Here is a 243,793-nt window from a genome sequence, read left to right as displayed (position 1 = left end):
ATCGGCAGCAAGGCTAGCAGGATTGATCAGGGTCATTTGGCACACGGACAAACTCTTCCTACTCCCTGGTTATCAATCATACAACATACAACCTTAATTACACAAGTTTGGTCCTTCACTACATACTTATATTAACATTATTTCTTCACAATAATGATATCTAATGCAAAAAATACTGTTAAGGAAGAAATAAAATAAGAAAAGAATTAGCAAAAAATTACAAGTTATATACAGATTAAAATAAATTCCATCAGGAAAAGAAACAATTCTTTTTTATTATTTTCAGTTGGCCCCTGTGGGAATAATTTAAAGGCCAAGCGCCTGGGCAGGGCTGTACTGCAGCAGCAGCAGAGGCAGATGTGCTGGGACGGGAACGTCCCATCTCCTTCGTAGAGACTGGGTTCTTTTGACGTTGTCGGCTCTCGGGCTCCACTTACCCAAGAGCTTTGTGCAAAGGGGTGAAGGGGCCTGGCTCAGGAGGGCTGTCGGTCCGGGAGCCCTGGCCCTTGCTGGGGCGATGGCGTTCCCTGTTGCTGCAGGTGGCAGCCGAGGCTTTGCCGTGGCTCCGTGCTCGCTGCTGAGCCCGGAGCCGACTGCAGCTGTGCAGCTTCCCGGCTGTTCCTCCTGCCTCCAGCCCCTTCCCAGCTCCTGGGTTCAGCTGGGATGGAAAAAACGATGCAGAGTCCAGGGCTGGGGCGGGAACACTGAAACAGGGATTTGCATTTACCAGACCATGCGAGAGCTTTGTGGCTCTCCACACAGTATCGCTGATTATTACACCTAATTTAGGCTTGCTTTTTGGTGGAGCAAACAACACGGGCAGTCAAGTGGGCTGACGTACTCCTGGTCTGAAAATCCAGCTCCTGACCCTGGCAAAGCTTGCCGAGAGCAGGCTGTGCTGTCGGTGAGGGAGCTGCTGCCTGTCGCTGGAGGTGTAAACCGGGAGCACTCGACTCGTGCTGACAGAGAGGGTCGGGCCATGGGCGCTGGCTCTGCAGAGGTGGTGTGGTAAGCGCTAGAACCCAGCGTCTTGCCCCCATGGCAAAGGATAATTTACAGTAAAATACCATTGCAAATTCAAATTTAAAAAAAAAAAAAAAAAATCCAAGTGAGGTGGTACATCTACAAGAGGCATGATCTCAGGAGAGCTGGGCACATTCAGCCATCAGTTCTGACAACACTGTTGTACAGCTTCCCATAAATATTGTTGCATAAATACCTATTTTGGACCATAATTTCAGCCCCCTCCCCAAGCCCAGCACCCAAAAGATGAAGGCCAGCAATTTGCCATGAGCTATCAAAGTCCGCTGTCCGCTGACCAGTTCCTTCTGGTGTCTGGCCAAGGGCGTGCGCTGGTGTCGGTGTGTGTGCTCTCGTGGCGTGCCCGGAGGCCAGCCCGTGCCGCCGTGGTGAACCGGTTACGCTCGGCACTTCAGCCTCACTCAGACAGCTCCAAAAGCAGCAGCGCAGTCTGTCAGGCAATGATAACCGCTCATGTGGCTTGTAAACAAGTTTGTTAAATAGGTCGTTGGCTTCTTCAGGTGGCTGCTTGGTCACACCGAGGGAGCGCTCCCGGCAGCTGCAGGACCTAGTGCTTGCCCGGCCGGAGCCCCCCCCGGGGCGGAGGTGACCCGGTGGGCGCCGGGGGCTGCACAGCTGGAAGGGAAGCCGGGACAGGTCAGCCCTCGCCGTGTGCGCCGTGTCGGCCATGGCCAGCCCGGGGAGCAGCCGCAGGGCTGACCCACCCGCGCTGCTGCTCTGCCTGGGGGCAGCAGCCCCCGCCCCGCTCCCCGCCGGGAAGGCACGAGCTGGGAGCACGGCCCCCGTCTGCGCCCCCAGCCTGGCTCTGTGGCTTCACATCGGCGCAGCATTTTTAGGTTGGTGCCTGCAGCCGTGGTGTGCAACAGGCCACTTGTCGGGGTCTGTTACTGACCTGGGACCAAGGAGGAGTGCTCGGCCGACGGCGGACGAGGCGTACCACCTGCAAAGCAAGCCAGAGCGTCCTGCCACCCGTCCCTGCAGCGCCGCTGCGCAGCACCCGCGGGGGAGTCACGCTGAGCCAACAAGTTCAACCATGGCTTGGGCAGAAATAAGGTATGTGTTCTTTCCACCGTGGTCGGTGCACAGGATCATTTTGTTCCAGTGTGCCCAGAAAAGCGTGGGCTTTGTGTCGTGGCTTTACCACGGGCGCATTTGGGGTTAGACTGCTGAACAGCTTTCTTTTCACAGCACTGTCAGCACGCAGTTTTCATAAAACCTCCCTCGTGGCTGGGGTGACAGTGCCTTGGGAAGAGGCAGGTGCTACACCACATTACTGGGTTTAGTTGATAGCACTGCTACCAAAACCAGCCCGCCAGGGCACGAGCCACGACCCCAGCACTGGTACCACAGCATCCCCCCGCAGCAGTTGCGTTTGCATTAGCTTCCCCCACCGTGTGTATCCAGCGGTACTCACTGTGGCACTGCGCCTATACGTTACCTTCCCGGCACGTCGGTCCCATGTACCCGTTCAGGCAGAGGCACTGGCCGTTCTGAGCGTTGCAGTAGGAGCTGCTGGGCGCGCACTGGCAGGCCAGGCTGCAGTCCGGGCCGTACCTGCTCGGCCGGCAGTCTGTGAGGGGGCAGAGCGGCGCTGAGACGGCCGCAGTCAGCCTGCTTCTGCGGCTGAGCAGAACCGCTCAGACGTTTCCCGCTGTGCAACAGGCAGAGCTTGCAGTGGAGGCTGAGTGCAAGGTAAGGCAGGGAGCTTTTTCCTTCCCCCCGCTCCCAGCCTGCTCCCGAGCTCTGGTGAGGACATCAGAACACCCCAAGGCCAACAAGCTCTTCCTTCTGCATTTGATCCTCAGCCTTCTGACTCTGGCAATCTGAATACAAGGGCACTGGAGGCTGGGGGAGCATTTGCTTTCCGATCTGACCACAAACAGAGGCTGGAGAGGTGACTACCACTGTTCAGATGCCCTCTTACTCTTCGAGGGAACACACAGAAAAGAAAGCCCCCTTCCATGAGAATTCAGCTCCAACAAGAGGGGTTTTGCATCCACTTTAGGACTGAGCTTCTGAGTCAATGCCCCTCTTGCAAGGTCCCCTTTCTCACCTTCCCAAGCCATGGCTCAACTCACCTGAACCGCACTTGAGGCCGGTTTTCCCTGGGGGACACAGGCAGCGCCCCGTGGCTGGGTCGCAGGGCGCATTGCCGACGCAGTCGCAGAGCTGCTGGCATCCCTCGCCGTACGTTCCTTCCTCGCAGCCTGTTTTGAGAGGTGAGATACGGCACACGCTCTCCCACCTGCTTCTAGGGAAGCGGGAGGAGGACGGGGTACCTGTCTGACAGCGCTCGCCGCGGAGCCCGGCAGGACACTGGCAGCGACCGGTGGCTGGGTCACAGCCTGCTCCGTGCTCACAGTCGCAGCGCTCCCGGCAGCCAGCTCCATGGAAGCCCGGGGGACAACCTGGGATGGAGCCGGGTGGAGAGCTCGTAAAAGCACACGGATGGGCTCAGCTGCAGACAGGCTCTGCAGCAAAGCCTCCGTCAGCCCACCAGAGAGAAGCAGCGAGCCTTTCTCTCTGAGAAGCGCCCAAATGCATGCAGTTGGTCTCGGTGGCCCGGGGCAGGGCTACCAGCTTCCCACAGCGAGTCTTGGGTGCAGAGCACAGCGTTTCAGCTCCGACGTGTTTGCTCTGCTGCCCAACAGTAAGCTGCGCAGCGGTGACAGGCATGCCCAGCTGCCTTGGAAGGGCACCTCTGTGCCCAGTGGTCTCACGCAGAGAACAGAAATTGCCTTCTCTGCGACTGCTTCTGCTACCTGGAAGGGTTCACTGTGAACACCAGTAAGAAAGGAAGAGCCCATCAGTGCACGCAGCCACGTGTGCGACTGCAGCGGGTCACGCCGTTGTCCTATGGGCCTGCTCTCTGGCTGAGCTTTAGAAACCCCCCTCACAAAGCCGAAGGTGTTTCCACTGCCACAACTCACTGTGTTCGCACAGGGGCCCATAGTGGCCCGTGGAGCAGCGGCAGGTTCCCGTCCCCGGGTCGCAGGTGGCATTGTGCAGGCAGGCGCAGTGGAGCTGGCAGTTGGCACCGTACCTTCCCGGCGGGCATTCTGCAGGGAAGATGCAGCGGCAGAGCTGCTCAGCGGCCAGAGAGCCGGCCCCGGCCCCGCTCCTGCACTTCAGAGGGCCGTGATGTGATAAGGCAGAACAGGCACAGGTGGGGATAACAGAAACTGGACCCAGTATGAAAGAGAGAGAGCTCCACAGTTACTGAGCCAGTGCAGGACGATGCATCCAAGTCAGGTTTACCTAATTCGCAGGATTTCCCCATCCACCCGAGCGCACATGAACAGGAGCCGTCGGCTGCATCACACAGCCCCCCGTTGCGGCAGGAGCAGGTCTGCTGGCAGCCCACCCCGTACCGGTGCTTCTCACAGCCTGCGGGACGAGAAGAGGTGGTGGCAGCGGGCACGCAGACCACAGTGCGATTTGGGCAGGAGCACCCAAGCACAGGCAGAGGTCTCGGGGCAAGACAATCGGCTCCTGCTCAGGACCTTTTCCGACCCGCTGCCTGAAATGCCTGCTTGTCCTGATGCACCACCCTGCAGCTGATGTTTACCTTGCTCACAGGTGGGACCAGCTCTTCCAGGTGGGCAAACGCAGTCTCCGGTGACGGGGTGACAGGTAGCGCCGTCCCCGCAGGGGCACACCCGTGCACAGTCTGTGCCGTAGCGACCAGCAGGACAGCCTGGCGGGAGGAAGACCTTGAGCTGCCTTGGCCAGGCCAAAGCACAGCTGGCTACGTCTGTAGGCTAGAAAGGACGGACTTCGCAATGGCACGCGAGCAAAGCAATGGGCACAAGGGGAGGCAGGAGGAGCTTGCAGCCCTGTCGCTAGTGCACAGTGGGACTGGCAGACCAGGGAAAGAGCTTTTAGTTTCCTTCTGCTGGAGGAGCGAAGCATTTTTAGCGGAGAGACAGCAATACAGTGATGGCATGATGCAAAGGCTGATGTGTCAGGCCTTTCCTAGTGGAGAAATCATTTTGGTGTAAAACAAATGGAGCAAGACATTTTTTCCATGGTTAAGACAGACAGCAAACGAGATCAGCTGCAACCGCGTTCCCCCAGTAAGGCTGGCACTATGCACACCAGCCCCCGCACTGAAGCGGGGAGGGCATTGCTGACAGCACAGGTTGTAAAGCGAGACAAGGAGCTCTCTTTCTGCTGATGGGCCAGTGCAGGAGTCAGCCACTGTGACGCTTCTCTCCTCCCGCAGGGTCAGCAACCCGGCCGTGGGCAGGATTTGCACCTACCACCATTCCCCTCCTGCTGAGGAAACGCCCGCGAGCTCCTGTCCCCCCGGCTGACCCGGCACTCACCGATGCTGCAGTCGGCACCGATGTAGCCAGCCGGGCAGTGGCACATCCCCGTGGTAATGTCACACAGGCCCCCGTTCTTGCACTTGCATGGCCTTTCGCAGTTACGGCCGTACCACCCAGGGGAGCACTCTGCGGAAAAAAAAGAAACAATGGCCTCAGTGCCTAAAAAGACGAGAACAAGGTCCAAACCTTCTGGAAAAATCCACCACGTGGATTCATACGGCCATTTCATCAGAGAGGAAGCAGACAGCTCTGCTGGAAGCGGGTCTGTGCCAGGCTGGCACAGTCGGTGGGTTTCTGATCTGCTTTGTAGCACAGAGCTGCTCCAAAGCACTTACGAGTCAACCAGCTACAGCAACGTGCCGACGGCGTGCGAGTCGCCCACACGCGTCCCTGGGCATGAGCTGACTGTGTCCGATGTGAGCCATGCAGCACAGACAACACAAGCTCCTGCAAGCCATGCTCAGGTGCCTCTGCCCTCCCGGCGGCACACGCTGAAGTGCAGGAAGGCAACAGCTTCTCCGAGGTGCCGGCTGTTCAGCAGGAGCCAAAGAAAACCCCAGAAAGCACTTTTAAGTAATTGCATGGAAACGAGCAATGGCGCCAAGGAGCTTTGGACTGTTCAGAACCTCTCTGCTGAAGATATAGCTGGTAAATATCCCACAATTAAAAAGAAAAATGGCAAAAAACCAGCCTGACTGCACGTGAGAATGATGGTTTTTTACATGACCTCCTACTTGCAAATCAGCCAGCGAGAGACAGCACAGCGGTCAGAGCCTCTCGGGCAGGGCCAGGCTTGGACAAGGGAGCAAGAAAACACTTGCCTGGACAGGCTCAGCTCCCGAGCTGTGAGCGCTGCACAACGGTTAAGAACAGAACAAAACAGGCCTTGGCCAGGCCAGTGAGGACAAAGGCGACCAACGGCAAGAAACAGGCAAGACAACCCGCCAGAACCTGTGTTTTGAGGCCGCTCCAGCGAGCTGGCTGCTCCCTGAGCTGAGGCTTTGCCGGCGGTCAGCCCAGCGCCGTGCCCCGCGCCGGGGCGCGATGGCTCTGCACCGACACTGCTGGCGCTCCCGGCACCGGCACCGCGCTTTCAGGGCGAGACGCAGCCTTGGGCAGCAACCTTCAAAGGTCCGTGAAGGAGAAGGGGAACCGAGCGCGGACTCACCCAGCTGGCAGGCCGGGCCGTGGAAGCCGGGGGCGCAGACGCACGCCCCGGTGACCGGGTGGCACTCCTGGGTGGCTCCGGCACACTGGCAGATCTGACCACAGCCCTCGCCGAAGGTCCCCGGCAGGCAGGCTGTCAGTAGAGAGGGCACCAAGGTGACGCAGATTCGCTTAGCGGGAGCTATCCCACCCCTCTGTGCAAGACTTTTTTTGCCTTTTTATTTTAAGGCAGGATTCAGGAAGCCTTTTATGACAGTGAAAGTTCTCTGCCACCCAAAAAGCAAAAGGAGCCGCACGCAAATGGTTCCTTGACTCCAGGAAAGATGTGGATTGAAAAGAAAACTGAGTACTTAAAGGCGTTAGATGCCTTTAGCAATGCTAGCCCTACCTACCCTCGTACTCCCGCAAGCTTCCATCCCCACACACACAGGCATCACAAATGCACCCCTCTCCCCCGGGTAAGGAATGTGCTCGCATGCCTCTGGCCCTTCCAGACTTGCTCCTACCCACAGGAGCTCATTTGAATACTGATTTATTGCTAATCCTCTGGATAAATACATAGCTCTGATTTCCCACTTGGCTCCCTGTGCTTTGCTAACATTCTGCGGGCATGCACCCAGCTGCCAAAACGTGAGCTGCTCCTTGGCACAGCTCGCTGTTGGGTTTTTTTTCTTGGTTTTTTTTTTTTTGTTGTTGATCCCCTTCTATTTTATGTAGCAATTGCTTGACCCGTCATGTTCCCAGAGCCTGTCAGCAGAACGGTAAGAGGATTACTCCATCTTCGTACGTTTTTCACATCCAGAGCCTGTAAAGCCCGGCGGGCAGCCGCAGCGGCCGGTGATGTGATCGCAAGGCACTCCCAGGGGACAGGCGCAGCGGCTGGCACAGTTCTTCCCGAATGAGCCCGGCAGGCAGGCTGTGGGAAAACAAGCCAGGAGATGTAAGTCTCCCGACTGGATTTCAAGTTATTGTTAATGCCCGCAAGGCACTGGAGACCAAGGGCCAGCTCTTGCCCTCAGCACCTGGCTGCCGCATGCGGTGCTGAGCCAGAGCCCCGCCGCAGCAGCCAGCTAGGCAGCGTTTTTGCAGCAACCCAAATGCCTCTTTCAGGGCATACTGTCAGCTCAAAACGTTTTGCCACAATTTGTAACTCATTAAAAACAAAATTTCTCCTCTTCCCAGACTTTGGAAGGAGCCTTGGTTTCCCCTGAGCCAGGGACGGACCCGGCGGGGGCAGTGCCGCCGAAGGGATGCTGGCTCACCTTTCTCACAGCGCCGGCCCCTCCAGCCACGGGGGCAATCGCAAGCGCCGGTAACGTGATGGCACGACACGTCGTCCCCACAGTCGCAGTGCTCTTCGCAGCGTGCCCCGAACAGCCCCTCTGGACAAGCTTCAGAGATGCAAACACGGGAGAGGAGACAAATTACACAAAAAAGGTAACATGGCTCTTTTTTCACTGCAGTTTCTGTAGGCACGTACTTCACTTTATTTATGTCCCTTTCATTCCTGCCAAGCCAAAGCGGTGCTGTGACAAGTGCGGTGACATCTGCCAGCTGCAAAGGTATTCTCCCTCCGGCAAGCGGTGCGGCTGGGCTAACGGCCCCTCTTGCCTTTGGTTCGGTGGCATGGGCAGCACCAGCCTGCCAGCGCGGGGGCTGCACTCCCTCTCTCGCCCCACGGCACGTATGGCGTGGGAAATCACCGCCCGGCCCAGACCTGAACGCACGCCCGCTGCCCCTGCGCGCGGGAGCACGAGCGTCTCAGCCACGTCGCCGGTCAAACCTGCTCAGGGTACGCGAGCATGAAGTGCACCGCGGGCCGGCACCGAAGTCGCTGTGAAAGTCTCTCTTTAACCGTGCCACATGTTCTCGGAAGTGTTATTCCTGGCACCGTTTAATGAGAGCTGGGCACCAGCACAGTACATTTTAATCGTTTAGTTTTGCTGCTTCTGTTGTCATAGAAGCACCTGGTTTCTAAAGCAGCTGCAAAACAAAATGCGTGCTGTATCAGGATTATGCAGAAGATAGCACTGCAGGCACAAAATCTGTGAACCTAATTTTCAATTCTGCCTCATGAATGAATGCAAAAAAATCAGTAAGTCCCTGTACAACTGTCCAAACAGGTTGCTTGTCCACACGAGGACCAAGTTTGTACACGCAGCTGTGGTGAGAGCGTGGCTGCGCTGTGCACAGCTGGGCAGATACTGGCACATACACGCAGTTTGAAACAGAGCGCCGTGGGAAGCCAAGGAGAGGATTCTAGCTTTTTAAAAAAAAAATAATCTTATAATTTCTGCATTTGTGGGTGGGTTTTTTAATTAATTTATATCAAAAGAAATTATAAAAGTGAACCTGCGGGTGAGCTCAGTGCAAGCAACTGTGGGCAGGGTGAGGCAGGAGCAGTCCCCAGGGTATGATGGCCAGAACCACAGGGGCACCTGCAAGCCAAAGCCTCCGAACGCCCATCCTTCCTGATCTCCACCCCGGCAGCTTAAGGCTGCCCGGTGACGGGGACTCGCTGCTGGCGGGTCCGAGGTGTGGGGTTTTGGAAGCGCGTGCCACGACGCTAGGAGGGGACGACGTGCCCGAGGACGCAGAATCCTGTGGCTCGCCCTCGGCCGCGAGGTGAGCCGTAGGTTCCGCTCCGTGGCCAAGTCTTGGCGGCCAGCCAAACCGCTTACAGCCGCTGCAAACGGCGACATTCCCAGGCAGGAACCCCGAGAGCAGTTTGATGTGGCTGACGGCAGACATAGCTGCAGTGGGCAGCTCCTTTATGCCAGATTTCAGCTGACAAGTGATGGCATTGGGCTAAGACATGCCTTTTACACCGTAATATGCCAGGCTGAGGTGTCATGACCCCTGAAAGGTAAGAAGCTTGTGGATCTCTTCTTGGCGTGCCAATATTCGATGAAGTCCCTGTTGCTGCTCTTATTAAGGCCAATAGCCTTTTCAACACTTGCTCATAGCACAGGGATTGCCGGGGTATGTGTTACAGTTAAAGATAAGGTGAACACAGGAGCCTGCCGAATGACAGCTGTGATTATTTGCTGGGGCTTAGGACTGAAGCCAGGCATTTAGGGTCAGTATAATATAGGCAAGCGTAGCAGAAAGAATGGAAAGGAGATGATCTTTTGTTACTCTTAAAATAAATGGGACAGAGGAAGATCTTTGCTTGGCTTTTTGGCTTTCACCATGCAAGTGATGGGGGGGACGACTGCTGCCCTGCCTTCATCCCTGCTTGGAGCCTGCGGCTTTGCACTGATGCCTGGGGACCTGAGCCTTCGGACACCCCAGCCCTCTCCCGCTGGCACCATCGCTTTTAGGACAGCCCTCAAAGGAAAGCAGAAAGCACAGCAGTGGGCAAAACCAAGGCACACAGCCAGAATCACGGCACCCACGAGATCTCTGCAGTGCTGAAATGCAAATTTTACGTCTTTGCTGTCCCCTGGCCCCCAGAGCCCCCTTGCGCGGCACCCGCAGGCGGTACCCATGGTTAGGACCCCCGTGCCCCACTTACGGCTCTCGCACTTCTCGCCCGTCCACCCAGGCTGGCAGACGCAGTGGCCCTTCTGGCGGTCGCAGAGCCCCCCGTGGCGGCAGTCGCAGCGCTGCCGGCAGTCTGCCCCGTGCTGGCCCTGCGCACACTCTGGGAGGAGGCACACGGTGAAACGCCGCCCTGGCACCCACCCCCCGAACGCGCGCGGGGAAGGACCGCGCGCCCTTGGTCGTGGGCACGCACCACCAGCGCCGTGCACGTCACCCCCAGCCTTCGGAGGAAAACGAGTCCAAAACGGGACAAGTTTGTGCCAGAGCCGGTTTCCCAGCGCTGCGACGCACCGTTACTCACCCAGCTCACAGGCCAGCCCCGTCCACCCCTCGGGGCAAGCGCAGAGCCCTGTGGCGGGGTCACACGTGCCACCGTTTTGGCAGAGGCAGCGCTGGCGGCAGTTCCTCCCGTAGAAACCTGCCAGGCACGCTGAGGGAGAACCAGGCCAAACATCCAAGTCAGAACACAGGTCCAAAGGCAAACGCCAAGCCTCTGGTAGCCTGCTGGAGCGATAGGTGGATGGGCTGATATATAAAATTAAGCCATTATCGCTTGCAATGAGAGGCAGGGAGAGGAGCTAAGGACACCCTCAGGCTGCTTAGCTGCCCGCACAAAGGCACCTGGTATTTCAGCCTGCTCAGGTAAGAGGCAGTGATGACACGGGGCACTGGGTGCCCGATCTCTTTAGAGCCTTCTTAGCTCTGGTGGTGGCAAAAGAAAAAAGGTTGGGTGAGTTCAGCAGCCAGGAGAGCCGCTCAGTTGGTAACCTACGCCTTCGGTCCCGAGTGCAGAACATCCTCCTCTCCTAGACCCAGACAGCGCCAGTGCTTGGCAGAGAAAAAAAGCCATTTAAGCACATGAATAATTGTTCTCGTGCACAGTTTCACTGAGCTGTGCCTAAAGGCATGGCTGACGGTGTCTGAGTGCTCAGTGCAGTGGATGATCAAGCCCTTACTCTGTGTGCTGCTACGAAACCGCAAGCCTGCAATTTCTGGGGCTCTTGGAGAAGGCAAACTCTTGGCTTCTCTCTTTTTGTGAATGAATCGGGAAGCGCTGCACAGCTAGTTACGATCTTACTTGCAATCTTGCCTTGCTATAGTACTGTCTCGGCTTTCTGTAGTTGCTGCTCCATTGAAAACTCTGACCCAGCCAGAGAAACGGCACTTTTCATGTGTGCTGGCAGAGGCAGCAGACAGCCTGCATTAGGAAGCGACCATAAGACGTCTTACCTTGCTGGCACGTGGGTCCCGTCCACCCGGCTGCACAGAGACATCGGCCGCTGACGTGGTTGCAGGTAGCGTTATTGAAACAGTTGCACGTCTGGCTGCAGTTCTCGCCGTACCTGTTCTCCTGGCATGCTTCGTGGGAGCAGAAGCAGGCAAACTGTTAGGCAGCAGGTACGAGTTGCATCAGCCAGAATCCTACTGACACCCCCCAAATGCACTTGTCTGGGAGAGGAACCAACGCTGGTGCGTGGCTGCTTTGGACGGCTGTGTAAGTTGGTTTTTACAGTGCTATGGGGAAATAACAGCTGTATTCTACAGGTGGCTGACTTCCAAACACGGACACTGTTGTTATCATCGATGTTACATCATTTTATCTATTTGGAAACTGTTTTGCTGGATGGCCAAGCCCTCATTACATTCAACAACAACGTGCTCAGTCAGCCCCCCCACCCAGTCCCTCTCTGAAACCGGAATTAACTTCCACGCAGAGAAAATCACACGTGGGGAACAGACACCTAAACCTCCGGGCTCTACGCCCTAGCAGCGCAAGAGACGGCGAGGGCTCTGGGGTGCCTCGCGGAGGCTGCTCCTGCCTCGCTCCAGCCCAGCGCAGCCGCAGAGGGTGGGCGCCAGGCCGCGGCGACACCACCCTGGCCACGGCGACATCCACCCTGGCCGTGGTGACACCCACCCTGGCCACAGCGATACTCACCCTGGCCACGATGACACCACCCTGGCCGCGGCGACACCCACCCTGGCCGCAGCGACACCACCTTGGCCATGGCGGCACCGACCCTGGCCGCGGCGACACCACCCTGGACACGGCGACACCACCTTGGCCGCGGCGACACCACCCTGGCCGCGGTGACACCACCCTGGCCACAGTGACACCACCCTGGCCGCGGCGACACCCACCCTGGCCGCGGCGACACCACCCTGGCCACGGCGACACCACCCTGGCCACGGTGATACCACCCTGGCTGCAGCAACACCCACCCTGGCCGCAGCGGGGGCCGTCCCAGCCGGGGAGGCAGTGGCACCGGCCCGTTGCAGGGTCACAGCGGGCGCCGTTCAGGCAGTCGCAGGCTTCCCGGCACTCCAGCCCATAAAATCCATCAGGACAGGCTGTGGAAAACAAAAGAGAAATCCCGACAAAATGCCTATACAGAGGGCTGGAAATCTCCCAGCAGAGATGAGATGCCTCTTGGTGGCCTTTTTTGTCACTATAATGCTGCACCAGGGTGGCAGCCCCCTGTTAATGGCTCTCCCCCTGGCAGGGCAGCAGAATACTGGATGCCTGTGCACTACGGACACTCAAGGTACAGGACAAAGCTGTGGTGCATCAGGCGAGCAATGGCACAAGGTTTCTGTCCACCAAGTGACCGAGCAGGTTGGTGCAGGAGCCAGAAGTCTGCACCCAGGGACCCCTTGGAGAGACCGCTCCACGACCCAACGTGGGTACACACACGGGCGACCGAGGCAGCTGCGCATTTACTCCTTGTTTACATTTTGTTAGTCTTTTTTTTTTTCCCCTAGACCTTTTCCTTTCAGAATTAAAATCAGAGACTTAGCAGCTTGCGGACATGAGGTTTTCCCCATCACCATCCCGAGAGACTCTCTTTGCTGTAACGGGACAGCAAAGGCGGACACGGAGCGCAGAGCCCTTGGCAAGTGGTCCACGGGAGCGCTGACAGCGCGGGGTCCCCAGGCCGAGGTACTTACCGAGCTCGCAGAAGGTTCCTCGCCAGCCTGGGCTGCAAGTACAGGCCCCGCTGACGTGGTCACAGGCAGCCCCGTTGTCACACTGACAGCGGTGCCGACAGCTCAGCCCAAACCATCCTTCTGGGCACTCTAGCAAGCAGAAGCAGAGGAGACTGAGGAGCCTGTCCTTTCCTGGCATCCCCAGGAAGCTATGCTAAGGCAGGAGCTCAGGCTCTGAATGGAAATAACAGTATCTGGCAGCTGTGTTTGTATAACGACTAGTGGGCTCTACCCTACCCCTTACAGATGTGTACCCAGGTCACCCAACCACCCTCAGGACAGGACTGGACCCATCACAGACAGGGCATTGGGATTGCATTTCTGTGACTGGGCCAAGAAGCACTGATGGAGAAATCTGCACCACGGCTTCCTCCGCTGCCTTACAGGCAGAAGGCAGAAGCCTCCTGGACTGCCTGTCCGACGCCTTTCCCCTGGAAAACAAATCTATGGCATTTGGCTCGGCTTAAGGCGAGCAGGGCAGCCCGCTGGCAGCACTCACTCTTTTCGCAGCGGCTGCCCGTGTAGCCGGCTTCACAGACGCACTGCCCCGTCTCCGCGCTGCAGCTCCCATCGCTGTTGCTGCAGTTGCAGGTGTGAGCACAGTCGGGGCCCCAGCGACCTGCATCGCAGGCTGAAACACAGGAGGGAACGGACCCTTAACGGCGTGGGCTCCGCTTGCTCAGCTTCTCCGGTGAGCGAGGGCGCGGGCACAGCGCTGCCTCCTCCTCGGGGTGGTATTTCCCTTGACTACAACGGCTCACTTGGGCAGAAGGACAAACACGGGGGTGGGTCCTCAGAAAACCCAGTGGGACAGTGAGAGCGGGTGCTACGCTAGCACATATTTGAGGTGAATTCACTCTGCAAACAAGCCCACTACAGAAAGGCAAGCGGCACCTGGCAGCACTGGCGGGACAGAGCAGAGAAACCTAAAGGATTTCAGAGAGAGACTTCTTCTGGCAGAGGCACAGCACGAAGATGACAATGAAGCAAATGACAGCATAGCTTTGCACAGGTCAGTGTCTTCTAGGAGCAATGGATAATAAACAGGGGTACAATACCTCTCTGGCAGTTGTACCCCGTCCAGCCAGGTGCGCAGCTGCACGTCCCCGTCACAGGATGGCAATGTCCATCGTTGCCGCAGCTGCAGCTCAGCTGGCAGTCTGGGCCAAACCAGCCGGGCGGACACACTGCCAATGCAGACATGTACTAGGTGCAAACGGCTGCCGTCACACCGCGGCAAGGGCTGTCTGTCCTCCTGGCAGACCCGATGGGTGCCGCAGCGTGCCTCTGCAGACCTGCCACGAGCACCGACGCTCCTTGTCCAAGCGTGGGTGCTCAGCTCTGGGCCGAACAAGCCGAGGGGCTTAGGGTTTTACATTCCTTTCTGCTGATGCAAAAATCACCACTGTGAAGATAGGACTAGAGGGACGTCAAGGGAAGAACACAGCCCCTGCCCCAAAGTGTGAGGCAACAGAGGCGTACGTGGTGCTAAGCCCTGTTCTGATGAGTGCGATGGTGCCTGGTCGATAGCTGGATGCTCTGCTCACTAGAGCAGGTACTCCAGGTCAGCCCAAATAACCCTCATTCCAGCTGGAGACAGCCATTCGGGCGTGAGGGACCCGACGGCAGGCAGCACTCACCATCCTGGCAGCGACGGCCGGTGTAGCCGGGTGGACACAGGCAGGCCCCCGTGGCGGGATCGCAGCTGGCGTTGTTCGCGCACTCAGGACACAGCTCCTGGCAGCCCAGTCCCCAGCGACCGTCGGGGCAAGCTGGAGCGCGGGCAGAGAGAGGACACACACTCATCGGGATCACAGCCGAGGCGTGAGAGGGAAATGTCTATTTTCTGGTGCACGGCAATGAGCCCCCTTTCTCGTTCACCTCCATGCTTCATGCAAAACATGGGCTTTTGTTTGGCAATCCATGGCTACTAGCAAGGACAACATTGCTTGCTTTGTTTTATAAACAGCGTGTGAGCCCTTGGGAAGCGCTATTCTGATCTCACTCCAGTACTTTCATGTCAATTTTGGATTCGCATCCACTTGTGGGGAGCTACAAGGGCTCCTTGCTAGGAAATGGTGTTGCTGGCAAAGGGTCTCGGCAGCTGCCGTCACACCACTGGACAGCACGCTAGCCAGCATTCCCAGCTCTGCTTTTAGTTGCAAAGGCGAAGCAAAAGGCTAAGAACTGATAAAACTGGGGCACAAATCCTTGTTTAACTGCTCCTAAGCTGCTCCAGGGCCTGGAACAAAGTCAGTTCAAAATGTATGGTAAGCACTGTGCATGTATGGTTTTATTGCTCAGTCAAACTATTAGGAGCAGGACATCTATATATGACTAATATCTTCCAGCTGCTCTAATACTGTACAATCATGTAAAAGTTTTGAATTTAGGATTCTCCAGTTTTCCAGCCGTTAAAGAGTAATATGGCGAAGGCAATTAAAAATACACATCAGTAAAGAAAGACTCCTTTCCTATGTTAAGGACCGCAACAGCCAAGAATACCTTCATCTTTTTTATTGTTGATGTTGTTGACTTCCTTGTACTGCCCTCAGCTTCAACAGCAGAGCGGAGCTCGCGAGGCTATTGTTTAAGTCTTACCATCAAAAGCTGCATTTTTTCTAATTTTCCACGAAGATGATTCTCATTGCACTAGATGTTTTTGAAACTAATTTTAGCAAGAGAAAAATAACAGCTATACACCTAAATCCCTTCCTCGGCGCACTGGCTCCCATCGCCTGCTCACCTTGGCCGCAGTCGTGTCCGGTCCAGCCTGGCAGGCAGAGGCACTGCCCCGTGCTGCGGTCGCAGGGCGCTCCCCCGCAGGAGCAGGACCGCCGGCAGCCCGCCCCGAACGTCCCCTCCGGACACTCTGCGTCAAAAACAGCAGTGTGAGACCTGCCCCCTCCCACGAGGCCTTTTCCACGAGCACGTTACCGATCGGGCCCCGCACACCAAAGGAGCCTCCGGCTCTGTGAGGAAAAGCCCATCTGTGAAAGGTTCCCACGCCGCAGAGGAAGACCGCGCTCGCGGGCCTGGATGTGACCGCTCTTATCCCACCGGTCACCTGCAGCTGGGCCTCTAGCACTTCGCACCACTACCTTGATTTGTGTGTCTGAGTACCACTTGTCTGCTGTTGCTTGTACTTTCAACAAGTATTTCTTTATCACAGAGGACCGACTGATCACACGCCCAACAGCTGAGGCCAAACCAGTCCCCAAACTGCGAACAGGACTCTGCAAATAACCCGTTCCCTCGCTGCTGCACCCCTGCAGGGCTGCGCCCCGGGCAGCAGCCGCAGCCGGCCGTACTGCAGCACCGCTGCAGGCACCGACAGCGTGGCAAACGGGTCCGGAAAGACGCGCTTTTGCTCAGCCTCCGAGACACCTGTGCTCATCCCACGGGCAGTGGCCTGAGCCACCCTCCTCTCTCTGTGCTGGGGTGCAGAACGCTGGGTTCGCATCCCCAAACCCATACCATCCCTTGACTTTTATAAGATGCTGTGAGGGCTTTTTACTGCCCTGGCTGAATGCCTCCGGAACCTGGAAGCCAGGCTTTTAAGAAGCAGCAAGGTTTGCAGCAGGTACACTGATGTAAAGCAATAAAGCAGGAGCATCCCCATCCACAGGAGGAGTGAGCGCTTTTCCTTCCCTCGGCTCTGAATGCCGGGGGGTACTGCTGATACCAGCAAGCTCCGTTTGCTCTTTGTACCCTGTGACACTATTTAGCAGACAGCTAATTACATGCAGACTGAGGGCCTCAGACCAAAAGATCCTTAAATCCCATTTGAGTCTCCCAAAAATGCTCATAGTCCCTTTTATTCACCCAAGCCAATGTTTCGAAAGGCTTCGGCATATGCAAACACACCAGCATTCACAAATCGCGGAGGAAAAGCACACCAGCACGCAGATTTCAAGTGACACAGTGGAGTTTTTGTTATTCCTCCTCTTTGCTAATTGATGGCAGATGTTTGTCTTCACCCTTTAATAATTTCCAGATCCGAACAACAGCCAAGAGCCTACTATTTCTATACAAATATTTGTGTTATTTCCTGTGACTCCCCCCTACAGGCTTGAGCTCCTTTCTTATTCTTTTTAAAAATATCCCGACCGAAAGCGCCCAGCCTGCCAAGGCGCCGCGTGGCTCGGAGGCAGCAGCGTCCCGCACGCCGGGGGGGCTCCAGGGCTGCCGGGACCCCTGGCAGGGGGCACAGGCCCTGCAAAAGCTGCTCCCAGCTCTCCTCCTAACGCCGCTTAGCTCTGTTAGCACTTGCTTGCATTGGAACTTTGTGTGACCATCTGCAGCTTTTGTTCTGACCGACAGACCAGCTAGGTTCTACCAGCCGTGGTGTTATGCAAGATAATCATGTGCCAGCAGCTTAATTAGGTGAATAGGTATAACTGCTGGGTTGGGTGTGGGTGGAATGCTTGGTTAAACACGTGCAGAGGCTCCCGGGGTGCTTGAATCAAAATTCAGATGCTGACCACCACAATGCAGTTGTGTCTTCGAGTGTGGACTTCCAAGAGTTCAACTTTTTGCCTTTTCTGTTGGATCTGACCAGGTGAAGTGTGATTCAGGAGGGGACAACTCACAGGAGGAGGAGGTTGGCTTTTCAATCACCGATCAGCTCCGAGGCTGGCACAAGTTATTATTTTCCAGGAACTGTGTTCATGTTTTGTAATCATCACCTCGTGCCAATGACTCACTGCTATTAGGTTCACTCAAAACACCTTTGTTCGAAGAAAGCCAAGCTCTCTGACACCCCAGCTATCTCCTGGGACCTTGAAAAGCTGCGCCCTCGGAGCTCGAGTGCTACAGTGCCCACACAGAGCGTGCAGTTTACTTACCATACTGTCAACTGGCCCTGTATGTGAAGAGCAGAAAACTGCTCCAGGAGGTTCATACAGAGGCAGAAGTTTAAATCCTAATGTAAATGAAATACAAATTTTTCTTTTCTGCTTGAAGATCAAATAGAGTTTCAATATAAAATAGAGAATGGAGCGGAAAATATGATACCGTTCTGCTGAGCACCGATTGCCTGGAAGTAAAAAGACATCAAAGGGAGGGAAAAGATAACTAGATATCTACCACCTTCATCTACAAAAGCAGAGATGCCCAAGTGGCAGGGTAAAGTGAGACCTTGTTCTCCTTTTCTGAATAAGACTGACTATGCATGAGAAATCCTGCTTCCCCCTTTAAAGAGATCGCAGCGGTTTACAAAGACCTGTACATGGCAGCTCTTGTGTCCTCTAAAGCCAGTTCAACCTTCCACTCGTTAGATCAGCTGCAGTGGGCTAGGGGTCTGCGAGAGCACAGGAGGAATTCTGCAAGTTCCTCCACGTTGATTTGTGAAGAAAACGTTTGTATGTATGTGTGAGGAATCGTGAGCCTACAGCAGGCTTAGAGCTGCCCTGCAGGGCCCCTGCCTTACCTTGGTCGCAGCGCTCCCCATGGTAGCCTTGGGGACACTCTTTCCAGCACTCTCCGGTGACATGGTCACAAGACACTTCTGGAGGGCAGCTACATTTCTTCTTGCAGCCATCCCCGTAATAGCCAGGGTCACAGTCTGTTAACAATCATAATTCAAAAGAAAGAACATCTGGCATTACTCGACAGACCCTGGAAGAGCAGGCAGTGCCAGCTCGCGGCGCCAGGCACTGGCCAGCACGCTCCCGAGCCGCCGGCTGGGCGCAGCCGGCTGGACGAGGTCCAGCGTCCACGCGTGCAGGCACTCCCGCCCGGCCGCGCAGGTTCTTAACGGGATGAGTCTGGCAGCAAGTTTTGTTCCTAAGCTGAATAACAAGAGCTGAGACAGTCTTAGGAGGGTGGCAAATGAGCTGAGCTTTTCTCCAAGAAATGAGTTAGGGGGAAAGGGGCTGCGGGAGGAGAAAGGGGGATGCTCTGTGAATACTTCTTGGCAACTCACTCGTCTCACAGCGCTTGCCGCGGTAGCCGGGTTTGCATCGGCAGGAGCCGTCCCGCTTGTCGCAGTCCTGCGTGTTCTGCTGCACACAGCGGCACTCTTCGGAGCACCCGGGGCCAAACGCCCACTTTGGGCAAACTGGATGCAGAGGGAAAGAGCTGGTCAGTGCCCCGCGAAGCCAAGTGACACAGGGCAAGGGACAGAAACTCTGCCACCCAGCGCTGGCCCTTCCCAGGGGTGGTACCTAGAGAGGCTGTAATCTAAGAATAATATATATCTCATAACAAAGATGAGGACAAGCATACCTAAATGGCAGTACCGTCCGTATAAGCCAGGATCGCACAGACAGGCTCCATAAATCCGATGGCAACGACCCTGGTTGGCACAGTTGCACTTTTTCCTGCATTGTTTCCCAAAAAATCCTTTAGGGCACCCTAGTAATAGAGAGAGATTTCCTGGGAAGATGAGCCAATTTTGGCCTGTCGTTTTATTTCCAGCAGACCACAGGAAAAACGAACCAAAATCAAAGCTGTATAACATCAGAAATGAACCTAGGCAAAGGATGCAGCGGGTGTTGAAAAGAAGGCTGGCCTGTTTTCTGACCAGGAATGCGTGTCTCTCTACACAACAAGGTAACGATAAGAGCGATCGGGTTCCCTGCATCAGCTCAAAACCAGGTTGCTTCAGCAGCCGGCACCCCTGTCCCCGCACAGGGCGTTGCCAGCCACACGAGGTGCCCCGAGGGCACCGCCAGCTCTGTGCCCCGCTCCCAACGGCAACGCGGGTTCTGCTGGAAATCCACCCTGCAGGGCTCTGAGAAGCCAGGTTTTTCATACGTGAGAAGGTAATCCGTGCTGTTCGTATTGATAAATAACAGTGATATCTGCACTATTAAGGGAATAAAATTTTTGTTCTTTGTTGTGCTAAAGATCTTAATATTAGAAGCACATGGCAGACAGACTGTGTCAGCAGAAAGCTCCGGCCAGCATCCGTCCAGGCAGCGTGTGCCTTGTCCCCTATGGTAAGAGTAGCAGACAGCTTAAGCAGAGGAAACGCCACCCTGGGACAACAGATCAGTTCTTCACTGTTTATTTTAATCTTACCTTCCTGTTTTATCTCTGTACCCCTCAATCACCTCCTTCCTACAGAAAGAAAAGGTCGGGGTATCTCTTGCATTCATCTACATTCTGCTTTGGTCTCCTCCTTCAGTAATAGTTCCCAGATGCTCCTAACCATTTGTCTGAAGTCATTTTGTCTGAATCTCTTATTGTCTCACTCTTTCTGTGTTTTTAGATTATGTCCCCCAGATTTTAACTCTTTGGGAGAACAAACGCCTACCAACAGCAAGTGAAACCTCCTTCTGCAGTACTTTGGGTAACGACTGGTGTCAATGCTTTTCAATGCTTTGGTTTTTCTCCAGTGGAAAATACCTCCACGGTGCTGTAAATTTGCCGTTTTTGACATTCTTTTCTGTGCCCACCACTCAATGTCCAGTGAAATACAGACGGCTGCCCATGGTCATTGCTGAGTAGCAAACAGGGACTGCAAAGGTTTTCCAGTGCAAAGACACGGCATACTACCTGGAGCACTGTTTTGTGGGTGAAGAATCCCCTTTACTGTCTTTTCCTTCTTAGAAAGACTTTTTTCGATGCAAGGCTAGGTGACCCACTGAGTCAAGCAGAGCAGGGATGTGTAGAGCCGCTCACACTGGGACGGTTCAACAAAAGCACTGAAGGATGCTTTCAGAGAACAGCTACAAAGGGAGCAGGGTAAGGCAGTCTGTGGAAAACATTGTAAGGCTTCAGAGAAGCACAACTGGAACATCAGAGAGTGGCATCAGAGATGGCTGTAACAGCCATTTATCAAATTATGCCAAATGCTCTACTAACACGTTAAGAGCAACAGAAAGGAGCTACCTCTGCAGGCTGGGGAGCATCACCCGCAACTCGCTATTGCTCTTTCCTTACAGGAAAATGTTTTAGGGAGAAAAGAAAACTGCAAGGGAGGACCCCGTGTTCTCTGCTTGATTTCAGGGCCCTGCAGAGCTGCCGTCCTGCCTTTTCGCAACGAGGCGGGACGTCCCGCACCCCGCCAGGTGCCCGCGCCTTGCCGAGGGCTGCGGCGAGAAGGAAGGCGATCACCCTCACTGCTGCACGAAGCGGGCGACGGAGAGCAGCAGGCTTACCGTCTTGGCAGAGCTCGCCGGCCACCCCCGGCGGGCAGCGGCAGGCGCCCGTGGCGGGGTCGCAGGTGCCACCGTTCTGGCAGCGGCAGGCCAGGCTGCAGTTCCTCCCGAAGGTGCCGGCTGGGCAGGCTGGGGCGAGAGAGAGAGGCGAGGCTCAGCCGGCTGCCGCAGCCCTGCACGCAGCTGCTGCCTCCGTGCATCCTGGAGCAGGGACGAGAAGAGCTTTCTCGCCCACTGCCCTCCAGCATCACTCACTCTGGTTACAGAGGACGCCGGTCCAGCCTGCCGGACAGTCGCAGCCGGTCTCCTCCGCGTTGCACGTGCCTCCGTTTTGGCAGTCCTCACAGGTCAGGCTGCAGTCGGGGCCGAATGTATGCTCCAGGCAGACTGCAATGAGAGGGTGAAAAGCCTTCCCCAAGGCTGCCTCAGCATCTGGGAGAGTTTGGGCAGAGAAAACCCTTGTACGCGCTGTGGCAAAGCTAAATGCATCTGTGTTGTAACACACGTTCTGTGTGCATAGCAAGGGTACTCGACAAGTCTTGCGGGTACGCTCACCAAACACAAATAAACCCAGCATGCGTGGTTAATTCTGAAGACTTCCAAGCAAAGTATGCCTTTTACCAGTGCTGCAAAATGCCTACCAAATTTTTCTGAAAGTGTGTGCTCTCCTCTTGCTTCCATCTCTTCCTCCTCTTCTTCATAGTCATCATTAAAGAGCTGGGTAAATTCATCGCGCAGGATTGCAACATGAGGGATTCGGTGGATAACGGGGTGCCGACTGTCCAGAGCTTCCACGCGGTCCTCTATAGCTAGGGAAGCAGTCACGGAGATGACAATGCCAAAGTGGGAAAACAGACAAGGTCTCTAAAAGAGGTGAATAGTAGGACAGAACCTCTGTAATAAGAAAGGGAAAGCAAAAATATCTGTATAGGGTTGGTGATCTGATTTGGCATGGTTTGCACCACTGATCTCTCTCTGTATGGACACCTCTAACATTTTTGCACCTTGTTTGCTTGTTCGTTTTGGCTAGAAGGGGCACGGGCCAGCTAAGTGACTTCAAAATCCGTGGGAGAAGCTTTGATCTTAACCTTGACACACAGCTCTGCCTTCTCAGGCAACTGAGCTCACACTCACCCATCAGCTTTGCTCTGCTGTTTTTCTGACCAGAGCCACTCAGGTTCTTTGAGTTTTCAGGTAAGTTAATTCTTTTCTGTAAAATTAAACAAGACTGCCCATCTAACAAAATTAAGCAATGCATTTCAGCTTGGTTCTCCTTTTGGCAACAGTGTCTATCAGGTACAGCTACAGGTTTCCTTCCCCTGCAGGGCAGGCAAGGGTTAAAAGCCAGGCAATCAAGCTAAGCACAGGCACACTTGGAAGCCAGGGCAGGGCCTATAAAAGCCAAGGGGCCAGAGAACAGTGGTCCTGAGTGCTGCTGCTCCTCTGGGTCCAGACCTCAGAAAGCCTTTCCAGGGACCTGGGCAACGCTGCTGGGGTCGGTAGATGAAGTGAGGGGGATGTTGGCTGCCCTACTAATGAGTAAGTTGGGTAATAGTGTGTTTGGTGGTGGGATTTTATCCCACTAACTGCTTAAAAAAAGTCCGTTTATTTCTTACAAGGAAAAACTGTAGAGGCTGATGACTGTGGAAGGGGTTCTGGTTCTTTGGTTAATGTGGAGTCATCGCTGTGCGCTTTGGAAGTGTAACTGTGCCGAAACCCTCTACACTTCTTTGGAAAGTGCTGCGTAACACAGCTGAAATAGGACCAGTCCTGTCAGGGGAAAGCTTTCCACTGGTGGTGTGAGTCATTCCCACCACTAGTAGTAGTAAGTACTGTGAAAAAGCTGGAAAAGGCTGTGCGCAGGACTCAGGAGCTCCAGCCTGGGCTGGTCCCGGCTGGCCGGGTTGCGTGCAGGGCGGGCTATGGTGGGCAGAGCAGGGCGAGGGGCAGGGAGCCCGCCGCTCACCCGTGCAGCGGCATGGACGTTGCACTTACAGGTGCAGCTCCATCGGTCTTCATCCAGTTTGTATCCGATCTTGCAGCCACACTGGAAAGACCCCAGCTGGTTCTGGCATGTGTGTTCACATCCACCGTTATTTGAGGAGCACTCATCCACATCTAAAAAACATGGGATACTCCAGTGTAATGGGAGCAGGCCCTCTGTACAGGACAGGGGCCCAGATATATTTCTGTCCACAGATCAGCAAGTAGGCTGATGGCATCCTCTCTGGTAGTTAGGTGAAGCCACCTGACTCAAAATTGAGTGAGACTAGCCCAAGTAGTTCAGGGAGCCCTGGGTTTCAAAATACCATGTGCTGGGTCTCGGCTCACATCTGTCACTAATTGTGTAGCAACAGGTGGGTAAACTTGGGGCTTCACCTGTGAAACATTATTGGAGAGAAGTGTTATTGGAGAGCTTTGGTAGCAAGTGCCACTCATTAGGAGGAAAAAAGCCCCAAATTGTTTATGGTGAGAAGGTAACTCATCAGAGCTGACATGAAAGCTGCTATGAGCTGCGAGAAACTGGAAGAAATGCCTGACTGTTTGCAACCAGGTAGGGCAAATTTCTTGTGCTCTTTGTTAAAAGCTTGTGTTAGTCACTGTCTTAGCTGTATTTTATACAGATGCTTTTATTTGCTTGTATCTCTTGGGTGAAAATGATGGGCAATGTTGGCCTCTGGGGTTGAACATGAAACGATTTCTGTGAATCACTCCAGGTCAGACCTGGACCAACTCAACTTGAGATATCCTGATTTGAATTTGGTGTGTTCAAAAGCCCCATTGCTATTCTTCAGTTGTGCTGGACTAGTGTATGGGTTAGAATTGCTGAGTTGCCTTAACAGTAAGCAAATGGAGGAGGCTGACAAAACACAGAAACCCAGAATCAGAGAAACCCATTCTGTGTGTGTCTTGCCGTGCTGCATGGCTGAGGACCGCAGCATTGCTGGTTGACTTGCAGGAGTCCAGCTAGATGTTTCTGCTTACCATCACACCCGCAGCCATCTGCGCCGAGCCTGTATCCAGCATAGCAGGCACACTCGTAGCCTCCGGGATAATTGTAACAGTCTTGCTGACAACAGTGGGAACCATTGTCACATTCATTGATATCTAAATAAAAAACAAAGGGCACTGGATGTTAATACACAGCTAGCTTTGCAGTGGTGACAGTACTTGTTAAAATTGCTCCGTGACTAGTTCTGGTAAGCTTTTACTGCTCTGACTGCCAAATGCTGAGCCAGTATTCTTGCTTTCCTCTGAAATGAGTGAGCTTTCTGTTAACAGCTCATCCTTGGCAATGTGCTCCCCAGCCAAGGGAGGAATCTGGAATCCTAGAGGCCTGTGGCAAGTTAACTGTGATTTTCAGTTTGAGGTTGTTCTTAAAGGTTTTGTGTGCTTACAAATAGGGGGTGATTCCAACCGTAACACTGACTCGTGCTTTTGGATTTACCCTGTTAAAATACTGATGTCGAGTACAGAGATGGGCGAGAGCTGCATGGCTCCTTCAAACTGCCTCAGAGTGAAGTCTCTGAGGGATGGACCTCGATCACCTGGAGAAAACAGAGCTCCTGCAGCTTTAAATTTCAAGCCCCTTGTATTTATGGGACTTCATTTGTCTGCTATGAAGTGGAATTACTGCAGTGCCCATGTAGTAGTGGGGTTTGTGAAGCGTGCCCCTACCACCAGAGGAGGATGGACCAAAGAGGTATCTGGTAGGAAAACAAATAGCACTGCTGGGCTACAGAAAGTGTACTGGGCTTTGTAGTGTGCGAAGGAGTAACGCTGTAGACTTCAGTTCAGGTCCTGGCTTTTTTGCTCCCATGTTGTGATGTTGTATGGAGGCAGCTCCTACGGCTTCCTCAGAGCCACAGAGGAAAGAAAACGTCCTGGGGATTTTGGGTTCCTCTCCTCCGGCAGAGGAATCGCTCCCCTTTGCACAAGTAACTGTGGGTGCCCGTGGCAGCCTGCTCAGGAGTGTGTCTGTTCCTAGCAGATGTGCTGGGCAGACACGCTCCTTGAAAGCTGGGGAAGAAGGTGGTACTGAACAAGGAAGAAACAAATTCAAGAATTATTACCTGACTAATGTGAACTGCAACTCTACACTGCATGGAAATATGTAGGTACTGGTTTGCATCACTAAACACTGTTACCCTTTGCTAGCAATGTCCTATTTGCTGGTTTTATAGAACGGGAAGTCTTTAGGTATAAGTGCCTGAATGCACTGTCTGAGGCACAGACCCTCCAAGTAACCTGCAGCAAGGGCACCAGGATTTCTTGCAGCGTTGGACTGCCCGAAGGGTGGGAGCACCCAGCCAGCCTTGCTGTGCTGCACAGCACAGGGGTAATGCACAGCCCCCCGCACTGGTGCAGGACCTGGCTGGCTGGGGAGCACCGCAGCGGCTTTCTGACTAGGTTATTTGCTGCGAGGGGCTCGGAGTAATGCAATAGAAAGTGCATGCCTCAACTTCATAGTGCTTACAGAGCTCGAGGTGCATTTCACTTACCTCTCCATTAACACATACTCTATAGAACCGGACGGGGCTGAGCTACACATGGCTTGCAGCTAGTGACTCATCCACATCACTCATTTACTCAAATTACACTGCTGCTTCCTTTGAGATAACAGGCAAGATGGCACATTTTGAGCATCATCCCTTCTAGACGTAGGCTATAGGTATCTGAGATGCGAGTCTGTGTCTGCCAATGCTGCCTTAGATCAGCTTCAGCAGGGAAAAGCTAGCTAGTTCTGAAGTCGACATTTGCTGTCCAAGTAGGTCTTGAGTGGAGGTTTGAGGGTGTCTTCAAGTAGAGTGATCTCATCTCCTTTTACTCTGCATCTGTTTCTAGCCTTGTTAACCTGTTTGTAGTGCATATATAGATGGTAGCTAACATATGGAGATCCTCATCATTACTTGAGAGGTGCTTGTAAAAACAGGATATGTACCTTTTCCCTTGCCTTACCAGTGCATGTCTTCTGGTCCTCTTCAAGCCGATAGCCAAAGTTACAGGTACAGACTGGGCCAGAGCTGGTGTGGTGGCAAGTGTGGGAACAGCCACCGTTGTTGGCCTCACAGCTGTTCACGATCTCCATTTCTATCCCTGGAAAAGGCACACTGGTTAGGGTCCTGCAGTGTGTGCTGCACATCTCTACATCCTGGCTGGCCCGTGCCTTCCCTCGGTGCTGCGCTCGAGCAGGCGCCCGCGCAGCAGCTTCCAGCCGAGCTCCTTGCACGGGCATTTTTGTGTGCACAGCCCTGCTGAGGAGAGCGATCTGCAGTGAGGAAAGGATGAAAATAGCTTTGCACAGAGGCCGCTGCTAGGCTGGGAAGGGATGTATAAAAATAAACCGATGGATCCTAGGCAACGCCCCATGTAGCCTCTTAGGGACAGACTTGTGGAGCAGGCTCTGGACAATGAGATGAACCAGACTGCAGACAAAACTGCTCCCATTCCTGACAAGCTGCAGTATGTGTTGCCAACCAAAAGTTGGCTCAGACTTTGTGAGTACAGAGCTGTTCTGATGCCAGCTAGAAATGGGAGCAGCAGAATACAGCTAACTATGGAAACATCCAGATGCCTACAGCTAGAAACGTTAGTTACTGACATGTCAGAAATGGTGGGTGCAAACATCAATAGCAGCCATATATCTTCTTAGCTTGGCAAAGTTTACATAAACTTCAGTCTAGTTAATTAAGCTTTCTTAAACTAAAAGGAACTTGTACCATGGAGATTTGACTCAGTCCTGAACCTCAAGAAAACAATTTCTGCCTTCAAGAAGATTTTTGAGTTTTTAGTGTGTTCAGGCCCAAGGAGGATGAAAGAAGGGGAGCTCGATGCTTCCCAATGGATCTGTGCATGTCAAAACCAAAAGCTGTGTCATGGTGGAAAACTATCTTCCAGATCTCACAACATGAATATAGTCCCTCTGCCTTTCCTTTTCTTATTAATGCAAGAACAACCAGGGTTTTGCATAAAAGAAATGTGCTAGAAGGGGCAGGGAGAAACACCTTCCATACAAGAAGGCTACTTGATTCTGTAGCTGGCACCAAAGCAGAGGTACCGGCGATGGTTATGGCAATGAGTCACAACAACTGGAGGAGCCGTGTCAGAACATGAGTGGGGCTTGTGCTTCCACTGTCCCTGCTGTCAAAAGTGACCCTCCAGGGCTGGCATCTCTTACCGGGGCTTACCTGGAAAACCAAGACTTGAGCAGCAATAAAACTAAGCTTTTTGTCACCTGTGGGCCAGTTAGCTGAAGCCACAAAGCATAGTCTTCCCTGCTGCGTAGTCACAGTGCTTAGGTGAGGAGGTAGCTAAGATTTATTAGGCATAGACCTGGCTTCCTAATCCAGTCCTCTGTAAGCCTTGCTGGCTATCGTGCATCTTCACCCCAACAGCTGGAGGTAAATGTGCAGCTGCACATGAAACTGAGCTATGGGATATTTTTGTACAGAATATGCAGCGTGAGATAAACCATCTTCCTAGGAAGAAAGGTGTGTACATGCTCAGGCTCTTAAATACATGTCATCAGTCTAGTTCCTCACATTGCTCTCAGTTTGATGCCTTTCAAGACCCATTTATGGGCCTTACCCTCGTACCCTTGGCAGGCTCCCAGTGAGAGCTGCACAGGTGGAGCATCACAGCTTCCAGTAACACCAGCTGCCAGCACTGGGACCGCCACAGTGGCTTTCATCTGTAAGGGGGCTGCTGGTGCTAAATGCTGATACTCTGCTTTGGACTGTCCCCGCTGATGTGTATTAGCTGAACGGAGATGTATGGACAATCTGGCTCATTCTTGCCTAATAGCGTTTACTTCTTGTCTTGATGCGATCACTTCACTAGCTCAATTCCTTCGGTTACACATCTGCAGCTGACTGAACTCATCCAACGAAGTCCCCAAGAGCAGAACTTGGCCTCCAAACACATTGCCTGAACCAGCAAAACTAGCTTCATGTTAACTTTAAAGATCAGACAAAGTTTTTTTTATCTTGGTGGGAGAGTAAACAGCCCCAAACCTGCTTGTGAAATTCTTCAAAAAAGATTGCTGTAGCTCGGCCCCACAATTCACAGAGGACAGCACAGAAACAGTTGCCTGCAGAAGCAAACCCGCCTCCGTCCCTGCCTGAGATGGGGGTCCGCATGCAGTACTCACGATAGCATTGCTTGCCGTCTGCCCCCAGCTCGTAGCCCGGGTTACAGGTACACTTAAAGGAGCCGCGAGTGTTGAGGCACTGGTGTGCACACATGGCTAGTCCAGTCAGACATTCATTCACGTCTGCAAGAGATGAGTGATCAATAAGCAAGGCAGGTTGAGCCATAAACGTTCTTTCAAAGGCACAATTGGTACTATCTTCAAGTTTTTCACTGGTTTCTTGCACCCTGAATCCTTCACTGGGGTCCAGACCACCAAAGAAACAGAGTTAAGGATTCAGAATTACTGTACAGCTCCCTAGGAAATTGGATCACATGGAACGCGAGTGCTGTTCCAGACAACTCGAGCAGGGCTCTTGGACAGACGTACGCTGAGCACTTTCAAGCCGCCCCTCTGGAAGCCTTGTGCATCACTGTTAAATGCCCGAACGCTGGGAGTTGCTACGATTGAGCACTGCTTCACCCCATGAGACAGTTGTTTGCCTCTGAGCGCTCTGCTGTAGGGAGGTTACCTTCACAGGCCTTATTGTCGGGCGCCAGCCGGTAGCCAGGGTGGCACTCGCAGCGGGCTGTTCCACGGTGGTTGTGGCACCGGTGCATGCAGCCCCCGTTCCTGTCAGTGCAGGGGTTCCTCACTGCAGGTCAAAGCAGAACAGGCAGGCTTATTTTGTAGTAATCCTAGCTCTTATTGGCATTATGCTTCTAGGGAAACAGAGCATCAGGCAGTTATGCCTAGCAAAAATGTCTGCCACCTGTGAAAGATCATTCTCCACCAGACAGAAAATCTCTGCTACTGTTTGCTGCTCCATCCAGGCAGGAGGATTTACACGTGTGCGATCCTGCAAAAGGCAGGCACTAATCTGAGTAAAACCTTTCCCGCAGAAGCTTGGCATGGGCATGTCCTTCTGCAGAGCTGACAGAGCAAGCAGCAAGCAAATTTGTTTCAAGTGCTCCCATCAAGAGGTTTGCCGATCTCCGACCTGCTCCAGGACCTGGACAGGTGCTACCGAACCCTACCCACTGCTGTGTTCGTAATACCCCAGGTGTTCCTTTTCCCTTAGCAGCTTCACAGCTAAGGACTTCCCTCCTCCTACTTCTTGAATGAGAAGATTAAACTTCTGCTTTATATCCCCTTCAGCTTCTCTCCCTCCTGCAGCCGGGAGCAGGTCAGCCAGAAAGCTGTCTGCAAGCAGAGGGAGAAGATCCCGTCCCACTGCAGCACACTGCCGTTCCTTCGCTTTCTCAGAAGTGTGCGCTTTCATATAACTTCATTTTTGTTGGCTACACTCCTTCAGCTCTTCCTTGCCTTTCCGAATAAGCTGCAGAATATGTCCATGACAATATAACATGCAGAGTTTGGAGAGGAACTCCCCGGTCTGATCTATTTGACGTTATCTATTTGATGCCCCTATTCCCCCCAACCCTCCGCTGCCCTTGGATAAAAGCCCAAAGCGAGCTCTGCCTCCCCGCCTTCCTGCGCGTGCTCGAGGGGACTCACGGGCGCAGCGCTTGCCGTCCTCCCGCAGCTGGTAATTGTGCCGGCACTGGCACCGGTGCTGCGCCGGCATCACCTGCACGCAGTCGTGTTCGCAGCCGCCGTTGTTCAGGGCACACGTGTTCAGAGCTACGAGGCAAAGGGACAGAACATTTGTCACAAAGATAACGGCACCTGGACGAGCCTCTTGCACAGGACCTGGGCAAATCACACATGCTCACACAGAGCACTGCGGATGAGAATTGAAAATCGGGGCATATTCCACCTGTGCTAAAGCGAGCCGTTCACGGCAAACTTCATAAGCGAGAAGTGTGCTAAGTGTGAGCTGTTGCTACACATCTGTTCTGCGTGCAGCATGCGAGAGAAGCCGCCCGCCGCTGTGCCGGCCGGGTACCTTGGCAGACCCCCTTGGGATGGGGGCCCTTCCCTTTACAGCCCAACAGTGTCAGGTAGCAGCTTAAAATTGCTCTTTTCTACAATAGGAGTTGCCAGCAGCTCTCCTGAGGGGCAAGGCCAGGACGTGGGGGTCCGGGCTAGGTCCTCTGCAGCGCTACACGGGCGGCCGCTGACCGCCGGCATGCTTCCTAACAAGCACCGGCCCCCGCGAAGGGTGCCCGTGCCAGCAGGCAGGCTCCTCGCGCTGCGGTATTGCTGAAATTCTCATCGTTTTGTTCAAAGACAGCCACTGCAGGTGCAATGCCACAGTTAGTTCAGGTTCATTACTGCTCAGGGTTGCACTCAGGCGTATTCAGGTTTCCCTGTAACAAAATGATATGGAAAACTAAGTTTCTGGCTCCATGCTGTGCAAAAGACACCGATTGCACAGGGCGAGGCCCAGCAGGTACCATCAGTTCTTCTGGGAACATCTAAGGAAAAATGTTTTCAGACGCATCCTGCATGTCTGTGCTTCCATCGGGTGTAACAACCCCCAGCTCAGGGCTTTGACAGGAGATTTCTATGTGAAGGTTAGGATGGGTGTGCTCGTCCGCGCCGCCAGCAACCGACGCCGTAACCAGCGGAGTCGCTGAGGCGGAGCGCACGGGGATACGCTGGCAGGAGCTGTGGTTTGTTGTGCAGGCGGGACTGGGAATGGAGATCCCCGACTGCTGTTCCTGGCCGTGCCACAGCGTTTCTGTGTGGCCTTGCGCAAGACGCTTTCCTGCCCAAAGGATTTCAAACAGTCGGAAAACAGGTTTTGCCTAGGTTACGGCAGAAAACAGATCTTATGACCAAACATGTGGACTATCTTCTCTTTACAAGCTTGCTATCATTATTCAGCCTTAAAACAGCCTTCTCCTCCCCCCTCTCTGTTCTTCTAATCTGGGACTTCTCTGCAGGACAGGCAACAAAAGCGTGGTGTTTAACTGGAGATGTGTGCGCTGTGCAACCAGCAAGCAGGCAGAGTTTGCCTGCCTATGTTTACTAGGCTGCAGCTCTCCAGGACCACCGACCTCCTTGTATCCAGGAGAAATTTGAGCTAGAGAACAAAGCAGGGAAGGACTTTCCGGAGAGGGATTCACAGACTCTGGTAGATAAGCCATCCTGGGGTAACTACATGCCTCCAAAGTGGTGAAAGTCATCTCTCAGATCACTGCGTGTCTCCTGAGTTAGCCTACCTACTCCTTGATCGGTGAGCATCTCAAGCAGAGACTGCTCCAAAGAGGTGCCCCTTAGGGGAACTGGGAAATTGGCCTTTAAAGTCTGTTCTTAGGAGACACGAATGCGCGTGAAACACGCAACACGCTGCGCACCAAAGCTGCGTGGGTGCGACGTGGCTAAAGCCCGGCCACGGCCTGGGATGGGAACCCATAAGCAGAATGGTACGATGAGTTGGGGTCTCACATGTTTCTGACCTATTTTTCAAGCTCCAGAATAACTAATGTGCTGACTCTGAGGAATCTTATGAGAGCGCTAAAAATATCTCTAATGAAAAGCATCTCACCACAAACTAACACTTCAGGTAATCACAGTGCCCCCAACAGCCTCGAGAGTTTTGCTAAGCAGGCGAATCTGGAAAGCATATGCTAGTAAAAGTCTCTGCTTTTAACGAGTCTCTGCTTTTAACGAGGCCTTGGAATCCCAAGGAAAGCCGGGTCCGCCGAACACCCGCGCCCAGGGCGCAGATGAGCAGGCAGGCTGCAGGCAGCTCGCCTGCGCTGGCTGGCAGCGGGTACCGATGCCTTGCAATAGGTGGGCGTGCAACCCCCAAAGAGTATTGGCTATAGACAAAGTACTGAGAGTAATTTGATTAAGCCTCTCTTGTATATCAGTGAAAAACAAATATTTGGCACAGGAGGAAAACAAAATGCAAAACTGTATATTTGGGGGTTTTTTTCTGCAAACAGTTCCCCTGCAAAAAATATGCCTTGACTCAGAGCTGAGGAGCTCTCTCATTTCAAACTTTTAAAAACTAACTTCCCATTGTATGCCTCTAATTAACTAAACAACATTTAGGGGAATAAAAGTGACTTAATAGGGTCGAAGTATTGCCATACGCAACATGTGGCTGGAGCACGAGCTATCCGTTTATGTTAGTTGTGCTGACATTGTTTTCTTTAATCCGTTTGGAAGGAAACAACAGAAATACTTGACGTTCCTGAAAAGTTACGGGTCAGAGTTACAGTACTCAAGCTTTAGCAGAGATGGGTGGTCATTTTAAAATAGTCTGATATATTAAAGTGTTTAATTCAAAAATACCCATAAATAATGTGCTTGTTGGAGTGGGTTTTTTTAAAAAGAAGTAAAATAATGCTAATGCCTGCCAAAGCATTCCTTCATATGTGAAAAGTACTGGGCCAATGTATAACGAGCCAACACATCTTACGTCTAAAATAACCTCCCAGTATGCAGTTATTTGTATGAATTTGCAGTCTAAATAACAGCCCTCCTTGCACACCTCAAAAGACAAATTTTCAGAGTGGAAAAAACTAAAGTCCAGGTTCTTCTTTATCATGCAAAATTTAAGCAGACAGAAATTCTGTGAGGTTGGATACAGCAGGCTTTCCAAAAGCATTATTTCTACACACGAGCAGATCAGCACATCTCTGGGTTGCACTGAACCGCGTGCTGAGGCACGATACCCCCCCGATACCCCGCGGCAGCCACGTCGTGACGGAGCTGTGCGATGGCAAAAACTGCTCCTGAACAGCAGAGGAAACTTCAGGGACTCGACACACAGGAGACGGCACCGCTCGGCCACCGAGACGCCAACTGAAGGACACGCGGTCCCGTTCCAGCGAGTCCTCCTTGGCCGAGGTGTTTAAGTGCAACCGAGTGCCAGAACTGCTTAAGCAGATCTTACCTGACGCTGCTTGCGGACCACTAAGAGAGCGTAAAAGGTGAAGCAGCGAGAGCGCAGGGGTATTGCAGAGCATTTTCTTTCCTCTTGTGTTTCTTTTCGTATAGCTTATTTGCTAGCAAACGTACTCTTCAAGACTAATAACCCCATCTGAGCCTCCCCATTCTGCGACTGCACACGATGACGAAGGGGCCGGGGCATGTGGTTGCCTCAGCCACCGCGGGTGTGTTCCAGACCACTACAGGCAATGGGAACCAGAAGTCCTTCTCTGCCAAGAGACTTATGCACGGGGAAGAAGCGGCTGGCATCGCTGGCTATATGGTGCTCGTAAGCTATACAGCACTGGTGGCGCACGCAGGATGCAAGCAGCAAAGCAATCGTGTCCTGCGGTGACCTGCGGGGCCACCCACGGTGCACTGGCCGGCAGGGCTGCTCGTGCAGCACCGCAGTTTTGCTAAGATGCGAACTAATTCAATTTAAGAGTCAGGAATAAGATGAAACACATTAAAATTGGTTTGGGTGTCTTTCCATCAAAGCAAGGGCCTTCTAATTCTGAGTCTCCTTAGCTGGCTTTTTGCAGAGTAACAGCCAGTAGACCTCACTGCTGGCCTTGTTTTAATTACTGCTCTTTTTTTCTGTTTACAGAACCACTCTAAAAATATTTCCATTCCCAGATGCTTTTCCTAGCTTATCATTTCTGTGACAACGTTGCCAAATCCAGTGTCATCTTGTACATCACACAGATTTTTGTAATTAAAGCTCAGACAGATTTTCCACAGATGATATTTCATCCTCTGCATGAGGGACGTTACTTCCATCCCCTCTGTCTGAAGGGAGTGCAGTGCTGCTGAAAGATGCTAGCTCCTAGATTCTGACCCTCTTGGGCCTGGGAAACAGCTAAAAAGGGATGAAAAGGACATTGTTACTACTGGTTGCACATGGGAAGCGCGTCTGCAAGCTAGCAGCCTCACACAGGAGTCGATTCAACAACCGAGCTACCCGAGCTCCGCACCCTCCGGCTGACCCCACGAACTGGGAAGAGCTGAACGCAGCCCCTGCGGCCACACCGCGACCTCCTGGGAGCCGAGCAGTCCCCTCGCTCGGCCCGGGGCCGTCAGCAACCTCCCGTCATCGGCGTTCGCCCCCTCTGCGTCCCTCCCCGGTGTCCCCACAGCTCCGCGGCAGAAGCCAGCTCGGCAGTGCCGAAGGCGTGCGTGTCTGCTGCCTCGCGAACCTGGGGCGCAACCCTCGCACCGTAGCACGCTGGTGACAACGCTTCCCTTGGTTTGACCCGGGCTCCTCCACTCTAACTTCTCCTCTTCCCCATCCGTGTCAGCTTTCCCTCAGATCCCAGTCATTTGCCATCAGGAGCAGTGAGCTAATGCTTTAAAAGCAGCCGTAACTAAGATCGAGCATGACGTTCCCTTTTGCAGCATCACACAAAACCATTGATTCTAAGAAACAGCTGAGAAATGCCCCACTGGACAAAGAAAAGGCAAATTTTCTAAAACGTGCAAGCTGTCTGTACAATGCATGCAAACCGAAAACCTCTACAAAGCACACACGGAGGATTACTCCCTGCGCACACAGTTCAAGCCCACAGAAACCTTTACGGCATAGCCCTTCTGTTCACTATATAAATCGCTGCTATATTTGAGATTTCTTCTTTTGAAGTACTCTTAATATAAATGGGGATACATCATGTAATCCCAAAGTGATTTATTCTAACCTCAGACAATTTCCAGAAACATGTTGTGTGTTAATACAGACCATCGCTCTGCTCCGCAGGCCAACAAAAGCAATTGGCTCAGATGAAATTCTTTGCCTTGGACTGGATTTCATCCCTCTGCTGAAAGAGTGGAGAAGGACCTGAAGATGTCAGCCTCCTGCCCATGTGGTTCTGATAAAGAAAGAGGTAATTTCAGGACGTCCAATGACTCTTTTTGTTCTGTTTCACTTTCAATAGAAATGTCTGCTCTTTTTCTCCCTCCTTTCTGTATTAAAGTCATCAGTGACTTGCTATATTCGAACAACAAAGGCACAATAAAAGAATCTTGCGCAACTGAGCTGCAAATTACCCAAAGCATCAACAATTGTTCAGTTCCCTTGTGGACTGTGCATAGAGCCAAGCTCTGCTTATGCTGTAAAAGGTACCAACACCCTCAAAGAAAACCGCTTTTAAAGGCAAAATATTTCTTCCAATCCTACAAACCACAAGTGCTAATCTAAACAGCTCTTTATCTGGAACCGCAATACACTTCATAAGAAATTGCTTTTAAAGGAGCCTAAGTAACTTCCGAAAACTTGCGCTGATTCTTCCCTGCATCGCGCCTTGCTTTATCATCTGCAGCACTAAGCACAAAGGTGCAAACTACCAAGGGTGCAAAGCCATCAAAAGAAAGCAGCAAAAGATTTTATCTGTTTTCCAATTCTTTGACGTCTTCAGGAATAAAATAGGCTTTGACTTTCCATCGCAAGCTTGGAATAATCGTCCAGCCGGAGGGTGGAAAAGGACCGATCGCCCTGAGCCCAGCCCACCGGAGCTGAGCTGCTCGCCCGGCCCTGCGCTCCCGGGGTTAACAGCCACCAGCCTCTGCAGGGGAATTCTGGAGCTCCCCGCTCCAGGCAGTGCTGCTGATTAATTGAAGCCTTTGCGGGTTTTGTGGTGATTGGAAAACATTTAAAGAATTAGATCCATGGTTTTACAGACCTTAACTAGAAACTTCAGGGCAATAGTCTCCCTCTGTCTCCAAAATGCTGTCTGCTGCATTGCTGCTCACTGGGGCTGCCAGCAGCTTCCTAAAGCCCACGTCCACGCCTGGCCCAGCGCCGCGAGCCGCCCCGCAGCCCGGCGCAGGTCCCCGCAGCGGCTTCCCCTGCCTCTGAGGGCAGAGCAGTTCTGGAGCAGAGGGGAACGGATGGGGGAGCCTCGCTGTCTCCAGTTCTCTTTATTCTATTTATTATGAATTATTAGAATTAGAATATTATTAAATTAGAATTAGAATATTATTAAATATTCTATTTATTATGGCAATTTTTTTCTGTTTTAGTAGCACTGAATCTTACCTGTCCAGTAAAATTAGAGGATATCCCAACTTGAAGAGAAACACAGCTTTTCTCAGTTGACCTAATCCCTCAGAACCACACAGGGAAAAAAAAAACCTTGGTTGAAGTCAAGTCAGTGCCTGAAACTTCACAGGAGTGAAGAAACGTGGCTCAGGTCCCCGAGCAAAACCTCCCACCTCTTGCTACCTTCAGCCCGGGAAAGCAGCTGCCCGGCACCACAACGTCTCTGCTCCACATCCTTGCGACGGAGGTTACTTGCCCAGACAAACACACCTTCTCTGGCCTGCTCAGCATCACGCTACAGCTCTACCTTTGCCATACACCACAACTGATCTCTGCGCAGATACCAACCAGCACAACAACTATAAAGCAGTTTATTACCGGGTAGAAGCTCAACTATCTAACTGTACCCACAAAGAGAGGCCATCGTGGCTCCTTTCTGCACAGCAGTCACTCAGCCCCCGGGCACCAAGAGCTGCTCCGGTCCTGGGGAGACCCTGTTAGGGGTCCCCCCAACCCACCCGCGGCTTTGATGGGTGCTCGTGCTGCTTTCCACCACTCAGTCGTGGTGTTCTACCTTCCTGCTACAGCTGGCCTTAAGATCGGTGCTTAGCGAGGGAAAATCCTTTCTTCTTCCCCAGCGGTGCTGGGAAAGCAATCCTGAAACACAAAAATTGAAGCGTGAAGGGAGGGCATGTTGAGTGCGGTGTCCTGCCTTTGCTGCTGCTGCCTGCACGCTGCCCGCGCCCCGCGATCGCTGCCTGGTAACTCTTGTCAAGAATGCTGGCTTAATAAAAACCCTGTGATTTCCAAGATCAAGTTGGAGCAAAGCCTCTGACTTCGCAGTGTAAATATTTACATAGACCAAGCACTAAAGGAAAGAACCATTTGCGTGTACTTGTGAGAACACCACAGAAAGTGAGCACACGCTCGAGGGCCCGGGATTACCGTGAAGTGACCCACGGAAAGCTGCCCGGCCGGACCGCACGCCGCTGCCAAGCTCGCGGGCTCGCCGTCCCAGCGTCGGCGAAGGCAACGGACAGGCAAGCACATGCTGCTGCAACGACCAAACCCAGGGCGAGAGCATCCCCTCGGTGGCCCCAGCTGAGCCGCTTCCCTTGCCTGGGCTCTGTTGCGGGGTGGGCTTGTTCCACGGGCACAAACAGCCTGTATTGACACAAATCACAGTCGTATAAACTCAAACCACATCATGCCGAGCCGCTGTGCGTGACTGCTGCCGTGCAGCCAGAATCGCTGCTGCCCGCACTAAGAACCGTCATACCGAATCCACAGGGCAGAAGTCTGTCCACCGGCAGACAGGCGTCAAACGGGGCACCCGTGGCACGTGGGCACCCCTGGCACAAGGCGCCCTAACGCCTGTGGATGCACAGAGGGCAGCCACAAACACCGGCAGAGGAGTAACCTCTAGGTCTGTGCTCTGTTCCGAGCTTTTACAAGAAAAATAAGTTTACTTCCACCCCTCTGCACAGCTGGCTTAATAGGTTAGTACAGCACTATTATGAAGGCAGGATATATATATATACACACACACACACACACATATAGGCGCATTTCTGTCACAAAAGTGTAAAGAACAAAAGCCACCAGTCCTGAAGCGAGCAAGCCAGATTTTTAGGTCTGCTCTGTTGTTATTTTAGAAACAGCATTGGACAATGATGCAGTGAGAGTTTTTACTCGCCCTGCCTGGTCTGCATCTACTTGCCTGTGTGCTTTGTGGGTCGCAGGGGTACAGGCACCGCCGAACTAACAGCAGATCCTGCCAGCTCCGCTCCCCAGAGCTTCCAGAAACGGCCCGAGTTACTCCTGTAGTAGATCAGGTTTCATGAATAGAGACCCCTCAATTTTGGCAGATGAATTCCAACACTGTGCACATTATGGCAAATACTTGCTCAAAAGTTTAATGCAAAGCAGGTTTGCGGCGCTCAGCGCAAGCAGCACGGAGCAGGGAAGCCCTGCCTGCGCGGCTCCTGGCAGAAACGCTCTGCACGTCGCAGCCGCAGGAGCAGGTAAGCCTGAAGAACGAAAGCAAAGGATGGAAATTGCTTTTAAACAAGAGACTCCTCCCTGTAGCGATCCCTTTTTGTACTTTCTCTGGAAATTGTTTCACCTTCTGGCGCTGACCCTGCTGAGAACTCCAGAGCTTCCCAACGGCTGGCTCATGTTTTATTCTATGAGGCAGAGGCGGCAGAATCACTCTATACTACAAAAAAAAGAGACCTACGTATTATAAAGACAATGATTAGATGACAGACCACATACACACTTACATGCAAAGAGTAGCAATGCATAGCCATGAACACAAGTTTAGGTGTTCAGTGCTAGAGCAGTGGGCTGGGAATGGTTGGCTTTTTTCTTTATTTGCGATCCTTTTGCTTCTGGATTTTTTGGGCAAAATATAGGGCACCCAGTGCACTTGCACCTTCAGCCTACACCTCGCTGCGCCCGTGAGAGCGTTGCCACGTAGCGGGGCAGCTGCAGAAAGACGTGCAGCTGGTGCTGCTCCGGGCACCGCGGGCACCGCTTCCTTACACGGCTTTTTTGCTGCTCCCATCACCGTTCCCAACTGGAACACACGCGCTCACACAGTCGTTTTTGGCAAACTCTGGAACGTGACTATATTCTGAGCAAAACCAGCAAATGGCCTTTGTAATACCATCGCCCAGGAATTCTTTCCACTTGTACGAAAATATCCCTCAAAAAATGGAAAAATGTGTCAAATAAAGCTGTGAGGGAGAAGTGGTTTAATAAAAACAACAGCAGCAGCAGATGCTGGAAGGCAGACTCCAAGCTCCACCCTGGTGTCTCTGAGCCTCTAGTTTGAGGCAGGCAAACAACAATATTTCAAGAAATTGGCCCCAAAATCAGCTGCAAGCCAGACCTGGCATCTGAACTGTAACGTCTGGATGCGCGCCACCCGAGCGGCCGCATGACCAGCATCCCAGGGAAGAGTGTGTCGAGATCATTAAGGCCGCAGTCCCGCACACAGCCATGCTCGTGTTCGCTTGTCCGTCACGCCTGGAGCCTGCCACGGGGGCGAGGGAACAGCTGAGGTGAAACTGAAGTCTGACTTGAACCTTTTCATAATCTAGTTTACGTATTTGTTCTGAAAATGCCATATCTGATACACCCTGTATCAAAAGCCGAAGCACCAAAGCACTAGAAGTCACTTCTCCTGAACCCGAATAAACTAAGGAACTGCAAAGAAGTCTAAATTCTACACGGCCACACTGCAGAACAGCAAACGTTAGGGAAGACGACCAGGATCCTGCGAAACGAAGGAGCGGGCAATCCATCACCGCCATCTCAAATTCCCTGCAGAGAGGACGGCTGTGAGTGCGTAAGCCGATGTAAGCGTTCTGTGTACAGTGCCACAGGTACAAAAAGGGCTATGAAGAATTAAAGATTCTCAAGAAATTTAAAACTGGGACTTACCAATGCAGGTCCTGCCATCTGTGTGCAGGCGAAAGCCTGGCTTGCATTCACAATAATAAGATCCAAGGGTGTTCACACATCTGTGCTGGCAGCCCCCGTTGTGGACCTGGCACTCATCAACATCTGCAAAAGAAAAGGGAAGAGGGAAAAAAAATTCAGAGGAGTGAGCATGATGGTACCTGAGGTCAGGATTATTTATCCTCTGTTGACTGACTCCAGATTTGAGGAACAAATGCAGAGGGAACAAGATTGCCATTTCATTAGGTTTGATCAGTCAAGCTATTTAAGAAATTTCAGGGAAAAAAAAGTATCTTATTTGTCAATCAGCATAAACCATCTTTCAGGTTGTTCACCTCGCAATGGTCACTTTTCCCATTTGCTCTAAGATTATGGATTTATTGAGATTTTACACTTCCTTTTCTTTATGTGCTGAAAACAGGCTGGGCTAGTCCATTTGCTGCTTACATACCTACGTGGATGGTGGAGCGAACACCTAGCATTACAGACCGGAGCAAGCGGGAGCCATAAAAAGCGGCGCAGTTCAACGCCTGGGCGCTGCAGCAGCAGACGCTCTCGTCCTGCTGAGTCAGCCCCGTCCTGCTGCAGCACAGAAGCTGGCTTCCACCCCGCTCGGCCGCGTGCCACAGGTGAGAGGTTTCACTGTCGTGCTCACCTCAGTACTTCGCAAAAAGCATTTAACCCATTTCACACCATTTATGCCTGGAACTCACTCGACCTGCTGCTGAAACGCAGCGAAATCTGGGCTATCTGGTGATAAGCTACGCTCAGAATTGCTGTGCATCATTGGAGACAAGAAAGGAAACATGTTAATACCCGGAGAAAGTTATTACGATGGACCAATTGTGCGACTAGCAAGGATTTGTTCATAATTGTATGATACTTAAGAACATGACGACGTCCAACTGGACCCCCCAAATACAAAAGGCAGACTACAAGCGGCGAGACTCTGACCGCAGCCCCCCAGCCCTCTGCCCCAGCTCCCCGAGCCCGGGAGAACCGAGGCAGCCGCTCCCGCAACAAGGCAGCCACTTGGCCAGAGACACTGCGCACGTCCGTTTCTCTTGGTAAAACCACGGGCCCTCGAACAAAAGACAGTCTCCGGGCCAGAAAAATCTTCTGCCAAGTGCTGAGCAATCTTTCAAGAGCTGAAATGGGAACCAGCCCGTGAGTTCTTGGTAAAAAATCCTGTTACATTTTATTATCAAAGCTTCAAAACCAGGGAGGTAGACAGCAGTGTGTTGTTACACAAAGGGAGATTCATTCCTGTTGCACAGACCTTAAATTGCCTCTAAGCACTGGGAATAACTTCCAGAACTGAGAAGAAATGTAAAAATGTTTGGAGCGCCCAGCTACATGGTGCTAACTAAGATGCATATCAGAAGCTTGTCAAAGGCAATTTCAAGTTTCTGAGATGTAAGGCTCCTTCATATGGCTGTAATTAGAAATAATAGGGATGTTTGTGGTTATAGCTGTACAGTTCCTTAATTCCTGCCATTTGCGTGTGTGCGTACACGTATGCACATACGCTACCTTTCAGACGGGCAGGGATTGAAGATCTCTAGTCAGATGGGGGAACCGGATCACGTTCGCACAAACAGCAAAAAAGCCAACCAGCAATTCCTTTTTTCATGGAGAGAAAACTTCAGTAGCTTTGCATCTATTAGTGTTTCTATGCACTTTCAGCATTTTTGTGAAGATGCCTTCAGCACACACAACTATTTTCTGCCAGAAGAGAAGGCTAAATCCCCGAGCAAGCAGGGAACCTGGGACACAGCTTGCACAGGGGCTTGCTAGCCAGACCCTTCCCGGGTGCTGCAATCTGGGCAGCCCAGGCACAGAAACCCCAGCCCAAGGCCTTGACTCTGAAGGGGGGCATCGAGGAGAAAAGCTCTCGAGGCTGCTGAGCATCCGACACGACGCTCTGTCCATCCAGCAGCTTTGTTCCACCGGCAACACTGCTAAACAATTTCACAGAAATACACACAGTTCAAAGTAAATGAAGTAACGGGGCCGAGATGACGAGCGACCAAAGCCGTGCACGTGGCTCAGAAACAGCAGGTCTGGGGGGAGTCACGGTGGGGACGCTGGAGAAGGGCGTATATCGTCTGGGTTTATTTAGGGCTCTTTAAGTACCACGAAAAGCTGTTACCGCCGGTTAGATAGAAAGCTAAACCATAATTGAGACACTTGATTGAGGACACAGCACTTTGAGATCTGTGCTGTTAAACAGGATTTCAGCTTGAATGTGCCACAAGCAAAATGCACATTTTCAGTACTGAGGACTTTACGCTGTGTGTATAAAGCTCCGGACGGTCCTCACTGCACGTGACTTCTTTTTGCATCCCAGATTCTGCCTGCTATCGTGTCACTCGCCTTTGTAAATCTATCAAATCCACCCTATTGATTCACCCGGAGCCTCCCAGTTCTCACTGAAGCTCCCTGGAGCTTTTAAAGCAGAACATGATGGAAAGGTTAAACCCACGGGAGCAGGAGCAGAATTCCTGTGCGCCGGGCTCGGCCGGTTGGCAGGATCCCCGTGCACAGGCCTGGCAGCCGGTGCCGCTCCCCGACAGCGCTCGCCTGGCGCTGCACGGTGGGGAAAACCAGAGGGCAGAGCCCGCTGGCACGGCGAAGCGGGTCACGCAGGCAGCGGGACGATACAGAGCCAAGCCGAGCAGCGAACCAGCGCCGTTTTGTCAATGACTGTTACTAATAAGATAAAGAAACGTTTCCTCAATGAATCACGGCAGGGCGTTGCCCCTGGCTGTGCCTCTGCAAGCCAGCAGTGCAAAAACCTGCGCAAGCCTCGCCCTTGCCCAGCGCCTGCGATCCGCTCCCCTGCCCGAAGCATCGCCCCGCTCCCTGCCAGCCTGCTCTCACCTGATTGCAGTTACGGCTCTCACTGGGGAGGCAAAGTGCATCGAAAACCACCAGAAAAGGAGAAATGCAACCTTGACTGAAGCCAGTGCTAAAATTTGACGTGAATTGGCATCCGATTAATTGCCAACAAAATCAGCTAGCAGCAAGCAAATGGACTGGGTCAGGGAAGAAGTGGGAAGCTAAGTGGGAAAGGTGATGCTGCTTTTACTCAGTGTTTGTGAGCTACGCAGTACTAATAAAAATGTTTGTTTTCTCAGAATACTTTTCATTAGAAAGCTTCTCACTGCTTACAAAGTTCAAACCTAAGGATCAGAGCACGCGAAGACGGCCCTCTGCCCTCTCTGTCCCGGCGATGTCCGGTGAGCCCGCAGCCCTGATGTCTGGTGTCCTGCTGTAACGGCCGCACAAGGCTCTCTCCCCGAGGCTCCCCACTGTAGCTACAGCCTTCATTAACCCCGCGGAAAACAACAGTTTCTGTAATGCCAGACCTTTGCTCGGTCAGTGGACTATAGATTCCTTCTCTGGGCATTTTAGAAGGTTTTGGTATTTTCTTCCTGTTTTTTCCAAGAGACTTAATTTTTAAAGAAAGGAAAATGAATAGATTTTTGAGGTGAAACATAAGCTTTAAGTGATGCTCTCCGAAGAGTAACCCAAATCCAAACCAGCTTTTCAGGGGGGAAAAAATGCTGTGGCATGAATCTGAGATGCCTGTCAAAGCAACCTAGCTCAAACTAAATCCTTTTCTGCTGCAAAGGTTTCACACAATTTGGATGCTACAGAGCCCCGGGGTCGCTGGTGCAGCCCCTGCTCCCGCGGTAGGGCAGCGGTTCTTGGGCGCAGCACCGGAGCCTGCGTCCTCCCGAGCCCTTCGTCTAAGAGCCGCGGGCAGCCGCCGAACCCCGCGGCCCCACGAAGCTTGAGCTTGGGCGTCCAGCTCACACAAGGTCCATTGCCATTAGCTATTAATACACAGAACTGGATCTACTCAGCTCAAGAACAGGAAAACTGGGGTTTGGGAACATTTTATAAAGAGTAATAAAGTTTTTTGGTCTGAATTCCACTGCTTCCCTTCAGCTCTAATCTGAAACCATAGATAATTTACCATCCAAAAAAGTTAGTGATGTGTTGAATAAACTTCTTCCTTGCACACCATTGCTCATACTCAGTAACTGTACATCTCCTCTCTAAACGTCTCTTCTTCCCCCTCTGTATTTTTCACCCTCTACATCTCTGTAATGACGGAGGGCTGTCCCCACCCCAAGCCCCGCTCTGCCCCGTCCCACCCTGGCCTGGGAAAGCGGCCAGTCCTTCCTCGCGGCCCGGCTGCAGAAACACCCAGCACCTTCACGGCGCACGCTTCCCAGGGGACCCGCCACGTCCCCTTTTTCCTTCCAGAGCCTTGCTGATCTCCTCCTGCTTTTTGGACGTATGCTACACGATGGCGTGACCAAAATAAAGCCTCCCATCCTTCGCACCCCTGATGGGAGGGCAGCAGCGTCATCGCCCAAGAAATCTTAGGTTTGTGTCTTTGGAAATAACGCAACTGTGCCATTTGCCAAACCAAATTCAAACTCTGGTATGAGCGCACAGGGGGAAGAGGCACCTCCTGGGCAGACGCTCTGCGTACTGCCTGGCTCTGATGGAGAGTTTGCAGGTTCTGGAGGGGACGGGGTGCCTTCGGTCCTCAGCCCGTGGAGTCGCGGGCTGCGCCTGCCGCAGCAGCTGCATGAACGCTCACGGGGGGAGAGGAGCCAGAGCTTGCTCACAGCTGTGTGAAATAGCAGGGCTTTTTCTGGTTTGACCTGAAACGCACTGCTAAAAAGAAGGAACCGCAATGATGGTGTGTCAGGGCACACTCTGGATCCGAGAGGATCGCTCTGCCCTGCCTGAGGGACAGCAGCAGCTTGTGCTGGGGAACGGGAATCGTTCCCACTCCGCCGGACACCCCAGGTGGCCCTTGCCCGGCCATGCCCAAACACCAGGGTCCGTCCTGCAGCCCAGGACCGCTCTCCCACACCCTGCACAGACAACAGAGCACGGAGAGAGGAAAGACGCAAGAGCTGCATTTCCCAGCGGGACCTGTGATGGAGGAAGGGCGACACATTGGCCCCGGGGACGGGGAGGGGGCAGGTCCGCTGGCCACCCCCAGCAGCGGCAGCAGCATCTCCAGCCTGCCCCGGTGTCACAAGGCTCACCAGCAAGTAATTCACCCGGCAATACAAACCGGGAGGCAGCAGGAGCCTCCTCCGGGGCCAGGACAGAGCATCCCTGCAAAGGGTCACGTTGCCCCTGGTGCACGTCTTGGCAGTAAAGATCCAAAAATCTACACGACGCTTTGCCAGATGCGGTTTGTGGCACGCCGAGCTATTGGAGAGCTGACAAAATCTGGTTGAAATTAATATGCCAAAGAAAGAAAATTAGAAGCATACAGGCTTCTCTGCTGAGGCGGGTGGCTGACACCGAGCAACCCAGAGCCACGCCAGGATGGAGCACACCGAGCCCACGTGCCTGGGCACTCCGCCGTGCCGGCATGGATAGGGCAGCGGGTACCGGCCGAAGCCCACCGGGGCAGACACAAAAACCAAACGCAGCGAGAGGCTGGGAGTGGGACTTGGCTCATTGGGGATGGCAACTCCCCTGCGGCGTATGGAGACTGGAGTTCACGTCCTCATCCGCAAGGACACGGGGCTCACCCGAGAAACAGCTGATGCCCTCATCAGCCTCTTCCCCAAACAGAAACAATCCATCGGACCGCAGATACCGGCTACGTGGACCAACAGCGGTAATGCTGTAATCGAATGTTGGGAAGATGAACACAAGAAGAGGAGGGTGCGAGGAGATGGCTGTATTTAAGTGCACTCCCTGACCATGCGCAGGTCTTCAGGAAGAAATACTATGATTTATCTCAAACAACAACTCCATGTCAGAGGAAAGAAAGTGGCAACAGCAGCTCTGCAAATTACTAAATATTTGGTACAGAGGCAGTTTATCTCCTCTGAAAGGCTGAGGAGGAGGAGATGGATCCCAGCTGGAAGCGCAGGCAGTAGATATGCTGCTAAGGTTCTCTCTATCTGGTCGAACAGCAGTGCCAGGCTTTAATCCCTGCGGCAATTAGCCTGGATTACAGAGCAGGGCTGCCGGGAAAAGGTTAATTAAAAGCCATCAAGATGAGCATGTGTGGGATTTAGCGACTTTATCTTTCCGGTACCAGTTTGTTGAAGCTAATTCAGCAATATTAAGAAGAGCCTGGAAGGAGACGAACCAACAGAGCGGCACGCTGGATGGCCGAAGCCGCATGCTCCTGGGCAAAGGAGCACAGCGTTCCCGCAGCTGCCCTGCACTACAGACACGGATTAGAAACTCAGGGCGCAGAACGGTGCCGGGATGTGTTAGAAGGAAAAAGCCCTATACATTACTTCGTCTCTTGCATGTATTGCACAGCCTCTAGCACAAATAACCTGGAGAGCTCGGAGGCCCTGCTATTCCACACTCCCCTTGTGGAGCGTGCAGACAGGACTCAGCAATGGCAAGGTCCAACAGTGCAAGGAAGACACGGGAGAGGACGATGCCTTATCCCCCCTCTGCTAACTCGGAAGCCTTTCCCTCCTCCAGGACGAGGGCGAGGAAGAACGGCGCCTGCCTCAGGCTGGTCTCGGCTTGGAATCCGAGTGACTCAGGTGAGGAAAGCAGCAAGGTCATTTGGGGCAGTCAAAATGCCTCCACACCCTCAGTTTTCATCGTGCTGTAAAACAGGCATTTGGGAAAGGCTTGAAGGCTCTTGAAGAGCTCCACAGAGTTGTCCGGGCTGGCGTTCCTTCCGCTGCAGCCTCCCCTAGACAGACGGGAGATGCCCGTAGCTTTCCCACGCTACCTGTGCCATCCTCAACAGCAGCAGTTTCCAAAGGCACTTCAGGAACAGATGCATTGGTTTTACAATAATCTGATGAAGTGAAAATGTATCAGGGAGCTGTTTTTGCCTCCGTCGCTTGCTTTGTCCTCAGCTCACCTTTTTTTGCCTTCAAGCACCGCAGCTGGGAGAGTCGCCCAGCTCTCATTTGTGCTCACATTTCTGTCTCTGGATGGTTCTGGCAATTAGGTACTAGAGCGGAGCAGAGGTGCACGTAACAACAAGCAGGCAGCCTGCCCTTGACTTGCTGCTACACTCAGCCTCTCAAACCTTCTTTCGCAGCTTGCTTTGACCCCACTTCTCCCTGCAGGATGTCATTTCGACTAGAAGACGTACCTGCGCGGAGGCACGTCGGCTTGGTCCCCGCGCCGTGCTCTGGAGGCTAACCGCACCCAGGTAAACACGGGCACGCACCTGGCAGCAGTACCGACTGGTGGAAATGCAGGTCGCTGCTGAAGGAGCTCACAGGCTCATGGAAGCCATATAATCAAACCAAAGCCACCAGCTCTGCTCTACGCTGTTTTCTGACATGTTTTAGAGGATCACGGAGAGAATACCGAGGTACCAGGTCTCCTTCACTGTGACAATTTAATGCAGGTCCCCAGCAGAGCGCAGCGCTCTCTCCTGTCAGGGTTAGCTGTGTGAGGCCATAATCCAGAGCATTGCAATTAGCCACTCTGCACTAACACACGGATCCAACAGAGCGCTGTTTGTACACAGAATGCGTTTTAAGGCACTCAGTGCAATGTACACCGCTGTCACACAAAACACCTCTCCATACGGTAAAACTGCCGATGAAACGCACATACTGCAGATCGTTGTGCTTGCTTTGCTTTTGCAGCTGGCTGACGAAAGAAACACCTCTGCGCAGAAGCATGCGCTGCCTGGCCTGGCAAATGGGAACGCGCTTCAAGTAAACCAGCGCGCGGTACCGTAAAAATCATACGATCGAGAGAACGTCTGCTGCTACCTGCCCAAGCAGCAAAGGAAAAATCATCAACCAAACCCACAGTAATATCCAGTTTATCAACGCGTCTATGATCGTCTCCTCTGCCTTGCCATCTGCAAGCCTGACGCCAGCTTCCCACCGTCCAGCGCCTGCCGTCCGACCGCTGCCGCGTACCTTGGGGCATCCACCTGCACGCTGGTGGGCGAGGGGCTGCGGAACAGGGGGCCGTCGTCAGGGACCTTCCCCCCAGCACCTTGCCTCAGGTCACCTCTCCCGAGGACCTACTTCCATTCAAAGCCAGAAATTAAGGTTCCTGAAAAGTTATCTTGTTTCGTGTATCAACACCCGCAGAGCAAGGTCCGGAGAGCGCCTGTGGCAGTGCAGAGAAGACAGCAGTTGCGAGTGCTCCGGGAAGACTCGAGGCCAAAACCCCAGCGCTCTGCCAGTGCACGTCAGCGACTTGCGCCGAAAAGGCTCGTCCCGCCGGAGGAGAGAACCGAGGTGTTCACCCGAGCCAGCCTTTACCCCTCCGTCTGCCGGTTCTGTCAAAGGTACCGTTCAGGAAAGGTATTTCATGCTGCAACATGTCAAAAATTCACTTGTTTCCAGAGATGGAAAGAGAGCAGAATATTTTATTTCTTGTCTTTTTTTCTTGTTCTCCGTCGGGTGGGCCTGAAGGCTGCGGTGCGTTGGATTGGGTTTATTTTATTTTGCAATCTGCACCTACTTCTTTGTAAACTATGTAAGAATATTAGACATCTTGGAGGAAAGACATATGTAGCTTATCTGCCAGATTTTGGCTTGCAAATGTCTGGATATTCACCCCTTTTCTGAAGATGAAAAAACCCAGGTTCCTGGACAAAGAGGCTTAGAGATCTCACGCTTTTCAGTAGATACGTTACTTTTTTCCCTGGGTTCAGAGCACTTGCAAGAGTAGCCAAAAGGCCTGGGTGAAGGCGCTGTGCTTTTCTGCTTGAAGCTTTAAATGACATTCTCCCTGAACGCGAGAAAAACACCTCAGCCTTGCAGAACGAAAGATACCTCACCCGAAACACAGGACAGAGCCGCGAGCGTGCGCGAGCTACCCGTCCCTGGAGCCCAGATAAGCAGAATCAGGATCAGGTGGATTATGTGGCAGGGAAGGACAGGCTGGAGTTTATATTCCAGACACAAAGCTGGATCTCAGGAGCTTGTCTTGGAGAAGTCATATGAGCTAATGTAGTTGGATGGAGACAGCAAGCGCGAGCTGAGTTTGAGACAAACATCTGATCTATAAATAACAAAACAGCAACTCACCCCATTTCCAAAGGTCTGGCACATCTCACAAATACACTGATATCACTTTTATAACCAACTGCTTGGGGCATTTACTTATTAGGATTATCTCATGATGAGATAATGCATTCCTTGATGTCTACATTATTCACAAGCATCCAAAGTCTTTAGTGAACTTCACATATTCTCCATTATTTCCTAAATCTTCAGGCAACCACAAACTTTATCTGCCGCTAAGTCAGCTGAGCACACAGGGGAGGAAACAGGGATGTGGGGGTGTGCGCGCACTCGCAGACCTCACACCTCGCTCAACGTCCCCATCTACCATCACACATAAGCCAGTGCACGCGTAAACGTTCAACAAAAGACATTGCAAAGTGGCAAAAAAAGTATTTATTGCCTCCTTGCAGTGCCTGACACAGTGCAGCAGAAAGTGCAAGTCTCATAAAACACAAACAAACAAAAAAAAGTAAACCTATCCATGACAGGGAAGAACTGACAGGGAAGTCCTTCACCTTGCGGTACGCTGGAACCTCCAGCCACCGCCTGTTAATGCTGCTGGCTTTCCGAAGGGGTGCTGAAACGCCGGGGTGCCATCGACAGCAGGCGCTGCACGTGCGCGACGGGAGCAGAGAGCGACTCCGTCCCCTCCACCTGCCCGATGGGGGACTCAGGCTGGCCAGGCACTGCCCACAGCGACGGGCTTGGGACGCCTTTGCTGGGAATCGGCTGCCACTGGGAAGCCTGGGCATTTCAGCGCAGAGAAGTAACCATGAGACGACTCCTCTGGCTGCACCCACCGGCCGCAGCCCGCGTACTCCCCCGCTCCCGACCCCAGCCACTGCTGCCGGAGGACTCCCCTTATGCACGAAAGGACACTGAGTAACACCGAGCTCTCTCCTCTGCGAGGCTCCGCTATACAATACTTACGCAACTCAGGCACAGATAGTCTTGCAGAGAGAAAAGCAGATTTTTTTTTTTCATGATAAAACAGTATAATATTTCATGTATTTGCCCTGGACTGGGGTGAGATTCTTTGGAACTGCGGAGAAAACTAATCAACGTACCCTAACAAAATGCATACATTTGTTTTTGAAAGGCACATTGCACAGTAGCTATCTTTAACCAAGCCACATAGCTGCACAGCAACTGATGGAAAGAAAGAAGAGTTTCTTTCCCCCTCTGCCAGAAGTGACTTTTCCGAGTAACAAACCCGCCAGAGGCAGACCGTGCCTACAACAAAGCGAAGCGACGAGGCAAACACAGGCAGACGTACGGCCAGGTCACCAGCCTGTGACTTCAGTCGCTGCCAGCCCGGGACTCCCACCTGGCAGCTCAGTTATCTGCCTCCGCAGCAGCAGCAAAACCTCTCGGGCTCGCCGTGCAGCTGGCAGCCGAGGAGGAGAGCCCCTGCGAAGGCACCAAGCCCAGCAGCCGAGGAGGAGAGCCCCTGCGAAGGCACCGAGCCCAGCAGCCAAGGATAGAGCCCCTGCGAAGGCACCAAGCCCGGCTACGTACCTGGCCTCAGCTCGGCGTGGCCAACTCCGTACCCCGCACGCCCCAAGTAACAGGGGTAGCAGTTTCTCCAGAGGTAGTGGTAGTGATTGCCGGCGGTGCCTGGGATGCCACCCAAGAAGCCGAAGCACCACAGCAGCATCCAGAACTGCCTCTGCTCCTGTCCCATGATGGAAAGCTGACAGGCATTCAGACAGCAGGCAAACAAAAACCCCACAACCCCACAAAACGCGGAGTCCCGCAGCACGCCGGAGACGAAACGGTGCCGAGCTGCAGGAGCCGGGGAAAAAAAATAAAACGCAAAGGATCCGCCAAGCGCAGGGCAGCCGGGGGGGATGCGCGGAGCTGCGCGGGGCGGCGCGGAGGAGCGGCTCTGCCCGCGGCCGGGCCCGCCCCGCGCCGCCCCCGCAGGTGAGGCCGAGCCCGCGATCGCTGCCGGCTGCCCGGGACCGCTCCCGCCTCCCCCGGGATCGCTCCTGCTTCCCCCGGATCGCTGCCGGCTGCCCGGGACCGCTCCCGCCTCCCCCGGGATCGCTCCTGCTTCCCCCGGATCGCTGCCGGCTGCCCGGGATCGCTCCCGCCTCCCCCGGGATCGCTCCCGGCTGCCCGGCATCGCTCCTGGCTGCCTGGGGCCGCTCCCGCCTCCCCCGGGATCGCTGCCGCCTCCCCCGGGACCGCTGCCGGCTGCCCGGCCGCATCCCTCGGGAGGAGCCGCGGAGGCTGCGGGCCGGGGCTGGGCTGCGGCGACCGCCGCCCCCGGGGAGGGAGCGGGGGCGCGGGCTGGGCTTTCCCGGTCCCGGGCTTGGAGGGCGGCTCGGACAGCGCTGGGCACCGGGGAGCGTGATACCCGGGGTGCTGCCGGGGGGACGGACGGACGGACAGAGAGCCGGCCGCACACGGCCCCGCAGCAGCGGGAGCCGGGCGCTGTCCCCCTTCGTGACCGCCCGAGGGGAAGGGGCGGCCGCTGGGGATGCAGCGGAACCCCGGCAGAACCTTCACCGTGAAATAAAGCCGCCTCTTCGCCCGAAATACGTCTGGCGAGTGACCGAAGGCGGTCATCGGTGGCCGGGCTCCCGCAGAGCGCCCGAGAGCGGCCCCGCAGCGCTCTGCCCGCGGGGAGCTCGGCCGCGGCGGCTGGGGCGCGCGGGGCGAGAGCAGCCGCACAGCGGGGCCCGGCCCCGAGCCTCCTCTCCCGCACGCAGGCCCGCTCTGGCCAGTGGCCGGTGCGAGCGGCCAGTCCCGGGCCCGGCGCGAGGTTGCGCGCACAGGCTGGTAAAATCCAGCTCCTCCACAGGAAAGCAAGGGCCTTGCGAGTCCTTAACTCGCAAAAAGAAAAAAAAGAAAGAGAGCTCCCCCTTAAACCCTCCCTGGGCTTTTCTTAAAATAATGAAAGAAAAAAAAATCTTCATCAACAAACCAAAGCCCAAACGAGGAACAGCCACTGTGGCTACTCCAAAGAAAACCATCCTATTACCGTTTCCTGTAAGACGGAGCCTAGAATTTTATTTTACCTTTTTCATTAAGCAAGAAGTAAGAATAGCTTATTGGATTTTCCGAAGGCAAGCTCAAAAGCCTCATTTAACTTTCTGGAATGTTTTGAAACAATGTGCTTGCAGGGTTGAGCCGGGGGAGAGCGGGGCCTGCTACTTTGAGACATTTTAGCAGTATTATTTGGCTGTAGTAAAATTCCAAATTAAAACTTGTGGTTTAGACTGCAACGAATAGTATTCCATGAACAATTTTGAAACACAGAGAGAAGCTGAATCCAGGAAGAAAATAACAATTTAAGGCTATTGCTGCAGCGGTTTCCAAAGGAAGGTGGACTCGAGTCATGAGTCCCCTCCGCAGACCGTTCCAAGCAAGAGCAGCTTCCTAACGTTTCATGGACCGCTTCAGCTCATCTTAATATTCACCCGTTGCAGCAGTCCACATGCTTCCCATTAATATTTTGAGTTTAACAAAAATATCCGACCCAAAAATTTGTCAGTTGCTTTGTGGAAAAAAAACGTAACCTTTCTCAAAGATGCTGCAATTTTTTTAGCAACAGTCTGCAGAAGGAAGATCAGTGCACGCTGCTGATGTGCCACAGCCCGCCCGCTGTTTAACACGCACCTTCCTCCCGCTGCCCCGTAGCTCTGCCGGGGTTCCCCGAGGAGGTGCTCAGCACCCGGGGAGAGAGGACACGGGGCAGAAGAGGGGCAGGAGGGGGGAAACGCTGGAGGGGAATTATGGAGAGGCACCAGCGACTACACCTGCACTCCCCAAGCGCCGCGATGAACCGGCTGCCCGTCGCATCGCTTTGCGCTGCGCCCCTGGGCGTGCCGTCACATGCTGCCAGCCTGCTAGAAGCCACTTTTCGATCATGCAAACTTCACCCATTTAAAAATAACGCGTTGCCAGGCATTGTGAGTTTTCATTGCTGGCCCGGATCGGTTCCTTGGGAACGCCCCCTCCGAGCAGCGACACTGAGGCCGTTACAGCGGCTAGCGTTGGCACTTCTCCTGTAAACGTTCCCACTAGTGTTGACATGCAAAAATGAATGTTGCCACAGAGCTATGAAAAACGGTTTAGACCGACTTCTTCACTTCGGTAGTGTTATTAAGACCTTGTCTATATTAAATTATGCTTGCCTGGAACGCAGATGAATCACAGGGAGCGCAGCTCTTCAAGTGACTCCCTGACTCCGCAAGCGCCAACCAAAGGGACCTTTGCACTGGCTCCGCGACCGGGACGTTCCTCCCACCCGGGCACCCGCAGCTCCCGGCAGAGAGCCCTCGCTCCTTGCCCCGCAGAAACGACCGCTAGCACAGCTGCTGGTGCTCAACGAATTATGTGACAAACGTGTTCAATCTCCTATTTTTGTAGACTGCTAAAAAAAAAAAAAAAATGATGAGAGGCTCAGGCTTTTCCGAATGGCTCTGTGGTATAACACATGTATCAAAAGTACACCAGGCTTGAACATCGACTGAATCCTGCTTATGTCATAAGTTATGCTTGGCCGCGTTTGAGCCAGCTCGAGCTTCCTTGTCACCTAATTTACTTCAGCTGATTAAGTACTAAGAGCCGGTTTGAGTACGGTAACACATTACGGTCAGCAGCAAATCGTTACTGCTTCCCATGGAGGCAGCTCGGAGAGCACTACCATCCAGAGGGTTCTTTAAACAGGGACGGAGCTGGACCGAACCCGTAACTCTCGTGGAATTTCATTCAGATTCAGGCTTAGCATTAATAAATTCTTGTAAGAACCCAAACAAGTTGCAGCTGACGATGTGGCACTTCACAGTTCAACGGCGTGTTAAGTCCCGGAGTTAATTCATCCCTGCACAGGCACAGGTCAGCCAGCTTAGGTAAACACGAGTGCTTGAATCTTCACCCAAAAGTTACCCGAGCCCCAAACCGAGTTTCTTCTGACATTTTAAAAAGGATTCTACAGTTAAAAGGAAAGAGCCAAATGGAGAATAGGAAAGCAGTCCAGAAAAACGCAAGAGGTGAACAGGGAAGGGGAACGGAGAGGAACGGGCGGAGGCACGGGGTCTGCGACCCCGGGGGTCGGCACCGCGCGAGCCGCACCTCCGCTGGCGTGCAAGAAGCACGCGGCACACGGCTGCGTGAGCCGTGCAGGAAGATTTACGGCTGCTGGCTCGTGTAGCTGCGAGGGGCGAGCAGTGGATGTGCGCTTAACCATTCCTGCTTCAGCATCTTTGACGTGCTTCGCCCTTCCATGGAGGATGTTTTACCTGTTTAGGGTTAGCTTTCCACCCTCAGCTACCTGGGGCTACCGTGGGCAAGGTTTTCATCTTATTCATCAATTTTGACCAAAGAAGATACCACAGGAATAGCTTAGAGGAAGAAACGGGAATGAGTACAAACTGGAAAAGCTGAGAGCTTTTAGTTTTTCCAGCTGCAGAGTTTGAACTCCCTCTTCCAGTTGGGAGATGGCTCATTTCAAATGAGCCTCCTTGATCCATTTCAAAGGGAATTTAAAGAGGGGAAAATTCCCCTAGTCTGGTGCTCTGTAATGGCGCCTGGGTGAGTGGCCCCATGGCACTGGTACATATTAGTTCCCTGAACTCCTCATCAGGCTGAGGCTTGTCTGGCACGAATCCCAAGGTCATCTACTCGAATGGTTTCAGAAGCTGAAAGAGGAAGGTTCATCACCTGCAGCTGGGCTCAAAACGACAGCTACCCCGCTAACAGACAATCATGGTTTAGGGGGTTCACTGCCCGCTTCTGTCTCCTGATAGTCTCTCAGCTGAGGCCAGGGAGAAGTCCGGCACCGCCTGGATCAATCCGTCTGCATCGAGGGGAACTTCAGATTCCGGTCGGGTTAGCCATGACATCCTGGCTCCGTGGACCAGCAGCTCGGGCGCTCGGGCGTTGTGCCGTGCTATAACGTTGGCTGATGAAGTCAGATAAACAAACGGCGCAGGAAATTTAACACATACCAGTCACGGGCTGCATGCTGAAATCTATTCCAGACAGATTTTTGAACCCCTCTACATGTGCGTAAGGAAAACGTTAGCTGGTAATTAAATGAGCGGAGACCGCCATGTGCTGAATTGGGTTTATTACACACAATCCAGCAAAAATGGGAATTTTCATTTAATTTTCCAGCTAATGTCCTTGTCCTAAGAAGGCTGTGAAAAGTTCAAATATGCTTCTATGTGAAATGGCGCTTGGAAGGGTAAAATAAACAACAGTTTGTGAGAATCATATTTTAGAGGTTTGGTTTATGATGCTTTTTGGGAGCTCTGTCTGCTGCATACTTGGCTGAGCTCTCTCCATCACGCCTATGCCCAGTGGAGAGCCCTGTGCATATCAGCTCTTCCAGAAGTGTGCACAAGGGGCCTGGTTTTCTGCAAAACCTCCTACAGCAAAGCCAGAAAGCTGAAGATGAAGGATGACTTAGTACCATTGCAAAAATGAGCTCCTCTCCCTGGGACGTAACTTAAACCTGAACTGATGGTGGCCAATGGATCTAGAAAAGGGGCTTCCACATCTTTCAGGTCCCTGACATTATCACATCATGTTGTGTAGTGGAACCTCAAGAAGATGTTTTTCAAATGGAACTTGAGCTCCCCTAGAGTTTGCCATACCTCAAAAATTGTTGTAGAAAAGAAAACCTGTTTGTTTCCTGTAAAAAACCCAACGCATAATGTCCCCAAGCCACTCTACACACAGCTCTTCCACTGGAGATAAATTAGAAATACAGAAATACTTGAGAGGCTCATGGTTAGAAGGATAACCAGCCTATACTCAACAAAACAGAAACACTCTACAAGCACCTAAGTCAGCTGTATGTTACTGATACTGGTAAATCGTATGAGAATTAGTAGTGCATAAAATATATTTCCTTGCAATGGTAGATCACTAGCTCAAGTTCAAACCACGTAAATAAAGATGAGAGCTGGTGCCACCCAGGGACTCGGTGCCAGTACTAAGGGAGCTTGTCAGACAGATCCCAGATGGGTACAAGAGTGAGGTGGCTCCTGTCCTGGCAGCAGCAGCAAAGCAGCCCAGGACTGAATAAATCCAAGGGAGGATTTTCTTTCTAACCATAATCCCTTTAGCTCAGAAGTGAACACAGACTGGAGAGGCAAACACTGCTGCTACTGCCCATCTGCCTATTTCATGGATAAGACCGAGCCAGGAATCATCCTGTAAGGATCCTGTAAGGTCTGAGCCAGCAGCGTGCACGGACACACATGCACACACGCACGGACACACATGCACACACGCACGGACACACATGCACACACGCACGGACACACATGCACACACGCACGGACACACATGCACACACGCACGGACACGTGCCCCGGCCCCGGCCCGTGGTGGCCGTTGCTGGCAGTGGGAAATGGCAGAGCGCGGGAAGTAACGGGAGGGTCCTGCAGCTCGGAAGATGTCACCTGTGACCATCTCTACTTGTTGTTGTGTCCGACGGGCGCGCCAAGCTCTGGACAGCCACACGTTTCAAGAACTTTTATATTTCTTTGCAGCGTTGGGGGAGAACACGGACACTTGTTTTAAGATCCCAGTCATCAGCCAGCCAATCAACACCCTGGCATAAAAGAAATTCGGTTTTTTGCCCCTTGCTCCTGCAATGGTATCCCCCACCTCCCATATTTCTACTGAGAGCGAATCAAATAACTTTAACCAATTCTGGGCAGGAAAAGCAGCGAGCTCTCCCTGAGCTATAACATCGCTCTCTTTCTGAATAGAGGTTAGGTTGGAAAGTCCTCACGTAGCAGAGATTAAATTTTTTTCTTCAAAAATTTTCCTACCTTAGAAGCAAACACTGGGTCCTGGTAGCTTTCTGCCTCTCCACACAAAGCATCCTGCTGATGTTACTGCGTAGCTATTTGTTTAGCAGATACTTCAAAGAGGAGGGCTCCGAAGAGGCCAGCTTAGCATCACTCCGAGCCAGGAACGAAGTCACAAGGGTGAAGCAAGTAAACTGCCCGCCTCTGGACCCGCGACTCGTCTTCTCGGGCCGCCCTCGGGAAAGGCGCAAGGCCCGAACCCTCCCGTCCAACACGGAGCCAACAAAAAGGGCTCCAAATATCTGACCTCATGTTTTGAAGCCCAGGCTGCTTTATTCTGGCTCCATCAGGACTTCGATCAAGAAAAGCTGAATATTTTGCAAACTGTAAACATTAATCAGTGCCTTTTGTCTTTTCTAAACTCCCCTGTCTGTACAAACACGGATCTAATCCCGTCTGCTTTTCTCCATGCGTGCATTAGCATTCAGGGTATTTGGAGAGAGTTTCTCATCTGATGTAAAAATAAAAAAATGTAAAAAGTGGGGAGTACAGCAGGGTCCACCCACTATCACAGCAGTAAGACTGACGGAGAAGTGCAAACCACGGAGAGGTTAACTAGCACCCGCTTTGCCGGTGGGTAGAGTTTTACGCTTGAGCAAAATGGGAGTATATGGGTGATGTGGCCCAATGCACACTCTAGTCTCAGTTAATTTAGGGCTTAATCTTGCCTATGCTCTTTTTTTGCGTGATGAAACTTGCAGACAGAGCAAACACACGCAGAACGAAGGAGGAGCTGGAGGAGGACGACGGCACTTACTGCACCCCCGTGCACCCCGACACCGGCTCGGGCGAGGAAGGGAGGTGGGCCGCCGTCTCCAGCGCGATGAGGGGGAGAGAGGGGGCACGTGCGGGCTCTGGGGGCACAACTAATGGCAAATAATTCCAAGAATACATGCAAAGGGATTCACATTGTCTCCCCTAAAAAAAAAAAAAAAAAAAAAGGAAAAAAAAAAAAGGGTGGTTTGTTTCCACCAAAATCCTGAACCTCTTAATCATCTGGGAAGCTAATCCTCATCAGGGGAATTCTGGGGAAACTGAAAATATTTTAGCTTGGCTAAGATAAGGGCAGAGCTGTTTATTTCACACATCTCTACAGTGGTACAGAGCCAGGAAATACTTTTCAGTTATTTTCAACAAAACAAGACAAATGTACCAAATTGGCAAGAAAGTGACATTTTTCTGCAGAATTCTTTAATGTCCAAACTGATATCCACAGAAATGACTCTTTCCCAGTTTGTCAGCAATCTTTGTTAATTATTTTGAATACTTTTGGACTTCTCCTAAGCGAACCAGTGCCGAAAATATTTTGGAACTCTACCACAAAAACACGACCATCCTAAGCAATCAGTAGAGTACCCTGCAGTGGGCATTTTAACGTGGCACTAGGGAATACGCGAGCTTCAGCTTTCTGGTCTGCAGGAGCCCAGTAAAGGTGTCGGTGAATCCTGGAACTGCAATATACTCAAAAAAAACCCAAATGTATCTTGTTCTTGGCTCTGATAAGCAAATAGCTTTTTGCATTTTTCTGACTCTCAGCTCCAGCCGACTCGAACACGCAGCACTTGCAGAGATGATAACGCCCAGGGAGAAGGGGATGGGGAATCTACTCAGTGCACAACAGTACAGATTCAAGCTGTAGGAGCTGAAATGGCCATACGATGCGAGGCTTGCTCCGAGTGCTATGCTAACACAAATCCCATCTAGTATTTTCATTTTACAAACACAAAATTGCATCTTCTCTTCCACTTTGGTTTGAAAGCAGGAGATTTAAAGTGGAAGACAGGGAATAATATAGACTCTGAAGGAGAAATCTCATCTCTTTTGAAGCAATAGAACACCATGGACTTCAACAGGGCCAAGATCTCACCCTGAAAACTACACTTCTCTCCAGGCCAGGCTTTCCTGCTATGACCGGCATGTGTACCTCTAAGCGTGCAGCAGAAAGAGCGCTTTGGATGGCTGAACAGCACCAGAAGGGTGCAGGACGTGAGAGAGGAGAGGGGAAACCCGAAAGCCTCTCCGTCAGCACGGCGGTCGCGACCACGCCGCAGCCCCGGCCCTACCTGCGCACGCCTTCCCGTCCTGCTCCAGCCGCAGCCCCGCCGCGCACTTGCAGTAGAAGCTCCCGATGGTGTTGCAGCACTGGGACTCGCAGCCACCGTTCCCCACCTCGCACTCGTTCACGTCTGGAAGAGAGAAGGGGGAGCACAGCTGAGCTTCTGCTGCCAGACCGAGCTGCCATACTGCCGGAGAGGAAAAACAATTTTATGACAGCGTATTTTCCTATTATTAAATTTGCAGTGCCAATAAGAAAAAAGAACGTTAACCAGTACAAAACGATCCCCCTCGTTACGGGCTCAAACACTTAAGATGTCACTACCCAAAGGATTCCTACCCTGGATGGACGCCGGCACTTTCACAGATAACAATATATTCATTATCACAACACGATGCCTCACTCCGTAATGGCCATTTTGTCCATGAAAACGAGAAGACCAAATTTCTCTACATTAAAAATCTGTTGGTTTAGAAGTTTTACTTTCTTGTCTTAAATCAGAGGGTTAGAACTATTACACTTCTCCACTAAAATCCCTTCAAATAAACCTGCACAAGTTGCCTGAATAGTATTAATCCAGAGAAGACTAAACTAAAAGATTGTAAAAATGAAAACATCCCCATAGTACACCTTTTCTACTCATTTGTGTAACTCAAGTGCAGAATAAGTCACATTACCCTACAGAAGCCAGAGGTTTCTCTTCCCCTCGGCAGGGCACGGGCCAGACCTCTAAGGAACACAGAGCACCTTTCTCAAATTACCTTTAAATAGAGTGAATGACTCATCTCCAGGTGAAAATGGAGGAATCGCCACCCCCCTTGTTTTCCTTATTACCTAAGCACAGGCTCCCTCCACGCCTCAGTTCAGCTCCTCAGATTTAACAACCGGGGACCCAAACCAGCCGAAAGCTGTATTTGCCCTCTAACTCCGAAGCAGCATCCTCCCAAAAGTCCATCCGGAAGCTATTAATAAGCACTGGAGATGCTTTCCCTTCAAGCATTTTCACACCTCACCAAAATACATGATGATAGCTACTTTAATTAGTCCAAAAATCCCAGACTTTAATTAGTCCAAAAATCCCAGACTGCATCCCAGAGCAAAAGCTCCCAACACATCGGCTGGCCCCGTGACCCCAGACGAACAGACTGGAATCTCCAGAAGCTGCGGGCAGCAGCCCAGCGGCACCAGCTGCCCGGGCTTTTCGGGGAAGGGTGGGCAGCGGGACCTGGCCACGGGGAGCCTCTCCCACCGCCCGGCTGCAAATCCCCGCTCCCGCGCAGACCGCGCAGCCTCGGTCCCCGGGAGAGAGACGAACGCGCAGCTAGGGACGTCAGGCCCTGCCGCAGCCTCGGGAACGCCTGCTGCCTCCAGCGCGGCAGAGGGAACCTTGCGCCGCAGCAACGTTGTTAGGCCATTTTATTATTTTCAGTTACAGATCAAAATCAACCCCAGATTAGGAAATGCCAAGTTGCAGTTAGACATGTGAAATATATGAGGAGGCTGCAAAAAGACTGATCAGTTGTTGGCAAATTCTTGACATTTGGCACTAAGCAAGGCACTCTAAAAATGTATTTGTGCTTAAGAAGCTACTCTTTTTTCTCTGTAAAGAAGCATTTCCATCTTAAAAGAAAGTAGAAAAATGGACACAAATACTGTTTCAAGGCATTTGGTCTGGATGGAAGAATAATGAGCTGTAGCTTTGCCAAAAACGCATGCTTCAGCCATACTGTATGCCGTACGTTTCCTTCTGCTACTGCAGATAAATCTTGGTTTTCTTTTGCTCACCAGAGCCGACAGAGCTCGTGGTCTGTCGGGAGCCAGCCCCACTTCCATCTGCTCTTAGCTCTGCGCCCAGCTCGAGCTCCGCAGCCTCCGTGGCCAGACGCAGACAGAATCCCCTGGGGAGCAAGGCTAGGTCGGGCACACGCCGCGAGAGCCCACGCAGCCCCCGAGAGGCAGCCAGGCCGCGTTTACTGCAGGATGCTCCAGAGAGGGAGCCCGCAGGCAGCCGGACAGCCGTCGACCTTTGCACGCATTATTAGCATGTCCCACTGAAAGAAAAAATAAATAGTATCGACGAGAGCCATCACATTATGTTTTATATTAGTGGTTCGCAAACCAGGGACCGCAGAGTAGTGCAGAGCGCCTGGGTACCATCCACGCAGCCACGCGAGGACGGTGCTGCTGGGGCTGCTCTCGCCTGCCGGGTGAGGGTGCATCGGCGGCGAGCAGCTCCGTCCTGCTCCCTGCGGCCGGGGAGCTGCTGCGTCAGGCACCCGCTTCCCACACAACACGCGGCCGCAAGCTCGCTCCACGTAACGAGCGCACCCGAAGCAAGTCGCTGCCGTGAGCGCCACGTGAAATATCACGTTAGATGCAAAGAAAGGTGGACGTTGAGTTAGGGGGGCGGCACGACGCAGCACTCGCGCGCACAGCGCTTGCCGCAGGTGTGACTGCAGCAGCCAGCAGGGACGGGGATGGGGACGGGGATGGGGACAGGGACAGGGCAGGGGTGGGGATGGGGACAGAGCCAGGCAAAGCCACTGCTGCACCGTGGGCATCCACCGCTCTCTGCCGGCAGCGCTCCCCCCGCCCACGGAAAAGCTCTTTGCAGAGGCATCCGTGCAGCGACGCTCTTTATTCAGTATAAAACAGGCACTAGATCACTCCTGCGATAACAATAATAAAAGGTGGCTGCGGGTAGTGCGCAAACCTGTCAAGCCATAAAGAATTAAATGTATGACCAGCCAAGAATGGAGTCAGAGGACAGTGATCAAAACAAGGCTGATGTGATCAAAGAGACCCACCATTTAATTCCCTTGGCCTCTTCTAATTCAGTCCTGTCTGGGCTCAGAGTTCCCTAACTCCTTCTGAAACACCAGACTGTGCAAGTTTTGTTTTACTTTTCAGAAATTCTCAGACCTGCTAGAGCTTAACGAAATCCCCCAGGGTTTATGTTTGCTTAATCCTCCCATCGCAGCACCCCGCCGGCGTTAGGAGACCCACGGTTCATTCCGAACGCTTTGTGCAAGAGGGAAAGGCTGCCCGGTGGTTAGCAGGGGGCTACCCAGCGGTTCCCTCGTCCTCGCTCTGACAGCGGATTTCCACACTACAGGTGTTAAAAGTATGAATTCAATGGCACCATAAATTTTAATTAGATTTTCACGTACTGTAACTGCCTAAATGCAGTATCCGTTTGAAGAAAGGTGTGTTACTGTCACAGCTGTAAGAAGAAGAGCTTTTTAAACCAGTTCTGGAAAGTAACCCTTCATCAGTTAATGGCTTTCCTATTTTCACCGACGGTCTGGCAAAGCTCACACGTACCGTCCCACTGTGAGCTGCTTTGAAGCCGGACGCCAGCCCTGGCAGCTACGCTAACAGCCGGCACGACGGACCCTGCCTGACGTGGTGTAAGAAAAGCGATCCTAAGTGCTGTGAGCGACGCTCACAAATACAAGAGAAAATTCTTGTTCCTGCTCTCTCTGTTGTTCCTATAACCACTATCACACGGGTTTTATTTACACAAACAGTACCGGTGGTTAGACACGTTGATTGGGCGAGGCAGTATTTCAAAGAGATGCTTACTGACTTGTTACGGAGAGCAGAGGGGGAATTAGGAAATGCGACCCTGTGGGATTTTGTAAAACTTTGAGAAGGCTTATGAATTTGAAAACCTGATGTTTTAGAAGCTAAAAGGGCAGCTGGAGGCAATGAAACATCTGTCATGCTGAGTTAGGCAAGGAAAGAGGAGTAAGAAAGGCTTAGCGGTTTGAAGGTCCTTCCACAACGCAAGTAGCCTGCTAGGAGCATCCAGGGAGAAGTTTATGATCCAAAAATTTGTCCTAGTCCTGCTCATCCTCATTATGTTTCATGGTTTAATAAGCCGCTTGCTCGGCTTCCCACACAGCAACACCTTGAAGCTGCGCCGGTGGCATCAATCTGTCGCTGTGGAGGAGACCTTTCTGAGGCCATAAATCCAGATTACGGCCTTACGAAGGACAGACAGAAACCACAAGGGGAGTGGGAAAGACATCTTAAATACCAAGGCACAAAGCCAATTTGGGCAACATGAGGTACGGTTACCTCGAATGAATGTCTACAGAAAAGAGCAGCTCACTTTGAAGGGATTCAAGCAGCTGTTTGCTGGGCTATGCTCTGCACGTTGGGGCTCACGCCTTGCACTTCAGAGGCAAACGAATGCCAAACCCAAGCAACTAGACAACCAGAAATCACAGAGGTGCCTTCAGCTGAAAACCTGACCTTTTTCTGGGCCCACACCAGGACTCGATGTCCTCCAGCTCCAAGCAAAGCCGCAAATCAGTGGCTGCCCTTTGGAGAGGCTTTGCTGTCAGGTTTCGCAAACTCTGACGGAGAGGGATTTGTCACGGAGCGTGAAGGGCTCTGTAGCCTTGCTGGGTATGTGCTGGATACAGCTGGAGTCCAGCATATTTGAAGTTTTTTTTATTATTATTATTTTTTAACAGCAGCTTTTGTATAAAGTTCCCTTTAATCTTTTAAATGGACACAATCTCAGCAGCTTCCCTGTAAGCCGTAAGTTTCCCCCGAAGGATACAATGAGAGCAGGAGTTATTCCTGCCTCCACGTTTTGTAAAAATAAGCACTGTGGTTAGACTCTGCAAACACTACTTTTAGTTTCTTAGAGCTTGTGTTTATCAAAGCATTATGAAACTTCCTTCCTCTGTGGCTGAAACGTAGGATTCATCATGAAAATGAAGAGCATTCCTCATCCCCCCCCGGCCACACGCCCCGGCATCACCGCTGTCTGCCTACCTCGTACACTTCGATCCTGACCGCTCGCTCCTGCCCAGGAGCCGCTGCAGCTCCCAGCTGACCTCTGCTCCGGCTCCGGTTTGATTTCCCGCTGCCACGTCCAGCGAGGCGCCCGGCTTTCCGAAGGAGGGCATCCCAGCGGTCCGCTCGGGGCGACCGGGGAAAGCGTGAAGGCCCACAACAGAGGGAAGTCCTGCGCTGGCCAGGGCTGGGCTGGGCGGCTCGGCGTTCGTTCCCCACGGTGTCTCCGAAACCTGGATCGCTCTAAGTCCGGAGCACACCCCGTCCCCTGCCGCCGTTAGCGCGTCAGAGCATGAATTGCCATTGCACTCCAAGGGCATTAATTGCCAATTCCGGCAGAAAAGCGGCTCTGAGGTACTAACAGCCCAGCCTTGTTCCAAAAAGGGGGAGAGGCTGAGGTTGACTATTTTGCTATCATCAGTTTGGGGCTGTTTGGCCATCCTGAGTTATAAGATCTTTGGACAAAAGATACCTTGAAATTGTAGTCAACCCCCAGCACAGAAGTATGAGATTTATTTTGCCTCTGCCAGGCAGCTATGAATCCGCTGTCACCACCAGCCAGGTGGCACGAACAAAGAGTGGTAAAGGTTGGTCCCTAAATCAAACCTGACCCTGCCGAAGCTGCGAGCTAACTCGGAGCAGCTGTGCTGGAATCGGTCCTCGTGGGCCCTCGGCACGCTCGGGAGGGAAGATTATGTATTATTCCCTGGAGGTTGTCGTGCATCTTTGAAACAATCCATTAGTATTTGAGAAAGGTGTGATGGCTGCAGGCATGCCCTCACTCAATGCGCTTGGCTTACATTAAAGCTCTTAGGCATGCATGCCATATGCCACCCAAAGTTACAAAGGCTCTCCTCTCTCCTTCCCCCCGGGGAAGGGTGCACCGGGAGCCAACGGCAGAGCTGCAGAACGGCCGCGGGTTCCAGGGGCCGGCTGCGCTGCGGCCCGCCCAGCCGCCCTCCCGCGGCACGCGGGGCACGCTGAGCGGGCGCTGGCCGCTCCTCCCCTCTGAGGCACCAGCGCAAGCCCCGCGCTGCTTCGCCACCTGCGCTGCCGTCGCGCTCTGACGCAGCCGAGAGCCGAGCCTGGCCCACGGACCACGTATTCCTGAAATCACCGCCGTGCGTCAACTTTTTTTGTACAACATCAATCCTGCCTAGAGCTTTCTTGGACTCGTATTGCCTGACAAACTCAAAACTCAGTTCAAGTTCACTGAAAGGTCTGAAATTCTTTCAAGGAAACCAGGACGAGGTTGGAGCACGAGCAGGGCCAAGTTACCATTTCCCACTGAAGCCGTGCAGAACTCACAGATCCTTCATACTTCTCATAGGGAATCCAGTCAAAGTATGTCATTCTGGTGATAGTCTTAGGCCTGTCCAAACTCCATAATTCAAATCCAACCTGAGAGACCGTGATCCGCACTTGGACTTGAACATTGAGCTTTTTTTTTACAAGACAATCCTGGGGAAGAAAAGAGTGCAAAGCTACACGTGGCTCAACCGCGAGATACCAAATGAGCGCAGACAGACTTATCAGTGCTTGGAAACGCGACTGCAGGTGCGCAGTCACCCAGAAATGTGTGGGGTTATGGGTACCGGGCTGCTGCAGGTTGCTCAAACTCTCAGCTGCGGAGCGGAGAGGTGCATGGAGGCAGGACTGCAGGAGACCAGTCAGGTTATTCCGAGTCTGCGTCCAGATTACTCCCATAGTTCCTGTCACCCGGGAAATGTAACTTTTCGCCTGCATTGGATGATTTTTCAAAATGAAAAAAAAAAAGTCAGCGTCCAAGAACACCAGTGAGCCAGCCCGAAGCTCAGCAACGAGGGGCCGCATTCCGTGCACTCGCGTTTCCATGCGTTGGCAGAGCAGAGGAGCCACGGGGCAGCGGGAGGGTGCGTGGGGCTCTGCTCGCTCCTCTCCGCAGATTCCCCGCAGACCCTTGAAACCAAGTATGGGTCGCCTCGAATCACACCCACAGGCTCCACCTACACTTGATTTCCAAGGTCACGCACGGCGGACACCAAGGGGCTCCTGGAAACCTGCTCCCTGAGAAAGGCTTCTTCCTATCCTTAGTCATACATTCACTGAAGTGCCATGTAAACGCAAATGAATTCAATGCGATACTTCTTACGGGACTTCTGTTAAAACTTCGTTTCAGTTCATCTCTGTAGAACACATACAAGGTTGTTTTTATTTGTTAAGAAAGTGTTATGAACACATAAGAGGATATTGTACCGAACCTTCACGCATGTAACACATTTTCTCAGATAATCTGTGCTCCTCTGAAAGCACCAATCTTCAGATAACTCACATCCCCACTAAATTAAAGGCAGGCAGGAACGAGAGCTTGATTAGAGGAAAGATATATATGCAGCATAACTGGTAAAGATCTGGTTTGTTTTCTGCTTGTTTCCCAAATAACTCAGAGAAACGAGCACTACTCGTGCAGCGCGCCGCAGCGTAGCCAGGCCCCCCGGCAGCTCTGCTGGCGCGTCGCAGCCCGGCCAGAAACCTCTCTGAAAACAGCACCGCGCTCCCACACATTTCACTTCAGCTTCAGCTACCGCCTCGGTTTCTAGCTCCGGGCTCCCTCTAGGCAGGGATCTCTAGAGGTTTTGAAGCATTGCAATAGTTTATATTCATGTTCATCACCTTTAGTAATTGTCTCCCTACCTCTGCAGTGCCCAAGCCAGCCAAAAATAACTGTAAGGGTCCTATGATAAAATTGTATAATCCTTCCCAGATACAGCCTAACCTTCAAGCATTCAAAGAAACCCATGACATTTGAAGTGGCGGGGCTGCGATATGGAAAGAAATATATCATTTCAGTTAAATTAAAAAAAAAAAATCCATCCGTATTTTTAAGCAGCTTTGCAGAGGAACACTTAGACTTCTTATAGAAGTTCAGTCACACCCAACCATATTTCTTATAAAACTAAATTCGTCTGCTTTGGAAGAATTTCATGCTGCTACTTTAGCCTTGCACCTGTATTTGTTTCAAATACATTCTCAGTCCCTGGCTGAGCCCAAAGCCCTCCCAGCATTAGAAAGGGCAGCGACTTGCTCTCTTCTCTGCATCGTGCCTTTCCTCTGCATTGCACCGTACCGCTCTGCTTACCTGTATTTCTCATCCTTCTGGCATTTCTTTCTGTGGTGGCTCGGAAATCTCCTTTTAAACGCATCAGCGTACTGTTGTGCACGGACGGGACAGACGGACAGACCAAAGGCTCGGCTGGGTTTAGGACTCACCTTCAGGACCGCCGTGGCGTTAGCGCTGGAGCCCCCGTCCCTGCCAGCCTGGGCGAGGAGCAGCCGGGGCCCCAGCCGGCGGCAAGACTGGCAGCGCTCCGAATCAAAACCTGAACTGCATTTCTTGGGAGACCAAGCATTTTGGAGGATCTGCATTTTTGTGATGGGATTTGGAATTACAGGTAAACCTGGTTTACTGTGAAGAATTCAGAGCCTCAGGACGGAGGCTGAACGCGATGGCGGTGATACCCATTCTGCATCAACCTGGCCACTACTCTCTGGCATTCACAAACTCCCTTTGACACCTTTTGCTAGAAAAGGCTTGAAATAAAATACTGATAACAGTAGGTATTCCTCTTCTTTATGAGAACGCCCAAGTAATTTTAAGGAAAACAGAATTCAAGCACATCTGGTATTTTATTTATGGAGGTTACACACTCCCACATGAAAGAAACCATCCACTTAAAGTGATAACAAAAAACCCCACTTCTCCATCTGCCTTTGGGCTAAGAGACCATTAATATTCACAGCCTATTGTCAAGCGACTTTACAACATCTTGTAAAAAGGCCTGAAGGAAGCTTAAATGCCAAGAGGCCCCAGTTTCACAGCATCTGGCTTTCCCCTGAACAATGGCTGCCCCTTTCCAGCACACCCAGAAAACACACCGTGAAGTGACAGGGTCATCTCCCAGCTCGAAAGCACACACGCCAGCCAAGTTTTGGGGACTCGGGCAGAGAACGTGGCCCTCGATAGAAAAAGGAACGTCTTTGCACATTATTCTGATGACCCATAAAAGGTAAGCGCACTCCAGACCGCACAGATCTGCCCAGCTATTCGCATATTCGCAATTCCCTAGAAAGGAGGACCAGGGTCCAAACTTTGGTGCCAATGTGCCAGCCTCTTCCCCACCCCAGCAGGTTAAGTTTTTACACAACTTAATTTCCCTTAATTCAGTAAAATCACCCAACGTGGCAGGTGAGAGGAGCTGGCAGGAGATGTTCCCATGTTCTACTGCCCGCTCTCCCGGCTGAGGATGGCAGCCCTGGGAGGTGCTGCAGCAGCAATGCGATAGCGAATAATAAATGAGCAATTACCTGTGGTTATCAGCGGACAGGTCCCCAGGAAACCGCCGCCACCGACAGCCCCCGACAGCGGAGGGGCTCGCTGCAGCGGGGCAGCCCGGGGCGCGGGCAAAGCCTGGCGAGCATCACCTCCTCTGCCAGGCGCCGAGGGCAGGAGGGCACCTCTCACCGCAGCCGCGCCAGCCGGGCGGGACCGGCAAACGGAGCGCCAGCGTTTGTTAAAAGCATGACCGCAGGATTCAGGCTGCGAATGGGGATGTTGCTGGCACCAAATTCCCTCTCCAAATTAGAAAATAATGATCACAATTTAGGCTGGGCTGCGCCTCGCAAGGGCCCCTTCCCCTCCGAGAGCAGGAAAGCTCCTCTTCTCCTGGCCCTGAGCAGACTGACCCCGCTGCGGTTCTTACTGGGACTTTTCTGTGGAGCCAAAAGCTTCCACTGTGGGGGTGGTTTTGACTCTCTTTGCTCTCTCCAGCCCTTTACGTTCGTCTTTCCTCATTCAGGTGTCTGAGGGGGCTCTGGCGCTGCCGGGATTTTCCCCACGAGCCGCGAGAGGGACGCAGCCGCTGCCGGCGCTCCGCCGAAGGCCGGGATGCTGCAGCGCTGCCCAAGAGAGGGCAAGCGAGAAGCAAAACCTCAAGCACAAGCAGCCCAGCCTGTGCTGCTGTCTTCATTCTCATTCCTTCTGCTTTCGGCAGCCCATTTCCTCACCTTGGATAGAGCAAGCAGGTGGGATTCGTTCCCAACATTCAGGGAAAACCCCCTTGCTGCTGGGACTCTTCCTTTTGCACGTCCCCTCCTCCCATCGCTCAGCCAAGCCGTCCCTGGTGGGTACCTCAGCAACTCGCTAACGCCACAGCCCCTCGCGTGCCGACAGCTAATTACTGCCAGCTCTCTTCTCTCTCTTCACTTAAGCACAGTCTTTGTTACAAATGCAGGGGAGTACAGTTCTGAGATCAGCTGCGCGCTCCAAGCAAGACAGCTGTATGGCTTCCACGCTCCGCGCTGGTGAGCCACCATCCCCAGGAAAACAGAACTTCTTATCTGTAAGATGCAGAACTCACATCCTCAGCTGGCTCAGCCCCAAATACCTCTCAGCGATAGCGACCTGATGCCTGTACAGAAAGTCGTCTGACGGCATGCTGTGTAAACGGCTGCTGGGCATTTCTGCTCCACGACGGTCCAGAGAACAGTCTCGCTGCCCGGGACCTCGTGCTTATTGCACCAAATAGGTCATTTTGATTCTGTGTTTCAGAAACCATCCGTCCTACTCGACACCTCTGCGATAAGGCCTGGGAGAGCGACCGTCAGTGCGGGGAGCACCCGGGCGGCAGAACTCGCAGTGCCGCTTGGACTGCTGTCTGCCGCTATCTAGTGAGAAACAGCACCGTTGCCTTTTCCCATCATCATTTTTTCCTTTTTTTTACTAAAAGAATTTTTAACTGCCTAACTATTTATTATTGCAGGGGGAGAATTTCCATTTCCTGAGCATTCAGACCTGCCTTTTTCCTCTTCGGCACGTACAGCTGCAAGCAAGCGCGAGCCGGCTGCACGGAGAACTTTGTGGCAAACTCCCGGTCAGAGGAGCGTAAGACTGCCCCTTCCCACCGCTATCTGCCGGACGAGCGGCTTTTTGTCACACGCTGCCGGGAGGGCAGCTCCGGACCCGGGCTGGACACGTGGGTTTCTTAAACACCCACTGAAGGCGGATGGTGCCGGTCCCCCGAGCTCACAACATGCACCTTGCAAGCCAGCAAAGGCTTGTGGCTACCTTTCCAAATTCCAGATTAATCTCTTAGAAAGGATTCTCCCGAAGTAAATAAAACCTGTGAAATCTGGTTTTCCAACAGAATCCGCGCTTACGTGCGTAGCATTGTATACATACACATATATATAACTTCTACCTGTACTGGTTTTATCTCCCAAAGAACTCCATAAGCTTTAAAAAACCATTTTTTCCTTTTTTTTTTGTAGGGAAGTGACCTTTGGCAAGAAAAAAAATAAACAAAATTTGCTGCATTTTGCTTGACGGAAAAAAATTAAAAAGAAAACTACTAGAGTTTATATAGAGTAAAAGTGGCTAAAATTAGGATAAACTAATTTTTATCTAATTTCAAAGGGATAACCCCGAAGCTCTTCAATGGGAAGAGTTCTCAGCACCGTCCAAGGGTGAGGCAGGCACTTGAGAGGGACCCGGCTCTCGGGGATCTGCTCCCCGCAGAGCCGAGCCGAGCAGAGCAGAGGCTTTACCTCCTCCCTCTGGCCGTCCTGGAGTTTGCCAGACTCCGAGCTGTTCGGAAACGGCCGCTGGCAGCACCGAACTGAACGCAGTCACGTCAAAGATGAAACTTGGGATAATTATTTTCTAAAAATCAAGTTGCTGTCATATATCTTCACTAAAACAGCTGTAGTGGGAAACAAGCTGTGATGTCCTGAGAATTTCAGCTGCTCTGTTTTATAGCCGTTATAACACAACCCATTTAACAAAGTGTACATCATATTCTCCCGATAAGAAGCACTCCTGATGCTCTAAAGGAAATAAGAGAATATGCCTTATCTAGTACTAGAACATAAGCAGTTAAGCGTAGAAATGGCAGAACTGCATGGGTCCTACAGACACTTCTGCATGGCTGAATTTGGGTTGAAAGAAAATATTTTCAATTGTTTCTCTGAAAATCTGCCAAACTGATGAGCCAAGAGCAGGCTGCTGCACCGTCACATCAGCGTCGCAGCTTTGCTGCTTCCCCAATAAACTTGTTTGAAAAGTTCTGTCAGCAAACCAGAAATTACACACAAAATCCATGCTTGGTGGAGATTTTTTTGTTTCTTTGTTGGTTTCTTCATGTTTGTTTTGTTTCCCTTTTTCACAACTCAGCATACTCTGGGATTTGGCATCCAAGTATGAAAAGCCCCTTTCTCCCACGGTGTAGCCCGGAGGTCAGCCCTGCTGCTGCCGCGAGGAAGCCCCCAGGGGGTTGCGGACCTGCGGAAGGGGAGTCCCGAAGGCAGAGCGGAGGGAGAGGACGAGGAGCCTCAGGGACGATGGGGCTCTCCCCGCACCGCTCAGTTCGGGCTGCAGAAAAACCAGCGACGGAGCCCCTGCTCCGGGCAGGGCAGGACCGCTTCTGGCACAGAAGGGTACTGAGGGTGGAAAAGACAAGTTGCAAAATACAAGGGTATAACCAGACTTGTAAAAAAGAGAAATTGTAAGGATATATTCTATATTTTCCTGTCTTCCAGGAATTCCTAACCAGATTCTCATCCTTACCCACCTAACCGTCTATAAACTCCATGTCTCTCCATGGATTGTATCAAATGCTCGGACAACCTCAGCCTGTCTCCTCCTGATCTACAATAACAGAGACATAATAAAACAGCCACGACAGACAGCACCTCCAGGAAATCTCTTTTTTTAAAAAAAAAAAAAGAGCACAGCCTTTCAAGAGAATACGCCTGATGCGCTCCGCCGTGGTCTGCAGGGAGCAGATTATCTTTCACAACTCTGTAGCTTCCTGCGGTGCTCAGATAAAACTTACTCAGTGCAACATTCATTGCTTTTCACAGCCTTTTTTTGTTCACCCATAATTTCTTCGACAATTTTCTGTCCAAACTGACATCATCTGGCCGCTTACGCGTAATTTTTCAAACACTTTTGCTGTATCTGGCCTTTTCTAACTTTTTGTTTATCGTAATCTTTTTGTCATAAACTACACAGCACAAGGCTGTATCTGCTGTGACGGGGAGGGCAGCGTGTGAGCCATTTCTGCGATGCTTGTTAAGACACGCTGATGAAGAAAATGCAGCAGCATGCAAAGATCCACACGTATACACACACACATACACACGTCTATACGTGCACTGTCTGTTTTAAGCAGAGGTTTGGGGAGTTCCAGGAGAGATGGACTGGAGACCGTAGGTTCATTTTATCACGGTGGCATCCTTCCCCCACTTCCCAGCCGTGTACGTGCAGTCTGAAATCCCCTGCTTGGTAACAGCCAACCTCTCCAGAGTGATTACGTTATCATTTTTGCCTCCCGTTAAACTTCTCACAAATATGAAGATGTAAGATGGCCAAATTACTTTTAATCAATATCATCGTTAGGGCTTTAAATTTTTATGAACTTAAAGTTGCATAAGACAGCGAGTTGACCCACGCTGACCATAAACTTCGCAGATCTTTTTTAACTCAACTCCTGGACATGATGGGCTATGCCATGAAAAGTTCAAAAGGATTTTGCCTACTCTTTAAGGTATTTATTTTTTTAAAGAAGAGGAAAATTAAGCTCAAATATTTCAGTGGTTCAGTTTGGGTAAACATGTGACAGAGATGCATTTCTGCTCGTCGCCTTTCCCAGCTGCATGGTCTCCTCCGAGACAAGGCAATTATCTTTTGCGTTACCAGGGGCTTCCCAGAAATCTCCCTGACCTAATGGAGACTTCAAAATAATGTCTGCGACCCCTTCGTCTGCAGGGAAATGCAGAAGCGAAGGGCGTGTTGGGATTGCTCCGTCCCCGCTGGAACGGGTGCAAGTCCCTGCCGGAGCAGCGCGAGGTACTTCTTTAGGCCGTGCAAACGTTCTGGAGGAAGGGACATCTGCCAGAGAACAGCTAGACGGATCTGAAAGCCCTCCCATGCACATAACCAGCTGCGCCGGGGATCTTCTTCCACGCGGCTGCCATTAAGGCGTGAGACAAAGGTTTTCATCAAACGTTCTTGCTCCACTCAGAGCCCACACATTTCACATTCCCGTCAGTGTCGTATGGTTCCCTGTTTCCTTAGCTTCTTGCACGCTGCAAGCCTCAGCCAGACGGCAGCCCGCCTCACCAGAGGTGGTCTCCTCTTTCTCCCGGTCCCATATTGTCCCCGGTTTCTGCGGAGGCCCTCCCTCTCTGCTGCCATGCCCAATTCATTCGTGGTTTTGACAAGTTTCCGCTTTGTCTCCCCGAGGGCCGGCAGGAGACGGAGAGGTGGGACGGGCAACGCCAGCCAGCCGGGCCGTTGCTTTACAAAGGTTGCCCTCACTCTTTAAAGACTCTCTCCCGCTGCAGTCAGAGGCAACAGTCTGACTAGGCTCAGCCAGAGTAACCTTAGACTCTCAACTGCTGCCATAAAAGCTTACGGACTATAAATATCTCTCCATAGCGGAGAGAATTCTTTTTTGACACATTATATAATGGATGCAATATAAAAATATACTGCATTTGGCAGGCTTTCCAAGGCTTCCCTTCGGGAGCTCAACAAACGGGCTGGTGTTTGATGATTTTTTTTTTTTTCCCCACTGTATGGCCAAAACTGCATTTCACGGAAAGACGGGAAGATGGCTCTCCTGGGAAGGAACCCCTATTCCTCTTACGGAGAAGCTGCAGAGACTTCCTTCAGAGTTTCCAGACCTTTGAAGTGACCTCAGCGCCATGAGATCACGGATGGGTTTGCCAAGGCTGTGTATGGAGGTGTGAATGTCAGCGGCAGTTTTCTCCCGTTATTAATTGCTTCTTGCAGAGGAGCCTGGGGCAGGTGAAGCTCTGCGCGCAGCAGGCAGCGGTGATCCTCGGCTGCGTGTCCCCGCGGCGCTCAGCCCATTGCCTCCGAAGGGACCCCGGTTACGCCTCCTGCGCTCGCAGCAAAGCAGCCGGGCTGAGCCGGACTTACCGCCACGTATCCGAGGAGATGAGGCAGCGAGAAAGCATGGAGCTGTGTTCTCACTAGTTACGTCGCCCCGATCCAAAGCCAATGAGATCCACACCGAATCAAGGAAAAATTTGTCAAAATCTAGTTGGCGGGTTCAAAAGAAATGCTGCTGCAACAGGCGAAGCTGTAGAGTTCAGATAGGGACTGAAGGTGAGCGGAGCGGTCTGAGTGCCAGATGCGTATGCACCGGGAGGCAGGAGATCTGGGCTCCAGATACATCCCAGGCTCGCTGCGTTACCTTCCCTCGGCCAAGGCACGTAACCTGCCATGCAGATTCCTCCAGCTAAAACATCAAAAGACATACCTGCCTCGGGAGTCCTTCTAGCTGGGATGCTTAAGGCAGCCGAGTCTGTTAGCGGCGTTATTACTGCTGTGCGGAGCACTGCTCAGCTGTGGGCCTCGCTCCCCTGGAACACGAAATCAGCACCGACACTTGTTTCTCCCAGACACTTGCAGTTAAGCAGAAGACTAACCAGGATAAAGAAATCAAAGTTCTCTTCTCCTCTCATTTGAAAAAGGAACAAGGCGTTGAATCAAACATAATTATTCCTGATCTATATTGCATCCACAAACGACAGTTCCATTTCCCCCGCAGATACCAGTGAAATACAGCTGCCTTTGCTTACAACGGTGTTGCAAAATGAGCGTAGTTAAGTGAATTTCAAGAAAAATGCTTGCTGTGCCCAAACTGGGTGCACTTGTCATTTAGCACAGCTCCAGGTATGGTTACAAACACACCGTGCCCAGAGGCTCCGGGGAATTCAAAAGAGAAGCAGCCTTACAGATGCCTGTAAAAACCCGAGGTTTTTTCCTAAGGTTTTGGTTATTCGAGCTGGTCCTTCCCCAGGAGAAGGAGGATATCGTCTGATCGAGTACCCATAAATCTCTGTTTGTCCCTAACAATACAAACAACGTAAGCCTCTTGATTTTTGCTTACAAACAAACCAGAAACCAGAACCACTGGCTCTCATATGCTGTTGCCCTAAAAATGTGTTTGATGATAGCTATTTTTAAGATGTTACTGTACACAAATATAAAAAATGCGAATTAAACCATAAACAGCATACAAACAGAAATACCCAGCAAAAGCTTATCTGCTGAATATCCCTTCTTTGACCAATTAAGTGATGCTTCTGGGCTAGCCCCAAATGGTCCAACACCAGTGGTTTGACAGCTCCTCTAACAGCGGATCATAACAACTAACATAGGCTCACAGGGGACTGACTTACATTAAGTTCCTGCAGCTGCTGACCTCGCCGGCCAGGGCCGCTGACGAGGCTGGCAGAAGATAATATGTGAATAACGGAGACGCTTATGGCCTTTTTTAAAGCCAAAAGCTTTAATGAAAACTGTATCGAGTGGACACTGATGATGACCTGGCAAAGGATGCTCAGCTGGGGAGATAAGGCTTGACAACAGATTTTCAGGAGCGACAAGGACGAAGGAGAAGGCTCTGCTACCAAAGTAAGAAATGAGAGGTACAGCACGGAAAGAATTGGTTTGCCATTCAGCTCTTTCACCGGTCAGGTTTAAACTTACTCACAAGAGCAAGAAGCTCCAGGAGCCACACTCCTTATTCAGAAGGAATCCCACGCCAAGCATCTTGCAAAGCTCTGCAGCATTGACTGTCTGCTGCTCCTTCCAGCAAACCTCCTCTTTTTGGCTGGATCACAGTCAGAAGTGCTGAAATACCGTAAAGAGGATTACGACGGCAGGTAGAAGGGTCGTAACCAGCAGGGTCAGCTACGACAGTCTGTCTTTGCCCCGTCTTTCTAGGCACTTTGCAGAATTTTGATTGCATGCAACACTAATGCAAATAGTACCTCTCTCTGGAGGCTTGCTCACTCAGCTACCGACGCACAACGGACAGTACACGTCTTATTCTAAAGAACTGGAAAGTCCCTGGGAAAAAATAATCTTCTCCTAGTCTCTTTGTCTCCATATAACTAAGTTCAACACTACAAAGCATCCAAGGGGGGAAGCATTTTGTAAGGTTCTCGAGAGCTGCAGTAACATTTATAGTACGGGATGGTCTATGCAAAACTATGGATTATTCATCTCATTATTTATATTTCACTACAGAAGCCACTCATGTTCCCCGATGCATAATAGGTGTCAAGAGTAAGAACCTTGAAAAATAAATTGAAAAAGTTGCAACAGCAAATGGCTTGTTTATGCCATAATTGGTATTAGGCAATTAACGGTGGGATGAAACATCACATTGCTTCTGAAAACAAAAAGCAATACTGTTTAAAGAACAGTTAATGAGCACGTTTTATGTTGTCCTCAGCAAGTTTACTGCCAAGCCACAAAAGACATTTAGACACGCTTCCTTTTGTCTCCAATGAAAGGGTCATTGCTACTTGGTTCTTGTTAAATTCACAAGTTAAAAAGAAAAGCGCAAATGTAATGTTTTAAACTTGAAATTCACCTTCTCGAAGAAGCAGTTGTTTAAGTTCAGAGATGTTTGCTCGACGGGGACAGTCACAGCACTGCGCAGGCTACCAGAATTAGAGGCGAACCAAACACCTCCATGCAGAAAGATGGAGTTCAGCGACCGCCTGTCACAGAGATCTATTGTATAGCTCTGATACCCAGATACTCCAAATATTTGACATTCCAAAATCTTCACTATTAATGAGGTGAGATCCTAAGCAACCGGGAAAAAGGAAGGCGGAAATAATGTATTTATTTGCTAGGAGTAAGTATTCTGCTGGGCGACTCAGGGCAGTTTCCCAGACCGCAATGGAGGGGGATAATGCCTAAATCATTTTAAACCAGAAAAATGACCTGATCTGCTGTTTCCCAAAAAACATTTTCTACATCTGTTTCTCCTACGCATTTCAAAAATCACCGCTCTCTGCTGTTACATTAAAAAAGGCCAAAGCCAATACGCTGCACAAGAAAGATGCCGCGTTTCCAAGTACGGAAAGTTTCAGTACCGCAGAATGGAAAACGGTGGTACGAACCTCTGCAAGCACTCTCCTCTCAGCGACCGGAGCCCTTTTCTCCCTTATCTCCGTCAGCTTGGCCGCAGGAGCGCCAGGCAGCTCCCCGCCAGCCGCCAGCCCCGGCACAGCGCCCAGCTCTCACCCTCCGCCTTCCGACCCCACGGCCGGCTCGGCCGGTCGGCGAAGGAGAAAGGGGAGCACAGCAGCAGCGAGTTCTCAGGAAAGTAAGGTGGTGGCGGTGGTTTCCTTACAATGAGCCTTTTTTCTAGGTCTGAAAAAAAATGACCTTTTCTGAATAATTTTCTGAAGCGTTCTGTCTTGGAAATACATGCAGGAAGGAATGAACTTCAAAAGACTTAGAAAACGGTCTATTCACAGAACTAAGTAAGTGTATTATGGAGAAGTATCAACCAACACATACGAAATCTCACGTAAAGCTCAGATTCCTTCTGACTAAAAGCCTGGGTAAAGTATGAATATTTTCATAATGAATTTATCCCTAAATATGCCGTGATGCATTCTGTATTCATACTGTCTGCACGGCTTAATGCTCTCTTTTTAACCATTTCTTCAGTTTAAAAATGTGCATTTTTAAAGAGCGTATCCTGTTACACTAGAGACTGTAAAGTGAAAAGCCATGTCTTATTCTCACATAAGTACAAAAACATCTCTGGCATTCTTTCACTTAAATCCTTGGAGTTTTCTAGGGATTCATTTTACAAGTTAAATGTAGAATATAATTTTCCGGGCAAGTTTATCATGGCAAATCATAACTGAGCTCCTGAACAAACACAAACCAAAATACATTACTTGACTTTTCCACATGTGATTGGTTTGGGCGGCACAAGCCCATTACTTATCAGTTAAAGAGAAGCCTGATAACATCTGAGATATCAGTAAATTGTGGGAATTCAAGCTTCTCACGAAGAAAATGTACAGTAGAGGAAGTGATGGACAATTTGCAGCTGGTAAAAAGAGGTATCCTCCAACGACATACATCTGGCATCCATTCTCTCAGCATCTGCTGCACTGAAATCCAATATGCCTCGCAAAACACAACGGTATGCTGAGGAACGGCACAATATCCCCCCGATTCTCTTTAAGGGCTTAAGACCCACCCGTCCCCTTCGTCCACTGCACACTACATCGTTACACCAGCAAAAGGAACCCAGCATCCTCCCCATCGCTCGCAGTTATTACACAGGACTGTATGGTTTGGGCCCTTTGACCTCTGACGATCAGATTAGGACCCTGAATCAGCAAAACCGATGCCATTATCAGTGATTCAATACGGCTCCCGGCTAGCAGAGCCAAGAGCTGGTTTGGACCTCTGGTAATGATCTATCCAGTCTTTAAGTAAGCCACTTAAATCTCTATAAAAAAAGAATCCCTATTTTAATCTGCAGACACGGGCTGCTCTACTTCTTTGTTGTCACCGTTCATTTGTGTTAGCATAGCCTGTCTGCAGCAGAGTCCCACCTCAAATCAGTGATATATATGTTTTAAGTCTCTGCCACTTACAAGACCTCTTTGAGAAGCCTGGAAGCCTGGACTGAAGGCATCCGAGAAAGGCAGATGCACTTAGTAGGGTGAAAAACATCGAAAACTGCTTCCACTGCAAAACTACTGACGGCCACCAAATCTAGGCAAATGGAGCTGGACCAGCCTGCCTGGCGATCTGCGCTGCTGCATGCAAACAGCGGCCACCAGTGCGAGGGGCACGGCAGTGTCCTAAAAGCTGCTGCATGCCAGGCTTTTCGGCCGATGTTCCAGGATAAATGGAAAGTAAAACACAACCGCATTACTTAAGAGAGCAGCTGAAGGCCAGCAGCCCCGGCGTCTCGCCCGTGAGCATGCTAGACGGCCCGCCGTGGAGAAGGGAGCTTGTTTGGGCTTCTTGGCACCCTCGTGCCGGGCCGCCTGCTGCTCTGGTGTTGAGTGGAGGATTTCCAGATTCAACTGTGGTTTTATTTGCTTGGGGAGGCGGGAAGAAAGACAGTTAATATGCGTTCACATACGGCAAACTAGAACCACCTGTTGGCTTTCAAAACAGTTTTTTGGCTGGCTTCTAGAGACTGAGGGTCTAGCAGGTGTCCCTGTAGCCAATGGGAACGTAATGGGGTTACAGAGGCCCCACGAACGCTGAATTATGCAAAGAGAAACCATTTGCACAACTATATACAGCACATGCGCCTGTGTGTGCAAGTCGAACCACGAGAAACTGAAGTCCCATAAAATTAAGCATGTCTGGGAGGAAGCCAACCACGCTGGGACGGGGAAGTCTCACCCCGGAACAGCAAGGGTTGCCGGGCTCCTCCTTTCGGTCTACAGCTGCTTCTGCTGACCAACACTTGCCGTGCGCCTGCTTCCAGCTGCCAGCGCTCCTGCCCCGCTCCCGGGCAGGGGGAACCCAGCCACGGAGCCTGAAGACGACGACACGGCTCCTGCACGGCACGGCTTGGTCCCCAACCACTTCCCTACGAACGCAAAGATGGTGCCAACACCATTGCTCCCAGTAAGAGCACCGCACGCAGATTGTGGCCGGTGGGCTGGGACAGGGGAGGCTCAGAGAGGAGCGGGGACCGGACATAGGTTCCTACGAAGCGTGGGGCACTGGCTGTGCCTGAAGTGTCTGCGTGCTTATATGTGGCTAGAAAGATAAATAATCACTCCACTGCAAATCATTTCCGTGTTTCCAGTGAGGGGACCCTTAAAATGCCATACATATTTTTAAATACTAGCTATAGGTGGTATTAATATACTACACACCATATACGTACTATGATATCCTAACGTTCATATACACGCATACACATACATATGCACTACAGTACCAACTTCAAACCATAACATAGCTGGAGTCTGTGAACACAGCCGAAGCCCATGGGAAACCTGAGGACAAAGGAGCTGCAGAGGCACAGACTCCCTGAACTTGTTCTTTGAACCCGATGCCACAGTCTCAGAAGAAGGGGGGTCCCGTTTTCAGACACCATTTTTCATTTGAATTTTGTAACACACCCAGCAGTAAAAAGCGACTGTAACAAACTCCTTTGCTGGCTGGTGCCACCCTTGATTTGTTTGGGGGGGTTGTCAGTGGGAGATTTTCCTCCGCCGCCGCTATCAAACAACTTCGTTGGGGTTAAGGCTGCACAGAACAGCGAGCTTCAGCCCAGCTCAAAACACTGCATTGCACAACAGGAATGCACAAGCACTTGAACCTGGATCAAGGATGTATGGAAAGCGTCCTCCCTTTCTCACCTAACTCTCATTAATTAAACCTCTGGAGCGGGACTCCTCCAAGCATCTTCCCAGAAAAACAAATAGTATTTGTAAGGACTGGAATCTCAACACGGGTTTGTTTCTTGAATTACTACACAAATTGCACTGCAGCACTGAGACCGGGCAGCAGAGGAGAGGAAACAGACTGAAACCCAACAAACGACGCAAAATCTAAAGGAAAACCTGTGGCTGAGGTGGAGCTAAAGGGGCTGGTTAAGAGATGCTATCAGCTGCTAGAGAGCACTGCTTTAAAAAGATGCCTTGGAGCATGCAGCACATAGTGAATTAAAAAAAACCCCACAAAACGCTTTCTCCAACCTTTCCAAAGCCAGAAATTGAAAGCATAACATACTGACGATTTATTACAGACTGTACTATGTATTTAGCATAAATTAATTCTAAAAATTCCAGGAAGGTCTGCAGCAACCCTTAGCTTTTCTGCTTTGGCCTTCACTCCTCATTTCACTCGCTACCCACCTATTTTGGCCAGAACCTGTTCCCCGGTGCCTACGGCCAGTGTGGATCCCTGCACTGCCCATCTTCACCAGATCCCCAGAAACCAACGGAGGACCACAGGTCCTGAGAGGCAAGCTGCCTTGGGTCATTGCTCTTCCCTAACAGAAACCAGCCAACAGTCTTCTGCGCAGACTGGACTGGGCTGTGGTTTGGTATCGTTCTCTCTCGTTTCAAGAAACCAGCCAGCTGGGTGAGCAATAGTAAGGTTGGGATGGTCTCCTCCTCTCCAGTAATGGTCCAAGGATTCAGCATTAATTCAGTCTACTTGGCATTCATGTATCAAATTATTCGTATTACCAATTACACGATGGGATCCCAGTGGTCCATTTTTAGACTGGAGTACTTTTCATTGCTTGGAAAATAGTCTGTTCTCCTATATAAATATCCCTTGACTCACCTCCGTGCTTACAGTCTGACTTTCGACAGATGGTTTATGAGAAGAAAACACGTCGGGTAGACTACATAGCTCTAGAAAATGTAAAGCTCTTTGGACCCCTAGCTCAACCTTGCAAGTCGCTGAGGTTTTGCAAACACAACCCCCCCTTTTTAATTGGTCACAGCTGGCTGCGAACACTCGCGGAAATCCTTGAGGGGAGATTAGAGCGGGGCCTGCCGTTTCCCCATGGTCCTGGCACTGCAGTAATTAAGGAGGCGATCACGGGAGGTGCTGAGGAGTTGCAGTCCTCCCTAAAGGGAAAACATGCATCGCTTTGAAGATGGCATCCAGTACTTCACATGACTTGGCCCAAGGTACAAATCCCTCTAAACAAGCTGTAGATTTGGTCTTCTCCAGATGGCACTATAAGCAGTCTCCTTCCAAGCCTTTCTTACCCGAGAGATCTATATGAAAATTTCAAACCCGTGCAATGTCAGCGATAGGATTCCTCTCTCATTTATTTGCCAAAATCTAAGCAGAGGGCTACAACTCATCTAAAGGACTTGAGCCATGCATTTTCTTTCACTTGATATAATCACCTCTTTTAAATGATAATGAAATCCTTAATTCTTGAGTTCAACCCAAGGAAAGCTTGAAAAGAACAAAGAAATCCATATTTCTAATTCACTAAAGCCCTTAAGATTTTAGTCTCTTAAACTAGCAGCTCATTTTCACTTGCTATCATGTTCCTTTAAACAAACGTGTCAGTAATATTTTTGCCTACGCGTACGCTCCATCACTCATCGATGAAGCTGGACAACTTTAAATGTGATAGCCTATGTCCAAAAGGCTGTTTGCTGTACTCCAGTTAACCTTTAGAAACTCAAATCATATGAACTATGAAGTTATTCATCGAGTAATTGCCCTGCATTTACGTCCCGGTTTGTAAAACCGGGGCCGTGCCAGGAAGCCCGCGATGAGCGCCACGGCGCGTCGCGGTGCAGGACGCCGGGCCCCAGCACGCCCTACAGACGGGAGTGCGAGGAAACGGGTTTCGCGGGTACAGCCCCAGCTGCTCCCCCAGCTTCAGCACATTTCCCTTTTCTTCAAAACTCACTTCACAAAAGATTTTTTTCTTAGCTGAATAAACCCCTACATAGCCTTGGCTTGTTTCCTCTCACTAACTTTTTCAAAGAGTTCAGTGCTACCTGTTTGCCAGCTATTAAATACCTAACGTTTGGCTGATGGACAAGCAGATAGCGCAGGACGAAGCAGAGCTCTGCACAAGCCGCCCTTGTTCCACTGCCTTCCTGAGCCAAAAAGAGGGAAAGTCCCGGCAGGCAGAGCTGCACGGCACCGCTGCGGACGGGCAGGAACCTCCTCTGGGCTCAGGCTCTTCTCCCCTCCCCAGCAGAAGGCTAAACCTTTGAATCAGGAGGCTGTTTGTAAATAAAAGTATTTGGACTTCTCGGCTGTTGGAGGAGAAGTGCTCTGCTTAATTTAGCCCTGGTATTATTAACAGTGGATTCTCTCCAATAAACTGACAGCTGAAGAACAATTGCTGCTATTTAATCTCACAAACGGATTTTAATTCGGCCTCGTGAACTGTAAACCCATGAAACATCGAACACAATATCTTGCTACTGTTATCCTGAAATTGGCAGCGGGGTCCCCGTGGACCGGGGAAGTCACCCGAGTCCAAACAAGCGTTACCGCACGTGCACACTCGCTGCTGGTGTCTTTCCATCTCGGAAAGACGCATCTGGCTCCTGGATCCAAGAAGAGTCTACAAGGTGCTTTCCTTCGCTTCCAAAGACAAAACCTTTCCCGTTTTGACTTCAGCGCCTTCGAGTGCTTCGCAGTCCTGCGTTACCCTTCGAAAATCACCTCCAGCCCCAAGGCCGCAGCGAGCCCCTCTCTCTCCCACCCCTCCGCCAAAGCAGCCCATGCCCTAACACACAGCAAAGGCTTCCAACTGAACAGCTCAAAGAGATTAGCAGGAGAAATAGGGTCATTAGTCAATCAAACAACACTGAGGGCATGTCAAATGCTTGTGTAAATGAGGGCACTGCTATAAAAGAAAGATATAATAATGGTCTCCTGAAGCACCGACAAAGCCATTTCAGCTGGCCTTGCAAAAGCAGACACTAATCACAGGCCCTGCTTGCTTACAGTTGACCTCTCCTTTGTGCAAAGCTAAAGACGATTTGGTTTGGCCGATCCTTCAAAACGCAGCCTGGCTAATTAGGAGGGGTCCTGTCCCTACAGCACAGCAAAGTTCCCAGACAAGAGCCCCCAAAGCCTGAGTGTTGCTGAAGCGATCCACTCCGCCGTGAAGTTTTCAGTAAGCAAACGTTGAAGGCAAGCAGCTGATTTACAGTACGAGATGCAAATAACAACAGCCCCTATGCTCCCCGGCCCGCGGACGGACGGTCCCTGCCGCGACCGCGCAAGCCCCGGCGTGCAGAGGTCTCGTGCGCCCCCGGAGCTGTGCGGGGAGCTGCGCCGCTGGCTCACTCGGGTACGCCGACTTCACCAAAACGGGGCCCCGAAGCGTCGGGTGGTCCGAGCGTCCCTGGGAAGGCTTGGAGCAGAGCCCAGGGTTTCCAACACCCCCTCCCTCCCAGCAATGAGCCCTGTACAGAAAGGTCGTTTCCATCCAAGCTCAAAGAAGGGAGCTCCTAAAGACAGTCTCGGCCCAAAGCAAACCTCAAACACTCCATTTACAACCCTTTCATCTACCAGACGTGGAAGATAACGAAGGAGTTCAGGACAACCCAGCTGTTTCCTCAGTTCAGGAACAGTCTCTGCAGTCACCATAATATTGTTCAGCTCAAGCTCTTCCTCTGGTTTGCTGCTCCAGCAAAGCCCCGCTTACTGCAGGTAGGAGATGCCACATTGCGTGGGGGGAAAAAGAGAAATCCCTATGCTGACAGCACTTTACAGGATCAAAAAGCCACGGAGATGCAAGAGGCAACAGAAAAGGCGTTGAAACCCGGGGGGGTAAACAAGACGCACTGCAGACCTTGCTGAAGGAGCTCGTGCAGCCCTATCGAGAGGGCTGCCTTTAAAGTGAGATGATTTAATGCAGATGGAGAGTGCTCAAATATTATCACTGTCAACAGCTCAGGGGAGCAGGAAGGACAGCATCTCACTCCTGGAAGCCAGACTGCTTGGGTACCGCCTGTGTTCCAGCCAGGGTAAACACAGGATTGCTGCTGCTCCAGGCTGGCCAGTAAAAATATCCCATGCTGAAAGGTATGATAAGAGTCTGGCCAGGATGGAGAACGTCCTGCCTTTAAAACAAACACGTCTGTATTTCTTTCCAGAAAAGAAAAAGTGATACCATTAAGATCAGAGGCAGAGATTTCTGGAAGACGAATGACACCACAGAGTATCGCTGTGGAGCAACTTCAGTCACTCTGGGTTATCTGCACATTGTTTGCATCGAACAGCCTCGCCAGCAGCCCTCCGGACCACATCCAGATTCATCCCCGCCAGATGCTAAACAGCTCCATTTTGGGGAACTATTTCTCAAGAAGGTATCATCATCTCAAAAACCAGGATAGTTGTTTTTATAGGTGACAGATGAGAGAAATGATTCACTGATCAACCATCATGTGCCTGTTCCCAAAGCTGTCTTCTCTGAAGCAGCCTCCAGCCTCCCATCCTATCATTAAAATCCAGCACAAGTGTTGACTGACCGGCACAGAAGTTAACCACCAGAGTACTTCTAACAGTGAAAGAGAAGATGAGAATCCAGACAATCAGGTTTCCACAGAAATTTGTCTAAAAAAAGTATTCACCAAAAAAATAATTTACAGTAGTCAATAAGAAATTAAGATGAAGGGAAGGATGAGTTTGTGGCTGGGATCTTCCCATATCCTCAATCAAGCACATTCTCTGTGGCAAGGACCTTAGCTTTTGGAAAATGCCATGAATAATGAAAAGCATCGAGACACAGACAAAAGGAGTCAATTCTCTGCAAGCTGGGGCTAATCCAGCATTTTCATTGGTCTTTTTGAGTTTTTCAGGAGCAACATCTGTTTAAAAGCAGGATGGAAACAAAGGTCAAAATGAAACTTGAAAGCTCGGAAAGCTTTCTGAAGATGCTTGCAGAGTAGCTTATCTTGCAAAATGAACACTGCCCCCAATCTCTTGTATCTATAGGTTTCCTTCATCTGCAGGTAATGGAAATGCTCCATCATTTGCAGAGTCTGCATCAGCAGGTTTGGGGTTTCTCTTCAGGAGCGGCCGAGCCTTACGGAGCAGTGCCCCAAGAAGATAAACCACTTTTCTTGTCAGCGTGCTGGCATCTCTCATGGCCATCGCATGCCCTGTCCAAAAAATTCACTAGGCCAGGAGCTGGTGCTGATCACGTTACATCTTCCGCCGCTTTACCAGGAGACCAGGGAAACAGTGGCAGTCCTGAGCCAGGCGGCCCATCCTGCTTGGGGCTGGGCCTTCAGAGGTCCAACTCCTTCCTTCCAGCCCTTGAAGTGGCCAGATAGATAGTCCTGTCCGGGCGGATGTGCCGAAGGAAGCAGGACAACGGTGCCTTTGCAATGTTTATAAACATCAGGCCTCGGAACCAGCGAAGCGTTGTCCCGGCGGAAGGGGATGTCAGGGGGTGACTTTTGCCATAAGCGCAAAACATAAATCACTGGGGCATTAAAATAATTTGAGGTTGCAAATGCAAAGGAATGCTCCCAAGTCAGCTGGGCTTTGCTCTTTGAAAAGGCAATAGAACAATTAACACTTTATAAACTGAGGTTAGGCAGCAGGAAGAATGATTTACCCACTCTATTCACTCAACCCTGTTGCTTGTAATTAGCTCATTCCAAAATAAAGAGTTTGGGTTGGCTTCTTCCTTTAGCTTCAGGTAGCAGAGCCACAATGTGCGCATCCCTGGCCGCCCCCCGCCTGCTGTAATGCAGCCCGTCCCCCCCGCCTTGAGTGAAGCTCTGCCAAAAGACGCAGGGTAAGGATCTGACCACAGGTATTCAGGATTTCAGACATCCATTTAAAATTTGACAGGCGTATTAGAGATGAGCGAATCAGATAAGGAGCTTCTCTGAGCTGCCACTAAAAACATATTTTGAGTAAAGACATTTTAAAGGTTCAAAATAATGGTCAGAAATTCAGTAAGTTACAAAAGCTCTTTGTTATTTTTTTTTTAACCCAGTTTTACAGTTCGCTTCTTTGCTTCTAGGTTCCAAAGAGAGGCACATCCCGAAACATCACCACACAGGTCAAATGTCCTGAGAGAACAGTTCAACAGCCAACTCACTTGGAATTTAAAAGAATTAAAATAAAATCAAAATTGCTCAGAAATACAAGTGACAACTGTGACACAGCCACAGCATGCTTTGTTAATTGGCAGAAAAATCTTGAAAAAAATTTTTTTAACTCAATGTATCACTTTTAAAATGCTCAACCATTGTCATACTGCACACGATTGCCCCAACTGCAACTACTGGAGGTTCACCCACCCCTCATTTTTAACCAAGAACTCTAATTTTTCAATTTCTCTGATTAACAACCACCTCTCATCTGATCAGAGCATCCTTTTCCCTGGAAAAGGGGAAAGGCTTCTTGCTGCAGGGACCCGTCGATGCGGGTGGAGGCCAGCGGTGACCCGCAGCAGCGGGCGCAGCGTCCCAGCCCAGCCCCGTCGGCCCCTGCCTCTCTCCCGCTCTCCCCAGCGGGCTGCCGAGGGCCGAAGGCAGCAGATGGAGGGGCTGAAGGCAGCAGACCGAGGGGCAAAGGCAGCAGACGGAGGGGCCAAGGCAGCAGATGGAGGGGCCAAGGCAGCAGATGGAGGGGCCAAGGCAGCAGACCACCGCCCGAGGCCATCAGGCACCCAGCGCGCCGGTGGCACGAGCCGCCGTTCTCCTTTGCTGCCCCACTGCAAAAAGCTTTGCAGGGCAGCAAAATAAAAGCTAATCTTCAGCCATCCACAGGCCGACCTTTTAAGACCCAAAGCACCACTTCGGGTCCCTCATCCAAGGGCGGTAACGTCAGTGCGACTACAGATGTATTTTCTTCCCCTCCAAAATAAGCCAGTCATTTCCCTTTTAAAAAATATTTGGGGGTCTCAGAAATGTGCGCTTTATTTTCAAAGCTGCAACCAATTACAATTGTTGGAATTGCTAAACATTTCCACATGGGAAAGCATTTTTTACCTCTCAGGTTCTGTACAGGAAAACGCCTGATGTATATTTTATTAATTTGTACGAGAGAAGCTATGACAAAAAAATTGCAGGGACAATTTAAGGCCTGTTTATTTCCTAGAAAACCGTGCAACATGTGCAAACACAGACCGAAGCAGCAGTGCAGAATGTGCACATCTCCGAGAATCAGCCCTGCTCTAATCCTTCGGGGGTCGAAGGATGAGAGGGAAGCAGTATTTTAAGTAATGTGTTTAGACTGCAGTTAGGAGAGTGTCACTGGGGGGATCAACAATGTGGACTCGGGTTATTATTGTGTCTGCAGTGTGACCGTTTTAGTAACATAAAGCAAAAAAGCAAAACAAAGTGCATATTGTTTTTATACGAAGCAGCATCCTCGTCACCTTACTTAAAATATAGAACGTAAACCGTTTCAAGCGGTTTAAAGCCGGATTGCTTCGATTCCCGGGCTTTGCTCTGGTTGTGCGGCAGCAGCGGGGAGGCAGGAGCGGTGCCGGCCGCCGGGGCCAGGCGAGGCTCGGGGTGCTGGACCCCGGCGCAGCAGCACGAAGCTCGGCCCGGGGGAGCTCCCACGCTCCTGCCGCTCTGCCGGGCACGGCAGTCCCCCGCAGCGGGCTGGGAGCTGCTCGCCTTGCTTAAGGCAAGCAGAAGGTCGTGCTGTCCCCCAACACCAGACCATTTCTAACACGCTAACACGGGACAGAGCACCCTGTATTTCTAGGACATGGCGTTAGCTCCGGATGACACCTTTGCCAGTGCTGTGGAGAGAAGGACAGCCAGCCCGGGGGGGCTGTCACGCCTCGCTGCGACCAGAGGTGAAAGCCTGCGGGTGACAGGAGGCTGGAGCGGAGATGCAGACCTGCAGCCCTGACAGAAGCATCTCGGAGGGGGTCATGCCTCCTGTCAGATGGGTCCGTGCCACCCCTGTGCCTGCCAGCGCCCCGGCTCCACTGCAATCACACCGGGCTGGCCGAGGGGCCGGTTGTTGCCAAATGCAGCCTGCGTTTCTGGAAGTAGCTCTGGTCTGGATGCCCTGCAGCAAGAGCAGCAGCCAGGCTCGTGATCTGCACACCTGGGCTCGGGGCAATTCTTTTTTCTTCTTATTACCAAGGAAATGGCTTCATTGCCTAATTGAGAACTTGTGCCACCACTGGGACACGGGGCAGGGGACTCGGAACCGCCACACGCAAACCACTGTCCCAGTCGCGTCCAAGAAAGCCTCCGACTGTAACAAACACAGCTCCAGCTCCAGCTGACGATGCATATTATAGAGCGAGCAAGGAATGAATAGAGCCTAAAGTCTGCAGCATCAAGGAGGGTTTGGCCGATCCACAGTTTGTATCTGACTGAGAGAATCCTCTTTTTCTTTACAGGTATTATCTAAACGCGACTTAAGGGCCTTTTAAGCACTTCTAAATAGACACTTGTAACAACAATTGAAGTTCCTGGAAGCAGATGCAGCGTGAAAAACGCGCAGGAGCAGGCAGGCTCAGCAGCGGCGGTGGCTGCGCGCCTCCTCGCTCGCTGAAGCGGCCAGAGCTCCCATCCGCCCTCTCAAAGCACGCTGCTGCGACACACGCTGGCCCTGAACGGACCAACTCGCACGGCCGCCTTTCCGCCCCCTGTTCTCATCACCGGGGCCGGAGGGTTTCAGGCTTTGCAGAACCAGCTCCTCTCCAGCCCTTCTCACTGGGAAAAGACCAGCTCCTGCCAAGGACTATTGCGATGTCAGGTCCTCTGCATCTGTAAACTTACCTCCATTTCTGAAAGAGCAGGGAACCACATGCCTGAAGGAAGAGATACATACTAATGGATGGGTAAAAAAAAAAAAAGTCTTATTATTTAATTTGCTGTTATAAACCCAGAATTTGAGTAATTGTTACTGCCCTGCACCTTGCAGACTTAGCAGCTGGAGGGAAGAAAGGGCAGCCGTTTCTCTCTCCAACAGCACGAGGCATGTTTTCTCTTACTGCACACGAGCATGGAGAATCACTCCAGCTTTTAGCAGTTGTTTGCTGTAGGCTATCATGTTCCCAAATCAGAACATCTCTGAATTACCAAACATAGGAAACTCAATAACCTTCAAGAGAGAATTTGTATATTGCACGAAGGCTAATTAAATAAAGCTTACCAGCCCCAAAATAAAGCCTAGCCAAAGATATAACCGATCCAGCTCTTCAGAGCTTAACTATTTTCCCTTCTGATGTGGCGGCCCATTGCCACGCTCCCCCAGGCCGAGCTTCGCTCCGCAGGCCATGACCCCAGGGTTTCTTTGTTTGACCCAACTTTAATCAGCTTCCTTCTCCGATTCCAGCAAATCCCTCTGCTGATGGCAGCCAGGAATAAAGGCTATTGTACAGTACGGAGCTATGTTTCACAGCAAGTCATGATAAGCATTTCCTTTCCAAACATCCAAGTTCCCCAAACATTACAAACAGTGGCCAAAAAAAGTAGAGAGCAGATTATTGGAGTTTTGCAGATAAAACAATGGCTAGGATAAAAAAAACACTGGGGCATCCCTCGCTTTTTATCCCCTTCACTTCCGACTCAAAATTAAAGGGAGGATTTGAAAAGGCTGCTTACCGTACTGGCAGCGAGGTCCTTGGAAACCAGAGGAGCAATGACAGAGCTGCGAGGATCCCTCTCCGCAGTTTCCACCGTTGAAACAAACCCCATAACTGCAGACAGCTGCAAGGAGGAGGGAGAGAACAGTTCCCGAGGTGACGATGGGAAGAGCACCTGCACTAATAAATACCCGTTCACTGATTCAGTTCCCGCAGCCCTGTAGCAAACTCAGAGAGTTACAAAAATACTGTTGAACCGCTTTTGAAAGGCGACTCTTTTTTGGTTGGCAATGCGATACTCAAACAGCACACAAAGCCTCTCAAAATTTAGGATAGGAAGTAAAATACCTTAGGCAATGTCTGAGGGCTTTTCTCAAAGTGCGGCTGAATGAGAATTCACAGGGCAACATCAGCAGAGCTGCAGGGCTGTTGATGAAATAACGCTTTTCCAGCCAGCAAGTGGGTAAAATACTCAGAAAATGACTCATGCAGAATCATACCAGATCTCGTGGCAAAAAAAGAGAACTTATTTATTTTGAAATTGGAGGCATCTTTCAGGAACGAAGCACGAGAAGCTGCTTTCCACCTCGCCGCTGAGCTTTCCCGGAGAGCTGGCTACCCAAACGCGGCGTCACCTTCTGAGCGGACGAGAGGATGACATAGAGCTAAACTGCACGTAAGCCGGAGCAGCCCCAGCTCTCTGTTCTCACCAAGTGAAGTGTAAAATGGACACAGAGACAGAGAATGCTCAATTAGGCTTCTGAAATCCACCTTTTCAAATCATCTAAATAAAACCACAAACAAGGATATGTTTTTCCAGTGAAACATATATTTCTCATAACTCATGAAACGCAGCTGGTATTTTGTACTTCCCACTAGAAAATGCTCATCTCAAAAGGAGAAATGTTGTTAACAAGCGATGCTGTCATGTGTGCCGTGCTTTGTCAAAGTGTGAGGACGCAGAACAAGCACCTATCTTCCGCTTAAAGTCCATTTCAAGATTCAGACAATGAAATTTTCTCTCTATTCACTGATCTGGACATTGCAGTGGTGCCGCCCAATTTCCCTTCTCTTTCTTTTTCCTGCACCTCCTCTTTTTCTTTCCCTTTTCACTTTCATTGAACAAACTGTAACAAAAGCCAAGAACAGTGGGATCGGGTAGGAACACACCTCACAAAAGCCATGGCAAACCCGATCGCAGGGAGCAAGAAGAGCTTCGCCTGTCTCCATGGTGCAAGAGGAGCCGTGGCAGCGCCTGGTCCAGCGGTTCCCCCTCGCCGGCCCCAGCGCCCGCTCAGCCGGGGCTGGCCTGCCGACAGCCCTGCGCCCAGAGCAGCAGCGGGGACCGATGCGGTCCAGCTTATGCATCCCGGGAAGGAATGCGCTGCAAGTGCCGGCTGCGTCCCGGTCACCTGTGCTCGGGGCCTCGCGGCCTGTCGCTCCAGTTGAGGGATCCAGAGGATGCAATTATTTCAAGTAGCTGAAATTACAAAAGACAGACCTGGCAGCGCAAAACCTGTTGGCTCAGAAATGCAGATTTACTAGAAAGAGCACAGAACACAGGCGAGCAGACAAATGCTGACGGAGCCAAGCGCAGCTTACGCTGCGGTTTACTGCGGATCATGTGCCGGCTGAACCAGGCTGCTGCCCCGCACGGTCACCGCCGGGAGCAACGTGCCAACAGAATAAGTGAGCCACCAACCTGCAAACACACACCGCATCCTCAGGAAGATGCCAAGCCTCCTCTGCTGAAGCAAAGATCACATTTGTCTTCGGCTTTAGTGGAAACAATAGGGGGAAAAATGAGTGCGATGTTTTTCTCCTGCTAGTAGAGTTAGGGGTTGTTCCGATCCCAAGGCACACGCGGGGCAGCGCAGTTGCTGGTTACCGTAAGCTGGTGACAAGCCATCGTGACCCCGCTCCAGACCACGGGCAGCCCCTGCCCCGGCCGGGCGCAGCTGGCTTTGCCGCGCGGCACACGTACATACAGCAGCTCTTCAGGCTCAAGAAAAGCACCTTCCAGAATAATACCAGGCCTCTCCTCGAAACGTCAGCAGTCGCACTTTCTTTTAAACAATCGGACTGCATGGGTCAGGGTAAAGAACGTTTTCAAGGATTTCACGTTGTAAAGCAGAAGCCCGAGACGTTTCAGACCGACTGCGGAGTCCCGCGTGCTCGCGGCCACTCTCATGACGTGTCTGCAACTCCTGACGCTAAATTCACATCACGTGAGAAAACAACACAGCGGCATCTCCTGCATTAACACCACCAGGGCTCATGAGTGCAGACAGACTAAATAAGTGAATAAATAAATAAATAAAAACTCCTGGAAAAGCCATTTTTTTCTTCTCTAAAGCTGCAAGGCTGCCAGTCCTGCATGTCCTGACCACCTTAAAGAAAAAGCTGGAGCACTAAATACATCTCCAGCAGGTACAGCCTGGGAACCGACCGTCAGCGAGGCCCCCAAGAGACACCGGAGGCACCGGCCGGCGTGGAGGGCAGCGCGTGGTCCTGGGCACGGGCCGGTGGAGAAGTCCCCAAGCTCTGGACCCTGCTGAAGGCCAGCGATGAAATGGCACCTTTGCAGTTCCCGCCTGAACATACAAAGCCTGTGATTAAATGACAAACCTACGTATGATATGGGACCACCTGGAAACAATTATAACAGCGCTCGCTGGACTGAGGCTTCCACACGCACTCTGTCTATAACTTCTCCCTCCTACTTGCAAGCTGGGAGCCCCCCTGGCTTCTCGTCCCATTCCAGCTAAAGCTGCAACTAATTAGTAACAGAAAAAGCAGGTCTGTGATTACACATTTCGTGTCATTATAACCGGGGAGGAAAGGCACCCCATGCAGGCTTCAAAAATGGCTCCAAAATACTTGGCACAAGATACTCCGTGCCTACTCCAGAACACCACTTGTGCGCTCAGAAGAAAAAGGAATCGCAGATGGAAACAGTGCAAGGCAGTGTTTGCATTTTTGGGGCACATTGGCAGGACATTTTGTGCACGCCAGAAGATAAATCTGCAACGTTACCAATGTATTTTCAAAGACAACTTGAAACTTTAAGAAAGACATACACACAAAGCCAGAGATGGGAAAGAGCAGGTACTACCTGCACAAAAGAAACCCGAAGCTTGCGGGTGCCAGCTTGCCACGGCTGAAAAAATCCTTCCCTCCTGATTACAGGTCTGCTAGCAGTTGCACAACTGGGAGTCACGGTCTGGTGGTACGAGCATCCCCTGTAAGCCAAGGAGATCACCTGGGCAGTAAAGGCAGGTCCTTTTTCTCTCCCCACCCGCACCTCCAGCCTCCTCTCCGCTAAGCTGCAAAGGCGATGCAGTTAGTGCAGTGCACATTCATGTCCCCACAACTCCTAAGCGCTGCAAGGTTTCATCAGCTGCCCAAAGCGCATCGACAGCTCGCGGGAAGCTGCTTGACATACTCTGCCTCCTGACGACACTTTGGAGAGAGACAAAGCGGCACTTTGGTTTGGGGCTCAGTGAAAGTCAAATCACTGGGTCAAACCCTGGGCGCCGTATTGTCAGGTATTTACACGACTCTTATCAGAACGCCATCAGTTACCACCTACTCTACATGGAAATCTAATAACCACATACTAAGTTTCCCACTATTCTCCTCCCACCATTGAATCCTCCATACATCAAGTATTGGCTCTGTTTTTTCCTACAGAAACACAATTGACTTCCTAATTTCTCCTCTGTGCTAAATCTTGATACTGTCTTACACAACGCTTTCTGCCCAGTCTGTGGTGATTAAGAGGGTTTGGGGAAGGTTTCGGTGAATATGACCTTCTACAAATTTGCACGTTTGCTATCAAAGCACACACTCTTACCGGACAAAGCCGTGTACCTACTTCAGGGATGTTTGCTCTACCACTTCTACACTACAACTGGCCGAGCGCCCTGGCTCGAGGCACGGCCGTCAGGCGCAGGCGCTCCCTCCCAGCTGGCCCAGCTCCGGCTCGCCAGCCCGGGCGATAACTTCAGCTCGTGCCAAGTCTCATTCTCGCTGATATCTAAACTCCCCAAACTTTGCTCCTTCGATGCACAAGAGCTAAAATACTTAAGCCTCAGTGTTGGCTTTTTAAGGACCTGATGATTTTTGAAATCCCCCCCTCCAAAAAAAGATTATGTAATAATACAAAGGTAGCACTGAAGTCCAAATACTCATCTACCCAAGCTAATGAAACAGTGATGAAATGTTGTTTCAGAAAACCAGTTATCTTCTCATCTAACGTTTTAGTCACTTTTCATAGCCACGTATCCTTGGGGACCATGGTGATCCCGTGTCAATGCCGTGCTGGCCCGGTGGTGCAGAATACTGGCACTTGGGAACCTCTTTCAGGAGCATCCTGCTCGGCCAAGCCGCGCCGTGCGACGCCGTGACCGCAAAGCCTTCCCCGGGCAAGGCAGAAGGTGATCCTGGCGGCGAGCGTTTCATCGCCACCTCCCGTCTCCAGCTGGGCACCAGGGTTTGCTAGGGCTGCAGCCTGAAGATTTTGCCAGCTCTGGTCTTGCCAGAAGGACCGTCTTCTGTTTTCTTCCAGTCCTTCAGGCCTCAACACCATTAGACAGAATTGACTGTGCGGCCAAATTGCATAGTAAGGTGGTTTGGTCTTCCCTGAATCCTTCACCTTAATTTAGACAGGGCCCCAGTAAAGCTCAGCCTGGCTCCACAATGCCCTCTTTGCCAGCAGTGCTCAGCCCTCGGTTCAGTGAGACCCAAAGCACAACAATGGAAAATATTAGAAGCGATTGCAGCGACACAGATCAGGGATTAGAAGATACGGGTGTTATTCTTGGCTGTGCCCCAGATTTCCTGAATGGCCCGGACAATTCCCTGCTCTGTGCTTCAGGCTGGCACACACGGAGTGGAAACCAGAATAACCTACTTCCCAGCCCAGTGGGGCTGGGGGGCCTGCGGGTCTCCCTCCTCTGCGCCCTCCAAGCCTTCTGCAAACTAGCTCCTAACACAGCGCGACATGATTTTAATGCAGTGAAATTTGGGAAAAGGGTAACGACGCTGTTCTGGGAACCGGGAAAGAAAGGATAAATTACAGAAAGCGTCACCTTCTTCTGTTTGAAAGGCCAGACAATGTCTTTTGCAAGGATTTAGCAAGGCGGGATTCTTGGGAAGTCAGAGGCAAGAGACTGATTTGAAAGGAAGAGTGATGGAGAACAGCATTTCTCCTACGACGTGCGGGCTCAGCGAGGTACGACACGGCTGTCCTCTGCGTGGACAAAGGTGGTCTCCCAGGGCAGCGTACGTTAGAAGTTTGACCAACACTAGGCTTGATCCCAGGCAAAAGGTTCAGGAGTTCAGTCAAAGCCTTTCAGCTGACAAAACAATGAGGCTCCAGGAGCCAGGAGGTGATGTACAAAGGAAAGGCAGCCTAATAGGGAAATTAAACTGTTAACCAAACACATTTCCTGCCAAGCCTCCCAACCTGTATCACAAATACCGGAGCTGCCGCCCCGACGCCGGCTCAGCCGGCTCCTGCGTGCCCGTGCACGCCCGCGTGCGCGGCCGGCTCCCGGGGGTATGCGGCGCGCCGGGCTCGGCCGTGCCTGCCGAGCGAGCGTGGCAGCCCAGCACGGCTACTGCGGCAGGCCCTGCTGCGTGCTCTTTCCCTGCTCCCCGGCTGATAAGCTACAGCTAAGCGGCGTTGGCAGGAAGAAACACGGTTCAGTGCGGGGTAACTCGCTCTGGAGCCTTCAATAGGCCGTTCGTGACTAATAAAACTTTCTCTTTTAATGAGGCGATTAAAATTCAGCTGCTTTCTACTCAGCCCCTGGGGATGCTTGGAGGGGTGTTCACCGTGTCTCAGACTCTGATGCTTCCTCCCACCTCCTCACCAAACAGAACATTAATTCTCCCTCTTTGCCTAGGGCCAGGCTCTACCTCTGCCTGAGCTAAAAATCAGAGCAAAGCGTGGTCCTAACGAGGGCTGGATGAAAACTCAAGATAAAGACAACTAGGGACGGTGACTGAAGCTTCAGACCAGCAGCTCGAGCCGAGCTCCTCCAGCAGCTCCATGGAGGCATCCAAACAGCGAACGGCCCCGCGGCGCAGCGTGCCGCGCCACGCGAGCCCGAGCAGCAGAAAGTGTTTGACCACAGAGCTGCACAACGGCCAGAGCTGGCTAAACCGCTTCTTGGCCAGCCTGTGCTCACCTAGGCTGTTCCATTTCCTTGAGCTAGCTTATTAAAAATCGCCTCGGGTATCCCCATCCCACTCCACAGCAGAGCCAGGCTCTCTCCCCAGCTGCAGCCCCAGTTACGACTTGGCCTCGCTGCTGTTCCAGCCCCAGCACAGAGCCCGTGTTTTCTGCAGGAGCGTGCAGTCAGGGCAGAGGTGGCAGTGGCACCTCCTGCCGAGTTCACAGGTGACATTGCAACTGCGACAAGGTCACCAGTACTAAATCTTCTAGCAATGGTCTCCTCTTCAGCCTCTTCCATGCTTATTGCTCTCCGTGGTGCCTTTCTGCCTCATGGTGTCATTTCTGATCGTGGCAGGGGCTGGCCCAAGAACAGAGACACGATGTCTGCGGCTGAGCTCCAGCTTTCCATGCAGACCAGGGGCTATAGACTTGGTGGGACTTGGCTTTTCAACATCTCGAGCTGAAAGTAGAGATCATGGGGATTACCAGACATGCAGGCCCCTTGTCCTAATCAGCAAGGGCTTTAACTGCGTTATTGAACCCATGTGGAATTTAAGTAGCATCTCAGAGGCCACTTGAAACTGAGAAGCTTAGTCTGAAAGTCAGTTTATCGGTAATCAGGCAGGGCAAGAACCTGATGCCATGCTAAAAATGCAAAGGGTGCCTTGACTTCTGACCTTTTTCCTTCCCAAACGGGACTGAGCGGATGAATGCTCCAAGACAGAGGGCAATGGAAACGCAATAAGCCCTCACACTTCTGCTACCAGCAGAAGAGACGGGACAAAAAGCAGGCACGCTGCAATGGAAGCAGGCGCCCTGCCTTTCCAAGGCGAGATCCGAGAGCTCCGGGGGTGTTACCAGCAAGCACAGCTGTCGCGATTTCAAACGGCACAGCAGGAGAGGAACAGAGACATCAAATATTCTTTGCGACTCGTGAGATCTCTGTGGAGCCATTAGTCTTCAGACCACTTGGCTTCAGCACCATTTTACAGGGTGTTCCTATGAAATTTTCCATCTTTTCCCAAGCTACTTGCTCCCAGCAGAGCCCACGCACCCCGAGTCACTGAGCGCCGTCCTCGCAGCCCTGGGCCGGCCATTTTCTCACCTGTGAGTGCTCAGAGACACGAACCTGCACGTCAGGAAAAGGAGTACACCCCTTTTTTGCTGCAGCAAAAAAACAACCGAGGCAAGCAATGAGCACACTCGGCACGGTGGCTGCAACGGGGCAAGAAGACAGAGGCAGCTTTATCCTCGTGGGCCCCATATTCCCCACATTCCCTTCTTCCAGGCTCTGAGAGCCCAAACAACTCAGCTGAACTGGTACCCACAGCAGTGCTGGGACCTCCCATTTCATAATGCTACTTAACATGACCGTCAAATGCCAGACAGCGTATCACGTTCAAACAAGAAGAAAGCAGCAGGCCTTGCCAGCTACACACAAGTCTACAGTGGTGAAAACTTCCCCTGATAAAACACCACATGGGTTGGATTTTCTTATTTTGAAGGCAAAGTGATGAACAGTCCAGCATTTGGAGCAGAGGGCACTGCAGTGAAGAGATGCCAGCCTCCAAGGGAAAGCAAGATAAGACGTCCTTACTGGAGTAATTCCACCGCACGCTGTCCAGCAGCCCTAATTAAACCATCAACAGCGAGGGCTTTCCCCACCTTTGTGCTCCCGGAACACCATCTATGATCTCTGAAGACAGATAGGAAGGGCCACAAATCCTGTTAACATATTTTGGCATAGCTTCACTGCCTTCAGCAGAGCTACGCCAGTGAACGCAGGCCGACTCGCGATTGCTATACACAAAACAGAAAATCCTCTAACATACATAACGCCCTGGCTATGTTTCCCTGCCTCAGCAGTTCACTAATATTTACTGACTCATTTCCCCTGCCAGTCCTTCCTACACCCGCTTCTGGTCCAGAAGAACACGCTCGTGCTAAGGTCCAGGCCACCAGCAGGAAAAGCCATCACACCCCTGCAAACCAAAAGCTGGGAGCTCCTCAGGACGGAGGATTCACTTCCACGGAAAGCAGCAGCGTTCCCCAGGACAGCCTGCGGATCGGGGCAGAGGCTCCCGGCTCAGGGCTCCAGCCGTCCCGCAGGAGCGGGCAGAGCCGCCCCGTCTCCCTCGCCCAGCCTGCGGGACGCTCATCCAGCCGCTGCCAGACCAGCACCGGCTGCAGGGGGGCTGGCAACGGGCAGCGAGAGTCCCGTTGCCACGCTTCGGACACCTAACCAGGCGGCCGGCCTTCTGCCGCTCGCAGGGGATCCAGAAGATGATTCAGAGCAATGCAACTCTGAGTTTCCCACCCCGCAAAGGGCCCACAGGGACGAGCTCCCTGACGTGCAAGTTGCACTTCAGGTGTATGAATACCCCGTTCTTCAGCCCGAGAAGCTGAAGGTTACAGCCCAGTCCCTGTTCTAAAATTAATGGTATTCAACCAGATCCAAACGGCTGAACGGAGGCAAAGCCCCACGCATCAGAAACGCACACGGTGCATGTGTAACACAGAAGGTGGAACATTTATATTCTCAGCATCATGAGAGCATGAAAAAGACTCAAATATCGAAATAAATAAAGATGTTAGAATGCGAGCTCCAGAAAGGCACCTGGAAATCCAACACACGCCTCCTTGCGAGCTCACGCCGGGTGCGATCGGGGCAACCTCTGCCCCCGGGAACTGCACCCTCTCTGCCACAACCAGCTCCACGCTACCACGCCAGTGATGCTCTTGCATCCGAAGGTCACCTCCCACCTCCAAACCCCACCAGCAGCTCAGCAGCAATTTCTGCTGAAGTTCTGGCGTTGGTGTCATTCTGCTTCTGCAGAGCGCGCCAGGGCTGGCTGTCCCTGGGAGCTGTTAAAAAAGAGACAAAAGCGCACAAGCTGGCTATCGCAGGGATATGATTTAAGATGCTTTGAGTGCTCAGGGTTAGCCAAACACAGAGGGAGCTGCTGACAACGGCTAGGCCAGTTCAGCAGCCGCCAGAGCAGAGGCGGGAGTGGATCTGCAGTTAACCAGTGCTGTGCCGTGGCACAGGGCGCGTTGCTGGCCTCGATCTGCACGGTCGTGTCCTTCCTGCCAAAACACCATTTAGCTCACCATGTCACCCTCAGTCTTACTTTGAAATACAAAGGTTAACGGACGGAAGCAAGGGAAAAGCAAGGACTTCGTAACCTGTTCTTCAGCTTACACGCCAGCTGCAAAACATCTGCCAGCTTTGCTACTCTTGGGAGTCATACACAGAAAACATGTAAACAAGGCCCATTTAAAGAGGGCAACAGGAACGACTGAGGTATGCGCGATAAGGAGATAAACACCGGCGGCTTGCCTCTCACACTGGCAGCAAGTCTGAAACTAACAGGGAGAGTCAAAGTATTTCGGCTCCAAACAGCCGGACCTCCCTCCCTCTGTTATTCCAGAGCAAGGCTGCAGCGAGCGGCCCGGTGACGCCCGCGGCGCAGCCTCAGCGCTGCTCCCGACGATGAGGAGGATGAGCTGAGCGCGGGCCCTGAGCAGCGGTTTTCCTTTTCGCCGCTTCCTTCCTGGATGGAATTACTCACTTCCTCGCAGGAAAAATCATTACAGAACGCGCTCGCCTGAGTTCATCCGAGGTTATTATCTGCTCGCTGACCGTGGGTCATTAGGCACCCATGGAGCTTCCTCTGGCACAGCGGGGCGGCTCTCCTGTGCTGCAGGCTTTTGAATAGGAAGAATAAAGATTGCTTGCTAGACACACTTTTTTTTTTTTTTTTTAAACCTTTGCTTCAAGCATCAAAGCGCATGGAAGGTATACGCAGCCTCTTTACAGAACAAAAGATGGGTAGCTGTGGGAGACATTTTCCTATATTGTAAGTCAATTATTACAATCAAAATCGCCCTTACAATGGAGCTGGACACGGCTGATGGCAAGGCAGGTCAGATCCCAAATGCTTTGTTGGTTCGCCTGCCTATGACTTAAAACGAAAGCTGCTTTTCTGCGGCAAGGGTAGGAACGCCCCTCCAAAGTCGGAGACCAGAGCTCCATTATGCAGCTCGGCAGAGAATTAATAATATATCACAGGGAGCGTGTGCGATTCTGCCTCCATGGTGACATTTATTTCTACACGTGTGCTCAGATAAACCTTTGTTTGAGTCAAGAGAAGATTTTGCTTTGCTTTCGACATCTCAAAAGCAAAGTTTGAAGTTAAATGTTTCCCCAGCTGGATGTGGCCGCAGCGTGTAGGGAAGGAGCCGGGAGCTGCGCAGCCTCTGCCTCCCATCCAAGCAGTGCAGCCTGGGGGGGCGGCGGGAATGTGGGGCCCACGAGGATAAAGCTGCCTCTGTCTTCTGCAACAATAGCATAAAATCATCTTATATACTAATATTTGCACATCCCTCGCCCGACTCCTGTGCAAATCTGAATACAAATTGCAGCTTCCCCGCACAGCTGGGAAGGAGATACTTCCCCGCCTGTTTTGCAGAGGATTACACCGGAGCAAACACAAAAGAGGAGGAAAGCCAGCCACAGAATCCAAGGGTCTCAAGTTCTGGGTCTCTGCTTCAAACCTTAGGAGTGCCACCACTTCACCCACGCTGGCAGTTTGCTCTCTCCCCTGAGGCTGATGCTGCGACATCCCTTGCTGGATCCCCCACTCCTGAACCCTCGGCTGAAGGAGGGAGCAGAGGAAGGGGGGGACTGCAGGGATCTCTAACCTCTGGCAGCGCTATCTCAAGCTCAGTGAGTCTTAAAAACAACAGAACCGGTACCTGACACACAAGCCTCTCCAAAGCAGCTGAGGAGTCGCATCCCTTTACAAGCAAGTCGATGAATGAGTCCCGCTCTCAGGCGCGGCTCGGGGAGAGGAGCGGGGAGCGGGCAGGGAGCAGACCCCAGCAAGCGACCACAGGCTGCCAGCCAGAACTCGCTGCCTGCAGCCCAGCACTGAACGCAGCCCGGTTTCTCAGCCTGCGTGTAATTCATCCAGGGCCGCCTCTCCCCGGGAAGCGGCTCTCCTGGACGCTGAGCAAGGCCAACTAGCCGGGAAATCAGCCCTCACCGGCACGTTCAGTCGCACAGACAGCAATTACTGGGTTTTGTAATGAAAAGTCCACTCATGGCTTGGAGCTTTCCAGAACTTCTGCCAATGGCACCATTTGAAACACCGGTTTGGGCTTGATTTTAAATGTTTAGTGGCATTTGGCAACTGGATAAATGAATGTGACCTGAAAACCCTTTCCTGCTGCGATGAGGAAATTCTCCAACAAGCGAAAGCAACACACGGCACTTTGTGGGAAGCAGAGAAAAGTCCTTCTGCACACAGTTATGGTAACGAAAAATAATAACAAAAACCCTGGAAACAAACAACAAAAACCCCCAGTTCTTTTTATAAAGTCAGTTGGATAGCATTTACTGCAGGCACAAGAATTGAAATGAGCACCCTCAGCCAAAAAACCAACACCGACAGTGCCAAACAAAGGCTTCACCCGAACAGCGCGGTACTTACGGTAGAGACAGCCGGCGTCCCCTGCGAGCCGGGACCACCCGGGGCAACACCTGTACGCGGTCTGGCGTTTCACCTTGTACGCCTGCCTGTAGCCCGTGTAGTACGCAGTTCTGAAACACAGAACGAGACAGCACCCGTCAACGGCGATTCCTGCCGAACGAGGAGACCGGGAAGAGCAGAACTGGTAACTCTATGGTTGTACATGAAACGAGGAATTCGGTTTTCACATGTGCTGACATTTTTTTCCACCTGGTCTAGCAATGATCGCTGATGCTAAGAAAATACTCCTTAATTTACTTTAATTGGGAACATGAGAGACTGGAGCGTCCAGGTCCTCAAAACACCCCTGGCTCTTTTCTCCTTTTCTAAACTATTTCACAGCTCTCAGCGACTGTTTCTCTCCTCTCCTAAATCATTTGTTAACAAAGGAAATTTAAATTTTAAGAAGAACAGGTATTTCAGTCCAGCCTTCGCGAGCACGAGCGGGTGTCTCTAAGGGGCTGCTGAGCTAAAGACATCATCAGCATCCTGGCGGGAACGTCAAGCGGGGCTGCTACAGGTTAAGGCTGGCGGAACCGATTCCCTGATGGAAAGGGCTTTCGCCTCCTTGGTTCCCCTTCCGCTGAGCCCGCAGTCACCCGCGACTCCACACCGACGAGCCCAGCACTGCAGCCAGCACCAGCCCGGCCGCGCCGCAGGCGTGACCACATCTCTCCCGTCTTCCAGAAGAAGGCAGAAGCCCTCCCGGGCCGCACAGTCCCGGGCCGCACAGTCCCGGGCCACGAGGGCACCGCAGCCCCTCCGGAGGCGGCGGCCGCAGCCCCACCGCTCGGCAGAGCCGGCGCGGGTCTGCCAGGGGATGCTGCCGGGGATGCTGCCGGGGATGCTGCGCTCGGGTGGAAGCTGAAGGCCCCTTGCGCAACGCCCACTAGCTACCTTCCAGGGCAGGAGCTGGGGGAGTAAAGCAGGGATTGATCTGAAGCATAAATAAATAGAAGCAACACTTTTTTCCCGGAAATTTGATGCTGTGTGTACGTGAAAATTGAAACACAGATAAAACTTTTGAAGCCGATTTATAAAAAGCTCCTTTGGCAGAACATGAAACTATCCACCAAAGCAAAGCAGACAAACAACAACAAATATTTGGCACAGCAGATGTGTTGTACATGTCCACTGAAAATATTTATCCTAACTCAGTCTAGTTGTTTGCTTTTGTCTGAATGTTTCTACAAAAAAACCTAAATAATGGTGAACCATTAATTCCCGTGCAGGAAACCTTTGGCTACTCTTCTGGGCCAGCCAGCATACGGAAGCACAGCTGAGAAAAATAAAAGCAGATACTGATTTTTTTGTATGAGCTGTTAACAAATTATGAAGGAAATACTCATGTTCCAGAAGCAGATGAGAAAGCAATTTACAACCACTCAGGCACCAGGGCAGCCAGCAATCAGGCGCGGATCCATCTGGATCCCCCTGGTATCGAGAGCTATATCTCCAGCCCCGGCGTGAAGGCGGAGGGCAGGGTGCCTTAGGAGGCACGGGAGGACAGCGGCTGTGGGGTGGTGCCCACGCAACAAGCATGCCCTGCCCGGGCCGTTCTGGAAAACACCGTCCTTTTCACCCAGAACGAGAAAGCCTGCGTGGCAGCAAGCAGCCGCCTCCATCTGCCCTGCCTAAGCTCAGAAACCAGGAGGAAAAGGCATTCCAAGAAACAGCAACGTAGGACCGCTCGGGGCTAATCCCGGGCTGCCTTCTGCCCCCAGCAGCTCCCTGAACGCTCTCATCTCCACGAGTCCTGGTGGGCTCTGTCGGACACTTCGGATCCTTAAGTCAGCCCAAGGGGGTTCTCAAGGAGATGCAAATATTTTGACAGCCTCAGTTGCCTGTGGATATCTGGATGCTGCAGACTGGAAAGAACCGCACAGGAGATACTTTATCTTCAATGTTTCTGGTTTCTTTTGTGTTTTCAGGAGTCCCTGGCACAGAAAATGTTGAATGAGCCAGAACTAATGGAACCCAGGCTTAAAAATCCTGCTGTGTCCTGCTGCTGGAAAATCCACTTCCAGCCCCTCTGGGACAGCGCCGTCATTCCTCCAAGTTTCGTTACTGAGGGCTGAGCAAAGTTACCTTCTGTTGTTGCCTAATTCGGGAAAGTTACACAGCCCGTAGCAAACCCTGCGCTCCCGCAGGAGCGACGAGAGGCGCGGCCCAGAGGGTGCCCGCTTCACCCGCTGCGGAGCAGACGCTGGCTCCCCGAGGGGGCAGCGCCCGGGGCCCCGGGGCGCGGAGCAAGGTTGGTTCTGATTTGTAGGAAATGTTGCAATCCAGTACTCTGGGCACAGATACACGTCTCATAAAAACAAACACTACCGGTTTTGGAATGCACAACCTCAGCAGACGACCCCCCCCTCAGCTGCCCCCCGTCCCCTGCCCGCCCCAGCCCACCCTCCCTCCCCTGCCCACCGCCCCTAAACCGCGCTTACAGTTCAGGCAAAGTGATGGGGCTGTAGCAGCATCTGCAGCACCCCAAGGGCGGCCGGGAATTGTAGGAAATAACGATGATGAACCCTGCACGGCAGTGGCTTGTGCTTCAGCCCCTGCAGGCTGCTGCTCCTCGCCGGCGCGGGCAGGTGGGCTCGGCGGCACTGAGCGGTGCACCGGGGAAAGGAACAGCACATGCTGCATTTTCCTCGTCACGTCCATGAACTCCGAGGCACCGAGGCCAATTCCAGGCCAGGCCTGCGTGTGTCAGATCCTGGAGCTGTTAATATGCTTCCTGAGCCTGGCGCTGCCGGAGCCGGCTCCAACTGGAGCAGCTCCAGCGGGCGAGACGGAGGCTGCGCAGCATCCGCGTCCGTGCCCGAGCGGCGCGCTCCACTGCCCTCGATTGCTCAGCACCAGGGAGCTTGGCAGCAGCTCTTCCATCTGCTGGAACAAGCTTGCTGCGATGGGAACTCCCGAAAGAAGTTCCAAGGGGATATGGGACAAAACCTTGCTGAGGAAAGTTTTGCCGATAGTCCCCTCACTGTACTTGCTTTTAAAATTCCCTGGGTGAAATCCCTCACCGCGCCTCTAGGCTTCACCTGTTTCCATCAGGAACAGAGTTTTAGCACTAGGCTGTTCTGATATTTATAATGAAGCACGACAGAAAGTTGTTTCATTTCAGTTCCTCGATTCACAGCGTCAAAAACAGACGCTGAAGAACCAAAGGGACAGCTGGGTCTGAGAGCTCGCAGCCTTTGAAGTCGAAGCAGACAGGACACCTATCATTTCAAAGTCCTCTCTTAAAACACGGTCAAAAGACGGACTCTGTTTGCTCCTTTATTACCACTACACAGATATCATCACCAAGATAATTACTGCAATTACAGGTTAGGAGGAATTCCTAAAGTCAAGACTTAAAAGCTGTCTCTAGTCCGAGATGCTTCTTTGAAACTACTATCATTATTATTTTGCAGAGACTTGTAACTGCCTAACGAGGCCGGGAAAGCAGGCGGGGTACAGAAGGAGATTGGGCACGTCGTCGTTTGGCTGCTGCGTAGGTAAGAAAAAAGCATTATTTGCACTGTTGCACATGTTCATAGCCCTCCCTCTGCAACCCCTGCTTGCTTGGTTTCCCAGCTCCCAGTAAAGGCCAGTTGGCAGCTCAAGGGATGCCACGATTAGCTGAACAACCGCATGAATTTTCCGCTCCGAGTCCATTCGAACGGCCTTCTCGCACGTGCAAGCCTAACTCCGCTGAGCTGCACGCTCTTCTGACGCGGGTGCAGCGCGGGGCCAAAGGAGCCCGAGGGCCCTGCAGCAAAGCCTGCTAACCACCGCCGCAGCAGCCGCCCGTCCTCACCGAGCATCACTTGCACGATGGCCACGTGTATTCGGTTTTTTTTAGACCACGCAGAATAAACCTCACTGGGACCCAGCTACTGCCTTCAGCGCTGTAAAACTACAGAGGCGTTGAGATGCCTCTGCTTTGAAGCTGAGACATGTAAAGACACAGGAATAACGCCCGTGATGTGATTAAGTCCTTTCATTAACACGGCACGATCATAGGAAACAGATGTAAAACATTGTCAGAAGACTGGAAACAGCTAACCACAATGACAAAGCTTCTTTAGAACAAAAGCGATATACCTTCTCTTTGGGAATTCCTTAACAGCTTAAAAACTCAGCGTCACAAAGGTGCCAGCCGGGGTCAGAAAGCCCTCCAGCTAGATGCACGTAGGGTTTACAAAGCTCTCATAGTCTCCTGGGTTTAGCCCAGAGGAATATCCAATAGCTCTACTCTTTACAGCTCATTGTGGGTTCAGAGCCACATCTCTCTGCAGGTAGCTCTCTACATCGACCCCTGTATGAACTGCTGTTGCCCTGGTGCCAGAGCCGCCGGAGGCCGGGTGCCGAGGGCTGGGTGCTTTCGCCTCTCCCTGGAGAGCTGCCGGGGACTGAGGAGGGCCACGGCCACGGTGTCTGGTCACCACGGCTCCTCGGAGGGCACCAGGCGGTCAGCGAGGCTGTCTCCCGTGCCAGACCTCGGCCCGGGCAGCAGGACGGGCACCCGCGCTGTGCCCAGACCCTGCCCGCTGTGCGGCCGCTGCCGGCGCCACGGGCTCTCCCCTTTGCGGACGCAAAGTGAGCAACGAGCTCGCTTCTCCGCTGCTGCTGGTGAGGAGGAATCCATTTTCATCACGTAGGAGCAAACCAAGCTCGAAGGAAGAACACGTACCTCCGCTCGTAGCCCGTGCACCACCGCCGTCCTCCGCAGTCCTGCTTCCACACTTTGACGGTGCGGGCAAAGGCCTGGACGCAGGGCTGCCGGTGCCCCACGATCGCCAGCTCCTGCTCCGCGCAGACGTTCGGCCTGGCACAGAGAAAGAGAGGTGTACAGGGTCTGCAGGCCGCTGAGAGACCAGTGCAGTGCTTCCACCGCTTAAACCGGCACCAGCTAGGGGCAACTGCATTTCCTTACTGAAAGAGCAGGAAGATCTTACGCAATACACGGTATTTGCCTCCTCGTTTAATTAAACCTGCGCAGGGAAAAGAAATCTGCCAGGTCGGCCCGCCACAAGCAGTGGTCAAGTGCAGCCTACCCGCCTCCCCCAAAACCCTTGGATGTAGTGCTCTTGTGAACAGGGAGCGTGGCACCAGCGTGGCACCGGCACCAACAAAACACACAGCACAACAATATCACCTGTATTTCTCAGAAGCGTGTCATTAGGACTTCGTGAATCAGTTAAACATTGGAGAACTACAAGGCGAACATCGCGAACCCGTATTTACAGACGGAAAATTGCCGCACAGAGAGAGGACACGCTGAGCCGCCCGGGCTGCGCGTCGGGGGCAGGCACGGGAAGCCTGCCCCGTCCCGAGCCCCCTCCTTGAACCCCAGGCCTGCCGCCCGCGGCGAGCCTCCGATGCAGCAACAGAAATCTAAAGCAATATGGTTTTATAACACTGCAACACGGCAAGCTTCAGCGGGGCTGGGAAGCTGCTGACACCTTGTACCTCTAGGTCCCGGGACGCTCTACAGCCCACCCGAAAAATGCAGCCGTTGTTACTTTTCCACTGAGACATTAAGGCTAATTTTTAGCCTTAAAACAGAGAGGATGGATCAGAAAAGAGGCAGCAGCCTACACAATATGGTAGCACAATACTTTCTATGTTTGTCCATTCTGTCCGCTCTCAGTTAACGCAGAATACATATGCTTTCTTTGCGCCTAGGGGATTATTTTTCCTGACTATTGTCATTGCAAACGCCAACGATATCTGCATCTTCTGACAGTGTTTGGGAAAAAAATTATTCTGCCACTAGAAACAACACATCATTTTATTAATACTGCTTTAAATCAGAATTCAGTTTGCTGTCTTAGATGCTTTCTCATTCGTTCAGAGCTAAGGGCTGCAAGACTAAGTCCAGTAGATAAAGTGAATATATATAATTCAGTGAGTAAAAAAATAAGGAAAATACCACTTGCACTTTACTTCTTTTCTAATCCTAACTCTCTTTCACCAAACGTGAGTCAGTGGTTTTAGCTAAGAACAAAGAGGGAAACATTTGTCCCTGACTTAATAAGTTATGAGCCGTTCATTATCTGGGACTGCTTCTGTTGCTTCCAGTTCTTCAAAAGGGACAGAGAGTTTTCATAAAAATACTTTCTGTAAAAGAAGTTAAACTAAATAACGTGGAGGTGGTGAAGCCCAGAGATTGCAGCTGGCATCTGGCCGCGCCAAGGCGTTCGACGGCCGCGCTGCCAGCGCGAGGCTGGCGATGCCCTTGGGGTTAACGGCATGCCTCCTTCCCCTCCAGCTTTGCTCCGAAAGCTCCTCTCCTCAGCCCCACGCCGGGCCAGGGCCGAGCCCTCCGGCTTGCAAAGCTCCGCACACATCACTTCACCAATACAACAGCCCCGGCGCGAACGGTGGCCGCCAGCGAAGCCGCTGGATTTCCCGAGCGTCTCCGTGCCCGGAGAGCTGCGAGCGGCGCCAAGAGCAGTGCCTCCGCGCCCTCACCTCCCCGCCGTCTGCACGTCCAAAACAGGACGGAAAGGAGCCGCAAGAGCAAGGCTGGCAGCAGCACCGATTTGGTGTCATTTATTACAGCCAAGAAAGGGTCTTGTGTGCCCCGAACAGCGGCTGTGTGTGTGACGGGCATCGTCAGCCGTGCCCTATGGGCAGCGACGGCCCTTCCCAGGCGCTGGCGCTTGCTCTTCTCTGACGCCTTGGCACGCATCTCATCTCCAGCGTCTCACCCAAGAAGTCCTAAAAGCCCCTGTCAAGGCAGGAGCACAAAATCTCTGACGTAGAGAGAAAAGGCATCTTCTTGCAAAACCTTTTTCTCCTGAAAAGGACCCCTTTTCAATCACAAAGTTAAAACCGTCCGGGAGAGCAGCTTGGAGTTAGCGCACCATGCAACACTGGGCCCATTCACGAAAAGAATTGGAGCAATCCCCCTGCACCGAGGGATCATCTTCTGGCAGGAGACCAAATTTGCAAGGAAGTTTTCCAAAGAAGCCAAATGATTAACACCAAACTGTAACTGTAAAATTTAATTAAACAGAACGGACTGCGTGCTGCTAGAGTAACAGCGAAGGGGGGAAAGAAACATGCAGTAAGAACGAGAGACACGAAGTGCAATAAAAATAGCAGGTCTGTGAAGAAAGGGCAAACTATTTACACAAAACCCACCTCTTGCGCTCACGCTATAGCAACGTTCCAGTTAAAACCAGTCAGTTACCTCCTACCAGCAGACTATCCCGATTTCCAAATTTCCATTCACCTTTATGTACATCTGGTACTCAAGAAACACAGAGCAGCCCTCCTTCCCCCTCCCTCTCTCTGCTCCCTCCTTCACCTTTGATTTTAAAATACCATATTTAGCTTCTGCTTTACAGTTCCCTGCCCTATAAAAAGACTTTTCTGGTATTCTTTTCCTGCTACTTACATATGGGGCTGAAGTTTGTTCCCAGAAGCGAGAGCAGAGATTCGCAACGCGAGGATGAATGACAGTGCCACCGCATGAAACTCCATTGCGACAGCTCCTCTCTCCCCCCGCGGTGCTTCCCGCCGGAGCCTAGAAAGCTCCCGGCCCCCTCGAGCCCGGCTGGCGAGCCCCTGGCCCTCAGGGACCCTCCTGGCCACCTCCTGGTCCCAACCTGACGGTCTCTCTCTCTCTCTCGCAAAGGACAACGGCACCGGAGCACGCGGGAGCTCCTGCGCGGGGAGAGCGGGCTGATCGCCCCCGGGTGCTTCCTCCCGCTGGGGTGCAGTTCAGCAAGTTTCTTCAGTCCATGGGAACGGATTCTGGTGCAGATTGTCGCTGGGCTTTTCCCCAAACCAAACCCGGCTTCTTACGCTCATTTGCTTGTAGTGAAATGCACTGAAGTGACTTTTCCTCCTGGCATTTGCTTCCTGACAAAGCCCGCAGACCCGGTGGCTCACAAGACCTGGGTTCTGTCCAGCAATGAAGCCCCATGTGGGTTTCGCTGACTCGGAGCCGCGATCCACTTCGCAGGGCGATGCAAAAACCAGCGCTCGGCAAGAGAAAGGGAACAGGAGGGGTGCCCACCTCCCAGAGGACTTCTCCGAAAGCGGAGCGCGGGGTCACCCCACCGGCGCAGCTGAAGGCATCCTCCCGCTGCAGCTCCCCGCGCGCCTCCGCAGGCAGGATCCAGCAGCCCGGGCAGGCGCACGCACAGAGCAGCTCCCCTGTGTTTCAAGGGAGCAACAAAACTTTCCTCCTGCCTTTCCCAGGTCGAGCTCCTTTCCCTCACATGCTCTCTTGTTTCTTTTCTTGCTGACAGTCAGAAATCCCTCCCACCAGCTGTGTCCAGCCCCGACCAGAGGAGGGGGAAACCCAGCAGAACAGTAGCAGAAATGATGCGGGTTTGTTTCTCAAAGACGGCTCTTTTGCACTACCCAAGGCCAACTCCGCACACGCCACCCAAAACCCCTTTCCCAGCAGCTCTAAAACACCCCACAGAGATTTAATCTTTCCTATGCACTCTAATAGATAAGAAAAACCGATCGCTTCCCAAGGAAATTCTGCTGGGCACGTAAAACAGACAGGGACGCATCCGACCTGCGCTCGGCTGCTAGAGCACTGTTAACCGACCGGTGCCCGGGCTGGCGGGGGAGTACACCGAGCAAAGAGGGGGCTGGGGAACAAGATGACATTGCTATCTGCCTTCTCCCACCAAAATCCCTGCTACGTAGGGGAACGGCACAGAAAGAGGCGCTGATAAGGATTTTGCTGAAGCTGGGTGACAGTCCGCTGGCCCCTGTGAAACGAGAAAACAGAAGTGCCCAAGCCTAATTCTCAGATGGTTCACTGCCGAGTTTCCTCCTCCAAAACCTGCCACCAGTACCACCAGTTGTTATTGCCAGCACCGGCGCGGGCTGACAGGGGGCTGAGCTGTCCCTGCCCCCCTCCCAGGGAGGACGGGCGCGCGGCAGCCGGCGCAGCAGGATGGGGAAGACAGCAGAGGAGGGATGCTGCACGAAACCTCTCCTGCCTGAAAATCCTGCGGGCAAAGTCTCTCCCCACGGGCCAGGAGGAACCCAAGCAGCAGCCGGGCACGGCTCCGCTGCCCGGGGTGGCCCTGACCTTCGGCAAATATCACTGTCTGGGAGAGAAGCAGGAGAAGCTTTGAGCGGTTTCAGTGCCCGTGCCATGCACGTATTTTGCCACTGAAAGACAACCATTACATCAAGACTAAAGTCGCCAAGGAGCCATGCCCAGAAGTTGGCAGCTCTTGGAAGAAGCGGAGGCAGCTGCTTTTTACACCTTAACCCTTCCGAAGTCACAGCCTCTGCATAAATCCTTTAGGTCAGAGGAAAGAGCGGGTAAGAGGGGCTCGCGTTTCCACTTAGAAGTAAAGTATCTGCCAAGCTAACAGATAGGAAGACAACATCTGTCATTGTTGCTAGAGAAGAAAGGCAACCACATAAAAGATGTTTTATAATGACGGAGAGAGCTCCAGGATACAATAAATTCAGGCCTCCTTTTTCCTATCAGGACTTTAAAAGTTGGGACTTTCCTTACGGTAGGAACCCATAACACCGCTCCCAGTGAGTCCTTCAGCGCTAACTTACTGCTGCTACCCAAAAGCTTTCCTTAGGCTTAGCTGATCCTCTGCTTGGGCCCAGCTTTGGCGAACGCAGCGCTGGGTGCGCGGTATCTGGATTTAGGAGATGCCCAGGCGAAAGGCGGGGGCGCGGGGAGGCCGCGGGGCCCGGCCCTGGCCAGATGCCCGCCGGCGGGGCCGGAGGCAGGGTGAAGGGGAGCCTGTGCCCAGCCGGGCCGGCGGGGAGCGGGCAGCCGGAGCGCGGCTCCCTCTCCAGGACACGGCCCAGCCACAGCTCCCACGCCTGCCTCGGGGACGACCCTGGCTACCAGGCGGCCAGGAGAAGGCAACCTGCTGAGGGTGCAGGCTGGCCTGGCCGCGGGAGGCAGCGGCGCGGGCACCGCTCGGCTGTGGCCATGCCCAGCAGTGCCGGGGGAGAAGAGGAGGCTCGGATGGAAAAAGCCGTGCTGTGGCCGCGGCGTGAGAAGTTACCGAGCGTAAAGCCAACCCTGCAATTCTTCTGGAAGTGCCTTTAGAGAAAGCAACGAGGTTTCCCGTTTGTCCTGGTTTCAGCTGGGATAGAGTTAACTTTCATCTTGGTAGCCGGTATGGGGGCTGTGTTTTGGGTTTAGGATGAGAACAATGTCGATGATACACTGATGCTTTGGTTCTTGCTAAGCTGTCTCTAAATAGGTGCTAAGTGGTGCTCACAGTGGTAAAGGACTTTTCAACTGCCCATGCTCTGCCGGGTGCACAAGAAGCTGGGAGGGGGCACAGCCAGGACAGCTGGCCCAGACTGGCCCAAGGGCTATTCCATACCATATGACATCATGCTCAGTATATATAAGCTGGGGGAAGAAGAAGGAAGGAGGGGGACATTGGGCATGATGGCGTTTGTCTTCCCAAGTAACCATTACGCGTGATGGAGCCCTGCTTTCCTGGGGATGGCTGAACACCCGCCTGCCGATGGGAAGTAGTGAATGAATTCCTTGTTCTGTTTTGTTTGCGTGCACGGTTTTTGCTTTGCCCATTTAACTGTTCTAATTTATTTTACTTCAATTATTAAACTGTTCTTATCTCAACCCACGAGTTTTCTCCCTTTTACCCTTCTGATTCTCTCCCCATCCCACTGGTGGGGAGTGAGCGAGCGGCTGTGTGGTGCTTAGTTGCTGGCTGGGGTTAAACCACGACACCGTTTAAGCAGGCTCACGTGAGCAAGGGCTGCAGGGAATTCGTGAAACACACGGGAAAGACGGGTATTTGAAATTCAGCGCCGTCTGTGAAGTCAATTCAATGTTTTCAGTTTCGTACCATTTCCCAGCGCAACTGCCTGCTGAAGATGTCGTCCTCTGGCTCAGGGTACAACAGCCCTGGAAAGCGGTCAAAGATACAACACGGTTCCATAAATAGCAACAACGAGACCTGCAATAACGCCGGGGACCGCAGAAACGCGAATGTTAACTTGCGTTACTCAGTCCTTGCTGTATCAGGCGGCCGAACCGGGCAGGGCCTTCGGGCCGCAAACTCGCCGTTCCGCCCCTCGCTGCGCCGGGCCCCGCCGCCCTCCCGTGCTGCGCCCGCAGGGCGCCGCGGGGACGCGCACCGCAGCCCCGCCTCCAGGCCGCGGCCCCCGCGCCCGCAGCGCAGCGCAGCGCGGGCCCGGGGCTCCCCGCAACCCGCGGCAGAGCCCCGCCGACCCCGCGCACCCCCCCGCCGCCGCCGCCCGGGCACCCCCGCGCCCGGCCCGGCCGCCGGCAGCGCCGCCTCCCGGCGCGGCGCGGCGCGGCGCGGGCAGAAGGGGGCTCGGCCGCGGGGTGCCCCCGCCCCGCCCCGCCCCGCCCCGCCCCGCCCCGCCCCGGAAGGCGGCGGGAGCGCGGCCCGGCGCCATGCTGCAGCTGCGGGACGCGGCGGAGGAGGGCCCGGCCGGCGGCAGCCCCGGCAGCCCCGGCGGCCCCGCGGCGGCGATGCTGGTGCCGGGGGAGGCGGGGGAGGCCGGGCCGCCCTCCCCGCCCGCCGCCGCCCCGCCGCCGCCCCGCCGCCGGCTGCGGCCGCTGCCCGTGCGCACCGCCGGCCGCGCCGGCCGCCTGCGGGAGTACTTCGTGTTCCGGGTAGGGCCCGCGGCCGGCGCGGGAGGGGCCGCCGCCGCCCCCCGTAACCCCTGCCTTTTCCCCCTCAGCCCGGCACCATCGAGCGAGCGGTCGGCGAGATCCGCCTGGTCGTGACGCCGGCGGAGGACGGGGCGGTGCGGAGCGTCTGGCTGCTGGCCGAGTGAGTGGGGCGGCGGGGGGCGGCCGGCGCCCTGCGGGAAGGGGGCCGCCGGGCGAGCGGCCGCGGGGGCGGCGGGGCGGCTGTACGGCACCGCGTCGCTGTCGCCGCGTAACCAGCCTCCCCTAAACCCGCCGGGGGTCACCGCCTTGGAAAGCGCCGCACGCTACAGAACTCGCTCTAGAACCACCACCGTAGCTTTACCGAACCGCTGCATCGAAAGCCGTGCCTGCGCGCCACGCGACAGGCCCTTACCCGCAACTCACCGGCGAACAGAACGGAGGCTGACAGCTTGCAGCGCATCGGGGCGAGGGGACGGGAGCAAAGCAGGAGGCGAGCGCGGCGGCCTCGCGGGAACGGCGCCTGGCCAGGTCTGCCAGCCCCGAGCGCGCTTGGCGCAGGCAGGGGCGGTTTCGTCCCTGCGCCGCGGCAGGAGTCGCGCCGGCAGCAAGAGGCAGAAAGCGGAGGTTGGCGGCGGGGGAAACGCGCCGGGCAATGGCCTGGTCCCGCTGCTGGCACTTAGCTTCACACGATGAGCGTAGCCTTGGCCTCATCAGCTTTAGGGCAGCGTTCCTCTTGAAACAATAGACAATTTTCAATGTTTGTAAGGAAAGACAATTAAATCACTAACGCTAAAAATAAGCTGTAGCAGATTTTAAAGGTGCTAGTTTAAAAGCTGCGCTTACTACCCTTAGGGTGAAAAATATGACCTGCCCCCAGGTTGCCCTACGGATAAAACAGTGTTAGAGCTGCGATGGTTCAGCAGCGTAGCCTGGCAAAACGCCGAGGGAAAGGTGGGACCTTTTATTCACGGACCTTGAAGAAACGGAGGAGGTTTTGCCTGTACAGACACTGCTGAGGGAGGGAAACACCGAGCCGGGCCACACGGTTAAAGAAGACTATTTCTCTCCCCGGAACGTGCACACGTGCAGTCGGTAATTTAGCAAATGTGGCAGCGCAGTAACAGCGCGGTGTCGGACACTGGAGGAGCTGCCGGAGGCTCGTCTGCCCCGGCCAGTAGCGTTTGTTCGCAAACAGCAGGAGATAGATAGCACTAGAGCGCTCTCTCGAGATCTTCAGAATTATTCTGATTTTCTTAATGCTTTCCTATGTTGTAACATGACCACGTTGTGACGTTCAACCTCTTATCAGACTTGCTGATTCAAGGCAAAGGCCGTAGTGGGAAATACAGCATTACCAAGACTTGAGATGTGTTCTCCTTCGCGACTCTTCCGTCAAGGTGTTAAGCGTTTCTAGCCATTAATCAAAACCGCTAAAGCTCCGTTGTGTTACCTTACCAGAATCGATCACTGGAACAACGAGAAGGAGCGCCTCGTCCTCATCACGGATCGGTCCCTCCTCATCTGCAAATACAACTTCCTCAGCCTGCAGTGCCAGCACGTGACGAGGGTGGCCCTCGGCGCCGTCGATACCATCTCCGTGGGAGAGTTCGAGTTCCCCCCTACATCCCTGAACAAGTAAGTTGGCATAGTAAAACTGTAATGTTATTGTAATTCTTGCGGTGGTATTGTGACGGTTTGAGCTGTCAGCCTTTGTCACCGGCCATCGGACAATTTGAGAGCTCTTCCTTTTGCCTGCGTGGCTTTGTCACCGCGCTGCAGCCTCGTTAGCCCGCCGCTGCCCTTCTGCTGGGACGGCTGGGAGCCGCCTTACGGCGAGCTGCTCGAGGACTTCCACGAGAAGATGAATAATTTGGGAGCAGCAGCTCGTCGCCGCTGTGTAGCGCGGCAGTAGTACCGCCGCAGCCCTGCTGGAAACCCGCCTGTGAGTGTCGGGTAAACGCAGGCAATGCCGTCCAGGCCTTGGGTCTGGCTGCTGAATGAGCTCAACCCTTTTGCGCTCAGCTTGTAAGACCGTACCTTTGCACGTTTCAGGGGCTGAATTCTTCTAGTACTGTTCTAGAGGAAAAACTTACTATCAAACTCATATTTCAGCTTCCAGTTTTAAGCAGGTCTTTTTCAGACGGTACATTTCTAATTAAACTTGCCTCAAAGACTCGAGTCTTACCGTAGTAATTCTGCCGTCTTCAACGTCAGGCGAGAAGGTATCGGTATTCGGATTCAGTGGGACAAGCAAAGTCGCGCCTCCTTCATAAACAGATGGAACCCGTGGTCCACCAACATCCCGTACGTCACCTTCACCGAGCACCCGATGGCAGAGGCTGATGAGAAGATGGCGCCCCTGTGCCTGGTAAGGACATCTCCTCTCCTGCTCCAGGTGCCTTGTTCATCTCGTAGGTTTGGAAAAGACAGAGCAGTTACATCAAAGAGACAGAACTCGGAGCTGTAAGCTGCCTTTCCCCATTCTCCAGATTTTGCCTTGCAGGGCAGCCCGACTCAGTTTTTGCCAGCTGCCCATCGCTGGTTTATACAAGGAGGAAGCTGCTGAAACTTCCAAAAGCACAGAGTCCTGTAAAACCCAGAAGAAAATGGATCTCGGTGCTATTCCTGCTCTTGCCTAGCTGACAGGCCAATGCCCGACTTTCCATCTCGGGCTGCCAGCTAATTAAACAAATAGTTTAATTGCTAACTAATCCTTCACTTAGGTGGTTCTGTTTTTCTTGCAACAGTTGCTTTCCTCCAAAAGTTTATTTAAAAATAGAACGCTATGGTAATTTAAGTTGAACACATCAATGATAAGGGCAGAACTACAGTCAGAAATAAACAGTATTAGGCCCTGACAAACCTCTGCGCACCCAGCCCACGTGTTTAAGTTACACCTAAATGGTGTCCTGGTAGGAAATGAACCGTACCGCTAAGGCTACGGGCCAGAACGTAAAGTTTATCACAGCACGCGAGATCCATGGCAGCTACAGCTTTAGTGTTAATCCTGTACAGTTCAACCTCAGCAGCTGTTTGCTGAACTGTTTTTAAAACAATGGAAAAACATCAAGGTGATTTTTTTTCTTTCAGCTGGAAAACTTTAAAACTCAGCTAATCCAGGCTGTGAAGAAGGCCCACAAGGAGTGTCCGTTGCCAGGAAGGGCTGACGGCGTGCTAGTGCTGGAGCGGCCGCTTCTGATCGAGACCTACCTGGGGCTGATGTCCTTCATCAACAACGAGGCCAAACTTGGCTACTCCATGTCGAGGGGCAAAATTGGATTTTAAAATTCATTGCATTTAATCTTTTCAAGGGAACGTGATGGATAGCGGTCTCCTGGGGAGAGCGCGCTGTGTGGCAGCACACTCGCTGACCAAAGCGAAGAAGTCGGGGAGTGGAAGGGGGTGGCTGTAGATGGAGGAGTTCACGGGAGGCCCTCGTTGTTAGGGAGCGCACACAGGTCAGGGTAAGCCGAAGCAGACACAAGATAGCATCGTTCTTGTATTTGGTATCTAATTTACAGTTCTTTTACAGGGCTAGCAAGCAGCGGTATTTTCCATTTCTAACTACATGTTCTTCCCTGCTAATGAAGTGCGATTGGTATCGGCTATAAACGCTCTGCGCAAATATCCAAGACACAGTATAACGTTCGTGCCGTATCACAGCTGTACGTATCCCTGCGTACGGCGTCAAATCGTGTAGCGTGCTTGGGATTGATTCGTGGTGTTTAAAGAGGTGGTGGTGTTCACAATTACAGCAATCAGCATTTTGATTAGTGCCTGTTAAGAATTTTGAAAGCTGTGTCAGTCGTTCTTTAGCAAAACCGAGTCAGCAAATTGTTAAAGCTGTACTGTTACGTCTGCTCAGAAGCAGTGTACGTTGTAAACTGAAGTATATGGCTGAATATGTGTTTATTAGCTTTTTGTAAAAATGCCTCCCTCTAAGAACCGAGTCCAGCTTCCTTACTGCGTCTGTGTTCCTGCTGCAGCCACAGAGCAAAGACTCCTCTGAGAATATTGCCAAAAGCCTCACAAACACATCTGCCTTCAAAGCTATTATTTATAAAACCAAAAAGGAATTCTATTTTGATTAGATTTATATTCTTAGCAGTTTTTCTTACATCTACTCTAGTTTGGGACAGCAGCAGTGCAGGACTTCTAATGGAGACAGATAAGACTCTAAGCACTGTACGCCAATCTTGAGTTACACATTCGTGCACTTAACCCCGTACAAATGTCCAGTAAGGAAATTCGGAAGCAGCACAAGAGACTACAACTGAACTGCGCATGAGGTTACTCTAACAAGCTATTTCATTGTGTATGACCTTCTATACGTGCCATTTCATTGGAGCATTTATCTGTGCAACTGTGATGCGGAATAAATGCTGTGCTGCAGTGGTTTTTTGAACTTCAAGTAGATGTGTATTCATGAAACTTATGTAAAGCTGAAGTCATGATGGAATGCAACACGTTGCACATCCCGCTCAATGCATTTGCTAAGATATCTATTTAATTTTCATTAATCTTGCAGTAAAGTTAAATTTCAACTCAATTTGTTCTTCATTTTGTGGACACCGAGGCTGTGAAATTAAGTAGCAAAAGAAAACGCATCCAATAAATTCCTAAACCATGGGCTCCCTTCCTTTGAAGAATACAGTGGCTGGCTCCTGGGGTTAAAGACAACGGCTAGTCCGGCTGCTCTTTCCCTGCTGAACTGCCCACGCCGGTTTGGCACGAGGTAGTTGGGCCAAAAGCTCCCATTTCAGTTGCCTGTAATACCTCATTCCAGGTATCAGTTATGAGCTTTCTTGTTGAGATTCAGTGAGAAATCTAGGGTAGGCCAGGCACAATTACTGTCACCTGTTAACATCTTAGTCTGGAAAAGCAAAATTATTACAGATTACTTAATTTGCTTTCTGAACAAAGAACTCGTTTGCTTTAACAGTAATGTATTTGCTAAAAGTCTTAGTGATGTATCTACTTCCGCTACAATATTTAATCTGATACACCAGGAAAATCTGTTGTCTTACAAGGCGAGATAGCAGCTGTGCACTGTTGTGTGCAAGTAACTTTCCTTGTGCGGGAACAGATAGCCAGATAATCACATCACCGGTAATACAGAAACTGACTTCAGAATGGAGAAGCGCAGGTTTATAGTTAGAGTCATACAAAGTCTGTAACTATCAAAATATTTATTGGAAATTATAAAATTTAAATAATAGCTATACCTTATATACACACAGCTACAGTTTTAGAAAATAAGGTTTCATAGTTGACAAAGCTCAAGAAAAAGTCCAACTACATCAATACTAAAGTTTTCTTGAAATCCAGACTTACTCTCTACACTTCAGTTGGTACGTCACTTCATTCAAATGCAATCACAGTACTTTACACGCTGGAGTTTGGGTACGCTCCTTGAAATAAATAATTTATAAATACAAAAACTTCAGACTGGACAACAGGGTTTGACCCCTTTCCTCATTCTTCCTCAAACTTGTGAGCATTTTTAATGCAAATGATTGTTATTTTACCTCTTCTCTTTCTAAGTAACACACACAGAAGTTGTCCTTACTCAGAAGCGCCATGGAGTCTCCACTAGAATGCCAGGAGAGAGAGACGATCTGGAAGTCACCTGCAGAAAGAGATGGGAGTTTGTCAGCGAGGAGCTGACGGTCCCTCCTCTGACTCTAGGAAGCGGCAGCTGGAGTGAGTCACGCACACCGCAAAGAGCACCCTCCCCGTCTCGGAAGCCTTCGCGGGGTGTTCCACTTTGTTACCGCTGCAGTAGAGCCACTCTGTTCTCCTACGCGGCAGTGCAGATAAGCTGCGTTACTGGCTCTTTCCCCCAAACCTACAGTCGCTTTTACAGTTACAGCTACTCCACATACAAGCATAGATTTTGTAGACTCATCATTTTCATGCAAATAGGTACCACAAGGTTGTTCACTGGTGCAAAGCTGCATACCCCAATGATGTTGCCGCTCCTTGTGTAGAGGAAAAAGTTGAATCTCTGCGATTTCTTTTCTGTTTAATATGCAGGAAGGCATTTATGTGATGTAGCTAATGGCCTTGTATCACTTACTGCCAGCCATAAAACTTCTCATCACACAGGCTGACTTAGAGTTCAGGTTCACATATATTCTTCTATCTTTCCACATCAGATTTCCTAGGCACATTTTCCCCCGTTAGTGTTTTGTTGTAGTTTGGTTGTTTTCAGAATACCCCAAAACATTATAGGCATTTCAGAGTCTTTATTTCAACACTTGCCATTCTGCACAACTAGTTTCTATGTAAATAAACTGATGTGAATAGAAATCTTGAGAAATAATTCAATATACCATACGATTAAAGCAACAATTAAATCATTGTTAGCTCTCTCCTTGATATATTTTATCATGTTTGCTATGTCTCATTATGAACTCCTCTTTTTTGAGGACAGAAATACCTGTTTTTAAAAAGCTCCAAGAACACATCTGAGCCATTTATATGATAATGCTCGGACCAACTTATAAGTGGAAGAGTATTTTGTAAATAGGCAGCTGGTGACAGCCTGTGGGAGTTAGTGCAGGCAGCCTTACCTTCCGTTGGCACCTGCACTGACACGCATCCGGCTGGGGACCACAAGTAGACTTTGCCGTTTCCTGTACACACGGCAAGGCGAGGCTGTCGCGGATCCCACTGGAAAGACTGGATCGCACACAGCTGCTCTAGGACTACAAACAGTTTCAGCTTTTGAATGTCCCAGATCCAGACAGCGTTAGGAATGTTATCTGGCAGAAAAGGAAGAGGTAATCATGTAAATACCTGAATGATAAAAAGAAAGATCACACTTTTTTTAAAGAAACGGGCATTAATTGAGGTCTAACATGACACAAACCATTTAGGTACACCACAGGTTTAACACCACTGGAGTTTTGCCTAGCACTGCCTTCAATTTTGCCTTGGAAATATTGCAAAAAGGATAAAAGACATGACTTAGTTTGTCTTCCAGTCCTTCACTGGCTTTTATCAAATTATTCACAATGATGCTGCTGTTGATGGGGTTTGCATCTGAACCACAGCTTTTGCATCCAGACCTAAACAGCCCTTCAGGACCATCGAAGGGAAAGATTAAACATTAATTCCATGACTTTCACTATCTGAGGTAATGAAAAGCCCCCCTACTACACATTCCTAAGAATTCTGCCTTTCAAGAGACACTTGCTGTAAACGGAGGAGGAAAGACTGTGTATTTCATTTTCTAATTCAGTGAGCTCCCATACATTTGAGGAAATATAAAAAGCATGCTATTTTCATTAAAGAGAAAGCCAAGACTGAGTTAATGCACTGACAAGCGGTTCTGGCAGCTCACAATACTCTACGTACGCTAGAAGACATAGGCTGAATCACGTTTGCACACCGGAGAGCCGATTTTAAATAGGGCCATGAGCCTTCCCATAGTGCAGAACAGCCGACCCATTACTGTCCTCGTTTCTTCTGTGAAAACGCAGCACACACAGCCAGGAGGTTTCCCTCTAACGTGGGGCGGGAGGACCTTACCGTTTTTGGTTGCCAGGAAACAGTTATCGGGACTGAATGCCAACATCCCGACTCCCATCTTGGGATTCGCTCTGTCAGCAACTGGCTTGACATACTGTAAAGAGACCGGCACCTGGGCAATGTCATCTGGAATTTGAAACAGAAGTACTTTACTAAGCAAGCCTGAATGGACAAAATATTTAAATTCTGACTGTTAAACCCCCCCCTCATCTCTGAAGTGATAGGACCATATTTTACTCTTCTCCAAGATGTTCCAATCAAAAACTTCAATTGTTTTAAGATATTGTATCTTCATATAAACAGCTTACTATTCTTGCCCTTCTACAAAAAAAGGAAAGGCTGGAAATCCAGGCAAGTCTGAGATTAAACTATGAAAAAAAAGAGAGATCAAATTTTCTGCCACCTTTTAAGGAGGATTTCAAACAAACACCAATGAAAACAAAGGCAATTTACAGTACCACAAACAATGAGAAAGTAAGAAAAATAGAAAAAAATACTAATCATACATTGTTTGCTGTCTCTTTAATTTCAAAGCCTGTTGTCTGGAGGCAAGTTTAAAGCATTGCTACAACTATAGCTTTAGACAAAAGCGAAATGGCATTTTCATGCTCTGCTTTTTTACGTAACCTCATACCTAAGGGGTTAATCACTATCCTAAAACAGACTGCAAGACTGTAACACTTCCGATTTTTTTTTTAAATTACTGGAACTGCCACACACGATAAGATTCTTAATTGCAATAGTTCATCTGATTCTAGCAATTACCTGCAACAGTTAAACTAAGTCATGAAATAACACTGCATAGATTGAACAAATCAGAAAAAAATCCACACAATGTTAAGACAACATTTGCAAGCAACTCCAAGACTGAGATCTGGCTGCTAATCCTACACCCAAGCAGTACAGTTCTTTTCTGCAATATCCCGCTAGTCTTTAACCTGCCTTCGAACCACCACGCCGGCAGCCTCCCCTCTAGCGGGGTGCTTACTGCCTCGGAGCTCTTCGGGTCGCTTGGGAGCCTTGAGCAGAGCATCCAGAGGATCCACTCCAATATCGAAGAGGCAGAGTTAGAGTTCGCCTGTCATGTTTATTTATAGAAAGACTTCACGTGGCAAACTCAAGCGTCTCATTTTAGTAAACTTTGGCTTACATTTACTTTGCGTGCTGAAGAGAGAACTAGCCAATGCTCTTGTTGGAGGGAAAGAAAGTCTCTCTGTTTCAACAGATGGGGATTTCTCCACTTCTTTATACACAATCTACAAAGAAACAAGTGAGAGTTCTACAGAAGGGCCTCGGAGAATTGGAACACGGGCTATTACCAAATCATCCACATCCCACTAACTCGTTTTCCAGTGTATTGTATCTCAGCATCCCCCAGTTCATCAATGGAGGAAAGGGCTTCAGTAGGCAAATACCGAATCCGGCATTCTCAGCAAATCATTTGCTGTTTGGAACCGCGATCAGGAACACACCCCTGTGACAGATAAATGAACCCTGAAGTCTGCAAAGAATGAGTCTGCCAGAGTACACCTCATTCATTATCCCTGAGAGCTAAATCTGGCAGTACAATAAATTGTCTTCATTACAATGGGAATATAGATTTCATTTTTGCAACAAAGAATCTTCAATCGGATACTATCCTAAATAAATGCAAACAAAGTGCAACACTGCAGAAGGAAATAGCAAAAATATTTTAATACTGTGCCTACAACATATTGTTCCCAAACGCAAGCACCAGGATAAAATGCACCAACTGCAATTCCTGTCTGTGTAGCAGAGATTAACAGAGCTATTTCCATTTGGTTTCCGTTACACATTTTACACCTAACTGGAAGTAAGGGCATTTTTCAGTCGTGAGAAGGTTTGCGGAGGTGCATTTAATGGATCGTGCCTTGCTTCTGTTAAGGGGCATCAACACCATCACGTGAATATTGCAGACTTACAGCCTACACGTGTAAAGTCTTACAGGACACCTGCCCAGAGGCGAGACTAGTCCTGCCTCTGCAGCGGCACTGCTACACTGGGTGCTCTTTTCACCCTGATGGATGAGAACAGCTTGTGATTTTGGAACAAAAGCTACAGCTCTCTGCCTGCTGCCAACTACCCAAAATCTGCTGGGCCTTGCATATACATGTATGCAAGGAGAAAAATAAACGATGACAGACGTTTACGGGAAATGCTCTTTAGGTGAGCTGGATGAGCACATACAAGATGTAAATCTGATCACAATCCCGTTCCAACACTGTTTAAAGTTACGAATTCTATAAAGCTGAGACAAGTCTCTCCTCTTAAGTGTCCCAGTTTGCCATCATCTGCATGCCCAAATCTAACGCAATCACCATATACATCAAAATACACTGGCATACGACAGAAGTCATCTGAGAATCTCCTAGTGCTAAAGCTGAGAGGATCATATGTGCATATTCCATCAAACTTGAAAGGATTCCTCTATTTTTCTTACACCCCCAAATTTTCATGCAATTTCCCAAGCCCTGTTTACACATCAGGAGGGGAAAGAGCAATGTCTCCAGAATGCAATGTATTTACTAGCATCTTTCAGATACAAACAGCAGTGTCAAAGTGCTGCTAAACAGTCAATGGATTTTGGATCCATACTTACAGTCTTGGTGTTAGTAATGGTTGCTGGATGCTCAAACTCTGTGATCTTCTTCCAAGTTACATGGTTCAAGATACGCACCTAATGCAAGAAAGCATTGCAAGACAAAACTGTTATGACAAAGTTCTACAAATGGTTTAGATAAAAGAGAGAAGATAAACCTATTTCTTACCTTTTCATCATAGCTCCCAATTGCCAGAAATTGACTGCTGGGACTCCAGGCGATTGATTTGATGCCTAGCGACCATTCATAAGCCCGATATGTGGATAGCAGTCTGCCATCAAGGGAGTACAGCAGTATTTTATACTGAAATATAAATAGATTAATTCTAAAGACTAACAATAATGTTAAAAGCCATAGACAGGCGAAACCACTCCTTCCAAACTCTCCCTGCTTAAAATGTGGCAAGTTAAATACAAAGAGCATGGTCTCTTATCTGTGACTTGAGACAAGAAGCTCTAGGCTTCCAGCTTGGCTCTTTTGGCAGTCACAGAACACGTCCACCCTGTCCCCAAGAGCAAACACGCCCCACTGGGCCCGAACAACGGCCCATCCAGCCCGACACTCTTCAACAAATTCAGCCGCAGATGCCATTATGGAAGAAACTCATGCTCCTTCAGTATCTGCAAGCCAGCTGCTCAGGGATGTTACAGCCCTGCCCATCTCCAGGGGTATTCATTTTGATCATGCCACCCATAATTTTACGGCCACAGGAGGACACTTTTCTATACCTACAAGTTCACCTACTCAGAGCAGAAAGGTTAGCGATTTATGTATTCCTTGCTAACTTTTTGGATGAGTACTTTTACTTAACTGTAAAACTACTGTGCAATGCAATGTAAAGTAAAATGGTAGAATGTAAAGTAAAATGGTAGAAGAGTCTTACAGAAGAATTCTTTCATTATTTCAATAGTGGCTTCGGCAAAGTTTACAATCAATTTTTTTTCCCCCAAGATAAATTAGAAAGAAAGCTAGTAAGATAATTTGCTGTCATTAAAAGATTTACATAACAGTTTGAAATACACTTGTAAGGACATCTATTACCAATACAAGTATAATATTTAAAATGGACTGAGTTCAGCTTTTGTTATACTTAACTAGTGTTGTTTTTTTTTTTTTTCTTTTATTTTAGTTACTGCTTTATACATGGTGGCTACAAACCAACCTGAACTCTCCAATAGATAATCTGCTTTTCCCTCATACCTCCAGACATGTATCCCACGCTGCCAGAACACAGCCATTAGGAGCCCATTCAATCCCAAACAGATCTTGCGTTTCAGTGTCAAAATGCTGCCCCCAAAAGAGAAAAAACAAAACCATTTGAAATACACTAACAAATACTATTGCATCTGACCTAACATAGTCCTCAGTTTTATCCTTTTAAGTGCTACCTCAAATGCAAAAGAGCCTTTTGTACACTAGCACAGAAACAGAAATATTTTCTTTTGTAATAGTATGCTGCATTCACTGTTTCTTTGGTTTCCCTTTACAGAAAAGGCAAAAAGTTGCTATACCTTAAAATGAACAGCATTTCATAAGAAAACAAAGTAGTTACACTGAATCAGTCAAGAAATTTAGCCAGCCTAATTCCTTGCCTCAGAAAGACCGGTACAGGATCACTAGGGAAGAGCTTGGGAACATGACAAGCATTTAGTGGCATTTCCCATATTTTGCTGTCAGCTTCTAATGAGACTCCGAATTCCTGAACCAGAGGTGACACTACCTATGGACTAGTTCTTAATGAGTTTCAATTGCTCAGATCCATCGGGTCCTCTGAGGCATGCTAGTGTGCATCCTTCACAGAGTGGTCTCATTGTTAAACAGAAAATGTGACAATTTATATTATACATTCCAAATGATCACTTTATCAAGCATTTGGTACTTTCATTATTATAATGTAGCATAATTTGTTGTAAATAAGCTCATGCAAGAATTTAAAGGTGAACTTTTGCACTCCATCAGCAATTCTTTATGCACGTACGGCATATATTGGTCTCCTGAACAGAATGCTGCTACAGAAGTACGCCTGCAGGCCAATGAAGGGGCCAGATGCTGGACGGAAAATACATTGGCAAGTCTAAAACCAGACTGCCAACGCGACTGAGCTTAAAGTGCCGTGCAACATATGCTTGTAGTCTGTGCAGAAGCAGTGGAAGGCAGGGACGTATCTTACTCTCAGTAGCTGCCAGTCGCTGCATACAAAGATGCTAATGAAGTCCTTGCAGTCACGTCTTTCTGCTACTGCCATATAGCGGCCATCCTTAGTGAAAGCTACCCCTGCCAACAGGACAAAGTTAATTAAAAAAAATAGAGAGAGAGAAAATAAGACAGAATAGCTGACGATTCTTCAATGAAAAGCAGCTACTCCCAATTAAAAGGAGAAGTAAGAAGAGAAGGAAAAATATCTTCAGAGAAGATGACATTAATCAAGGCAATGAATAGTTTTACTAATTTGCTTGTGTTGGCAACTCAAACTTTGCATATGCTATTTCTAAGGATGCAGCTCCACAGCTATTGCAGAACTTTAGCATGCTTCAAAAAACCACGTTTGACTACTGACAGACAGTTATTATATAAAAAACACAGATTTCAAATAAACAGTTCCTTTCGTCTAGCTAAATGGATTAGTTACGCAAACATTGGTACTCCACTGACTTCCAGGCACTGGTCCCCATCTATTCGTATTTTACATGTAATACATAATTGCCTTTGTCATATGTGGGATGTTACTATATACAAGCCTCAGGCAGGAAGCTGCTAACCACAGCCACGTGGCTAGAGAGCCCCGACATGAGCTTCCCTTTCAAACCTTTTCATGTGTAAAAGATGACAAAAGCCACTTCGGATTAGTGTTTTTCATCAGCAATGCATCCAGCTTAATTTAATGTCTTCAAGGACCCTCCAGGGGCGAACACAGCAGAAAGATGCTTATTTGAAGAGGCGGCACATAGATCAGATGTAACCCTTCACTGGCAGTGAGGACGCGACAAGCCCAGAGCACCGCAGCAAGTGGCACGCGGGTACGGATCTCGGGCGTGCGTGCCCGAGGGCGAGCTAACCCCTCCGTCTTCCGTCATTACACGTCAAACTCATTCTCCCCTTCCTGCCACATTAAAAAATACCATTCCTGCGTTAGATTTGTGACACTTACCCTGCTGACAAGCTTTGGGATACTTGATGTAAGACACAGATTTCGTACACAAGGACCACACCGTTATCCGCAGCTGTCACAGACAGAAAGAAACAAGGAAATATTTGTTTATTTTTGTAGATTAAAAAAATAAGCAAATAGAAACCCGTAAACCTAACTCAAGAACACAAAGCAGATCAATACACCTTCTGTGGCTAATGCAACTTTGCAGTATTCCATGTAGCTCAAACGCAAAGCCCGAAGAAGTAACTGCAAGGAATTATCTCCCAACTGCCTTCAGCTCGCAAGGTTACTTATTCCAAATTAACATTACGGGCACACTGGATACTCTAGAGGGTATGAGATGCAGAGCACCAATACGGAGAAAAGCTCTTCATTAACATTAAAGTTACTGATATTAGCACGACTCTAGCTACATGACTGCCAGTATATCGTACATAGACACTCTCCAGTTGGAAAAACACAGTTTCATCGCAGAGTCTGGAAAAGAGATGAGAAGTTTCTTGCATTTAGGAACGGATGAGGCGTTACAGCAGCTTAAGAACATCGTATCTCTTGGGACAAGACTACTAAGTATGAAAATTTAGCTGTATTTTTCAACTTTTGGACACACTCAGCTTTGACAGCTATTTTGCATTTTGCTCTTTCCTCCTCAGCCACCCACAAGAAGGCAACATTACATAATTACTGAAAGAATTAGGAAAAAAACAAATTATGGTATGCAAAGCAAGGCATTAACCATCTCGTTTGGGGTATTTCTGGAGGCTGGTACATCCGTAAAACACAAGAAGTGTGGAGAAGGCAGTCAGCTGCAAAACAAGCCTCTCCACAGCTCTTCAAGGTCACAGCCTGCATTCTGGAAGCTCTGTGTTGCCATCTGCAGATTATTCAATTAAAAACAAATACTTACTCTCCCTTAGCAACGGCAGCCACACCAGACATATGTGCATTAATCAGTATGTCATGTGAACCTTTGCATTTATATCTGGAGCGAGGAATGTTTCCAGTGTCATTTTTTTCTTGTGTTTTCCTACATTTTATTGCACCAAGGTAAGAGATTCCACAGGCGACGCAGATACGACTATTTTTGCAAGAAAGCGCCACTGTCATAAAGCCACCTTTCCAGAACTACTGAACAACAAAATTAGTTCCGATTCACTCTGTAATTAAAACGTCAGCACTGTCTACCAGCTCATCACCCTCCCGCATCGGGTGCGGGCCATCAGCATCACCAGCGCTCTTGGGAGGAAGTTTCTGCTACGCTTTTTTGCATGTTTGTCCTCAAAGCACATTTTCCTTCCCTGAAATAATGGCTCCTATTCAACGGTGACAAAGGACCCCAAGGTAGCATCGTAGGTATCTGTTCTACCTGGCAACGCTATCGACTGTGCATTGCAGCAGAACCTGGAGGGTTTTTTTCATTGCTGACATTATCATTTTTGCTAGAAAGCACGATACAAGTCATCGACAGGGTATTCAAACCAAGTTACAGAATCCTAATAAATGGTGCCTCCCTCCAGAGGTACATGGAGCCCCAAAGCAAAAGAGCAGCAGTAGCTGTTCTCCCTACTGCTTTTTATATACAGAAGAAAAATTTGTGTTGTCTGTTCAAATCTCAAAAAATTTTTTTGTTTATTTATTACAGGAAAGAGCACCACCAGATTGGATTCCAGTCCACCTCTATCCAAAATCTAAAAAAGGTGTTGGACCACTATTTAATGCAGTGTTTATTGTTCTCTTATTTTACAGGTATGAAATTACAACTAGGCATCTATAGTACCAGCCTTAAGTTTAGCAGGTCCCAGAGGAATCCACTAGATGAACAACATTAATCAAGTTTTATCACTGCAACTGCTCACTTCTGGACATACGAAAATACAGCATTGCTAGTCTGCTCTTCACGCAAGATTTACTTTAAAAATACCAACACAATGCCTACTCACATTCTTCTATAGCAACTGCAATAGTGATAGGCTGCTCGCTCCTATTAATTGCGGCATTAAATGTACTTGCTGCTGCTCCTCCCTTACCAAACCACACAGCATACACAACACACATTCTACAGCCACTTAATACAAGCTTAGCAGCTGCAAGCTTTAAATGCTGAGGTCTAGATCGTCATTTTTCCTGACAAAGGCATCCAAGTTTATATCTGTGCTGCTACTTGGCCTCACAATCAACTCACCTGGCCTGCTGTGCGTGAAATGCACTTCTACCCTGGACCACATCGGCCAGCTCAGAGCCTCAGAACCGGGCAAAACCTTACTGCTCACACCAGGCTCAAGCACATCAGAAGGGGAAAGTCTCCAGAGGTCAGAAACAGTACCATCACGTGCAGAGCTCTTCCTGTCACCTCCTGCCTTGCCTGAGACTCCACTGCAGAAGAGAAAAGGCAAGGACACCTTCGTTTTGAAAAGTCCTTCAGCATCCAGCTCTGCTTCATCCTTGGGTGCAGTCCTCTGCTGCTCAGACAGACCCTTCTCTAAAAGAGTCAAGTTTTGTAACTCCCCAGCCAAGGCACTAGTAACGGTTGCCCTGTTCATTCCCGTCATGCTGCGCTTCGCTGCTGAGCATATGCTTCACCGAAACCGAAATTTTCAGTAACATTAAACACTGACACTGTTGGAGTAGTGCCTATATATACCTCCTCAACACATCATTCCTAGCATGTACGGTATAAATTGCAATAACGGCATTGCAGTACCGGGGAGAGACTACAGAACACAACCAACACACATTCATGGGATGTTCACACCCAGGCTACAAAAAAAAAAACACAAAAATATACTTTTGAAAGCAAAGACCTACTATTATACTGGATGCCTACAACCCTTTGATAACCAAAGCACTTCAGACTTGATCTAAATCAGTCACAACACACCCATAACAGCTAATAAGATCCTCTATTCAACTTCAGCATCTCTCCCCGAAAAGGCTGCAGGCCAGTAAGAGAGGCACACAACGGCAAGTCGGAGACGACGTACCCGCACTGCCGTCACTTCATTGCAACCCCTCGCCCAAGTCACGCCCCACAACCTGGAGGTTTTGGCCTCGTGTTAGAAACAGGTGAGAGCAAACCATTTTGATTCTGGCCATCAGGAGTCATTTCAGTCATTCTATTTGTATACACCCAAACATTTTTATAAACTGAGAAAGTCACATTATGTGCTGAACACACGGACTTCACACCTGTCTTACACGGATTAACAATATGTGTACAATTAAACTGTGACAAAGGGAGAACCTTCATATTCCCAGCTGGAACTGAAACACTATTTCACAATCTTGCCCAAGCTGCCAACGTAAACCAGCCCGAGAAAGATTATTTCACAGCTAGCAGAAATGATTATGAGAGACAGAAACATAAAATGCACAGAGGGTGAAAAAAGAAAACCAAAAACTTCAGAAGTTAGAATAAATTGCATTGCTCTTATTTGCTTTTCTCCGAGACTTTGTGGGGAAGAGACAATTGCTTTTACAGCAGGAGAAGAGATCATGATCAATTAAGTCTGCAGCAAGCACTTCTTCACTGATCATTTTGAGGAGTACTTTCTCTTTAGCGCAGATGACTCGATTAAGTGGAGTTGTCAAACTCAAATGCTAACGATAATGGTGTCTGAGAAGTTTTCAGCTGTTGTTTTGCAGTGGAAAACCAAACCAAAAGCAGAAGCATTTTTAAAATAGCCTAAAAACAGCTGAGAAATAAAAGGTATTTAGATGGTAACGTGATAAACAGTCTCCAGTGCTGGGTTCAGGACTACGGCCCAATGTTGACAGCTATAGGCAGGTGTAAGACTGGTGATTTTCAATAGATAAAAACACACTTTTAAACAACCTTGCATCTCAAATGACTGTCAACTTTTGTCCCAGACTTGACTGGGTCACAAGGCCTCCTTACATAGCAGTGTCTGTCAGCACCGGATTTCAGAAGATTATTCAGAGCACATTCCTCGACAGAAAGCATTTTTCAACCAATGTAGCCATTTACAGTTACTAAGGATTAGCTCCAATATACACAGAAACACACACTTTTTTCCCCTGCTGCTGTAGTTCAAGAGAAGCTCCTTAATGCTTCAGTACCTAACGTGGAACTAGAGAAAGCACAATATATGTAGCTTATAAGTATGGCTCTTGGAAGAGACACTCAAGAACAATGCTGCTGATCTTCAAACTATTTATCACAAAACATGAAAGTCATGAAGAAGCAGAGGATCCATTTGCTTTCTCCGGATCTTTCACCTGCAGCTCTTGTTGAAGCTCTCCATGTGCCTAGGACTTCGGGTGGAAGGACGGCACTGCAAGAGGAGAGATGCCTGGTACACCACCTTCCACAGGACAAACCGATCACGGGGAACCTCCTAGCCATCGGCTTGCTGTGCCACGCACTGCAGGCATGCAGAACTGCCGCACAAAACGGATTTCAGCAGGAGAGGAATCACCCGCTACAAAATACGTAACAAACGATAGCTATGGGACAACAAGCTGCTTTCCAGTGCACTGCATGAATCAATATAATTAATGTGGTGTTCCAGCTTTTTCAGATTCCAGATAGAGTTGGAGTAGCAGGCTTTCAGAGGGTGTTTTTCCAACTAACTTAGATTTGCTCTTGATTAATCAAATGAGAAAAAAGTACCTCCATTTCCCCACTCCCCTCCCCACCCCAAAAAACCCTGCTTTTCCTAACAACTGTACTCTAGCTTGGTATAAACAACAAGGTGATGAAAAATCAAGTTGCCACTATTCTGACCACTCTCACGTGGAGCTGTAAGGTATAAGCAGACAATTAATGAAACAAAGCCTTCCAAGTTTGGAAGTACCTTTGAATATATGCAGCTGCCCAATAAAACTAGTTTTTGCCTGGCAAAACCTAGCAAGTCTGTAACTCACCTTGCGGTTTGCCAGTCTGGATAGCAGCAGTGACAGTCCCCAACAGAAGGAAATCCTCCAATCCAGCATAGCAAGAGTTTAAGGAACAAGCCTACATCTTTCCTACAGCTCAACAGAATTCCCAGCCCAGATGCTGATGGAATGACCCCTCCACACATAACACTTCAGCTAACATACAGCACAAAGATGCTTTCAAAATTTTGGGCCGAGTAACTAGGTGCTAAACACACTTTTGTAATTAAGCACAGTAAATTCCTCTGCATCTGCCAGTAATCCATTATTGTGAAAAACAATCCACTCAAGTGAAAGCACAGAGTCTCTATATACTTCGTCCGATAAGACTGTACCATTTAATTGCCTTGCATATCATGCTGTTTATTGCAGTAACTGTGTAAAGATTTAGACAGGTACCCGTACTACTCAATATTACTGTACATTGTGTAACAATTCTGGGACCCAAAAACCTGCACCTTGTTACAGACTCACCTCCAATAAAATGATCGCATTTGCAGAGTTGTGTTAATACTAAGCGCGTATAGAGCATTGCTGCCCATCTCAAAAGACTGAACAGAGTCAAAATGGATTTTGGAAACGTGTCAGAATCCTGATGCACTCATCTCGAGTTAGGAACTGCACACCAGTCACATCAAAAAACCCACAACATTATTCACTGTAACGCTGTACACAGAAAGAACTTGACTGCAAGTTAGCCAATGAGTGATTTTTCGGAGGCACTAGTAAGTTTGGATTGCTAGAAATAAGTTAGCACAACCATATCCTTTAAAAAATTTCTAGGAATAAGAAATTATTTGTGAGCTTACAGTGGAGCTCACATGTTGACCTGAAGAATTACAAGTATGAGTCATTAGTTGGTGCTGTTTGAAAGCATCAGGCTACCAAAGCCAAGCTGCACTGGTTGACAGGGAACCCCTAAGCCCTCCAAGCAACCTCTGAATTTGATAACGTACATAAGACACCAATATTAAGTATCTTGACAGTTTCTGTCTCGAGCACTGCTCACGTCTGTCCCACCAGACTATGGATTTAGCATAGAGAGAGTAAACACAACTCAGACATCGGCATAACCCAGGCAGCTGTCTGACAAAAGCTAATTTAGCAACCTGTTTACAGCTGGAAAGAAAACTTATCCCAACACAGATGCCAGCTTGGCAAAGGCTTAATGAAATCCTCTAAGGTCAAACCAAGTTCTGTTGGGAGGCAATAAATACTTGCTAGTCCACCCCCACACGCACGTGCCATGAGATACTCACTTGTAGCACATAGCACCAGCCTTCAGTTTGGGTTACTCAGACTACACCACTTCTGCCTATCAGGCATGTCTTTACTGACTTCAGGTTGAAACTCTGGACTCTTTTTTTTATTTTAATCACCATCGGGGTTATCCATTCCTGGGAAAACTAAGGCCTAAATTCATCTCACTCCTCATAACCCACTATCTAGAGGGGTAGGGGAATGGAAAGAGACTGCTTTATAGCCAGAAAATCTCTACCCCACTCAGCACTAAAAATCCTTGCCAGCACTAAACATCCTTGCCAGAGAATTCCCCCGTGTGTGCATTGGGAACTACACCGTAGCTGTATGCAAGTCTCTCCACAGGTTCCCTTGAGAGCATCAGCATTTGCGCTAATTCTGGTCCGCACACACAGAGACAAAGTCCCCCTTATATATTCCATTCACATCGGGCTTTGCATGAAAAAAGGAAAAACCTTACATTTAATTCAGTGCTAGGAAGGGTTATGACAGAATAGCCTGTCATCTAAAATCCATCTACAGTTTTGAAAGAGTAAATATAGCAAAGAGAACAATGTCTTACGTGTAGTTCTTAGCTATTTTCTGACCGTTCATCATTGTACTGAATAACATGAATCGTCAGCTCTAATCCAAAGACTACAAAGGCAGAGAGTCAGACTCCCACATGCCTTCCAACAAGCCCAGTGCCCAGCATCCACAGACTGATTTGGATTCTACCTTAGTTGGGATTCCAGAATATGTCTCTTAATCAATAAGCACTTATAGGTGTTTTAATTTTGCAAGTGCTTCTATCAACAGCAGTCTGACTCCTATGTGTAAAATAAAAAAAAAGTATTGCCAGGATCTGGATCTAAATCTCATCTCATAGGTCAATAAACCTAAGACCATATTTTTTAATTCCATAGCCACTCCTAAATGTTTATGGTTTGGGGGTTTTATTGCTAGAAACCCTGAGCCTTCCCTGAGCTACAACACATGTGATTTCTAAAATTGCTTTGATGAATGTCAGCTACCCCTACACTTTTCTCAAACACACAATTTTACCTTCAAAGCTAAGTGTCCATTTTCTATCTTATCATCAGAAGCAAGAGGATAGAATGTTAACAGAATAACATCTAAACTGGAACTAACCTAGATTACATGTATGAATATAGGAGAACTATATCCGCGTTCTTTACCACCGCTGCAGCTTTAAGAGCTTTAGGTTATTTTAAGAGGCAAAGGGCAGACAGTAACATCTGACACCGTCCAGAGCAGTGATGACTTCACACTTACATGGAACTCAGTCGTATTGAGAATGTGACGACCATCCGGGCTCCAGCATGAAGCCACCAATCCTGCCGACCCCTCGTCTATCTTACAGTGCCAGTCTGGCTGCTCCAAGGACCAGACCTAGGTCAGAGAGGAAACCACACGGACAGTGCACCGAACGAACAGCTCACCAAAGGCTTTGCTTACGAGAATACGCTACAGCGAGAAAAGCTTCCTGTATCGCCTAAGAGAGGTCAGGAAACCTCTGAAAGCCCGTGGCCATGAAGGACTGGCGCTGGATCCCACTACAAAAGTAAGCCCCACACCTCCGTGTGTTAATACAAATTGTAAAGTAAGGTGTTGGTTTTTTTTCCTGTGACAAATATTCTGAACATCCCACACTTAAAAAAGAGTTTTAGTCCATTTAACAAGTTTGCATGTATTTATTTCCTTCTGAACTAAGAAACTGTAAGATAATCTCCAGCTTTGATTTGTTTTGATAAATATTTTTATTCTAAATTTGTTTTTTTTTTTTCAAACTAAGATGTTTGTCTTGGTTTTAAAAATAATGGCATGCTGGGTTATCCACAAACCACGTGTTATCGATAACAACGCCAGTTACTTTAGCAAAAGCAGTGAATGAGTGCTTGCTGTCAGGGAGCTCTCACGCACACCACACACGAGTCCCCAGCAGGGAAGGTATTCCGCCCGGCGTTTGTCCTTACCTGAACAATCCCTCGCTTGTACATGGCACACAATATGAACAGAGAATCAGACGACCATTCTATATACTGGATCTGATCCAGGCACGTGTACAGCTGGAGGATCTGGAGGGTGTTCACATCCCGAACCACCAAACGGTACTGCACGCACGAAGCCTGAACGAGAACAAAACCCAGGCTGAGCTGGTGCCGAGCACCGGGCTCGGGAACACGACGGTCGCTGCGCCGTGGCAAAACGCCGCGCTGCCGCCGTCTCGACACGCTTCAGACGCAATTAGGGTTTTTAATTTCAGAGAGGCTTGACGTGCGCTGTGCTCTACAGCGAACTACAGGAAAAACAGCTAAACCAGGAAGGGGGTTATATTAATAAAAAGAATCCTCGTTCATTCTATCGCTGCCGGTTAACCAATTCTACTTTTTAAGAAAACCATTCTTTGTCTCATAACTATTATTTTATTTAATTAACCGGAATCAGGTCTCCACTATAAAGACCCGTGCTGACAGCCTCTCAGCCAGCAAGCCGTCCCACAGGCACGGGTCGGTTTTTGCGGGACCGACACCACTGCGGCTGCTTCTCCCCTGCCCGGCCCCGGAGGCCCGGCCGCCGCCCCGCCCGGGGGGGCCGCCCCGGGGGCCGCCGCCGCTGCACGGCCCGCAGCGGCCCGGCTCCACCGGCCGCCGCGGCGGGGAGAAGCCGCTGCCTGGCGGTCGCCCGGGCCGAGCCGAGGGCCCCGGCGCTGCCGCTTGGCCCAACGGCCTCCTCAGGCCGCGGCGCCAGGGCGGGCGGGAGCGGCCCCGGTTCCAGCCGACTTCCCCCCCGCCCCGCAGGCGGCGGCCTCTACTCACCAGGCAGCGGCCGTCGGGGGAGAACCTGCCCAGCAGGCCGGAGAGCTTGAACAGCTCCGAGAAGTTCATGGCGGGGCGAGCGAGGGGGGCGGCCGCGCCGCGATTCAAACCCGCCCGCTCCGCCCGCCGCCGCCGCCCCGGCCCTCGCCCCGGGGCGGAAGCGGGCGGAAGGGGCGGGAGCGGGGCGGCCGGGCGGCCAATGGGAGCGCGGGGCGCCGCCCCGCGGCACGCCGGGAGCTGTAGTCCTGGGGAGGGGCGGTGCCCCGGGGCGCCCGGCGGCGGGAAGCGGGCGGGAAGCCGCCTGGTGAAAGTAATTATTATGCAAATGAGCCGTTTAATGAGACGCGGCGCGGTCAGGCGCCGGTGCCCGCCTTCCCCCGTCTGCCCCCCCGCGGCCCGCCGGAGGCGGCCGGGCCTCCCCCGGGGCGTGCGCTCCGCCGGCGCGGCGCTTTTCGGCGGGCAGCGGCCCGGGCTAATTACGCCTGCGGGCTAATTACTGCCAGCGACGGGAGAAGGGGCGGGACGGCCGGCAAGGGTCCCCGGCTAGGACAGGGCCTGCAAATGGCCATAGAAATACACCAGTAAACACGATGCTAACTGGATTAGAACGAATGAATAAATAAATACATAAATAAATACATGCATAAAAAAATAAATAAAGTTTTGGGTGGAGAAAGAGCCAAGGATCGCCAGCTAAGGGGAGAAGCCTGGATAAGCCCTGACAGGGTACATATTCCCTTGGGAAACAGCCCCCCCGGTGCAGGCGGCTGCCGGGCTGGGCGCAGGGTGTGTCTGAGCCAACTGGGGGGACCGAGGACCGGGACCGGGGCGTCTGTGCCCTAAAAACGGTCTGGTCCTTCGGGCAACGGGTGCAAAAGCTGAGGAGGCCTCCGTGCCCCTTCGCTGCTGGCCGGCCACCCGGCAGCGGGGCACGCGGGTCCCCCCTGTGGGGTCCTGCCAGCCTGTCCCCCCGCATTTGTGGGTGGGCTCCTGCGTCCGGCGAGGGCAGCGCCCCGAGGGGCACCCCACCTCCGTAGCTGGGGAATACAATCACCGTCATTTAAAAAATAAACCGTGGCATCAGAGCAAACATTTGAGTCTTGTTTTCATTATGGCTTAGGCATTTAGACCCCAAAAACTGGTTACAGCGGCTCCGATGTGTTTAGGGGCTGGTAAACGTGTCGGTTTTCTGGCCCTACCCATAACGAAGGGACAGAGCGTGACAGCTGCTCCACAGCCACCGTCGGCCCCGGGGAGCCAAGTGCGGGTGCCTGCGGGCAGAGCGCTGGCCGCTGGCCTCCGAATGGAGGTGGGGGGCTTAAACGCGCAAACGATGATTTAACAGCGATGAACACTGCTCGCCGCGTTCCCCAGGTCACAGGCTAAACGGCAAGGGACCAGCAAAACCGTAGCTTTTGAAAACGGGTGTCGGTGAGAAGGTATATCAGTGAGGCCACGCAACGCAGATAATCAGTCTCATGGCTGATGGTTTTTAATCAGAAATATTCAGTCTTCACCCACTGCACTCTATGGGCATCTTGGCAAGCCATTTTTCCCACTGTGGGACGCAGCGCAGTGAAACGCAGGGCTCTTGCTGGCCCCCCAGGCTGCCCCAGTCCTCTGACAGCCCAGGAGGGACGAGCTGGTCATTTCTGACCAACGCAAGCACAAAACCAGCTCGGCCATCAGTCTGGTGAGGGCAAGAGCCTCCTTCAGAGCAGCGGTCTACGTCGAGTCTCCTTCCCCTCTCCCTTGCGATTAAACCCCAGCAGCCGCCTCGGGCACAACACTGCTGGGTGGCTGCCGGTGCCGGAGCCCTGAGAGCCAGCTTGCCCCCGAGTCACTTTGGCACTGGTGACCAGCTTAATTCCCCGGCACGCTTGGCTGAGCATTCCCCACCCCCTTGCAACTGCCTCCTATTCCAGGAAGGAGCGCACAAGCCTTTGCCTCACTTTTCACATAGCTTTCAACAGCTCCAATGTCATTGCCTAGGCGACCGGGACGCTACTTGATTGTAGTGCAGTAAATAACATAGATCCTCAATCCCAGGCCGCTCCTGTCTGCGGGAGACCTCCGGGGGAACTCGAAACGCTTGGGGAGCCAGAGCAGGTAGGAGGAAAAAGACGACAAAAGGAAACCCCTTGCTATTTGTGTGCGTGAGTTACTCAGCACGACCCTCTCTCGAGTGCTTGATAATGCAGCTGGAAGATGATTTGCGGCCGCTTTGCTTTGTAGGCTAGTTACACAATATTAAAGCGTCTTGGAAAGTTTGCTCCCAAGTGCCTTAGGTCCGGAGTTAAAGCACTTGTGGAGGTAAAACCAGCCAAGGCTTGACTGGGAGCAGCAGAGGTGGGGCTGGGTACCGCAGGATGCTGGGCTGGCTGCCTGCCGCCGGGTCCCGAGGCAGGGCTGACGCTCGGCTGCCAGGGAGGGAGGGAGAGTTGGCTGGCTTAGCCTCCTGCCCCATCGCGAGCTGCCTGTCGATGACTCTGTCCCTCAGAGAGGATTTCTGTCGAACCTGCCTGCTCCTTGGAAAGAAAATTCTTAGTAAGCTGCTGGACGCCAAGGAGGGCTGCTGAGATTCAAGTGTGCTGCAGGAGAGCTCGCTCACTCTTGGTCGCTTTTACAAGCCTCGTTTCGCAGGTGTGAATTTAATAATCTGGGATAAATGAGCAATAGCATGGGGTAGCGTTGGCACCTTGGGATCTGTCAGCGTTTTGCAAACATTAAGTTATTTGCTGTGAGCTGGATGAGCCTGATGGTTCTCGTTGTGCAGAGGAGGCAAGGCGAGAAGGTCCAGGGGCCGGTTCACAAACCGTCGGGCAATACACAGCAGTTCGACGTGAGAGCTGGAAATGGCTCTCAAAAGTCTTCCTCTCTCAGGATGGGGCAAGAGTCTTTCGGAATTAGGAATAGCCCTGTTACACAGGTTATACAGGAGGCATTTATCTCGCTTTAAGGTGGACTGCAAAATGCTGTCACGTTTCATTCTGGGCTGTGAGAGTGGCAGGATAGCGATGAATATGTTATTGCGAGGTGAAATAGCAACAGGCATTTCTAAGTGCCTAAAGCTGAGGCTTAAAGTTAATGGTGAGATCAACGATGCTCCTTCTAGGGACTGCAGAAACTGAGCTGCCAGGCATCACCCTCAGCAAGGCTTCAGCGCCCTCGTTACGGCCGCGGTACTCTTTACCTTCCATATATTGATGAAAGAAGGAAGTTGAATTTATAATAATTCTAAGAATATATTCAGACTCTGTGGTCAAAACACAAACCGTGGGCTGAATAAAGCACAGTTGAATATATGCAAGTTCATCTGCTCTGCTTCTCCAGAGAGTTGTTCTCCCGTCCCGGGATGGCTGTAGCGGACCGTGGTGCATGCTTTTCATTCTCCTTGTGTCCCTGGGGCTGGGGGCGAAACGGCTGCTTCAGCTGAGCTGGGGCTGACTTGGCATTTCGGGTATAGCCAAAGCCACAGCGGTGGGGAAAAGACTGAGGACACAGAGCGTTTCCATACTAATCCTGTGGAAGTCACTGCAGTGGCAATTCCCAGGGAAGGTAGGTGGGCATCAACCGGCCCCGGAGCGACCCAGCCCGCTGCCGCAGCCCCCGCCTCGGTGCCGGGCCGGCAGCGGGCTGAGCTGAGCCCCCGTGCGAGCGAAGGTGGTGGGCTGCCTCTTTGCAGGCTTTGTCTCGGAGCTCCTGGCCTTTTTCCCCACGTGCAGCTCCCTGCAACGCCCTGGCTAGCAACAGAGGGAAGCAGCAATCCAGCGAACGCTGGAGCCGGCCTGGGGAAGCACGCGGAGCGCAGCTCTGCCAAGGGGAAACGGGCAAATCACGCCAGCAGCCTTGGCGCCCGGCACCAGCCCCCCGCTTTGCACGTTTCAGTCTTTCTTCCTCTAGAAGCCTGCAGTGAATCGGGTGTGCGTCCTGCCGCAGGCTCCCCCCGCCGCCCCCGGGCCAGCCCCGCGTCCCGGCCGTCCCGCACGGCCGCCCCACGCAGCCCCATCCCCTCCCTGCTGCGTGGGGGCGGAAGGGACGGAGGACCCCTCGCCGCACCCTGCTGTGGCCAAAGCGATCTTTGGGTTAATCAGCAGGGTTGGGGCTCTCCTGGGGGGGGGTTGGCTAGAGAACTCTTTCTGGCAGCAGTCAGGGTGAGACCTCAGGTCTTTCCTTTGGTGCTGGGAAGCGGGTGACATCAGGGAGCTGGCACAGTTACGGCAGAGGCGAAATCGCCTCCAAAGGGACCTGGGGGCTGGAAGTAACAGAGAAGCTGAACCTGGGCTGTGGCTTTTCTCTAGCCCTGCCGCTGCTGCTGTGTTTAGCCCCGGGTTATTCGCCTCCCAGTGCCGTTTACATAGCCTGCAGGCACTGGGAAGGTAATTACATCCAAGCCATCTCGTCCTGCCTCTCTAGCAATGCAGAATTAGTCTCTAAGGCTCTTCCTAGTTCACCTCTAATTAAGCTGTGCCACAGGGCCTAGACTGCTTCCGATGGGATGTTTGTTCCTTCTGCTGGACCTCACCATCAGAGCGCTTTCCCAGCTTTCCTGAACGTGAATGCCTCCACCGTTCATGGCATAGCGGGACTCGGAAAGGCACCTTGTTTTAGAGTAAATCACACTGTCATCGGCACCACTGCCAACCGCCGGGAACGCTGTTTGCGAAGGCTTTTGTCATTCTTTAGCATCGTAGATGCCTGGCTGTCGGGCTGCCATTCTTGCTGCGGAGATGGTTTCCCAAGGTGTGCAACGATCACTGCAGCAAGGATGTGCGTTAGCAGCCCGAGCTTCGCTTTGTTCCATGGAGTTTGGAGCTCAAATGCGAGAAGATACTGGCCTGGCTTTGCAAGCACCGATTGAAAGAGAAAGGGAACTTCCAAAACGCCCTTAAAAATATTCAGATTTTTTCCCTTTCGAAAATGAGTGCAGCCACGTGGTTAGAGCTGGTGTCACCCATCATGACCACACAGCCGGGGCGGTGCGGAGGTGCTTTCTCCGCTCAAGGGAAAGGCCTGGCTCCTTCCTGAAGCTGCCGCTGCCCTGGGCCAGGGAAAGCAGCATGGAAGCAGGGTAAGGCCACCAGCAGTCACCTGCCTCAGCTCTAGGCTTCTCCTTTGCTCAAAGCTGCCGCGTAGGTCCTTTCGTTTCTCTGTGTCTCACACGTGGGACGAGGAGGGATGGGAGGACGCCAGCCTCTCACTGCTAGCTATTCTGTGATGGGACCCGCGGGGAACGAGCCCTCCTCCGCTGTGGCAACCCCTCCTGGAAGAGGAGTCTGCCGTGTGGCGCAGACGAGTCGCAGATGCAGCAGAAAGCAGCCCGCAGGATCAGCCGTCGGGGACACCGCCCTGCTTTCGTTTTGCCTGCGGCCCCTGCAGCCGCCCGGTCCCCAGCTGACTCAGAGGGGCCTGGGCGACCCCGAGCATCACTCAGTTAGAAAGCGGCTGCCCTCGCGCTCGGCGGCTCGAGCCCCAAAAGCAGGAAGTTTTCAGGCTTTCACTATTAGATGTCGGTACCGAGTTGAAACGAGATGCTAACACTGGCGTGGGTAAAAGGAATAGCTAGATGGTACCTGGGCCACATCCATGTCAGCCAGGGCAGGGAAGTGGTCCCGCTGCTCCCAGGGAGCGGGTAAGGGAGGAGGAGGACGATCGCATGGCGGGGCTGCCAGCAGAGGAAGGCAGTATGGAGCTCAAGATGGCTCCGCGAAATCTGCTGCTCCGGCTGCTGGGGTCGGAGAGGTGCTGGGCACAACGGGAGAGCCGAGGTGCGCTGCGTCCTTCCTTCCGCACTTGAGAGGGCCAAGAAACTTTGTCCAGGGGCCAGAGGAACAGACTGGATTGAGGATGACTCCGGTTATGCCTAAGCAGTAGCTCTCAGAAGGCTTTGGCTGAAGAATTGGCTTCCCCACGGGCTTCCCGTATGCAGTCCCGCATAACCAGTGTGCTTTCTCCCAGTAACACTTCCCTGTCCGCAAAGCAGAGGCAACATTCCTGCCTTGCGTTACTTGGGGGGCATAATGTTCCATTCAATAATGTTTGGAAGCTGCTTAGAAGTGGGAAGGTCATTTTAATGTCTGAACCAGTAAGATTTAGGGTATCTGCATCGTGGCTTCACTATAAACTTGCACTATGCATCTGGGTGTCTTACTAGTCTTTACGCCTTTACAGATTTGCGGGCATTTGCAACTAGAGCTTACAGAGCAAAATATGTTAGCCTGTTGGCAAACGATGTTCCTGGGATAAAAGCTGCCCCATGCCTAAAACAGACAAACCAGGATGAAGGCTGAGGGGCTGCATCAAAACAGAGCCCAGACTTGTTTTGAAGTTGTTGAAGTGGCCGCTGGCGACTGGGGATGCCTGAGCTCCAGTCTTTCTTGGCACACCTTGCTTGGAGCCGGTGGCACCTGAGGATATTGCATACAGCAGCCTGCAGGGTACAGCCCGTGGCCTGCATCGGTGACACTGCCGTGTTTCAGAGGCAGGAACGTCTCTCCCGTATTCCCCAGATTCGCGGAGGTGGATTTCCCCAGCCGAGAGCAGAGCAGAGACCGCACCGTGCAGCCCAGCAGCCCGGACCCGGGGCTGCAACAAGGGTGCCTTCGGCTCTGATTCTTGCTGCAAGATTTTTTTTCTGTGACCTAGCTTGGGGTTTCAGTTTGATTCAGAGAGCCGATACTCAAGAGTTTGGTATTACTGTGTCGAACTGGAGAGCCTAAGCCCTTTGCTGAATGAAGCCGGTCCAAAGTGATTACTAAGAGTTGTGGGAAGCCTCCCCAGGGCTGGGGGAGCTGTGTGTAGCCAGGCTGAGGCACAGCGTAAACATCTTAGCTGGGAGCCTTGAGTCACAGGAGCAGTGCTTAGCAGAAATGGGCTGACTTCCCAACGCCCTGCCGCTTTGACCCGTTCCAAAATACCCACGTCTTTGTAAGAACTCTGGCCTGCGACATCATCACCAGAAATCCCACCCCTGCGGGAAAGCCTGGCAGTTTTATTTTGTTATCTGTAGTCCTGGTCTGCAGTGACGGTGTTTCCAGTTGCCTCCCGTCCTGTGCAGGCCATCTTTCGGGGCAGCAGGCTCCAGGGCAGGCTAAGCCTGGGTCACCCCTCCTGCAGCCGCTCCTTGCCCGCAGCCCGCTGGGGGGGCCAGGGGCACCGTCCCCCGCGATGAGCCCTCCGGGGCGCCGGTCCCTGCCACGCCGCCGGAGCCAGGTGGGGAACTCCTGCCCTTCGCCCGCCGCTTTGCTGACGTGAGATGGCACAGCGGTGCTAACCTTGGTGTTTCTCTGTGCCCCTAGAGTGATTTATCCGCTGTCAGACTCCCCCTCTGTGAAGATGTCCCAGTCATCTCCAGCTGATGAAGGCACGACGTTTGAGCACCTCTGGAGCACGCTGTAAGTGGTGGTTGATCCTTTGCCTTGAGCTGTATTCTGAGGCAGAAGGGGCCCTTTGCTTTGTAATCTGTGTTAGCACATATTATTACTGTGGCTCGCAGGGAGACACGTTTCTTTTGCATGCTCCAGTTTTCATGTATTCCTTTTCCACATTCAGAAATTTGCTCCCAGACTCTGATGTCTCTGCTCAGATTGTTTCGTTTGCCAAACCCCTTTGCTCTGGTGACGCTAGACAGTTCAAAGACTGTGGAGTTTGCATACGCTGCAAGCAGGGCCCCACAAACCTTGTTTCAAGGCATTGGATGCTGTTTCAGAAAAGGGTTGTGCAGCTGCCAGTGCTTTCGACGTGCACCATAAATGCAAAGGCAGGAGAGCTGCAAAGCATGGCGCAGCGTTGCCGCAGCACGGCTGCCCTGGTGCACGTCGGAGGTCGGGGCTCGGGCACGCTTCCTCTCGCCCGAGGAAGCCAAGGTGTTTGGGGAGCAGAAGCGCCTCAGCAGCAACTGGGAAGGGGAGACACGGACTCATCCTCGCGCAGAGGAGAGCAGCCGGGCCGCGTCCTCCGTGCCCTGCCGGCTGAGGAACCCACCGGCCGCGGCAGCGCCCTGGGGCCCCTGCCCGTGTCCCCGTGGGCACGGCAGGGCTGCAGAGCGTGGGGCTGCTGACGGGGCCAGCCCTGGCTGAGTACCGACACAGCTGGCCCTTAGAGCTGGCGTTGGTACCTGACACCGCCTGCCTCGTGTACGGGTCCTTTTTTTGATGCAGTGCTCAGGGCTGCGTGGGGATGGTGTCAGGGCCGGAGCAAAGGTCCCCTTTCGGCTGGGACCCTTGCCTGGAGTGTGGCAGGGACACGGGGACCAAGCCTGGGAGATGCGCTCGTACTCGTCAGTCTTCACTCGTGAGGTCATGAGGCTTGGCGGCTGCCTAATTGAAATGGATATTTTCTAAAATTAAACATCTTCCAGTCACACCAAGACTTTTGCAACTCTTCTGGCCTTTGCGCCTCACACTCTAATCAAGCAAGGAAGAAGGACTGTGCTGCATTTCATCCTCTTTCTTCCTTGGTCTCCTCTCTCTTAAAGACGTCCTGAGGTGACAGATACTCCAGAGCAGCAGGGTGGATGAAAAACTTCCCAAGTCTCCGCTTGCTTTACCCACCAGGCAACAGTTTCCCTGAGCAAAGCCTGCTCTGCCACGTGAAAAATAAAAGCAGAGGGTGGAGGGAAAAGTTGAGAAGGGGATAAGGTCCAAGGGACTCGCAAGTTGCCGGGTGGCGGTGGTGCTGGCTGCGCTGGGGAGCTGGAAGGCTGACTGTGCCACCACCTTTTCCACAGGGAGCCAGACAGCACCTACTTCGACCTCCCTCCATCCAACCACACAGGCAGCAATGAGGTCTCCAACCGCACAGAGGTCACGATGGACGTCTTCCAGATGAGAAGCATGAACGACTCGGTCATGGTGAGTGTGCTCAGGCTGCGCAAACGGGAGCTGCATCAAACACAGAGTTGTTTTCCCCGCAGTGGGCTGGGGGCTCGGGGGTAGGAGATGGGCTGCTTGCTGGTTCATAAACCGAACACAAACACTACAGGTGCAGCGCTGCTGCTGTTTGTGCAGGGCCTGGTATCCTGTAATCGGTGACTGTACTGCAGGATTGCAGCTTCATGGTACCGTGGTCAGTAAAATAGAGGCTACTTATTAATAGATAATATTGCTGCATGCAGCAGCAGGGGCTCTGTGCTGTAACAGCAGCGGAGCTGGAGTACCTCGGCAGGAGGAGAGTGTAATTCGCTCCAGTATAAACATGCTGCGTAGTAAAAGCCGTTTGTAAGCTGCTGACGAGGCAGAGCTGCTGGAGGGGCACGTCGCGCTCCCAACGCCCGGCTCTGCACCCACTGTGGTCCCCGAGGGTCCGTGCCATTGCTGCAGGCGCTTCCCTCCAAGAAGCTGGTGGGTCTCCATCCAAGGCAAAGGGTTTGAAAAGCGCAGTGGGCGTGCGAGATGTCCCGGTCACTTGTGCACGTTCAGTGCCCTGAGCAGGGTGGCCTCCTGGGAGCATCCCTGGAGCAGCTCTGGCCGTTGGCAGTTTCTCCCTCCAGAAAGCCGCCGTTTCCCTCCTTGCCAGCTTGCGTCCCCTCCCCCAGCCCCCTTTTCCCTCGCTTTTCGCTTGCTTTCCCTCCCTTCCCCGGCCTTTGTCTGCAGCGGGCAGCAGCCTGGCAGAGGGATCAGGCGGGGGCTGTGGTGCTAATTGGGGAGCTGCCCCTCGCTGAGCTTGCCGTCACCTTTCTTCTCGTTCCTGCTGTAACCGAAGCCGAGCCCGGCAGCAGTCGGTGCAGCCCGGGGTGCTGCCAGTGCCCGGCGAGCCCTGGCCTTGCAGGGCTCCGAGCGCGGCGGCAGCGCACAGGCAGGGCAGAGCCGGCTGCTGGCCCTTGCTCGGGATAATGAGCCGCTAGTAAATATTTACATTGGCCCGATCGTGCGACCAAGCGCTGCGCTGCTGAGCTCCCAGTGAGCCGCGGCCAGCTCTTGCCGGCTGGCGTCACCGAAACGCGCGGCAGGCTGACATGCATGAAAATAAATGCACAGATAACATGATGCTGCCGGCCCGAAAGAAAGGCAAGACACGGGAGCAGCGGCAGCGGGGCCGCTCAGTCTGCGCTGTGATGCCTGCTGCTCACGGCGCTCAGCCGTGCCGGAGCGGACATGCGGGAAGCAGCGGGTGCTGCGGTGCGCAGCGCCGGTGCTGATGTGCAGTGGGTGCCAGCCGGCCACCCACGCGCTCTGTGACCTGCTCTCCAGCCGGGCACGGTGCTCCCTCTCGGCATTGCACGGGCACTGCATTGCTCCTAAAAATCTGTTGCAGGGTCCTGCGGGGGGAGTTGCTGTAGTTAAAGATGTGAACAATTCCTCAGCCACCCTTTTTGCTCAGAGATGGCAACTTCAGGACCGGTAGTTTGTGCAGCGCTTTAGGCTTTACATACGGCACTGCCGCTGACCTACTTGTGCGTGGGTCAGGCGTGCACACCAGTGGTGGGAGGTGGGCCATGCACGCTGCTCCCACCTTTCAAAATACGCCATGCCGCTCTTTGACCTGCGCATCTGCTGCAGCATGCAGCCCTCCACAGCGGGGCTGGCTGTAGGAAACACCATTCACCCATCTGCCTCGAGGCGGAAGGAAATCTGCCTGGTCACTCCACGTATCTATCTATCCATCTATCCATATCTATCCACCTAGATATCTATCCATATCTGTCCATCTAGACATCTGTCTAGCCATCTATCCCTATCTATCCATGTCTAGCCATATCTATCCATCTAGATATCCATCTATCCATCCCTATCCACATCTATCCATCTAGATAGGCGTAACTCCCTATCTCTAAGATATGGAGCTATCTCAGCATCACTGCATTGTCTGGTCAATGCAAGTGCAGCCACTTTGGTCCACGGGTAAAGGGCGTTGGCCAAAAGGGTTCCCAGCCCAGTGCGGCTGCAAGCAGCTTTCTGGAGTGGAATCTAGCTGGGTTTGATGATGGAGCTGGACCCCCGCTCTCCCTGCAGTGGGAATGGTTGGTATCGCCCCGTCCATCACTGGGCAAGCTGGGGCCTGCCCTGTGCTTTAATGAATAGTCATGAGGGACAGAAAGGGGTGGGCCCCGTTTTGTTGTTGGATGCAGCTCGTTGACAGAACTAAGGGAGATGAAAAAAGCAAAAAAGCCAACACACGGCGGCACACGGGTGGCCAGCGCAGCATCCCTGGCGCTGCCCGCCCCGGCCCTGCTCCCGCGCTCCCTCGTTCCACCCGCCTTCCTGCCCCGGCCGTCCCCGCCGCCGCCCCGACCCCATGACTCCCGTGGCGGGACGCTTCCCAGCGCTCTGTGAATCCCGAGACGACTAAAATGCTGTACATTAGTGACCCGATGCAGCATTATACCACGGTAGGTGATATACTTGCTATTCATGGGTTTTGCCTTGTTGCTTCTTATTTGAAATCATCCTCCGCTGCCAAGGCAGGAGCTGGGCATGGGCTCTGGCTCTGCGTGCTGAGCCTCCGTGCCCGCCGCTGCCTGGGATGTGCCAGGGGCTCGGTATGGCGCGAGCCTTCCTCTGTCCCGGGGTTGCACGGAGGAGCCGTGGCTGCTCCAGCCCCGGCCGCGAACCATAACCTGTGCAGTGTGGGATGCTGCAGCCCTGGCGGCTCGGTTGGCATTCCTCTCTTGCTTTGCCTGATCCTGTGCTTGCAGAGCCCAAGGTACGATTTAAGCCTTTGGTGCAATTTAAACCTTTGGTGCAAAGGGGCGCAGGCTCCCTCACCCGCGTACGTGCAGGCGGGAGGGGTGTTAGCTGGAGCATCTGTCCGAGGAACGCCCCGTCGCGCTGGTGGTGCCCAGTTTGGCGTCCACTGGGGACCTCCTCAGCCGGGCTCCCGGCGTGCACCCGCGGCCCCGGGCAGCTTTCCTTCCCTCGTTTAAAATCTCTAGGAGGGCAGAGCAGATGACCTGGTACCTGCACTTGCAGGCAATACATTTTCAGCCCTGTCCTCAAGCGCTGAGGTTGCTTTCTTAGTCAGAAGGGTTTTGTGCCGCGCTCTGGCATTCGGAAGCGTTAGGTATAGGCATAGATGCAGTTAGAGATAGAAAGGTGCGGTGCTGCATTTCCCGACCAGGAATTACTTCATGCCTGGTTTTTGTCTTACATGTGTTGGTACAAAGCACGTATGTACCAGTTCATTTTGTACTTGGTGCTGTTCCTCGGCAGGTCCTTGCTGCAGTCATGTGAATGTTTATATGTGTGTGTGTATAAACATGTGTGTGTGTGTGTGTGTATTTACAGACATATACACACAGGGGCTGTGATGAGTTTGTTGACACACATAGACACACAAACACTCATGCCTTCTGTTTGTCTTTCAAGGGAATGTTTCCAAAATTTAGGCAATTTTTAAAACCACGTTGGTCATTTTCCCCGCACCTGGCTTTGGGTGTCCCTGCCAGCGGATTTCCAAAGCCCCGGTACTTGGGGCGCTGCCTCTCGCTTTGTGCTGGCAGGGATCCGGGCTCGGGGCGGCCAGCCCGGCTCGCAGAGGTGATGCCCTGGGTCCCTGTCTCCTTCGTGTGCGAAGAGGTCGCCGTTTTCCCCGAGGGACGGCTCTCTCCTGTGCAGAGCTCGGGATGCTCTTCTCGGTGGGTCAGTCCCGAGTTACTGGTCCATTGAGCTTTAGAGCCACAGGCTTCAGCTGCTCACAGTCCGGGCTCTAAGCACCGCAAACTCACAAAATCATGCAGGGATGACTTTTGCGGAGTTTTTTTCCTGCCGCTTCCAAGGGCCGCCTCACCCCTAGCCTGCCCTGCAGCTCCGAACTTGTGGCTCCCGAGCGGCAGATACTGCGGGAGGGGAAAGCTTCCCGGTTATTTCCCATTCCGGCAGGAGACGAGCCACGGCGGGAGCACGCGGTGCTCTGCCGGGCGGTACGGCCGTAGCCTGCTTTTCCTGAGTGCGCACGGACGCGTGCAAGGGTAGCGCTGAAGGTCGCCTTGTTTGCTCGGCAAGTGCGGAGCTCTTACTCTGCATTCATTCCTAAAAAAGGGCCGTGGCGGGGCCCCAGGCGTGTGTGCAGCCCGTTCCCCGGGGCCCTTCCGCTGCCCCGGGAGAGCAAACAGCTCCGTCGTGGTACTCGTGGCTTATTTGGGCTGCGGATCAGCCCTGACAAGCGGCAATCCTTTTTCCCCTTGCTGCTCTCCTCCTGGGCGATGCCTGAGCTGTGCTTTTCAAGGGTGACTTGTGCTGCACGCCTCCCAGCCGGTGCCACCGCCACCGCGGCTGCCCTGGCCCTGCCGGCAGCTGCCCGCGGCCGGGCAGTTTCCCAGCTGGACGGCCAGGGCTTTCCATGCGCATTGGTAACGCCCGTTTTGCTGAAGTTTCTCGTAACTTTTTCTCCAGGTGAAGCCTGGGATTGTGGAAAGCTTGGATGGGGGTGGTTTGCCTTTGGCTGGGCTATTTATAGAGCAGTGAGAAGGAATAGAGGGGTTTACACACATATTTTAGGGGAGAAAATGGCTATATGTGTAAAAGCAAGCCGGATCTTGTTCAGCATTCCTCCAGTTAGTCACAGGCTCCAACGACCTTGTGAGAGATGCAGGCACCAGGAGAAGTTCCCTGGAGAAGGATGATTGCCTTTAAACCATTTTACATCGTAGACGTTTGGGTGAGGTTGGGATCCCAAGTTAAAACACGTCTCCTGATTCCTAAGCTCTGAGCCTTGCAGCCCTTCGGAGCAGGCGGATGGCGGAGGCTGCTGGGCTGAGGGACGGTGGCGGCCACCTTCCAGTGGCTCTCGGTTCCCCAGAGCTGCCCCGGCTGGTGCTGGGGGCTGGAGGCACAGTCGCTGCCGGGGCGAAGCGGGGAGCGCGGGCGGGCGGCCCCGGTGCTCCTCCGACGCAGGGTGCTGCGGGGAGTCGGGGCGCCAGGCAGCAATGCAACGGCCGCTGCGCGCGGTCACCGGCGGAGCCCCGGCAGCCGCCGCTGGGACTGCCAGCGTGCTGGTGGCTTGCAAATGCCGGGAGGGCAACCCTCGAACGATTCGGGAATTGCAGAATTTCTGGGGAAAAAAACATCCCACTTGCTTTGAGAAACAGTTACGTTGGGATATATTTTTTTTTAATATTAGTTTATTTCTCTACTATAGAAAAAATGATTTTTTTTTGGTCTGATTTTCAGATGAAAGATTTAGGCTGCGTTAGCCACGTGGCTTTTGAGAACGTAGCTTTGCTTAAGCCATGCCTGCAGATAAAAGAGCTGCCAGCTCTTACTGGAAGTGTCTGACAATAATTGTTTGGAAGAGGAATAAGAAAAAAATTGTAAAAAGTCAAGATTTGGTCCAGCATGTCAAGAGCCAGTACATGCATAAATGGGTACGTTTGCTCTGTGACCTTGCTGCAGTGTGCTGCATCACAGCTACGCGCTTTGTAGGTTTGAGGTTTTCCCCAATTTAGACCTGCATCAGTGAAAGCCACTGAAAGCAAACATCCCGGCTGGGAAACGAATTCCACAAACCGCCATTCAGAGCTGGCTCTTCATCGCGAAGCGCTTCCAGGAGCACTGTGCGCGTGTATATTCGCGACAAGTGGATGCACGCGGGAGATGATGTCTGGAAAACAGGTTGGCCGTTCGGTAAGGCCGTCGCAACGGGAGCGATGCCTTCGTCAGGGGGCTGGCGGTCGCCCCGCGCTGGCGCGGCGTGCCAGGGCAGCTCCCCGAGCCTCCATGCGCTGGCCGCTAGAAGGGCCGCTGTCGAGCGGGGCCCTGCGCGCAGGACGGGGCTGTCCCTCCCCATCCCGCAGCAGGACATCTCCCACACCTGAGCAAACCCCAGAAAATCCCTGCCCCGTCCCCCGCTGGCAAAAGAGTGGCTTTGCGCAGCCCGAGGCGCTGGAAATCCAGGGATCTCTGCACCTCGCTGCCTCCGGTGAGGATGGAGCGGATGGACGGGGGTGATTTAAGCGTATTGAGTTTATCCCTTGCACAAGTGGTGACCTGTTCAAAAACCCAAGCGACCCAGAGCAGCTCCTTTGGCTGGTGTTCCCGCATGCTGGCCCTTTAAGGAGGCTGTAACAGGACACCTGGAGCCCTGGAGAAGTGTGGCTGAGGTTTCCATGTCTCTAAACTGGCTGGTGTTTTCTTTTTTCCCTCCTCCCCTTTTCCCTTCCTCCAGTCCCAGTTCAATTTGCTGAACAACAGCATGGATCAGAGCATCGGCAGCAGAGCAGCCTCCACCAGCCCCTACAGCTCCGAGCACACCTCCAATGTCCCAACGCATTCGCCCTACTCGCAGCCCAGCTCTACCTTCGACGCCATGTCCCCCGCTCCCGTCATCCCCTCCAACACTGACTACCCCGGTCCCCACCACTTTGAGGTGACCTTCCAGCAATCCAGCACTGCCAAGTCAGCCACCTGGACAGTAAGTTGCATGTCTTCTTGCCTTCGCTAGAGAGATGCTTGCTACTGCTGACGGTGTTTTCGGCCGGCCAGCCGCAAATACCCGAATGTCTCGGTGGTGCTTTGCAGCGGGACGCAGAGGGCACGCTCGCGCGGGGCGGCTGCAGGACGCAGCCACCACCCGATGGGGACTTCGCCTGCACAGGTGGCCCTGGAAAGCAAAACGTGCAGGAAACATCAGTGCTTGCTTTTCAGGGATTTTCTCCAAAAGGGCTGTTAGGCACAGCGGTTCGAATGTAACTTCTCTCACGGCAGTTCCCTAAACTGTGGGTAAATGCCCCCAAAAATCACAAATCTGGAGAAATGTCCTAGGGAAGGACCTGCCTTGTTCTCATCGTGCTTCCCTGCACATTTGCCAGCGACTGCTGTCAGAGGTGAGGCAGCGGGCGAGACGGACCTTTGCTCGCATCTACCGGGGCTGTAAATTCTTGCTTGTCACTTACTATCCTTTTTCATCTTGTATCAGAAGAGTAACTTAATCTCTAGAAGTCACGGCAAAATAACAGAGTAGGGTTTTAATCACAGAGGGATCGCTGCACGGCACTGTGCCGTGTGGGATGTGGGCGCAGCAGCCTGGTCCTCGGGAGTGGAGATGCAGGTTTGGTCCACTGCCGACCTGACCGCACGTCTGCAGCCCGGCAGAGGAGTCCTCTGCAGACCAGGGACCCAGGAACCGGGCAGAGCGTACGGCGGCTGCTTTGCTTTTTGTGGCAAAAGTCCTAAATTCACATCCTGGCTCCTGGCTCAGTGTAGCGCTCTCCCTATTTTTAACAACAAGCAGCACTTGCGGCCGGTGTCGGAGGCATTTCTGCGGCGGACGCCTCCCTGAGCACCTGGGAGAGCTGCTCACCGGCACGCTTGAGGCAGGCGGGTTTCCTCCTCCGGGAAATATTAGCGGAGCAGAAAGGCTGGGACGAGACAATTCACACAGCGACGGAGCAACGGGGTTTCCTCTGGGGCTGCGGTTTGACATTATCGCGAAACAGGCAGAGCAGACCAGGAGCGATATATCAGCCCGAGGTGTGATAATGACTTTTAGTTTGGGAAGCTGATGTGTTTAATTGCCAAGACGGTCCTTCCCGCGGTAGACAGAAAGCATCTCCGGATGCTTTTGTGCAGGCAGACCCCGGGCCGTGGCCGGCGGGTGCTGCTCCGCTCGCTGCTCCCGGTGTGTCGTGGTGAGAGCGGGCAGGAGGGGACGGGCTACGGCCGCTGCCGCGGTGCCGGCTCCGTCTCTCCTGCGAGTACCAGCGGGCGGGTGGAGAGGGCAAACCAGCAGCAAACTGGCAGCGAGCTGGTGTTTGAACGCAGCCAAATTCATGGCAGGGGCAGCGGAGCAGCTTCCCTGTGTCCGGTCACCGGAGCTTCACTGCTTCGCTGCTGAGTCACGCAGAGCGGGGGCTTGGGGCCAGCACCGCGATTAAATACCACTTGCTCTCGTAGGAGCAGTTGAGTCTTTGCTCTTTTCCACTGTCTTTCCTTGCAAGATGTTGCTGAAGGATGCATTTCATCGGGTTTTGAATAAACTGAAGGTCCTCAGGGTAGGATGCGACTCCAGCCCAATCCTATCCCTACTGGGGGATAACTCACATCAGTTAAGAGTAAAGCTGCACAGGACCTGCACAGGGAGAGGAGGCATTCCCGTGCCACAAACGCATCCGAACGGAGACCAAACCCGCAGTGATGCAGGGTGTCTTGTCCCAGCTGTCCTGGCGTGGAGGGAGGAGGAGCGGAAAGTGTCCGGTGCTCGCTCGCCAGTGTCCCCAGCCGGCAGTGCCGGGGAGATGGCTTTGGGATGGAGCGGACACAGCTGTGGGCAGGGCCGGGCTGGGTGCTGCGGGACACCCTCAGGCAGCACGGCGGGCAGGGAGTGCTCGTGCACATCAAAAGACGGAGAGCGCACCTACTAAAGACAGGCTCTGCGCTCGCTTTGGTCAGCAGTGAGGAAATACCCTTCCCTCATCCCAGACGGCACATGTTGCAGCTGCAGGAGTAAATCGAAAAAGCCACTAGGGTCTTTTTGGCCAGTTGTCCCCAGAAGAGCAGAGGGAGCAGCGAGAGGCTCCCCGAGGCGGTCCCACATGGGGAGGGAGCCCCTGGCAGCCCCCTTCCCTCGCTGGAGCCATCCCAGCCACCTGGGATCTTCCCACAACTCTAAACTGAGCCCAGACTGTCTCAGCATCCTACTGGGAGCTGTGCTAATCAGGACAGGATTGCTTTTTTTCCCTCAAGCCTTTGTGTTAAGGTCCGCTTTGTACGTCAGAGCAGCCGGTGCCACATGGATGCTGTGAGAGCCCTCCTGGCCTCGGGGGAGCAGCTGGGCTCGAGATGCCCGGTGAACATGCCACGGGCAGCCGCGAGCACCTGCGGAGGATGCGCCCGTCAGCCAGGGCTGGGAGCTGAGGCTGCCGGGCGCGCGGCTGCGAGGGGGGGCCTCCTGGGAAGTGGTCCAGAGCGGAGGAGTTAAATGCCTGAACTGGCTTTAATACTTGGCAAGGCAGCCAGCGAGATGTGCGGACCTCTGAGCCGCGATGCTGGGGTGATTGTGCATCCCCAAAAGCAGGCTGGCTGCAGGACTAGCGCCAACCAGCCCACGTTTCACTGCGCTGAAGCTGAGCCTTGCGGAGAACTGAAGTGGGTCAGCAGCATCTTGCACCCTGGAGAGCGCAGGGGATGTTTCATTTGAAATAGTAATTTCTGCAGGACTGCTGACATGGGTGCAGACTGTCTGGCTCCCCACGGTTGCCACATGAAGAACGGTCCTGCTGCGGTGACAGCCAGATTCGCTCCATGTCCTCCCAGCTGATGGCTGGCACGGCCACGCAGCTGCATGTTTTGTGCTGGAAGATGGGGCCGCTGCCTTCCTCCCGCTCGCCTTGAGCTCTGCATTGCCACCGCTGTGCTTGAAAGTCTGTCCTGGTTCAACGGGGAAAGGAATTCAGCAAAAACAACACACGTTGTATGTTGCCAGTCAGTCAATACACAAATAACGATGTATGTACACAGTGTGATTCTCTACATAAACTGTGGATGCGTATGTAGCAGCGTACAAGTAAGACTAGGAAAGCTGTTAGGAAATGCAGGCAGGCGGGAAGGAAAGCTAAACGTACAGTTGGTAGGGCTGGGGACGGTGACATCTGCCAGCTCGGCGATGCTGCAGCCAAGGGCAGCCGAATTAACCATCTGGGTGCGCTGAGGGACACGCGTGGTTTGATTCAGCACTTTGAAAGAAACGACACTGCCCGTTTCGTCCATAGCTAGGGAAGCCTCGTGGCTTTTGAATACTTTAAGATTAACTGCACCAAATAACTTACGCCAGGACCGTTGCAAGTGTTGACCACGAATTCGTCGGAGCCGGCTCGCCAGGCAGCGTTTCGGGGCAGCGGGGAGCCCTCCGCCGTGGAGGAAGGCTCTGTCAGACCGGCAGCTCCGAAGGCCTCCTGCAGTCTGGGGGCGGATGACGGGGAACCCAGCCGAGGAGCGGGCAGCTGGTGCACAGGCAATGCCAAACCACGTAGCTCGATGCGAGTCGTCTTGTCAAACGATTGATACAGTCATAAGCTTTGGTTGTTGGGAGTGTGTAGCCCCATAGATTTCTGGTTTTGACTGAATCCCTCTGGGTATTCCTCTGGGAGACATGGCGTTATCCATTCTCCCGTGCTCAGGACAGGAGGCTCCTAAGGAGCGCAGGGCTCACGGCCAAGGACCGTTTGGAGACGAGCTGTCTGCATGGCGGGGTGCCTCGCTCTACAGGGGCTGGGCAGGCGAGCGTCACCTGGAGCAAGGTATCCCCGAGCCCCCCGCCCTCGCGCGCAGTTCTTGTGTCCACACTTCAAACCCTCTGTTGACGAAACAGAAAAGGTTTGGGAGGGCGATCCAAAGAAGATGAAAGATTTGGAACAGGTGCCTTGTAGGGCGATACCAGAGAAACGTTCTGCATGAAAGGTCTCCAGGAGAAGAGTAAGGGTGGCTTGACTGCAGTCTGCATAGGAGGTGGTTTCTGATAGCAGACAGCTCTTTAATCTAATAGAAAAAGACATAATGAGATCCCGTGCTTGGAAGCTGAAGCCAGGCAAATTCAGACTAGAAACAAGGTGGAAATTTTTTTAACAGCGAGGATAATTAACCATAGGAACAATTTACCAAGGAATGCGGTGGATTCTCCAGCTCCTGAAGTATTCAAATTAAGAGTCTGCATATCTCTTGAGAGATAAGCTGTACTTCAAGCAGACGCTCTTGGCTCAGCGCAGGAGGAGTAGGCAGGGGTCTTAGGCCAGCAGCGTAGGGAATCAAAGCAGAGGATCATCATCTGTTCTCTCTAGCCTTACAATGCTGAATTTCTAGATTTAGGAAATGGGTGAATGGAGAAGGGGCGAAGACTTGGGACAGGGGTTTGGGGCTCACGGTGCCAGCACCAGGTCCGTCCTCGCAGAGGGATGCTGGCAGCGGGTGGTGCCGTTGGCTGTCCTGGCTCCCAGGCTGGGCTCAGAGCACCACGCACTGCCACAAACTCTGAACCGAAGCGGCCACGCTGGTCTGTGCTCCGGGGAGCCCTCCGGGCTGCTGCCACCTCCCTTTTTGTTTTTAATGGCCTTCTTATCAGCAGAGAGCAATGGCCAGATGCTGAAAATAAGGTTTTCCCTGTAGGTTCGAAGCCCCCCTCTGGTAGGCTGCTTCGACGGGGCTGGGAGGAGGACCGGGAGCTGCGGCGCTGCAAGACGGGGCATGCCGGCAGCCTGCCTGTTTGTTGGAAGCTATCAGGATTCTCGGTTCCCCGGAGCTGCCCGTACACGCTAGAGCCGCGAGCCGATCTCGGCTGTTTTCTCACAGGCAGCCCCTCACCACGCCGGCCAGCTGGTAACTGATAGATAATTAGTATTTTTCTCAAGTCGGGTTTGCGGCAGATCGGTGCTCCCTCCCCTCTAAAACGCTATCACATGCGCCAGAGCCAGCAGAAGCGTTAATAGGGTCTTTGGCCTCCCGTGGCCTGGCTGCAAAAGGACGCAGGGGCTCGAGCCCCCGGTGCGGGGCAGCTGCCTGGGCTCGCACCGAGGCCCCGGTGCTGGGGGCAGACAGACAAACCGCCGAGCTAAGCAGGCAGGGCTCCCCTAGCCTGGGCACGGGCACGGGGGGTCCGGGCCACGTCCAGGGTCTTGCCTGCTGCTTTGGGGAGCAAACAGGCTGCAATGGAAAGGCTGGAGAGGTCCAAAGCTGAAGTGAGATGCTCCTGCTATGATGGACGCCGTCCAGCAGTTACCCACGGCAAACCTGCCTGCGTCCCAGCGCTCGGCCAGTGGGAGACTGCCGCATTGAACTGGTTCCACTTGCTCTGTAGATCTTGCAGCTGGAGCGTGGGCACTGGGGGAGCTGAAATGGTTTGTCTGATGCCGAGTGAGGAGGATGGAAACAATCGGTGTGGCAGGAGATAGGTTCTCCCTTCCTGGTTGCTGTCTGAAGCTTGTTGGGGTAGAGGCGGTCGCAAAGAGGAGGGAAAAACTTTCAGGAGCATCTATAAAAAAGGAGCCCCCTCTTCAAACTCTCTCTGGCACCTTACCCTGGTTTAGGGAGGTACCTGTCCAACAGCAGCGGCCTGGAGATGAGCAGGGGGCAGGCATGGCTGCGTACGCTCTACCTCCGAGCCGTAAACATCTTTGTTTTTATCTGAGTAGCTGGGCAGAAGAGCGTGGCTATTTTGGCGTGCCAGAAGTAGGAAAGCAACCTCAGCATCAGCCTGCTCCAAAGCCCATTGAAGCCAGCCCACTGGAGGCTTTCCACCAGCTTTTGCAGGGCGTGGATGAGGCTCCAGGAGCTCCAGACACAATGGAATTAAGAAAAAAGGCAAAGGAATTCAGTGTGCAATGTTCCAACACGATCCCACTATCAGCTCCACTATCTCGAACGTGTATGGTATGCACAGGTCAAGGGAACGACTTACTGGCAAGGGCTGCTCCGGCGGGAAGGCACCGCTCTCCTGCAGGGCCTGCTGCGGAGGTGGGAGAGGACACGCAGGGCAACGAGGTTGCTCTAGCCAGCTCCGCTGCGTTGGGATCCGAAACACACAGGGGAGGTAGCGACTGAGGGACCCGCGGGAGGAACTGGGATCATAGATAGGCTGCAGAAGGAAACGCACGTCCGTGCTCCAGCCCCGGAGGGGTCCCGGGCGGGGGCTCCAGCAGCGCCCCGGGGGAGCACGACGGCTGCAGCCTGGGGGGTGGCCAGCGGTGCTCTCCGCCTCGGCTGCCCCGGCCAAGTCCCTGGGGAGCGGACGCGGGGCCTGCTGCCGCACCGCCGGGACCGCAGGGTTTTACCACGCAGGGCTGCGGCCCGCAAAGCGTTCCTGGCAGCCCTGACCTCCAGCGTGTAAAGGAGGGGGAGACAAATGCTGGGTGTGCCCTCGGTGAACCACGTTCTCTGCCTGTGCCCACTCCAGGCAGTGGCTGTAAGGAAGCAGGAGAAGCAGCTCCCTCCTGCTCGGCACAGCCTGCCAGGGATGCTGCGAGGGGCAGTGCTCTGCCCCCGAGCCCAGGTCTTGCTGCTCTGGTTTTTGCATTTCATTTCCAGCAGTGATTCCCAAGCCCAACTCAGCCTCTTCTTCCCTCCCCTCCCAGCTTGCTCCCCCTATCCAGTCTTGATAACGCAGCATGAAATAACTGCCTTGCTGGATTTTCGGCTTCCTTTTTGGATGAGCGGGAACTCCAGCGCTGGGTTGGTCAGAGGACCCCAGTATCCAGACACACAGAAGGAGTCAGACTTACTAGAAGCGATTAAAACAACCCCCGAGCGTGCCAGTGCTGGCTGGCTGAGCCGCGACTAAGAACGGCTGTGATCCTGGTTGGCAGTTATTTTAAGGATGTGCACACTGGGGAAGGAAGGGAGAGGACTCCTTTGGGGGTGAACCAAGGGATTTTAATTAGCAATAATGGCACAATAATAAAGGTAGAAGAACGCAGGCTGGAGCGCACGCAGCCTCTCTGCGCTGGGTCTGCTGTGGGGGCAGCCCCGGCCCCGAGACATCGCCGGTGGTCCAGCGCTCGCAGGAGCGGGGCTGGGGACCTGCGGGTGATGGGGGTCCCCTGCAGCGGCTGATGGCCGGGGTGGGCAGAGGGGCTCCGGGCTCTGCCAGGCACCTTGAGACCCCCCCCATCCTGGCACGGCTGGCGCCGCACTGGCCATCGCCCCAAAGCATCGCCGCCGTGGTGCGGGGACTGCAGACGCGGGGATGCAGGTGTTGGGGCATCCTTCACAGCCGCCCCCGCGCAGCGTCTCTGCTGCCCGGCCCGCCCGTGCGGCTCGGGCACCCGCGGATGCCCTGCTCTCGGGCATCAGGGATGCACTGGATGTATTCTAACCCAGCTCATAGTAAACGAGCAACAAAGTAGCTTTGGGAGGAATTTCCAGCTCAGTGAGAAGCTATATAGGCCAGTGATTAAAAAGTCGTTATTAAAAAAATTAGAAAGGAAAAATTAGCTCTGTAGTCGGCATGTCTTCCAGGATCTGTCGTAACAGATTTGTCCGAGCCGGTTAACGGTATTTGCGGTTTGCAAGATGCTACATGTCTGAGTAAGATGACAGACACATTATTATCACCTCTCCGCTGCGATCTGTCCGAACCTGTCCCAGGATGCAGCTCCGCAGCTGCTTGCTGGGGAGCGCAAGGAAATTAGCAGCCGGAGGCAGCACTTTTCTTCTCTCTCTCTTGCCAGGCTAGTGGCTTTATTGGGATCCATTGACTGCAGTCCTGGACACGTCTTGAGTAGAGCTAATGAGGAGACTGGAATGTAGAGGAGGAGGAGGCTGGTAGGGAGGAGGGGGGAGGATTTGTGGAAAAAGTAATTGTTGAGCAAATCATTTCCTTCAAGAGAGAAAGGAGGACTTGGCTGCAGCCCTCCCGAAGCAGGCAAGTCTAGACGCTTCAGTGTCAACAGTTGAAGATAAATAAGATTTTATCAGCTCCGAATCTGTTGGGACACATCCTCCTAGCGGTTCTGCTGCCCAGGGAGGGCAGGGGGGAGATGGACTTCGCCGGTAGGTCTTTCCACACAGAAGATTCAGGTTATTTTTTGTGCAAGGCTGTCGGCATCCATGGGGAAAAACACCTCTCCCCGCTCTTGCTTCCCGTACAGGAGAAGTAGCTGCAGGTCTGAGCAGCGCGGTGGCCTCTTCCAGAGCATCCCGGGCCTTCGCTCAGGGTGAGCAGTGGCAGATGCCAAGACTTAATTTTAATGCTGCTTCACAGCTGCGGCCGTAGCAGTGGCCGTGGATCGTTGTGAGGCATTAGCTCATTCGGATCTTGTGATGTACAAAACATTTCCGTGGATGCAGTGGCACCAGGACAACCTTGGCAAACCCCAGCAGCGGCCGACTGCACCACGGGGCTCTGTCGCTCCGGTGTGCTTCTTTCCCATCACGTTCGGCACCGATGCAGCATGGCCTCTCTCTTGTCCAAGAAGTAGCTGCGTTTCAAATGCAGGGGTGAAACAAACCCCATCTAAAGACCCTTTGGGGTACCAAGTCCCTAGAGAAACAGAGGTTAATGCTGATGTACTGCTAGTGCTTAAATAATTTGGCTTTTCCAGTTATTCCTAGTGCTCTGTACTTGCTCTGCAGGACAGATCACAGTAGCGGGGAAGGGACAGCGACGGAGGTGGTGTTATACTTTCACCCCTGCAGATGAGGGCTGACACCGAAAGCTGCACGACTGCAGGAAAAACCCAGGGGAGCAAACGTTCTGCCAGTTTATGCAAGCTTCAGGTCGATGGCTCAGTGCTGCTGCTGCTGCTGTTTATGCCCTACCAGCGCCCACAAGCCACACTAACACCCGAACCTGTTGTGCTCTGCAAAGACACCGTAACAGACACCCTCTGACATTTTCTACGAGCAGAGGTGACCTTAGTAATAACGTAACTGGGGAGGGAGACACTAACGGCGCAAAGGGTAGAGCAGGAGCTGAAAATAAAGGCAGGAGGTGTCCAGGGGTAGAGCGTACCCAAGCTCTTCCGTAGGTGTGAAAGAAGCCTTGGGGCTGAGGTCTGGACGTGGTGCTGGGGAAGCGTTCAGCCGTCCTGGGATGCTGTTCCTGCACCTGGGAGCTTTGGCTGTGACCCAGCTGCCATGCGTGGCCGCTTTCAAGAGGTCAGCGCGTCCAAACGCCGCGGAACAGGACAGGTACGAGTGAGCCGCCCGAGGGTCGCCCTTAGTACAGGTGGGAGAAACACGGCCATGGCAAAAAGAAGAGTACCCAGCAGCGAGGCGGCTGCGCTACTCTACATGATAAAACACCGGCATTTTGATCTCCTGGGTTCCACTTTGCAACTGTCTTGCCTTTCGCTTGAGGAAAGCACGCTGCTTTTGTGCTCTCTGCAAGCCGGGTGTGCACGCTTCAGCTGCGGCTTGTGAAGTATCCGTCAGTCAGATCATGCAGCACAGCCCTGCACAGAGGGGCACGGGTGGCAGATTATTAGCAAATACAGATGACCGTGTAGGAGCAGAGGCGCCTGCTCAGCTCGGCACTCGCCTCGCAGTCTGAGCAAGACGTGCGTCTTGCTGTCCCTTACAGAGGGTGTACATTGCCGAGGGCTCTTCCTGGCTGAAAACACGGCTGGGGATGTAGGGCCTCCCGGGATCCTAGAAACACCACGCTCATTCGCCCGGCGGCCGCGGGCAGGCTGGCTCTGCGGGAGCGCTCTGCCCAGCGGTGGCTGCGTGGCTGGAGAGGCGGCTGCAGGACGGCTGCACGCCACGGGGAGCCGGGAGCGCGGCCGCACAGGGCACAGCCTTGAGTTTTCTTGCCCAGAGTTATCAGCATGGAGTTCCTTAAAAGAATAGTTTGTTATTGTGGAAGGATCTTTGAAGGCAATCCTGGAGCTGTTAGGACATGATAAGGTTATCAGTGGAGGCATGCCTGTGTTGAGCAGCAGCCTTTCTCCCTGCGGGGCAATCGCTCTGCTATTTAACAGAGATTTATCCATGTCATAACATGGTATAATGAGAGAATTTGTTACCAGAGAACTTGCCATAATGCACCTCTGCTCTTCCAGAGCAGTTTTATTTCCCAGGCATGTTGAGGACTGCCCGGGAATGTCTACATGAAAGGATCCTTTGACAGGAGTTGTCAGTATTTTAACACCTGGCAAGGAAGAGCCCCCCTCCAAATAACCCTTGTTTTGCCATGTTGTCTCCTCAAAACGAGGGTGTTAAGCCCCCATCGCACTGCGGGCGAGCAGGTTACGTGGGCCACGGCAGCGCAAGAGCCTCCTCTTCCAGCCTTAGGCGCAATCCCTGCTGGAGATGCGGGATCGCACCCGGGAAGCTGACCCGGCCAGAGGGTCAAGGCATAGTTACAGTCATTGCAAAATTTGGGGGTTTCAGTGGAAGGCAGTATTTCTAAGCATCCTCTCTCTCTGGGCTAGTCTGCATGCCTCCAATACCCAAGATTAATTCTTGCTGCCAGATTCGGCTTCATGTTATACCTCCTGATCACACCCTCTAACAACCACAGCATCTTCCTGCTGTCTCTCGCCCAGAGCAGGCTCTGACCCCCGGGACGCATCCCCTGCCAGCCCACTGCCATGCCTCCCCGGGAGCTGGTACCTGCTGCCAGCTGGCCATCGGTCCAGCACACCCACACCACACAAGAGCTGCTGCAGTTTGCCTTGGCAGAAGCCTCTCCCCTTTATATCTTCCCTAGAAATACCACCTGAAAAAGGTTTATTTCGTTTGCCTCTTAAGCAGCTCCTGGGGTGCTACAAGCCCATCCAGCACCGGCAGGCTCGGTGCGAGCCTCGCTCAGCCCACAGCTGGATCCACTCCTGCAGAAAGGGCAGTGGGATCGGGCAGCACAGACCCCTCCTGCAAACCCGCCTGATGCGCGGGCGCACCGGACTGGGCTCCCGGCAGCGGGAAGACGAGGGCTGAGCCATTCCTGCCAGCCCCACTAGTGCCCTACCAGCAGTCCCGTGCGAGCAGCTTGCTTGCTGCCGGGCCCTGCTGCCCTCTGCTTCAGGCAGCCCTGGCTCAGAAACACCCACGCCATCGGGAGAGCACAGCGTCGGCGGAGGGAGCCTCGCTAGCCTCTGCACACCTGTATTTGGATGGCTCAGGACAAGCTTTAACATCCTCACAAATACTCTGCACGGTGGTATTTTTTTGGCATCAGGCGTTATGTTGTGGGGATGAGATAAAATACTTTGAGCGGGAACATGCCCTGCCATGCAGGGACTGGCTTCTCTCCGTGCAGCAGGGGTGGGCTCTTGTATAGCAAACACATTCTTTGTGAGATGGAAAACAGCATGGCACCGGTGAGGTGGAAGGGAATTGCACATCCCCACACCTGGGAGCTGAGACACGCGTTTACTGGAAGGTGAAGGACAGGCTCTGCCTTCCCCACCCTTCTCAAAGCGGCGTGCAGCCTCCTCCCGCCCGGGCGCGCTGCCGGCCCCTGCCCCGCTGCAGACGGTGGCTTGTGGTCGGACGGGACCCGGGACTGGCGCTGGCTCCCTGCCCTGGGCAGCGCTGCGCGGGCACCGTGGCCGAGGGGCTCTGCCGTGCCGCGGGCTCCAAGCAGGGCTAGCTCGCAGGCACGCTGCTGTTCCCTTCCCGCTTTCAGCGCCCACCCGGAGCTTCCCCCATGCTGAGCAGGTCCATGGTCCTTGCCAGAGGAGTTTGCCTCTCGCTCCTGACCAAGCAAATCCCGTTGTGCCCTCACCAGTGGTGTTTTGGTGGTTGTGAGCTGTTTTCTGTTAACAAGTGACTCCAGGCGCCGCCCTTGGCTGCCTGCAGAGCATCCTCCTCCCGCGGCCAGCCCGGGGAGCGGTCCCCACCTCGTCCCCTCCGTGAGCCGCCGCTGTCCCTGCGAGCAGCCGCAGAGGATCGAGTCATGGTCAGGACAAGCACTGCCCGTGTTACATGTGCTAGTCAGAGTTAAACTCTGAGGTTTTGCATAATTAGCTGTGATTCTGCTAACGACGTTAAGCACGATTTCCTTAGGCTGTGGTGCGTCAGCACCCTCGGTGGTCCCAGCCCTCGGCTCAGCCAGGAGCTGCGTGTGGTAACGGACTCGGGGTACTGTTTCCAAAATGGGCTGAGTGATGTACGGAGAAGGGTTTGAGCTGATTTTCAGCAAGATTTCCTCTAAGTCACAGTACAGCAGGTGCTCCCGCTTTGCCGCAGCACTTAGGCTAGCTGGGAAACCCTTCTTACAGCGCCCGACCCTGGTCCCAGTAGGTGGTTGTATCTGGTTTATGTGGAAAGCGGATACGATGTAGTGTGGGCGAATTTGGTCATATTTAAATATTTCCAGGGAAAAACAAGTATTGAGCCTAGAGAATAAACAGTTACAGCAAAGAAAGGCTGCATTTCCTTTGGTGGCTCTCCCCTACGACGCACTGGGAGCACGCAATCAATAGCTGTTTGCAACGCTGCCGTCTGTGACGGAGCTGCCACGGAGCGCGGGTGCCGCTGGGGCGATTCCCTCTGCCGGTACGCGGCGCAGCTTTGCGCTGCCACAGTCCCTCCAGCATGGCTGCGATACGATAGGCAGTAACTGGGTTTATAACAAGTCATTATTTTACTTTGCTGCTTTACTGCCACGTTCACGTTTCCCTTGGAGTGTTGAGAAAGCAGCACGTGGGTGGATGAGAGGAGCCGAGGGAACAGAAACGCCCGTCTCGGTGCACGCGGGAGCATCAGCCCGAGCCCAGCAGCAGCCCCGCCGCAGGGATGGGAACCCTGCGCTTACACCGCAGCAGCGGAGGAAGCCGAGGGCAGGCAGGGGAGCCGCCGCCGTCCCACCAGGCCCAGTGACATTCACCCACGGGCATCTCTTCTTTTCCAGTACTCCCCCCTGCTGAAGAAACTCTACTGTCAGATTGCAAAAACATGTCCCATCCAGATCAAGGTGTCCACCCCCCCGCCCCCGGGCACCATCATCCGGGCCATGCCCGTCTACAAGAAGGCAGAGCACGTCACCGAGGTGGTGAAACGCTGCCCCAACCACGAGCTCGGCCGTGACTTCAATGATGGTGAGTGCTGCTCTCCCCGCTCTGCCGGGGGCTGCCCCGTCACCCGGGGGGGCCGCGCGTCCCGCCCCGCGCTGCAGCCCTGCGTGCGCAGGACGAGCGTCCTGCAGAGCCGCCGCCTCTAACGCGGAGGTTTGCCTTGCAGGCCAGTCAGCCCCAGCCAGCCACCTCATCCGGGTGGAAGGCAACAACCTCTCCCAGTATGTGGACGACCCCGTGACGGGAAGGCAGAGCGTGATGGTGCCCTACGAGCCCCCGCAGGTACCCGGGGCCGGGGGGCAGGACCGGTGCTTGCCTCTATCCGGGCTCCAGCAGTTCTGCCTGTGCTGAGGGTGAACCTACTGGCGAGAGGGCTGCTTGGTAGGAGACACACTTGTGTCCTGAGCGGGAGGCCTGCTTGCCCTGGCGCGTCTAAGGCCACCCCCTGCTTGCTCCCCGCACCGGTGGCCGCTGTGTTTGAGCATCGGCAGCTCCCAGCCCTCCGAAGCATCCCAGAGCATCCCATTCCTGGGAAGCGGGGTGCAAAGGGAAATCCCCTCCAATCCAGCCCTGGGGGACCCCAGGGACCCCACAGTCCTTACAGAGTCCCCTTTTCCCAGCTGGGACCATCCCCACACTGCCCTTCCCTGGTGCTCCCGGGGAAGCATCCCCTCAGAGCTCCTGCCCTGCCAAGGCGCCAGCCCCGCGCCAGGAGCCATGGGGGCCCAGCCCGCCTCCCCCCAGCTTCTCTCCCTGGGGGTCCCAGCCTGCCTCCCCCCGCCATCGCTCCCTGCTCAGCGCCTGCTCTCCCCTCCCGGGCAGGTGGGGACCGAGTTCACCACCATCCTGTACAACTTCATGTGCAACAGCAGCTGCGTGGGAGGAATGAACAGGAGGCCCATCCTCATCATCATCACCCTGGAGACGAGAGAGTGAGTGGCCGTTGGAGCCGGGACGGGCACTGCGGGAGGGCTGGGGTCCCTCGGGAAGGAGTCCTCCCCTGCGGGGAGCACCCCCAGCCTGTGGCAGGGGAAAGGCTCTTCTCTGCCGGCTAGGAAAAGGGCTGGCACGGAGGGACCGGGGAGCCAGCCCAGCGTCGGCTTCTCCGCCTGCGGCTGGAGCCTTCCTCTGCCCCCAGAGCTCCTCTTCCCCCAGGGGACGGCTGCTGAGGGGCTCTCTGCAGCAGCCCGGCGGGGGGCTCAATTGCTTCCTGAGCAGTCCACCCATGCGGAGGGACGGGAAGGCGCTTTGCTGGTCTGGTTTCTGAGCTGGACCATGACGTGCTGGACTGAGCCGCGAGGCGCTTCCCAAGCAGAAATAGTCACTGATTTCTCTCTCCTCCCAGTGGCCAAGTCCTAGGAAGGAGATCGTTTGAGGGACGGATCTGCGCCTGTCCCGGCAGAGACCGGAAAGCTGATGAAGACCATTACCGAGAGCAGCAAGCCCTGAACGAGAGCGCAGCTAAAAATGGCAACGCCAACAAACGCGGTGAGGCCCCTTGCCGGGAGAGGGAGGGGGCTCGGGGCAGGGCTCTGCTGCAGCCCCCGGCTCCCGGCCAGCCCCTGCACCCCCTTGCTGCTCAAAGCCATGCAATGCTTCTGCCTCAGCTCCTTTCCCATCGCACCCAAAATCATGCCCCAGAAGTTCGGGCTCAAATCCACATCCAGACATGATGCTTTGATCTTTCTTGACTAAATCTAAAGTCTCCTAGATAGGACCCACTCCCTTTTCCCTCCAGAGTGCAACGCTATTAGTGCAGGGCTTTTGTGGCCAGATATATTTGTCCTTCATTATTATTACTAATAAAGGGACATCATCAATGCCAAAACCCAGGTGGACAGCTAGCATCCTGCGTGGCTTGAGCTTAAGCCCTGCAGAGCCCAGCTGCTCCCCGCTGTGTCCTGCCCAGCTGCTAATGCTCTTCCTCTCTCCTTTCCAGCCTTCAAGCAGAGCCCCCAGGGCATCCCAGCACTGGGGGCCGGCATTAAGAAGCGGAGGCACGGGGAGGAGGAGATGTATTACGTGCCTGTAAGTGTCAGTGAGCCACGCTGGTTGAGAGCTCGGCTCGGGACAGGGGTGGCAGCGTCCCCTCTGCGAGAAACGCCCTGGGGATGCAGTGTCGGGCAGGACGGGCTTGCGTGGTCTGCCAGAGGGCAGCGGCCATGGGGGCTGAGCAGAGGCGTAGAGAACAGGGGCAAAAGCATCTGTAATGCACGTGTCCAAGGGAGTCCTGGGTCCCCGAGTAGTCCCTGGCCACAGTGACGCTGCACCTTGTGTGGCTGGGTGCAAAAAAGGGGCCACGAGGAAGGTGGCCAGGTAGGATGGGAAGAAAGCAAAGCTCTGGGCTTGTTCCCTCCTCCAGGTGCGAGGCCGAGAGAACTTTGAGATCCTGATGAAGATAAAGGAGAGCCTGGAGCTGGTGGAGCTGGTCCCGCAGCAGCTGGTTGACTCCTACCGGCAGCAGCAGCAGCAGCTCCTGCAGAGGCAGTAAGTACCGCCGAGAGCAGCCCCCGAGAGCCCGCAGCAGGGCGAGGCTGGGGAGCAGCCCCGGCCCTGGCCGCGCGGCTGGGGGAGCCCTCAAGCAGCCCCAGTCTGGGGCTGGTCTGCTGGCTCACAGCACGGCTGCCGAACCCCTGGCCCTTAGCAAGGGCTGACAACCGCTGCGGCGCCGCTGTCGGTGCAAAGCAGCTTTTCTGTGCCGCAGTCCGCATCCGCGCGGCGGCCTGAAGCCTCCGCAGGAAAGCGGTCGGCCAGAGGGGAGCTCTGGACTGGGGCAGGGCGGCTCCATCCCACCCGCTGCAGGCTGACCGGCCGCTTGGTTTCCCCGAGCAGGAGCCAGCTGCAGACGCCTTCCTCCTACGGTCCCGTCCTTTCACCCATGAATAAAGTTCACAGCGGAGGAATCAACAAGCTGCCCTCTGTCAACCAGCTGGTAGGGCAGCCAGCGCAGCACAGCTCCAGCTCCGCGCCCAGCCTGGGGCCGATGGGTAAGGTCCTCCCCTCGCCGGGCGCCGCAGCGGCCCGTGCTGGCGGGGGCTCTCCCTGCCCCTCAGACCCTCGCTCCCTGCCGAGGGAGCGGGTGGTGATCGCAGTTGGGGTGATGTCTAATGGATCTATTTGTTGCCTTGACACGGCCGCTGCCTAGGACCTGGAATGCTGAACAGTCACCCCATGCAACCCAACGGAGAAATGAACGGGGGCCACTCGTCCCAGTCCATGGTCTCCGGATCGCACTGCACCCCCCCTCCGCCCTACAACCCCGACCCCAGCCTCGTCAGGTAGGGAAGGCGTCCGGTGCCCTGTCTGTCTCGTCCTCTGATGTTTCTTGCTGTTGTCCCTCACTCTAACCTTCAGATCTGTCTAGCAACTGGTCAACTGGCCACTGGTCCCAACTGAGAAATCACTGCTCACGAAATCACATAGACCATTCTTCTCATCTCAGAAACCAAAGCCCAGCTACCTACCAGTTAGAAACTCCTATTGCCCTCGTAGGCCTCTATCTGGGTAATCCACCCCTGCTTAATTAAAAATGAGAAGCATCCGAACAAGAATCTTTTCCTGCATGTCAAACCGGCACGTAGCTTGGAGCTTCCCCCTTCCCCTTCCTTACCCGCAACGTCTGGAAATTGGTCCGTGTGGCTTATTCCCATCAGGAATGCATTAACAGCTCTGCAGCCACTTTTTGACATTTCAGTCTTTAAAAAGACCACAGAGACTTTGCCAGAGACCCCACCGACGTCAGGGAGGCTGTACGTGCAGTTTAAGAGAGGCGCACAGCCGCAGCCCAGCGCGATGGGCAAAATGCCCCGCGCCGCCAGCCTGCGGGTTGCAGAGCCCGGCCTCGCTGCCCAGGCTACGGCGTGGCCCCATCTCCCGCCCCGGGAGCTCCAGCTCTCCCAGGTTATTCCGAGCAAGTTACGGAGCTGAAACCTCTGATGACCGGGGGAAAAAAAAAATATGTAGTTTTAGGAATGAAGGTAATCCCGTGCTTCACTGACATTAGCGGCAGTGGAGGTCAGGCTGGGGATGGCAGCGGCCAGACAAAAAGGCCGACGGAGCGGTGGGAGCGCCCGGCCCAGCTCCCTCCCGCCCGGCGCGGGCCCGCAGCCCTTCTGCGCTGCGCCGAGGCAGCCGGAGCTCGCCGCAGCCCCCCGCCTCCTCCGGGACCTGAAACAGCGTTTGCCACTACAGCGATGGTTGCGAGCACGGCTTTTATTCATGAGAAGTTAATGCCACTTTATTTTCCAAATTTTTTCTGCAGTTTTTTAACAGGATTGGGGTGTCCAAACTGCATCGACTATTTCACCTCACAAGGGTTACAGAATATTTACCACCTGCAGAACCTATCCATAGAGGTAAATGCTTTGGGAAGATCTGTTCTTACCACTTGTTTCTATCAGCTGTTGATCTGAAAAGCAAGGACAAAACCGTTTTAAAGGAAAGGGAAAACCGTGCACCAGCCTGTCACACAGATACACGCTCCCCAGGATTTATGCCTCCCTTTTACGTGCCCTTTCCAGTCCTGCGGATTTAGCAGCCGCTCGGTCATCTGTAGCAACCATGACTGATAGTCTCAGTTGGTCCTTCCAGACTGTCAGAAAAAAGCGCTAAAAGATCCCCAGACCAGACCTCAGGCAGATTTTCCACCTAACACAGAAAAACCAGCTGAGGTGCTCAGCAAAATAACCCAGCGCCCAGAGCCAGCGGGAACCCCTCCACTGCAGTTCAGCGAGTTTAAATCTGATCTGATCTTACGTCTTCCCCTGTTAATCTTTAAGACAAAGGAGGCTGAAATAAGGGAGTCCAGCCCGGGGCATTTGTGTTAAGGGAACCCTGGAATGAAATAGCGCAGGTCAGGCAAAAGCTGGCATGAAAAACGGTGGCGGGGACGCTAGGAGGGCCTGAGCCTGCACAGAGTGTCAGGCCTCTGCTGCTGCCGCTCTCGCTTACGGCCCAGTCCCTTGGGGACGGTACCGAGGGTGGCAACGAAGCAGGGGCTTCCCCAGCCCATCAGGGTAATGAGAAGAAGGGAAAAAAAAAAAAACTAAACCTTTTGAGGCATAGCAAGCCCTGTAAATCCCAGAGTTGGTGTTTTGGCTGAGACAAGCTCCTGCCCCCGTCCCGCTTTGCCCCCGGGCAGTTTGCAGTAGCTGTCGTCTACCTGGCAGCTACGGTAAAACGCGCGACCTCGCGTTGGCGATGCGGCTGTTGGAGACACGATGATTTTTCATTGGTAGCTGGGGCCAGTTGTGTAACCTTAGCCTGGTTTTGGACCATCTTCTGAACTAACTCCGTGACCGTCTGTAAGCTGTCAAAGGAAACGTTTGGTATGGCCAAAACTTGTATCAGATCGCTGAGCTGTGTGTCCGAGTCAGCATTTGTAACTACTAATTGCATACTCGCTGTCTTCTCTAGTTAACTCTTACGTGAGTCTCTGTGTTTGGCATTAACATGGCTCTCTGGCAGCTCTCCACTACGACGGTGCTCGTTCTGGTGCAGGCCCCCCAGTCCTGAGGCTATCGACCTCGTTTGGCTTTATGACCACAGCCCTTAGCGCCGTACCGGCCTGATATTGCCCGCTTCGGCGCATTAGTGCGCAACCCCGGCCCCGTCGCGAACGCGGCCGGTTCCCCGAGGCCGTCGGAGCCCCCCGGGGGCAGGCGGTACCTGGACGTGCTGCCCCAGCCTCCCGGGCCAGGGCTGGAGGAGAAGCCAGCCTGGCTGATGGCTCCTCGCCAGGTGAACAGACATGGGGACGCTTCACGTGCTGCTCTGCACCCTGCGTCCAAAGGGGAAAGGTCCCCTCCCTCCCATTTTCACATCGCTTTGATGTGAACCCGCCCCCCAAAAAAAAAAGAAAAAAAATTTCTAACCTGCAAAGCTGCGCTTGAGTAACTGGTCAACTGGCCGTTGGTTACAAATGAGGACTCGCCCGTGGGGGATGCCCCCATGGGCTTGGCGTGGTGACCCAGGGGAGGTCCAGCCCCGCCACCCTCGGGGGCTCGGGCACCGTGCCCACGCGCCCCCCGAAGCATGAGCTGGGGGGGCCGGGGCTCGCTCCCGCCGGTACAGTCGCATCTCTGCTGGCTGTGCCTCAGCGGTGTTCTTCTTCCAGGATCTCGGAGCACTGAAGATCCCGGAGCAGTACCGGATGATCATCTGGAGAGGTCTGCAGGAGCTCAAACAGAGCCACGACTACGGGGCCCAGCAGCTCATCCGCTCCAGCAGCAACGCCTCCACCATCTCCATCGGCAGCTCGGGCGAGCTGCAGCGGCAGCGCGTGATGGAGGCCGTGCACTTCCGCGTGCGCCACACCATCACCATCCCCAACCGCGGCGGGGCCGACGAGTGGGCAGACTTTGGGTTCGACCTCCCGGACTGCAAATCTCGCAAACAGTCCATAAAGGAAGAATTCACGGAGGGAGAGATCAACTGAGGGTCTCCAGAAGGCAGCAGCAAGAGACCGGGGGGGAAATGAAACCTCTATGAAAAATATTTTCAGCCTTGGGCATCTGGGAAAGTGTAATTTTGTTGTCCGGAGGGGAACTGCAAGCCGCGTGTGAAAGCACGGCCCCGAGCCGCCCGGGGAGGAAACCGCGGTGGCTTCGGCAGCGGGGGAGAGGAGGGCGGCCGAGGCGGCTCATTGCCGGAGCGCAGATCCGCCTGCCCGCGGCGGGGGAGGCACCTCCTGGGGCTTGACGCTGTTCTGCGCTTTGCTGGAGGACCCCCACATCCGACAGAGGCGGCGCGGGGATGGCACGTTTTTCTCTTTGCGAGCCCGGCCTGCGTTACTGCTTGCCCCGCCGCGTTCGGCGTTCCCGTGGTGTCCCAAGCCGACGGGTCGTCATCGCTGTGAGGAGGACTCAGCCCTGACCCGCTCCGTTTGCTGCACGGGTACCCGCCCGTGACGGATGCGAAGCAGCGCGACCCGCTTTCCCGACGGACTGCCAAAAGCACCCCTTTCCTTCCGTTCTTTGTAGAGCAGAAAAGCAGCTGTTTGTCAGTTCCCGATGTGTTCATGTACTTAAATATTTGTGTATATAAACAGAAGCAAATGTACATACGGTATACTCATTGTGCTGTAAGGAGAAAAAAGATTTATTTTCATGTAAGCTGTAAAAATTGATACGTACTCCTGAGACACTATAGTGTGAAGTAAATTAATTTCATGTTCTAGCATGTAAACATGCAGAAAATCGTGTCTCCAGCCTTATCTATTCAAAATTAGATTTTTTTTCCTCCTCTGAATCTCTTTCACACAATAGCAGAGGAGGGGGCGAGCCTGTGACTGCGCCTGGGCAGTCAGAGGCCTGGATAATCCCGCCCTGCTCCATCGGGAGCTCTGCAGACAGGTGAGACCGGGCGAGCAGGAGCGCGGGAGGCGTAAATTCGATCCTGCTCTGGAGCGAGGAGATGGCCCAGGTGACCGCGTGAGGTCTTTCCAGTTTTGTTTTCTGTTTCTAGTCCTTTTTTCCAGGCGTAATTTGTCTGTTGACTCAGGCTGGGAAAAGACCTCCGCAGCGAGCAGGGGCGCAGGCGGGTGCCTTCCCTCCCGCCCCCACCAGCGACCGCACGTTTTGCAAGGCGACGTCCCCAGGGTCTCCGAAAGGCACGGCCCGGGGAGGGGGCGCGGGCAGGGAGCTGCTGCTTCGTCTGCCCCCTCAGCCTTGGGTCGCTCGAGATTTTGGGCAGCCTGAGAGAATCCATGCAGAAATGCTGCTGCCCGGGACGTTCCCGCTGCTGCATCTCCTCCCCGCGTTGCCTCTGCGGTGGAGACCTCCAGAAGGCAGACCTACAGCTATTTCCCACCTCCCCCAGGCTGGGGAAGGAGCTAGGAGACCCCGAAGCAGAGCCCTGGACCCGCTATAACCAGTAGAGCAAAAGAAGAGCTCACGTCCCACCTACGACGTCCAGAGCTCGCCGCAGAGATGCACCTTCTCCTCCTTGCAGGCCGGTGTCTGTCCCTGCTCGAAGGGAGGATCACGAGGAAAACGAGTGTGAACTCTGTACGTACCGGCAGCCCCAGGTCCTCCCTCCATCGCCTTCGTCTCGGTGTCCAACGGCAGCTCCGAGCCTTCGGCGCGCAGGAGGTGGCCTCCTCTCCCTCCTGCCCTGCGGCGAGGGGCTCCCGCCGCAGAGGCAGGGCGCCGTCCCCAGGCCGTTACGTCCCCCCACCACACCGGTTAGGAACCCCACCCCTCTGGCGTTGCTCAGATGTGAACCTATGTCCTAAGATAATGGCTAATTAAAGCACTTTAATGCTTTAAAGGTTTTGACACAATCATTCATGTTTTCAATGGTAACTAAGGCTTCTTGCGGCAGTATTAACTGATACACCCCAGCCATGGTATGAATGGTATTTTTTGTAATGTTATCTTTGGAAAATGTGCTATTTTTATAGCTGTGGTTTCTCTTTTTTTTTTTTTTTTTGTAACACAATAAAAGCACATGTGGGAAGTACAACATCTGGCAACTAAAGTCTTGCTTATAGTGTAGGAAAGCGTCCTCCTACACCAGCGTAAGCCTTAAAGACCCCGAAGGGCCTGAAGTTGCTTTGCTTCATCAAGCAACCACGAAGCTACAAAGAGACGCAGCTCTGCAGCTCCCAGTGCCGCTCTCCCTTCCCGGCGCCCCGCTGGAGGAAGCGCGCGTCCCGCAGCAGTCACGCCGGCACGGAGCTGGCCTTCAGACCCCGCCAAAACAAAAAGAAACCCGCTTGCTACGAATAAATTGCTATAGTGATTACAGAGAGGCAAACGTCCACTTCTTTATAGGTAAAACTTCTTTTTCCCCAATAAATGACTAGAAAATAGAGAAAGAAATGGATAGCAATCTTTATCGTTAAGACATAGCTTTTCTGAGTTTGAAAAATTACACCGTTAAAAGCAATTTCCACGAGATAATTGTCTTCAGTTATAAATGTCACCGCTATTTCTAGTTTTAGTAATATATATTCCATAGGTAGGAATTGGAAATTGATTGAACTAAAGAATCTTGCAAGAAATGTCATTTATAAACTAACACTCAAGGCAAGAGCGTTACTTTAATACAATAAAAAAAGCTTTCAAAAGATCTTGAAAACTGGCATGTGAGAAAGACGAGAATAGTAAAATCTCTACATCTGCAATAAGCTCAACACAGGAATAAAAAGGTACAAAGAACCTGGTTTAAAAGCAGGCTGGCCTGTTGTTGAAGGCACTATCTTCTCCTGTGGTGTATATTCCAAATCTGCTGGACTGTAAAAAAAATACCTTTAAAATACGCAATCAGATGCCCTTCCTACACTCAAAGAACGTGATTATTAGTTCAATTTTGCTACTAAAATGTTAACATACAACATCTGCATTTAAGCAAGGAAAACACCAGCCTCCAGACAGCCACCTTGCTGCTGCTGCTGCTGCTATGCGTAATCCCGGCAGCGCTCAGCCCGGGCGCCGAGTAACCACCCCGCAGCCGCAGGGCCCGGTGACGGATGCTGGACAGGGCCCCTGGACAGATTCACAGATTGCATTCTGAAAAAACCCTTCAATAATGCAATAATTTATTACTGAAATGCCCAAGTGCGTTACTCCTCTATGGAACAGCCTGAATTTATGGCCTTACTACGAAGTCTCTCACCTCTCTAACATCAGGGCGGTCGGAGCTCTCCCTCCCTGCTTTTTCATTCCTTTTCCCCACCCCCCAAGAAAATTAGATCATAACTTCTTTTCAAAAAGATTTAGAAAACCCAGTAAAAACGACAAACAAAACAATAAATAGGAGGCCCAGAGGCAAGTTCAGCACAGAAGTCACATTCCTGCATATACTGAGGGGAAATGAGCACGGACCGGACGGATGCTCCCGTATTTTTTTGGAGCATTACGTCACCCCGCTGGCGAAGCTGCCAGGAAAGCCACCCGCTTGCACCGTTCCCATCGCGGCTGGTGGCGGTCTACACCACCTTACCACGGCCTGAGGAGCATCCGTCTTCTCCCAGGAAAAGCGAGCTCCACGCCAGCAGCGCTGTCCAGGAGGAAAAGCCACCTGGATGAAACTGCCCAGAATTTCTCGAGGGCTCTGGCCGACGCGCTAAGAAACATCCGCAGCCTCAGCGCCGAGCACCTCTGGTTCCAAAGTGCCTCCATCTTCTGGGCATCCCCGGCGGAAAGGTCAAAACCACAAGTCGTATTTTAAGGTTACGGCGGAGACCTCACGAGGTGGAAAGACCTCACTGTAGCACAGCTTAACGGTTATCCTTCAGCTCAGGAAACAGCAGCGTGTGTCACATTATCTCAGTCTTGATTACAGAGGAATCTATCGCTTCGCTGCGCAAGTCAACAGCGGATCCGTTTCTCCAGGACTGTTCAGCAGCTGCAGCAACCTGAATCGTCCAGAGAAACTGCTCTTTGGTTATGACGGGGGGTTCCTTGCCTGCAGGGACAGGAACGAAGCACTGGATGAAACCCGTATTATCACCTGCTCTGCCTTTCGGCACATCGCTACCCACCACGGCATCGCTCTTCAGCTGCCGGAGCTGGGGCCTCAGATTTTAAAAAGAAAACTTTTTCAGCCCCCTCTCCTTCCTGTCCTGTGACTAAAATCCTGCACTTTTTTCAATGCAGCCAGCAGAACAGAAATATTTTTATTCTTTCTGGGCAGCCAGGACATGAGGGTCTCCTTGCTGTTATAAACGGCTGCTTTCTTCACAAATGACAGTAAGGTCCAACATAACTTTCCCTCCCAATTTTCCTTTCTTCTCAGAACAGTTGCAGATCAACGCTCCCTCCCTCACCTGTCTCACTGACTTGGAAGTGAGAAAAGAAGTGCACCCCCAAGAAAGCCCAGTCATTCGTCTTCATTTACTGAAACCAGGTTAGCTGTTTGCACTCTCACCAAACTCGCTCCTTCGGAGCTGACCACTCCACGCAGGTTTTACCAAGCTGGGCGCACTGTCGCGCTCAACGTGCATCCGCCGAGAACCCCAGCGCTTGCCAGGGCGGCAGCCCAGCCCGTGAAACCCCGTCTGCTTACAGGGAGCCCGCTCATCACCTGCACAGCCCTGGCGTAAACTTCACCATGACGAATCTCATTCCTAGCTTTCACCTCTACTCATTTCTTTTTGAGATTTCAGACACAAACACCAAACTGCAATCGCTCTTGGAACAGCTTCCAAGGGAAGTTTTCGCTGAAAGCAGATCCAAAGCAGCACGAGCCACTAACATAAGCTTCGTCCTACCTTTCAGGGTTCTCAGAAAGTGCCGAAAGAGCTCCCGGTGTGCATCTCTGTAGCGATCAGCTTGGGTATGTGAATATATGGATACCGAAGTCCCGTGCTCCGTAATCCCCAGGGGATTCTGATTATCTACCCGTAACGTTCCTTGAGAACCGTGAACCTGCAGGGAGGCAGCAAACAGGACAGAGAACAAAGTTTTTAAGTTATCATGCTTTCGGTCTGAAACACCTGGCTAAAGCCCTGGTTTGCACAACCAAGTAAAAGAGTAGCTTCTAAAATGAGAATTACAGCTGACATACCCTGTTGTATGGGTCAGACACGACAGAAGATACTGGCTACGTGTTGTTGGGCAGTGGTTTCTGCTTAGGCGATACCTCCACTTTTTTTTTTTCCCACCTGAGCAAAGCTCCTTTTTTAACAGATATTACTCCCCAAATCCAGCCCACACATCTGTTATAATTCATGACTTTAGGAATTTACACACAATTTGCCTCTGAGTTTACCCTTTTCTTCCCCTTTAATAGCCTTAACTCTTGGCTTGCTATACACCTAAAAACACCCTGGAAATACAACAGATGAGCTGTGCGACATTTCAGCCTCAGGAGAGCTAACACCAACTCCTGCTCTAGTAGGACTGCATGCAGCTTATAACCCCAACAGAATACATGTAAACAGAGGCAAAATTCAGGTAACAAAAGAGAAAGCGGATTGTAGATTAAACAAGCACAAGCAATCCACGGCTGCCGAGGTACAGAGGTGTCCTGTGAAACGTGCTTGCAGGCGTATGCACGGGGCACAACACGCGTTGCCCCGCGCGAACACGTACCGGGTAACACTTGTGCTAGCCTGCGGCGTCGCGACAGACTTGACTTAAAAGTAAGAACGCACCTCTAGTCTCTGATCACAGCTTTTAGTGCAGTGCTGACTGATGTCCAAAGTAACAATTGCTCCGCTAGGGAATTTCATGCTGACCGCTACAGTGTCTGCATCCTTCAAGTAGGCCATATCTGAGTGACAAAAAAGGCACTCGCTCACACCAGGAACAGCAAACCAGCAAGTACTGCGACTACAAAGTGCTCTTCTGGCTTTAAGAGGCGACACTGGCTCTACGGCACCTTCAAACAGGAGGCAACGGCGACAGCAAAGCGCTCTCTGCGAGGTACGCCAGCTGGTTTACCTCTATCAGCACTTCTGACGGAGAACGAGCAGCTCTGCAGAAACACACAGCCCCTGGGCCTGAACTCCACCTTCCCAGCCCGGGGCTCTCCCTAAGGAAGGCTTCCACTTCTTCTTCCAAACACATTTGCCTTTGCAGCTCATTACAGCCAAGATCAGGCAACTTCCAGCACGTAGCTAGAACGAGGCAGATGGCACAAAATCCTCCCTGGGGCATTTTGTTTGTTGCATTTCAATGCTTTACCCCAGATTGTAACATTGCATACTACCCCTTCTAACACCAGGCAGTCAAAGTTGGCGGCAGCTGCAATTACCTTAATTAAAACCTTGCGTTTCCATTTAAAAAATTGCAGCTTCCAGTTTTCTCGTTAGTTTAAATTAGTCTGGTAACCCAGAGCGTGCCTGTCAGCTTGACGCAATCCGGAGCAAATGCGTATCCTTAACTGTGCTGAGATCAACAGGAAAGTGCCAGAGAAGTCAGAGAAAGCAAAGAACTGAAAAAGACTGCATTGCCGTTCTTGTAAGCACAAAGCTTTGCTCGTTATTTTCTGCACTCTGGTTTTCAAAGGGAAAACTTGATATCCCTCAATTGCCATAGAGAGCAGAGTTCAGGGACACCTCTACAGCAGCTGCTTCACATCAGCAGGGAGCTGACAGCATTCAGAAATCATTGCTAAATACCCCGTCTACAACAACTTCTGGAAAAACTTGCCTTCTGTTTCGCTAGACTATTTTTTCAACCGTTCTATGATGGAACGATTATGTCATGGCTAGCAGGCTCTCGTACGCTCTTTCTTCCCAATTTTAGTACTGAAGTCCAGAGGGACGCAATAAACTATCAAAAGATTTATTCTTACCTGCACAGAATGCATGCCCCAGTGAAAATATTGTATCTGGTGCACGCTCTCCCAACAACAAACTGATAATATCTATATCGTGCACAGCAGCATTATAAAAAATTCCACCTGGAAGAAGGAAAACTGGGCATTAAGGTCTCCACATTTAAAACTCGCAGTGAGTGTACATTTCTGATCTGCACTGAGATCGATACAAAAAGCCCCCAAACAGAAGAAACTAAAAGAAAACAGAAACATGCAACAAAAATAAAGATTGGTAAAGAAAATGCTCCTCAAAAGAAAACTCATGCATCTTAAGGCTACACAAAACCTGGGGGACTTCCCACCAGCACACAGGGCAAGACACATTTCCAGTCCTTTGCGAACGAACTTTTCAGAAGAAAGCTGCTCAGTACCTGATGTCTTTAGGAAGCTCAGAGACGCTGCTGGATATATGCTGCTCATCGTCGATATCCGGTGGATCCTCCCCAGCGCCTGGCTGTCGCGGACCTTCTTGCACAAGAACTGCAGCGCTGGGTCAAAGCGCCTTCAAAGAGAAACAAGGAATGCGGTACGGCGTTGGGAGGAGGCGGCCGCCTGGGCCGCCGCTACCGCGGCGGTGCCCGAGGCCGACCGGACGGCAGGCAGCGGCGAGCGTGCGACACGAACCACACTGGACGGACGGGGTGAGACACAGCTTTCTACGTTCAGCCATTTATGATGTATGAATTTTGCTTCTTGCAAACGAGCCTAATATCTGCACTTGTGAAGACTTAAACTAAAAACTTTAATGAAGAAATTAAACTATGGGGACTAAAAGCATTTAAGGGTCCAGTAAATTCCCTACAGTTCTTCTTAGAGCCCTACCTACAAGTTTATACTCAGTTGAGCGTTGACCAAAGCCTCAGCTGAGGTTCAACCTTGCGGCTGGGATCAGACCTGTACGTATAGCACTCAAACAGAAAAGGCAAACGTTAGGGCAGATATTTTGTGTAATTACATATTAGCATACTGAAATACACCTATACTTGTCCAGGTAAGTTTTATTGGCCATGAAATTAACTGTTCTCAGCAGAGGAGCACAAAGCGATCAGGTGTGTTCACTGACAACCCACACCCAGGGTGTTCAACACCGGGCACAAGCGTAAAGCGGCATTCCTGCCTTGCAGCAGAGCTCCCTGAGTTCCCCGAGTTTAACGGAGCGGAAGCGAATTAAAATTAATCTACTTTCCTTCTGTTTCAATTATTTAATCTTAAAAGTCCAGATGTAAGGTCACAAGTGGAAATATCACTTTATAAAGATTAATAAATCTATTCCCATCAGATAGGCCAGTAATTCTAACAGCAAGCCAAATTTTCATGGCCACGTAGTTTGCAGTCCTCAAGGTTAATAATCTTCAAGCACCATCCCTTCTAAAGGTGTAAAAAATCATCTAAGTAAGTACAGAATATAATTAGCAAATCAGTGAAAATACAAAAAAGTTACAAAAAAGGAAGAGTTTTCAATATTATGAAAATATATTCGAAGAACAGCCTTTTTCTCTGCTATTTTAAAGAACACAGCTAATTCACTGCCTTCTTCCAGTGTTATTTCTAGTCTACTGCAACAAAGCTGTCAAACAGGGAAAAAAGGATAGATACCCTCAGATCCAGAAAAAGCACAATACATCTAGGCAGAAGTTTCGTACGGAAGCCTAATACACGAGCAAAGTTTAATGTCATAGGGCATTACTAGGCTGAACAGGGTTGCAAACTAAATGCTTTACAACAGAGCAGTGAAAAGCAGATCTCGGTAGCCGCACGCTTACTAAAATCGCAGATCTGCCTGAGCCGGTGGTTGTACAAGCACAAAAAAACCATGAGCAAAAAACGTCCTAAAACCACAGACCAAGAAACTGCCTCAGAGAACGGCAGAGCACCGTCAGAATATTCCCTCCTCCGAAGCTCCCACTAGCTGTAGCGTTTGCAAAACCTCAAGAGGACCGCAGAGATGTGGACCCCAACCGCCTTTGGCCATTCTGAAGAAAACGGAGCTTTCATATCTTGCAAGCTTCATCATTTGAGTTCCACTAGCATCCATTTGAGTGAACATTTATTTTGATCTTATGACAGCTAGATTTTATCTCCATTAAGCATGAAGAATTAATCCAATCCAATTAACTCCCAGATGAACAACATTAACAAGCAGCAATGAAACTAAGTTTATTTGAGGACAAACTCAGGAAAGCGTGAGGAATCAATGCTACTTTCAGACAGGCGCTTCTTATCAAGCATAAATCAGAAGAAAAATGCTGGTCTTACTTGTAGAATCCACACACCAATGGTCTTCCACATCTGTCAGCTTCATCGAAACAAGCTTCTGCCGTTTGCCTGTCAAAGCTGGGCAGCCTCTCGCAAAACACACCTTTTCCTGTGCAAAATGGTACAGAACGCAGGATTGAGGGCAAGACACGGTCTGCACAAAACATTTTTATCTTGCAGTAACATACGCGTGTCATGACATTCTAGAAAGCATGTTTGATGGAACTGAAGCATGGCTTTTTATTTGTTGATGCTACTGACTCCCTTTTGGCCTCCCGCGGTGGTTTTGCTAGCTGGTTCCAGACCCCAAGAAGCGTGACTGTTTTGAAAGACAGCTTTCCTTTGAGTCCTGGTGGTATTTCTAGGACTAGACACTCCGCATGGCTGTACTGGGACCAGCACCGTACAAACTCCATTGGCGTTAAGCCATTAACATCAGCGTCATCAGTGGACTAATTTTAACTATGCAATTAGATAGCCTGCACAACTCAAGGGACGCTGCTGAAATGAGAAAGCATCCGCATGTAAAGCGTTCAGCAGGCACAGGAGGCCTGCCTCAGCACGTGCTACCGACGACAGACGAAAGCCGAACCTGCAGCCGCTCCCCTTACCCGCTCGCAAAGCGTCCATTACAATCTCAGAGGCTTCCTCAGGCGGGGAACAAACGATGGCTCCAGAGACTCTGCAGAAGTCAAAAGAAAGATCTTCAGTGAAGACAAGGTTTTGACTGGAATGAACAACGCTCAAAAGCTCCTTTCGGTTACAGTTATTTTTCTGATAGCTGCCTTAAACTTTGAGGAACAGTTAAAAAAAAAAAAAAGACATAAAACCTGATTGCTCTGGAAGAGCAAGTTATGTTATAAAAGGGCCTTGGCATCTGCTTGCAAGGATGAAGTATGGGACGACATATATAGGTTAAAATTACAAGTGGCACAATGCAATTGCATTACTTTTCCTGCATCTTAAAGGAGAAAATCTTTTAAAGGTGTGCTTTGAAAACGAGTTAAATCCTGCCAGTTAACACATACAGTGAAATCGAAAGCATGTGGTAGAGCTGCTGAACAAGTGACTGGTACATCTTAGTTTAGTACCGCTCTTCAGTTTCTAATATCAAATCCATCTTTCTTAAAAGCTCTGCCTTTCACTTTTGCACTGGTATTTAAAATACCAATTTGAGAACTGACTGGAACCACATCGCTAGATGGTACTTACTCAGTTCAACTGCAAAGCAAAACACCACGATCTTTCCTATTTACAGCAAAACACCACGATCCTTCCTATTTACAGCAATCCTCGCTCATCTCAAACAGTTTCAAAAGAGCCACCAAAGTCAGCCAGCTCTCCGAGGCTCAAAAACTGGTAGGCAGCAGGAAAGCGTGTCGTTTATCATGCTATGGGAATGGAGGAAAATAAGGGCTTTTTTGTATTTCTTAACAAAACTGCCTGCAACTAAACTCCTCCGAGTTTCCATCGATTCTGGGCATGTGAATCAAGCTAAGCTTCTTGGGGACTTCTGAAGCATCTGGGGGTGGGTGACATACTACGTGAGGCTTAGCCTGCAGCGGCCCCTCGGTCTCGCTCCGTTCCCACACGTGGGGCCAGCCGAGCACGGTCTGGGTCCCCTGCGGCGCAGCGGCCTTTTCCAGACAGGGGAAGCAAGCCTTCCGCGGAGACGCTCGCCCCAAGCCTCGCGGCAGGGAAGAGGCACGCACGGGAGTTAGCGGTGGACAGTACCGCTGATCGTTGAGCGCGACATCGGCGTCCTGCTGCCGCAGCACCCTGGTGCCAGCCAGGAACTCGGCGTCGAAGGCGCGCTCCACCTCCTCCAGCTGATCCTCCACGACGTAAAGCAAGCAGCAGCCGTTTTCCTCCATCAGGCTTTGAAACAAGGCTTTATTAGCGAGCCCTACGCCGAAGAGGGCGAGGCCGACGCCGCTGCCGTGCCGCTCGGCGGGCGCCGGGCCGTCGGAGGCCTCGGGCACAGCTCCCCTTGGGCCAGGCTGCTTCGAGGGGGCCGGCGCGATCCTCATGCGGAAGGCGGCGAGCGGCGAGGGGCGGCTGGCGGAGGTGGAGGGCGTCGGGTCGTCCCTGGGGGCGGCCGCGCTGGCGGGGCCGGGGTGGTGGGGAACCAGCGGCTTGGGGTAGGAGGGCGGAGAGGGGACCATGGCGTAGCTGGCGCTGGTGCCGGCGGCGAGGATGAAGGACGGCTGGGAGAGCAGGGAGGGCGCGTCGAGCTGCAGCGGCAGGCTGGGGCCGACGTCTGGACCTGCAGAGCTGGGCGAGAGGGAGGAGGGTTTGGGGCGAGCCGGGCGAGGGGCCGACACCCCGCGCCTGCCGCCGGCCCCCGCCGCCGCGCCGGGCACTCACAGGAGCAGCGGGGCGCGCAGGCCGGGCTGGCGCAGGAGGCGGCGGTTGCGGTAGTGGCGGCCGGAGGAGAGGTGCTCGAGGATGCGGTCGCGGCGCACCCGCATGGGCAGCTGGCAGGAGGTGCAGTACAGCGTCTCCACCACCGCCGCCTCCCCGGCGGCGCCGCGCTCCAGGAGGTGCCGCTTCACCGCCAGCTCCGAGAACTCGGCCGCGTAATCGTGCAGCGTCTTCTTCTTCCGCCCCATGGCGGCGGCGCGGCCCGGCCCGGCCGCCCCGGAACCGGAAGGCGCGGCCCCGCCGCCGTTGCCCGGCAGCCGCGGCCCGGGCGGGAGGCGGAGGCGGCGCGGCCCTGCCCCGGGCGAGCCCCCGGCCCCGGCCCCGGCCCCGGCCCCGGCCGCCTCCCGCGGGCGCAGCCGCACCGCTCCGCGCCCGGCAGAGGGGCCGAATCGCCTTCCCGGGCGCCGCCGCCGCTCCGCAGCAGGCGATGGACGGAGGGCGCTCGGGCCAAGCAGCCCCGGGCGAGGCTGTCGGCGGCGCCCCGCCGCAGCAGGAGGCGAAGCCCAGCGAGATGCCGAGAGCCGACCGGGAGCTCCGCCAGGAGCTGCAGGAGGCGAAGGACGCCTACAGCGTGGCCGCAGGTACCGCGGGGAAGGCGTCCAGACAACACGCTCTTACCCCGGCGACCAGGTTCATCTGCTTGCGATTCTGCTCCTTTTACCTCGAAAAAATTCCAGGTTGCGTTCTCACGCGTGCCAAAGCTCCTGCTCTCCATCGCTGCTTACAGAGCGGGGCAGAAACGCCACTTATTTTGAAACCGCTCTCTCTCATGGAATCGTTGAGGTTGGAAAAGACCTTTAAGATCGTCAAATCCAACCGTTAACCCAGCGCCGCCCCATCCACCACGAAACCGTGTCCCCAAGCACCACATCGACACTTCTCCCCCCTGAGAAGCGAGGCGCACGAGGAAGCCCTGCAGAGGCGGCCCTGAGCCGCATTCGGGGGCATCGGCAGCGTTTCAGCCCTCTGGCAAACCTCTGCTCCTCTTACCGGCTCCATCAGCCCTCAGCGTAGCTCCCACCTCCTAGCGACATTACTCAAGTTTAATATGTATCACAGCAAAGTACTACAAAATGCATTATATTAACCGGTGTCACCGTGGCTGTACCATTAACTTCACCCACAGTCTATACTCGGACGGTTACGGCCGGTCTGCTCACGCTTACCTGAAAAAGGTGCCACGAAGCTTTTGGCAGGGGCTCGGTTTGCTTACAGCAGTACTCCAACCTTGCAGGTACCATCTCTTCCTTGCAAAGACAACTGGAGATCCAAGAATCCCAGCTTCGGGGAGCCAAGTCTGAAAAGGAAATGCTCCAAAAGAAGCTCAGAGAGCGAGAAAATCAGCTACAAGCCATGTCTGCCAAGGTACCATGAGAGCACGGTGGCCGTCGCTGTTAGGAGAGCTGGCAGCGGGAAATTCAGGCTTTATGCAACAGCTCCCTTTCTCATAGACAGGAGGTGCAGCTGCGAACTGTAAAACTGAAGTGTAAAATATTTTCTCTGCAGTTTTGCAGTCTGAGAGAAGAACGGAAACACGAAGAAATGATGGCGACAATGGAGAAGGAGAACTGCAGTCTTCGACAGGTAAACGCGGTGCAAAGCCACTATAGAAAATTCTTGTGTTAGCTGCTTAGCTGTGCTTGTTTGAGGCTTGGGAGAGTTTGCCACATAAACAAACTTACTCCATCCAGCACTTTTAGAGAAAACGCCAAGTAATAACAGTTCCCAGTACCGGCAAGGTTGTTAGTCTGCAGGCTCTGCCCAGGAAATACAAGAAGTGTTTGGACCAGACACTGGGGAGACGCGGCCAAGCCTGCTCAGTTTCTTCCTCACAGGAACGGCTCGATTTCTGTATCTCCTCAGGTTGTTACAGAACAAGAATCCAAACTGGCTGAGCAGAACAAGCTGATCAGCGAGTTACAGGGGACAGTCAGCCAGCTACAGGCAGAGCTGCTGACCAGCAAATACCAGATCCACAAGCAGCAGCAGGCCCAGGAGGCGATCCAGAGCCACGCTGAGACGCTGCAGCACCGGGAGCTGCAAACTCGAGTGGCACTCGAATGCATCACCAGCAGGGTAAGTGTAGCCTCCTTCGCTTCAGACTCCTACCTCCCTCTTGCGAGACACTTCAACCATTTCAAGCAGAGAATCTGAAAGCTTAGAGACGTTCTTGGGCAGAGCACAGCGGGAGATGCCCCGGGGCACTGCAGTCCTTTGCTCTCAGGGCCCGGCTTCCCTTTGCAGCCACGGGGCCAGAGGAGCAGCAAACTCACTCCATTTGCTTCCCAGCTTTTTAGCATGCAGCTCTTGCATCACTTACAAAGCAAACAGGCCTCAAGTACCAGAAGCCCTTGAGAAGCTCAAGTGCAGAACAGCTACCTCACCAGATTTCTAATATCCTTCCAGACTCAAAATAACAGGTTATCACCTTAAAGCCCTTTCCTGCAGGCACACATGCCCGGCAGCAAGCACAGAGCCTGACACCTGGGTGAGGGACTCAGTCCCCCCAGAAACACATCGTTATCACAGTACTTGCAGTGAAGCCCAGTCAAACTGCCCGTAATTTCACACAGACAGACTTTCCATTTCATCATTCACTAGTTCTCTGTCCAAGTCTGACAGTGTAGCCTCTGCAAATCCATGCAAATGCCAAAGAATTGTATATAAAGACTAAACACACCTACTTTCCTCTTTTATCAAAAGTTTGAAAGATATCGAAGCAAAATAATTCAGGCTACGTTCAGTACGGCAGGCAGCAAGCCTCCCCAGGCAGAGGTCACGGATGAGGAGGTGCTGGAGGCAATGCAGGTACGTGGCTCTTTCAACCTCTGCTTCTAGCAGCTGGCCAGGGACTGATGAGGTAAGAGAACACTTTGCAGCACTGCTCTCCACCTAGTGCTTTCCCACCTCTTTACACATCTCTAATTTTCAGAAAATCATTAACGAACGGATGGAGTTCCATCAGATGCTGAAACAGAAAGGCATCAAGGTCCCATCGCTCCACAGCATCGACGCGTCTACTTTATTGCCTACCAGTGCTAAGGGAAAGAGAAAGAGTCCTGCGAGGTAGCACCGTTTAACGCCCGAGAAGCAGCCCTAACGGCCGAGTCAGAATACGTCACCAACTTCAGGCGAAGTTTCCTTGGTTCCGCGATGGTGACTTACCAACAAATTAAACTCATTTTACTGAAATCAAGTTCTGTGGGAATATCTAATTCAATTGTTTCAGCCAGCTCAGAGCACAATGCACTGTAACTCATTGGTCTGTAGAAACATTTGACTTCACAGGGAAGCCTGAAGCACTACTACAAGCAGCTAGAAAGTGCTAAGTTACCGTTTTTGCAGTATACAACAGCTGCTTTGGCAGGTTTGTATAGTTACATGACCGGAAAATTCACCAATGCCAAAACAAGTGACAGGGACATATGACTGCAAGAACTGTTTTATTTCTCCATTCAGTATGCAAGCCCCAACACATGGACGTATTTGACATGGTATCCAGAAGTTCAGTTACAGCTCTGTATCATTTTTAACAGAAAAAAGTCAATCTGTCAGTCACCCTAGCTTATGGAGAGGTTTGCATTCATACAGGTAGTAGCCTGGATGTAAAAGTCACCCACAGACTGCAAAAATGAGAACCGCTCAAACGACCTGCGTTTCGGAAGGTGTCCCCAGCACTCTTCACGCGGGAGTCTGACCGAAAGCTCCAGGCGGGTCGCGCTGGGCAAGAGTGCTCATATTCTGGGGAGACAGGGAGCTTTAGCAGGGTCGATGTAAGGCAGCGTTAGCCCTCTGAACGCAACTGAACTTCACGACCAAGAATAAATTCCGTGCTCGATCAACAGTAACTCAGCGGGTACACGAGGTCGCTACAGCGGGTACTCCGCAAGGATGGGCGACGGCTCTCAAAGGTACTGGCACACACAAACCCCTGCAGTCAATTCAACTGACTTCCCTTAAAAATGGAAGCTGCGTTAATGCCTGAACACAGAAACCATCACTTTAAAACTCATTCCTCAAGTTCTGGTAGCAATTACATTTTCACAATTACTCCAGATATAAAAATAAAATTATGCAGAATGAGACGTTAGCGAAGTAGTTTTGCATTCTGTCTTCAGTATTGGCACACAGCACGTGACTCAGTTTCACTGCTGTCGCCTACCGGATTTCTCAGTTTAGCTGCCAAAATAACAATCCCGCTGAAACAAACCGGGAAGAAACAGTGATCTTGCAGAAAAATAGGACGGCACCCATTTTATAAACGCTAAGATGTCATAATGATTTCCTCTACAAGTTAATGCATTCTGACTTCCAATACCTTCTCTGCCTTTAAGTTCGCATTTGAAGATGCCGTTATCTCTACCTCGTCAGAATACTGATGACTTTCTATTAAGGCTGAAAGAATGCAATGCTCCTTGCTGTAGCTTGATCAAACTCTGAAGTTTTTACATAGCCAGGCAGGATGCACTGCATCTTTTCTTTAAAAAAACCAAACCACCTCACTGTGTACGAGTTGCATTGTTGAATATGGGAAAAAAAAAAAAAAGAAGAAAATTGAATATTTTTCTTAGCTTTGATAGCTGCTAACGTATTACAGTCAGAAGAGAAGAAACTGTGGTCAGGTCAGTTTTTGAAGGATAAAGTACTTTCAAGTTTCCATCTGTGTCCACCACTCGAACCTGCTCCACTACCAATGGAAAACTCATCGGCTGTACGTTTTGGCTGGGGTTCAAATTCACTGGTCCACAAAGAGCGTCAGATTCGTTATCCGAGCCCGAGTCTTCCTTATTTTCCAAGGTAAATCTGTTCAGTTCTGCAATTTTCTGTTAAAAGCAAAATATAGAAAATTATTAATTCTGTGGTTAAGCCCTCAGAGCAACTCCAAGTTGCTTCCAAGGTGCGGGTCTGGCCAGCCTCTGGAGGAACGTCTGCATGAAAGCATTCTTCAGTGGGCCAGAATCTTCCAGGAAACCGAAAGGGCTTTTGGTGTTATTCCTGCTGTGCTCTCCAGGAGGTCCCGCTCCTTCTGAACAGTTTAATTTTTTGCCTTTAACACAGAACTCGGGCTTTGTCAAAGCACTGGATTCTAAGCAACAAGAGCCTGCTGCAGGATCACCACCGACGAGTCTGCTTTTGGTCCGTTTGAAATTGTCTCTGTTACCACCTTGTGTCAACGACACAAACCAGTCAGCCTTCACCAATGTGTTCTAAAGGTTAACTGGACAAGAAAAAATGCATCTTGCAAAATGTTTAACAGCATACTGTCCTCTAGTCACCATATACCAAGTTTTACCCTTTTCATTAAGAAAGCTTTAATTAAAAGCAAGCATGTTGAATGGCATTTAAGGAGACTGTCCTGCTGCTACTACAGTATCTGAAAGATAATTCTGTAATACTGATAGGACCAAGCAAGCTAATTGTCAGGCAGGCTGAGGTGAGAAACCTCCCTAAAAGAATTTATTGGCAGCAATTGAAGCCACTAAAGTCACTAAAGTCACTAAGTCACTAAACAAGGGGAAGGTGTTGAAAGTCAAACCATAGATTTCCAGTTGTGGCAACACAACCTTACTTACGCTGGTGAGTTTTGAGGTCTGCCAGTTCGCTGGGATACAAGAATACAAAAACTTTTTGTGATACAGCAAGAAGGAGAGGGAATAATAATAATACTAAAATAAAAATCAACTTCTGTATCCTTCTCAATACATGTGAGCAATTGAACACTTTGTTAAGCAGCACACCAAGAACAGACAGGATTATTTTACTACTTACCAGAATTAGTGTGTCCATGACATCTTTGCATATCTGTAAATTGGTATCGCTTGTCACTTCCAGAAATAGGTCACGGGTGTCTTTTCTGATCTGTAAGAATTTCACAGGTAAAGCAAGTAAGGAATCAGAGCATGCTCACCCACAGTCACTTGGCAACATTTCAATATACAAACGGAATGAAAGGCTTTCATTCGATTCCACCAGAGGCAAAGGACTGCCTCTCTTTACAAGTCAAAAACCATATTCCTGCCCTTCAATAAAGCCACCTCTGCCAAGGCAGACTGGTGCCTTTGGAACAGCTTGCCAGAGCTTTACAGCTTTACAAAGGTAAAAATATAACTCCAAGATCCACCTCAATCCGACGGTCTAGCAGAGAAGGTTCAGGTTTTGAAGATTTATATTTGGAACGCAATCACAAGTTTCACAGAACTGCGTGTGTCTTTGAATCTGGAGTTAAGTATCTCTCAGCAGAAAGAAATACTGTTTAATTCTGATTAGCGTATTTCCACTAACAGAGAGTACCTTTGTTTTCTCACTGTTGGTTATCGGTGGGAAAGAAATCACAACGCCTTCGGCATCCACAAGACACGGGTAGTTATCTTTGCCATCCAATAACTGGAGATACCTGCCAAGAAAAACAGAGAAGCAAAAAGTGAGCAACTGAAACAGCAGCTGGACACAATGGCAGAAAATAGTGACAAAAACGAAGTAGCGTGTTCCTGATCTACCACGTAGCAACACCAGAAGTCGGAGCACTACAATTCAGCAAACGGTATCATGGTGATACAGCTGAGGAAAGCCACCAGCTGCAGGAAGCGATGGGCTAGAACCATAACGTAACTCCCATTTTAATATCCACGCTGTCAAAGTAGATAGACATGCTTCTAGTGCTTCCAGAGATCCCAGTGCTCAAACAGGAGAATCAGTCCACTGTCTGATTCTTCCAGACAGCTTCCTTAATTTTCCCTCTTTCTTACTATGGCGATACACAGTCCTCCCATCATGTACGTGGCAAACTTCCCCAGGCCGTATCAGCGATGGATATGGGCAGCGATCTCTGCCTGAGCAGCAAACAGAACAGGGCAGTGCCACGCTGCTTTATAGTTCCTCTGGTACTACACGCAGATTACCGCACCTCTGATTTGCTTAGTTTATCGAAGGTGCATGACATACGCTTCATTCCTCCTTGTTTCCTTTCTATTTGCTGTTCTAAATGTATTTGCCACCTCTAAGAATAATTCATATGACAAAAATTTACTTGATGCAGCTAGAAATGACAGAAGGCACTCATCATCCTCACTTCACTCCAGGTTACTCTTTACATATAAATGCAGCTCAGTGTTTTTCATCTCAACTCCTAAGAGCTCACGCTGGGTTTGTTAGCCCCATCACCATTACAGAACACGCTTCTCGTAACACATTCGAGCACATTTTCTTCAGTGCTGTTTTTCCATACGAGTTACCAAAATTCACGTGAATTTCACAAAGAAAACCACAAAAGATCAGTATACTGACCTGTGCAACCCAGAAACATTCTGACGCTTCTTCTGTTTCCTCTGCTCCTCAGCTTCTAACTGCAGCTGACGGAGAAGATCCTTTGCCTTGATCTCCTTTCGACCCAGGGGCATTATCTACACCATAGAAGAAAACAAACATTTGAGTTCAAGAGTGACTCAAAGACTAGGGTTATTAAAACTCTCCTGTAAGCCAGACAATAACTAAAACCATACTTCTGTATCCGTCATTCCTAACACCTTATTCAGTATGGAAACATACTTTCTATTTCACATGGACTACCACGATCACATCGAGTCTTTGTGTGAGCTGCAACACCCGCTTGAAAAACAGGCTCCTTCGCTGGTACTAACCCAGGCACGGACAGTTTCCTTAGCCAGTTCCTTCACTGTCATTACTTACTGAATAATGCGAAAACCTGCTGTCTCCTAACAGAAGCCATGTACGAAAGGCTCTGTAAGCCATCAGGAAAACGAAGCATTCGTTCCTGAGGACCAGGCCACGTGCACAGAACAGTTAGAAACACAAGGTGTCTAGAGCAGAATGCAACAAAAACTTGGGTTCAGCCCCAAGTCAGAATATCCTGACTGTTCGTTCGGTCCTCCAGCGAGATGGGTTCTGGAGGCAGGATGTTAACAGCCACACTGAAATAGGCCTGAATAATAAGGATGACAAATTTGAACTATCATTTTTATATTCTGGATTGAAGTTACAAGTACAGAGCTTGTCACACAATGTACTGCAAGCTTCCCCCCCTGCCCCTTCTTTGAAAACAGCAACAAACAACTCAAGATTGGGTAAATCAACAGAACCTGAGTTGATTTGAATTAGGTTACCTTGAAGGCTACTGCCATTCGAGGTATCCTCATACGAATGAGCACCTGCCTTGCTGTACGGCACTGCAGGCACATCCTAACGTATACGGACCTCCAGGGAACATTAAGAGGGTAACACCACAACGCGGGAGAAAGGATCAACACCGAAACACCAGTACCTCAGTCACCCTAAGCCAAGGCACACATTAAGCAAGATCACAATCTCTGTAGAGAAAAAAACCCTACGTCTGCTTTCCGTGATTGCCGTGAGTCCTCGGACAGACGCACTCATAACCGGTCCTGGAGCAATACTAGGTAGCTCTGGGAGGCTGGTTCAAGCAGGCTTTGTTACAGTAGGACAGCAAGAAAGTTAGCACAGCTTCTAACCTAACGTTCCTGCAGTCAGTTTTACTAGCATCTACAGGGTAAGAAAACAATTCTTTCTGTTCTATAGAGTTCCAGAAAGCAAAAGGAAAAAGGGTGGAAAGGCCCACCAGTGCCACTGGCCCTACCTTCAGTTCATCAGGAGGCTGAACATCATATATCAGAGGACCTTTGATCAACTGCAAGTCGTGGGTGGCAATCGTGGCTGCTGTCCGCTTTTCACAGATGTCTTCGTGCAGTTTAGTCTAAAACAGAAAGAATGCCATCAAAATATATCAAAAATATCAACATGATTTACTCCTCCTAGGGTTCAGATTCTTCTATATTTAGTCTTGGTAGCATTATCAGCTAGTTGAGTAACCTTTTTGCATTAAATGGAGCCCTTCTCTTCACCTGCAAAGTAATTTTATCTGAATTACAAACCAAACGTAAAGATAGTGAAGTACAGCACACGACATGTTCCTCAACTGGGAGATAAAACAGTTTTAAATCAGAAAACAATCACAAATATGTGAGTCTCCTATCTGAAAGAAGCTAACACCTGCCACCTAATGGACAGGCGAGCGGTATGGCAGGGGAAAGCCTGTGGTTACCGCACCTTGCTTGGAAGGTTAGGCGTGCGAGACAGTTTTAGCTCGGATTAGGGAACCTGGAGCCAAACCAGGGTACCTCTAACGTGGACGTGGGTTTGTTATTAGTTCTCAACAGGTTCCACAACACTAACAAGCTGTTGTTACAGAGGCAGCGCAAACGCATGTGCGTTCATCGCCGTCTCATGGCAATACCTGAGCTCCTACTAGGTTCCCCATGAAAACCAGTTTTACTTATTACAGACCGACGAGGCGGCACGCTGCTGGCAGAGGCCACGCTGCGCTGCCATCCCGCCGTGCCCTCGCTGCCTGCTGGGTGAAGAGTTCACTCTACGTTTCAGAAACTTCTCTGCTAATCGTTGCAAACGAGCAACCCAAGACCGCAGCAATTACCTGCGCGGACAGGAACCTCTTCAGAGCATTTCCCGGCTTTAAGTTCACCCCCTTCAGCACGCAGCACACAATGAAGGGTCGAACATCTTTGATGCCCGGGCTCACTTTGACCACCAACGGCGCCGGGTTTTCGGAGACGTGCAGAACCTTCACCAGCAGCTTGCTCGCCTCCTCCAGCTCCTCCTGCTCCCCGTCCCCGCCATCCTTCTTCTGCTGCTTCTCCCTCTTCTTCTTCCTGGCCTCCTCTCTGGCCCCCTCGGCCTTCCCCTTCCCGCGGCCCCCGGCCCGCAGGTACTCCAGGATGGCCTTCGTCTGGCAGCCGTTGACCATCTTCTCCAGCCGCTTGTCCTTCAGCTGGTTGCCCCTGAAGTTGGCCTCCTTCAGGCGGGGGCAGTCGGCCAGCGCAGCGGGCAGCTCCCTCAGCTGGTTGTTGGCCACGTCCAGGCTCTGGAAGAGACAGAGACGGGGCCAGGGCGGTCGGCGGCGGCGCCCGGGCGGGCGGCGGGGGGCCGCGGGGCCGCTCCCACCTTGAGGGCCGGCAGGGCCGCGATGTCGGCGCCCAGCTCCGCCACCTCGTTGTCGGCCGCCTCCAGGCGGCTGAGGAGCGGGAAGGCGGCGCCGGGGGCGGCGGGGGGCAGCAGCCCGCCGGGCAGCGCCCGCAGGCGGTTGCCGGAGAGCAGCAGCGCCTGGAGCTGCGGCGCGGCGCGGGCCAGCCCCGGGCCCAGCTCCCGCAGCCGGTTGCCGCTCAGGTTGAGGCTGCGCAGCTGCGGGAAGGCCGCGGCCCCCGCCGCAGGCTCCGCCGCCGGCTCCGCGCCCGCCGCCCCGCCCAGCGCGGCGGGCAGCGCCTCCAGGCCGTTGCCGGAGAGGTCGAGGAGGCGGAGGGCCGGCAGCGGCCCGCCCAGCCCCGCGCCCAGCCCGGCGGGGCCCAGCGCGTTGCCGCGCAGCACCAGCGTGTGGAGGGCGGGCAGGGCGGCGGCCAGCCCCGGGCCCAGCTCCCGCAGCGCCGCGCACCCGCTCAGCTCCAGCGACTGCAGCAGCGGCAGCGCCAGCAGCGCCGCCGGCAGCCGCCCGCCGCCCGCCGCCACCCGCTCCGCCACCGCCGCGCCGGCCAGCGCCAGCTCCCGCCGCCGCTCCCGCGCCGCCGCCTCCAGCTCCGGCCAGGCCGCCGCCGCCATGGCGCCGCGCTCCCCGCCCGGGCTCCGCCGGGGCCGCCCCCCGCCCCGCCCCGCCGCCGGCCCCGCACGCCGCCCGCCGCCCCGCCTCGCCCTCGGCAGGAACGAGGGCCCGGCCGGCGGGGTCTTAAAGGCGAAACCAAGGGATCCCGTCGCGACGGAGCACCGCGCCTGCGATAGCGGCGCAGCACGGGTGCCCCGAGGCGCTGCCGTGGCGCGGCCCCCGCAGCCACGCTCTCACCCCGCCCGGGACCGCTTTCTGTTGAAACAGCTTGAAACTGCAGAGGAACCGCCCAAAGCTGCTAAACAAATTTATTAAATAAGTGCAATAAAAATAACTTACACGTTTAACACAAGTGACTTTTTCCCCTTGAAGTGATAGCGATAAAACCTCGAGGATTTAAATACCTTCTCTGCTTATCCAGCACTTGGGAACCGCGTAATCTATATAAACGCGCTCTCGGGGTAGGGGACCTCCGAGCGGTCGCCTGGGATGAGATGAATTCCCGCGCGCGGGGCCGCCGGCTGCTCTGGAGTCGTCTCTGCAGTTCAGACGGGTGAAGACAACTTGGTTGACATTCAGGTACAGCATGGAAAAAGAGATCAGATAGAAAAAAGCCCATGAGATAGGGACGACAGTCTGTTCTCTCTTTAATAACGATGTACCATCACTGCTGATTTCAGTTTTCCAGTCCAACAGTTTGGAGAACTCCCCGTCAGCCAGACCTGCACCTGTGCAACACTTTGCTCCGGAACATTTCTCTGGAGACTTCATGGCACAGGACCAAACTTCACACCAGCGTTTATTTTGCCGCTGCAGAAAACACAGGTTGTTTATTACGGGAGAGGAAGCAGCCGGGTGAAATCATCCTTTGAAACGGACAGGCGGCTCAAAGAAGGTCCTTTCACATCCGAAAAACAATTTCCATTTTCTCACTTCTAACTTGTTTCCAATTCGTACCGTTGCGTAGCTAATATTACCTTTATGCTTCACTTCAGAAGTGCATTTTTTTAGTCTAAAGATAGCCAGCAATCTCAGTGAATGTTACACACTCTAAAATACTTAACTGATTTCTCTAAAATATTGCTAAAAAGCTATTCTGGATTTGGAAAAAAAATTACAAAGCCCTGAGTCGCGATGCGGTGTGCCCAAGCCTATGCATTTGTCTTTTAAAAGCTGCCTGACAAAAGGCTCTGTAACGCGCTTCTCCGGCACACACCTAATTCCTGCTCCCTAGCAGGGGCCGGGAAAGCAAGGGAAGAGTCCGGAATCTCCTACGTGACAACTTCTTGCAGTGAAAAGGCTGCAGAGTTATTGCACAGGTCCCTAAGGCAAAATTACTGTGCTCTAGGACGGAGCAAAGAGAAAGGCGGACGCTGCGCTGGCTCCGGCGCCCCAACAGCTGAGCACAGCGCAGCAGGAAAGCGTCCTCGTACTGAAACGCGAGCGACAAGTGCTACCCGAGGGACAAAAGCCTGCAGAGAGCAGGCCTGGGGAGGCGTCTTGCGTGGCTCCCGACTCCTCTGCTGTTCAGACGGGTCAGCGCTGGGAAACACGGCCCTTGCTCTAACTAACAGCGTCCTGGGTTTGGGGGGTTGGTTTGCTTTCGGTTGGCTGTTTGGGGTTTTTTTATTTTTTAAATCAAGTCTTAATTTTTTTTTTTTTAAAACGTGTTTAAAAAAGTTGTCCTGTAACGTTATAAAATAGAAAGCACACATCCTGCTACATGCAGGATTTAACAGATTATTTTAATTACGCTTTGCTTTAAAAGCCGTGGTTGAGGAGCAATGGAGAGCTGTGTTTACCAGTTCACTGGACATACTGTATTGGCCAACCCAGAACACACGGAGGATCTTTGCAAACCGTTTTTGTTTGTTTTTTTTTTTTTTTTTTTTCCATTAAACTTGCACAACGGAAAGCTCACAGTTTTACATCCAAAAGGAAAAAAAATGCTCTGGGCGACAGCTGCTGAGCCCGCAGTCCATCGCACATGCTAACCTCTGAGCAAAATCAACGGTTGTGTTGCTTGCATAAGGAATCAGGTTCTCAAATAGCAACCTGTGCCACTGAAGTAGAAATAAAAATACATATATATTTGTTAATATATATATTCCTTATGTATGTATATTTATTTTTTTATATATATATATATATTTGGAAGAGTTAAAGAAACAATTTATATAAAGACTTTCAAAATACAAGCGCACCAATCTGCCTGTAAAAGCCATAAGCTTGCAGACAGGCTGCACGCAACTATAAAAAGCGCACATTGCAAAAATCAGTGCTGTGGATACAAAACACCACCGCAAACTCACTCCGTGGCAGCAAAAGAACCCAACCCCCAAAAGTTTTACCTACGTTACCATGATCACTCCTCCTTGTACCTGCGGGTACGCGGAGGTGGGACCAGTTAATTCTGTCCCGGGAAGCAACTGCCTAAGCGTTACAAGTAGGAATGTTAGCATTGTTGCTTTAGGTACAAAGCTTCGTACGTTGTGCCTTAACGGGATCTGTTCTCTTCCAAGCTAGGAAACGGTCACACGCTGTAGGCTATGGACGTTTATTTCAATCCAGATCTAACCAGAGAAACTCAGTATTAGAGCTGGATTTAGAAGCGAGCTGAGAGAAAGTACGCTAAAGCAGGAAAAAAGGTCTAAATTCATTAATTCAAGCTTTGCAGGGCCCCACTAAGATTTTTTTTCTTTTCTTTAAGGGGCCATTTCTTGGGGATATAGTTTAGAATTAACTGTGAGATGTTAAAGCATAACCTTCATTTTTACAGTGGCTCCATCGATACACACTCTTGCTACGTACCAAATGGGAACTCGTGCGGTTTAGCTTAATCCTCTGGCCAAGCGGAGTAATAAGGCACTTAGCGCACCGCGAGCGGAGCGCGAACAGCTATTCCGTGTTCCTCCCTACGGAATGGCGTGTCATACGGCAATAGCCACCCAGCCCTTTAGCTTTTTTATTTGGTGCTAATTCTTGGTGCTGAGTAGTGCTTTGGGGACTGCTCTGCTGCCTTTAAAATTCTAAACCCGAAATATCCGTCAAGGCCAGGCTTCCACAGCAAACCCACTTCTCACCACGCCTGGCTTGCGTCACTCCTAGAGCCTCGGCGGACCCAGGGAAGGGACATCCATTTCACTTGACATTATTAACATGCTTGAACTCATAAAATCACAGATACCGGTATCAGTAAGGAGAGCAAAGTTATCTGTCAAAATAATGTTTCTAAGAGTTTTAAAAATGAGTGGAAATGTTTTATAATGGCCCCGATGCAATTCCTTTCCTCGCTAGGTCGATCAGAGCTTTCAGCTGACTTCAGAGGTGTTCAAGGATACCAGGCAGTTTTAGAAAAAAGTACAGTTCCCATTTGCAATGAAGGAACCAGGGGTTTTAGAGCCCGGCACAAATCAATAGACTTGTAAGCTTTCACAATGGCTATACACTTGCCCCATTTTAGCTGACAAAGTTTATCATGACAACTACACGGAAGAGAAAGGCAGCTGTTGGAAACGGACTACTAGCGTCTCTCTTGCTGTCACAAGACACCAGATCCTGGCACGGTGGCTAAGCCCATCACCAAAGAACGGTGTGATTCTTTGATTTACTTCATTAAACTTGAGGAGCGGACAACTGAAAAAGCTTTCCAATTCCTGGCCCTACTTCTAAACACGCCCTAACTGAGGCACATAAATCCACACTATAGGACTATAGGATTTGCAGTCAAAAAAACCAAACCCCGTTGCTTCCCTCAACCACATTGCAACTTCTCCCCTTTTTTTTTTTCTTCTAGCAAACACATGACAAAGAATTTTGCTTTATGGGACTGTTCTTTTACCCATTAATTGGTTCAAGAGTTTATCTAAACAGGATCATACAGGTCTTCCAGATAACGGAGATACACATTTCATATAGTCTGACATGTATTTCCTTCTACACATGCACGCATTTGTCATTTCACCTTATGCCAGCTGCTCATCAGAGCAGACGAACGATGGTATTGCTAAGCTACCAACATCATCATCACACCAAAGGAACCTGCGCGACTGCAACAAGCCTGCTTTGCTCACTGTCCATCCCTATTTTCAGTGGCGTTTCCTCAAGTCTAATTATGACGAATTCTCTGTAAGTGCACAGACGCACACCGGCAGCCCATCTCCTAGCCAACCAGTACACACCGTTTCACTCGCGACCTGTTTGTCTACCACAAGTGTCTGACGGCAAGACAAACAAAATTATTGACGCTATTACTTTCAGCATGTTACAAAGTCAATTTTGACAGAAAACTATTAGCAATCTATTCTGCAATTATTGCATTGAACTGATCAGGTGGTAAATCCGCTAATATAGGTATTACTTCCCAAGCTTTCAGAATATATAATTGGAAACAAGTGTCACGCTTAGATCAAAAGAACAAATGCTTTCCAGCTCTGTCCTGAAAGTCTAGTACAATTTCTGCTTGGTCGGTTTCTTGCTCTTCCCCAAAAGAAAGCCAAAACACAAACGACCGTGGCTTTTGGATCTTAAGGAAATTCCTTACTGGATCTCCAAGCCAGGCTGTTAGAACCACAGCCCCAAGAGTAATCCACTAACCAGGGCACAGCCTCTGTGCTGCGTGTGGCAGCAGCTCCACAGCGTGGCCACGTTAACTCCGTACTCATTGGGGAGGTTTTTTAACGTGCGGAACCAGCCAAAGACCAACGCACGGCCTTCCTTGTGCCGTACAGGGAATGGGGCAGGCTAGCTCTGTCCCAGAACATAGGCGTATTTCTAACACAAGCGTTTCTAGGAGAAAACCACAGTGCTGCAGAGACAGCTAACACAGAAGTTATGTACCGCAGTTAGCAGACTAGGCGAGTACTGCTCAAGGCTGAGAAATAGCCCCATGTAGTCAAACGAAAAAGATGACGTGAGTTGCCCATACTTTTTAAACAGCTATTAACAACTATATGCCCAGTTATTAAGACAAAGGAAAAAATACTTGTCCTGTCATCGCTTTGAGTATGTTTTGCCAGTGTTTTTATTTGGGCCCCCTCTTGGGGTTGGAATCTTGCTTCCTGCGGAGGGAGGTCGAGCTTTTGCTCCTGAAGGACCTGGTTTCCTTAAATAATGGCCACCTATTTTGCCTGTGAAGAGAAAATACGGATCATTATTGCAAGCACATCTAGTCCCAGTCTTGAATTTTATCTCCCATTTTGATTCTCAAGATGTATTAAGTCTGAATGACACATACTAGCAACTAGAAGTTGGCAGGCATCCAGCCTGAGGGGCGCCTCGTACCTACCAGGAGCCACAGGCCTAAACGGTCAGGGCTCCTTTCCTATCTCTAGGAAATCGCTCTGGAGCTTTAGCTGTATCCAGGCAGGATTTAAGTTCCTTCTATGTTTCCAAATTCTAAGCAGCAGCAAACAAACTAGCATTCTCATTAGCAAGTAGAAACAGCAAAGCTGAAGACAGACAGACAGACACGATTGTAGGTCCAGTTCAAGACTGGAAACTGTTGAGTTTAACCGCATGCCCTTATGACAGCTGAAAGAGACAATTCAACAGTTCTTTCCAGGAACTTGGAGACGTTGTGAAACGCAGATATGAGCAAAGCAGATATCAGACAGAGAAGGTTAACTCTAGCGACGACCTGAACAGGCAGCGGAATAAAGAACTCCAAAAAAAGTCTGAAGGAGGAAAGGTTTTGGATGTTACAGGCCAAAAGAGTTTTGGTGCTGCAGGCAGTGAAAATAGCTTGTTTGTTTAACTTCTGTGTTCAGGAAATAAAAGGATTTTGCATGTGCTTCATAAATAAAGACGACTGTTAAAAAAAAACCAAACACCTGACATCAGCATCAGTTTCTCTTTGTTGGTGAAGAAGCCACACAATCATAAATTCTGCCTAGCTCCTGGGTCTGAATTGAAAAGGAAAAGCAGTACACAGCACTAACTATTCAATTCATCTTGTAATTAGGATTAGATTAGCATCCTCTGATTGGACATTAAAAGCTAAATCAGGATCTCGGTTCTCTGTGTCAGCGTTGAGGAGCTTTCCAGAATGTTAACTGTTTAGTATCACCGCGGATTGTTCTATTCACGGTCATGCTGTTATGCGGAAAACAACCCTGAGCTGATCAAATTATCAAATATGCCAGTTTCCTCAATCAACTGACCTAATGCCCTCGTTTTGAAATTATTGTTATTGAATGATTTTGAGAATTTGCTCCCTAAGTATCCTGTAGTCTATACCAGCATAAGAAATATCAGTTAGGTTACACAAATGCAAAAAACGTGTTGAACAAGTAATTAAGAGCCAGCTTGCTCTCAAGGATGAAATACTTTTCTTAAGTAACGGCAACATAGTAAAAAGCATAATCTTTATTATCATAAAATAATATCTTACCAGGCTGCAGCAGAAGAGTTTTATTTATTGTAGATAACCTCCGTTGATTCATTTTACAGCCATTTTTGCCCATTAGGTGAGATTTCCAGGCCTAAAGTCAATTAAAAAGAAGTGATATTACAATACCAGCAAAATTAGCTGATCTTTTATCTAGTCACTGTGTATGCACATCTACTTTTTAAAACATGGGGAAAATGAGAGTTGTATATAGGCTTTACGGCAATAGCATTTTAATCCACTCACTCATAAAAGCATGAGCACCTTATGACTTACTAAGTGAAATAAATTAATATGTCCTTTTTTTTTAATATAACTTAAAAGATACATCACAATAAAAAACCCCAGCCAGATCCTAGAAATTAAAAGCAAGTGACACTCGTTTTCTTTTTTAAATTTTCTTAATTAACAACTGAGTTAAGTCAGGAAAAAACAATGTACAAATAATATGGAAAATCTTTTCATCTATACATATTCTAAACTGAAAAAGCGTGGGCATAACTACTAGGTTATGATAATAGTTAAAGCATTCAGCAACCCGAAGGAGTAGGAGCTGCTATTACAAGAAAACATGATGGCCTCTGCAAACTAGAGGCTATGTGAAGTTTCTTACTTACAAGAATAATTTGGGCAGAAGCAAGGAAAAAAAAAATCCAACCACCACATACGTTTCTCAACAAACGTTTGAGATTTGGTTACAACATTTTCTGAGCTCCTCATGCCGGGCAAAGCAAAAAGGATTTGGAAAAAAACCTTGTTTTTGAGAACAGAAGCACTACTCAACAGTCCCACGGAAAGGAAGAAAATGACCTAGATTACGTATCAGCCATTGACATTGAACTGGGTCTAATACTCAGTATAGAGTTGTTGGCTGCCTACTGGATAGTCTTTTTCTGAAAATTAAATCACACAGAGAACTACTTAAATATGTGCATAATGTAGCATTAGATGATTCATATAAAAGACTGAAACAGATGTGTTAAGTATTCTCTGAACAAATTGCTTTTTGTGTAATACCAATACATATTTTCAATTGCTGAAAGCACATTTTGGAGCTGGCATGTCCGAGATTTCATAGCATTAGGCAGTTACAGGCAACAGCATGTAGAAATTAGAGAGAGGCAATCTCAGCTCTCTTGACAATTATAGCGGTTCTTGCTTGCTTTCTCCATGTCAATTTTTTCTTATACCCAAATCAACAACATCTTAATCCTGGATGCCTTGTTGGATGTGCTCAGTCTTGCTCCAGTATTTTAAGCTGCATAATGTCACTCCGAACCCTAGGGCTGACAAGCAGACTCTCAGAATCTGGTAGCAGTTGGGAATTTGGAAAGCTGTAAGGTGTATAGCTGCCTATGCGGGAGGAGAAAGACCGACACCAAATAGCCCGTAGCCCTGTGGCTCCCACATACACCTCTAAGGGTGGAAGACCCAGGTTCAAATATGGTCCCCAGAGTGCGAGAGAACCATTATAGACCCCAGCAATGATCCAAGCAAGTTCGTAAGTCGTTGGGTGTAAGTCAGCGTTAGAAGAGCACATGAATTCAGTCCCAATGACATAACAACATCAGACCAATCTGGAAGGCAGTCTTACCTCCTCTCCTGGGGAAAAGTTGTCATGGCACAATGGGCAATGGTTTGCCACATTTTCTGGTTTGGCAGCTGAAACGATTAGAAAAATAATGTAAGAATTGCGAAGACAGGTGAATTTCAAATACAAGAGGAGAGCTTGCACAACAAAGAGCATACAACTACCCCATGGCTAAACCAGCTCCTACCCTATTATCATTAACTGCTCTCAAAGAAGTCCCGTGTTTATCATCTACATCAAAACAAGATCAAAAGGAACGATAGGGCTTAATCTGCAAGGATGAGGTAGAGGCTTTCTGTTCTCCTCACTCATCCTCCCCACATGCATTCATGCAAGCAAAGCATTTCAAACGCTGGGCAACTCAAGACATTTATTCCCAAAGTATTCCCTCCTGAGGATTTACTCAGATTTCTAAATCCACAGCGCAGTACCTAAATAGAAGTGGTCTGACTTCCCAAAGGTACAGAGTATTTGAAAGTCTGACTGACTCGGCCTTTGAAGTTCAACCTTCCTGTTTGAAACCACTCACCATTGCAAGTCTTGCTCTTAATATGTTTGGGCAGCTCATCTTTTGGAAGGGCCTCACTGCACCGCTGACATTTCCCGAAGCTGTCCTTTTTATCACAGTCCATCAACAAGTGCTCTGTCAGGCTTGCTATCTCCACCACCTGCAAGAGAGCAAGAGGCACCCAAGACGATTTGTACTGTACTGACTAAATAAGAATAGTATTACGAAAACTGGTTATGTGACTTTTGGAAGTTAAATCTCACTTTCCAAAATGACAAAGGGAAAATGAAATTTTAGTCCAGTTATTAATACAATTTATAATGCTGCTCTTTTTGAAAAGCACTACCCAAGATCAACACAGTTGTGTTCAGAATTCATCTACCTTAGCATTAAATATCTTATAGCACCTTAAAACCAGAATAACAACAGCTGGTGTCTTGTAGTAGCTCTAAAAAGTTTATGCCTAACCTGTTTGCAGTGCTCACATCTGGTTAACATAGGGCAGCGTTTCCAGTAATGGAGATCCAGTCCTTCCTCTGTGAATGATTCGTCCCTTTCACCGCAAAAAATACATAAGCTAGGAAAAAAAAATACAAACATTAGTAAGGTCACAGAGTGAAATGGATGAACCCTGTTTCTTCTGTTAGAAACTATTCTGAAAAATAGCTAATATCTCGGTACACCTTATTTTCCCTATATAGTGTTGACCTTAGGATAGGGCATGAACAGATACTATTATATAATTTATGGTAAATACAACTATAAAGCATTTGTTCACATAGAAGACATAATTCCACAAAAGCACCAAGAACAGCTCACTGAAATTGGCTTTCATGGCTCCAGAATTTTCAAACGCTTTCTCTACGCCCTTATCCCACAACATGCAGGAAAGCTACAATATATCTTTGCCTTATTATATACCCGTCGTGGAACATTAAACTGTGGCAATTTCTTATCCCACAAGCCACCACTCAGAAACAAGTTCAAGGTCACGCTATCCAAGAACTTAAAAAAATCAACATCCAGGATTGCCTGGTGATAATTCCAAATCTGTTAGAAGAGATTTTCTTTTTCATTGTTTCAATACTGAAGGTATTAGCTTTGATCTACTGGAAAAATGTCATTAATGTTATTAGCTTGCAGGTTATACTACATGCTTAAGGTGATTAGAAGCTGCTCATCTAACTTACTTATCCAGGTAATTTGCAACAGAGGAATGATCACCTCGAACCTCTGCTGCTGCAGGCTGTGGGCTTTCGTTTACCCGGTAACCTGTAAAAAGAGAACTATTAAAAAAAAGATCACATTTTAATTCCTTTTTGTGCAGGCCTAGAAATACTGCTTCTCTGGGTCTTAACAGCAAAGAACCTAACAGAAGCACAGCATTGCCGTATCGGCAAACAAGCACTGAAAGACAACATACCTGTAGGCACTGGGGAAACTATCGCTTTAGCGATCTACAACAGTCAAATATTTTAGTGATTACTTGTACATGTAGTAAATGATTTACCTCAGGTGGGGGAGAAATCTAAAGCGGTTTCAAGCCAAGCCATACTAATTTCTTATTAGAAATTAACTGGTTAGCTGATGGTAAATTTTCTTTCGTGAACTTAATGGTTACCTCTATGGCAGGTTGAGACTCAGCCAATCCGAAGCACTTGGGCATGTTTTTAACTCAGATAATTCAATAATCCATTCAGCTTCTACAGTGTTTCAAAGACATAGTGAAATATCTCCACGTTTCTTAATACTATTTGAAACTACCTACCTTGATTCTTTGGCTTCTGAAAATCAGATTCTTTCTCCTATTGAACAAAGGAATTTACATCAGAAATTTCCTTAATGACAGTGGTGCTTGCCAGGGAGAAAGAGAACAGATTATATCCTGATTTTTCTCTAGAATTAAAAGCTTAGAAGCAGAGCCAATGCATTACAACATTCGTGCCTCTGGTCCTACAGCAAACCTCTTGGGTACTGAGGCAGCAATCTTCTGAGGATGGAACGAGAGTCCTAACTCCTGGCATTGGGGTAGCTGCCTACCTTCCCAAGGGTCAGGTATAAAACTGAATGGATGTGCAGTACAGCATGCTTCTGGAGGGCTGTGACACACTCAGTACAATTCCAGCTGGTAAAGAAACACTTAGACCTCTAAAACACTCTCAAATTTACCATATGATAGACAAAACTGTTATAAAAAAGAATCCAAATTGTATACTATGTTAAGAAAAACAACCCCCCAAATTTTAGGCTGGACTGCTGAGGATGAAAGTCAGTTAGTGTATGTCATGGAGTCTCTCTCTCTCTTTTTTTTTTTTTTTTTTTCTTTTTTTTTAGTTTATAATGAGACAACAGTAATGTTAAGTATCTAAGCTTGTGATACCTGAGAAAAAGAGGATTAAAAAAAAAAAAAAAACAAAAACCAAAAAAAAAACCTCAAAACACCCTAACCTTTCCAGCTTGAACTTCTGCTTGTATCTCCTTTAGAGCTGCCAGCTGACCTTGCAGAACTTTTATTTCTTCCTTCTTCTGTTTCTCTGCTTGTTCCGTTACTGCCTTTCTCTGTGCCTGTCAAGAAATACTCTTTCAATTACAAAAAGTTTTTGAACCATCTGTCATATAGAAGAGATTGCAAAACACATCAGCATAGAACAAACGGTCAATGCAGTACAAGAAACCTCCTGCTCGGCTAAATGACTGGTCTGTTACCGTAACGCCTCCCTCCCCCAGACTCCTCTGTACGAACCCCAAAGAAACACATAGCATTTCCTCTGTGCTTACTGTTTCCAAGGCCAGGCAGCACAAAACAGTATATATTTATCTTCCAGAATGGTTGTGTGTTATTTCAGAAGTACCACCTCTGTATTCTTTGTAGGCTCTATGCGCAAGCGTGAGTGTATGTTATAAACTGAACACCAGCTTTTTACACTAAGTAATGTTAACAACACACCTTAAGATACTCTGCTACGCGTGTCATTCAATGGCTAATGCAGCTATGGAATCAGTATATCGCTCAGTCGAATGCAACGTTTAAAGTAGCTATGTATGTTCTACAATCTTATTACATACCCTAATGCCAGCTTCAGAAAGTTTACCGTCTATTTTAGTAAATCCGTCAAAGAGCGTTTTATAGAGAACAGTCTTGCGAATGCTTGCATCATCTGGAGGAAGATATTCTAGTATAGCAGCCTTGTGCTTCCTGTACATATCAAAGATAATCCGCAAGGCTACATCACGAACTTCATAAACTCTGTGTTCCAAAGCTCCCGTTGCAAACTGAAAAGGAAAAAAAAAACAAATTCTACCTCTATCTTCCCACAAGTTTTTTAAGGACTTGTTTTATTAGCCTAAGACAATTATTTCACTGTAGTGGGAGAAATCTTCATACAGACAGTTTTTTCCAAACACTTTTTGACCCAATGATTCTTTTTTTCTGTATTGGCATCTCGCTTCCTCACAAGGTTGTGTGTTGTCACCTCCAAAAGGCTCATAAATTCTCTTTAGTAATTCACCAAGCACTCCAAAACAGACAGACAAGCCTAATAAAACAGCAACAACAAAAAAAGCTTCGTGTGCTGTGAACTCAGACTCCTACCTTCATGACGTTGCTGATGGTAAACCCAGAGTTTTCAGTTCCCATGTCTTTCAAGAGGCATTCCACTAATTCCACTTGACTCATTGCCAGATGTGTTGGGGAGTTCGGTTTGAATGGTTGAACCAAATGAACTGGAACAATCTGAAGAGGTTTAACTTCACTACACAGTGCCATTTCCTATAAACGTACAGAGAGTCAGTGTGCGTGTAGGAATGCTAAATGAGGAGAGTGAACTGTCTTTGCAAAGTAGGCTTGTTCTAAGTTACCTATATCAAGTTAAGTAAAAGGAAATAAGCCTTCCGTAAGAAGTAGCTGCTCATTTGTTACTTTAGCAGCCAGAAATTGCTTGCAAAGGCTTTAAAGAGAAGATTATACAGATGTTTGGTCTCGCTTTTGGCATCAGAGAAAAAGCTACTGAGAAATCGATAACATCTCAGACAGGCTCAGATGAGTTACAGAGCTGGACTGTAAAAAAAATGTCAAGAACTCCATCTTACCCCGAGCTATCTGAGGGGGAGGTAGATGAGAAGTGTCACAAAGGATACACGGTCTTGACATTGCAACAAGATGAACTTCAAGACTGCTTCAGAAGACATACGTCACCTTGTAATTCCTCATTCTATTTTGCAAAGAACCTTAAGGACTAAATTCTGCTGCTATTCAAAGCTCAGTGTTTATTTCTTTGCTGGTAGCAGAATGTTTAATAACCCGAAGCACCCCTCTCCCAGTTCCTGTCAGCTCAAGCAGACGGCGGTGTCCTGCAGCCCCTCTTCCCGAGGGCCAGACGCAGTTGTCACTGGGCTGTTTTGGACACACCGATGTCTAGAAAGAGGTGGCACCTTCCCTAAAGAACTGCTTATTCAGGCAGGGTATCATCTATTAGCAGCGATACAAAATAAACACATTTTCGTCTCTCCAGGCCATGCCCTGTCTACAAAAATACATTTGTAACCATTTTCTCATTTCCTTTCCTATTCAATTACAAAAATCTATTATAAACAAGCCAGGCAGTAGTAATAAAGTAACCTGTCAGCCTTGGGGTTCCAGTGACACACCAGACAGTTCACACAATAACGCTGTTAAATTTTACTTATATCTACAGCGAAAGAAAAGTCTTTTCCCTCCATGTGTGGATGCAAGCAAGGATAAGTAACCCAGTGCCAGTGACTCACTCCCCTCCGCTCCTGGGACCGAATTAACACATTTGCACAGGGAATTACTGTTCTTTCTTCTAAATTCTACTGGAAAAGAGAGCCTGTAATCCTCTTGCAGCTATTCACAGCTGCTCTTTGCTAACACTGAGCAAGGAATGAACTGTGTCTTTAAACGGGCATCTTTTTTATGCTTTTGCTAAGCTGACTTTCAGAAGCTGACTGTCAAAAATGCAATCAAATCGCAACACAGCCTGAGGAGCACGTTGTACCTTCTCGCTCTCGTCTCTGTAGATCACTTGCAACTAAGAAGAATGGAAGAGCTACACCCTCCTCGCGCCTGCAGCAGCAGCTGTCTCCCCACGCTGTCCCCCACAACAAAGGTGACGATACGCGGCCAGAAGAAACACTGCAAAGATACTAAGTTGGTGCTACCACTTTGCCTTCCACATAAGGCGTAACCCTTTACAGCAGCAGACTATGGACCTGAAGTCAAGTCTGCTTAGATGTTATCCACCTGTAAGCTCTGTGACATCCTCAATGCAAATCGAACTGTCGTTTGAAGAAAAACACCTAAAAACACCTACCTGAATAAAGTTAGAAGCCACAAGGCGAAGACGGGATGAAGAGTCTCCTGTTCTGGAAAGCAAATTTGGAAGCGTTTTTTCCACACAATGAGAAGTTTCTAGTTTTCCTAGTTTATGTTTTGGTATATATTGGGTAATGATCATTTTTAAAAGTTTCAGGGAAGCTTGAAAAACCTAAGTTAAAAAGAAAAAGGAAACACTGAACAAAAATACCACACAGATCCCTGCTTTCAGACAATATTGTAAAATCTTTTCTGTAGGTCTAAAGAACAGCAGCAACAGGAATCTAGAATTACAGTAACACTTAATGGAAGCTACTTCGGATAGCTCTCTTGCAGAAAACATGTTGCTAGGGCTTAGGTGAAAGGCTTCAGAATTTGTTTTATAAAGAGCAACACAGCTCTTGATGTTTTTTCTTTTCTTCTTGTTTAAGGCTTATTTGAAGCCTAAGTCTCCTTAGGCTAACTGTAGTCTCTCAAGCTGGAAAAGAAAACTTACTTCATTGCTGTATTTCAACTTTACAAAAGAAAAAACCCCAAAAAACTCAAAAGGCTCAACCACACTATGCATTTACTGCATCAGCAGTTGTTTCTCAAGCTCATTACTCAGCCCAGGGCAGTATTTTCCATGCTGCTGAGTGCTAGACAGTGCCCAGTCCTTGATCCTAACTAAAAGCTGACATTTCAGTTGTTTTTGGTTTGGGGTTTTTTGGTTTGGTTTGGTTTTTGGTTTTGGGATTTGTTTGGGTTTTTGTGTTGGTTTGTTTGTTTGTTTTTAAACTTACTCAAAAGTAGTTTTACAAACTACCTGTTTACATTATTTAAAGTGCATTAACCACACGGTTCTACAATTTTTGCTGTTAGTTCTTCACTGGAGCATTCCTTATCAAACATATTACAACTTACTGACGACACTATGTCTTTGATGGCTCTCCTTACAAGAAAAACGGCAGCCCTCAGCATGTTCTTTAAATCATCCTTTGGAGTGTTTACCGACATTTCCATCAGCTTCTTATATACAGCCAGTAATGCATCTTCTCGATATGACCAAGTTTTGGAATATGCTCCTGAAACCTGAACAAAGAACAAGTTTATCTCTTAAAAGGTCAATACGGACACTTCAATATTTATTCAACATTTATATACAGAAACAGCCTCAAAAGAACTTATGAACTTAAGCATGAAATCCCCAGGAGTTTCCTACAGGAATTTGGCTTTTATTAAAAGCACGTTTTTTTGAAAAACGATGAGTGAAATGGATTAACAGGTCAGGCTCAAGGAACCATTTCAGGTACGGTAATGGTTTCTCTCACTACAAAAGACAGTGGCAAGTTATGGGTATCCTGGTAGGGTCCGTATCCTAAAGCAGTCTACCAGGCACTATCTGCTTAACAGCTCATCAAGTAATCAATAACAAAAGCTACAGCATCATATAAACATTGAAAACAGGCACCCATATATCCAAGGTCAATTTTTAATCTCAAACTTTTAAGTAACAGCTCTGAACACATAAAAATCATATCAGTAGGTCTTTGTTGACAGAGCACATATCAAATCAACTCAATAATCACAATAATCCATGTGTTTATTTTGTTGTTCTTTACCAAAGCTTCTCCAAAAACTTCAATAGCAGGGCCGGCCTCCCTCAGGGCCTTCTCAGCTAATGGTTCTGGTTCCCCAGTAATGACACTTCTGGGAGTATCACTGATGTCCTCTTCCGTCATCTCCGGCTCCAGGTACGCAATTGCTTCATCAAACTGTTTACAGATAACTGGAAGAGGTCTCTCATCATAAGGTAAAAATTCAACCTAACAGAGAAGACAAAATTTGCTATTCTAGAAATGGCTTAAATGTGAAGGTGTTTCATCACTAATTGGATTCACCTCGATGTATTTTTTCCCCTGTCAAAGCAGTGCCGCTTTGCAATTAAGTACAGATGTTGAAGTTCCCATAATGAAGAACATCACGAAGAAATTAAATTAGTGCCTGTGAATAAAACTTATTTCTTGTCTATAGAATACAATAAAACACAAAATGCCTTCTGTGGAAGCGCACACATCTACAGAAGTCACCTGTTGATAGGAAGTCAGCAAGTCATGAAGCTTTATTTGGTAAATTATTTTACATCAACATCCTGTTAAGAGAGAATTCTACTGCTACTAGAGTCAAAGCGAGTCTTCCTTAGCTTTGCCAAAGGCTGGAGCAGCAAAACCTGAACATCAAGATAACTAGATATTATGATTTTCTTCCTCTCTTTAGAGATGACACCAAGACTCTTACCCTACAACCACATTCCAACGAATTCCCTTCCTGCTGTAGATTCATCCAACACAATCTCTCAGAAGGAGATTTATTAAGCCATTAATGGAGCAAGCAGAATTCAGCTTCCACTATATTGGCTGTGTGAGCCCCGATTAGTCATTTCATGTCTATTTGCTTCCATTCACCTATCTGTAAATCAGGTATAATTCCCTTCTACCTCAATCTCAACGAACATTTGCAAAAGCTTCCAAAGAAATTCAGGAAAGAGAAAGACCAATGCCAATTAGGAGATGGGCACTGCTCGGTAATACAGTCAATTTCAGATACTATATAAGCTATGAGAATAACCACAAAAGACCCTGTTGTTTTGGAAGGCTGAATACAATCTGTGATAGATTTCTGCAGTAACAGAGGTACACTACTCACATTTTCTTTGGGAAACGCTTCCCCAGAGGCTGTGGGATGAGTCACAGGAGGAGGAGGGGACTGATGGGGAACAACAGGATCAGTAGAAGTGGGATCTGCTGACTTCTCTTCCAGCAAAGGCTCTGCTTTCCACGGCTCTCCTTTTTGCAGTTCTGTGTGCTCACAAGGAGGTGAATTTGTAGCTTTTGGGCGCTGAGGATTGTCAGTATAAATTGCAGGCTCCAAAGGCAAGTCAGGTGGTTTTCGAGTCTGAGAAAGGCAAGGAGATTTTGTAAAGCAAGGCTAACGATGCACTAAAATCAGAGTTAATACAGCTGCAACTCTGACAGTTAACAAGATTCTGCTGCTTTCAAGTAAATATCAGACCTCACTCACAGACACGCAGTGTAATCATTTCCACTGGATGCAGTTTTATGAAACAATCGGAAAATAATTCTGTGTGGATGCGTGTGTGCAGAGGTTATGAAGCTTCCCGTTCTGAGAACAATATAAAACTATATTTTATCACGTTAATTCTGTATGGTTAGCTATGATGCCAGCATAAGCCTGTTATACCCCTTCAAAATGCACGAAAGTACCTCATGAACCTGCATCGGCTAGCCCTGAAATTACGCAAAACATTCAGGATTCTAATGTCATTTGCTTGAGACCCGAACAGTTCGATGTCATGTAATGTAGGGAGAACTAAGCATGTTCATAAAATGCCACGTGCAAGTCTTTGGTTAGGGAAATCTACAATCCAAATAGAAAACTTAAGATCCATATGTAATTGTCATAAAATACCTGTGTGGCAACTCATTCCCTGAATTTATTTTGGTTGCTCTGCCATTTCTGTTTACAACACCCACGTGACAAAGCCTCCTGAATTAGGAATAACAGTACTCACCATCAGCTCCGCATCCAGAAGGTTGTGGAGCTCCAGTTGCTGATACACCTTCAGGCGGTAGGCTTCCATTTGCTGTTTCTTCTTTTTAGCAAGATCATAATCCTCTTTCTCTACAGCATAGCGCTTCTCTACCTCATACCGTCCAAGTCGTTCCCCTACCTAGAAGACGGTGTAACAAGCTAGCTTGGAACCACGTTACTGTACATATGTACATGGTCCAGTATTTCCAGCCAAGTTATTAAATCAAGCTATCAGATTTTAAAATTACTATTTTGAAAATACACCGGAAACCATTACGATTCCACATGAACGCTAGGGTCCCTGATGGACCACCACTGTTTGGCTTAGGAGATAAACAGTCTTTCAAAAATACCTTTTGCAAGTCTGCGATGGCTTGTTTGAGTTTCTTGGCATAATCGTAGCGTTCACGATGGACAGCTTCGCGCTTCTTCTCATCCAGTCTACGTATTATCTGAGCAACTTCTGGATCCTGGTACATGTCAAAAGCCAAATCATCCAGAGGTGAAATGGAGTCAGGTTTCCTGAAGATAGAAAATGAATAAAATAAACTTTCAGCTAATCCAAAACAGACCAGGCTGAGTGCACATCTTCTCTTTTCTCTAGCAGGGAACTAACAAAATATAGAGACTGAGAACTACTTTAGACTGAATAGATGTTTTGCCGGAGTATACGGGAAAGAACATCCTTACCGAAGGTAAGTTCCATCTAAGGCAGGATCATCTGATTTAATTCCTAGGTAGTGGTCTATCAGCTTCTCTCTGGAAGGCTTTGCAGGGGGAGAAAAAAAATTTTAATGCACACTCACCAACATCAAGCACACATTCAGGACAGAAATTCTGACTTGCCACAATCAACATAAGCTATGCAACTTGTAATACTTATGTTTTGGGGCATATTGAAACAAGAGAATTTGGAGAGGCTGAAAATGCCAATTGATTACGTTTTATTTTTTGTATCCACAAATTAGGCTGAATTTTTGAGAGCTTTCTTGCTTTGAGATAACATTACATGGCAGCTCTGCTACAGCACAAAACTAGCAGAAGAAAGATGCATTCCATTACCCCAAGAACCCTGTAACTGAACACGTGTAGCAACAGTAAAAAGACGGGGATGCTTTGCACTTACAATATTATTGCTGTCATTACTGTAGTCTGCTGGATCTCCAATAACGTTTATAGCTACTAGGGCAACCTGGGATAGATTTAAAGAAAATGTAAATGCAGAAGGTCATTACATTTTCCATATCTTATGAAAACTGAAACAAAAAGCTTGGAACAAAAAAAAAAAATAGGACCTGTGGTCTCCAGGGTGGTATAGAAACAAAGAAAAGCACCACGTGCTAAAGGTACTTCATGCTTCATTAAAAATTTATTACCAAATCTACAGACCATATTGCACAGTTATCAGTTGTTCCCTTTTCTGGTCTGGGATGGAAGTGAAAAGAGTCACTGCAGAATTGAGGCAGTTATTTGCTTTTTCTGTATCAGCATGGCTGTACAACACCTCCACTTAATGCCACATCAGATCCTAAAGATTAAGCGTGGCTTTGTAGCGACCGCAAAGCTGTTCTCAGGGGAAGTACTTAGACTGTACAGCAGGCTCCGTGCTGAAGACAAAAACTCAGAATGAAAGGCAGCAATGGAACATGCACTTGACTCGTTTGTTCTGGGCAAGTTGCATGCACTTGGTCATGATTCCAAGTCACTTACCACCTCTTATTTGTAGTTACTGTTTTAAAAGAAACCAAAAATAAACCCAGGAGCTTTCAACCAACATTTTTAGCTTCTACAAATCGAGGGAGCAGATTTCTATGCCTGTCCCGTACTACTGAAACTTCATCTAGCTTACCAGGTAAGGACTTTTAACTCAACCTACCTGACCATATAAGTTGTATTTATTGACATAATTTTTATGGAAAATCAGCTTCAGGTACTGGCCAACTGCATCCATATACACAGATTTTAACTCTCGTGCTTTGAAACCAGTCTTTTCATTGTCCGAGAGAGGGACATAACTGAGAAGGAAAATGTAACATGTAAGCAGGGGAAACGTACAAATACACAGCTGTATTTTTGCTCCTCAGGTTAGCACTTTGATAAGGTTTAAACTCCCTCATAACTGACACAACGCGTGCCATCATCTGACAAGAGTGTTCATCTGCATCATGCCTCTTACACCTACGTCTTCAGCTTTGTTACGGATCTAAGCCAGTACGGAATCTCTTTACTGCTTGTAGCACAACGTATCAATGCTGCATGCAAAGCATAACGAATATTATTTCCTCCTGAGGCCCTTCTGTTAAGCTAATAAAACGCTTTAGAGTTTTTTGACTTACCCTAGTCTGTGAAACCTCTCTGATTGATAAGGAGCAAAGTATTCAGGCAAGCTTTCACTGATGTAGAACTCAATTTTGCTTGAAATCATGTACTGGTGAGCAAGCAACTGCAGTTTTCGTATTCGACATCTCTCCACCAACTGCAGAACGATTTCCTGTGGATACTGACAGAGTCTGAAAACATACACAACTGCTGAATCGTCTTTTTAAAGGTGACTTCACTTCCAACTTGAGTAACATTTAATTACGAACCTTTCTAAAGTTATTATAGGTTAACTCAGTATTACAAATATTGTAAAAAGAAACCAAAGAGTAGAGTAGAAACACTCTTTGCTTCATCGCATGCATGTGTATGTTATACATATCTAGAGGATATGCTGGATTTTTAATGCTAAGCCAAAGCAGTTGCGAACTCCAAGACTGACAAGAACAAAAATAGTTCCCTTTTTTTCTTTTAAAGGACTAAATGCAACGTGATGCCTTTAGGTGATAACCAAGGCACTTTTTCCCCAGGATAAGGATTCCATGGGATTAAAGTAACTTTTTTGTTTTTGTAATCAGTTTGGTCTGGGATGCTGTAAACTACTCTGACCATGCACGGTGCGTCTCCTGCTCATTTTAAACTCAGCGCTTCAAAACTACACACGTTCCTCCCGCTGGCCATACCTGGGTGATCGCCATCCGTTCACTGTCGGCGCGTGAACCATCAGCTCTTTTGCGCTGAAGCCATCTTCGTGTCCCGACCAACTCACAACTATAAAGCCGATCTTGTGTGGCATCCTGCAGAAGCGAGCTAGTCAAAGCAATGATGTTTCAAGCTTAAGATAATCCCTGAAAGGACAATAAAAGAACACTGAAACGCTACAGTCAAAGAATTCAATCCTGTGGTCCATCAAGTCAGTAGATGACTACAAACATAGATTTTCTTTAAATATTGGCACCATAAACTGCACCATGTTCTTATGCCGAGTGTTTTATTAGTACTTAGTGAAACGAGGGTTTAACTGACTTATATAACAGTTTGCCAATAAACTCAATTAAATCTGCTAATCCAAGATGGAGAGTGAAACTATTTGGGTTCCAAAACGCGCAGGGGAGCGACCTGTACCGTCCTCTGCGTGCCTGAGCCGACGGCAAAACCCAAACAATCGAGAGTAAGGTGAATTTAGCCAAAAGCCAGCTACCACCCTTCCGCAGCTACCCCGCGCCCCGGCTGCTGAGAGGGGCGGCAGCGGAAGGGAGGGGACCGCGGGCAGGACAAGCGCCAGAGGCCGCCGCTGCCCCCCTTCCCGCCGCGACGTTACGGCGTTAATTTCGGCCCCCTCCCTCCTCGCCCGGCCCCGGCCCCGGCCCCGGCCCCTTCGCCACCTGAGGCGGCGGCAGGCCGAGGCGGCGCCCCGCAGGCCGCGCAGGGGTCACGGCGCCGGCTCGGGGCAGCGGCCGGGCCGCGGACAAAGCCGCCCGGCGCGGCGGGGGCCTCGGGGGAGGCTGGCCCGGCCGGAGGGGATGGGAGGGGAGGGGGCCGGGGGGGAAGCGGCCGGGCCGGGCCGCACTTGCCTCGCTGCGGCCCCATCGCCGGGTCTCATGGCAACGCCGCGCCCGCCGCCGCGCATGCGCGCCCGGCCGAGCCGCCCCTCCGGGCGCATGGGCGGCGGGACGGGGCCGCGGCCATGGCGGAGCCGCTGCGGGCTTTCCGGCTGCGCGGGTGCGGCGGCCCGCAGAAGTTCGGGGTGGCGGCCGGGAGCCTGCGCGGGCTGCTGCGGAAGGGCTGCCGGCTGCTGCAGGTGCGGGCCGGGGGCCGCGGCGCGGAGCCGTTGGCGCGGGCCCGCCCGTCCCTCACCCGCCGCGGGGGCAGCTTCCCTTGCCAGGCAGCCGCCTCTGCCTCTACGAGGACGGGACGGAGCTGACCGAGAGCTACTTCCGCGCCCTGCCGCCGCAGACGGAGCTGGTGCTGCTGGGCCCCGGAGAGAGCTGGCGGGGCTGTGAGTGCGCCGGGGGCGGGCAGGGGCTGGGGGGGAGCCGGGGGGGAGCGGCGGGCGGCGGCGGCGGCGGGGCAGCGCCCGGGCCCGGCCGCGGTTCCTCAGCCGGCGCCGCCTCGCCCGCCTGAGCTGCAGGCGCCAGCGACATCGAGCGGTTCCTGGCCGCCTTCTGCACCCAGCGGGACGCCCTGGCCGCGGCGGCGCGGAGGCTGCTCTCCGACGAGCAGGCCCCCGGCAGGCAGAAGCTGCTGGCGGACCTCATCCGCAACCTGAGCGGGAACGCCCCGGCCGAGGAGAAGGAGGACGACACGAAGTGGTTTGAAGGTGCGGCTGCCGCCCGCGGGGAGCGGCGCGGGGCGCCGGGTCTCGCTCGGCTCGCGCCTGTCAATTTTACTGTTCTGAAAGAAAAGTCCTTTACAAATCTGGGAGTCCTTCGGGCTGGTGTGATTCGGTACCCGGTTGGGGGATTAGTTATCACTTACATTGGCATGCGTTTTTAAGCTTCTTTGGAATATATGCATATTTACTATCAGAAAATGGTAAAAAACCCCAATGTTCCCTATTGCTCTATCCAAGATCGCTCTATAATACTTTTTTCCTCATTAACACGGTCCTGCATTTACAATCTTTTAACAACTTGCTAATAGTATATTGATACGCTATAGCTCTATCCAAGATCGCTCTATAATACTTTTTTCCTCATTAACACGGTCCTGCATTTACAATCTTTTAACAACTTGCTAATAGTATATTGATACGCTATAGCTCTATCCAAGATCGCTCTATAATACTTTTTTCCCCATTAACACAGTCCTGCATTTACAATCTTTTAACAACTTGCTTATAGTATATCGATAATTTGCACGTATCAGCCAGCTAATCTTTCTTTATGTTTCCTTTATACTTTCTTTGCAAATTCCCCCTCTCATTCCCAAGTCATTGCTGCAGTTCTTCCTGAACGATTCCGTTTTCTTTTCACAATCTCTTGGTGTTCTGTGTATGCACACTAATGAGAAACATTTAACAACTGTAATACCAGCTACTGCTCTCACAGCAGATGCTCTGCACGGTCCTTTTAAGTGCTAAGAGCAGGGTAGTCTTGAAGCAGTAAAATAAAAATGGGAAAGGAAAAAAAATCTCTGCGTACTGAGTTTGTGAAAAGAAGGGAAAAATACCCAGCTAGGCAGAAGCCCAGCACTAGAAGTACTCCGTTACAAGACAATCTAACTCCCTTTAGGTCTAGAGTCTCGTTTTAAGAACAAATCAAGCTACATGCGATACAGTTGTGAAAGCAGAATACGAAGCTACATGAAAGAGGTAAAAGTTTCTGTTGAATGAACTTATTTTCAAGCTTCCAGTAAAAATAGTTCTGTGACCACATATATATAAAATGCTTTTACGGTGCAACGTATTGTAGAAAAGAGCCCCAGGCTGCTACAGGCATCAAGGAATGACTGGTTTGGGTTTTTTTGTTTTTTCCCCTGCCCTCCCTAGGTTAGTGGTTTTACTTCAAACGTTCATCCTACAGCAAGAGATGAGTATAAAAGGATAATTGACCTGATGTCAGATAAACTGAAATCTGTGAAATACAACGGATGCTACTTTGACAGGAGAGAGGAGGAGGCAGTCCGCCTCTGCACTGCGGAGGGATGGTTCTCTTGTCAGGTCAGTTCAGCCCTTCCTAAAGCAGAGGGTCTTGGTCCCAGCCAGCAGTGGCATGACTTGCAGTGACATTAGAGGAAGGAAACGGTTACCTGGATGCTTGCGTAGCGCAGTATCAGGTTTGGCGGGGTGATGTCATAGCATGCGTCATCTATCTTTGGGTAGTTAAGAGCAAGCGGGAGGACCGCGCTGGGGTGACGAGCGGCACGCCTGTCATTGCAGCCGTCTGGTTTTACAGGGGCCTTTCGACAGAGATGACTGCCCGTGTAAGCATTCGATCAACCCCTACAGTAACAGGGAAAGCAGAATCCTCTTCAGTACCTGGAATCTCGATCACATGTATGTACGAAGTATTAATCCAAACTTACCCGCTTCGTCCCCTTCATCTTAGGTGGGAAAGGCGTAGCCATTGAGTCTTTACCTCGTCCTTCCCCCCGCTGTGCAGTTAGCTCCGCTATCAGCAGTGCATTGTGACCAAAGATGCTTGGATGCTGCAGCTGTTTCTGGTAATATAAAATCCTGAAGACAGATCATAATGCTGTCTCTCATTAGCTGCTTTGCTTCTCTTCAGATTTTCTTTGTATGGAAACGTACCCTTCCTCACCACGTTATCCTTTGTGAAGGGTCCTCTCTGGCAAAAACCCTCAGACCCGTTTTCAGGCATTGTGCACTTGTGAAGCAAACAGGATTTGCTAAACTAATTTCCTCAGGGAAAAAAAAAAAATCATAATCCTAGTTATGGTGAAAGAATTCAAATTCTGCCTGGCTCTAAAAGGAAGATGGAGACTTGATTATTATGAAAAAACTTTTGATGGCAATATTGTTTTCTCTTTTGTGTACTGAAGAATAGAGAAGAAACGTGCTGTCGTCCCAGAACTGGCAGAAGCTGTCAAAACACGAGATGGAAGAGAAGTGAACTGGGAATACTTCTATCAGCTGCTGTTTACCGTGGATAATTTAAAACTTGTACATATTGCTTGCCATAAGAAAACCAATCATAATCTCAGCTGTGACAAAACTAAAATTTACAGAAAAAGGAAGCAAAACCATAAGATTTCATAGTGCTCTCTCTGGAAGTGACTTCTGCTTTTTTCGAAATCATGTCACGTGGTATCATTTTTAAATAGCTCTAGTTTCTTAAACAAAAACTTATTTAGGAGTCTCCGGCAAAAGAGACTTGCTAAGTGATTCAACTGCAGTCTCACAAAGCATACATTCATATCATGCCTAATTCTACTCTCCCGCCTTCTCGCTTACTACAAGCCTTCCTTAGATCGCACTGTGTTCGGTGCGATAAAATACAGCTGTGAGTCAGAGTATAAAAACGGGGCAGAGGCTGACACTGATTATGCCCTCCAGTCTCTTTCTTGCCGTGACAAATGTAGGTCCCAAACTCGCAGTACAGAGAAAGGAAACTTAGACAAAACATTTCTTAAAAACTAATCTGAGGGGACCTGCAGATTCGTATTTCTCTGAACATTAAGCCAAACAAAAAATACTTCAGGATAATTATTTTGCTCCGTGCCTTTTCCAGGTAGACAACCAGTGCATTTCAGGTATGCCGAAGGGCGATTCAGGACAGAGCCGCTGGCTCTTCTCTACCAAAATACCTGCTCTCATCCACGACCGCTCCATTTGCTGCTGCTTTAGACGTGCATCTCCTAGGAGGAGGAGCAAGGCCATGGCGTATCTTTGCTTCTGCCACCTTTGTTCTTTGTCACCTTTCCCAGTGATTTCCCTCTTCTTTCAAACAGTTTCTGCCTCTTTAGCTTGAGTTTGCTTGAAGCAATACAGGCAGTGTTACTGTGTAATAATCATGTTTACCTGCTGCTTTAGAGAATATTGCTTTTGTAAAACACATCCTACCTCAGGTAACAAAATACAAACGGATCAATTTTTACTTGATTTTTTTTTTAAACATCAGCTGATAGCAACTGAACTTTTAGGGACTGTCAGTGTAAACGATGGAACTTTTTTTTAATAAAAAAATTACCACCATCTTTCTGTGTGCGTATGTGGAGGCAGAGGTGCAGGAGTGGTTAATCAGGTGTAATATAGCATGGCCAATACAGCCTAGAAAGACTAAGGGCAGGGAAATGTGTTTATGAATGGAGTGCTAGCTGCTTACAGCTATGTAAATAACATTGCTCATCTCTAGGGAAGAACTCGGTTTTCCCCATATCATTGGTCCTCTTTCTTACCCGGGCAAATCCAGCTACTCCACACAGAATTGTATTAAGATATCACTGCTGTGTGAGCCATAACTTACTAGGTCTTGGAAATGCAGGAGCTTTGCTACAAAGAATATTGATTTACTTTAAACAACAAACTCAATCCCCCTCCGAAACATTTCAATATGAGAAGTAGGTAGGTGCATTTTAAATACAGGATTTCTAATACCAGTGCATTAAACTGATCCTTCCAGATTGCCTTACTGAATGCGCGTCATCGGTAACTAAGATGGAAACGCACGCCGCACTGTTTTGACATTGGGGAAGGCATCACAGCTAAGGTTCTGATGACAAACATAATGTCATCTGTATGGCACGCTCCCTACGAACTGAAAATCACCATTTTACACAGTGCTGAAACTAAAATGAGTGTCTGTGTGTGAAGACATATTTGCTAGAAAGAGACGGTAGCAAATATGGCTTTTAAGGAAAGCTGGGAGAGCTACTTCAAGATGGAGTTGTGCTGAAAACCATGAATGTGCTATTAAAAAATTAGATTTTTCTGTGTTACAGAATGAGAGTGAAAAGGAGCCAAGAAATATAGTTAACAGAAACAATGCATCAGCTGGAGTGGAAATGTGAATAAATTAACATGTCATGCATATACAATTTGTTTGGCTTACAACTTTTGAATGTTTAACAGGCTATAGCTGTAGAAATTAATATTTATTTAAAACATCTGCTGATAACATTTTGTCTATATTTTTAGAAGCATAGAAGAAACTGTTTATAACAATAAAGATCTGGAAGCTTACTGCATAATCACACTTTCAAAGAAGTATTATCATAAACATTGGGTGAGGGAACGGTGCCCGAAATCCTCTGAGGTTGCTCATTATTTTCTAAAAATGCAGGCCAAAATAACAAATTTGGTGGACTGACCCACATCCTTAGCAATCAATACTCATTCATCTACCGAGTCCGACAACCGAGAGATTTTATTCCTCCTTTATCACCACCAGTATATTTGTTTACGAAATTCCTATTCATAACCCTTGCAAGTTAATTGCAAATACTGCATGAGCTGCATTACACAACTATTAAAAAAGGCAATGCTTACAGCTGGGGTGGTGGAGGAGGGAAGCAGTCAGCTTCACGTGGTGGTGGTTCAGAGAACTGACATGCAATAAAAACGTACTTGACTTCCCGAGATGACCCCCGCTGAACTCACACTGACATCCACGCATTCAGTTTTGCCAGCAGAACTGCATTTCAGAGGTTTAATTGGTTCTGGTTTAGATGTAAACAATGCAACACAACTCGCACAACAGAGGCCGGTGTCCCCCTTTGTGCTGGGTCGTCAGCTGGATGCCACTAACTGGATGCCACAATGGCAGACGTGGCAGAATTAAAAGAAAAAGGACCTTGTTCTGACACAGTTTTCTCGGCTATTTTTAAAAAAGGAGGGAGACCAAATGTTCACCCTAGATACGGGCTCAAATTTATAAAAAAGCAATACAAACTTCTGTTTTCCCTGTTTTTTTCCTAAATATTAGTGGTAAAATGATAAATTACAATTTATTTCCAAATCACTGAAAATTCAGTCAATCTTTGCCCCAGATAACCGTGGGAGAATGCTGTATCTGCCAATTCCAGAAAAACAAACTCTACCAGTTCTCTCTCTGAGAAAAGGCAAACGCAGACACCTTATGTTAGTGACATAGCCAACCATCATTACGTGGTTGCAAACAAAAATAAAAAAGGTTTCATTTGTTTACAGTTTGTTGTTAGACAACATCCTCTTCCTCCTCCTCCTCATCTTCCTTTGCAATGAAATGTAGCTTTCTGAATTCTCGCCTGCTCATCGTTGTGCTTGGGAGTGCAACTGCTGGGAGATCCTTTAAGAAAAAGATAAAATCATTAAGGAAGGTCTGTTGCAGCAAATGGCAGACCTCCTACCTCTCCAACAGTTCGCATACTTCCACATCTGATACACGAGGCACCGACACACACCTCTTCACTTGGAAGCGGTGCATAAACCCATAGCTAAAGCAGAGGAGCTTTCAGGGGAGCTTGCCTGAACCAGTCACGGCTCGTGGTCAGAGGGAGGGCTGGCATTCCTTCTGCCGGCTCGAGAAGGATTCAAAGAGGGCAAAGCGCTCCACAAACAAATCCTCACTGCTCCTGCTAAATACCAGCCGTGACTCCTGCTAAATACCAATCCTCACGGAACACCTGAAAGAAGGCAGCATCACTTTCCCGAAGTTATACAATGTTAAAGGCAGACCTGGGATTTGAATTTAAAGCTCTGGCCCTTGATCCAAACGCAGAGGTTGCCAGAAATCAGCTTCCATTCCAAAGAATTACAATAATCACATTTAAGAACCAATGATGAGTGAAAAGCTATTTTGACAGAATAACACTGGGTCTTTATGAGTAAAAATACCTATCTTACACAATTGGAATAATAAAATCTAAACAAGAAAGATTTCACATCTGAAATTAACATGCCTTGGCAATTAATTTAATCTCTGAGACAAATAATTCTATCTAGGGGACAGGGATATGACTCCAGATGTCTACCAATACTGGTCAAGTTTGCCCACAATCTTGAGGCTAGCCTACTTTTATTTGACGATGCAAGACTGAAGTGGAACAGAACTGAATCTGTAGAGTGAGCAGACTGTCATCATCTTACCTGTATAAACTCAACATCTCCAAAGAACCGGTCCACTGGCATGGGCTGGTTGCTGTCTTCATCCAAGAAAGCACTGCTGTCTAGTTGTATCGGCTTCTTTGGGAGATCTCCATCCTCCAAGCTAGACCCATCTGAAAGTACGCTCTCACAGCTGCTCTCCTCTTCGCTGCCGGCAGGATCGTGCAGATTTTCAGTACTGTTCATTTTTGACGGAGCACTGCTTGATTTCACTGCACTTGGCTTGAGAGAAACATTATGTTCCCTTTCCTGTTTGTCTTCATTAGTCTCTGGAATGCTTTCACCTTTTTTCTGTTGAATTACATTACGGTCTCCTGGATCTTCTGAACATTGATCCTCATCAGGTGTTTCAGGCGTTTCCCCCAATGCAGGAAGGTTTTCACTTCCACATGTAAGTCCTTCTAGTTCTGATTTTTCTAGACTGTTTTTTTCACATTTTAGCCTCTTTGAGGGTCGTCTGTCAGACGCTTTGCGTGAAGAACACTGTTAGAAAAAAAAAATAAGATCCTAAAGCTTACTTGAAATAAAGAAAAATAAAATCATCGTATGTCTTTAGTTGCAAGCCTGGATGTGGAACCAAAGGGCTCCATCAGGTGAGCGGCATCTTGAGCCAAAGCTGCATCGCTAAGAAAAATAGTTAGTAGAAAATGCATGTGGAAAAAAGAAAAGAGGAGCAGATAGCTTACAGTAAACCCCAACATACACTCCATCACCAGTGGAAAGCTACTTCTTAAAGCATAAACTAGCACCGTACGTGGCTAATCACCATTTTCATATTTTCTTGGCGATGCTGTAGATGGCAATTAATGTAGCAGAACGGACTATCGCCCGGTACGGCAAAGCGTCCCGCCGTCTGCTAGCAGCCCGCCACCGGCCTCTGAACGCTGCTGGGTCCGAAAGCTGGCCCTGCAGCACCCAAACATCCCCGCACCGTATGCTTGCACGCATACTTAAGCATGTACTTAAATTCTCCCGGTAATTCCCTCATGGTGATGCTGTTTGCAGCTGTTAACAATCAGCTGCGCCCCCCACGCCGCGGCTGCCGGCCCCCGCGCCCCTCTCCGCCCGCCCGCGGCCGCCCGGCCCCGGCCCTCCTCCTACCGGGCTCGGCGTGCGGGGGCCGCCCCGCTGCTGGCGGCGGGCTGGCGGCCGCGCTTCCCCCGCGGGCTGAGCAGAGGCGGTTGCCGGGCGCCCGCCCTCCGGGGACCCCGTCGCACAGCGCCCGGGAGGCCGCCGCTGCCGCCCGCGGGGAGCCGGGCCGCGGGCCTCCCTCCGGCCCCGGCCCCGCGCCCCGGCCGCCGCGCCCGCCCGCCGCGCCGGGCCGCCCGCCGCCATCTTGGGGAGGGCGCGGGAGCCCGCGCTCGCCATCTTGTGGAGCCTCTCGCCTCAGGGGCAGCCGCCCCTTGCCGTCGCCCGTCCCCCGGGGTACCGGGCGGGCAGGCGGCTCCGGGCCGAAGCGACGGGCGAAGGGAGGCCTCGTCCCCGCTCGGTGGTGGGGCGAGACGGGGCCCGGGCGGGGAGCCCGCCTCAGGGCCTGCTGCAGGCAGGGCGGCCAGCCCCAGCCCATCGCCCAGACCCGGACCCTGGGCTTGGCCTACAGGCAGCGTTAAGTTAAAATAAACTTTAGCAGAGTGAAAACAGAGAGCCTTGCCTCCAGATGTCCCTGGTGGGCTGCTGCTTGGGGAAAAAAACCAAACAAATTCTGCCTGATTGCTGTGTAGGTTATAAACGTTTCAGATCTTTTGCTTCCCATTGTGTCTTCCTTCTGGAGCAACGCTAGCTCTGGTTATAAGATGTGCAGTTGGGGAGTTATTATTCAGATATGCCTCTCCGTTCATTTCCACAGCCCTCAGGGAGCAAATTATGTCAGTAACTCAAATCCCTCTTTAACTTCAAGGACTCTGACGATAGCAGATGAATTTCTGCGTAGCAAGGCAGCCCAACACCTAGATTTAAGTATGTAATTATCTTCACTTATTTTATTGGGGGAGGTGAGGTAGCACGCTTGCCCATTTCGAGAAATTGTAGGTCCTGCGTGCCCCGACGGTCCGCGCTGGAGGAGGGACAGCAGCGTCCGCCGCAATGGAGCCCAGGGGCTCTATCCATCACATTAAACTGCAGCTCTCTCTTCTGTTAATTCAGTGCTTTGAGGACGCTGTGGGGATTTTTATAATTCTGTCCGGCTGAGGGCACAGGAACTTGTTTCTTTATAGCAGCCTTTAATGTTCTTGCTCATTGCAGAGCAATACCGCAAGTCTCAGTGGTTTCAGGGTATTACCTGCGCTCCTCCATCCAACTTAGCTGATGAAACGCTTGTCCATTCATCCTGGCCTTAAAAAACATGAGCAACAATTTAAATCGTAGAAATAAGTGGCAAGAATGTACCCATGGGAGTATTCAAGTAAGACATTTTTTCTCAATAGCGTCAAGTCTCCCAGTTAAGCTGCGGAGGTTCGGAGACAGGCCTGATACGTTGTTCTGCAGTTTTTCTCGGTGCTCAGGGGTCCTTCTGTGCTTTGTTCTCTGGCTGAGATAATTCATATTCTCCTCCAAAAGCTTCTCAACTTGCTCCACTCTCTCACAGTGTTGTTGCTTGCAGCCACGGAATACAGATGAATGTTTTTATTAGGCAGTGAAAACTTATACTGTCTCATAAACAGAAGAGGACTAGAACTGGCTGAAGAACAGCATTTCTGCAGCTGGAAACCTTGGTGGTTGGTTTAATTTCCCCCACGAACTGAAAATAGCGAGAAAAATTTAATTTTGAAGGTTTTAATAAATACTTTTCACAACACTGTTTGTCTCTCATTCCTTGTGCTGCTTCATAAGACTGACACGCGCGTTCGGGCAGCGAGGGCAGGGTGGCTCAGCCCCCGGCGGCCTCCTGCGCTTCGGCGACGCAGCCCCGCGCGGGCTCGCGGCCTGTGGCAGCACGTGGCGGGGAGATGCACGACCGCAAGCGCCTGAGACCCTGTGGGGCGGCCTCGGACGCTTCCAAGGGCCAAAGCGCCTTAGGCGGACGAATCCGGGATGCCAGGGCTCCCTCACAAAGCTCTGGTACCGCGGTCACCACGTTCTCCCCTATAACCACATTAGTTCGTGGGAAGATGGCGGCAGTTTCGCGACTGCAGACGTTGCTGCATTTTCTGAAATACGGCTGATCCTTCTCTGAGAAAACAGCTGTCACGTAGCGCAGAGAGCACCCCGGGAGAAGCAAGCAAGAATGCAGATCCCCTCCGAGATCAGTCCACATCTCAGCAGCAGGCGGTGTCTCCTGAGTGACTTGAAAGGCTACGCAGGGACTGCTAACAGCCGAGCAGCCCTTAAAGAGAATCAGAGCAGCACAAACTATTTACATTAAACCCACATTTCCACATAAAAGAGAACTTATTTTCAACAATATTAAAAAGTGGTTTTTATTAGAATCTGTTGTCTAAGCAGGCAGGCAAAAAAAAAAAAAAAAAGATTTTGTGAGCTCCCTCATTTTTATGAAAGCTGGCTGGCGGGTATAAAGCAGCAGCTGATGAGCTTATTGAGCAGGAAGGGAGGTTCAGGCTGTGAAACTCGATGTGTAAATTAGCTTCTTGCAGCACTCGTCTCTGCGCCTGTCACTTGCACCAGTGTCCCTGTCTGTTATAATCCTCCCAGTTCATTTGGCTAAACATTAGTGACATGCTAGGAACAGCAGCCAAAAAAAATGTTGCCTGTAAACATGCTGGCTGTTAACTGTGGAATGAGAGGTCTATCAAACTAAAGAGTCATACAGCAGGAGCGCTGGCTGGTCTTTTCCTGCTATGGGGAAGTTATTTTTAGTTAACGTGGCTGAATTATTTTTCATTAGCAGCACTTGGGGAGAAAGCAGGAGGAGGATCCACTGCCTAATACGTGGCACAGGGAGCCTCGCTCCCCGCCGAGCCCGCGCCGCGGCAGCCGCCCTGCCTCCTCGGCAGAGCAAGCGCCGGCGCTACGCGTTGGTCTTCCACTCAAGATTTGAAGACGCGACTTTTTGGCTGTCGTCGTCTCCTGTCAAACGATGGTGGGATGCCAACTCAGGTAATGACAGTGAATGCTGAGCTGCCCATTTTGGGCTCCCAGAGGCGCTGTCTCCTGGACAAATCTCTGACGAGCTGCTACCCCAGCTAGAACTGAAACAGTCAGGGGGGTCTGCAGCCCTCTGGTGCAGCTCTCCTGGACACCTTTGGCCACTCAGACTCAGTAAGACCTTCACTTTCCTTACTGAGGCGTATTCACACCCGCAGCTAGAGAGCCCTGACATAGAAATAACGGGGAATTTATGATGCATAATGAAACTTTATGCTTGCCACCTGAGAAATCTCTTTGAGTCTTATTTTGGATTTCTTTCTAGTATCTTATCAAGAACCAAATGTGGAAAGCCAGTATCTGAAGAAATTAATTAACACAACTGAGCGGAGGACACAGGCTTTGCAAGAAAGAGCAGCAGAGAGAAAAACTATGAAATTCGTTAATGAAAAACCTTAAGGGACGTCTGAGAAAGTGAGAGTACAGAGAGCCCACCTCCCGCTGGAGAGCTGCAACCCCGGTCTGACCGAGGGGCTGCGCGGCACCGGCCTCCCGGGGACGCCGGACCCCTGCCCAGGGCCCGCTGCTGCCATCAGCAGCGGGGAAGATCTGACTGCACACACCCGGTTTTCCTAACGATCTTTAGTGTTTTCAGGGTAAATCCTTTCCAAAGCACTCTGCAAACACTAACCCATGAATTCCCCCAATGATTTGCCCAAGGTTTCCTACCCTTCCAAAGACCTTAATTGCTTTGAGCAGCATTGATTTTTAAAGCGTTTCACAAAAGGCAAGTAAGTCTCTCCCAGCACAAAGCATCCCACTGAGACCAAATCATTACCAGTGCTCCAGGAATCTGATTACATGGACTGGGGCAACCTGGCCTTGCCGTTACAGAGCAGAACGGCTTACAGAGATCTTTTCCTGACTTAATTTAATAGTTGCTTTAACTGCAGTCACGCGAACAAGCGTGCTCTGCCCACCACCGCCGGCTTTTGCATCTCGTCTTGATTTACACCCAGCCTAGCGGTGGCCGTGCCCCGTTGCCCGGGCTCCAGCCGCAAAGCCGGGCTCAGCGCCGCCGCTCGGCCTAAGCGGCCGCCGGGGGTCAGTGTGGGACCGGCGCTGCGCGCCCCGAGCCGCGCCGGGGTCCCGGGGGCCCCACGGCGGAGGGCGCCCGCCCCAGCCCCAGCCCCAGCCCCAGCCCCGCTCCGGGCGGCCCAGACGCCCGGTTCCTTTGCTGGGGAGCCCCAGGGAGCTGGAGCGCTTGCGTTTAGCGGCCCTGCTATTCCCAGCCGGCTCCGAGCTCAGAAACGAGCAGCTTCTCCCCGTCTCCTCCGGCCCTTGGCCTTCCCTGGGCGCAGGGAGCTCGGCCGCCTGCCCTGGCATCGCCACCCTGCCCTGGCATCAGCGGGACGAGGTGGGAACACCCCTCCTGCATCCAGCAAGGCCGAACTCCATCCGGAATTCAAGCCCAGGGCCCTCTTGGCATTATTTGCCTGGTTAGATTAAAAAAAGCTATGCTTTTCCTCTGGCCTAAGTGCCAGTAAACATCAGGCTCGCCTAGTCCTAGCTAGATTTTCTACCAGTGACGGGTAACATTTTGGTAAATGTTGTACATTATTTAACATTGTTTCTTTGGGAAGATTAAAAATGCTTTAAGTAAATGCAACTCTCTTGCATACACACCTGACAATGATAGAAGAGGCTGTTTTACACAGGGCTCATTAAAAATAAAACCACAATGTTGATTTCAGCAGCTTAAATTACTTGAGCCAGTGTAATGGGATAAATATTTGATGGTGAAGTTTATTAAATTTCCACCACTATTATGTTGCTGCTAAAAATATAAAGGATTCTTTAAAGCCTGCTCGGTGGTCTCCAAAGGGAGATGGCTGGAAACCTGTCTCAAAACCTGCCTGCAGAGATTGCTTTTGGGATGGGAATGAATTTTCTTCTTCCCTCTCTTGTCTGCAGGTAACAGCAATTCTTTCTGCTCCCATCAGAATTAGTCAGTCCCTGCAAGCAATGCGAAAACAGCACGGGCCAAGCCTGCAGCTGGTGGGGAAGCGTGCCGCTCCCTGGATGAGTATATACTCTCCCTCTCAGTCATATAATTAACTCTTGCTCATTTTCTGTCACTTATCTTGTGATAATTCAATACATCAGTTTATAAAGCCTCAACAATTTAATTCTTGGCTCCCAAGAATCACCAGTTGCGAGGCAGACAAACGATACCTCCGAGGACAGAGCTGGCCCGAGCAGAGGTGCGGTTCCCGCTGGTGATCACCAGCCTGAGATGGAGAAGGCGGCTGGGCTGGGTAGCACCTTCTCAGCAGAGCAAAAAGCCATCAGCATTTTCCTCAAGAGGCATCTTTTTCCCTAGTATCTTACAGGAGTGGGAGTTTAAGCCACTACAGGAATGTTATCACACTTCGATAGCTCCCCAAATTAAAAAAGGATACTTACAGTTGAAACGCTCTAGAGCTGGGCCATGGAACAGGCCAGTGAGGTTGGTCTCCTGTCAAATCTCACAAGCTCCTTCCAGAAAAAGAGCAAGCTTCATCCGAGAAGCACTTAGATCTATGTATTTTTTTTTTTTATCCTCCATTACCAATGCCAGAGGTTACATGCAAAGAGCTGTAACTGTACCTTGGAGAAGACCTTCTACCAGTGGGGATCCTCAGACAGCATTTATCTCAAAAGAGCAGGAAAAAACAATCAGAGGAGACATGTTCTGTTCATGCAACAGCAAGCAATATTGTACCATTGGCAGGATTCATGCTAAGACAACTGCTCCAGCGTCCTAGAGTGCCGTGCGTTTGCACATTCATTCCAACTGGGGACTTCAGCGCAACAGGAGCGGCTCGGTTATCAGCCCTACGAGGCTCCAGTAATGAAGCCAGATCTTCATTACAATCTGTTTAAGTGTTTTCTACATGCAAGTATGCCTCCATCAAGAAATTGCTGGTGGATCTCCTGTGTACTGACTCTTTTGAAGCAGTTTTTTTCCAGGAGTAGCCCTGTTACACAATGCCACAGCACTGAAGTCGTCTTCCACCTCTGTGCGGGGTCGGCTGTGCGCCTTGCCGTCCACACCGCTTGCACGCTGTAAAGAAAATGTAGTGCAACTGTCCAGACACCGTCCTGGTGTGCAATAGCTGCACTTCAGACAGAGACAGATTAATCATGGAAGTGGACAAAGGCTTCCGCTGAGAACTCCTTCACAAGCAGTGAGTTTCTAGGGCTCTTTTCTGCCTGCACTGATAGTGCTTAATACTTGAACAGAGCCCAAATTAAATAAAACCTAGGAAGAAGGCTTAGAGCTTAAAAGCATCCTAGTAACACGCCTGCTGTCATATAGCTAGGAACTTGACTTCTGCATCTTCCTCTCCGCGCCTCTCTCCGCACCTGGGGCAGGAGCGTGGCAATGCGGACTGCTTTCTGGACTTGGACATGGGTTGCCTGAGCACACCGTGCCACGGCCCGGCCGGCAGCGCCGAGCCATCGTGGGAAGCAGTGTCCATAGCCAGGCGTTCCCAGTGCTGACGATGGCTCTGCTTTGGGGACACCGGCAGGATCCGGAGCTGCCTGGCACATGGCAGAGATGCAGCAGTCAGAGGCGACCGCTGTAATTCCAGTCCTCTCAGATCCTAGTAAAAGTTTGTGCATTACAGTTTCTTCTTACCATGTGTCCTGGGTCATCTCCTCGCTAAATAACCCTCGCTGGTTATCCTTTACAACTAAAAATATCCGTTCCTCAGATGTCCGTCTAGTGGCCAGAAGCTACAGCTGGCGTCCCAGGGATGTTATTTTGACACTTTGATTTGACGTGAGGATACGCTAATAGAAAGCCACCAATGAATAGAAGAATAAATCTATATACTCCTTGCTGTCACTTCAACTAGAAAGCAAAGCCGGCAGCTCTCTCTCTTTGGGGAATCTGAGATTATTTGGACAAAGGTTTCCCCGTGGGTTGCACGCTTGCAGGAACAAAGCAGTAGGGTTCATGGTACGAACAAGTGTCCTACAGCCAGCGCGATCAAAAGCAAGCCCTGAAACAGTGTGTAAACCAGGTTAGGTAGGAAAGATTTAACAACGATCAGGCTGCACAAGAAATGTATTCAGGTAGTGGGTTCTGAGAGAATTTAAACAAGCGTTAGCTCTGTCATTTCCAGAGACGACTAGTGCGGGCAGACAAACCGCTCTGTCTGCAGACAATAGCGATGTTTAAGGAGAAGCTACTACAACATGCGTGGCTGTGATTTTGTCATCCTGCTTAACGGGAAAAGAAGCCAAGCTCCTCGGCAGCGCTCAGAAAGGCAGCCGGTGACTTACCCGTACCGCGCCATCACACTCCCCGTGCCTGTTCATACGCTTGCCGAGGCTTGTCCTTGCTTCTTTATGTCCTGCAGAAAAACAGCCACAACGTCACCAAGGACTTCTGCTCTCATGCTTAACTCTGCGCATTTTGATGTCAGAAGTACTTCAGGATAGATTTTAGGGTTAAAAGCAGCAAATGGTAGAGCCATGCCGAACCCCGCTCTGGCCGGTCTGGAGGAGCAGTGCCACCTCCCAAGGTAGCAGCGCTGTTCTCCGGGCCGCCCGTGCCATCTCCTGGGCGTTAGCAGGCTTCTCCACCAGCACCAAAGCCAGCAGAGCTGCTCTGCCCCGGGAGGGAGCCTGGTCCTTCGCCATCCAGCATCCATGTCGGGGCGATCCTCTCAGTAATGGATTTCTTACGGCAAGTGAAAGAAACGCAGTGCCCCATTGCTCAGGGCACAGCTAGGCACCGGCTTCTCCTTCCCTCAACGCTCTCCAGGGGCAAGCTCCTCTAGCCCCGAAGCCCAAGGCACGTTAGCCGCTACTCCAGCCCCCAGATCTCGCTGTTCTCCGGGGAGCGCGTTGTTTTTACTGCTGCATTGTCAAGGTCAAGCTCCCTGTGCTCCACGTGCGGCTTCCCCAGCGCTTGACCCGTGACGGTGCTCTGCATTTGCAGCTACGCATTTCTTACCACTTTGTGCTTTCGGTCACACTCCTTTGCGGGAAACATGCGAATTCCTCAATTTTGTCTCCACTCTCAGTAACCAGGGAAGGAAAAACCCCTTAAGAAGTGCCTAGGTTGCATCTTTGGGAAACAGAAATGTACAGGTGTGCACTTGCAGAAATATTTCAGGAAGGAGTTTATTAGATTCTACTAACATGGCAACTGCTGCATTACAGATGCCTAAGACTTTGGAAGGAAGCCAACCACCAGTTTCCCAAAGAATATTTTTATTGCCATTGCGCTGTGCTGAGCAGGGATCTGTCTCCTCGAAGCGCAGATAGCTGGTCGGGAGGATGAGAGGGGCCACCGCAGTCAAGTTGAAGCAATTCTTTCTTCTGTAGCTTAATCCTCTTCCCTCCCCTTGATATGCAGTTTATTTAATTGCAGAGACAAGATGCATTTCTTTCTTGAGGGATTGTGGGAGAGTATTTGTAATCCAAGGGCTGTAATTGAACTCAGTAATAATAATTATACTTCTCTTCATTAATATGTCTTAAAGCTCATTACAAACTATTTTTGTGCCAGCATCTTTGCCAAATCCCTAGAGGGTTAGAGGTAACTTTTTATTCCACTACAGCAGCAACTTTAAAGAGTGCTCCTCCAGTAGCAGGGTAGCAGCAATAGCCAAAACCAGTCGCTTGATGTTAAGGCCCGGGAAGCCTGGTCCCAAGCGGTAGGAGGAGGTGCCCGAAGCGCTCCAGCTGGCCGGGGCTGGGCGAGGAAGGGGAGCCCCCGGCCTTGCTGCCACCCAGCCTTGCTGCCACCCAGCCTGTGGCACCGGCACTGCTCCCCACGGGCCACTCGCTTCATCCCAACCCGCGCTGTTCGGAGCAGGGACTGCTTTTACATACCCATGCCGCAGACTGAAAACACTGTTCCAAGCTAAGTAGTGAATAATAGCACAAAATGTCTTGCTTGTCCGTCGAAGGGGAGTCCTTCTGGAGCCACGAGGCATTTCTGAGGTTTTCTGGCTACTGAAATGCGAACCACCGCTGGGATAGAGCTGTGCTCTCCGAACGCAGCGTACAGGCAGGAGAACCCGGGGACGTGCCTTTGCCGTTGTATACCCCAAAGAACGGATCTAAAAGCGGATGCTTTTCAGTACAAGAATGTCTGTTCCAGATCACAAGTCTGCGATTAAGATGAAAAATTCAAACTCATTTTACTTAGACAAGAGATAGGAGGGATGCGGTGCATTAAGATCTGTTCCAAACTCACAAATCCCATTAATGCTGAAGTGAGGTCCCCACGCAAATCCCAGTGTGCAGAGGGGAAAACGTTCCCTAGATTTAAGATAACTTTAGGCCCCTCTGAAGCAGGGATGCTGCTCTTTCAATATTTAAGCTCAGTCTGTGAAACACGCGTTATCTAACATGCATTATCCTGTTTGTGCCAGCATCTTTGCCAAGTCCCCAGCGCGCTGGGGAGAACCATCTTCTTGCTACAGCAACAGCACTAAGGTATGCTATTGCAATTACAGGGGAATATAAATTTATAGCTCTCCTGAAATCGCAGCACTCCTGGTAAAGCAGCCTACTGGCTGTGTGCTATATTTGCCCAGACAGCAGCACGGCCAGACAATGGAGGCCTGTTGAGATCCTCCAGAATACGCCAGGTGCCGCTGAGTTTGCTTTTGGATGAAATGAAGTCCTCTTTCACTAGCTCTCCGGCTCGTATCAGTTTCAAGAGAAAAAAAGAAAATGAAAAAGGAGCAGAACAAGTGACAGCAGCCACAATAGGCTTTCTTTGAAGCCATTCTTCCTGGGATATATGCACTTGCTCCCTAGATCTGCAAGTAGTTGTCAAATAAATTCAATTAATTTTCTCAAACAACCCTTACTGCTTTTCTTTAGAAACTCTCCTGTTGAGCTCACCTGCGACATTTTAAGTTCTTATTCCCCAGAGAGGCACTATAGGCAGCAGGCTGCACGAGCTGCTGCGAGTCCCAGGAGGGCTGCTGGCCACCCAGCCACGGCGCAGGGGACATCCCACCGCCTCCGGTCTGCGGAGCCGGCGCTCCTGGCAGCGTCAGCTGAGCGGGATCATCAGCTCCAGGTGGAGCGTGCAGGGATGGAAGACAAGCAGATGAGAACGTGCTTAAAATGATGAAGTGAGGAGGTTTGAGTGGCAGGCGCAGACGCCTGGAAAATCATTTCCGCGTCCTGTTTTGGAGCAGAGTGAAGCAGAAGACGTGTCAGTAGGCACCCGGGCTGCAAGGAGAGCATTCCCTCCGCTCCATCACTGAGACTCGTGGCTGCACAAACCTGAGCTTTAAAGAGAGCCTCAGATCACCCCAAGAGCACCAGAAAGCCCCAGCAGCAGTTAGCTTGGCTGAAGACAACAGTGCACAAAGCAACAACTTGGAAATAATTTTTGCCTGTCTTAGAGCTGCCTCTCTGCTGTGAGCAGCAGAAAGCAGCACAAATCTGTATGGGAGCCAGACAGCTGGATTCAGACAGGCACAGTATCACCGAGCTGGTGCTTGTCATTTCTTTCTGAAGAGGATGTGGAGGAGCACAAGCCGCACGCCTCCGTTCCTGCTGGAGACTCCTCTTCTGCAGGTGACACGCTGGCAAGTGCTCATTTGAGGGACGCTTTCCCTCTGCCACCTCCCCTGTCCCGGTCCCGACGGGAAGGAGGATCGAGCCCATCTCAAAATGGCTGCACTCCCCATGGGCGTCTTCTCGCATCTTTCTTCCAAGCTGTTTACTTCTTAGAAGATTTTTGCCTCTCAGTTTCACATCTCCTTCCAAAACATCACATCTCCCTTAAACTGACTTGAATGTAAACGATGCAAATGCAGGAAGGAGGTAATTAGTCTCTGGAGGCTACAGTTGGGATTTAAGCAATGAAATCATTTTAGATGGGTACAATTTCACCTAACTGAGAAAGGGAGAAATCCCTAAAGAGCATGCTGGTTTGGGGAGGGGTGGGGTGCAGCCCAGCTATTGCTGCCGAAAGCTGCCGCCCTTCTCCTGCAAGAGCTGCCTTGGATTTGAAGTGCCCGAAAGGCTTTGCTGCCCCAAGCAAGACGGGGGCGTGGGCTCAGGCTGGAGCTCAGCAGCTCCCAGTGACACGCACTGTTCCCATCTCCATCTGCTCAGCCCCGTGCAAACACACCGCCCCTTGCAAACACCCAAATGCTCATCTCCCGTGCCCCGGCGTTTACCCCCCGGGCTCTGCGTTCCCGCAGCGCCCGACTGCCAAAACCTATTTCTGCTCTTGGCCACGTCTCGCCTTGGAGCCCTGAAAGTCATTTCCCACCCTGGAGCAGGAGCTGCAGCTGCAATCAACTGGCTGGGCTCATATGCTCCAAATCACCCTAATGGCACTTCAGAAATGCAAATAAAAGTGAGATTATGATATTTTACGTAAATAAGCAATGTGGCAATCCCAGACTGGCTTGGCCTGCCAGGGAAATTCACTGGAGAGATATTAACATTGAACTATGTGAGCGTGTTTGCATGGAACATTTATTGTATAACTCTGGGCTCCAATAAAGGCTTGTATAAATTATTCATTTTGGAACTGAGATGAAATGCCAAAAACCCCACCCACCAAGGGACTGCTTTTATTACTACCAAAGATCTAGTCTTAGTTAGCAACTAAGCTATTGAGCCAGCGTGCAAGGTAATTACGAGTGGGAAACGAGCAGTTACCTCCCTGGTGACAGATGCCCTGTGCTCGGGGCAGCTGCTGGTCATCCCTGCACCAGGCTCTTCTTGGACAACGCAGAGGCAGGTCCCTGCTTAACCAAGAGCGAGAGCTCCTGCCCGCTGTGCCCATCGTCGGGAGCCTGGAAGGCAAGCGTTTGCTAGAGGAAACCGCAGCTCGTGCAAGAGCATGGCGTGCCCGGAGCTGCGGGCGGCCACCTCGCTGTGTGCTCGGCTGCAGGACCCTCTGGGGCACGGGCCCCCGCGAGCAGCCACCGCACGCGTGCCCGCAGAGGGGAGCGGGCGCTGCGGGCTGCCTCGGGGCAGAGGAGCGGGACCGCTGCGCCGTGGCTGGGCACATGCAGCACAAGCATTTCCCTGTACCGATCTGCAAAAAAACCCGGGTGGCAGTTGCCATGGCAACTCCTCTTTTTAAACACTGCTGTTAAACAGTTGCATCAAACCCTCTGCGAGCATCACGAGCCCCCTGCCAGCATCATCGCGGGTGCATCGTCGCAGGAGCACTGGCCTGGCTGCTGCGTGGGCTTGTGCTGCTCCCTGCCTGGCTGGCCGCGTCCCAGCGCTGCGTGGCGAGGCGTTACAACAGGTTGCTGTGTTTTCTGGAACTGCAAAGCTAACATTAAGGATCCAGTTACCAATTTGCAGTTGAAAATTACTTTTCTCCATCTCAAATGCTTGCAGCACCCACAGTCCCGAGGCATAGCTGCAATTAGTCTTCCACGCGCCCCCTCCCTCCTCCCACCTTACGCCTCCCACCCCCCTCAAGTTTGCAGGAGGCAAAACAAGGTGATGGATCATGAACAAGAACTGGGGGCTGCTGGCTTTCCTGGTTTGAATGGGGAGGGCGGCAGGGACTCCCTTTCTGAGCTGCATGCAGCCCGGCCAGGCCCCGGCTGCCCCCTGCCCAGCCTCACCTCCAGCCTGCTCCGGTGGGCGGTGGGGTGCTCCTTCAGCCTCCACACCAGCAGCACCCATGCAGCCCACCATGCCCTCCTCTTCTTCCTCCTCCTCCTCCAGCACTGGGGCAGGCAGAGCTCTGGAGCCCTTCCTCCCACCTGCAACTTTTTATAACCTTGCACCTGTGGTTAATTAGGCTGCTCTGGTACCTCCATTAACCCTCTCCTGCTCTGACCTTTGCAGGCAGGGTGGGATGTAAAGGCTGCGTACCCAGCTGCTCAGGTATGTGGCCAGGTGGAGCAGTTGGCTATCTCAGACCTCCGCGTGCTAGCCCTTCCCTTGCAACAGACATTCCGTGCTGCGCCGACCACGCCAACAGCACCGGCTCCCGCGCACTGCACGCCGGGATCTCCCTTGAGCAGGGCCGCCTCTCCAGGTCCCTCCTCGAGGCTGGGAGATTCCTTGCCACAACAGACCCTCAGTAAGTGACTAATAGCATGCTGAACTTCGAAATCTTAGCTAAGTGATACAAAGGATTCATTGTGCATATATAATCCCTTAGCCATAAAGGGCTGAGCAAGCCTGGGACTAGGACTGGATCCAGCCGCACCTGCGCTCCTCTCTGAGGAGGAGTTTGGAAAGCAAAGGGCCCTCTCTGAACCTCGGCACTCACCGGCAGGGTCCCCCTGAGAGTTTGGTCTGACCCTGTCCTCTATGCAGTGAATAATCAAGCGTACCGGGCCATCGAACCTTGTTAAACTACCGTCGCATTTACCATTGAACTTTGTTAACTCACTGGTTTATATCAATAAATTTTTTTTTTTTTTTGCTTCTCTCTTATGAGTGAAGTGCACTCTCACTCCCTCCGTGACACCAGCGCACGGCGAGATGGCGAGGGGATCGGAAAGCCGCAGGTGCCGGTGCTGTCCTGAGCCCCCCGGGCCTGCCGGCACTCGGGGGAACAGGGACGGCAACCGGAGCGGCAACCGTGCTTTATTTGTGCATTAACAGCCCAGCGCTTGCACAGTCACAGGCATCCCGTACAACTGCAATAAGTTCTCTTTACCAACTGTAACTTTTTTATATCAGCAGCTGTCTCTGCCTCCAGCAGCGTTTTATGGATCGTAAGAAAGGCTAAGTGGAAGTTTTCCTTTTTTTTTTTTTGGAAGTAGATCAAACAGCCCTCGTCGAACAGCTTCGTGTGGTCTGGAGCAGTGGGCTGTGCGACAGCCGCCTGGGCGGGAGCGGTTCCCCTGCCGCGCTCCCCCGGGGAAGGGCGCCTGTCCCGCAGCTCGCCGGGAAGCTGCACCGTGGCCCCGCGCCACCCTCCCGTCACACCGCTTCGCTGCGGAGGGCGGGAGCCGCAAAGGCAACTATAGCACGATGATCTTGTGCACCAGCCTGCTCTTGGCTCGTTTCAGCTGTAGGACGGGGAATAGTTTCATTGCAGGGAATGCTAATAAGAGGTTTGTATGAGAGAGAGAAACAGAGAGAGGTGAAGCTACCTATCACAATAGTGAATAACGAAATTAGGAGAGTAATAATTACCAGTGCATGAGATTCCAAGCAGAACAATTATCACAAGTGCCGTATCACTAACTGCCTTGGGTCTCCGCAGACGTCTCCCACCCCTCGGTTTGTTTTCACACCGCGCGGCTCCGGGCAGCTCCGGCGCTCCGCTGCGGCGGCCAGCGGTGCCCTCCGGCCCGCTGCCGGCCCCGCGCCTCCCAGGGACCGGAGCCGACACAGCCAGGGAAGGGCTGTGGAACAGAGCCCTGCGTCTCCCTGGGAATGCAGCCCGGGTGTGAATACTTAAAATAAAACGACATTCTGAATACGTCTGAAAAATGCATCTTAGGCTTCAGGGGCCAAATCGTGCCATCTCATTGTGTAACGAGAAATGTTATTATTCCATATCGTAGCATCTTTAGTGGGGATTTTATTTCTCAGCCCGCAGCAGTGTGTCGTTGGGAGGGCTCAGTGTTTTGTTAGGCAGATGATCAAATGACTCTGAGGACCTGGAGACAGACACCGATGTCAGCCTCTCTCCACAAAGTTTGTGTTTAAAGCCTGTGCATTGTGCTGGAACGCTAATTTGACATATTTCTGCGGGTTGCCTCTCCTCGGCGTCAGCTGGCACTTGCAGGCAAGTGCAGAAGGGGCCAGCTTTCGGCTGCCCGCGGGGCTGGGGCTGCCTCTCGCCTCCCCGGGCACGCAGGGGAGCGGAAAGCGGGATCAGGACCTGCCCCTCCTGCGGGAGACGGGCGAGCCCCCCTCACGCCTCCGGCACCACGCGCTGGCGCGGGGGGCTGAGCCGTGACCCCGGCTCGTGGGCTGCGCCCATCTGGCTTCGGGCAGCGGGGACTTGTCGCAGCGCCCAGCGCTACGTGGGGAGTTTGCTGATGCTTCCCGGCCGGATCGTGGCCGGCAAGTGCAGGCCGCAGGGGCCACGGGCCAGGCCCCCTGCCTCCCGCCCCAGCCGCCGGAGGAGGGTCGCATCCCGCACAGGCACCTTCCCGCGCAGCATCGCGCAGCTCGCCGAGGAGGTTCAGCCCTGCAGAAATCCAAACAATGAGGGAAAGTGTCAATAAACATATATTTTTTACAGTCCATTATCTTACCCTTGCCAGCTTTTAGACTGTTATTGCACCAAGCCATTAAATCCCCTCCATGAGCGAAACATGCCATTTGTGTAATACAGTGTAATGGGACCATTAATGCCTTCCCTCCCCCCCGCCGCAGAGCGTTTCCAGGAGAGGCATTAATATCCACATTCACAAAAACAATCCCTTAGTTCCAGGTTATTTGCACTTAATGCAATGATATTGCTAAAATCCCCCCTAAAATTAGTACAGACGATTTTAACAAAACCAATAAAACATATTAATTAATAATCTCTATGATGAATGCATGAATATAAATAGGTCATTATATCTATCTCGAAGCTCTTTCAGGAGCAGAAGGGCTTATGATTTCTTGACGATGGTCATCAGAGGACATGAATAATTTGCAGCCTAGTGGCTAGATCAAGTCACAGCTGACTTGCCCTGAGAGCGGAGGGCACATTTGTTGCTGTAAGGCTAGCAACGCGGTCTGTGTTCACTGGTATTTCCATTTACTGACCTTCCAGAGTCTATTTTTTAAAAAATAATTAAACGACATTTCCAGTTCAATAATGTTTTGCTCTATTAGCAGTAAAATCTAAGATGCAGAATTAAAATAATGAAGTGAAACAGCCGGCATGCCTGGGCTCGTGAAAGCAGCAGCCCTCTCCAGGCTGCACCCCATCTTGGGGCTCGCTGCTGTCCCTCTCCCTGCTGAGGCCGGCTCGCGGTGCCGGGGACGGTGCCGTGGCTGGGCTGCAGCGGAGCGCAGCCCTTCCTTCTGCGCGGAGCAAGCCACCGCCCCGCACGCGGCTCTGCCAGCTCCAGCCCCCAGCGCCCTCCGGCCTCCTTGCACAGTTTCCTTGTTCCTCAGCCTGCAGCTCAGCTCACAGCACACAGCTGAGCCATTTTTGCTCTTTTACTGCTTCTTACGCAGCAGCTGAGGCTGCTGGCAGGCTTTGCCAGCAGAGGAGGGCGTGAGAAGAAGTGTGCTGGGATTATTAGCAACCCCCTTCTGAAAGCGTTGTTATTAGCAGGGTGACATGGGGACAGCCACTGCGGTGCTGCGGGCACGGAGCTGGGATGTGCCGCGGGGCCGCTGGGCGTGCAGCGAGCGGTGAGCACCGTCCAGGGCCAAAACCAGCTTGTGGAAACCATGGTTTGACAACGGCCAGCTCTGGAAGAAGCGGGAGTCACTGTGCAGAGCTTCGAGCTGGAAGCAAAGCAGAACGACCCAGACGATGTCGCTATCACCGCTCAGCGTGAGGTGCAGCGGGACCAGCCGCCGGTGCCAGGCCCGGGCACGCCAGCTCCGGCATTGCGACTGCAGCGCTAAGCTCACATTTGTAAATGTTTGGAATCTGCTGAGATATATATTGACAGCAGCAATTAATCCCTTGATTTATTTGCTGACCTGCTGCATAAGAGGGGTCATATTCAATTCAGCTACCAAAATATGCTGTTATTATTGTAGGCAGCAACTTCACTTCATGCCTCATGCCAGCTTTTAGATTTCATTCTTCTAAATCCTGGCACTAAAAAGCCTAACCCCAGGCAGCACTTGAGGCTCACGCTTGCTCGAGACAGGAGAGCCAGCGAGAAGCTTTCGAGGGGAACGTGCACTGGGGACGGCCGGGGGTAATTACGCTGCTTCCCTACCGGCCTGTGCCCGCTGCCTGCCAGGCGCCAGCGAGAATCAACATTACGTGGGCTTTACCCTCCTCCTCCTCCTCCTCCTCCACACAGACCCGACTCCTGTTGAAGCAGCTTTGGGAAGGTGCCTGCAGCATGGGCATGCCTGCCGGCGGGCATGGCCCCTACCCCAGGGTGGGGGCTGTTGGCCTCATCCTCACGGATTTCCCTGCCTGCACGTGCAGTCCAGGGAGAAACAGGGAAAGCGAACTCATGTGCGACCATAGCCACGCGCTCGCCTGTCGATCTCGGTTTATGAAGACCGTTGTACAGATGAGGAGCTGGGACCAGAGCTGGCAACTCCTACGCATCCTGGTTAGCACCGGCTCCCCTCCAGCCGCCCCAAAAAGCACCCGGGGCTGCAGCATGGGCTGGCGGGGGGATGCAGGCAGCACCGCCCCGCATCTCTGCAGGAATCGGCATCCCCGTGAGAGGATTTGGACGCCTCACAGTGCCGGACGATTCCAGTTTCGCCAAAGCCTTCACGCTGCTGAGCCCCCCGGCACCGCGAGGGCGCGTGGCCGGCGAGGCCGCGTGCCGGGGGCGGGTGATGGAGGTGCTCGCTGGCCGTGCTGCCCGCTCGGCCGCTGCCCTTCGGGTGCCAAGAGCGTCCTGGGAGCACGAACCCCCCACCTGCGGCTGGTCCCAGCTCTTTTCTGGCTTTTCCTTCCAGCACTCTCACTTACACGTTTTCTATTATGAATTGATTCCTAATCTCCTTTCAGAGGAAGATCAAACAAGCCCTTATGTCTTTGTTGGCTGCTCCCTTTGCTTACTTTTAAGTCGTTACCCTGGTTTTGAAGTACGATTAAAAGGGAAGCGAGGATCCCGAGTGTGGGGTACACAGCTGGGTGAAGCCGTTGCGCCTTGGAAGCACAAGACCCCAGAGACCCCGGCTCCCCGCGGCACCGTCACCCCCCGCCCCAGGCGGGACCCTCCAGCCTGCTCACACCGGCTCCGCTGCTGTGGGGGAATCAACGCCCATACCCTCGGCTCTTTGCACTCACGTTTTATTTCTTCTGAGCAAGACTCTGTCATTAGCGTTTCTCCGCCGAGCCGCACTCCGCGGCCCAGGCAGAGGAATTAGGAATTCATAGCGCCGTGGTCCAGCATAACTCTGTTTTCAGTTTGTTCCCGTTCAGCCGCAGCACCGTTGCCGCAGATGAGTCCTTTGTGCACCGCCTGGACACGGCACTACATGTACAACTCCTCCCTCGGTGCTGGCTGCTGTGCCAGCGCCCTGCCGAGCCCAGGAGCGGGCGGGCGGCGGGGAAGGGGCTGCGCCCTCCACTCGTGACCAATGCACCCCTTTGCAGCCGTCCCAAAGCCAGCCAGCGCGGCTGCGCCCACCGCCGTCTGCGGCTTGCAAACCATCTGCCTCCACGCTCCACGGCAGCAAGTGCTTTATGTTAGATAACGCCTGTGTTTTAAACCTTTATCCCTTACCATATTGTTAAGGCCTGATTCTTAAACAGCAAAGCTGAAACGTGCTGGAATTTATAGGGTTTTTATGTACACGCCATCATCTTGAACAATTGACAAGAATTTGAGAAAGATGGCGCCGCTTTTCTCCGGGGGCATCCTGAGGACGAGCTCAGAAAATGAATTGTCTTGCCGAAGACAATGCCCTTGATGCATAATAGCGGAGCCCTCTCTGAACAATTGGGGGCTGATTTTTATTTTGGCTTTAACTCAGCTTTCTCAGCGCAGGTGTCCAATTTGTTCCTGCCTGTATAAATCCCACCATTTAAATGACTCAGCTGTTGGCACAAAGCAACCCGGGAGATATTTCCCTGGCTGGGTTTGCACCTCGTGAAGGCAGAAACATCACGCCTGTGAAACAGGCGGCTGTGATATACTCATGTCCTGAAGGAGATTTACTGGCATCAATTGCACGTGAGGTTGAAACGACGGGGGATTCCTCCACCGTGTCTTTCACCGCGGACGCGGGCTGCCCGGGAGCTCCGGCGTGGAGCTGCCTGCCCAAGCCCCTGCCGAGTGCAAAGGCGCAGGCAGCGGCTGCTAATTTACTGCGGGGGCTGGCAGCGGGTTAAGTGCAATAATCTGAAACAGCATTTCTGTAACCTTACGACAAGGGTAATAAAAGTGAATGAGATGCGCGTTGTTCCCTGGAATTTATCAAACTAGGATCGTCTTTCTCTTTCAGGAAAGGTCACGATACGCCTTATTTTATGGCGTACAAAAGAACAAGGGCAACTACCCTGGTGCATGACCAAGTGTCTGTTTAGAAAACTCGTAGGTGAAAAGGTGTTGTTCATGGAAAGTTCATAGTAAGGTGATGGAGAGCAAAGCCAAGACCTCTCCGCCCCCGGCGAGCCTGCTCCCATCCCGTTTTACCTCGGCAGGCCTTATGCATCCCGCGGTTTCCCGTGTGCACCCGGCGGGGATCGCCGCTTGCCGGAGCAGAAGTGCGGAGCACCGGGGCTGCTCTTCCTCCCTGCTGACCTGTGCGGATTGGCGTTTCGTAAAAAATGAGGTGAGGCAAACGCAGCCTGCCCACCCTTGCAAGCCCTTCCTTTTCATAGGAAATATTTGTGTTTGAGTGTTTGTGTGCCGTTGCTGCTCTCCCAGAGGTTGCAAGCATCACCTTCCACCTGGCGGTCTGCCAACCGTGCCTTAACGTTGGGGGAACTTGAAGAAACTTCAGAGTACCTAGAAGGAATCATTCCCTCGGACCCCTGAATTCCCGGGCTGCTCTTCCCCCAGCCCCACCCTCCAAGAGCCGCCGCAGCCCCGCGCGCCTCGGCAGCTCCAGCGGGAACCGCAGCTGCCCGGAGCCTTGGGTTGTGGAGATTCAGAGGATTTCGCATTGTTTGAGACTGAGAAGCAAAGTCCGTATTGTATAAAGTAATTAAATAAAGCCATCAGTCTTCCCTCTGAAGTGGCTGGTACTGGCTGTTTCATTACGGTTTTTACTCTTTGGAATATGACCCGGACAGCACTTACACCATCATACGGTTTCACTTCAAGGGTCTTAAAAGGAAATCAATTATTTTTAGAAATATAAATATTTTATGAAGCTGCTTCTTTTTCTAATGATGGAATAAAGAAAAATACAGCCATTTTGCTCTTTAGCAAGAGAAAGCAATGCAGCAATCCAATCTCAAAGCCTGCAGCACTTCACCTGAGTCACCTTCTCTAGGCATCTTAGGAAGGAGTCTGAAATACAATATTCTCTGTTAAATTATGCATATTGGAGCTGGCCGTTTGCTGTCGGGGCGGAGCGGTCAGGCTCCGGTTGAAGGCTGCCGTGCCCTGGCTCCCCCGGGGGAGCGGCAGCAGCTCCCTCCTGCCCCGGCGAGCCCGGTGCCCGGGGAGGGTGATGCTGTCGGCACGAGCAGCCGAAACGGCGGCGGGGCCCTTCTCGCTGGCGGGCGGCGATGGGCGTGCTGCGAGCGGGAAGGTGCGTCCCCCCGCGCAGGGCTGAGCCGCTGCTGGGAAGCCGGGAGGTCCCCCCTCCAGAAAGGGTTTCTGTATCCCAGACGGCGCGAAGAGCGGCGGGGATGCGAGCGGCAGCGGTGGACACAGGGCAGAACTGGGGCACGGCTCTAAGACGCCGTCGCAGCTGCCCGTGCGCCCGCACTTCCCACCCACGGGGGACCCAGAACTCGGGCGGACTCCGGGCGGGAGCGGAGGGAGCACCCAGCCCTGCTCCCTCCCTTAACCTGGGAACCCAGCACAGCTGAAAAATGCAGGCATTTAGATTTTTATATTATTATTGTTTATATCAAATGAGTGAATTCCCAGCCGCTTTGGTTTGCTCTTACATAATTCAGACCAATCAGCGCGCTTCCTAACGCAACATGCTCTTAACTTTGCTGAGCCCTAAGGCATCAAATTTATATTCTGTTCTGCTGCTGTGAAAATGAATGGTGTGACAGTGACAAGAGGAAGAAGGAGCTTTAAAGAGAGAGAAGAAGCCAAAGAGAAAGAAAGATAGTTGAAAGAAGCAGAAAGACAGGGAGAGGAGAAGATACAGAACAGCAAAGTGGTTTATAATGGAAGGACTGTAATTTATTTTGACACTAATAATGTATTATTCATTCGGAACAAAAATAAACCTTATTAACCAGGAAAAACAGATCTCCCATCTCCAGCCCACGTTGTGATGAGCGAGTCGCGGCGGTGAGGATCCTGACAGCCGCCAGGCTGGCTCTGTGCCGCGTCCTGCACCGCGTGCCGGTCCTCGCCCGGCGGAGCAGCACCCGCAGGCGCTGCGGGCAGGAGCAGCGTGGTGCTCCCGCGGCGGCCTGAGGAATCAGAATCTTGGTCACTAAGAGGAACGATGACTTTGGCTGTCAGGGAGGCCAGATAATGCACTTGGATTGCTTTCATCCCCGGCCGATGTCCCTCGTCTCCGAGGCTCTCGACATCCTTTCCAGGCTATAAATAGCCGGGTCGCTCCGTCCGCTGCTCGGGCACGGCAGTGACAGGCCCAGCAGTAGCAGCACTCAGAAGCCCAGAGGAAAAGCAGCCCGTCCCTGTGAAGCCGCGGCTCGGCAGAAGGGCACGGCGACAGCCAGCGTGAAAACTGAGCCGGACTCGTTTCTGCCGGGAGGGCACGACGGTCCCACCGCGAGGCCGTTTCGGGTTTTTTGAAGCAGCACCACGCTGCCCGGGGTCAGGGGCTCAATCCAAAGTACTGCTGGAAACTTTGCCCTTGCCAGCCAGGGAACCAGGACCTATAGGTATTTCACATCTCCCCGGCGGTACCGCCTGCGGGCTTCCTCCACCCCGCAGGCATCGGCTAGATCGCTCGGGAAGAGAGGGCGTGGAGAGACCCAGCAGGTATTTATGAGGGCCTGAAGCCCAGTAACCTCTGCTGCGCCGGCCGCGAGGAAATCCACAGGTTGTTGGCGGTGCCGAGGGTCTGTGCGCCGGGAGGATGCGTTCCAGGGCACGCTGTTATTTTGCAGAGCTGAAGAAGCCTTTCTCGCTGGTGGCAAACCGGGCGGCGGGCACTGCTGCCGCTGCAGCCGGCACATTAATGTCTTGCTTCGCCGGCTTGTTTGCTGTGAGGTTTGCGGTGGAAACGCCACTGTTATTTCAACTGGCAAAGCTCAGAGGATGAGCTCTAAATAACTGTGTTGCTTCCCCGCTTTAGAAATCCGAACGACAAACCCGTAAGCGCCAGGGCTTTCCTGCCTGGGCTGCGTGCGAGCCGCCCGTGCAATTACGGCACTAAATCCCGCTCCGTTGGACCAGGCCAGCCGCCCCCTCCCGCACCCAGCGCTCCCGCATCGAGTCCTCCGCTCCCGCATCGAGAGGGCTTGGCATCTCCACCCGGCAGGCGCTACCCCTGGTTTTGCCCATTCTTCTTTTCCTGTGGGGCAGAGAGGAATGGGCAGGAGAAACTAAACCCACGGCTAATCTACTTTAAATGGCCCCTGCAAGCATCAGCCGTGGAAGGGCTGCGAGGAAGGGACAGCCAGCACGGGGAGCTGGGAAACGCTGACTTACCATTCACGCTGATCCTACAGCGCATCGCAGCGCTGCTGTCGCGGAGCGTATTTCGATTGCGGAGGGCTTCGCGTGCCGGGGAGCCGGGAGATGCCACCCTGCGGTTTCTCGGCGGTCTCTCCCTGCCCGCCGCGGTGTGCCCGGTTACTGAGGACCCTCTCTGCTTCCTTACCGTACTTCGTGCACAACACATAAAATGGAGCTCATCAG

The 243,793-nt window shown here is 51.3% G+C and overlaps 10 protein-coding genes across 11 annotated transcripts; 4 read left to right on the top strand and 6 right to left on the bottom strand.

Annotated features, from left to right (window-relative positions):
• Positions 1-944: 944 nt before the first annotated feature.
• MEGF6 (multiple EGF like domains 6) lies at positions 945-108,607 on the bottom strand. Its single transcript, XM_082328888.1, has 39 exons — positions 108,393-108,607; positions 105,678-105,812; positions 100,958-101,067; positions 89,298-89,402; positions 58,576-58,698; positions 39,643-39,765; positions 29,829-29,954; positions 28,843-28,965; positions 28,332-28,454; positions 26,141-26,278; positions 24,167-24,289; positions 23,177-23,299; positions 21,823-21,990; positions 21,437-21,568; positions 21,182-21,310; positions 19,302-19,430; positions 19,000-19,134; positions 18,505-18,639; positions 15,820-15,945; positions 14,714-14,845; positions 14,132-14,260; positions 13,573-13,704; positions 13,035-13,163; positions 12,309-12,437; positions 11,316-11,444; positions 10,387-10,515; positions 10,057-10,185; positions 7,802-7,930; positions 7,327-7,455; positions 6,541-6,672; positions 5,370-5,498; positions 4,610-4,738; positions 4,300-4,428; positions 3,972-4,100; positions 3,321-3,449; positions 3,120-3,248; positions 2,480-2,611; positions 1,934-1,981; positions 945-1,656 (listed from the first exon to the last, which is right to left on the bottom strand). Exons 1-39 carry the CDS (start codon positions 108,476-108,478, stop codon positions 1,589-1,591), a joined length of 4,842 nt encoding a protein of 1,613 aa, XP_082185014.1. The 5' UTR covers positions 108,479-108,607; the 3' UTR covers positions 945-1,588.
• A 3,793-nt stretch (positions 108,608-112,400) lies between these two features.
• On the top strand, positions 112,401-116,571 carry TPRG1L (tumor protein p63 regulated 1 like; the record flags this gene model as incomplete). Its single annotated transcript, XM_082329141.1, has 5 exons — positions 112,401-112,622; positions 112,691-112,782; positions 114,081-114,257; positions 114,837-114,990; positions 115,713-116,571. The coding sequence occupies 5 exons, from the start codon at positions 112,401-112,403 to the stop codon at positions 115,905-115,907; spliced, it is 840 nt and encodes a 279-aa protein (XP_082185267.1). The 3' UTR covers positions 115,908-116,571.
• A 710-nt stretch (positions 116,572-117,281) lies between these two features.
• Positions 117,282-135,008, bottom strand: WRAP73 (WD repeat containing, antisense to TP73). The gene is made up of 12 exons (XM_082329140.1): positions 134,906-135,008; positions 134,063-134,215; positions 133,362-133,478; positions 125,928-126,000; positions 124,950-125,053; positions 123,980-124,066; positions 122,948-123,082; positions 122,779-122,856; positions 121,309-121,414; positions 120,159-120,284; positions 119,198-119,389; positions 117,282-118,251 (listed from the first exon to the last, which is right to left on the bottom strand). Exons 1-12 carry the CDS (start codon positions 134,972-134,974, stop codon positions 118,142-118,144), a joined length of 1,350 nt encoding a protein of 449 aa, XP_082185266.1. The 5' UTR covers positions 134,975-135,008; the 3' UTR covers positions 117,282-118,141.
• Positions 135,009-150,019: 15,011 nt separating this feature from the next.
• Positions 150,020-169,722, top strand: TP73 (tumor protein p73; the record flags this gene model as incomplete). The annotated part of the gene is made up of 11 exons (XM_082328813.1): positions 150,020-150,253; positions 163,124-163,310; positions 163,453-163,568; positions 164,109-164,218; positions 164,632-164,774; positions 165,226-165,314; positions 165,649-165,773; positions 166,119-166,273; positions 166,432-166,564; positions 167,548-167,641; positions 169,402-169,722. The coding sequence occupies exons 1-11, from the start codon at positions 150,035-150,037 to the stop codon at positions 169,720-169,722; spliced, it is 1,692 nt and encodes a 563-aa protein (XP_082184939.1). The 5' UTR covers positions 150,020-150,034.
• A 2,462-nt stretch (positions 169,723-172,184) lies between these two features.
• On the bottom strand, positions 172,185-181,448 carry LOC309598559 (myo-inositol 2-dehydrogenase-like). The gene is made up of 9 exons (XM_082329257.1): positions 181,179-181,448; positions 180,546-181,085; positions 179,423-179,493; positions 178,812-178,920; positions 176,927-177,057; positions 176,532-176,639; positions 175,387-175,505; positions 174,502-174,658; positions 172,185-173,696 (listed from the first exon to the last, which is right to left on the bottom strand). The coding sequence occupies exons 1-9, from the start codon at positions 181,421-181,423 to the stop codon at positions 173,548-173,550; spliced, it is 1,629 nt and encodes a 542-aa protein (XP_082185383.1). The 5' UTR covers positions 181,424-181,448; the 3' UTR covers positions 172,185-173,547.
• A 113-nt stretch (positions 181,449-181,561) lies between these two features.
• On the top strand, positions 181,562-184,312 carry CCDC27 (coiled-coil domain containing 27). The gene is made up of 6 exons (XM_082329258.1): positions 181,562-181,816; positions 182,470-182,600; positions 182,742-182,819; positions 183,099-183,311; positions 183,939-184,043; positions 184,168-184,312. The coding sequence occupies exons 1-6, from the start codon at positions 181,663-181,665 to the stop codon at positions 184,303-184,305; spliced, it is 819 nt and encodes a 272-aa protein (XP_082185384.1). The 5' UTR covers positions 181,562-181,662; the 3' UTR covers positions 184,306-184,312.
• Positions 184,313-185,811: 1,499 nt separating this feature from the next.
• On the bottom strand, positions 185,812-191,876 carry LRRC47 (leucine rich repeat containing 47; the record flags this gene model as incomplete). The annotated part of the gene is made up of 7 exons (XM_082329256.1): positions 185,812-186,058; positions 187,005-187,094; positions 187,527-187,629; positions 188,520-188,635; positions 189,847-189,963; positions 190,702-191,148; positions 191,229-191,876. The coding sequence occupies 7 exons, from the start codon at positions 191,874-191,876 to the stop codon at positions 185,819-185,821; spliced, it is 1,761 nt and encodes a 586-aa protein (XP_082185382.1). The 3' UTR covers positions 185,812-185,818.
• Positions 191,877-194,106: 2,230 nt separating this feature from the next.
• CEP104 (centrosomal protein 104) lies at positions 194,107-218,627 on the bottom strand. Of its 2 annotated transcripts, none has more exons than XM_082328847.1 (24): positions 218,556-218,627; positions 215,633-216,150; positions 215,357-215,549; positions 212,290-212,454; positions 211,624-211,797; positions 211,164-211,302; positions 210,414-210,479; positions 209,978-210,054; positions 209,641-209,809; positions 209,268-209,426; positions 208,382-208,630; positions 207,298-207,501; positions 206,600-206,767; positions 205,695-205,868; positions 203,957-204,133; positions 203,431-203,637; positions 202,813-202,929; positions 202,133-202,169; positions 201,555-201,636; positions 200,833-200,941; positions 200,386-200,524; positions 199,860-199,927; positions 198,269-198,359; positions 194,107-197,006 (listed from the first exon to the last, which is right to left on the bottom strand). In XM_082328847.1, the coding sequence occupies exons 4-24, from the start codon at positions 212,400-212,402 to the stop codon at positions 196,870-196,872; spliced, it is 2,856 nt and encodes a 951-aa protein (XP_082184973.1). In that variant the 5' UTR covers positions 212,403-212,454; positions 215,357-215,549; positions 215,633-216,150; positions 218,556-218,627; the 3' UTR covers positions 194,107-196,869. The 2 variants fall into 2 exon arrangements, with proteins under 2 accessions (XP_082184973.1, XP_082184972.1); XM_082328846.1 differs by lacking the exon at positions 218,556-218,627 and adding an exon at positions 216,875-216,944.
• Positions 213,281-217,262, top strand: DFFB (DNA fragmentation factor subunit beta). Its single transcript, XM_082328848.1, has 7 exons — positions 213,281-213,407; positions 213,479-213,605; positions 213,738-213,926; positions 214,840-214,919; positions 215,097-215,267; positions 215,503-215,603; positions 216,110-217,262. Exons 1-7 carry the CDS (start codon positions 213,294-213,296, stop codon positions 216,324-216,326), a joined length of 999 nt encoding a protein of 332 aa, XP_082184974.1. The 5' UTR covers positions 213,281-213,293; the 3' UTR covers positions 216,327-217,262.
• A 595-nt stretch (positions 218,628-219,222) lies between the features above and the next one.
• On the bottom strand, positions 219,223-221,519 carry LOC309598362 (UPF0688 protein C1orf174; the record flags this gene model as incomplete). The annotated part of the gene is made up of 3 exons (XM_082328849.1): positions 219,223-219,333; positions 220,134-220,634; positions 221,253-221,519. 3 exons carry the CDS (start codon positions 221,517-221,519, stop codon positions 219,223-219,225), a joined length of 879 nt encoding a protein of 292 aa, XP_082184975.1.
• Between the last annotated feature and the right edge of the window lie 22,274 nt (positions 221,520-243,793).

Source organism: Platalea leucorodia (genome assembly GCF_965183815.1).
Source record: "Platalea leucorodia genome assembly, chromosome: 17".
Taxonomy (NCBI): domain Eukaryota; kingdom Metazoa; phylum Chordata; class Aves; order Pelecaniformes; family Threskiornithidae; genus Platalea; species Platalea leucorodia.
The sequence above is the reverse complement of the archived record's forward strand: the minus strand, read 5'-3'. Positions and strand labels throughout refer to the sequence as shown.

Coding starts and splice junctions, on each gene's coding strand:
- MEGF6 (XM_082328888.1), bottom strand. CDS start 108,478: ATGGAGTTTCATGCGGTGGCACTGTCATTCATCCTCGCGTTGCGAATC. Junction 13,705..14,131: donor GGGGTACAACTGCCAGAGAG/GTATTGTACCCC, acceptor CCTGTGTTTCAG/CCTGCGATGCAGGTCGCTGG. Junction 1,982..2,479: donor GGGACCGACGTGCCGGGAAG/GTAACGTATAGG, acceptor CTTGCTTTGCAG/GTGGTACGCCTCGTCCGCCG.
- WRAP73 (XM_082329140.1), bottom strand. CDS start 134,974: ATGAACTTCTCGGAGCTGTTCAAGCTCTCCGGCCTGCTGGGCAGGTTC. Junction 126,001..133,361: donor TCAATACGACTGAGTTCCAT/GTAAGTGTGAAG, acceptor TGTCTGTGACAG/CTGCGGATAACGGTGTGGTC. Junction 121,415..122,778: donor CCATTACTAACACCAAGACT/GTAAGTATGGAT, acceptor GTTTCTTTGTAG/ATTGTGTATAAAGAAGTGGA.
- LOC309598559 (XM_082329257.1), bottom strand. CDS start 181,423: ATGGGGCGGAAGAAGAAGACGCTGCACGATTACGCGGCCGAGTTCTCG. Junction 178,921..179,422: donor AATGGACGCTTTGCGAGCGG/GTAAGGGGAGCG, acceptor CATTTTGCACAG/GAAAAGGTGTGTTTTGCGAG. Junction 173,697..174,501: donor CTTTCTGAGAACCCTGAAAG/GTAGGACGAAGC, acceptor CTGTCCCTGCAG/GCAAGGAACCCCCCGTCATA.
- CCDC27 (XM_082329258.1), top strand. CDS start 181,663: ATGGACGGAGGGCGCTCGGGCCAAGCAGCCCCGGGCGAGGCTGTCGGC. Junction 182,820..183,098: donor AGAACTGCAGTCTTCGACAG/GTAAACGCGGTG, acceptor GTATCTCCTCAG/GTTGTTACAGAACAAGAATC. Junction 184,044..184,167: donor AGGTGCTGGAGGCAATGCAG/GTACGTGGCTCT, acceptor TCTAATTTTCAG/AAAATCATTAACGAACGGAT.
- CEP104 (XM_082328847.1), bottom strand. CDS start 212,402: ATGCCACACAAGATCGGCTTTATAGTTGTGAGTTGGTCGGGACACGAA. Junction 202,930..203,430: donor TTTCTGAAGCTGGCATTAGG/GTATGTAATAAG, acceptor ATTTCTTGACAG/GCACAGAGAAAGGCAGTAAC. Junction 200,942..201,554: donor GTTGCAAATTACCTGGATAA/GTAAGTTAGATG, acceptor TTTTTTTCCTAG/CTTATGTATTTTTTGCGGTG.
- DFFB (XM_082328848.1), top strand. CDS start 213,294: ATGGCGGAGCCGCTGCGGGCTTTCCGGCTGCGCGGGTGCGGCGGCCCG. Junction 214,920..215,096: donor TACGAAGCTACATGAAAGAG/GTAAAAGTTTCT, acceptor TGCCCTCCCTAG/GTTAGTGGTTTTACTTCAAA. Junction 215,268..215,502: donor AGGGATGGTTCTCTTGTCAG/GTCAGTTCAGCC, acceptor CTGGTTTTACAG/GGGCCTTTCGACAGAGATGA.